Source organism: Rana temporaria, chromosome 3 (assembly GCF_905171775.1).
Source record: "Rana temporaria chromosome 3, aRanTem1.1, whole genome shotgun sequence".
Lineage (NCBI taxonomy): Eukaryota > Metazoa > Chordata > Amphibia > Anura > Ranidae > Rana > Rana temporaria.
This window is the reverse complement of record NC_053491.1, coordinates 438,474,124-438,762,481: the sequence shown is the minus strand read 5'-3', so window position 1 is coordinate 438,762,481 and position 288,358 is coordinate 438,474,124.

Here is a 288,358-nt window from a genome sequence, read left to right as displayed (position 1 = left end):
CCATGCATACAACACCCAGTGTGTATGGGGCTTTAGTAATTAATTGCAGAAAAATTAAAGATTGGGAAGGTTCCAAATTTTCCATCTTCTCTGGAGCAGATGTGTTCATTGGCTTCGGCTCTTGGTGCCACATTTCCCTGATAAGGGTTAATGGCTGAGCTGGGTAGGGAAGACGGAGCTGCTGTTAATTACTGTTCCAATGCTTAATAATCTTTCTCCTTGTAGTTCCAGTCCTCCGCTTAATCTCTTTAACAGCACTAATTGAATCCACAGAGAAAGTATACCCCATCTGCATCTCAGGACCAACTCAGAGGGCTCAGTATGAGAGCCTGTGACCAATCCTAGCAGTGATAACCCATCAGTAGATTTCTGTCTGCTATAGAACTAAAAGTCACAGTATGCCATGCCGTACTGTGCACCTGCAGGTCAGGTCAGCTAGAGTGATGGCAAGACATGCTAGGTTGTGTAGCTGTACAATAATGAAAATATTTACTGGAATTACAAAGCACAGCGGTTTTTAATTTTTGTGCCTCTACCACATCACACCAATAACATGTCAAATATGGAAAGGAATATAGGAAGCTCTTGTTGCATGCACTTGCTCAGCTAGGACATGTTAAAAAACAGCCTAGCACTTAGGTTTTGAATGCTCCTAGGGGGAGGAAGGAGGTTTCGCCTTACTGTAAGAAGGTGCAGCTTCATTCGCTCCTAGGGATGTAGATATGTTAATATTGTGTTTTTCTATTTCTGTTTTTCAGGTCCTGTTGATCTTCTATCAAGACTGTCGGAGAATGGGGCAGACTAGATAGTTAGGAATATCAATGTAAATTGTACCAATCAAACATTTGTATGTTTTATTATCTATTTTCTCCCTTTGCTTCTACTGTAATGTTTAAAGTGGATTCAGGTGAGGCGCTCAGGACTGAGACGCCATAGTTCTGACACTAAGGACAGTGTCAATTTAAGTGGGGGGAGTGTGTAGTGCCCTGCTACTGTTCATAGCTGGTGCTGCTGTAAATTTAGAGGGTGGTCAGAGAGTTAGTTGCCTCTGACCGTGTTTATTTGGCTAAATTCAGGGCCTCTGTTTCAGCTTTGGCTGTACTGTATGTGTCCACTGTCGTTGTCTGGGGAGCTGGTCCCACCCCGGACCAACAGGTGGCAGCAGTAGGGTCAAGGTAGTGTGGATATTCTTCCCCGGCGGCCAATCAGTGGAGGTTGATCGCCTCGCTGTGCATGCTGGGGAGGGATGACTGCCATCCGCCTGGGCAGTCATCCCACCACTCCCGTGTGTGGCCCTCCTGGCCAGGGTATGTGTTTCAATCTTCCTGGCTCCAGAAAAACGTTGGTCCGGAGCAAATAATCTGCTTTTGTGGGCTCAGTGGGTAGACTAAGTCGGCGGTTGCAGAGTTGTACTGTGTTATCTGTCCCGAGGGAGGAAGCCGACTGATGAAGAACCTGTCTGGGGGAATACCGAGCACGAGGCTGGTATCTCAGGAGAGGCCTACTGCTTCATCAAAGGACACATCGTTTCTGAGAGGAAGAATGATGGTCATCTATCAGTCCTGAAATAAAACAAGCTGTTCAAGGGAGATCCGGGTGCTTAATCCAGTGTTGAGAAGGATTTTGGACCGAGAATATCTCCACCTTTGGGAAGGTCTTTGGCAGAGGCTTTGCTAAAGTTTCGAGTGACACTCTGGCTGCTAGGCCGGTGAGAGCGGTCTATCCGGATGCACTATACCCACTCTGGCTAGAGTGGCGACAAAAGTTGTCGTTGGAAACAGGACTGTTTCCGAAATCCAGTTATACGCCTGAATCCATTACCTACCACTTCTTCCATCTTCTCACCTACTACTACTTTTACCATTTTTACCCCGTTGGGTAATAAAGCACATAAAAAGATACCTATAGTGTGGACATTGACTTTCTTACAGTTCTCATCTAGTACCCTAGATGGTGGAGAATTAGAGGTAACATGCCACCCAAATCAAACCAGCAGCTCCTTTGGGGGTAGCGCTACATGTATACACCCCCCTATTGTTGCCTTTGGAGCTTAGGGTGGTGGCAGTGTTAAAAATTTGACTCAACCATCTGTGCCAATCCCGAACCACAAATGAAAACTAGGTGTGGGTAGTGGCATAAGCTGGGGTACCCAGTGCAGAGATAAAGCCACATACAGAGACCAGGAGGATGTAACAGTTCTTGTATTAGTATACCAGAAGGTTTACAAGAGTACCTGCAGCAACACAGTTAGTATCACTAGCAATAACACATGCAGTAACAGGTGCAGTAACAGGTGCAGTAACACTAATGGCTCTGAAGGAAGCATAGGCAAGCAATCTCACCAGTAGTTCCAGCAGCTCACACAGCATCAACATCAATATGAAGGGATATATCTTTAGGCACAGAAAGGCACGCTATAAACAAGGCCTACTATATCACGACATCACCTGAAGGAGAGGTGGTTGACACAGCTAGGCGCTCTAAGAGGATCCTAAGGAGGTTGTAAAAGCAGTTTCAGAGGCTGGCGCTAACAGGGGTGCACAGCATGTCCCTACAGTTTCCTTCCCCTTACCAGAATCCTTCCCTATTGCTAAGTCACTATCCCTAACAAGCAGATTACTGTTCCTACTCTGTCCACTTGCAATTTTACGCCAAATCCCAGCAGGGTCCCCTATTTATAAAGGCTGCCCCACCCAAAAAGGCCACTGGGGATTGCAGTGTCCAATTGGACTGCTACTCTCACTTTAAGCCTATGGAGGTTGCAGAGGAACATCAGTCCTCTGAGTCTCCAACCCATCCATACAGATGCAAGACGCCACCTACTGAATGCAGTGAGAACTACACCTGCCTACAAAGGCCCAAATCAGGGATAGGGGCACAAGGACATTTCCAGGGACACTATGATTCTAAGCTAGGGTTGGGAAATAGGCAGGTGAGCGGTGATATTTTTTATAGTGGAGGAGAATAGAGATTTTCAAACTGAATTCTCTGGGGATGGAGGCACAGGAGCATTTGGTATTCAACAATAAAATGTAGGCTACAATAAATATATGCAGGGAAAGTGCACCTTTCTTCCTCTTGTATGTATTTCTTGTATATTGGAAGGATAAACTGTTGTGCAGGACGGAAAAGCAGAAGAGAAATTCCCCAGATACAAAGCAGTGAATGTTCTTTCAGACAGAATGCGGGAGTCTGATAAACAGCAGAGGAGGATCTGGGTGACACACAATACAGCAGAGAGCTGGAATTCCCTAGCGGCTTTCCTTTCCCCCTCCCCTGATTCATCCTCATCATTTCAAAGTGATTCCTCTTAAAGGAGAACTCCCATTTATATTCAAAAGAAAACATGACATACTGTATTCCTATAATCATTTTAGTGTTGCAACTTTTTTTGTGACTAGAGCTTCATTTTATGGCATTTCCTGCCTTCCCGGTGAAAGAGAAATCTCCATCTTCATTCCAGGGTGTGGTAATGTCTACACTAAATAGATGTGAACAAGGAAAAGCTCAGTTACATGAGGATTTATAAGCTTTCCCTCTTCTGTTCCTGCACAAGCTTTGTCATTGGTTAATCTGCATGATGTAATGGACGCATACACCTAGTTTGTCAGGTATTGGACTGCAGATAAGATTGTCTACCATTAACATTAAAGTGTATGTAAAGCCAATCATTTTTTTTTTTAGGAAAGAAATAGAAACCGAGGGCCAGATTCACATAGGAGAGCGGCGGCGTAACGTATCGTAGATACGTTACACCGCAGCAATTTTTCATCGCAAGTGCCTGATTCACCAAGCACTTGCGATGAAAACCTACGCCCGCGGCCTCCGGCGCAAGGCGGGCCAATTTAAATGGGCGTGTGCCATTTAAATTAGGCGCGCTCCCGCGCCGGACCTACCGTGCATGCTCCGTTTCCGAACTCCCGTCGTGCATTGCGTGCCGTGACGTAATTTTTTCGAACGGCGACGCACGTAGCGTAATTCCGTATTCCCGGACGGCTTACGCAAACGACGTTGATTTTTAAATTTAGACGCGGGAACGACGGCCATACTTTAGACAGCAATACACTTGCTGACTAAAGTTAGGTCACCTAAAACGACGACTAACTTTGCGACGGGAAACTAGACTAGCAGGGACGTAGCGAACGCGAAAATCCGTCGTGAATCGCCGTAACTCCTAATTTGCATACCCGACGCTGGTTTACGACGCGAACTCCCCCCAGCGGCGGCCGCGGTATTGCATCCTAAGATCCGACAGTGTAAAACAATTACACTTGTCGGATCTTCTGGCTATCTATGCGTAACTGATTCTATGAATCAGTCGCATAGATAGAAACAGAGATACGACGGCGTATCAGCAGATACGCCGTCGTATCTCCACTGTGAATCTGGCCCCCTGTTTAGTTCTTATTGCTTTCTGTCTTTCTGCAGGTTAGATGCACCCCTTGGTTTGTCCTGGGGACCATTGTTTACAGAAAATAATAGATTTAGAGATATTAAAGTGATATTAAAGGTTCGATTTTTTTTTGGTTTTAAATAACAAACATGTCATTCCTACCTCCACTGTGCAGCTCGTTTTGCACAGAGTGGCGTTTTCTGGGGTCCCTCAGCGGCTCTCTCGGCTCCTTCCCACCTCAGATAACCCCCTCTGGGAAGCGCTCTCCCAAGAGGGTTACCTTGCGGGCGCAATCCCGAGTCCTGCATTCGGCGTCCATAGCCGCCGAGTGCAGGAGTCGGCCCGCCCCCCGGCGCCCGCGTCAATGGATTTAATTGACAGCAGCCCGAGCCAATGGCTGCGCTGCTATCAATCTATCCAATGAAGAGCCGAGAACCCCAGGCAAAGATCCAGCATGTTGGCGATGTGGGACTTTCCAGGACTCAGGTAAGTAAAACGGGGGGCTATCGGTAATCGCCAGATGTTTTTTCACCTTAATGCATAGGAACCTTTTGCAACCCCTTTAAGGCTCATTCAGACAGGCTATCTGGGGCAGATAGACTACTGTGTCCAAAGGCAGCTAAAATATCATATGGTCTTTGGTTTCACGCAGGGTCCAATCCCCTTGTAAAGTAAGGGCTCAGTTACACTTGCTTCGTCTTTAACACACATTAACGGCTAGTTTACACTTGCTTCAATACAAGGCTTTAGATGGGCTTTGTTAAAGCTCTCTGAATGCTAATTGAAGCTCATGTGACTAAATAAAATGGTTAGCTTACAGTCTTATTTACACCTTGCTTTTGCTATGCTTTGCTTTGGCTTTGCTTCAAAAATGTTACCCTATGCTGCTTTAGTTGTGCTTCAAAGCATCTTCAAAGCCTCCATAGAAGTCTATAAGAAAGCTCGCTTGAAGCCCCACCAAAGCCTCATTGAAGCCCCACAAAGCCACACCAATGTCTCACTGAAGCCCCACCAAAGGTTCATTGAAGCCCCATCGAAGCTCAACCAAAACCTCATCGAACCCCCACTGAAGCCTCATTGAATCATCAAGCAAAAGCAGGGTGAAAACAGGACTGTAAGCTAACAATTTTATTTAGTGACCGGGGCTTTGACTGGTGTTCAGAGAGCTTTAACAAAGTGTCCGAAGCCATGTTTTGAAGCAAGTGTAAACTAGCCTTAGTTTAATCAGCTGTATTAAATCATCAGCTCTCATGAATGACCCTTAGCAGTCCTTCAGAATTTTGATGGTAAATGAACAATGTTTTGCAATCTGAAAACCAACATATTATTGCACAGAATAAAATTACAATATGATAGAGAACAAATGTGGTATAAATCCTATGCATATTTTGCTTAGAAAGTCAAATGCGTCTTATTAGCTGTCTGCTCCACATAATATGCAGTAAGTGTGTTCGGTGTGTATTTTCTTATATATTAGTGAAAGCATGTTTTAACTCTATCATAGCAGAAATGATCAAAATCGTATATTGTTTGCCTCTGTTAATTTGATCATAGGTAAACACTCAGACTCATGTATGTGTATTTCATTACTAGACAGATTTAGATAGAGACCAAATGTGATATACCAGTATATCCTGCATATTTCGATTAGGACAGTGGTCAACAAATTGCGGCCCTTTGCTTGCCTTTAACCAGCCCATGGGGCACCTTTCTTCCCATTGATACAAAACACTATTCCTCCCACTGACACCAATAATGGGGTATAATTCCTGCTACTGACTTCAACAATGGGGCATTATTTCTCCCATTGATGCCAACAATGGGGCATTATTCCTCCCACTGACACCAAAGATGGGGCACTACTCCTCCCACTGACACCAAACATGGGGCTTTATTCCTCCCACTGACACCAAACATGGGGCATTATTCCTCCAACTAAACAAACAAAGACTTTGGGCGGACACCCTAACTATGCATTACATTAGAGAGGAGTGTATTTCTCCCATGGCTGAGAAGTGGGATCTTTCATTCTATGAATAGTGTAGGACCCACTGAAAATGGGGTACTTTGACGCAGTAGTGGGCTTAAGCACTGTATGGCACTATTGCTTATTATGTTCAGGTTCTTTAAATAATCTTGCAGGATTTTAAATTACATTTTCGTATAATTGCTAGAATTGTTTGCATTGTTTACTCCCACTGATGCCAGGACAATTTCTACTCCCACTGGCCACAGTCTGGCCCCCCAAAAGTCTGAAAGACAGTAAACAGGCCCTTTGTTTAGAACGTTTGGCGACCCCTGGCTTAGGAAATCTATTATATCTTATTAGATGTCTGCTCCTCATAATATGAATGTGTTTGCTTTCTGATGCCTCGTACACACGACCGTTTTCCTCTGCAAAATCCATCAAGAAAAATGCTCTTTTTTCTCGTCGGGAGTCTCAATTTCCTAGTCGTGTTCCTCGTCGGGCTGGGTTACGTCGAGAAACACGTTCGTGTGTATGATTAGAAACCGGCGCATGCTCAGAATAAAGTATGAGATGGGAGCGCACCTTCCGTAAAAGTAGCGTTCGTAATGGAGAAAGCACATTCGCCACGCTGTAACAGACTGAAAAGCGCGAATCGTCTCTCACCAAACTTTTACTTAACACGCAGTAACATGAGATTTGTAAAAGCAGCCCCAAGGGTGGCGCCAGTGGAATAAAACTTCCCCTTTATAGTGCCGTCGTACGTGTTGTACGTCACCGCGTTTGAGAACGACAAAATTTTGTCTTGACAGTGTGTATGCAAAGAAAACTTGACAAGATTCTCGACAAGCCTGACAAGGAACTCGTCGAGGAAAACAATGTTTCTTTTACGACGAGTTTCTCGGTCGTGTGTACAAGGCCTGATTGTTGATTTCTTATACATTAGTGAAACCATGTTTTATAAATATAACTCTATCATAGCAGGAATTATGGAAATCATATATTGTTTGGCTCTGGTAATTTGATCTCATGTCAACACCCAGACTCACTCTGATATTCAACTAACTTGGGACTGTCTTCTGTCAATTGTGCTGTAAACTAGATTTTTTTTTCTTTAAATGTATTAGATCCCATGATTCAAAGCATTCTCTGAATGGCACCCGTGTTAACTGTCTGACCTCCTGTGTTCATAATGCATCAGATCAGCCATTCGCTGCAGAATATGGAAGCAAGAGGAGATCGGAGTAGCAAAGTATACTTGTGATTTGCAGTTTCCAGTGGCATTGGTCAAGTATGGTTTATACATAATTATATTGGTCCAACTACCTATAAAATATCCATGGCAAATAAAGAAAGAATATCTTCTGGACAGCCGCACTCCAAATAAAATTGCCTTTATTTAAAATCCAACACAGCCCTACAAGTCACAGCACACTGGAAATCTGACTTAGTGTTTAATCATACCTATAAAATATCCATGCCTGGAAATCACCTTTTAGTTCTACCAGCTGCCAATGGCTGCTTATACTTACAATGCCATTAAAGTAGATGTAAACCCTAACTGGGTGATTTTTTTTGCACTATTTATAAAATTCTGCCATTTCTTCATAAATTACTGATTTCTTCTTATTTCATCCACTTTCAGTCTACATGCAATCCAGGGGGGTCTGCATGGCATTGCTCAGAGTGGATTTCCTGATGGTCACAACAGTAGACCATGCCTGTGCAATGTGTGTTCAAATGGCCATTTGCATACCTCCCAACTGTTTGAGATGGGAACGAGGGACACCTTATGGCGAAAGTATGTAGACATAGTACACCCCCCTGTCACACCCCCTCAGAGGCGAATTATGAAAAAAATATATTAGTTAAACCCATCAAGTGTTTTTTTTACCATTACTATACCTTTAAATTGGCTTTTGAAATGTATAAATGCACCAATTTAGAAATTGGATGAAAGGTTTAGCACTTGGAAACACTTTTTGAAAGATAAATAGCGCATTTTATATACAAGTATATAAATCAGACCAAAATGGGGAACAAATGAGGAAGAAAGAGGGACATTGTTCCAAATCAAGTTGGGAAGATATGCATTTGGAGCCTACACTAGGAGACTGTTTGGCCTCGTACACACGACCGAGAAACTCGACAGAATTCATGAAGAAACTTGGTGGGAGAGCTTTTTTGCCGAGGAAACCGGTCGTGTGTACGTTTTTCATCGAGGAAATCGTCGAGGAACTCGACGAGGAAAAAAGAGAACAAGTTCTCTTTTTCCTCAACGGGAGTCTCAATTTCCTCGCCGTGTTCCTCGTCGGGCTGGTTTTCGACGAAAAAACACGATCGGGTGTATGCTAAGAAACCCGCACATGCTCAGAATAAAGTATGAGACGGGAGCGCACCTTCGGTAAAAGTAGCCTTTGTAATGGAGATAACACATTTTTCAAGCTGTAACAGACTGAAAAGTGCAAATTGTCTCTTACCAAACTTTGACTTAACACGCAGTAACATGAGATTAGCAAAAGCAGCCCCAAGGGTTGTGCCAGTGGAATCGAACTTCCCTTGCCATTGTATTTGTTGTATGTCACCTCGTGTAAGAACGAGGAGATTTTGTCTTGACGGTGTGTACGCAAAGCAAGCTTGTCGAGCTCCTCGACAAGCCTAACAAGGAACTCGTCGAGGAAAACGATATGTCTTTTCCGACGAGTTCCTCGGTAGTGTACGAGGCCTACGACACAGTGACAACAAAGGAGCACCATTGGAAAACAAGGAAAGAATGTTGTTACCATGTAACAGGAAGTGCCTAAACAAGGATGTTCATGGCAGGTGTTATTTAAAGCTGTACTCCAGGCAAAAAGGACACAAATTATTAGTTCCGTTTTAATGAAAGAAGCAGGTACAGGTTTACAAATATTGAAAGTGGTTTATGAAATTACAATGACAGGTTAAAATGTATATGAGATTTTAGTAACTGGGTTATGGCTTTGGCATTGTCTGCTGGTGCATGAATAGAAATCACCAGGGTAGTGACCAATGAGCAGGGCCATCTTAATGCCATCATGGGCCCCTGGGAAAAGTAATGCACTGGAGCCCCTACCAGCCTGACCCAATTTATGCACCTGCTCTCAAGAATTTAAAGCGGAGCTCTACCCTAAAGTGGAACTTCCACTCATCGGAATCCTCCCCCCTCCGGTGGCCAATCCGGGACAGTTGGCAAGTATGATGTAATGAGAGATTATCATGGGGCCCCCAAGCACCTGGGGCCCCTGGTCAGTGCCCAGGGTTGCCCATGCATTAACACAGCCCTGCCAATGAGATGTATCAGGAAACGGGGAAGTAACCATTAGCTGTGTTTGCAGGTACAACAAAGTGGGATGACAAGATTTATTGATTATGCTCTTTAAGAAACTGCTGTCTAAAGTTCTACTTTCAAAAGAAAGTCCTGGCATCATAAATCATTTTTTTTTTTTATAACAGTATGCAGAATTCATAAATATTAATGAGATGACTGTATTTACTGACAATGTAAATCCGCAAACACATATGTATATCTGCACACACACAATCCCTCCACATTAGTCATTAAGATTTCTGCCTCACCAGCTTTGTGAATTATTTATATCCTCTATAGTTCCTGGATCAGGCCCACATCCTTTGTGTGACGTAAAGGCTCTTGGGTTGTACTGTCAAGAATTTAAAGGATCATTCCACAGAAAACAGGGCTTGAAATTTTTTTGGGAGATGCCTGAGAGTTTTTTGTTTTTATTATATTTTCTTTATTTGATTTTCATGAAAGACATTTTATCATTTCCGCTTTTCACTTGCAATTAAAACTTACATATAAATATAAATATGAAAAACATCCATCATAATAATAACAGCCCCCCCCCCACCCCTCCCTGTACCCCCAGGCCCCTTTCGTTTCTCACCTCCAGTCAGTCTTACTTTCTTATTTTCTTATATTCTTATGTTCTTATGTTTTTATGCTCTTATGCTCCCATCATTTATGCAAATTTCAATGTCCGCTTAAATTCTATCCAATGTATCCAATTCTCCTCATATTCTTCTAACCTATCGGTGTCACTAAGCCTTAAATATTCTAAGTTTTGTATAACATTTATTTTATTGCACCATTTTCCCATAGAGGGACTTTCCCTATCTTGCCAATGTCTGGCTATTAAACTCTCAGGCCTCGTACACACGACCGAGTTTCTCGGCAAAAACCAGCAAGAAATTGCTGTTTTGTTTTTTTTTGCCGAGGAAACCGGTTGTGTGTACACTTTTTGACGAGGAAACTGTTGAGGATCTCGTCGAGCCAAAAAGAGAGCATGTCTTCTTTTTCCTCGACAGGAATGGGGAAATTTGGCTCGCCGGGATCCTCGACAGCCTAACAAGGAACTCGACGAGCAAAACGATGTGTTTTGCCCGTCGAGTTTCTCGGTCGTGTGTACGAGGCTTCAGCAGCATTTAACAAATAAGGAAGCAAGGTTTTCTGGTATGGCTTAGATGTTGTTCTAATCCCGTGGTGTAGGCATCCCCACGGATCATCTGGGACCTCTATGCCGGTTATATCAGTTATTAAGTGTCTGATCTTACTCCAATAAATTTTTATTTTTGGACATAACCACCATATATGTGCCATATTTCCAACTTCTTTACATCCACGCCAGCAAAGTTCTGATGTTTCTTTATTACATTTGTGTGCCTTACATCTGGTGTTATATACCAGCACGCCAAGCACTTATAGTTTAACTCTGTTATTTTACTATTTACTGATGTGGAATGTACTCTCTTCATTATTTTAGCTCTAATTCATTCAACTGTGATCCCAGTTCTTCCTCCCATTTTTTAATGTATGGCGGTATTCAAAATTTTATAGATCTTAGAGGTCACTCTTTTTCCTTCTTTTTCTCCACTGAGTTTCTCTATAGGTCGTAGGTTCTCTGCCGATCTAATAGGCTGGGGAAGTGTCTCATAGAAGTGCTTTAGTTGGGCATGCCGCCATTCATTTATCTCTACCACATCCCCTCTGTTTTTTAGTTCCTGGAATGTACTTAGGAAGGAATAAACTGGGGCAAGTTATTGGACTTTTCAGGCACAATACGTTGTAAAGTATGTAGTCGTACAGAGAATTTTCTCTAATAAAATAGATTTATTTAGACACAAAAGTGCAATTTGACATTAAAATTGGACGTTCCATAGGAACTAGCAAACTATTTACACATGGCAAAGTGCCTCCAGAGTGACACAGGAACTTATGCACTAATATTAAATTAAAGAATACAAAAATATATAGATAGTTTCGATAGTTTCGATTATAGAAATCAATTCAAACAGTATAAATTTTATACTGTTTTAATTGATTTCTATAATCGAAACTATCTAAATATTTTTGTATTCTTTAATTTAATATTAGTGCATAAGTTCCTGTGTCACTCTGGAGGCACTTTGCCATGTGTAAATAGTTTTAATTCAAATTGCACTTTTGTGTCTAAATAAAGCAATTTTTTTAGAGAAAATTCTCTGTACGACTACATCCTTTACAACGTATTGTGCCTGAAAAGTCCAATAACTTGCTCCCAGTTTATTCCTTCCTCATACTTAAATAGGACAAGGCACCTGCCTTACCAGTCAGTGTCCACATGCTCCCCTTTCCCTTCTCCCTTTTTTTCTGGAATGTACTTAGTTTATCCCGCGTCATAACATCTTTCAACTGTGCATTTTCTTTTCTGATCCATTTTCCAAATAGCTTTTCTATACCTGGTGTGAAATATTTTGAATCTATTAGTGGTATTAACGGGGAGTTAAAATCCCATTTTTCATTATTGTGTACTTTATCCCAAATTTTAATTGCGTTCTGTGTGATACAATGTGAGTCCCTACTTAGTTCCCTATATTGTTCTGGAATCCATATGATACTCCCCAGTGCTACCTTACTCATTTGATATTCCATATTTATCCATCGCTTTTGTTTAGTGTTTCTAATCCAATCTAAAACTTGTGTGAGAATAATTGCGTTATAATAGTTTCTAACATCTGGTGCACCCCACCCCCCTTGTGCCTTTTTTTTTGTCAGTGTTGCCCAACTGATACGTGCTTTTTTCCCTTGCCAGACAAATTTTAGCAACATTGTTTGTAAGATTTTAAAGTACTTCTGTGGTAGTGGGATCGGGAGCATCTGCATTTTATACATGATTTTAGGTAAAGTTACCATTTTAAAAATGTTCATTCTACCCCTCCAAGATATTTGGCCGAGGTCAGTCTGTTGGATTCAACCTGAATATCCTCTAACAGAGGCAAAAAAATTGCTTTATTTAACATCTCCGTAGTTGTTGCTAATTTGACTCCTAAATATTTTGGGCCAGATTCACAGTAGAAATACGCCCGCGTATCTACTGATACTCCGGCGTATTTTAAAATTTTCCGCATCGTATCTTTAGTTTGAATTCTCAAACCAAGATACGACGGCTTTAGGCTTCGATCCGACAGACGTACGGCTTCGTACGCCTTCGGATCGTAGGTGTAATACTTCGGCGCCCGCTGGGTGGAGTTTGCGTCGTTTTCCGCGTCAGGTATGCTAATTAGCTGTTTACGGCGATCCACGAAGGTACGCGCGTTCGTCGCATTCTCTTATGTCGTCGCTAGTCGGCTTTTCCCGGCGGATAGTTATGGCTGCTATTTCATGGCTTCTATTTAGACTGCCCATGTTAAAGTATGGCCGTCGTTCCCGCGTCGAATTAAATTTTTTTTTTTGCGTAAGTCGTCCGTTCAAAAGATTACGTCGGTGCGACGTCATTTTGCGCAAAGCACGGCGGGAAATTTCAAAACGGAGCATGCACAGTACGTTCGGCGCGGGAACGTGCCTAATTTAAATGATACACGCCCCATTTGAATTAGGCGGGCTTGCGCCGGACGCATTTACGCTATGCCGCCGCAAGTTTACAGGCAAGTGCTTTGTGAATCAAGCACTTGCGCTTAAAACTTGCGGCGGTGTAACGTAAAGGGGATACGTTAGACCGCTGCAAATGTACCTGAATCTGGCCCTTTATTTATTTTTTACCCCAGACAAATGGGAATTCATTTTGATACATTTTTCTGTCCCTCTTAGAAATATTTATGCTCAGGATTTCAGATTTAGTCAGGTTCATTCTGAAATTAGATATCTCTCCGTATTCTTTTAATAATTTCATTAGGTTTGGTAGAGTTATTCTAGGACTGGTTAGGTAAAATAGAATGTCATCAGCAAATGCCACAAGTTTATGTTCTTCCTCTCCATCCCCTATCCCCCTTATGTCCGGGTTCCTCCTTAATTATCGCCCTTAATAAGGGTTCTAGTGCCAACACGAACAACAAGGGGGACAGGGGGCATCCCTGTCTTGTGCCATTATGTAATTCGCATTATCCTGAGAGGGTCCCGTTAACTTTCACTCTTGCCATAGGTCGGTTATAAAGTGCCTTTATCCAAGTGCGCATTCTTGGTCCTATTCCCAGTACTTCTAATGTACTATATATGAAGCCCCAGTCTACCCTATCAAACGCTTTTTCTGCGTCAACTGACAGGAGTAGACCTGGGGCCCGCTATTTTTAATTTTCTGTATAGCTAAAAGGGTTCCAATTCCGTTGTCCCTCCCGTCCGGGGACAAAACTGACCTGGTCGGGATGTATCAGATCGTTCATAATTATTTTCATCCTCCCTGCCAGAATTTTATAGAAAATATCGGTGTCGCAGTATAATAATGAAATTGGTCTATAGCTAGAACAGGGTGTACTGTCTTTACCCTCTTTCAGGATTATGGAAATAGTGGCCTCTACCGCCTCTCTACGCATGTCCATTTTACACATATCCCATTCATATAAGAGCACATTATAATATATCTATAATTTTTTTATAATAGAGTATCGTCAGACCGTCCGGTCCTGGACTCTTCCCCCCCGGTGAATTTTTTATAATTTCCCTACTTCCATTTTCTGTGATGGTTGGCCTCTAAATATCCAAGTTTATCTTCTGATATTGTATCCCATTCTATTTCCCTTAGAAAAGTTTTTATTTTCTCCTCTTTTTGTTTCGTTTCTTCTCTTGTTTCATGCTTCTTAATTGAATAGAGTCTCCCATAATACTCCTGAAAGGTTTTCGCTACTTCTCCTGATTTATGAGCTAGTTCTCCCCTGATCGTTTGTATTTTTTCTACATAGTTAGCATTTTTTTTCTTTTTTAGTAATTTCGCTAAGTGTTTCCCGGGCTTATTGCCCCATTGATACCTCTCTTTCTTAACTTGATTATATGTAATTCGGGTCTCCTGCTCTACAGTATTAGATCTCTTAACGCTTTTAATATTTCATTTTAATAGGGAGTCTTTTTCTCTAGTTTGTTTATGTTGTTGTTCCAATTCATATATTTCTTTTATTAGAATTGTTTTATTCAGCATATTTCTTTTTTTTTCTCCGCTCCCTCCTTGATTAATAGTCCCCGTACATATGCCTTGTGGGTATCCCAAACTACAGCCTCAGACATATCGTCCGTCATATTAATCTTAAAAAATTGTTCTAGTTCCTCTATTATTCTCGTTTCTATTGCTTTCTAGTTCTTCATTAAGCCTCCAATTCATATTTTTGTGTTGTGTCTCCCCTATTTTCAATTGTAATGAAATTGGCGCATGATCAGAGAAGGTCACTATTTCAATATTGGTACTACTTACACTTTCCAATAATCTATGCTCAATCAGAAATAAATCTATCCTAGAGTATGTCTCGTGTACAGGAGAGCGGAATGTGTAATCCCGCTGTTTTTTATGTTGTGTCCTCCAAACATCTACTAACTGATGTTGTTGCATTTTCTTTTTTAATTTATTCCTCCAGGCCATTCTGGTCCCCTGTGCACGAGACGTACTATCTATTTCAGGATCTATATATAAATTAAAATCTCCTGCTTTTATAGCACTTCCCCTTTTAAACTCCATGAAATCTGTTATAACCCCCATTACATATCTAATAGAGTTTTTATTTGGGCCATATATGTTTGCCAATGAGACTTCGGCTCCATTCATTTTCCCTCTCAGGAACAGATATCTCCCGTCTGGATCTGATCTTCTTTCATCTAAAATGAACCTAATCTCCTTGGCAAACTCTATAGCCACCCCTTTTGCTCGACTAATGGGTGAGTCTCCATAGTACCATCTAGATGCCTGAGAGTTGAATTGGACCTTCACCCCCTTCTTTTACTTTCTATAATATTACTCCTCCCCTCCTTTCTGAGGAATTGTGTGTGTGCACTATATATATATATATATATATATATATATATATATATACCGTATTTATCGGGGTATAGCGCGCTCCCGCGTATAGCGCGCACCCCTAAAGTTGCCCGAATTCTTGTGGAAAAAAGTTTTTTTGTACTTACAGTTTTGGTGTCTTGCGCGGCGTCCATCGGCGGCCTCGACGGGTCCGGCGTCCATCTGCGGCTTTGGGTGTCCTCTTCGTCGGGTCCGGCGTCCTTCTGCGGCGTCCTCGCACCCTCCCCGCTCGTTTCCCGCGCCGAGTTTGAATACTGCGCCGACATATACAGAGCGCAGTACACTCGTGTATTGTCGGGCAGGCTCGGCTACTCTCGCGCTGATGTCCTGTATGTCCAGGACGTCAGCGCGGGAGGAGCCGAGACTGCCCGACAATACACGAGTGTACTGCGCTCGGTATATGGCGGCGCAGTATTCAAACTCAGCGCGGGAAAGCGGGTATCGGCGTATACCGCGCACCCACGATTTTGCCCTGAGGCAAAAAAGTGCGCGATATACGCCGATAAATACGGTATATACTATATTACCAAAAGTATTGGGACACCTGCCTTTACACACACATAAACTTTAAAGGCATCCCAGTCTTAGTCTGTAGGGTTCAATATTGAGTTGGCCCACCCACATCATCAGGAATCTGGCTGCAAGAACATAGAAAAGACAGCTCAATGACATAAACTAAGGCCCCTTTCACACAAGGCGGAATCCATCCAAGCGGATATACCTGCTCAGCGGGGGATCTCTCCGCTAATCTCTGTTGAGCAGCAGGAGGACAGGTCCGTGACTGCTCCGCTATGCACCCATTGCTCTCTATGGGGCGGTCGGATGGAAATGGACTGCATGTCCGTTTCCATACGATTGTCATCAGATCTGCCACACAGAAGGCGAACGTATTCCATCTGTCTGTTTTTAGCGGATTTTGTCTCCTGACATCCACAGCCCTAAAGAGAACAATGGGTGGTCGATTCCGCCTGAAAAATGGACAGGCAGACCCGATCGGTGCTCTGGTATGAAAGGGGCCATAGAAGATGGTAGTACAGGAAAGCTTAGCGGTGGATTGGAAAAGACAATGATGAATATGGTAGGCGTATGCGTATGTTTGGAGGACAGCCAAGTAAAATGTAAAAAAAAGTAAGAAAGGGAATTTCAGTTCCTCTTTACCCACTTGATCACCAGAAGGCTTTACTCCCTTCATAACCACACATTTTTTTGCTATTCAGCACTGCGCTACCTTAACTGGCAATTGCTCAGTCATGCAACACAGTACGTAAACACAATTTATATGATTTTTTGAAACAAATAGAGATTTATTTTGATGGCATTTGATCACCACTGGATTGGGTGCAACTAAAAATGATACTTTATCATTGATGATTTGTTTTGGATTGTTTTTCTGTTATATATCCGCACAATTGGTTTCATTCACATTTTCACTTTAATAGTGGTCAGTTACTGTGAATATTTGTAATCATATTATTGGCGCTGATTTTTTTTGTATATTTTGGATTCATAGAAAAAAAAAAGATGTGAAGTTTTTCTTATTTGAACCTTGGAATTCTTGGGGAAGAATGGACTTGAATGAGTCAGCACCTGTGGCAGGTGACTGAGCCCCAAGACTGCTTGCTAAAGTGTTACTAAACCCACAACAGTGAAATCTGTCTGTATATGCAGTACAGCATGCTTGTTATACTCACTGTGGAGCCCAAGGGGTTAATCCTCTGCATTGTGTAAAAAGGCTGTTTAATCCTGTCTTCTCTGATCCTCCCCCTCTTCCACTATCCTCAATCTTGCCTTGGAGGCAAGCTGCACATACTCAGTTTAGTGTGGGAAAACTTGGGAAAGTGCATGTGATCAGCGCAGGGCCAATCAGCACTGTCCAGACAGAGGGTCAGGGGTCTGGCAGCCCTTTAGGACACTCAGGGAGAATGTAAACTCCTCATACAAGCTTTATCCAGGCACTGATAGAAGTCACAAGACTGCTATATACTGCTGATGAGAAATGGTATTTAGCAGTTCATATTTACTAAAATAATTGCATTTCCATGTTATGTGTACTGTGGGAGAATATATATAGTGAATGCAGGGTCCTGGGTTTAGTAACACTTTAAGTTTTTATTTTTGCCCTAATTTAGCAGTGCCAGCATGACGATAAAATTACTAATTTGCTTACCCAAACCATGTTTTTATATTTCTTAAAAGACATATAAGGGCTTTACTGGTTATATTGTTGTAATATAACACCATGTTTGTTTATTACAGGCCAACAAGTTTATTTTTATTTTTTACTTTTTAAATATTTACAAATACTTTTTAATACTGTAATTGTACTTGACAATGTGAACTGAATGTAAGAATGCAAAAAAAAAGCATTGACTTGCCCCCCAACCTTACTTCACCCGCACTGCAAGAGTTAATAGCTTCCTTATTCTAGTGAAAGTTTTTGCACTTTAATTTACCTAATCCTCATCCCCCCAGCAGTCGGTGATCCCCCATGGGCCCAGCATTGGTCTTGATGACGTCAGGACCTTAGACCAGGGGTCTCCAAACTTTATTGACAAAGGGCCAGATAACTGTCTTTCAGACTTTAGGGGGGCCGGAGTGTGGCCAGTGGGAGTTGAAAATGTCCCGACATCAATGGGAGTAAACAATGCCTCAGGCTTGGCTGTCAGAGGGAGTAAGAAAATGACATGGTGCCTGTGGTCAGTATAAGAAAGAATAGGGCCCCATTGTTGGTGTCAGTGGGAGGAATAGCGCCTCATGATTGGTGTTAGTGGGAAGGTGTGGTGCCTCATTATTGATGCCAGTGGAAAGAAATGGTGCCTCATTACTGGTGCCAGTGGGAAGGATTGGTGCCTTGTCATTGGTGTTAGTAGAAGGACTAGTGCTCCATCATTGGTGTCAGTGGGATGAATCGTGCCCCATCATTGGTGTCAGTGTGGGAGGTATAATGCCCCATCATTGGTGTTAGTGGGAGATATAGTGGCCTATCATTGGCGTCTGTGGGAGTAATAGTGCTCTATTGTTGGTGTCAGTGGGAGGAATAACGTCTCATTATTGGTGAAAGTGGAAAGGAATAGTGCCTCATTACTGGTGTCAGTAGGAAAGACTGCTGCCTTATCATTGGTGTCAGTAGAAGGAATAGGGTGCCGAGGGCCACAATTTGGAGACCATTGCCTAATGCAGCGTACACACGATCGGTTCAACCGATGAGAATGGTCTGACCATCAGTTAAAAAAAAGCCAACTTGCTTTAAATGTAACCAATGGATTCCTAACCTATGGTAAAAAAACGATCGTTAGTAGGCACAACCATCGGTTAAAAATCCACGCATGCTCAGAATCAAGTCGACGCATGCTTGGAAGCATTGAACTTCGTTTTTTTTCAGCACGTCGTTGTGTTTTACGTCACCGCGTTTTGACACAATCGTTTTTTTAACCGATGGTGTGTAGGCGCGACGGACCATCAGTCAGCTTCATCGGTTAACCGATGAAAATGGTCCATCGGTCCGTTCTCATCGGATGGACTGATCGTGTGTACGCAGCATTAGACTACTGGAGCATGGGGGAGAAGACACTGTGGGGACCAGTCTAGCAGCGCAGAGGAGCAGAGGATGGGGTAATAGATCTTGTTTTCTATGTCCCCTAGGCCAGTGGTCATCAACCCTGTCCTCAGGGCCCACTAACAGCCCAGGTTTGCAAAATAACTGAAAATACATCACAGGTGATATATTTTTCTGCTTAGTGATTGCAGTATTTATCTCCCCAAGGTAATACATAAAACCTAGCCTGTTAGTGGGCCCCGAGGACAGGGTTAATGACCACTGGCCTAGGCCAAACAAGGGTTTTTATTAACCCTTTTAGTCCAAGTGCAGTCCAGCTGCAATGGAATTTTTTTACATTACCCGGAGTTGGGCTTTAAAGCTTATATGAGAGTTTAGTGATCGGTATTTGCATAGACTCTAAATTGACTGTACAATTAATCACCTGGAGGTATGAAAAGACCCAATACATTTGGCACATATGTACGCCTCAGGGTAAAAATTAACCCAAATCAATAAATAAAAGCAGTGAAATCTGGTCTGCCAGCAGCAGTGAATGACTGGAACATAATGTGCTATCAGCAGTAACTAACGCGTACATTGAATTGCCAGCCACCCTCGCAGGATAGGAGGAGTTAAGCCGAGCTAAAATACTTGTTTATAAAGAAATATTGCACATGTCAGCGTTGTCCTTTGTCATTTCTCCCATTGATCAGAAATTAGTTATTCTGCATCTCAGTCATTAATAATTAAGGGCACCGTATACCCCCGTCGCCAGCTCCCTGTCAGGACTAGGAAACAGAGTAGAAGTGCGATCAATGGAGCCTTTCCAGGTGTCAAGTAACAGAATGAAGATCATTTCATCAGATGCTGGGGAGTAAAGTGTTCAAAGGCCTCTTGCAATCATATGTCATAGTCCCACACTATGAAATCTCCGAGGTGCTTCTATTGGTGGCCGTCAATTTGATAGAGATTAATCATATTAAAGCAGATAGGAGGAATCCTTGGGGTTGCTGATGAGTCAATGGCTTGATCCCAGGAGGGATAGCCTGCAAAATCTTTGCCGTTGTTAATATCCATCACGGTGATAGTGAGAACATGGTGATTTAAAGGAAACCTATCATGTCATAAGGGGGTTGCCATTGCTGACTTCCTTCTATGGATGCTCATTGCTTTCCTGGTCTGACTTCACTGCTTTTTGAGTCACTAGACGACAATAAGCAAGCAGCAAGAAAAAACTTTTTTTTTTTGCGTCATTCAGTCAAAAGTAATGAAAAGATGTGCATGGTAAGTAGCCTTTTCAGAAGGAGATTGGTAGTGAGAGCCCCCTTATTTCATTTATAGACAGGTGATCAACCCATTTTGAACAGGTTGAGAGTTAAAATGTATTCCATGCGTCTAGTTGCAAAAAACATTTTCTGTGTTTTCACTACTGGGTGAGATTTACTAAAACTGGAGAATGCAAAATCTGGTGCAACTCTGCATAGAAACCAATCAGCTTCCAGAATTTGTTATCAAAGCTTGAAGTACTGTATATGTAAAGGTTTGAATATTTAAAAAAAAAATAACAAACATGTCATACTTACCTCCACTGTGCAGCTCGTTTTGCAAAACATTTTGTGGGTACTTCCTGTGTGGCTGATACCTTATCTCAATAGCTGTTTATTGAGAGGTTCAGAATCGACTGTTTTCCAACCAGCAGGAGTCCTATGCCTTGAGAGCTTGTTAGAATCTCCACTGCAACTCATCTCTAAGGCCTCGCACACACGACCAATTTCCTTGTCAAAATCCATCAAGAAAAATGCTGGCAGAGCATTTTTGCCGAGGAAAACGGTTGCGTGTATGTTTTTCGTCAAGAAAACGTGTGGATCTCGACGAGAAAAAAAGGGTCAAGAGTCAATTTCCTTGTTGTGTTTCTCGTCGGGCTGGTTTACGACGAGAAACACGTTCGTGTGTATGCTTTGAAACCCACGCATGCTCAGAATAAAGTATGAGACGGGAGCGCACCTTCGGTAAAAGTAGCGTTCGTAATGGAGATAGTACATTTGTCACGCTGTAACAGACTGAAAAGCGCGAATCGTCTCTCACCAAACTTTTACTTAACACGCAGTAACATGAGATTAGTAAAAGCAGCCCCAAGTTTGGCACCAGTGGAATCAAACTTCCCCTTTATAGTGCCGTTGTACGTGTTGTACGTCACCACGTTTGAGAACGATGAGATTTTGTCTTGACAGTGTGTATGCAAAGAAAGCTTGACAAGATTCTCGACAAGCCTGACAAGGAACTCGTCGAGGAAAACAATGTTTTATTTACGACGAGATTCTCAGTCGTGTGTACGAGGCCTAAGGCCTCGTACACACGACCAGTTTCCTCGGCAGTTTCCTCGGCAGAATCCATCAAGAAACTTGGTGGGAGAGTTTTTTTGCAGAGGAAACTGGTCGTGTGTACATTTTTCATCGAAGAAACTGTTGAGGAACTCGTCGAGCCAAAAAGAGAGCATGTTCTCTTTTTCCTCGATGGGAATGGAGAAAATTGGCTCGTCGAGTTCCTCGACAAGCCTAACAAGAACTCGACGAGGAAAACAATGTGTTTCGCTCGCCGAGTTCCTCGGTCGTGTGTACGAGGCCTAAGATTTTCCCATAGGCTATTATCTTATACAACTCCGGATCCAAACAGGGAGGAACATGGAGCATTAACCTCCCTGACGGTAATCCCGAGTCTGGCTTGGGGTGGAATTTCAGTACTAATAGCGGTAACCCCGAGCCAGACTCGGGATTGCATCGCAGTATCCAGGCAGAGTTACTTACCTTGTCCCTGGATCCTGCAATGCCTCTCTCCGCTGTGTGAGTGAGCTGTCTCCTCATTCGATTCACACAGTGCCTGAGTTGCCGCTGAGCTCCGTTCCCTGCGACGTTGTGACGCACGGGGGCGGAGATCGGCGCCAAATTCAAAAAAGTAAAAACACAGTACACATACAGTATATTGTAATCTTACAGATTACAGTACTGTGTCAAATAATTACACATTCCCTTTTGTCCCTAGCACTTTTATATTATAAATACAGTTTTTTTTCTGCCTGGAAACTGGAGATTGTCCATAGCAACCAAAAAGTGTCCCTTTATGTCAAAAGTGGTTTTAGAGCAGCTAGAAAACAGCGATAATAAATTAGAATCACTTGCAGAATTGAGCGATAGCGATTTGTGGGGAAATTCATCATCAAACACTGAAAGTAATGACAGCGACAATTCTGCAACTGAGCAAATTTCTGTGTTTTTGATTTGATTACATTATTGAATAATTTGTACAATTATTATATTATTTTTTATAATTATTTATAGTTATTTATTATATTATAATTTACGATTTTGTGTTTCAAACTTTATCATACCCGGGATGTCTACTAGACTCTTGTTTGGACAGATTTAAGTGAGTTATTCCTCAGGCCTCGTACACACGACCGAGTTTCTCGGCAAAAAACAGCAAGAAACTTGCTGGGAAATATTTTTTTGCAGAGGAAACCGGTCGTGTGTACATTTTCGTGGAGGAAACTGTCGAGAAACTCGACGAGCCAAAAATAAAGCATGTTCTCTATTTCCTTGACGGGAATGGAGAAAATTGGCTTGTCAAGTTTCTCGACGGCTTCACAAGGAACTCGACGAGCAAAATGATGTGTTTCGCCCGCGAGTTTCTCGGTCGTGTGTACGAGGCTTAAGAATTACAGGCCTACAATATAAAACGCCAAATTTCCATGCAAAATAATTTTACTGCTTTCAGCATCAAAAATCTGACATAATCATACCGCCAGGGAGGTTAATATGCAGACAGGGACAGATGTGCGACCTTGGATGCAGACAGTTTGCGTTCAGGGCTGCTCACCTCTCCCTAACTCCATGTGACAGTGTGCACCTGTCAATGGTTTGTACAGACTTCCTGTCTGCGGTTGTACGCATCATAGAAATATGCTGATCTAGGCATTGTACAGCTCTAATCAACGATTTGCATGAGCCCTAAGGGTTTTTTTCAATCATGCATCTGATTTTCAAATATTCATTGGACTCAGCTGAAAATAAATGTCAATTTAACTGTATCTGAGTACCATAAATTGAAAATGCTATTTATTCAATTTTTTATATTCAAAGCAAATGCACCATCCATCCATGTCTCTATGCTTAATATTGTAGAGAAATACACCCCCTAGCATTTCCAGCTGTTACCATCTAGTAAGGGCAGATGATTCATGAAACATCTATCTGCCCTTAGCTCAGGGATGGAGGCAGGAGTGTGTGCTTAGCTGAGAAAGCCCCTCCTCCCCTCCTGAAAGAAAAACAAAAAAGACCCCTGACATAGTTTTATAACCGGTACACACTATGATTTTGTTTTCGTTCAACCGAGCAAGTTGAACAAAGAAAAACTGTGAGCTCCGGTCGGAGCCTCTGTACTAACTATGCGCCATTGGTGGAGAGCGCTGATCAGGAGTCTTCAGCTGCTGGTTTGCAGCATGCTTGTCCGACAGAAGACGGATTCTGTTAGACAGGGTGGCATACACACGGGTCGAATGTCGGCTGTTTTTCTTTTTTAACCGGCCGATCTCTTCCGACATTCGGCCCATGTGTACGGGGCTTTAGCCTAGGGTAGAAACCAGGAAGCAATTGAATAAGTGTAAAAAATGGTTTAAAACAAGTAATTGTAATATATCTTCATATCTATTTACTAATGCTAACAGCATATGGATTAAAAATTGCTAATGTGGATTCAAGGAGTTTAGTTCCACTCCAAAAAAAAAAAAAAAGTATCCTTATCCTGGACTAGTGAGTGTGTTAATTTAGTGATTTATGCCTAATCTTTAGAGTGGAGTTCAGTACAAATGTACATGTACAGCACAGTGTGGACAGTAAAATACATACAGTATATAATGTACAGCACAGTGTAGAGTTACTGTATAGAACATATAAGTCAGTTTGTGTGTAGCCGAGAACAGATCATGCCTAAAATAAATTAGTATGTTTCCAAGGGACTGGTCTTCAAAAGACTGTGAGTGCCAACTAGATGAGAAAGAAAATTTCATAATGAGCTCTTGTTGGCCGCTAGCTCCCTAAATCTTAATGCCATATTTTTGTTTTAATTCCGCAGTGGTACAAAACCTAAAACGAAAAAACCTGTAAGTGAACAAAAAGTATGCATGTAAAACACACACTAAAAAGTGCACTTAAAGCGGAGGTTCACCCTAAAAACTATTTTCTAACATTACATTGTGCTCACTCTCGACATTGACAGTACGCTGATGTTTTTTTTTTGCCCTACATACCGTTGTATCGCTATTTTCCCTGCCAGCTTCCGGGTAGTGGCTCCCTCGGGAGTGGGCGTTCCTATGCACAGGCTAAGTGATTGACGTGATGACAAAAGCTTCCCCCCGGCGTATAAGGCTCGTCACGAGTTGCCGAAAGAAGCCGAACTGCGCTTTCGGCAACTCGTGACGCACCTTATGCGCCGGGGGGAAGCTTTTGTCATCACGTCAATCACTTAGCCTGCGCATAGGAACGCCCACTCCCGCGGAAGCCACTACCCGGAAGCCGGCGGGGGAAAATAGCGATACAACGGTATGTAGGGCAAAAAAAATAAAAAAACATCAGCATACAGTCAATGTCGAGAGTGAGCACAATGTAATGTTAGAAAATTGTTTTTAGGGTGAACCTCCGCTTTAAGGGTGTGCTTTAGTCCACCCTCCAAAGGGGAAGGACCTTTTCCCTGACCCCCAGGGCACAAGACTCCTGATGAGGACATAGGTTTACATGGTCTTCCTAGCCAGAAGGCCTGGCATACCCCGTTCTTCTAAGACAGCCAAAGCCGATGATTAAATACTAAGTTAGGGGAGCTCTCCCGAAGAGAGAGACCCCCCCAGAGGCAGAGGAGGAACCTGATGGCCATACATCCTCCCCCTAGACATTGGAAGAAGCCCAAGGACTCACACCCCTTATCCAGAAGAAAACACACACAAAAGTGAAAGGTGACAAACAGTGGGAGGAAATAAAAAAAAGTGGCATATTATAGCACTAAGTCTATTGTATGTAGGCAAATTACATGTCCCTATCATGCCCCCAGTAATGCATACAGGAAAATTGAGGCACAAAATGTATTCACCTCGAAATGCCTGTTGCTATGCGGTCCCACGAAATCTGCCTTCCTATTCACCGAGGATCCTGACGTCTGCTCCCTCGGCTCCTCTCGTCGCTGATGCTCCTGGGAAATGAAGTCACAGGATGCCGTGCGCCTCCCCTGTGCAACCCAAGTCGTTGACGGCGCTGCGCTGATGCTACCTTGCGCAGATTGGGGCGGGACTGGTGGCGCTTTCCTATTTGTCTATAGAGAAATCCAGGAAGTAATTGCTTGTGGGCTTCACAATGCCCACAAGCAAAATGACATCCATCAGAACAACGGAATATAAAGTGTTCTTTGCTAAGAAGTCTGCGGAACGGCGGCGCATTTAGACATAGTAAGTGACACTATGTATACTGCTAAAACGATTAATGAACGGACATACTTTAAAACAATGCAAAATGTAGTGGAAACCCCGCTTTAACTTAAAGTTGGAGAACAAAAAGCCCAAATATTCTGTTCTCCTTCAGGTACCATATAGATGGTGTGTCAGTGAACCTTCCCAGAGACCCAACTGTCTGAGCATCAGTAGAAGTTATGAAAACCAGCTTAAAAGTGGTGATCTCCCTTGAAAATGTAATATTGCTTCTTTTAAACCTGACAACATGACTCTACGGCTGTTTGCCTTCATGAACCCTCCCTCATGCACCGCTCGGAATAAACTGCCTGACCTGCATTTCACTGCATGATAAGATTATACTTTGGTTTTCCATTTGAAGGTATAGACAAATAATTTTCCTTTTATTGTTTTGGCATTTCAGTCTGGACCGAGAGAGGTGGTAGTTTAGCAACAAACACCTTTAAAAGCCTTTATTGTGCTCATAAAAGAGTCCTCTGTATTATCTCCCCTGTACCGACACTATTGAATGTGATATTGGTCTTTTTTATGAGTGCAATAAAAGAACAGTGAGACAAAGGTGGAAATAAATAATAACCATATTTGTTCCTGGGAGAGTAACAAGCTAAATAGAGGTATCTATGTTTTAAACGGGGATGAGAGGTCAATGCTTTGGTGTCTTTTTCTGGACACCAGGTCTGTCTAATTGAGAATTACTTTCTGTAGCCTCATACACAAGTCATGTGCAGCCTGGATTGTTCTGCTGTGAAGAAGAGCTGCACGATTAAGGGCCCTTTCACACGGGCGGACCGTTAAGGTCCGCCTGCCAGTTTTTTAGGCGGAATTGAAAGGGTGCTCCTCTATGGAGCCACGGATGTCAGCGGTGACATAACCGCTGACATCCGACCCGCTCCGATCCGCCAAAGTGTGATGAAGGAAAACTCCACTTTTCCTTCCATCTGGCGGATCGGATGACAACGGACTCTACGGTCCGTCGGGAGAGCGGCGCTCTGACAGGTCGGTCCCTGCACAGTGTGCAGAGACAGACCTGTCATCTGTCTGCTCAGAGGGGAACGATGGAGCGATCCCCGCTAGGCAAAGCGGAGCACGCAAAGCGAAGCCCGCACACAGTTCCCCCCTGTGTAAAGGGACCCTAATCGTTAAAAAATCGTGATCTCGATTCAACCCCCCTGATGATCTCCAATGCAGAGTTTGCCGATTCTTTCATATAAAAAAAAACGATGAAAACGGACTGAAGGTCCGTTTCATCAGTCCATACCGACCGTGTGTGGGCCCCATCGGTCAGTTATCCTTCGGTCCAAAAATTTAGAACTTGCTTTAAAATTCAACCGATGGACGCCTAACCGATAGGTCAAAACCGATGGTTAGTACACAAAAGCATCGGTTAAAAACCTGCGCATGCTCAGAATCAAGTCGACGCATGCTTGGAAGCATTGAACTTAATTTTTTTCTGCACGTCGTTGTGTTTTGCGTCACCGCGTTGGACTCGATCGTTTTTTTAACTGATGGTGTATAGACACATCAGACCATCAGTCAGCTTCATCGGTTAACCGATGAGAACGGTCCTTCGGAGCGTTCTCATTGGATGGACTGATCGTGTGTACAGGGCCTAAGGCTTCCTTCTTAGATCAAGTGGATAAACTTCGGTGTGTCAAGAAAAAATCTGGGCAGTCTTCCAAGTTTTTAACAACATGAAACATTGTAATTATCCTTCTTAGATCAAACTTCTGTGTGTAAATGCAGGAAGTTTAACCACTTAAAGGGGTTGTAAAGATAGATTTTTTTTTCCTAAATAGCTTCCTTTACCTTAGTGCAGTCCTCCTTCACTTACCTCATCCTTCCATTTTGCTTTTAAATGTCCTTATTTCTTCTGAGAAATCCTCACTTCCTGTTCTTCTGTCTGTAACTCCACACAGTAATGCCAGGCTTTCTCCCTGGTGTGGAGTGTCGTGCTCGCCCCCTCCCCTGGAATACAGTAGAGTCAGGACGCCCACTGACACACAGCTCCTTTTTTCTATCTGCAACGTAGAGAGCGTCCTGACTCTCCCGTAGTGCCAGGGAGAAAGCCTTGCATTACTGTGTGGAGTTACAGACAGAAGAACAGGAAGTGAGGATTTCTCAGAAGAAATAAGGACATTTAAAAGAAAAATGGAAGGATGAGGTAAGTGAAGGAGGACTGCACTGAGGTAAAGGAAGCTATTTAGGAAAACATTTTTTACCTTTACAACCCCTTTAAAGTCTAAATCTTTTTCTGACACTTGTTTCTTAAGTTAAAATCAATATTTTTTGCTAGAAAATTACTTGGAACCCCCAAACATTATATATATTTTAGCAGAGACCCTAGGAAATAAAATGGCAATTGCTGCAATATTTTATGTCACACTGTTTTTGCCCAGCGGTCTTTCAAATGCAATTTTTGGGGAAAAAATACACTTCAATGAATAATAAAAAAATAAAAACAGTAATGTTAGCCCATTTTTTTTTGTTTTAATGTGAAAGATGATGTTATGCCGCGAGAATCATGAGAGAATCGTGATCCATCTTCTAAGCAAAAAAATTGTGATTCTCAATTTTAGCCTGAATCATGCAGCTCTACTGTGAACGCACTACCAATTCTATATACATTAGTGGCTATTTTATTCGATACATTACCACTTAGTAACCAGTAGAAGCCCTATTACCTTCACAACCTCCTGAATTCTTTGTGTAGATTTATCAAGATGCTGAAAACATTTCTTGGGATTCAGAAAGCCAGTATTTGCATAGGATTCTTGGGGAGCTCTAGCAGCTAATTTTATGGTGCCTTACTTTGAATAATAAGAAAAAATAGAAATTCAGCTAAAAGTCTGAAAAAAATATACTGTATTTACCATAATAGGATACCAGCACATAGTCCATTGACACCCTTGATACCACCACATATTCCCTGAAATGTTGTTGTCCACAAATTTATACTGTAAGCAAGTGAGCATTCCATATCGCCCTATCTCAAGGGTTTGATGTAGAAAATCGTAAGCCTGGTACACACAGTAAAAACAAATTCCGTTCAGCCCAAAAAACAAATAAGCAGCTCACTAGGAGGTCTCTGTACTAATTATTCAATATTAGCGCTCAAAGGCCTCGTACACACGACCGAGAAACTCGACGGGTGAAACACATCTTTTTCCTCGTCGAGTTCCTTGTGAAGCCGTCGAGAAACTCGACAAGCCAATTTTCTTCATTCCTATCAAGGAAATAGAGAACATGTTCTCTTTTTGGCTCGTCGAGTTTCTCAACAGTTTCCTCAACGAAAATGTACACACGACCGGTTTCCTCGGCAAAAAAATATCTCCCAGCAAGTTTCTTGCTGGTTTTTGCCGAGAAACTCGGTCGTGTGTACGAGGCCATAGTCTGCTGTTTTTTCAGGAGGCTCATTTGGCAGAAGCTGGTCATGACTTCTGTCAAACAAGGACCTGTACCCATGGGCGGAATGGCGACTGGTGTATAATGTCCCGGCTGATTTTGGCCAATATTTGGCCCCTGTGTATATGGCTTACATTCAGAAAGCCAGTATTTGCATAGGATTTTTTGGGACTTCCAGCAGCTAATGTTCTGGTGTCTTATTTTGAATATAAGAATAAATGACAATTTGGCTAAAAGTCTGAAAAAAATATACTGTACTTACCATAATGGAAAGTAATGTATTTATATTACTAGAAAGTAGAGGATTTAATATTATAGGAGGTTACGTATTCAACAACATAGGAAGTACTGGATTCACCATCACCAGAAGTAATGTAATAACCATAAGAGATAAAATATTCACCATCATGGGAAGTACTGAATTAACTATCATAGGATTTAATGTACTTACTGTCATAGCAGGTAATCCATAGCTCCCAACTGTCCCTGATTTCGAGGGACTGTCCCTGATTTGGAATAAATTCCCTCTGTCACTCTTTCCTCCTCATTTGCCCCCTCATTTTGTTCTGATCTGTATAATTGTAGATACAATGTATTATTTATCTTTCAAAAGTGTATACCCAGTGCTAAACCTTCCAACCAATTTCTAAATGGCTGAATTTGTAAATTTAAAAAGCCAATATAAAGGAATAGTAGTAAAATTGGTTTAATTCTCCTTTAAGGGGGTGTGGCAGGGGTGTGTGTCCTATGCCTGCATACTTTTGCTAGTAGGTGTCCCTCATTCCCATCTCAAAAAGTTGGGAGGAATGGGTAATCTACTCACCATTATATGAAGTAATGGATTTACCATCATAGGAATGAATGGAATCACTATAATTGAAGGTAATGTGCTCACCGCACACCGCACTCACCGCACCGCTAAGAGCCGGTTCACAAAGGCGCGACTCGTCAGGCGACTTAGCCATCTGATAAGTCGCGCTCCGTTCTGTACAATGGAACCATTCTAATAGGAGCGACTCAAGTCGCTCCAACTCAGAAAAAGGTTACTGTACTACTTTGGGACGACTTCAGGGCAACTTGCATTGACTTCAATACAGAAGTCATTTTGCAAGTCTGAAGTCGCTCGCCAAGTCGTGATGCCCCAGTGTGAACCGGCTATAAGAAGACATGTTCATATCACAGGATCTAATTTACCATAATATTAGGTGGTAATGAGGTTTATTTACTAAAGACAAATAAACTGTTCACTTTGCAAGGCAAGTTGCATTTTGCAAGCAAATTTTCCCCAGAGCTTATTGAATGGACTAAAGATCTTCTAAATTTCAATCATGTGCAAGTAAAAATGCCGTTTTTTTTCTTGCAGTTGATTGGGTATTCTTTGCAAAGTGAAATTTTACCACATTTACTAAGCTCTGGTGAACTTTACCCTTGCAAAATGAATGGCCTAGTTGCCTTCAGTAAATCAACCAGAGTATGTTCACTTTACCAGGAGGTAATGGACTCACCATAATAGAAAGTAATGTATTTACCATCTCACTTGGCTCAAAACTGTACCCCATTTGTATGGCCTGCCCCTATTTTGCATCCACATCCCTCTGTCTCTCTTTTCTCCTCAGTTGTCCCTCTTTATGGTCAGATGTATAGACTAGGGTGACCACGTGTCCCGGATTGCCCAGGACAGTCCCGCATTTTGCATGTCTGTCCCGGGCACATTCATTCCAGGACAATACAGTGTCCCAGATGAAGCTGACACAGCCACCCCTCCTGATGCCCCCAAAAAAGGCCACCACATCACCGCTTTACTCACTGACAGTACTTGTCCTGGCCGGGAATGCCTGGAGAAGCACAATCCTGCCCCCTGCTTGTGATTGGAGAAATCATAAATCCCGCCCTCTTGTGTCCAATCACTGTGCTGTGATTCGTTACAGCACAAGCTGATTTTTGGGAAGGGAGGGTGTCCCTGAATGGTAGTTTGGAAATGTGGTCACCCTAGTATAGACCTCTATAATTGAATACACTATATACAGTAACTAACAGAAGTGTTTTCCATTCTTATATCCAACCAGTGGCATATCAATAGACGTGGCAGCCCACATGGCTTCTATGGGGTCTGGGGACTTGGGGTGGGGGAATTATGGAGACTGCTGAGACAAATCATACATAACATCTTCCAGTATGGAAAGACATTTATCAGGATCATTGCTAGTCACAGATCCCTTTTGCTAGATCTGTGGAGTGAGGCCTCGTACACACGACCGAGAAACTCGTCGTAAATGAAACATCGTTTTCCTTGGCGAGTTCCTTGTTAGGCTTGTCGAGAAACTTGACAAGCTTTCTTTGCGTACACACTGTCAAGACCAAATCTCGTTGTTCTCAAACGCGGTGACGTTCAACACGTACGACGGCATGGGAAGTTTGATTCCACTGGCACAACTCTTGGGGCTGCTTTTGCTAATCTCATGTTACTGCGTGTTAAGTAAAGGTTTGGTAAGAGACGATTTGCACTTTTCAGTCTGTTGCAGCGTGACAAATGTGCTATCTCCATTACGAACGCTACTTTTACCGAAGGTGCGCTCCCGTCTCATACTTTATTCTGAGCATGCGCGGGTTTCTAAGCATACACACGAACGTGTTTATCGTCGAAAACCAGCCCGACGAGAAACACGACGAGGAAATTGAGACTCCCGTCGAGGAAAAAGAGAACTTGTTCTCTTTTTTTCTCGTCGAGTTCCTCGACAGTTTTCTCAATGAAAAACATACACACGACCGGCAAAAAATCTCTGCCACCAAGTTTCTTGATGGATTCTGTCGAGGAAAACGATTGTGTGTACAAGGCCTAAGAAACGCTTGTTTGTTGACTTGGCATTGTAAATTTATTGCTCTCAGTAACTCTGCTACAGCCCCTAGCCAGCAGTGAAATTAACCCTGCATGTCTAAAGTTCTCCTTCAGGCTTTAAAAAATACTTAGCTAATATTCGATATGACAGCTGAATTTTCAGCTTTGCAAAAAAGACAGAGTTTAAGACGTTTGTATTGGCATTATACGGCAATTCTGTTCAGCAGTACTAACAATTATGTAATCATATAAAAAATCACTATGGTTATTATTATTATTGCTCTATAATTTTTCTTTTACAGACTACTAGACCACGTCTTTCAGCACTTCTTTGGTGTGGTGGTGGAAGGGGTGGGAGGACTTAGAATTTTCACTAAGTCCCTGAAGCCTCGTACACACGTCCGAGGAACTCGACGTGCCAAACACATCGAGTTCCTCGTCGAGTTCAGTGTGGAAGCCGCCGAGGAACTCGGCGGGCCGACTTTTCCCATTGACTAACGAGAAAATAGAGAACATGTTCTCTTTTCGGCCCGACGAGTTCCTCGACGGGTTCCTCGCTGAAAAGTGTACACACGACCGAGTTTCTCAGCAGAATCCAGCTCCGACCGAGTTTCTGGCTGAATTCTGCCGAGAAACTTGGTCGTGTGTACGAGGCCTGAGATCTGAAATGCTGAAAAAGACTGGTGAGCAACCAAAGACAGTATAGTTAGCTGGAAAATAAATGTAAAAGTATAACCTCCCTTCTATCCATGGCACTGATCCCTAGTAGTGCTGAAAGCTCTTTAATTTAGGCACATTTATGTTAAAGGGGTTGTAAAGGTTTGTTTTTTTCACCTTAATGCATCCTATGAAAAAACACCTGTTAATTACTGGCCCCCCAGCCCCCCTCCCATTTTACTTACCTCAGCCCGTTCATCTGCTTGGCGAGTTCCCACTGTCCTCCTCTACACGGAGTCCCGGCTTTCATTGAATAGATTGATAGCAGCGCAGCCATTGGCTCCTGCTGCTGTCAATCAAATCCAAAGATGCGGGCGCCGGGGGGCAGGGCCGAGTCATACACTCGGCGTCTATGGACCCCAAGTGTATGACTCGGGAAGGCGATGGCAAGGTAACCCCCTCGGGAGAGCTCTTCTCTTTGCCCCAAGTGACGGTGTATTAACTGGACGGGGCAAAGGTAGTGTATTCACCACAATAGGAGGTAATGTATTCACCATACTACAAGGTGCTGTATTCACTACAATAGGAGGTAATGGATTCACCATACTACAAGGTTCTGTATTCACTACAATAGGAGGTAATGGATTCGCCATACTACAAGGTGCTGTATTCCCCACAATAGGAGGTACTGGATTTGCCATACTACAAGGTGCTGTATTCACTACAATAGGAGGTAATGTATTCACCATACTGCAAGGTGCTGTATTCACTACAATAGGATGTAATGGATTCACCATACTAAAAGGTGCTGTATTCACTACAATAGGAGGTAATGGATTCACCATACTACAAGGTGCTGTATTCCCCACAATAGGAGGTAATGTATTCACCATACTACAAGGTGCTGTATTCCCCACAATAGGAGGTAATGTATTCACCATACTACAAGGTGCTGTATTCACTACAATAGGAGGTAATGGATTCACCATACTACAAGGTGCTGTATTCCCCACAATAGAAGGTAATGGATTCACCATACTACAAGGTGCTGTATTCCCCACAATAGGAGGTAATGTATTCACCATACTACAAGGTTCTGTATTCACTACAATAGGAGGTAATGGATTCACCATACTACAAGGTGCTGTATTCACTACAATAGGAGGTAATGGATTCTAGACATGTGCACAGAAAATGTTTTTGTTTTTTTTTGTTCTGTTTCGTATCGTTCCGTAGGTTCGTTTCCGTTCGTTTTTCGTAAGACGCCCGTTTTCCTGTTCGTTCCCGTTCGTTTTTCGTACGATGAGATTTTTTCGTATTCCGATTGTTTCGTATTTTCGTTACCGTTTTATTTTCGTACATGCGGGATGGTTCGTTATTCTGTTTAATTCAAGTTCGTTACTTGTTAGACAATAATTTTCGTGAATTTTCGTCAATCATTTGCATTCTGTGTTTTGGATTCCTTTTTCTGTTCGTGTTTTCGGTCGTGTGTTCGTGTGACATCTAAGACAATTTGTTGTGGATGTCATGTGGGCATGCGACTGAAGATACGAACAGAAAAAGGATTTTTCGTCATTTTGTACTTTAGTAAATATATCGTGGGATTCGCGGCACTTTCAACATGCGGCTCATCCATATTAACGATTGTTAAGCCCCATACACTTGGTCAGACTTTTTTAACAACAAGCATAAAAACGATCGTTTTCCGTTCGCTCTCAGAAAATTTGTTCGTTTTTAAACTCCATCAGAAAACCATTTTTGGGTTCAAAAGTCTGGCCAACTGATCTCCCTTCAGATGAAAATCCACAGAAAAGTTTATTTGGCTTTACTGTACTACTCAGCACAAAAGAGAAGCTGCTTCACTAACTACACTCACTGCCCATTCAAAAAAACGAAATTTACATATGTGGCAAGGGATTTGCATTCTGTGTTCTGGGTCCTTTTTCTTTTGGTGTTTTCGGTCGTGTGTTCGTGTGACATCTGTGGCAAAAGATTTGCATTCTGTTGAATCCAAAATACGAACAGAAAAAAGGCATTCAAAATACAGGGTGCGGGTCTTTTGTTGTGGATGTCGTGTGAGCATACGACTGAGGGTGCGAACAGAGAAGGCATTCAAACAAGATAAAGAGTGCAAATCTTTTGTTGTGGATGTCGTATGAGCATACGACTGAGGGTGCAAACAGAGAAGGGATTCGAACAAGATACAGAGTGCAAATCTTTTGTTGTGGATGTCGTGTGAACATACGGCTGAGGATACGAGCAGAGAGGGGATTCAAACAGGATACAGAATGCAAATCTTTTGTTGTAGGTGTCATGTGGACATGCGGCTGAGGATACGAGCAGAGAGGGGATTCAAACAGGATACAGAATGCAAATCTTTTGTTATAGATGTAAGTTTCGTTCTTTTGCCGTTTTCGTTTTGTCGTATTTTCGTCAGATCGTTCTTTCGTATTTGCGATTGTTCGTTATGCGGCTCATTCGTAATCCTGTCGTTTTCGTATTTTGGTGCTTTAATTTTTTCGTATGTACACATTATTCTGCGGGTACGAAAATGAACATTTTCGTACGAAAATAACATTCGTACGAACGGGAATGCACATATCTAATGGATTCACCATACTACACCATACTACAAGGTGCTGTATTCCCCACAATAGAAGGTAATGTATTCACCATACTACAAGGTTCTGTATTCACTACAATAGGAGGTAATGGATTCACCATACTACAAGGTTCTGTATTCACTACAATAGGAGGTAATGGATTCACCATACTACAAGGTTCTGTATTCACTACAATAGGAGGTAATGGATTTGCCATACTACACGGTGCTGTATTCACTACAATAGGAGGTAATGGATTCACCATACTACAAGGTGCTGTATTCACTACAATAGGAGGTAATGTATTTACCATACTACACAGTGCCATAATAGGAGGTAACGCAGAGAAGTACATATTTCTGTTCCTGTGAATGATGGTGTGGTATTTGTCTTCCTGTACAGGCTCGCTGCAGGCACCCGCTGCTTTTATGACATGCCTTTATAATATATTTATACATGAATATTTTGGCTCGGTGCTATGAAGAATTAGAGAGGCTCCAACGCTGAGCGGTGTACGGCTGCCAAACTGTGATATTATTTTCCCAGTGTCATCCAAATTTTCAGTACATAAAAAAATAAAAAATAAAATGCTAATCTCAGGACATCAGAGCCCAGGGCTTATAAAAAAGCAAAGAGCAGGCAGCAGTGTAAACAGAACCGAAAATCCCGACCAAATCCCTGCTGAGTTATCTTTAGTAGATGCAAGTCGAGGAGACATTTCCACTCTTACAATCATTTTTCATACAATTCTTTATCAAAGCAACTGAAAGACAAACTGTCTGTGTTTCTGTTTCTCATGTCTACCAACCAGATCCTTAATTTCCAATTGCAAACGTCTGTGTGTGCTTCTGACGTCGACCAACCAGATTCTCAATTTCCAATTCTAATAGCTAGATTCAGAAAGAGTTAAGCCGGCGTATCAGTAGATACGCCGTCGTAACTCTGAATCCAAGCCGTCGTATCTTTAAGTGTATTCTCAAAATGAGATACACTTTAATCTAGCTAAGATACGATGGCCTGCGCCGTCGTATCTTAGCTGTCTAGTTCCGCCGGCCGCTAGGGGCGTGAACGCTGATTTACGCCTAGAATGCGTAAATCAGCGAGATACGCCTATTCACAAACGTACGCTTGCCCATCGCAGTAAAGATATGCCGTTTACGTAAGGCGTTTTCAGGCGTAAAGTTAGTCCAACAAAAAGCTGGCCTAGCCAATGTTAAGTATGGACATCGTTCCCGCGTTGAATTTTGAAAATTTTACGTAGTTTGCGTAAGTCATCCGTGAATGGGGCTGGACGTAATTTACGTTCACGTCAAAACCAATAAGTCCTTGCGGTGTACTTTGGAGCAATGCACACTGGGATATGTCCACGTCGGGTCATGGTTTATTTACATAAAACTCGCCCACCTCTTCACAATTTGAATTAGGGGCGCTTACGCCGGCCCATTTACGCTACGCCACCGCAACTTAGGAGGCAAGTGCTTTGTGAATACAGCACTTGCCTCTCTGACTTACGGCGGCGTAGCGTAAATACGGTACGCTACGCCGGCTCAAACATACGCCACCCTACGTGAATCCAGCTATAAGTGTCTAGAGAAAAAGGATTACCAGTGCCCTGCTTGTATGCCTCTGTAATTAAAAACTGACAAAACTTAAAGTGTAACTCTGGACAAAAAAAATACGTTTTAGTATATGATGCGGTCTGTCAGTAGCACAAACACCGTTTTTGTTTTTCTCAGACATCCAATATTATTGTGCTAGTTGTCATTTCCTCGAACAGGGCAAGCTGTCTGGCAAAAGTGATCATTACAGGGGGTGGGACAAACCACACAACATTGGCAGAGGCGCTTATAGCGGTCAGCATGTTAACTTTCTAACAGCTTGGAGGGACTGCATGCTGGGAGAATTGTACCGTTCAGTACCTCCTCTTGGTCAGAGGCCTAATTACTTCACCGGGCCCCACATACAGAAGGAGGTACTTTACAATTGCAGGTGCCACCTGTGCCGGAACCAACTACAGAGACATTTTGAGAGATGCAGCACTGAGCGCTGAGTTTCTCCACCAGCTCTTTTCACATTGTACACTTACCCACGTTCAACCCGAAGGCAAAGAGAGGACCCACTGCACTTACTACTTCCCAATGCCTAGCACATCATGGTTTCAGGCCCATTTCCTTGGTGGGTTCCATTCCACAGAGGGCCCTAAAATAGGGACCCAGCCAGTGGAGGTGCATCCATTAAAGGGCGCACGGGCACTGCCTCCTCTCTTCAGCCACCCCCTCTATGTAAAGTTGATGGATTTATGAATCTTTACATGGCTGCTGTAGCCAGCCCCTATTCAGGTATCCGGCCTAGACTTGGACGCTGGGCGCCTGAATTCCAGCGGCCTTTTATTTTCTTAACCCCCTTAGCAGTAAACACGAGCGTGACTCGGGGTGGGTTTTCGATGTTAGGATCGGTATTCCCGAGTCACGCTCAGGGTGGATGTGCAGAGTGTGCAGCGGCGCGGCTTACCTGCTCGCTGAATCCACAGGCAAGTTACTTACCTTGTCCCTGGATCCAGCGATGCCACCCCGCTGTGTGAGCGAGCGGGACCTAGCTCGATTCACAGTGTCCCCGTGTGCCGCCGATCTCCGTTCCCTGCAACGTTACGACGCACGGGGTGGAGAACGGCGCCAAATTAAAAAAACTAAACAAACACCTTACATACAGTATACTGTAATCTTATAGATTACAGTACTGTATGTAAAAAATACACACACCCCTTGTCCCTAGTGGTCTGCCCAGTGTCCTACATGTACTTTTATATAATAAAAACTGTTCTTTCTCCCTGCAAACTGTAGATTGTCCAAAAGTGTCCCTTTATGTCAAAAATAGTTTTAGAGCAGCTAGAAAACAGCGATAATAAATTATAATCACTTGCAGAATTGAGCGATAGCGATTTGTGGGGAAATTCATCATAAAAAAATAAAATTAATGACAGCGACAATTCTGCAACTGAGAAAATTTCAGTGATTTTGAGTTGATTACATTATTGAATAATTTTTATTATAATTAATTATTATTTGTTATAATTATTTATAATTATTTAATATATTATAATTTATAATTTTGTTGTCATATGTCATACCCGGGATGCCTATTAGACTCTGGTTTGGTCAGATTTAAGTGAGTTATTCCTAAGAATTACAGGCCTACAGTATAAAACGCCAAATTTCCTTGCAAATAATTGTACCGCTTTCAGCATGTTTTTTCTGAAAGAATCATACCGCCAGGGAGGTTAAAAAATGTTTTATTCTATCCAAAACAAACTAAAAACAAAAACAAGCTGGTTCGTTGCCAAGTCAGTACAGCCCCACAGACATCCTCTTGCCTTGCTGTAGTTGTGTAGAACTTGCCCATAGTTTCTTTGCTCCTCCAGCTGTAAATAACAGAATGTTGGCCACGAGAGACCTGCAAGGGACACGATTCTAGAAATTGTGATTATTTCTTATGACCAGCATTAGTATTACATGATATATTTACTTTGTTTTAGTTTTATATTTCATGGGATCTATAAAACTAGTAGGAGAGCAGCACAGTTTTACAAACAATAGATCTTGGGTAGCCTTAGAGAAAGCAGTTCACGTTGATGGATGGAGAGTCCTTGGGCACTACAAACTGTGAAAGCCAAACTTTCATCTTCTGAACTCATTAGAACACTCGCCATTATATCGCTGACTGCTAAAGAGATTAATGTTGTTTTTTAAACATATCATTTTACCCTTTATTCTTTTATTTAACCACTTCAATACCAGGCCCTCCCCCCCCCCCCCCCTTCCTGGACAGGACAATTTTCAGCACAGTCGCACTTTGAATGCAACACTGTACCCAAACAAAATTTTTATAATTTTCTTCCCACAAATAGAGCTTTCTTTTGGTGGTATTTGATGACTTCAGTTTGTATTTTTTGCACTTTAAAAAAAAAAAAACTGATGGGCACTAATAGGCGACACTGACAGCAATGATGGGCACAGATAGGTGGCACTGAATAGGCAGCACTGATAAGGAGCTACTGACAGGCCTTAATGAGTGGCATCTGAATGGCACTGACAGGCATTACTGATGGGGCACTGATTGCCACTTTATGGGCACTGATTGGCACTGTTGTGGGCACTGATTGACACTTTTATGGGCACTGGCAGGCGTTCTTTCTGGGGCACAGGCTGGCAGGTGATGGGCACTTATTGGCAGCTATGGAAAATATTTTCCAAACAAGGAAAAAACACTGCGCTAAAAGTTAAGTGTATAAACGTGAGAGAATCCCAAAATGATGTTGGGATAAAAAGCTGCCGGTACCAAAAACCTAGGATACCAAAAGTTTAGGAACAATTAGCCAGATTCAAAGAGAGCGCCGCATCTTTAAGGCGGCGTAGCGTATCGTATTTATGCTACGCCGCCTTTAGTTAGAGAGGCAAGTACTGTATTCACAAAGCACTTGCCCCCTAACTTACGGTGGCGTAGCGTAAATGGGGCCGGCGTAAGTGCGCCTAATTCAAATGAGGATGGGGGGGCGTGTTTTATGTTAATGTTTGGTGACCTGACTTGATTGACGTTTTTTACAAACGGCGCATGCGCCGTCCGTGTACATATCCCAGTGTGCATTGCTCCAAAGTACGCCGCAAAGACGTATTGGTTTCAACGTGAACGTAAATTACGTCCAGCCCCATTCACGACTTACGCAAACGACGTAAACATTTCAAATTTCGACGTGGGAACGACAGCCATACTTAACATTGACTAGGCCAGCTATTTGTTGGAATAACTTTACGCCGGAAAATGCCTTACGTAAACGGCGTATCTTTACTGTGACGGGCGCACGTACGTTCGTGAATCGGCGTATCTAGGCATTTACATATTCTACGCCGAACTCAACGGAAGCGCCACCTAGAGGCCAGCCTAAATATTGCAGCCTAAGATACGACGGCGTAGGAGACTTAGGCCGCTCGTATCTTAGCCTAATTTAAGCGTATCTGGTTTCCATAATACGCTTAAATTTACGACGGCGCAGATTCAGAGTTACGTTGGCGTATCTACTGATACACCGGCGTAACTGTATCTGAATCTGGCCAAATATATATAATGAGGTACAGCGCTAAGTGAAAAAACGAGATGAACCAATTGTAAAAAACAAATGTTGATAAATGGCTAAACAAGGATTAAACCAATATGACAAATTGATACAAAATAAATATGTACATAATAAAAAATGAATGAAAACTGTGAAAAAAAGTTCCAAAATTGGTGAATAGAAATAAGTCAAAACAAGGCAAAAAGTCCATATACTGTGATTCACATCGGTGCATATAGGTTGAATGTGTAAAGAGAGAAATCTTCTTCCACCAAGAGGACACCCAAATAGTGATAATGTAGTCTCCTTACCAGAGGTGGGTGACCGCTATTACTTCGTGCCTTGACGTTGGCCTGCAGCTTAAACAGATTACTTGGGGCACTGTTTGGACCCATTTTCTGACCCACATATCCGGGACCTTTTCTTTCCCAATATTTCCATCCGTTGGGAATCCTCTAGGGGTGTGGCCTAGCTGAGTCGACGTCATCACATTCTGTACAGTCTCCCAAATAGACTCACTCCAAACGGTCGTTTTTAGGCAAAGTCTCCAAAATAGACTCACTCCAGATGGTCGTTTTAAGCATAGGGTAATGATTCAATGTCTCATGAAATGAGAAACGAAAAAAGGCCCCATAGCATAATAACGTTTAAAAAGTGGCTTATTCAACTAAATGATTGCACTTACACTTAAGCTGAAAAGATCTCTCTTCAAATTTTCTCCTGTCTGTGGGGCTCCGTAGCTGTGTAATTCCGTTTACAGAACGTGATGACGTCGACTCAGCTATGCCACACCCCTAGAGGATTGGAAATATTGGGAAAGAAAGGGTCCCGGATATGTGCGTCAAAAAATGGGTCCAAACAGTGCCCCAAGTAATCTGTTTAAGCTGCAGGCCAACGTCAAGGCACGAAGTAATAACGGTCACCCACCTCTGGTAAGGAGACTACATTATCACTATTTGGGTGTCCTCTTGGTGGAAGAAGATTTCTCTCTTTACACATTCAACCTATATGCACCGATGTGAATCACAGTATATGGACTTTTTGCCTTGTTTTGGCTTATTTTTATTCACCAAATTTGGAACTTTTTTTCACAGTTTTCATTAATTTTTCACTATGTACATATTTATTTTGTATCAATTTGTCATATTGGTTTAATCCTTATTTAGCCATTTATCAACATTTGTTTTTTACAATTGGTTCATCAAGTGTTTTCACTTATTGGCAGCTGATGGGCACATCTGATGGGGCTGCATTGATAATCAATGTGCTGAGCGTAGACTCCCCCTCTGTTCCTTGGTCACTGTGCTGTTTTTTGGTCAGTAACTTTGGACAAATTGTTTTGTATGGTTTTGAATGAATTGGGAAGTAAGGAATTTGGAAATTCCTTACTTTGGAAATTGTAAGGCCTTGTACACACGGTCGGACCAAACCGATGTGACTGGTCCGTCGGACCGTTTTCATCGGTTCACCTCTGATATGCGTACACACCGTCAGTCCAAAATCCGATCGGGTCAGAACGCGGTGACGTCAAACACACGACGTGCTGAATAAAACGAAGTTCAATGCTTCCAAGCATGCGTCGACTTGATTCTGAGCATGCGCGGGTTTTGAACCGATGCTTTTTTGTACTAACCATCGGTTTGGTCCGATCGGGCAGCGGTCCATCGGTTCGGGTTTGAAGCATGTTTTAAAATTTTGGACCGAAAGAAAACAGACCGATGGCCTATACACACGGTCGGTTTTGTCCGATGAAACTGAAGTTCGGTTCATTCTCATCGGTTCGGTCCGACCGGGGTGTGTATGGGGCCTATGGGGATTTTTTGGGGGAATTGATCGGGGATGAGTTTGAAAATAAGATTTCCCTATCCCCAGGGAGCAATAGAAAGTACCGTATTTATCGCTGTATAACGCGCTCCCGTGTATACCGCGCACCCCTAAAGTTGCCCCCAATCCTGTGGAAAAAAAGTTTTTTTTGTACTTACAGTTTTGGTGTCTTGCGCGGCATCCATCGGCGGCCTCGTCGGGTCCGGCGTTTGTCTGCGGCTTCGGGTGTATTCTTCGTTGGGTCCGGTGTCCTTCTGCGGCTTCGGGTGTCCTCTTCGTCGGGTCCGGCGTCCTTCTGCGGCTTCGGGTGTCCTCTTCGTCGGGTCCGGCATCCTTCTGTGGCGTCCTTGCGTCCTCCCCGCTCCTTTCCCGCGCCGAGTTTGAATACTGCGCCGACATATACAGAGGGCAGTACACTCGTGTATTGTCGGCAATGCTCGGCAACTTTCGCGCTGACGTCCTGTACGTCCAGGACGTGAGCGCGGAAGGAGCCGAGACTGCCCGACTATACCCGAGTGTACTGCGCTCGGTATATGTCGGCGCAGTATTCAAAACTCGGCGCGGGATAGCGGGTATCGGCGTATACCGCGCACCCACGATTTTGCCCTGATTTTCAGAGCAAAAAAGTGCGCGGTATACGCCGATAAATACGGTACATGATAATCGTCTCAAAATAAAGGGGAAGTCTAACCTTTGACATTTGTCAACAAGACACTTGGGAGTCTTTTTATAGTCCCTCAAGTCTTTTTTAAAAATTCTTGCAAGCTGAGCAAAATTTCCCCATATTTTTTCTAAGAAATGAATTCCTGTATCATCAACTCCATCTAGTGGCCAAAATGCAGTATAGTTTTATCACTGAGGTTTTTCAGAAAACTGCAGTGCATTTTGCCACTAGATGGAGCTGATGATAGAGGCAGCAATTAAAAAAATAAAATAAATATGGTGACATTTTATTCAGCCTGCAGGAATGTTTCTGACATTAATGCAACACATGTTTTATAAATAGCCCCCATAGTGAGGGTAGATTGCCCCAATGGAAGCACAGACAGCAGTAATACATTTCAATCCAGAACCACACTCCAAAGTGCTGGCTTTCTCTCATTATAAAACTTAAAGTGATACTAAACCCAGCACCCTGCATTCACTAAATCTGGTCTCCCACAGTACACAGAACATGGAAATGCAAATATTTTAGTAAATATAAACTGCTAAATACCTTTTCTCATCAGCAGTATATAGCAATCTTGTGACTTCTATGAGTGTCCAGCCAAAACTGATTAACCACTTCCATACAGAGCACTTATACACCTTCCCGCCCAGACCAATTTTTAGCTTTCAGCGCTGTTGCACTTTGAATGACAATTGCGCGGTCATGCTACACTGTACCCAAACTAAATTCTTATCATTTTGTTCCCACAAATAGAGCTTTCTTTTGGTGGTATTTGATCACTTCTGGGATTTTTATTTTCTGCAAAAAAAAAAAGGTTACGAAACATTTTGAAAAAAAATGTAGTTTTTGTTTCTGTTATAAAACATTGTAAATAAGTAAGTTTTCTCCTTTACTGATGGGCACCGATGGTACTGCACTGACGGGCACTAATAAGGCGGCACTGATGGGCACCGATGAGGTGGGACTGATGTGGTGGCATTGGTGGGCACTGATGATGGGCACTAATATGCGGTACTGATAGGCGTAATGGATGGGCACGGATAGGTGGCATGGATGGGCACGGATAGGCGACACGGATAGGCGGCATAGATGGGCACGGATAGGCAGCATTGATGGGCACTGATAGGCGGCATGGATGGGCACGGATGGGCATAGATGGACACTGATAGGTGGCACTAACATACTAATGTATGTGTTGTACTAATGGATGCCAATCAGTGCCAAACAATAATGCCTGCCAATTAGTGATGCCCATTGTGGGCACTGATTAGCATCCATTGTGGGCACTGATTGGCATCCTTTCCTTGTGATTGTCAACCCTGGTGATCTAGGGTGGCATACCTGTACTGGGCATCCCTGGTGGTCAAGTGGCATCCCTGGTGGTCCAGTGTGGGCATCCTCGGGGGGGCTGCGCTGATAATCGATCAGCGCAAACCCCCCCTGTCAGAGGAGCAGCCAATTGGCTCTCCTCTACTCGCGTCTGACAGACGCGAGTGAGGAAAAGCCGATTACCGGATTTTCCTGTTTACATCGTGATCAGCCGTGATTAGACACGGCTGATCACGTGGTAAAGAGTCTCCGTCAGAGACTCTTTACCTAGATCGGTGTTGCGGGGTGTCAGACTGACACCCTGCAACAACGGTCGCCGCGCAGGGGGCACGCAGCAGCTCAATATCCTGAGGACGTCATATGACGTCCAGTCAGGATATTCAAACCACTTTGCTGACGTCAATCTGCAATGGGCGGGCGGCAAGTGGTTAAAGGCTCTTTTTAAAAATAAAACAATGCAGTTGGTTTTGCACAGAGCAGCCCAGATCCTTCCCGTCTCGGGTCCCTCTTTGCTGCTCCTGGCCCCTCCTTCCTATCAAGTGCACCCACAGTCAGCAGCTTCCTATGGGGACACTGGAGCCAAGTTATAGCTCCATGTGTCCATTCAGACATGGAGACCCCACCCGGACCCACACCCTCTCTCCTTTAATTGGCTTACTGACTTTGATTGACAGCCACGGGAGTCAATGGTGCCACTGCTGTGTCTCAGCCAATCAGGAGGAGTGTCCGGGTTGGCTTAGACATTCGTGGACATTGCTGGAGAGAGATGGGGCTCAAGTAAGTAATTAGGGGGGTGCTGGGGTGGCTGCTACACGCAAAATGTCTTTTATCTTAGATAAAAAACCTTCGGCCTTTACAACTTCTTTAAAGCTTGTAGGAGGAGTTTTTATTCTCCTCTGATTGTCCTATAAGGCTGCATCCCCCATGACCCTCTGTCTGGACAGTGACGATTGGCCCAGTGACGATCACATGCACCCTCCCAAAAAAAAACTCTTTAGCAATAAATACCAAACTGAGCATGTGCAGAGTGCCTCCTAGGGCTCTATTTTTACACAATGCAGAAGATTGACCCCTTAGGTTCCACAGTGAGTACAGCAAGCATGCTTTACAGCTTATACACACTGGGGTGGATTCAAGAAGCAATTGCGCCTGTGTAACCATAGGTTACACATCGCAATTGCTTACTTGCCCCGGCGTAACGAGTGCTCCTGATTCAGGAACCTCGTTACGCCGACTGCAGCCTAAGATCTGCGCGGCATAAGGCTCTTATGCCCGCATATCTTAGGCTGCATTCTTGCGATGGCCGCTAGGTGGCGTTCCCGTTGTGCTCAGCGTATAGTATGCAAATTGCATACTAACACCGATTCACAACGTTGCGCGAGCCCTGCGTACGCAATTTACGTCGTTTCCGTACGGCGGTTTTTGCGTAAGGCTGCCCCTGCTATTAGCAGGGGCAGCCAATGTTACATATACCCGTCGTTCCCGCGTCGCGAAATTTGAATTTTACGTACTTTGCGTAAGTGATTCGTGAATGGCGCTGGACGCCATTCACGTTCACTTTGAAGCAAATGACGTCCTTGCGACGTCATTTGCCGCAATGCACGTCGGGAAAGTTTCCCGACGGAGCATGCGCTCTACGATCGACGCGGGAACGCGCCTAATTTAAATGATTCCCGCCCCCTACGGGATCATTTAAATTGCGCGCGCTTGCGCCGGGCATTTTGCCGGCGCGCCCGCGCAATTTACGGAGCTTCTGCTCCGTGAATCAAGGGCAGCGGAGCAAATTTGCGGGGGCGCAGGGCAAAAACGCTGCCCTGCGCCTCCGTAAATAATGCGCAATTCTACCTGAATCCGGGCCACTGTTTTTTACTGTTATGGGTTTAGTAACACTTTAATAGAGGTTTTAGGCCTTCTTTACACCGACAGCTAAAACATGCAGTGGATTCCAGCATCAAGGTTCGATGGGTTCCTTGATCGATGGGTTGATAGGTGTATGTGAATTGTGGTGGACCCACAGCAGCCACCATTGTTCACATGTATTCACACATCAAGAGGTTAAGGATGGATGAGCAACCCTGGACTTCCCCAGTCTATTTCACCCATCTTGTTAATGTGGTTGAAGGAATTCTTCCATGCCCAGCCTTCGGTAACCATAACCAAAGAACTGCACATATTAAAGAGAACCTGTCATTCGGAAATGTGCACTAATCAGTTGTTTTTAAATGCTGGCTAAATAATATGGATAATCCCTTTTGTGAGGTCCAACACACATCACTCTTTTAATTCTATTTTATAAAAAAGTTTATACTGAATTTCTTTCTCTCTCATTATATTTGAAAACATCCTGATTGTGCCGTTATGTTTGCAAGTTTCACTTTTTTCGTCCAACATGAAAATAGAGTTATCAGCAACAGAGTGGGAGAATGATCTCTTTATTACCGGTCTTAATTTACCGCAAGAGAAGAAAACCATTGCCACAAATAAGAAATGTTCCACATTCGGCTCCGGAGATGGATTGCAACTTTGTTAAAGAGCTTGTAAAATAGCGCACACAAAGAAGTTGGTAGGGGGGAGCAAAGTGTGGGCTGTCACCCATTAAAATGTCAATTTTTCTAACGTGGGATATAATAGTGTCTGGTTAGAGGAAATTAACGAGGGCTCTGGAGGTGGAGAAGCGACCCCAGGAGGGGCCTAAAATGCAATAAAAGTGCTTATTATTACCCACATATAACAATAACCTGCATACAGCAAAGAGGTGTTGATCTTTGCTGTCGAGGGAGTTTTAATGACAAAATAGGGTTTCTCACGCCACAGTATGCTTTGTAAGAGAAGTGGGCTACTCATATAAAAAACGGCATTATAAAAATTATTTTAAACAGTAGGTGCAATTAAAGGTAATTACAGGTAGTCTTAAATATAATACTGTACAGTATATACGTGTGATCATCTTAAAAGGGAAATGTCATGGTTTGGTTCGAAACTATCCAAGATCTTTCAGCAATTTTTTTCTGTGTTTTTTCTTTTTTCTGCATAGTGGAAAACTGAAAATGAAGAATTAAAAAATTTGATAAATTTTGCAAATCCGTTTTGGTCCAGAGTAGGGATTGCAGTGATTGTTTTGAAATTGATTTACCATTTTTTTCTGAAATGGATCTGCATGGATAAAAATGTCTTACTTTGTCTTTATTGATTTTGTTTATTCAATTGTTTTCTTATTTTCCTTCTTTTTTTTAGCATTTGTGTGTTATTTGTGTATTGTCATTCTATATTTTATATTTGACTTTTTAGTAACTTTAATCTCTTTATGTTTCTAACTTAAGAATACAGTACAGACCAAAAGTTTGGACACACCTTCTCATACAAAGAGTTTTCTTTATTTTCATGACTATGAAAATTGTAGATTCACACTGAAGGCATCAAAACTATGAAATAACACATGTGGAATTATACATAACAAAAAAGTGTGAAATAACTGAAAATATATTTCATATTCTAGGTTCTTCAAAGTAGCCACCTTTTGCTTTGATTACCGCATTTCACACCAAACTTTAGTGCTTATTCATAGCTTTATTTTGCATGAAAAAACAGTGCATCAAACAAATGGTGAAAAAATTATGATGACAATATATCAACCAAAAAAGTGATGTATATGTATAGACACTGGATGGTGTATATATAAAATCTAAATAAATATATGTAAAAAAAAGTCCAATGTGATGAAAATTGGTGATAATAGTCCCAATGCCTCAGAATGAAGTGCAGTAAAGAAATCCACCACGATAATTGAAAGGAAGGCTTACCAGAGATACTGTACCCTAATGGACATATGCCCAGAGGGTCAGTAAAGCAGGGTATAAACCACTCTTAGGCCTGGATCATCGGCTGCAATTCTCACGGAGACGTCTCGCACGTCAATCAGAGAAGAACCCAGGGATCGAATCAGGAAAAAGGTCGCTTCCAGTGGTACCCAATATGGGCCAACATTTAAACTAATATGTAGAGATGTAGGAGAAGAAGAGAAAGGCACATAGCGTAATACTGAAAGGTACCAATGTTTAATGTAGGTAAAAACACTTACATTATAAAAGCTGATCAGCGCTTTCAAATGTACAAAGTGGCAGAGGTGGAGTCTCTCGATAAAATAGTGCATCGTCTGGGCAAAAAAAATAAAAAAGACTGGGGTTTTAACCCTTTCCTATGTTATCCAACAAAAACAAAAACAAAATATTTTGGCAGTACATACACTTTAAAGGTTTTGTTATGGGGTCCATTGAAACATAGGCAGTGATGCTGTACTGCTTTAATTTTCTGGGACTGGTATGTGACCCAGAAATGGCATCTTCTATTTTGCCCCAAGATAGACACAATAGAAAAAACGTCATTAATATGCAACCTATATTATGCTCTCTATACAAAAATATTAAAGAAAACCAATGCCTTATCAAGAATATGGTAGGTTTTAACAATTTCAAACGACAGTGAGTTTGGGTCTACGTTGCATAAGAGAGCCGCAGGAAAATCTGCTGTAGGCCATGTTCCCGGGTGACTGTCACATCTACCATCTACGATGATTCATGTTAAAAGTGCCGCAGGGAACGTACAACAATTTCTACTGGGGGCAACACTCTGCAGAGGCTGCCTCACCACTACGAGCGCTGGCTGAGCTTCGCAACTTAAAAGGAATATCCATATGAATGTCACCCAGCAAAACTAGGTATCAGCTCAGGTTAATGTTATCACATCGTGTCTTTAATAAAACACAATTAACATCTGTCTGGGTGCAGCACATTTGTATAGATTATACACCATGCATATATTGATGGTGCTTTAATTTTGGTTTTATGATTATGTAATTAAGAGAACAGACAGTAAAATCTATTATAGAGTAACGAGTATAATTAAGATCTTTTATTGATTAGCACAGAGTAATTATGAGCAATGAGATTGGTATGAAGAATAATGATGCAAGGTGATTTCTAAAGGGACTAAGCTATATCTTCATAATATTGTGGAGGATGGAGAGATGACGGAAGGAAGGGGGATCTTATCCAGAGCTTCAAGACCAACTTGCATTTTAAAAGCCTCCCATCTATGTATACATGCCTTAAAGCGGACCCTCAACCTTTTTCCTAGTTTCGCTACCCTTCTTCCTACCCCCTCCCTATAACAGAATTGCAAAACAAAAATCTTTTTAGTTAAATAATATCTTCCCTTAAAGTTCTGGTCCATCGCCAATCCCACTATGGTCCTAGAAGCTACAGTGGTGCGCTCTGTAGAGTCCTGCCAACATATTCTCTTTCATGGCCATAGAGCTCCTTATGAGTTGACCCCCTCTGTGCTCACTACCCTACAGGCCTGGGGGACAGGCTTTACGTGTGAAGGTTATCCGTGCTCTGCTGTTTCACCTAATGCCCCATTGTAGAATAAACCTTCCCAAAAACATTTTCATATGCTCCCTGAGCCTGGTGCTTGGACCAAGTATAAGATCAAAGTAGTATCCGACGTAGTGTCCAAACATTCCCTACATTCTTTTGATTATTTTACATCTCACTGCAATGTTCCTCTTTTTACCTTTTTAGGTAATTGAAGTTGACCCATGCTTTCAGGAGCCAATTTCCCCCTGGTGCGATCCAACTAATACAATCACATTTAGAAGTGGGACTTTGTTAGGACTGCTCCAGAAAGCCCACCACAACTCTTTATGCGCGTCTCTTCAAGATGTCCTCCCCTGAGTTATCCTCACTCCGCCAACATTGGGTCCAGCATGTTCCTAAGTTAGACATCAGGATTTGGAGGATCTGTGGGACTTCCTGTTTAAAATCTTGCTCTTTTTTCGAGATCGTCTTCTACAGTTTAAAATAGTCCACAGGGCCTATTTTACTCCATACAGGCTACATAGAATGCAGTCCTCTCTCTCCTCAAAATGCAGTGGCCATTATCCTGGTGATTTCATTCATGTCTTTTGACATGCGCTCGGGCACCGTCGGTCACGGCAAATTTGCCTGAAGAAACAGCACGGGCGGCCATCCCTTCAGAGCGAATGCGTCGATGACCTCATCGGTGCAGTAAACAGTAAATATCTCCTCAACTCCTAAACTGCACATGTTTAGGATATACTTACAGTACCTATAGGTAAGCCTTATTATAAGCTTACCTATAGGTACAACTGTTACAACCTCTTTAACTCTGTGTGCTTCAATTGTAAATAAACATTGGATTTGCTCTGTGTGTTAACAAATAGACTGAACTGGTAGCTTTTAATGAGTATTGAGCAGAGCATAATGGAAAACACCAGAAATATCCTTATTGAGATTTGTGCGCCATGTACATGTACCTGTGAGGCTCAAATGACCTGACTGCCGACCTGCTCTCATTCGTGACAATAGATACTTTTTTTTGTTCTTGTTTGTACTGAACAACTTTCTCCCAAAGCATGGCAGTCACATCTGTGCTGCACATCCTTCCTCATCATTAAGTGGACTTAACCCCCATATACAAATTCCATGTTAAATGCAGCTCTGCATGTACCGGTACATCCAAAAACATAATTATTTGATTTGTGCAGAGAAACATTTATTTTTTAACTTAGAAACATAGAAAAATGATAGCAGAAAAAAAAAAGTGGTCCATCCAGTCTGCCCTATAATTTTAAATTTATACATGTTTATGTATGCTTTTTTGGTAACTTTTTTAGATCTAAGTTTGTCCCAAGCATGTTTGTATCTACTTACTGTTGCCATTTTTGTTGTCTATAGCGCAAAAAATAAAAACCGCAGAGGTGATCAAATACCACTCAAAGAAAGCTTTATTTGTGGGAAACGACCACGCAACTGTCATTTAAAACGGCGCAGTGCCGAATTGCAAAAAATGGCTTGGTCATTAACCCCCCTGGCGTTATTCCTGAGTCTGGCTCGAGGTGGATTTTCAGAACCAAAAGCGGTAACCCCGAGCCAGACTCGGGATCGCCTCGCAGCATCCACAGGCAGGGAATTACTTACCGTATTTATCGGCGTATACCGCACACTTTTTTTCCCTTAAAATCAGGGCAAAATCGTGGGTGCGCGATATACGCCGATACTCACTTCCCGCGCTGTGTTTGAACCACTACGCCGACATATACCGAGCGCAGTACACTCGGGTATACTCGGGCAGGCTTGGCTTCGCTCGCGGTCACGTCCTGTGCGTCCTTTACGCGAGAGGAGCCAAGCCTGCCCGAGTATACCCGAGTGTACTGCGCTCGGTATATGTCGGCGGAGTGGTTCAAACACAGCGCGGGAAGCGGGGATCGGCTGAAAAACACAGCGGGGAGGACACCACGATGGCCGCAGAAGGACACTGGACCGGACAAGGCCACCGATGGACGCCGGGCAAGACACTGACGAGGGGCATCCAAACTGTAAGTATTTCTTTTTTTTCCAGGAATTTTCCTTCTAGGTTGGGGGTGCGCGCTATACGCCGGGGCGCGTTATATGAAGATAAATACGGTACCTTGTCCCTGCATCCTGCGATGCCTCTCCGCTGTGTGATCGAGCAGTGTCCTCGCTAGATTCACACAGTGCCTGTGTGCCGCCGAGCTCCGTTCCCTGCAACGCTACGATGTACAGGGGAGGAAATCGGCGCCAAATTCAAAAAAGTAAATCGACACATTACATTCAGTATACTCTAATATTATAGATTACAGTACTGTATGCAAAAAATACACACACCCTTTGTCCCTAGTGGTCTGCCCAGTGTCCTGCATGCACTTTTTATATAATAAAAACTGTTCTTTCTGCCTGGAAACTGTAGATTGTCCATAGCAACCAAAAAGTGTCCCTTTATGTCAAAAGTGGTTTTAGACCAGCTAGAAAACAGCCATAATAAATTATAATCACTTGCAGAATTGAGTGATAGCGATTTGTGGGGAAATTCGTCATCAAAAAATAAAAGTAACGACAGCGACAATTCTGCAACTGAGAAAATTTCAGTGTTTTTGATTTGATTACATTTAATAATTTTTATTATAATTATATTATTATTTGTAATAATTATTTATAGTTATTTATTATATTATAATTTATGATTTTGTTTTTCAAACTTTATCATACCAGGGATGTCTACTAGACTCTTGTTTGGACAGATTTAAGTGAGTTATTCCTAAGATTTACAGGCCTACAATGTTATATGCAAAATTTCCATGCAAAATAATGGTACCACTTTCAGCACCTAAAATCTCAAATAATCATACCGCCAGGGAGGTTAAGGGGAAAATCTTCCGGTCCTTAAGTGGTTAAAGCCGCCAGCTGTCTTTACATTATAGATGGGCCCTTTAGAGTGAGACCAATATATTGTTTCAACTGTTCTCCTTTGATGGCCGGAATAACCCAAGGTTAATATAGTATGTTTGTGCTAAGCTTGGAACCTTTAACGCTGGCTACACATGTTATTATATCATGTCTTCATCTGAGGCTTGCCTGGACAGGAAAGTACATAAATATATCACTGAGCGCTGTAGCGTTAACTCTGCAAGCAAAGTGACTATTTAAAAGAACCAGTGATCGGGAAAATGAATTAAGAGGACATAATGGAGGTGAGAATATTTCACATACTGTACACAATGTACACTATTCTGATGGATTAGCTCCATTACAGTCTGCCAGCCTTGAATCAAGCTTTGTAAATGAAATGCATATTTTTCTACTCTTGAACTCTCCCCTTATTTATCGGATTGTACTTATTAAATCACTTTTATCTGATAGGACTGAAAGTGAGGAACAATCTTAAGGAAGGCTCTTCTGCTTGCAGCAAACCAACCTTTGTTGCTTTGTAATACAAGTAAAAGGAGTTTAAGACAAATCAATATTTTATATGGCTCAATGAAGAAAAGACCAACTGCACGACAAATGCCTGATGCTATTACATCAAATTGGGCAAACCTAAATCCCCTGGACCGAGTTCATAGATGTATGACAGAACCAACTCTTATTTGATTCTTTCCGGGATGTTAAAGGGTTTGTGTTCTTTTAAATAAAGTACACTTATCCTTGATCTCTGGGTTCTTTGGCTAAAAAGAAATGATCTCCCCCCTCTCCACAGAACCATAAATATCATACCAGTCCTTCATCAGCTGGCAACAGAAATTTTATTAGCACCGGTCACTTCTGCGTTATCTATTCCCATAGGCTCGCATAGGACTGTCAACCAAAACAGTTAATGGGCCTATAACAATCTGTTGGGAGCAAGTGTGCAGATGCGGAAGTCGGGCCCATCACCGACCGGAGGTTATGGCACTATGAGAATTTAAGATCTTCTGAAGACCCAGGTGATGGAGATAATGGGATCAATCAATGTCATCAGGCCGTGATATGGGAGCCTGAAGAAGAACCCTCCTATTTTGCAGTGAAGAGACAAGAAGAATAGGACCAGACATGTTCAGTGAGTGCAGATTTAGGTGAGTATTTGGGGCATTTACTGTTTAAATTAGGGAGGCTCTTCTGACCTGACTTAAAAGATAGGATATTTACTAGCCAGTCAGTTTCTAACTTCTGCTTGTTCAATTAAGCTTTGAAAGAAACATCTATAGTATGTAAACTATTGGAGGGGGTGATAAGGGACTATATCCAATATTTAGCTGATGACTACAGTATCATTAGTGAGTTAGTCAGTTTGGCATTTAGTTAATCAGCATGGCATTATGAAGGGTCGTTCTGGCCAAACCAACCTGTTAACATTCTATGAAGAAGTGAGCTGCCATCTTGATAAGGGAAGGCCTGTGGATGTGGTGTACCTGGATTTTGCAAAAGCATTCAACACAGTCCATCACAAATTACTAATTTACAAACTGAGGTCCGTAGGCATAGACTATAGGGTTTGTACATGGATAGAAAAATGGTTACAGGGGTGCGTCCAAAGGGTGGTCATAAATACTGAGTACTCTAGACTAGACTGGCCTGGAGTGGTAAGTGGGGTACCGCAAGGTTCTGTCCTGGAACCAATTCTGTTTAATTTATTTATAGATGATATAGAGAATGGGCAAAAAAGCTCAATCACTGGGTTTTTTGATGATACAAAGCTAAGCAAAAACTTTGCAGCCGAATATTGATACTTTACAAAAAGACCTCAATAAAATAAAGGGGTGGACAACATGGTAAATTAGGTTTAATGCTGAAAAAGTAAAGTAATACACTTGGAGGCTAAGAATATGAATGCAAGTTACTTACTAGGGGGAGAACCTCTGGGGGAATCGGTGATGGAAAATGATTTGGGGGTTCTGGTTGACAACAGACTCAGCATTGGTATGCAATACCAAGCGGCAACAAACAAATTGCCGCTTGGCATTGCATATTAGTATGCATAAAAAAGGGCATTTACTCCAGGGATAAAACTATAATCCTGCAACTCTATAAGGTGCTAAAAATAATATTAACTGTGTTCATAATGTTTTCATTCTCTATATGGGGAACATAGTGGGAAGGATTATCTGGCCATATTGGGGTTCATTTACTAAAACTGCAGAGTGCAAAATCTGGTGCAGCTATGCATAGTAGCCAATCAGCTTCTAACTTGAGCTTGTTTAGTTAAGCTTTGACTAAAAGAAAACATGCAAGCTAATTGGTTTCTATGCAGAGCTGCAGTTTTAGTAAAGCAACCCCAATGTGTGGTTGAAAGCTAATGAAAACAAAAGTAAAGAGTATGGCCAGATATTCCTTCCCACTTTATTCCCCATAAAGAGAATAAAAACATTACGAGCATGGGTAATAATATTTTCAGGACTCCCTCTACTTAGAACATGGTAGTGTCACCTGCTGGGCTATATCCTGTGGAGTATGGTGCATGCATCACGAAACTCACTGGACAGAATTTCAAATACTTTGGCAGATAAAATTTTTTTTTTTTCAAGAGAGGAAAAAGAGAAATTTTCTCAGTGTAGAGCTGTTTTCCTGCAGTTCAGCTTTAACACCACGCACACCACGCATGTACTGTCGTGCCTTTGATCTGAACACTTTGATATGAATGAGTCTTTATCAGTCACAAAACGGCTTCACACAAGCTAAAGCTGAATTTCGGGCAGGAATAAAAAGTCACCAATCTAAAGTGAAAGTTCCATGTAGTGATGAAGGATGTGACTTACCTAATAAACTACTGTATTTGTCTTCTTCTTAAAGTGGTACTAAAGCTTTGTGGTTTTAAAAAAAAAATAACAAACATGTCATACTTACCTCCACTGTGCACTTCGTTTTGCAGAGTGGCCCCGAACGTCCTCTACTGGGGTCGCATTGCGTCTCTCGCGGCTCTTCCCCGCAAGAGCTAACCCCTTCTGGGACGCTCTCTCCCAAGGGGGTTACCTTGCGGGCGCTCTCTCGTGTGATACAGTCGGCAGCCATAGTTACCGAGTGTATGACTCGGGCCCCGCCCCCCCGACACGCCACATCATTGGATTTGTTTGACAGCAGCGCGAGCCAATGACTTAAACATGTTTTCCACTGTCAATAAATTTTCAGACAAAAAGGTTCTAACAACATGGTGATATGTCGACTGATGTATAAACTAATGTATACTTTAATGTATAGAGATGACATTTCAACCAGTTTTATTAGCATATGACACTGTAACCAAATTTTTGTACTTTTAACATGTTACTGACTTTTTCTTAAAAGTCAAAAAAATATTGAACATAAAGGGGTCAATTCAATCACATGTACCCCATGCAATAACACGGTCAGGTGACTCCTTTGCATAAATGATCACACATTAATTAATAAAATGTGTGGTAAATAAAGTCTAATTCACACACAAAAAAAAAATACTGATTATGCAGTATTTATCGCAAAATGAAAAATGTTCTGGTAAATATCATCAAAAGACCATGCGGCAAGCTCTTAAAGTGGTTGTATATCTCTCATTGTCACTTTTATCTATAGGTAAAATAAGGCTTATAGGTACTGTAAATATCTCCTAAACGTGCACCGTTGATGTTATTGGCACATGAGTTGTGAAGCTGGCCCTCCGTGCTGTTTCTTCACTTGCAAGTGCCATGACTGACAGCTCCCACATGCATGCGCTTCCGGACAGTCACAGAGCCGGAGTCCGCGACCCGGAAGGAAGAGGGATGAAGATAGATGCGGCCACCAGTGCGGACAGCGCAGGCTTGGTTTGCAGGTAAGTGCCACATAATGTGCTGGTATGCATTTCATACTAGCCCATTATGCGTAAATGCAGGGGAAAAATATTTACTTCTTCTTTAAGTTCAATTCACGAACAGATCAGAGAGTAAAAAAACATGCAATATTTATCACCAGTATTGACTGGCTGTATCACATGCAGTATTTGTCAGAAACAGCTTGCCCCACCTCCTAATAGTTGGTTCCTAGGGAGCGGGCTGAAAGGCTGGCTTATCGGATGACTCATCAGCTGTCAGCAGGTTCCCCACTAATAGCTGAATGTAAAGAAAACATGATGGCAATTACAAATTATAAAAAAAAAAAATAGCATGGGGTTCCTCTCCCCCAATGCATACAAGACCCTTTGGGTCTGGTATTGGTTTTAAGGGGAACCCCACAACAAAATAAAAAATGACTTGGGGTCCCACCCAAAATCCATACCAGACTCTTATCCCAGCATGCAGCCCGGCAGGTCAGGAAAGGGGGGGAGCGAGTGCCCCCCCTCCTGAACCATATCAGGCCACATGCCCTCAACATTGAGGGTGCTTTGGGGTGGGGGGGGCTCTGCTCTCCCACCCCAAAGCACCTTGTCCCCATGTTGATGGGGACAAAGGCCTCTTCATCACAACTCTGGGCTGTGATTGTGGGGGTCTGCGGGGGGCTTATTGGAATCTGGAAGGATGCGGCAGCCAGTTTCCCGGCCCGCTCCTTAGCAACCATCTAAATGTGCTAATATACCACTTGAAATAATGCAGTAATTACCACTCAATCAAACAAACACTGCATTTGTTATTTAATGCAAAATTCTTAGTGAATTGCACTTTCAAAACTGATTTAACGCTAGAGCTATTTTACCGCATTTTATTTGCTGTTATTTAATTCTTAGGCCTCGTACACACGAATGAGGAACTCGTCGTAAATGAAACATCGTTTTTCTCGATGAGTTCCTTGTCAGGCTTGTGGAGAAACTTAACAAGCTTTCTTTGCTTACACACTGTCAAGACCAAATCTCCTCGTTCTCAAACGCGGTGACGTACAACACATACAACGGCATGGGAAGTTTGATTCCACTGGCACAACCCTTGGGGCTGCTTTTGCTAATCTCATGTTACTGCGTGTTAAGTAAACGTTTGGTAAGAGACGATTTTCACTTTTCAGACTGTTACAGCATGTTCCTCGACAGTTTTCTCGATGAAAAACATACACACGACCGTTTTCCTCGGCAAAAAAGCTCTGCGACCAAGTTTCTTGATGGATTCTGTCGAGGAAAATGGTCGTGTGTACGAGGCCTAAGTGAAATGACCCCAAAGAGTCTTACATGAGCACTATATGACCAGTCTGTGAGGACAGTCATAGGAGTAAGAGCGTATGGCTATTGGTAGTAGTTATTAAAGGAGGGTCTTAGCTTTATGTGGATTTGATCCTTGAAGGATTGCTTTTAAGGGGGCTCATTCTTTAAAAACCATCTCTCTTATCTTAGGCAACCCAGTATGTTGTTGAAAATGGTCACAGTTTATAAAAATGTGTTACGTTGAAGGAAGATGTCCCCTTTTTAATGACTACAGTGATGAATACATTTTTAAAGCATGTAAATTACAAACTATTATGCATTAGCAAGATTAACACATTTGTGCACAAGTTTAGGACATGTTAACGATCTCGTAAACACCAAGAGAATTTACTGTTTTGTTAAATGTTGCACTAAATACTTCAGTTTAATGAAAATTTAATATACATTTAACTGAGTACTTAAAGGGATTTCCAGTTTAAAGAAAATTGCTTACCAGTTTATGACTCCCGTGTGTAGTCGCCTTTTTCTCCCACCTTCCTCTTAAAAGAAAATTAGAGTGATTCTGTAAACTTTTTTAGTTAGTATTTGAATTCTGATGTGGTTTTTACATTTTTACATGCTTGCTATTCTATATTTTCATGGCTGTACTCCAGATACTGATTAGTTTTTCCATTCCATTATCTTTACTCGTAACAGACAAGACGATCATCAATATAGCAGCACAACTGCTAAGATGACACAATAAGCCCATAGTGTATTGATTTTAGCCAGTGACACTGATGTATTAAATAGTAGAGAACGTGCCATTAGCAAACTTTGCAAAGAATACCCTTGTGCACTAAAAAATAAACTGAACAATTGTATCAAAAACTTATGGTTAGGGTTGTCCCGATACCGATACTAGTATCGGTTTCAGGACCGATACCGAGCATTTGCGTGGGTACTTGTACTCGCGCAAATGCTCCCGATACTTTTGATGGGAGAGCGGGGCGGTGACCCAAAGGACAGCCGGGCAGGGAGAGTGGGGCGGAGAGAGGGGTGGGGGGCGGAGAGCGGGCGGAGAGAGGGGCGGGGGGGCGGAGAGCAGAGCAAGTCCTCAGGCTGGTAAGTAGAATTGAATTGTGACATGCACACAGACTTGTAAGGAGCATTCTTCCCACTGACCACCAATGTAAGGAGCATTTTTCCCACTGATCCCCAATGTAAAGGACATTCTTCCCACTGATCACCAATGTAAGGGACATTCTTCCCACTGATCGCCAGTGTAAGGAGCATTCTTCCCACTGACCACCAATGTAAGGGACATTCTTCCCACTGATCGCCAGTGTAAGGAGCATTCTTCCCACTGATCACCAATGTAAGGGACATTCTTCCCACTAATCAGCAATGTAAGGAGCATTCTTCTCACTGACCACCAATGTAAGGGACATCCTTCCCACTGACCACCAATGTAAGGAGCATTCTTCCCACTGACCACCAATGTAAGGGACATTTTTCCCACTGACCACCAATGTAAGGAACATTCTTCCCACTGACCACCAATGTAAGGAGCATTCTTCATATCATTAGTCTGTATTGTGGTTTGAAAACTGTCACATGACATAAAAAAAAGTATCAGTAATCGTTATCGGCACAAGTATCAGTACTTGTACTCGGTCCTAAAAAAGTGGTATTGGCACAACCCTACTAATCGTAATATTGATTTCCTGGACCCTATCCTTGGCAGTAAACTACCAGATGTATCACATGTAGAGGTGCACCAAATGGACATTTTGGTGCCGAAACAGAAACCGAAAATGGAGGATGCACTTGGCCGAAAACCGAAACCAAAAATGACAGTTTCAAAAATATATATTTTTATATATAATTGTATTATATGCAACATTTTAATTATTATCATGAATTTAAATGAATATTAATTTATTTTCGGTCATTATTGGCACCTCAAGAAAAATGCATGCCTTTAAATTGAATGTATGTCTGCACACTGATCCCTTGCGCTTCCGTTGTGGTATTAAAATTCCTGCTTGCTGCATTTTTGGCCAGTTAAAAAAAATGTGCCAAAAACAAGCCTCTCCGTTGAAATACATTGAAAAGAATGCATTAACTACGCACCCGTGTTATGTTTTTGATGTGGTTTTTGAGTCACGTGACCTGTAAAAAAACACCCTATAAGCACAGCAAAATCGCTATAAAATCATAACGACTGCTGCAAAATCGCGTGGGTTTTTGGCACCATTATCAACACATTTTTCACTTATCGGCACGATGCCGAAAACACAATTTTTGCCCATTACGTTTTGGCCGACGAAATTTCGGTGCATCTCTAATCACACGTATGCTAGAGCTGCACGACTCTGACCAAACTGAGGATCACAATTTTTTTGCTTAGAAAAAAGAACACGATTCTCACGGCGTAACATCATCTTTCACATTATACAAAAAAATTGGGATAACTTTACCGTTTAGTTTTTTAGTAATTCATTAAAGTGTGTTTTTTCCCCCAAAATTGCGCAAATACAGTGTGTGACATAAAATATTGCAACCGACCATTTTTTTATTATTTAAAAAAATATATATATAATGTTTGGGGGTTCTAAGTAATTTTCTAGCAAAAAAAATGATTTTAACTTGTAAACAACAAGTGTCAGAAAAAGGTTTAGGGCCAGATTCAGGTAGATCCACGCATCTTTCTGCCGGCGTAGCGCACCTTATATGCGCTACGCCGACGTAACACTGAGAGGCATTCACAAAGCATTCACAAAAGCACTTGCTCCCTACGTTGCGCCAGCGTAACGTAAATTATTTGGCGTAAGCCCGCCTAATTCAAAGTAGGTGGACGGTGGGCGTGAGATCCATTTAAAGGAACCGTGACCCCATGCAAATGATGGGACGAACGAACGGCGCATGCGCCGTACTGTGAACGCATCCCAATGCGCATGCTCAGAATCACGTCTAAAATACTCCATAAGATACGTCGAATCACTGCCTACGACGTGACGTAACCTACGCCCAGCCCTATTCACGTAGTCCTACGTAAACAACGTAAAATTTAACGGCTGTTCCGTCGTCCATACCTTTGCATGGGATGCGCCTCCTTTAGGTGGAATAACTTTACGCCTGATGTACGCCTTACGTAAACGGCGTATATTACTGCGACGGGCGCAAGTACGTACGTATTCTACGTGTAAATCAATGGGAGCGCCCCTTGCGGACAGTGTAAATATGCGCCCAGGATACGACGGCGTAGGACACTTACGTCGGTCGGAGGAAGCCAAATTTCAGGCGTATCTTGCATTAAGAGTCCGGCGCATAGATACTTGGCAGGCTGCCTGTTTTGTTTTTTTTGTTTGTTTTTTTTTCTTTTTTTTAGACAGCTGTCAGCTGTAAGCAGAGAATCTGGAAAATGCTTTAATAAGATCACGAGGGGGGATATTTAACAATCTGATTCTTTAACAATTAATCATGCAGCTCTAAGGTGTGCTGCAGTGTTGGAGCCAGGAAAACACGAAAGTGTACTGTATCAAATACTTACCATAATTTTATTTTCCTGTTGCCAATCCATGGCGCCATACATGGGAGGGTATGCTGCCATGCTGGAGCCAGAAAACAGGATTTTTGCTTGCAAAGATTTGATAATTGAAGTCAGCACATCACCTTATTTACTAAGCTAAATGAACATTCACTTTGCAAAGAGAACATTCCATTAGCTTAGTGAATTAACTAAAGTTGCCAATGTCGATCATTCAGCCATGTGTGAGCAAAAATTGTTTTTTATTTGCACATAATTGAGTACTTTTTGCAAAATGAATTTTTACTTTGTTTTACCTAGTTGGGTAAGAAAAAATAAAATTACTCTAAAATCAAACATATCTACCCCTTTAGTAAACCAACCCCAGAAGCGATTCAGTTCGCATGCGCCGCGCTTTATAAGTTTTTCATTCATTCATTCATTCATGTGTAGACTTAAGCCTCGTACACACGACCGAGAAACTCGACGGGCCAAACACAACGAGTTCCTCGTCAAGTTCCTTGTTAGGCTTGTCGACGAACTCAACAAGCTTGCTTTGCGTACACACAGTCAAGCCAAAATCTCCTCGTTCTCAAACGCGGTGACATACAACACATACAACGGCAGGGGAAGTTCGATTCCACTGGCTAAACTCTTGGGGCTGCTTTTGCTAATCTCATGTGTTTGCGTGTTAAATAAAAGTTTGGTAAGAGACAATTTGCACTTTTTAGTCTGTTACAGATTTAAAAATGTGTTATCTCCATTACAAATGCTACTTTTACTCCCGTCTCATACTTTAATCTGAGCAAGCACGGGTTTCTTAGCATACAGACGTCCGAGTTTCTCGTTGAAAACCAGCCCGTCGAGGATCTCGACGAGCCAAATCAGACTCCCGTCGAGAAAATAGAGAACTTGCTCTCTTTTTGGCTCGTCGAGGTTCTCGACAGTTTCCTCTACGAAAATGTACACACGACCGGTTTCCTCTGCAAAAAAATATCTCCCAGCAAGGTTCTTGCTGGTTTTTGCCGAGAAACTCAGTCATGTGTACGAGGCCTTACTCACACAGATACTGCTGGCTAGTTACTCTCCTAGTCCAGCAAATAACTTCCTTACATAGATTCACGTAAGAAAGCCTTATTCTGAGTCTCTTCAAGTTTCTTGTTTATTGAGTCTTAAAGGAGTTGTGAATAAAAAAAATGTTTTTGCTGAAATGACTGTTTACAGGGTATAGAGACTTGGTATCCACAAAACAAGATACGCCTGAAGATGGGCTAGATCCGACTGACGTACGTCTTAGTACGCCGTCGGATCTAAGGTGCATATTTACGCTGGCCGCTAGGTGGCACTTCCGTTGATTTCCGCGTTGAGTATGAAAATTAGCTAGGTACGCCAATCCACAAACGTACGTCCGGCCGGCGCATTTTTTTTTACGTCGTTTACGTAAGGCTTTTTTTGGCGTAATGTTACCCCTGGGTCTATGAGGCATACGCAATGTTAAGTATGGACGTCGTGCCAGCGTAAAATTTTCTGTTGTGTACGTCGTTTGCAAAAAACGTTCGCGAATAGGGCTTTGCGTAAATTACGTTCACGTCGAAAGCATTGACAATTTGCGACGTGATTTTGAGCATGCGCACTGGGATACCCCCATGGACGGCGCATGCGCCGTTCAAAAAATACATCATTTACGTGGGGTCAAGTAGAATTGACATAAAACACGCCCACATCTTTATCATTTGAATTCCGCGCCCTTACGCCGGCAGATTTACAGTAGGTGAAGCCGATTTTGTGTCAATCTCGCTCTCTTTCTCAGCGAGATTGAGCACCTACGAGCCCCATCGCGGGAGCCAGCGCCGAGCTGGCTTGCCGCGATGGAGACAGAGCCGTCATAGAAGCGACGGGAGATCCGACTTGGATTCCCGCCAATTCTACACGTGTGCGGCGTTTGTTATGAATCCTGAGGGGGAAGTCCCCGCCGGATTTTAAATAAAAATCCGGCATGGGTCCCCCCCCTCAGGAGCATACCGGGCCCTTAGGTCTGTTATGGGTTGTAAGGAGAGCCCCCCTACGCCGAAAAAAACGGCGTAGGGGGTCCCCCTACAATCCATACCAGACCCGTATCCAAAGCACGCTACCCGGCCAGCCAGGAAGGGAGTGGGGACGAGCGAGCGCCCCCCCCCCTCCTGAGCCGTACCAGGCTGCATGCCCTCAACATGGGGGGGTTGGGTGCTCTGGGGCAGGGGGGCGCACTGCGGCCCCCCCACCTCAGAGCACCCTGTCCCCATGTTGATGAGGACAGGGCCCCTTCCCGACAACCCTGGCCGTTGGTTGTCGGGGTATGCGGGCGGGAGGCTTATCGGAATCTGGGAGCCCCCTTTAATAAGGGGGCCCCCAGATACCGGCCCCCCACCCTAAGTGAATGAGTATGGGGTACATCGTACCCCTACCCATTCACCTGCAAGAAAAGTGGTAAAAACACAAATAAACCACACAGTGTATTAAAATATTTTATTTTTCTGCTCCGGAGGCCGCCCCCTGTCTTCTTTATTAGCTCTTTTACCAGGGGGGGCTTCTTCTTTGACGTCTTCGGGTGGGTGGGGGGCGCCGTCTGGTTCTCTTCCACCGCCGGGGGGGGGTGGCTTTTAAAAAAGCCCCCACCCCCCCGGCGGGTTTCCTCCGGCGTCTTCGGCGGGGCTCTTCTTCTTCCGCTATCCCGACGGGTCTTCTCCTTCTGTCTCCGGGGTTCTCCTTCTGTCTTCGCCGCTCTCCGTTGTTGACTCGTCGCACCCCGGTTCTTCGTCTCGCAGTCCGGTCCCTTCTTCCGTGCTGTACGTCTTCTTCTGTGCTGTGAGTTCTTCTTCCGCGCTGTGACGTCATGTTCTTCACTTCTCTTCTTCTCCCCATGTTGACTCGCCGGTCCTCCTCGCTGAAATGACGGATGCGCGCCTTGCATCGGACCTATATAGGCCTCGCAGTCCCATCATGCTCTGTACCTACCCATGTGATACCTACCCACGTGGGTAGGTATCACATGGGTAGGTACAGAGCATGATGGGACTGCGAGGCCTATATAGGTCCGATGCAAGGCGCGCATCCGTCATTTCAGCGAGGAGGACCGGCGAGTCAACATGGGGAGAAGAAGAGAAGTGAAGAACATGACGTCACAGCGCGGAAGAAGAACTCACAGCACAGAAGAAGACGTACAGCACGGAAGAAGGGACCGAACTGCGAGACGAAGAACCGGGGTGCGACGAGTCAACAACGGAGAGCGGCGAAGACAGAAGGAGAACCCCGGAGAGTTGAGAAGACCCGTCGGGATAGCGGAAGAAGAAGAGCCCCGCCGAAGACGCCGGAGTTAACCCGCCGGGGGGGTGGGGGCTTTTTTAAAAGCCACCCCCCCCGGCGGTGGAAGAGAACCAGACGGCGGCCCCCACCCACCCGAAGACGTCAAAGAAGAAGCCCCCCCTGGTAAAAGAGCTAATAAAGAAGACAGGGGGCGGCCTCCGGAGCAGAAAAATAAAATATTTTAATACACTGTGTGGTTTATTTGTGTTTTTACCACTTTTCTTGCAGGTGAATGGGTAGGGGTACGATGTACCCCATACTCATTCACTTAGGGTGGGGAGGCCGGTATCTGGGGGCCCCCTTATTAAAGGGGGCTCCCAGATTCCGATAAGCCTCCCGCCCGCATACCCCGACAACCAACGGCCAGGGTTGTCGGGAAGGGGCCCTGTCCTCATCAACATGGGGACAGGGTGCTCTGAGGTGGGGGGGCCGCAGTGCGCCCCCCTGCCCCAGAGCACCCAACCCCCCCATGTTGAGGGCATGCAGCCTGGTACGGCTCAGGAGGGGGGGGGGCGCTCGCTCGTCCCCACTCCCTTCCTGGCTGGCCGGGTAGCGTGCTTTGGATACGGGTCTGGTATGGATTGTAGGGGGACCCCCTACGCCGTTTTTTTCGGCGTAGGGGGGCTCTCCTTACAACCCATAACAGACCTAAGGGTCCGGTATGCTCCTGAGGGGGGGGACCCATGCCGGATTTTTATTTAAAATCCGGCGGGGACTTCCCCCTCAGGATTCATAACACGCCGCACACGTGTAGAATTGGCGGGAATCCAAGTCGGATCTCCCGTCGCTTCTATGACGCGCTTGCTGGGATGTGCTGTCACTATTCCAGTGAGTGTGAGATGCCGGCGAGATCTCGGCACCCTGTCGCCGAGAATCAGCGCGACGCTGTCGTGCTAAAAGCACAATATCACAAACACCTACTGTACGCTACGCCGCCGTAACTTTAGAGGCAAGTGCTTTGTGAATACAGCACTTGCCTCTTAAATTTGCCGAGGTGTAGCGTTACTACGATACTCTACGCCCATTTAAAGTTACGCCGATCTACGTGGATCTGGCCCATAATAGTTAACTGATTCCTTTTAAAAACGATTAAAAATAGATAAAAATCAATCATATAATGTACCTTTAGTTTCTAGTTTCGTTTTTGCATGTTTCCTGCTTCTCTGCTGTACAGAGCCACAGAGCCAATACAGGGCAGTGATGGTTTGGAAAACGAAACTGATTGGTGCTGTGGGGTTTTAGACACACAGTAATCACACCTCCTTGATTAGTGACCACAGAGAGAAAGCTCCCAGTACTGTGGTTATCAGGAAACAGACAACCAGGAAGTGTGGAGATCAGAGAAGAATTACAGCAACTTGAGAGCAAAAACGAACAATGAGGACATGAAAACAGCACTGCATTAAGGTAAAGGAAGCTATTAAGATAAAAAAAAATTGTTTACAAACCCTTTAAGGAAGGTACACAACATTGGGAATATCAAAGTACAGCATATCAGTCTGCAAAGAGGTACAAAGCTAGCCAACAATGTGCAATAATCTTGGTGACTATGCCACTCGGGCCTAGGAAAGAGAACATGAGCGGTTGGAGACAATGGTGGCTCAGGAACATAGGTTAGGGGTGGAGGGACTAAAGCATAACCGGCTGAGGCCAATGTCATAGAGCCAGTAGTTCATAGGTAGGTCAGTCCACCTGAATGTGCAAAAGGTAATTGAACTAGGTACTCATTTGAACAAGAAAGGAGCAGAGTAGAGTGTGAAAAGTACAGCAGAGGGAGCAGAGTAGATTAAGAGAGAGTAAGGGAGCATGGGGGGGGGTAGTAGAGGAGAAGAGAGCAAGTTATTCAGGCGGGGGAGGGAAGCATAAGTAAGGAACCACTGAGGAAGTCCATTCAAGTTTTTTTATTTTAACTGGACCATTGATGAAGGAGTGTTTTCTGTTGCCGTAAAACGCCTTGGGTATTTTTCTTGTGTAAACCAATAAATGTATTTTATCATTTGGTCTGACGCTACCTCCATTGGTGTATGTGTTATCTATTAAGCGAATATGGATGCCTGTGTACAGTTTTATATTTGCCATGCTAAGAAACAAGATTTTTCAGATGTTTAGGTGTCATCATTGTGACAGACCAAACTGGGAGAGAAGCTTTTGGAGGGAACTAGGGGCAGGCCTCCCACCTGCTGACTATGGGCCCTGGCTTTTAAGGGAACACTACTCTTTGGGGGGAGTGTGCTTGGGGGACACTTGGAATGGTCTTGCTTTGGATTCAAGTTCCCCAAAACACACAGACTGAACCAGCACTGACTGCTTCAGACTGTGAGACTCAGAGCAGACCTGGTGCTGGGGGTCTCCTGCGATAACCTGTTTTTTTTTATACAAATTATAAATACTTTATTCACAATTCACAATCTTCCATTTTTCCCTCTTCTTTATTTGTGCTTTTTTTTATCTTTTACCATTCTCCAAATAGTGTTTAGTGGTAAAATATAATGTTTCCATGAGAGGTATTAGCGGCAAATTATATTCCCATTTTGCTTGTCTGTGAATTGCATCCCAAATGTTAATTACATTCAACGTTAATAAACTTGTGTCTTTAAAAAAATTACGATACTTTTGTGGTACCTAAATCACCTTATTCAAAGGTGTCTTACTCAATGTGTTTTCAATTTTTGCCCAACGTTTTGTGTTACTTAAGTGTGTGCCTCCTAGGAGTGCATTCCCATTGTTAATTGAGTCACCTATTGTTTCTGTCTGTTGGCTAATTTGGCTAAGCTCTTGGAGGTTATTATGATGGGATTAATCTTGTGTCAACTTTAGCTCATTATCCAAACATTGTGTGATGTTTTGGGTACTGTAAATATTTGGTTTTATTGTTCATGTTGTGACTGACCTTCTTTTGAAGTGTATAAACCTATATGTCTTTTCAATAAACAGTCATTCCTTTGGAGTTTATCTCAACATCATGTCTGTTTTTGATACTTGGGGTAAAAGGGCTGCTATTAGTTCTTAGTCTGCTGGAACGGTTTGGAGGGCAGGAGGCACTGTTTGGCGGAACCAACTAATCAGGGAGCCAAGCGGCTCTGTCACAATCATCCTCTTGTGTTTCCTTATAAAAAGATACTCGTTATAGCAGAGGGTTGTGCATGGTCCAGAGGAGATCTCCTATAGTGTGTACTAAACACACTATAGGTTCACTTTAAATGTACATAGGAATATTGTTGCCGTTGTCTTGTCTGGTACTTTGAATTCTAGCTTATATAGTCAATAGTTAGGTTGTTCGTCCAATAACTTCATCCAAAAGACAAAAATACAATAAAAGCTTTGCATCCTTAGAACCCTAAATTATTAGGGAGAAACAGACAAGCTTAGGGTTGAAATAAGAATGTATGTCCTATGATCCTTAGCTACATCTAGTTGTCATATGTAAAAAAAAAAATCTAAAACCACTATATTTTTTTATGAAAGAATAACATTTGACCTGTAGAGGAAGTAGAAAGAGGACATTTGCTTTTGCTTTATGTGCACAAAATAAATGTACCAGTAGTTTCGCTGGCCAGCTAAGCAGTATTTTTCATACAAACACCCCTTAGTATTATGATTTAAACTGGAAATCCTTTTTAACAGTTTCTGATGAACATGCACAAACCCAGTCTACCATGATTGTTTTATGACTAAAGCCTAATGGATTCATTCAGAAAGCAACGGATAGACGTTCAATCTCAAAATATGTCTCAGTTGCAGTCTCCTACCTGTCGGAATCGGCATGCGTTATGGAGATCCGAGGAGGGATGCGCAGGGGAAGAGTGGTGGGTCTTGTCATGCTCGAATAGTCGGGGGAGCGGGCTCTCTCACCTGGTCTCCAGGGTGGCACCTGGAGGGTGGTAGAGGGCCGCCTCCGCCCCTTGCGGAGATCTGCACCCAGCGTGCTGGACGATGTGTAGGATCTGCTGAACCGACACGATTCATCTTTTGGTTTCTGTTGCTGGAGAAAAAAAGCAGAATAGTAAAATCAGAGAGACATAAAAACTTTTCACCTGTGATGTGCTCTCTCTCTTTAGGTAAGTCAAAGCAGGTTTTCCTTAGTCACATATGAAATGCTGTAATGTTAATGATCTTATAAAATATATACATATACTATTAATACTGTGCAAAGGTGTTAGGCAAGTGTGAAAAAAATGTAACTGTAAATTAAAAAAGCTTTCAGAAATAAAAGTGTTAATGGTTATAATAGTCTATCAATTAACAAAATGGAAAGTCAATGAATAGAAAAGAAATCCAAATCAAATCAATATTTGGGGTTACCACCCTTTGCCTTCAAAACAGTATCAATCCTAAAGGTGATCTAACGATCATGACGCCTATGAAAAATATGTGTAGGCAATATGATAAAATCAGGGGTCATATATCCGCTGTATATACCATATTGACTGATGTTTCAAAAAAGCTAAACTATACGATCCAATGGGAGCAGGATCTTCAAGAAACCCTTGATCTTGATGAGTGGCAAGCGTTGTCAGAGACCGCATCTCGATCACTCATAAATACCTCTATCATAGAGGCGAACTACAAGGTCTTATTACGATGGTATATGGTTCCGGCACGATTGGCCATCTTTGTGCCTGGGGCCACCCCTGAGTGCTTTAGGGGATGTGGCCAGGTGGGATCCACTTATCACATATGGTGGACGTGCCCTAAGGTCAGGAGATTTTGGATCAGAGTTTACAATTCCATCTACACCCTTACCCGGACTAACCTGATTAAGTCCGCAAAACACGCACTCCTGGGTGGTAGGGTAGCTGAGGCATCCAGATCCTGCAGATGGCTCCTTACTTTTATATTCATATCAGCTAAAATAACTAAAGCTAGAAATTGGAGGTTTGCAGCTCTGCCATTTGATCAACTTAAACATAAACTGTCATGGTTTATGTTGAATGAACGGTTAACTGCTTTGGTACAAGACAGGATGAAGTTGTTTTACAAAGTTTGGGACCCATGGACCAGATTTGACAACTGATCCTAGGATGTTCATTACTTAGAGGCAGTCCTGAGGATTGCTGTTCTGAGCACGGAGCCAACCCCGCTCTCCCTCCCTCCCAATTTTTCCTTCTTTGTCTTTCCCCTAGTGTCGTTCCTTTCTTTTCTTAGTTTCAACCCTCTTTGTTATCTTTATGGTTAGGCTTTAATTTTCATCTTTAGTCTGCATACCTTCGGTGGCGCTTGATAGGGGGTACACTACGGGACATGGTCCAAGTAGCAAGGTGTATTGTGCGACAGGATTGTGAAAATGGATTATGCATGCTATGCAAAGAGGTTTCCTTAAGTGTGCCGGTATACTGATATGTCACCCTGATAAGGTAGTATATTTCATGACGATAAGGCAAAAGTATTGTTTGTAAAACTGTAACAATTTAAGAAAAACTATTGAAACATAAAACAGTATCAATCCTACATATACAATTGATGATCATTAGCACCTGTTTGGTATAATTGGTTAATCATACACCTGACTCTACAAAAGAGTACTACAAAATCCCTGACTTTGTGCAAGTGTACAGAGTGTGCTAGTGTAAGAACTGATGCTGGTTTGAAGCCAAAGGGTAGTCACACCAGATATTAATTTGATTTAGATTTTTCTTCTTTCCTCTCACTTTGCATTTTGTATATTGATAAAAATAAACAATTAAAATATATATTTTTTGGAAGCATTCTTACTCTATAGCATTTCTTCACACCTGCCTAAAACATTTTCACATTAGTGTATATATATATATATATATATATATATATATATATATATATATATATATATATATATATATATAATTGGTGTCAGTGGTTACTTATCTAAGAAGCAGATATTGAACATTGCTCATGAAACCACTAGCAACCTCTGGAATATCCCTAAGGTTCCATGGAGCTCTGGTTGAGAAAGGCTGGCATAATTTACTAAAAATAACATACATAAAAACAGCAGTTTAAAAACGTATAAAGATAAATTTAAAATTGAATAAAACCATAATCGTTTCTCTTTATTCCTCACTCTATCACATCCAGCACCAGAATCCACATTTATGGCTCATGTTGGATGCTAAGGGAAGTGATGATGTCATGTGACAATGCTTGGGCGTAGAAACTGGTTGCTAGATGCAAGCCCTGGTATATGGTAGGAGGTCAGATGCACTTCCACTTGGAATTGGAAGGGGTGAAAAGGGAGTGCTGGCAAGGTGAGTATCAGAGGGTCAAGTTGCATTGAATGGTTAAAGTTACAGAATTCATACCATATCTATGCAGATACAAACACACAGTTTTGGGACAGTTTTGTGTAGAAGCCATTATACTTACCTGGTTAGTCTATTCCTATGGTAACCACTCTTAACACAATGGAATGACTCCACTACAGATTCTCATTAGCCTATTGTAACCACTTCCCTCAGGGAATGATCTGAATCACAATAACTGGCTCCAACACGTCAGTATGGCTCAGTCTCCAGGGTAGATAGGATTAATAGTAACCATATGTTGCACGGATAATCAGATAAAAATCAAAGCGAAGGAAACCACATAGTTTAAATCTAAGGCAGATGACGTCTTTCGTGACGTAACATGTTGGGCAGAGCCTTCGCATGCAATGTTGCCACGCCTCTTTGGATTTGAATCTTTTGCTGTACAGCCCGGGATTGTGATTATTTATGTGCAAATCTGTTTTTATCATGTGAGTCGATTTTTTCACTGTGTAGTTTTAATAAAGCTTAAAGCCGGATTTACATTATGCGGTTTCCTTCTCTTTGATTCCATGTGAATATACGGTTACTATTGACTCTATCTACTGTGGGGACTGGGCCCCATACTGATGTGTTTGAGCCAGTTATTGTGATTAAGATTGTTCCCTGAGGCTAATGAGACTCTGTAGTGGAGTGATTTAACATGAGTGAGTTAAATTTTTTTGCAATTTTTTGCATTTGTATTTATTACTATTTTAACACGGCAATACATGTGTTACCTATTTTTTATATAGTTTATCTTACTATTTGTTGCCAACAGTTGTTTATATCCACCAGCACGCTTTCAACTTCTAGTTTTTCGTTATACTTACCTGTACATGTTTGGGTTTTGGAAGAAAACAAGGGTAACTGACACAATTTGAGGGGAAGTTACAAACAGCTAATACCCTAATGAATGGAACCTAGGACCCTAGTAATAATTGCACACACAACTTTTTATTTCTTGATCTAGACATTCTAGCATTTCTTTTTTTCTCCAGTTTTTTGTTTTTTAAAGATTCTGTGTATATGGGACTACCAACATAAGAAGTAAGATGTAGGTAAGTATTGCATTTACAATTTGTTATCACTGACAGCGAATACAAGAAACAGCACACAGAACATGTCTGAATAGGACAAGCTTCCCCAAAGAATGTTTCGCACGGCCAACACTATGGAGCACCACCAGGGCACACTCTTCGGTCTACAATTCAACCAAATGCATTCACCGTTTAAAAAACACTTTACTCCCAAAAAAGAAATGTATTTGAACTTTTTCTTGTCAGTCGGCAGGCAGCTAATCCCACTATTTTGGAAAACAACTACCACCCCCCCCCATGTCTTTATGGGTCTCTATGGTCAACGACATCATGCGCATGGAAGAGATGCTAACCTTAGACAATGCTAACCTTAGACAACCTTAGACACATATGAAAAATGTAAGGTCTTATGGCTTATTTGGATTGACTTTTATACTCTGAAAAAAATGCTAACACCCCCTGGTTAACATTGAAACACTCCCTGATTCCATTACACAGGTTTGTTCCCCCAAGGTTTGCTAAATCCATCTCTGATTCTCCCTCCTCTTGCTTTACATCTGAACTTTCCCCCCCCTTTTTTTTTCTCTCTCACTTTTTCCCCTTCTTCTTTACACTTTCACGCTTCCTCTCCCCAAATCCAAATGTTCTATTCCCCAACTCCGACACACTCTACTTTGAGACCTAAGGTTTTAGCCTCTTAATACAAGCTACCTACATAACGGTACTTCACCTAAACTATGTTCTTCTATTCTGTTATATAATAAAAATATATTTGACTCTAAAAAACACTTTCCAAAGGCATTTAAAATGCAGATGGAATGCACATGTACACATGCCTTGAGCCAGATCTATTCCTCTAGACCTATGCACAATTGACGGTCTGAATAAAGTTGATCTGTATTTACAACAGTTATACACATCAAAAAAAGATTAAAGTGGTTATAACTCTCTGAAATAAAACCTGAACAGAACGTATCTCTCTTTAGCAGGGTCTTCAACCATTCTAAACAAAGGGCCAGTTTACTGTCCTTCAGACTTTATTGGGGCCAGACTGTTGCTAATGAGAGTAGAAATTGTCCTGGCATTCGTGGGAGTATACAGTGCCCCATCTTTGGTATTAGGAGAAGGAATAGTGTCTTGTCATTGGTGTCAGTGGGAGAAATGGAGCCCCATTATTGGTGTCAGTGGGAGAAATAGTGCTCCATTGGTGATGTCAGTAGAAGGAATTATGCCCCATTGTTGGTGTCAATTGCGCCCCAAGGACCAGATAAAAGCAAGCAAAGTGATGCATTCGGCCACTGGGCTGCAGTTTGATGACCACTGCTCTATAGTGTGTGCGAGCCTCAATCCAAAGCACCAAATGTGATTTCAGTCTACTCTCTCTTCCCTCAGCTATCTGCATTAGTCCCTCCTGACAGGCTATCCTGACACCACAGATGCTTTTTAGACAGCCCCACCCCATATCCAGCACACAGTAGGTGAATGCCTCAGCTATGCATGTATCCCTATGAGACTGTGTAGAGGGGTGGGTCCTTTCCCTCCTTTCAGGTCTCTGATTACACTCAGCTCCTGCTCTATAATGTGCAGTTAATGAGTGAGTGAGTTATTTAAAAGGCATAAGAGAACTAAGTGAGGGCTGCATTTAAACTGATATAACTTATGTAGGAGGATCTGTTTATACTCTGTGTATCACCTAAGGGTTTACAACCACTTTAAATGTATTTTTAAAAACAGCTAGTATAGAAACTTACAGTAAAGTGCACACTAAGCACGTACCTAATCCACTTACTATAGAGAAGGGAATGCATAAACCTTCTAAACTTAATTTATGTCTCATATGCTCCCCCTCCCAGACACTGCAGCTCAGAGTGAGAGGGTTTTAGCAGCAGATTCTGTGCTTTCAAGCAAGGAAGATAGAATCTGTTATATTCATACTGTTAATTCCTATTGATTTATCATTTATAAATGATAGCTTTGACCGTAAGCACCAGCAAATGACAGCTTTGACCAATCAGATTCATTCTGATCCATCCCAGAATATGAAAAAGACCCCCGTTATTAATAACAAATTGTGTTGTTTTTTAAATGCCTGATGTTTGTTTTTATGTTGTGTTTTTAGACCGTCTCCTGACGAAGCGAAAGCGAAACTAGTCGAGACTCGAGACTAATGGTCTCATGATTTAAATTTTTTCACCGATATTTACCCCGTCTGTTAAATGGGGATTGCACAACCGGTGACCTGATTGTGGTCAAGTTTGTATTCTTTGTAATGTTTTCATGTATTGTATTTTTATTCTTGTCTTTAATGTTTATTTGTTAATAAATACTTTCATAAATATGAATTATTCAGGCTTTTGAACCTAATTATCAAGTACCGGTATAGTCCTCCCTGCCCACATTACTTCATTGGAGTCTCGGGGTTAAATGGGGAATCCTTGAGACCCCTCTATTTTTTCCATCCCAGAAAGCAGGGGAAGAAAAAAGATTTCAAATGCCCAGACTGATATATCGGCTGCATGGGCACTGACAGCTCATCATTCACAGAGGTAAGTGCAGTGTGGACTGGAGGGTGATAGGACGTTAGTTTGCCTTTTCATGCTTTCTGAAAAGGTGAACTAACCCTTCAAGTACTGCTGCTGCACGGTCCATAAAGACATGAATGAGCGAGTTTGGGGTAGAGGAACTTGACTGGCCTTCGCAGAGTCCTGACCTCAACCAGATAGAACACCTTTGGGATGAATTGGAGCGTAGACTGCGAGCCAGGCTTTCTCATTCAACATCAGTGCTTGACCTCACAAATGTGCTTCTAGATGAATGGTCAAACATTCCCATAGAAACACTTCTAAACCTTGTGGACAGCCTTTCCAGGAGAGTTGAAAGAGTTATAGCTGCAAAGGGCGAGCCAACTCAATATTGAACCCTATGGACTAAGACTGGGATGCCATTAAAGTTCATGGGCATGTAAAGGCAGGCATCACAATACTTTTGACAATATAGTGTATATGCCTTTGAAGCACGCAGCACTTTAATTTGAGATAAACAGTGCCTTGAAAAATAATACCCCTTGAAATTTTCCAAATTTTGTCATGTTACAACCAATAACGTAAATATATTTTATTGGGATTTTATGTTATAGACCAGTATAAGTGGCACATAAATGTAAAGTGGAAGGAAAATGATAAATGGTCTTTACATTTTTTTTCAAATAAATATGTGAAAAGTGTGGCGTGCATTTGTATTCAGCCCCCTTTACTCTGATACCCCTAACTAAAATCTAGTGGAACCAATTGCCATCAGCAGTCACCTAATTATTAAATAGAGTCCACCTGAGTATAATTTAATCTAAGTATAAATACAGCTGTTCTGTGAATCCCCCATAAGTTTGTTAGAGAACCTTAGTAAACAAACAGCATCTTGAAGGCCAAGGAACACACCAAACAGGTCAGGGATAAAGTTGTGGAAAAGTTTAAATCAGGGTTAGGTTATAAAAAAATATCCCAAGCTATGGAAATCTCACAGAACACTGTTCAATTCTTTAATACAAAAATAAAGAGTATGGCACAACTGAAAACCTACCAAGACATGGCCGTCTACCTAAACTGACAGGCCAGACAAGTAGAGCATTTATCAGAGAAGCAAGAGGCCCATTGTAACTCTGGAGGAGCTACAGAGATCCACAGCTCAGGTGGGAGAATCTGCCCACAGGACAACTATTAGTCGTGCACTTCACAAATCTGGGTATGTGTGCCGGAAAACAAACATTGTCAGTCACCCTAAACACACCATGCCCAGTGAAAGATGGTGGTGGCAATATCATGTTGTGGGGATGCTTTTCTTCAGCAGGGACAGGGAAGGCGTTTAGAGTTGATGGGAAGATGGATGGAGCCAAATACAGAGAAATCTTAGATGAAAACCTGTTAGAGTCGGCAAAAGATATGAGACTGGGGCAGAGGTTCACTTTCCAGCAGGACAACAACCCTAAACATACAGCCAGAGCTACAATGGAATAGTTTAAGCATATTCATTTGTTAGAATGGCCCAGTCAAAGTCCAGACCTAAATCCAATTGAGAATCTTTGGCAAGACTTGAAAATTGCTGTACACAGACGCTCTCCATCCAATCTGACAGAGCTTGAGCTATTTTGCAAAGAAGAATGGGCAAAAAATGTCACTCTCTAGATGTGCAAACCTGGTAGAGACATCCCCAAAAAGACTTGCAGCTGTAATTGCAGCGAAAGGTCGTTCTGCAAAGTATTGACTCAGCGGGGTGGGGCTGAATACAAATGCACGCCACACTTTTCACATATTTATTTGTAATAAAATTTGAAAATCATTTATCATTTTCCTTTTACTTCACAATTATGTGCCACTTTGTGTTGGTCTATCACATCAAATCTCAATATTTACATTTACATTTTTGGTTGTAACATGACAAAATGTGGAAAATGTCAAGGGGTATGAATACGTTTTCAAGGCACTGTATACTCATGAATTTGTTTTGTTATATATTGATTTATAGAAGCACATTGAGCACCTTTGAAATGAGCGTCACACATAATTGGTGATTGAAATAATGTATATGAATTACGCTGCTAATCTGAAATGTATTATGCCTGGCTTAACTGTATATTACCTCTTGTAATTTATCCCTATGTATCTGTATAGGTATGCAAGAATGTTTGTATAACAACACACCCCCATTATGTTGTTGTTGGTCAAGCCTAGAATCCGTTTTTTTAACCTCAGGCAACGTTTATGACCAGGTATCCATCTTCTGTTAAGTGATGAACAAAACCTGTTTTGTTTCGTAGTCATGTAATCTTAAATCAGCTCCTCCCCTCTCTATTGTTCTGTAAACCAATATATACTGTATGACTTTTGCAGTAAAATCAGATACCACACGAATGCATAACCTGTCTTGTGTATCATGGTGTCTCCAGATATCTGAACGGGTGATGTTGGGAGACCATAAAGAAGGATGGTTCGTCCAGAATAACTAAGACTTCCTTTCAATAATAGTCATATTTCTACTTTAAATTTGCCATTATAATGGCTTCCTTTAATGGAATGGACGGACTGATTGAATAGCAGTATTACTCTAACTTTGGGATGGATTGAGTGTCGTGGTTATACTTCATTGGAAAAATAGCCATTTGGGGGTATGTCAATGACCCAACTGTATTGTTTAAATGCAGTGTAGAAAGGTTAGGTCTGGGGGCTAGCTGTGCTGTGTGTCATAGGTAACCAGATCACACGACTGCCTGAACAGAATTATAAATCAGGTACCGTATTTTCCGGCGTATAAGATGACTTTTTACACCGGAATTTCACAGCCAAAATCCGGGGGTCGTCTTATACGCCGGGTATAGCAGCTGCTCGATCGATATCAGCTGCCAGGTGCTCTGTACGGCTGCATGTATTCTGTATATGCGCCGCTTAGCCAGTCCCGATGCACTGTGTGATGACAGAGCATGCTAAGCCTGCTCGGATTGGAGTAACGACCTCTGCCAATCCGAGCATTTATGTAGCCTGCTCGGATTGTTATCCAATCCGAGCAGGCTTAGCATGCTCTGTCATCAACACAGTGCATCGGGATTGGCTGAGCGCGCATATACAGAATACATGCAGTCGTACAGAGTACCCGGCAGCTGATATCGATCGAGCATAGGGATTGGCTGAGCACGGCGCGCATTTTACAAACTACATACAGCTGTACAGAGCACCCGGCAGGCTTCTTCATTACTTCCACACAAGGGGGTCGTCTAATACGGTGAGTAGACTACAAAACCACCGTTTTTTGCAGCATGTTAGGGGGTCGTCTTATATGCCGAGTCGTCTTATACGCAGGCAAATACGGTAGGTCAGTTGACATATATTTATTTTAAATGTCTACTTAGTGGTTTGTGACTTCTACAGTTCTAATCCTCATCTTTGTGATATTTTATCTAGCTACTGTGTTAATGATGATGGGGACTTAGTAAATAGAAATGGCTTTGCCCATTTTACAAGTCTTTCTCTGCAAACTGATCATTTTTCTTCCAGCCCCTCGCTGTGCCAGCAGCAATTCTGCAGACACCATGTACAGGAGATCGGCGATAAAGCCATGCCGCGCTGTAATTGTGTGTGCTCTCTCAAGGACGCTATCTCCGCCACACTATGGAGAATGTCTTGTGTGTTGATTGAAGTTTAATTAGAAGTAAGTTACGAAAAAAGAGAAGCGCTATTGAGGTGGAAAATGAAATACTTGTTTTAGCAAAAGGCCAATCTGCAGTACTCTCTGTTATTTAATTATGAGAGCAGAGAAAGGAGCCCACATACAAGTCAGCATAACAATCATTGTATGTAAGTACTTATTGAAAGAACACCCCCAGGTAAACATATAAAAAACACACTTTAGATCGCTCATGTATTCTTTCAAAAGTCAGAACATAATTTTTCTTTTCAGCTACTGTAATTATCATATTTTAGTCATAGTATGGAGTCGCCATATACATATCAAACTGAAATTAGGCTTGTGGAGGGCCAGGCAGTTTAGTTGGCTTAAAGGTGAACTAAATGCAAATTTATAACATTTGTAAGCAAGCCGGATATTTTTCGCAGAAGAGATATGCAGCATTCAATCACAATCTTCTTCAAGATCACATCGGTCATCACCGGCATGGCCCCCGTGGGCCAGAATAACTGACTCCATGTCCAAAAGCGACATTATTCCATTTTAAGTAGGGGCAGAAATTTCTAACATAGAGCTTGTTTATGTCGGAGAGGAGTTGAATCCCTAGGTATGTAATTACGGTACTTCACATTTCCAGGTGAACAGAAAAGCGAGTTGGTAGTGGTAGACCTCCTTCTGTGGTAATGTGACATTAAGAGCACACGATTTTGTGCAATTCATTTTCAAATGTGATATGGATCGAAAAAGTTTTAAAGCCTTATCTACGTTACAAAGGGGCGTCAAAAGATCAGAGAGGAAAAGTAACATGTTGGCGTAAGCAGCTATTTGATAAACTTTCTCCTGAATCCTGATGCCCTTAATACCCCAATTAGAATGGATACTGCGTAAGAACAACTTGCGCGATAAGACAAAAATTATAGGAGAAAGAGCCCTGTCTGGTGCTGTTGCGTATTGAAAAGGGGTTTGATAGGTGACCATTGACCTTAATCTGACACAAGGGTTGGAATCCAAAGCTTGAATCCTATCATGTATTTTCTCACTTAGGCCCATGGAGGTGAGTACTGCTATCATATAGTCCCAGGCCACTCTATCAAACACCTTCTCGGCATCCATAGACAAGAGGAATCTTTTGTTGTCTGACTTAGTAAGCCAATGATGGATGTTTAATGATTTTTTGGTGTTGTCGCAGGCCTCTCTTCCTGGAACAAAGGTTCCAGGGAAATATGTATGGGGAGCAGAAGAAGGAGACGATTCGCCAATATTTTCACATAACGTAATATTCACTTAATTTCACATAGTATTTTCACGTAACGAGTAGAGATATTAACCTGCACTTTGTTACGTTAGTGGGGCCTTTTTATGTATTATGATATTTTGGGCTTCTGAAAATTGTGATGAAGTGTTAGGATAGTCGGCTTTAGAACTGTAGGCCCTACAAAACTGTTGGGAGAGAAGATCTATGATGCTTTTATAATATTGTACCGTGAGTCCATCCAGACCAGGACTTTTACCGTGCTTGCTTTGTTTAAGGGCAGATATGAGCTCATCCAAAGTGATAGGCTAGTCGGTACTTGTCGAAAAATAGAAGGAACACTGTGTTCCGGTAGCGATTCCTTAGTTATAGTTTGACGGGCAGAGGCGATCGAATTATGGAAACCCAAATCTGGTATGTACGTTTTTCATAGTATTGGGTCAACTGGTGAGCAATGTCTTCAGTTTTATGAAACGCCATGGGAAAAAAACAAGGTGCGCTAAATTAAAAAGGTATATAAATAATCCTGAGGATCAGGATTATTTATATACCTTTTTAATTTAGCGCACCTTGTTTTTTTCCCATTTATGCCATCCATGTACAACAATCACAGTAAGGTGCAGCTCTATTTTGTATTCACTGCATCCGATCACATATGTATTTTTATGAACTTTGTTTTGTTTATATTTGTTAGTTGTTTAGCGCAGTTGCTCCACCCACTTTTTTCCACTTATGAAACGCCATGCCTTGTCTGGTTCGAATTGTGTGAATCATAATCTCTGCTTTTGTGGTTTAAAGCATAGTTACCGTATTTATATATGTTTTTCATAATTTTTTAACAACCGGCTAATTCCTTTCCTGGGCTGGCCTGACAAAGCTGATGTCCTACATCTCCCAAGAGCCAGTACACTGCTTTCATCAGGGCTGAGGGCTTTTGAGAGGAGTACTGAAACAGGATGTTGTGATGTTTTCAGGAAGCTTCTCCTCCCACCAGCCATGATCTGTCTGCATTGCATAGAGAGTCACAAAAACCCAATGATGACATCACTGGGTCTAAAGTAAGGTATATAACGCAAATGGAAAGGTTTTATATAAAACTTTTATTAGCATTAGCAAGTAGGAAGAAAAGGAGGGACCAGAAAAGACAAAATATAAGCAGATTAAACGTCAGCTTTAAGATCTTGGGTCAGTTCACCCAAATGTGATATTTTTGTAATAGGTAGAACCTGTTGGGCCACTGGCAGATCACAAAATTTACACCTCCCTGCTATTGCCCCTATTTCATCTAGGCGATACGATTGTCCCCACATTTGTGTGTTCTAGCTCATGTTGTTGGTGTCTCCGTAGTATAAAAAAGTGACTTGGCAATGAGCTAACATGGCTGCTTTTGCCTGGACTGACCCTCTTTTATTCTTACCAAAGGAGAGATATCAAGGCTCCCGGCATCTCTCACATCTTCTACTAAAGAGAAAAATGTTCATACTAGGCGCTAGATAAATATTTTACATCTTCTTTCCTGTTAAGGCTGCCGGATGGCTTGCTAGGTCAGATTACTGCAGAAAGAAATTCAGCAGACAGCCTCAGTATATGAAGCAGAACAAGACATAGACTGTATATAGATATAATATATTGAGATGCAGATGTTTTCTCTGGTCAGTGAGTGTTAAAGACATCACAATATCCAAATGTCCAGTCAATTGACAATACTCTGTGAACAGAGAAAGACATATTATTGTAATTTCTAATGGTATCTGAACAGTGAAAATTTCCAAGGTCCTGGGGTAATCTAAACCAATATTACTTAGCAGATTCTAAAGACCCAAAGGGAACAATGTATAATAAAAAAAGGGATTTTTAATACAGCTTACCTGTAAAATCCTTTTCTTGGAGTACATCACGGGACACAGAGCGGCATATTCATTACTATGTGGGTTATATGGAGTACCTTCAGGTGATGGACACTGGCAATCTCAAACAGGAAGTGCCCCTCCCTATATAACCCCCTCCCATAGGAGGAGTACCTCAGTTTTGTAGCAAGCAGTATGCCTCCCAAAATGTTCCCCAAAAGAGGGGTGGGAGCTCTGTGTCCCGTGATGTACTCCAAGAAAAGGATTTTACAGGTAAGCTGTATTAAAAATCCCTTTTTCTTTATCGTACATCACGGGACACAGAGCGGCATATTCATTACTATGTGGGATGTCCCAAAGCAATGCTTTTAATGAGGGGAGGGAGACATCTTCCCAAGACAAAGGATTTAATTTAGAGGTATACTCAAATAATAATAATAAATCCAACTTAGTCGAGAAAAATTAAACTTAAATTTAAATTTTAACTCAAGGGTGCCCCCGATTCTGAGGGTCTTAAATTGCAGCCTGCAGCACTGCCTGCCCAAAGGCTGTATCAGTATTCCTTCTTACGTCCACCTGGTAAAATTTAGTAAACGTGTGGACTGAAGACCAGGTTGCCGCTTTGCATACTTGAGCCATAGAGATCTGATGGTGTGCTGCCCAGGAGGCGCCCATGGCCCTGGTAGAATGAGCCTTTACTGACAAAGGAGGAGGCAACCTCTTCAAGCCGTAGGCCTGAGTAATTAACTGTTTAATCCATCACGAGATGGTGGATTTTGCAGCTGCCTGCCCTTTCTTGGGCCCATCCGGTAGAATGAACAACACATCTGTTTTCCGAATCTTCTCTGTAGCTTTAAGATAGGCCTTCATGGCCCTGACAATATCCAAGGTATGCAGCAACCCCTCCTTTCTGGAAGTAGGCTTCGGAAAGAAGGATGGTAGTACCAAATCATGGTTCAGGTGAAAACTGGATATAACCTTTGGTAGAAAGGAAGGATGAGGACGGAGAACCACCCTGTCCTTATGCAGAATAAGATATGGCTCCTTACAAGATAAGGCTGCCAATTCTGACACTCTTCTGGCGGAAACTATGGCGACCAGAAATACCAACTTCCTTGTTAGTAAAACCAAAGGAACTTCAGCCAACGGCTCAAAGGGTTGTTTCTGTAGAGTTGACAGAACAAGATTTAAGTCCCACGGACAAAGTGGTGACTTAACCGGAGGATTAATACGTAAGACCCCCTGAATGAAGGTCTTAACCAGCGAGTGGGTGGCCAGCGGCCTCTGAAACCACACTGACAAAGCTGAAATCTGTCCTTTGATTGTGCTTAATGCCAGGCCTTTATCCACTCCTAGCTGGAGAAAACTTAACACTCGATCAATGGTATACTTGCGGGAAAGCCATTTCTTGGATTCACACCAGCCTACGTAGGCCTTCCAGACCCTGTAATAAATCACCCTGGAGACCGGCTTTCTAGCCCTGATCAGGGTAGAGATTACCTGCCTAGACAGCCCTCTACCCCTGAGAATCAGGGATTCAGCCGCCAGGCCGTCAAATTTAGACGCCGTAATGCAGGGTGGAGGATCGGGCCTTGCGAGAGTAGGTCTGGCCGTAGAGGAAGCGTCCAAGGGTCTCCCACTGCCATCTTTAGGATTAGTGAGTACCATGCCCTCCTGGGCCATGCTGGAGCTACCAGGATGACTGGTTTGTGCTCCACCCTGATCCTGCGTAACAGGCGGGGTAGCAACTGTAGCGGGGGAAAGGCATAAAGAAGTTTGAACTGATGCCAAGGGCAAACCAACGCATCGGCTCCGCAGGCCATAGGGTCCCGTGTCCGGGACATAAACCTGTCTAGCTTCTTGTTGAATCTCGATGCCATGACATCCACGTCCGGCATTCCCCACCTCTGGCAGATTATCTGAAAAATTTGCGGATGCAGAGACCATTCCCCTGGCGACAGAGTCTGACGACTCAAGAAGTCCGCCTGCAGGTTGTCCACCCCGGGAATGAATATTGCCGATATGCAGGGCACATGAGCTTCTGCCCACAGGAAAATCAAGCTCACCTCTCTCTGAGCTGCCTGACTCTTGGTTCCCCCTTGGTGGTTTATATATGCCACAGCTGTGGCATTGTCCGATTGTATCCTCACCGGGAACCCCTGCAATTTGGCTGTCCAAGCCTCGAGGGCTAGCCGAGCAGCTCTGAGCTCCAAGATATTGATGGGCAACTGCCTCTCCGCCTGTGCCCAAGTACCTTGGCGAGTGCAACCATCCAAGATCGCTCCCCAGCCCCTCAGGCTGGCATCTGTGGTCACTATCTTCCAGGCCACGGGGCTGAAAGATTTTCCCTTCAGCAGATTCTGAGGATTTAACCACCAGCACAGACTTTGCCGGACTCTTGATGAGAGTGGCAAAGGAAAATCCAAGGCCTGTGGCCTCTTGCTCCATGCTGACAGAATGGCTGCCTGTAGGATGCGAGTGTGGCTTTGAGCGTAAGGTACCGCCTCGAACGTGGCCACTAGCTTGCCTAGTAGTCGCATACATAGGCGAATAGTTGGTTCTCTTTTGCTTAGAACCAGATGTATCAAGTCTTTGATGGCCTCGACCTTTACTAGAGACACTCTTTGTTGTTCTGTGTCTAACGTCATGCCGAGGTATTCCAACCGTCTTGTGGGTTGGAATGCTGATTTTTCTCGGTTTAGGATCCAACCGAACCTCTCGAGGTACTGAACCGTGAGGGCCACTGCTCGTTCCAGGCAAGGAGACGAGTGATCTATGACTAGGAGGTCGTCCAGGTAGGCTAGGACCGTGACCCCTTGGCTCCTTAGATTGGCTAGGATCGGAGCTAGGACCTTCGTGAATACCCGGGGGGCCGTAGCCAGCCCGAAAGGGAGCGCCACAAACTGGAAATGACGCTGGGCCACCGTGAAGCGGAGAAATCTTTGATGTGGCTGAAAAATTGGCACATGAAGGTAAGCATCCTTTATGTCTATGGACGCCAGAAAGTCGTCCTTCTGGAGTGCGGCGGCTGCTGACCGAACAGATTCCATCCGGAAAGAACGAACCCTTAGGTAAACGTTTAAACCCTTTAGGTCCAAAATCGGCCTGACATCGCCGTTGGGCTTTGGAATGGTAAACAGATTGGAGTAGAACCCTAGCCCTTGCTCTTGGGCTGGTACCTCTACTATCACGCCCTGGCAAAGCAGATGATCCAACGCCGCCAGTAAAGAGGCCTTTTTTGTTGGATCGTTCGGTACCCTTGACTCCTGATAATGAGGTGGAGGAAACTCTAGAAACTCTAATCTGTAGCCTGTAGCCACGGAAGACCGGACCCATCTGTCGGGGATATCGGCTTCCCAAACCTCCGCAAAAAGACGAAGTCTTCCCCCACCTTTGTGGGTGGGGGCGCCCCTTCATAAGGCAGATTTAGGGGCTGTCTTTGCTGGCTTACGAAACCACTGCTTCTTGCCCCCAGAGGCCTGTCCCTGCGACTTATTGTTAAAGTTTGATCTCGCAGGAGGCCGTCGATACTGCCTGGAATTGGAGGGCCCCGGAATAGGGGAGAGCTGCCTTTTGAACGCAGGTCCCCGAAACTTCTTTTTGACTGGTAAAAGGGTACTTTTGCCACTCGATATAGTCTGAATATATTTATCTAGATCCTCTCCGAAGAGTCGACCTCCATGGAAGGGAAAACCTGCCAGAAGTTTTTTGCATGGGGGCTCAGCCGCCCAGTTCTTTAACCATAAGAGCCTTCTCATGTGTACTAAAAATAGTGACAAACGAGACGCCTGCTGAATGGAGTCCTTTATAGCATCCACCGCAAAGCACAGGGCTCTAGGAATATCCGATAATTCTTCTGCCTGCTGGGCAGGAATGTCTTTAAGCATGTGTTTTGTCTGGTCTGTTAACGCCTGACAAACCCCAATAGCAGCCACTGCTGGCTGTATCACTGCACCTGCCGTAGCAAAGGATGCCTTTAAAAGTGTCTCAAAACGCTTATCCACCGGTTCTTTAAACATCTGTATGTTTTCCACCGGGCAAGTTAAAGATTTATTTACACAAGAGATGGCGGCATCCACAGCTGGGAGAGCCCACTTCTTGGAAAATTTTTCTTCCATAGGGTAGATGATGGAAAATCTTTTAGGTGGTAAAAAGATTCTATCTGGTCGTATCCAATCCTGAAAGATCAGTTCCTCTAAAAGAGGATGGACCGGAAAAACAGCGTTGCTCAAAGGCGCTTTCAATGAACCTAAGGATGATACCGCCGAAGCCTGAGGCTCTGGTAAGGGCAACTTAAATGCCAGGCGGACCATGTCTGTCAATGACTGAATCCACAAACTTTCTGCCTGGGAGGCCGAGACTGGCTCCTCATAAGTAGACTCCTCATTCCCTGAACCCTCATGGTCCTGGTCTGAATGATTTTCCTGAGCTTCTAATTCTCCAAGGGAGAGAACCTCAGCATCTGGGGGTACACCCCCAGCTGACGGAGACCTAGTCCGCTTCTTGCCCAACATGGAATTGACTATCATAGTTGCCAATCTCTTCTCTAGTCCCCCTAAGGAAAGGGCTAGCATTTCCTCTGTGACAAACACAGGGTTGGGTGGATCTGATCTAGCCTCAGCATCAGACGCCCCTAATGGCTCAACCAAGGCACCCACTACTGGAATAATTTGTGGGGAGAGTACAGGCATATCCCGACTCGAACCTTCAGAATCTGAGGGGGAACCCTTTTGTCCTCTGGCACCTCTTGCCATTTCCCCTGATCCTGATGCTTTGGAAGCCATGGTACAATACCGAGGTACCCCTACTTACAACAACCAACTGATGTAGGTAGGAGAAAAAACTATGCGGTTTTAAGGGGACAGTAGTGAACAACTAATGCCCAAAAACCCAATGGGGAGACCAGTATGTGTTCCCCCTTTTTCTTGTCTTTTTTTTTTTTTTCAATGATGCCTATATTTTTTTTTTTTTTTTAATTTTTTGGGATTTTTGGATCCTGAGTCCCTTTTCCCCCTTTTCTATGGAATCACATTGTCTCCCCACAAGAGAAATTGCAAGAATCCACCTGCTGTAAGGAATTGTTTAGGCTAGATTGAAAAGCTAGTTCTGTTTGTCAGAACTGCAATACTCCCTTGCGCCACCGGGTGCCACTGTGCATCAGGCTTGCACTGCTGCCGCTCTGTGTCCTCCTCTCCTGAGCTCAGAAACAAACTGAGCTAATACAGCATAGAGGAAGGGCCGCCCCTTCCTCTTATGAGATCCAACGTCCTGCCCCCCCCTCTGAAAAACGGCGCACATTTCGTTTTTTTTTTTATATATCGCTGTGCACGCGCCCGCGCGCATGCCCGTGTCACGGGGGGGGCCATGTGGAGGCAGCATGCTGCAGGGACGCTGGAGAAATGGACAGGACACAGAGGAAACATCCGCACGGCACCCGGCCAGGTAAGAACTTCCAGGTAGGCCCAGACACCTCCCTAGTTCAGGGTAAAGAGTAGGCACACACTAATACCCCACCTAGCGCCCAGCCAGATAGAACCTGCAACACGTAGACCAGGGAGATCACCCATATGGGGAGTAACAACACAGACCATCCTGTCTTACACAGACATAGTGGCCCCAGACTGCCAATGCAGGAGCATACTCAGGCAAACTCCCCCAAAAGATCCCCCTGGAGAGCCTGCTGACGAACCAAGTCCCGCAGGCCCCCCCTTCTTACCTGCTCCATGCCGCAGGACCTTGCACAGCAAGTGGTCCAATCTTCCCCCATCTCCGTGGGTGGCGTCTAGACCTTCAGGCCCTGGGGTCCTTTGAAGGAACCCACTGTCCTGGACCCATATAGCATTCTGGCAAACAGGGACTTTAGGCACCCCAAAAGGTTCTAAGTCCTGGGCCCAGGATCCAGCTCTCTGAAAGAGAAGCATTATGGGCAAAACCCCCTAGTTAGGGGCCCGGGTACTGTCCACTTTGGCTCTGAGGCACCTTGGACAGATCCGGTTAGCCTGCCTTGATCCCAAGGATGTGGAGGCAAAGCTATTCCATGACCAACACCTAAGACACTGGCGAAAAAACTGAGGTACTCCTCCTATGGGAGGGGGTTATATAGGGAGGGGCACTTCCTGTTTGAGATTGCCAGTGTCCATCACCTGAAGGTACTCCATATAACCCACATAGTAATGAATATGCCGCTCTGTGTCCCGTGATGTACGATAAAGAAATGACAATTGAAGAGTTGTCTGAGCACTGTCTGCATAAGGTCATAATTATTAAAGTCTTCAGACCTAAAATAGAAAAAAAAAACATGGTCCTATGAAAATCTTTGCATTCCACTCGACATAATGGCAGAATGCATGTATACAGTATACAGTGGTACCATTTACTGTAGGGTTTAATGAACCTATAGGAAGCAGGAGAGGAGTTTGGGGGAGTGGAGGGGGAAGGGGGAGTTGATAAGGAGAAGCTCAGACAGCCCCTTAACTCCTTTCTGCCCAAAGTCTATGGATTAATATTCCCTCATGATACTCCCCTGAAAGCATATGTTAAGCTATGTCAACCTTATGAGAGCTACCGTCCACCACTGTCCGTGGCTGCTAGCAGTCAAACTTAACCTCCCCTGACAGGAGAGGTTAAGTAACCAAGCACAGTGGTTCCTGATCATCTGATCAACACTGATATTATAATGACATGCTAGCTGAAGCCTTCCCAAAGGGTGTTTTTAGCTTGCAGAGGCCACTTGAGCCTATAGAGAACACTGTAAATGGCAGTGTACCTCTGCTTATTACTGTAATTCTCTGATACAACTAATATAAAAACATAAAAATAACAAGTGTATATGTACAGTATACATAGCCTATGAACCTCCAATCCCAGGTGATGCTAAGGGGAAATGCATTGGCGGTGTGACGTCAACAAGCACGGACCGACCTCTACCAATGGCGGCTGTGCTTATTTTATTTTTTGCCTGTTTCGCACAATATCTCTGTTAGTGCAATACTTTTTATTAAATACTTGATTTATGCAGTATAGCACTATGAGTCCTCTTTCTTACTTTTAATACACGCAACTACGGGAGTCAGAAGTTAAGATCCATCCTGACACCTAGGGGCCGTCCAGGAAAAAGCTGTGGCTTCCCAGCTGGGAATATCTTTATGCGGTTATGATCTCCTTCGTGGGATCTAATGGTCTAGTAAGCGGCCCATTTGTATCCAAGAGCACTGTGTTGATATAAAAGCACCTTATGTATGTTTTTTTCTGCACAAGAGAACATTTCTTTGCACATGGATAAACTTAATTGGGATATTAATATGAAAAAAAAAATTATAATTTTTGTTTGAACTATGGATTATCATTTTTCTCTGCACTCAGATGGACTTTATTTGAATTGTGTTGTTTATACATGAATTATTAATTATTTATCACCGTAGCACTTAGCATTTTTGAGAAAAAGTGCATGATATGAATTTCTTTGTGTATTGTTTGCACTTTAACGACTGGCTGCCAAATCATGTACCTGTACGTCATTTGACTTCAAGTGGTTGTACCGGAATGATATTCAGCTGCAGGCATCAGCCCTGTACCATTGTTTGGAGACGACAGTAGGCTCTCTTGTAATAACCGGAGTCGCTAAAAAGCCGCTCAGTTGTTATTATAAGCAGCGGAAGGGGACACCCCAGCCGCCTTCTGCCGCTCCCCTGGGCTCTCCGGTCTCCTGCCTGGAGACACAAAGAAAGGTCTCAGCTATGGTATCCCGGAATTTTTAATAAATTATAAAAATGAATAATTAAAGAAAAAAAAAATTGAAAGTGCCCGTGTCCTCCAATGCTAGCGCGCAAAGGCAAACACATGCGTCGGTCCTGAACGCACGCAAACCGTGATTGTCCTATACATGTGAGGTATCAAAACGAACGTCAGACCATGGGCAGTAATTTCAGCACTTCTCTGTACATCTAAAGTGGTAACCTGTAAAGGCATTTAAAGCGTCGCTTATGGATAGTAAAATTTACATTGTTTGTCGTCCGTCGTGCGGGAATGCACAATTTTAAGTTGTGAATTGTTTGGTAGCTAATTCATCTTTTATATTTTACAAAAACATTGGGTTATGTATTGTGTTTTTTTTTGCGTTAAAATTTTTAAACGTGTATTTTTTTCCCCATTGAAAACGACTGCGCAAATACTGTGTAAACCCAGCAATTTATTCTCTAGGGCCTCTGCTTTAAAAACATATATAATGTTTGGGGGTTCCAACTAGTTTTCTAGCAAACATTTTTTACAGATTTTCACATGTAAACAAAACATGCCAGAAAATGCCTGGCCTTTAAGTGGTTAATATTTGAATTTTAGCACATTATCTGCACTTTAAATAGTAGCGGTATATCATTAGTTTATTGATGCTGTAAGTATTCATGATTTTTACATTCACTAGTCTCTAGCCTGCCACCTGCAAGTAAATGCTGAGATTTTTACAGGTGCACCTCATAAAATTAGAATATCATCAAAAAGTTAATTTATTTCAGCAATTCAATTCAAAAATTGAAACTCATATATTTTTATATAGATTCATTATACACAGAGTGATAAATTTCAAGCATTTCTTTATTTTCATTATGGCTTACATCTAGTGAAAACCCAAGATTTAGTATCTAAAAAAATAAGAATATTACATAAGACCAATAAAAAAAAAAAGAATTTTTAATACAGAAATGTTTGATTACTGAAAAGTATGCCCATGTACATTATAGCATGCACTCAATACTTGGTCGGGGCTCCTTTTACATGACTTACTGCATCAATGTGGCGTGGCATGGAGATGATCAGCCTATGGCACTGCAAAGGTGTTATAGAAACCCAGGTTGCTTTGATAGCGGCCTTAAGCTCGTCTGCATTGTTGGGTCTTGTGTCTCTCATCTTATTCTTGACAACTCCCCACAGATTCTCTATGGAGTTTCGGTGAAGACTTCACCTTAGACCTCGTGCAACTTGGATTCTGTGCCTCTCCACTCCTCCTACAGACTTGAGGACTTTGATTTTCAAATGAAATGCAACATTTCCCACAGTCCATGATGATTTGGGGAGCCATGTCACCTGGTCCACTGGGTTTTATCAAGTCCAAAGTCAGCGCAGGCCTCTACCAGGAATTTCTAGAGCACTTCCAGCTTCCCTCTGCTGACCAGCTTTATGGAGATGCTGATTTCATTTTCCAGCAGCCTGCCCACACTGCCAAAAGTACCAATACCTGGTTTAATGATCATGGTATCACTGTGCTTGATTGGCCAGCAAAATCACCTGACCTAAACCTCATAGAGAATCTGTGGTGAGGAGTTGTCAAGAGGAAGATGAGAGACAACAGACCCAACAATGCAGACAAGCTGAAGGCCACTATCAAAGCAACCTGGGCTTCCATAACACCTCAGCAGTGCCACAGGCTGATTGCCTCCATGCCACGCCACATTGATGCATTAATTCATGCAAAGAGAGCCCTGACCAAGTGTTGAGTGCATACTATACTGTACATGGACATACTTTTCAGTAAGCCACCATTTCTGTATTAAAAATCCTTTTTTTTATTTGTCTTCTAGTTTTCTGAAATACTGAATTTTGGGCTTTCACTATCTGGAAGCCATAATCATCAAAATTAAAAGAAATAAATTCTTGAAATATATCACACTCTGTGTGTAACACATCTATATAAAATATACGAGTTTCACTTTTTGAATTTAATTACTGAAATAAATAAACTTTTTGATGATATTAAAATGTTATGAGATGCATCTGTATATCTGTGAACCAGCATCACATATAACCACAACACATCCTTTTAGTGATGTCATAGTGGGAAATCCAGCCCTATAAGGCACTAATCAAACTATTGCCTCCTTTGAAGCTACAGGTTTCGGTACAAAGAGGAGGAGCACAACGTCTGCAGAAATCTGATGAACCCGCACTGACTTAAACAAAGCAGGTTTAAATTGGAACTGCCCCATCCTCAATTTAGGGGAAACACAACTATAATATTTTTTTTAATAAAAAAAATAACAAAAACATTCTGCTTTTAACTAAACAAAAAAAAACATCATCAAAGTGAAGGGAAATTTCATTAAAGTCAGACATTGTGAAGTTGGTTTCACTTGACTTTTTGTAAATAAGGCTTGTGTCAGTATTACTTTGTGAAGCCTGCGGGTACATCCATAGCATTCCATACCTTGCACAGAGAAGACAGAGTTCAGGAACACAGACGCAGAATCATTTGTTAGTCTGCCCCTCAGTCTAAATTGCCTTTATCGAAAAAGCATTTTATAAAGGGTCAAAGTCTACATTTGATTTTTCATTTTGACAGTTTACAAGAGCAGCTCTGAGCAATTTTGACATTCATTTTACTGTATTGTGATGAAAATGGATGAATATATACCAGTGAAATCTATTGTGTAGATGCATTTCTCTTTTCATGAAATCTTTCCAGCCATAAAGTGCCAGCAGTCCTTGGCATTCCCTTGTAATGTGCAGACAGCCTTCAGCAGTCTCTTGTAACATCTGAGCAGTGTACAGGATGGCAGAAACGTGTCAGGGAAGGTAGGGGTTCTGCTTCTTCAATTTAAGCACTGAACATGTGATCTCTATCAGGGCTGGGACAAGGGGTGGGCAGGAGGGATGGCTGCCATGGGCACTGAGTATCATGAGAGGTAGGAGGAAATGCAGCATGGAGATTGGGGGGGATTTGTGTTGGGAGGGGGGATTTGGGGGCGGCAGGGGTGTGTGATTTGACCTAGGAGGGGAAATTTGGGGGATGCTAGGAGTCGTCATTTGGGGGAATATGTGTTTGGAGAAGGAATGTATTTGTGCTAGAAGGGGGAATTAGGGGGGTTTGTGCTAGAGGAGGTGATATGGTGGAGGGGGGGGAGGAAATTTGTGCTAGAAGGAAAATATTTTTTTGCGCATCCAAATGACATCTTGCAGATCATAGAAAGCTTTAAACCAAAACCTGTGCAGATCATAACAGATGAAAATAGTATAGGTCAAAAAGTCATAGTGTGTCTAGCTCCAGCAGAATACTGTACATGTGGTGGATGAAGGCTAAAGCATATAGAAGAAGGGTGGGCGTAACTACATCTGCATCTATGCATTCCATAGCTACGGAGTGAGGTAGGGACAAAATAATTAAAGGCAGATAAGCAAACAATGCGTGTGTATCATGAGATCAGGTATTTTTCCCGGTTTTTGAGTTGTGGTCCATTTAAGTGGGATGACTTGCAGTATGCAGGGGTTAAGCCGACTCAGGCCCGCCTGCAAAGGAATCTTGAAAAGCTGCAGAAAGGAATCGGCACTTGTCTGTGAGGTTGTGTTTTGTAGCTTACAGCTGAGAAGAAGTGTGGACTCTCTGATACTGAGCCTCTGGTTTTGTTGAGCTCCTGTTGCTTGTCTTCTACCCCAAAACAAGTGAGAACCCTAAACCCCAGTGTGGGTCCGAGAGACTGGTGGTGAGCCATGGTGGTGTTGTATGGTTTTCTTTAGGCCCCTTTCAGACAGACGGCTGTTTTGCCGCAGTTAAAAGCACTACAAATGTTTTGTGAAATTCAAGGCTCCAGGCACTGCGATTAGCTGCATTTGCACATTGCGATTACATGCGTTTACTGCGGCCGCGTTTAGCTGCGGTATTCATTTCCATAGCAACCATTTTTTTTTTGTTTGGGTCCCTTGAATTCTAAAATGCTGCTATCCGCAGTTGACAAAAAAGACTGCGATTACCTGCGGTTATGTGCATATAGCTGCGCTACATCGCACCTGGACGCATTTAATTCTATTTTTTCTATTCGCACCAAACCGCATGTAACGTAATCGCGCGCAAACGCTGTGTGTGAATGGGGCCATAGGAAAACATTGTGTGCTTTTAGCTGCGGAAGAAAAATAGAAAATCCGCAGCTAAAAGCACCATTCTATCCGTCCGTCTGAAAGGGGCCTTATACTATTTGTTCGCCTGTTTTGACTGACCAATAAAGACTATTTACTTCTACAAGCAGCTTGCAAGTGCTATTGGGCCTTCCATATCACAGCATCCTCTTGTAACGTGTTAACAGTTTTCACTGATCACATACATTGTAATGGCAGCCTCTTGTAATCTATCTCCAGTAAAGTGGTAGTAAAGCCCGATTTGTGATTTTTACCTACAGGTAAGCCTATAATAAGGCTTAATTGTAAGTAAAATTAAAATCTCCTAAACGAGCACAGTTTAGGAGATATTCACTCGGAGCAGTCAGTGACATCACCGGCGCATGCGCTCTGAAAGTCCAGCATACCTTGCCAGAACTTCAGAGCTTCGTGCTGGGACCAAGGGCTCCCTCGCGCATACGTGAGAGTGATGTCACTGTGACTCCCGCCAATCACACAGCCGAAGCACGAACCAGGAAGAAAGATTGGGGGAGATGTCAGCCGTCTCAGCGGTGACAGCGTGTCGCTGGAGGGCTTAGTTCTAAGGTACGTTTTTCATAATGTGCTAGTATAGAATGCATACTAGCACGTGATGCCATTTGTGGTGTTTTACAGTTTTTTTTTTTTTTTTAAACAGCCACGGTTTACAACCGCTTTAACAGCAATCTGGTTAAAGTGACACTCCAAAAATAATGCATACACATTAATGGCCCTTTAATCTGTTTTTCATGAAGGTTTTTCTCACTGTGTCTATCTGCCTCCTAGTGAAGTCCTTCGTGAGTCACAAACCTCTCCTTTTTTCCTTGCTTCCAATTACTGCCCACTGTCGTACCCTCCACACTTCTCTTCTGTACATACTGCCCACTGTCATACCCTATTTGTTCTGCCCCATTATTAGTACTCATTTAATTTTGTGATTACTACTATGATGTATAGAGGAACATAGGGCATCTCAGCTACTCTAAATATAGCACTTGTATAAAAAAGTGTCCCTGAAAATATTTTTTAAATGTTGGCAACTATGCACTTAGGCACTGCCCAAGGGCCACGGCCCACCGGGTCAGTAGGGGACCCCATGAGAGGCTCCTGGGATCCTGTGATATTAAAGCGGTAGTAAACTTTCCTTAAATTACTACTTTTTAGAGGCCCTGGGGTAGGTTATGCCACAACGTACAAGTATACACAGCATATTAGCACATTAGGGTACACTTAAATTTTCAGACTGAGCCCTCCAGTGCTGTGCTGTGACGAATTCCGCGGGGCCCGGGCGCTTCCATCTTCACCCGGTCTTCCTTCTGGGTTCTGTGCCTTTGGTCACTTGCCTTGGCCGGGCTGCATTAATGCCATTCCCACGCATTTATTTATTATTTATAAAAGGCCCCACCGAAATCCTCAGCACCAGGCCCATGATGTTCTTAATCTGGCCCTGTCTGTGAACAGCAATTTTCGAGCTATGACTAAGCACTGAACCCTAGTGTGAAAAGCGTCAGCTATACACCCCACTGCTTGCTGTGCTTTGTAGTGCTTTTTTTCCTTTTTTACCATTAAAAGGCTACCTTTTTACGTTTTTTTTTTTGGTGTGCGGCTGTCCATATTCTTCAAGTTTAGCAATTTTCAAGTCTTGCCACAGATTCTCAATTGGATTTAGGTCTGGACTTTGACTGGGCCATTCTAACACATGGATATGCTTTGATCTAAACCAGGGATCCTCAAACTACGGCCCTCCAGCTGTTGTAGAACTACACATCCCATGAGGCATTGTAACACACTGACATTCACAGACATGACTAGGCATGATGGGAATTTTGGATTCTGAACAACTGGAGGGCCATAGTTTGAAGACCCATGACCTAAACCATTCCATTGTAGTTCTGGCTGTTTAGGGTCGTTGTCCTGCTGGAAGGTGAACCTCTGCCCCAGTTTTGAGTATTTTGCCGACTCTGAGGCTGCTTACACACGGTCGATCCATCCGATGAGAATGGTCCGACGGACCGTTTTCATCGGTTCACCGCTTAAGTGGCCTGATGGTCTGATGTGCGTACACACCATCAGTTCAAAAACCGATCAGGTCAGAACGCGGTGACGTAAAACACACGACATGCTGAAAAAACAAAGTTCAATGCTTCCAAGCATGCGTCGACTTGATTCTGAGCATGCGCGGGTTTTGAACCGATGCTTTTGTGTACTAACCATCGGTTTTGACCGATGGTCAGCTGTCCATCGGTTCGATTTTAAAGCAAGTTCTATAATTTTTGTACGAAGGACAACAGACTGATGGGCCGTACACACTGTCGGTTTGGACCGATGAAACTGGACTTCAGGCCATTTTCATCGGTTTGGATGGACCGTGTGTACGCAGCCTAACAGGTTTTCTTCTAAGATTGTATTTGGCCCCATCCATCTTCCCATCAACTCTGACCAGCTTCCCTGTCCCTGCTGAAGAAAAGCATCCCCACAACATGATACTGCCACCACCATGTTTCACAGGTGATGTGCAGTGTTAGTTTTCCGGCACACATAGCGTTTTATTTTTAGGCCACAAAGTTCAATTTTGGTTTCATCTGTCCAGAGCACCTTCCACATGTTTGCTGTGTCCCCCACATGGCTTATTGCAAACTTCAAACAGAACTTCTTATGGTTTTCATTCAACAATGGTTTTCTTCTTGCCACTCTTCCATAAAGGCCAGATTTGTGGAGTGCACGACTTATAGTTGTCCTGTGGACAGATTCTCCCACCTGAGCTGTGGATCTCTGCAGCTCCTCCAGAGTTACCATGGGCCTCTTGGCTGCTTCTCTGATTAATGCCCCCCTTGCCCAGCCTGTCAGTTTAGGTGGACGGCCATGTCTTAGTAGGTTTGCAGTTGAGCCATACTCTTTCCATTTTCGGATGATGGATTGAACAGTGCTCCGTGAGATTTTCAAAGCTTGGGATCTTTTTTTTTTATAACCTAACTCTAGCTTTAAACTTCTCCACGTTATCCCTGACCTGTCTGTGTGTTCCTTGGCTTTCGTGATGATGTTTGTTCGCTAAGGTTCTCTAAACCTCTGAGGGCTTCACAGAACAGCTGGACTCTATTTACTAATTAGGTGACTTCTTAACCTCCCTGGCGGTATGATTCTGTCTGGAATTACGTACCAAAAGCGGTACAATTATTTTGCATGGAAATTCTGCGTTTTATACTGTAGGCCTGCAATTCTTAGGAATAACTCACTTAAATATGTCCAAACAAGAGTCTAATGGGCATCCCGGGTATGATAAAGTTTGAAACACAAAATCATAAAATTATAATATAATAAATAACTATAAATAATTATAACAAATGATAATGTAATTATAATAAAAATTATTCAATAATGTAATCAAATCAAAATCACTGAAATTTGCTCAGTTGCAGAATTGTCGCTGTCATTACTTTTATTTTTTTATGACGGATTTCCCCACAAATCGCTATCGCACAATTCTGCAAGTGATTATAATTTATTATCGCTGTTTTCTAGCTGCTCTAAAATCACTTTTGACATCTTTAACACTTTTCATTGCTATGGACAATATACAGTTTGCAGGCACAAAAAAAAATGTTTTTATTATAAAAAAGTACATGCAGGACACTGGGCAGACCACTAGGGACAATGGATGTGTGTATTTTTTACATACAGTACTGTAATCTATAAGATTACAGTATACTGTATGTAATGTGTTTGTTTACTTTTTTGAATTTGCCGCCGGTCTCTGCCCCCGTGCGTCGTAACGTCACAGGGAACGGAGATCGGCGGCACGCGGGCACTGTGTGAATCGAATGGAGGACGCCGCTCACACAGCGGGGATGCATTGCTGGATCCAGGGACAAGGTAAGTACAGTAACCTGCCTGGAAAAGGTAAGCCAGCACGCGCTGCAGGCTCTGCACATCTACCCCGAGCGTGACTCGGGGTTACCGATAATTGCATTGAAAATCCACCCCGAGTCACGCTCGGGAATACCGCTAAGGGGGTTAAGGGAATCGGTTCCACTAGGATTTAGTTGGGGGTATCAGAGTAAAGGGGGCTGAATACATATGTACGCCACACTTTTCACGTATTAATTTGTAAAAACAATTGAAAACTAGTTATAATTTTCCTTCCACTTCACAATTATGTGCCACTTTGTCTTGATCTATCACATAAAATTCCAATCAAATATTATGTTTTTGGTTGTAACATGACAAAATGTATATATATATATATATATATATATATATATATATATATATATATATATATATATATATATATATATATATATATATATATATATATATATATATACACACACACACACACACACATACATACACACATACAGTATACACGTATACCGCATATAAAGTATAAAATTAATTTTCTAGTACTATTCTTTTTTATAGACTTTTTGACCAGTCATTTCTCTGCTAGGTCGTCTCATAAACAGATGAGCACATTTTCATTTAAGTGTATGTTCTCACATGAACCTTAATCTCTGGTTACTTTCCTTTTTTTTTATATTGCAGATAGACATAATTTAATACAACATTGTACTTCGGTTTCAACCCATAAAGACTATTACCCAATCCATCAGAAGGCTGGAACCAATGAATATTTATTACAATACAGATTTATGTCTCAAGCTCTCTAAATTGTTTGCTGTCCCTAAGCATTAGTAAAAGACCATTAACGTAAACCATCTTAAAGTGTACCTGTCACTAAAAAGAAATGATGGCTGTTATTTTGTTAACTAAGCCAATATTCAGTCTATCATTATGTTGAAGAAGGGTGACTGCAAAGGGCAAAGTTCAAAATTTGATTACTACTAAGGACTAGTTCATTACTTTCACGAAAACGTGATTTTTTTTCTAGATTATAGAAAGACAACAGTAACTCAAATAACCACGCGTTACAACCAAGGTATGCAGAATTCTCTTTCTGAATGCACAACACATCAAACCTTGAAGCTACAGCAGCAGAAGACCACAACGAGTGCCACTCCTGTCAGCTAAGAACAGGAAACTGAGGATACAATTCACACAGGCTCACCAAAATTGGACGATAGAAGATTGGAAAACGTTGCCTGGTCTGATGAGTCTTGATTTCAGCTGCAACATTCAGCTGGTATTGTCAGAATTTGGCTTAACATGAAAGCATGGATCCATCCTGCCTTGTATCAACAGTTCAGGCTGGTGGTGGTGGTGTAATGGTGTAGGGAGATATTTTCTTGGCACACTTTGGGCCTCTTGGTACCAATTAGCCATCATCTAAACACCACAGCCTACCTGGGTATTGTAGCTGACCATGTCCATCCCTTTATGACTACAGTGTACCCATCTTCTGATGGCTCCTTCCAGCAGGATAATGCCCCATGTCACAAAGATCAAATCATCTTACCACTGGTTTCTTGAACATGACAACGAGGTCCCTGTACTCCAATGGCCTCCACAGTCACCAGATATCAATCCAATAGAGCACCTTTGGGATGTGATGAAGATTACATTCGTATCATGGATGTGCAGGAGACAAATCTTCAGAAACTGTGTGATGCCATCATGTCAATATGAACCAAAATCTCGGAGGAATGTTTCCAACACTTGTTGAGTCTATGCCACAAAGAATTAAGTCAGTTCTGAAGGCAAAAGGAGGCCCAACCAGGTACTAGCAAGGTGTACCTAACAAAGTGTATGTGCCACATATAGAGTGTCCTTCTGTTAACTTGTTGTGAATTCAATTGAACCTTCAAACAATCTTCCCTCCTAGCTATCTTCTGTAAACTACAAATTTCCTAGCTGAAAAAAATTGACATCTTGCATCTCAACATGCTGCCATACATAAAGTTAAATAGATTGTAAAGTTAATAAAGTTTTCAAAAAAAGAAAACTGACAAGCATTTAACAAGGCTTTACAGCACTTTTGCACAACTAAAAAAAAAACATGAATGGGTGGGAGGGGGACGTTGGGTTGTAGAGGGGCTGCACATTTTGCCGAGAGATGGGCCTTACGTTATTGAAAAAGTCCAATGACTGTGCAAAGAAAAGAAGCCTATATCAATCAGATTAAATTTTTTCCCTCATATGATAAATTTAACGTGAAATGTGTTGTCATGCATGATTTAGTAACTGCACTCTGGACTGCCTTATCAAAGAAACCGCTAAATGGTTTGAACAGAAAGGATTGTTGTTTTTTTCTTTCTTTTTTTCACAAGGTCGTGTTATGTAAAGGCAAATCATTCTTAGAAGATTTTTTGTATGAGCCCTATCCATTTATACTTTTATATGCAAGCTCTAATGGCACGTCTTAAATGTTCTGGGATAGTTTAGTATATTGGAGCACACAAGAGTGATGGATGAGCCTATACCAACCAATCAGAGTTAGACCCCATACACACTATTATATTTTCTGCAGATTTTTGTCTTCAGATTCACCTAAACCCACACAGTGCAAGGGCCTGCCTGATTGCATACAAATTTCAACTCTGAGGCCAGGTTCACACCTATTCAAATTGGTTGTGGCTTAAACCACCCATGTTGAGGGCATGTGGCCTGGTACGGTTCAGGAGGGGGGCGCTCGCTCGTCCCCACCCCCTTTCCTGACCGGCTAGGCTGCATGCTCAGATAAGGGTCTGGTATGGATTTGGGGGGACCCCCATGCTGTTTTTTCGGCAAACGGGTTCCTGTTAAAATCCATACCAGACCTAAGGTCCTGGTATGCTCATGGAGGGGAACCCATGCCAGTTTTTTATTTTAAATTTGGTGTGGAGTTCCCCCTCATGATAACAGTGGCAAGACTTCCCTCCCCTCTCCAAGGTCATCAAATCCGCAGTGGATCCGCTGAACAGCTGATGGAGAACTTGGCAAAAGGAACGGAGCTCAAAAACGCAACGCACAAGTGTGAATCCGGTCTGACCTCATATTACCGTATATGGTTTTGGTAAACCCGAAGACAAAAATCTGCAGAAAATCTAAGAAGATCCAGACAAAAAACTTTTTTTACTATCGGACAAATTGGGAAAGATGCACAGAGCTTGAATAAAGTGATAAGCAAAGGGCATACATGACAGTTTAGAAGGAAAAACAGGCAGTAGTGGGTTAAATTAGGGGCTGTTTATGAAAGGTCAGGACTCTTACCTGATTGGACAAGCAGAAGGGGTGATTGGGAGGTGTAGCAGATATGGTAAATGAAGGGAGGAGTGAAGAGGTGTCACTTGCAGTCTGGAAATCGTACGAGGAAGTCCCTCAATCCCACCCTTGGTGACGGTGTCTGGTTATAGTTGCTAAAGAGGGTGGACATTGGCGATTGGGGTACTTGACGAGGGTCTAAAACATGGGGTCTATTGATGAAACGGTGGGACCCATGTCAGGTATGGAGTCCTCCGGTTGGTCTTGTTCATTTTAGACTGACCGGGTAGTTAAAGTGGTAGGGGTCTGTGGTCAGTTAGGATAGTCCTCAAGGCAGCATTTGGCGGCTGTGGACAGAACCTAGCTTAATGGTACTACAGACTCCAAAGTTGTGGGAGAAAGTGTTGTCAAGGATCTGCAACATTGGGCAAGATTTACATAGATTTCGGCGGGCGTAGCGTATCTCAGAGCTAGAGCAGCAGGTCCTGTATTCACAAAGAAGTTGCGCTCTAACTTACGGCGGCGTAGTGTAACTGGGCCGGTGTAAGCCCGCCTAATTCAAAATAGGCTGGTTGGGGGCGTGTTCTATGCAAAATACTATTGACCCCACATATTTGACGTTTCTAACGAACGGCACATGTGCCGTCCGTGGACGTATCCCAGTGCACATGCTCCAAATTACGCCGCAAAGACTCATTGGTTTCTACGTGAACGTAACTTACGCCTAGCCCCATTCACGGACCACTTACGCAAACGACGTAAAACGTAAAAAATATGATGCGGTTCCGACGTCCATACTTAACATTGGCTGCGCCATCTTTTTGGTTGTTTATCTTTACGCCTGAAAACGCCTTACATAAACGGTGTATCTTTTCCCGCGATGGCCGGGCGTACGTTCGTGAATATCTAGCTGATTTACATATTCTAGGCGTAAATCAGCGTACACGCCCCTAGCGGCCAGCGTAAATATGCAGTTAAGATACGACGGCGTAGGAGACTTACGCCGGTCGTATCTTAGCAATATTTAAGTGTATATCAGTTTGAGAATACGCTTAAATATACAACGGCGGGGATTCGGACTTACGACCGCGTATCTACTGATACGCCCGTCGTAAGTCTACATGAATCTGGCCCTATGTCTTCTTCTTTGATCTGGATTGTTTATGAATGTTTTATGTTATTCATGTTTTTTTTGCTTTAATAAAAGGCTGAGCCGGTAGTTTAACCCCAATGCAGTTTGGTGTCATTAATGAAGATAAGAGGGGTGGTGTTGGGTGCAGAGTTAGGTAATATGGGTAAGTAGGTGTGTGACGAACCCTCGTCCTGAACAGGACTATGTCCACAGTCAATGCTTCCTCTGTACAGTACCAGCACTATCCAAGACTATTTAGCCAACCCAGTCACCAGCCACAACACAGTGTAGAGTGGCAAACAACAAACTGATTTATTATCACACATGGACACAGCAGATATCCCACTCAGGACCATCACCCCAAACGATCCAACAGCATGAGACAACACATAATATATACAAGCTTCCAGTGTGGCTGTTAGAGTCCGTCTAGTACAGATCAGAGTGGGGTTCTCATTCACCCTGTGCCTCTTCCTTCAATAGGCAAATTAGGCGGTTGCGGGGCCCCTGGGAGCACAAGGCCTTAGGCGACCACCTAATTTACCTAATTAAAGAGGTGGGGTAAATATATATATATATATATATATATATATATATATATATATATATATATATATATATATATATATATATATATATATTGTATATACACTAAATGCATTACACACCACTACTTTTTTTTTTTATGGAAAGAAAAGAGAAAAGCTATTTTTTCCACTCTCTTACTGAACCTGATATGATGGGGTGAAGGGAGGGGAGTGAGGTGTAGGACTCACTTCTCTGACTCATTCTTTTGATTTGTAAATTGTAGTTTGAGCTATTAAACTCTTTTGACAGGCTCATTTTCCTAGGGGGAGTAAAGGAAAACAAACATTCAAAAAGGAGACTATAGCTCCATCTGCTGGATGGAATAATAATATGTAGCATTATTATGTAATCCAAATAAAAAAATATTGTTCTGGCTATTTTTTTTCTTGCTTCTGGGGGACATTGGTGCACCCTAAAAAAGAAAATAACCTATTTGCTTTATCTCACACTTCTCATCAGTTTTTTTTCTCGCACAGCTCACATACTTATTTTGCCCATAAATCAAAACTACGTTTGACAGAAGGACTGTGGAGGGAAGAGACATCCTCTTCTACCCTTGCCATGCCAAGTACTGAATGAAACAGTCACGGATGTCATGTGGATGTGTGTATGTATGTGTGTGCCAGGAAAATTATAGTAGCTGTACTAATTTCTTTACTCAAAATAGATTTTCCATATGGCTTCACTGTCAAAAAAGCTATCTCCATTATTGATGATTAGTGAGCTATAAATGCCAGGGTGTCGCCAAGGAACCAAACTGGAATCAGCTGGAGTCCAGGAATCTTAAAGCGGTGGTTCACCCTAATTGTCAAGTTTTTCTTGTTAAAACCAGCAGCCATTGTACTGTATCTATCCGTTTTTTTTATTTTTTTAATAGGCCTCCTTACCTTGGAATGAGGGCCTTTTGTGAGCTGTCACTCACATTTCCCCGCGGGAGTGGGCGTGGTTTCGAAAAATCCCCGATCAGCGCTATGTCTCCTGGGAGCGAGTCCTGAGAATCCCAGGAGACGCGCTGTGTTTGAAATCCCGCGGGTCACGTGACTAGTCTGGCTAGTCACAGCGGGGAGTGTCCTTTTCAGGACGCTGCCGGCCGTTGTCCTAGCAACTATGCAGTGTTGACGGCGCGGCTCGCCGTCACACTGCATAGTTGCTAGGACAACAGCCGGCAGCGTCCTGAAAAGGACACTCCCCGCTGTGACTAGTCACGTGACCCGCGAGATATCGCAAGATTTCAAACACGGCGCGTCTCCTGGTATTCTCAGGAGACACCGCATCCCGGAAGATAATACAGGAGGGATTCACGGTGCCAGCAGTTAAGATGGCAATGTCCATCATCAGATTTTATAAAATCTTCTTTTGGGGGAAATCGTCCTGGCGGCGGCTGCGACTAGGAGACTGGTGAGTACAATTTTCGTTGTACCATCAGCTTTACAAAAATGTCTTTAAAAAAAAACGTTTTCCCGCGGAACTACCGCTTTAATGCTATAACTCCGGGGAAAAATAACTTTTTGACATTTTGCTATATAAAATAAATTATCTCTAATGATGGGCACCCCATATGAGGATGCTACTAAATTGGGTAAGACCACTATTTTCATTTAACCCATTCACCACTATGAAGCCTCGTACACACAACCATTTTCCTCGGCAAAATCCATCAAGAAAAATGCTGACAGAGCATTTTTGCCGAGAAAAACGGTTGTGTGTATGTTTTTCGTCGAGAAAACGGTCATGGATCTCGACAAGAAAAAAAGAGAACATGTTCTCTTTTTTCTCATCGGGAGTCTCAATTTCCTCGTCGTGTTTCTCGCCGGGCTGGTTTACGACGAGAAACATGTTCGTGTGTATGCTTAGAAACCCGCGCATGCTCAGAATAAAGTATGAGACGGGAGCGCACCTTCGGTTAAAAGTAGCGTTCGTAATGGAGATAGCACATTCGTCACGCTGTAACAGATTAAAAAGCACGAATCGTCTCTTACCAAACTTTTACTTAACATGCAGTAACATGAGATTAGCAAAAGCAGCCGCAAGGGTGGCGCCAGTAGAATCGAACTTCCCCTTTATAGTGCCGTTGTATACAAAATAACGAATGCCGTATATAAACGAATGAAATGTAACAAATTAATAATGATAAATAACAATAATAATAATAATAAAAATTGTTAATTATTATTATTATTATTTATTAATTTGTTCTGTTCCATCAGTTTAGATGTGGCATTCGTTTGGATAAATTCATATTCATTATGTTCATTAACAGCCAAATTTGAAAGAAAATTTCAATACCTATATAATAATATAATAATATAATATTTATTATTAGTTAGTTAGTTATTCTTTCAAATTTCCAAATTGACGAATTTTCTAATTTACGAATTTATGAATTTAAGAATTGAGATCATAACGAATGACCCAAAAAACGAAAAAATAACAAAAACGAATTAAACTAAAACGAAAACAAAATATTGTTTCGGCAGTTCACTTGTTAATACAGACTTATCTTACTTTTGTGCGTTTAGTAACACTTAAATAAGATTGTATATACATCAATAGTCTATATTCCACAAGACCTTATGATGATGATGATCACATGCCTGACGAAGGGGTACTGCGTGGCTCCGAAACTTTACACTTTGTGTCTTTGTGTTGTGATCTCTCAACCTTTGGACGAAAAATGAAGATTCCTGGTGTGCTGGCAAATATGTACATAGGGCCAAATCCACAAAGATCCGGCGTAACTTATTTTTTTCCATTTAAGTTACACTGCCTTAAAATTTCTACCTAAGTGCCCGATCCACAAAGCACTTACCTAGAAATTTTGGGCTGTGTAACTTAAATTCCGCCGGCACAAGGCGTTCCTATTGTAATGGGGGTGATTCACATTTAAATTAGGCGCGCTCCCGCGCCGGCCGTACTGCGCATGCTCGTGACGTCATTTTCCCGACGTGCATAGCGCGAAATTACGTTACGTCGAGCTTTGTGGATTGCGACGGGTCAATAAAGTTGCGTCGGGATACGGCGGGAAAAAGATACGGCGGGAAAAAAAAATTCAAAATTAAAAAAAAATCGCGTCGCTGGACAGAAAGGTCTGCTTTTACATGGTGTACTAACTTTACACCTTGTAAAAGCAGCCCTAATTTTGCGTATGCAAACTAAAACTTACGGAGAAAAAACGAAGCTGAAAAGCTTTGTGGATCTCCGTAAGTGCTAATTTACATACCCGAGGCGGCATTTCGACACAAAATGCCCCCAGCGGCGGATGCGGTACTGCATCCTAAGATCCGGCAGTGTAATTCAATTACACATGCCGGATCTTCTGCCTAACTATGGAAAACTGATTCTGTGGATCAGTTCCATAGTTAGGAACAGGGATACGACGGCGTAACAGCAGTTACGCCGTCGTATCCCTTTTGTGGATTTGGCCCATAGACTATAGGTGATGATGACGTTAGTGCAATGGTTTCATGGGGACTGGCTGGTGCACACCCACACCTAGAACCAGCACCAACGAGGGAGCCAGCCGGTGGACTTAGGTGAGTATTAATTGCTCCCGAAAGTATTTTAAAAAGAAAGGCATACTGAAGGCGGGGGGGGGGGGGGGTAGGGGGTTAGGGTCTGCTAATTCATGAGCAGTGCAGCCGTATTGTTACCCCATCACAGGAAGGAAGTTCATTCATACAGGTATTTTTTGAGATTCTGTAGGCTGTCTAAAGGAACACTTTAAATGCAGTCACTAATAACATGCTACAGCAATTTTTTTTTCATTTGATTGAAAGGCCAAAGTTTCTCTTTAAGCTGATCATTTTTCACATTAACATCTAAAAAAATGAAAAAAAATTACCCTTTATGGAACCTTGCCGACGTCTGAACTCTACAATATTTTATCCACTGATGACCTAGACTGTGTATTATTGTTCTGGCACATACCGTACAGGAACACTATGACCAGGTATCATTATATGGCTATGGCTGATCTCAGACAGGGCTTCAGAATATTTTCGGCCAGGAACACTCTGTATGACCCTCGCCATTAAACTGGCAGGATTTCCCAGCAGGCGCATTACACAATTCTGGACACGGTTACACTGCTCCAGAAAACAAATTTGATTCCAGTAATTTACTCTGCCATGGCAATGTGCTTTAGATTAGTCCTGTAAGAGTGAATTCACTGGTTGCAGAGTGGATTATCTCCTGAAGAAAATCCTATAATATCCCAGACATACACAGAATATCAAGCCAGACAGTGAGCTGACAACTTTTTAGTGGGTCTGTATGTGGGCCAAAAGCGCCTTATTCTATGTCGTGAGCATGAAATGTATCTACATTTGTAAAAGATCTCCTAAGCATAATAGGAACACAGCAGAAGTCTCTGCACAAAGGAAAGTCTTCTACAAAGACCAATCTGTCTGGTGTCATGGAACTCCTAGTAGGATACATGTGGCATACTAAAGAGTATACATATATAAAGCCGAAACGTCAGCATCAGTCGAAGAAGGCACTTATGTGACTCCTGAGGCTTATTTAGATGAAGACACTTGTTCTGTTTCAACATCTCGCTTATTTATGAATTGACATGCCTCCTGTAGACCTTGGTTCAACTAGCCAGTATGGTTACCTGGTGAATAAGTGAATTCCATAGATTAATTCTCCAATAAGACATGGCAGTTTAACAAGTTTTACATTTTAAAATGCACGACTAGGGTATTAATTATGGCTTATTTATTCTGCTTAGACCATCACCCCATCATATTTCCAATACAATTAAGGACCCCACAACAAATTGGAGTTAAATGGCCATAGCAGCCTTTTATTAACCAAAATATAAATTCAAATTTTAATAACTTGTAAAACAATTAATACCACAACAAAAAACATGGAGCCTCAAGGTCCTATTAGGCATTACGAGAAAGGAAAGTAACTGCACAATCAGGCCCCCAGCCATAAGACCATTGACTCAGAGACAAAACGCAGATACACCCACCAACATCCGATCCTATACGCAAAAAAAACAGGATGGGGATCCGTTCTCTATCCATTTGCCAGATCAGATGGCAGTCGAGTGTAAATGGACAGGTGGTCGGCTGTGTTTGTGTATGCAGAGCGGACACAGACAAGCCATTCTCCTGCTCAGCGGGGATCAGAGGACAGATTCCCAGCTGAGCAGGCAGACTCCAACGGAGCCTGCCCCCTGTGGAAGGGGCCTTAGTCTGATCATTGCATGAGTTTCTCCCTTTGAGGCAAAAGACGAGTTTAAAACAACAATGCAAAGATTAATAAAAACCATAATATAATGATACAGTGCACTCTGCTCTGTCATATATACTATTAGCCAAAAAGCAGCCTCCAAGAATGCCTGTTGGCTAGTGATAAGATGGAAATACATTAGTCGATTTTCGAATTAATTTTAAATGAAATTCTTAGCACATTTGATGACTTGATGAATGCCTTTTAAAATTTTGTTTGCTTTTCACATTTGATTTGGGAAGGAATGGACTTTCTTGAAAGAAAAACCACATTCACTTTTAGAAATAAAATCTCGCTCCTTCAATTTTTTTGTCACTGCAGTCAAAAACAACCATCGATCTGACCCCACTACTGATTAGAAAATTTGACAATGAAACATTTTGAACAAAATTCTGCTAGTGTATGGCCAGCTTAACCTCCCTGGCGGTATGATTATTTCAGAAAAAAAGGTGCTGAAAGCGGTACCATTATTTGCAAGGAAATTTGGCGTTTTATACTGTAGGCCTGTAATTCTTAGGAATAACTCACTTAAATCTGTCCAAACAAGAGTCTAGTAGGCATACCGGGTATGAATTTTTTTTTAAAACAAAATTATAAATTATAATATAATAAATAATTATAAATAATTATAACAAATAATAATATAATTATTATAAATGTAATCAACTCAAAATCACTGTTCTGCAAGTGATTATAATTTATTTTCGCTGTTTTCTAGTTGTGGATTCAGCGAGGCGAGCCAGAGTCTGACTCGGGGTTACCGATCGCAGCACAGAAATGTAACCCCGAGTCAGACTCGGGAATACCGCCAGGGGGGTTAATAGCTGGATTCCTAGGATATATCTTTTTTCTGGCCTCTTCTTGATAGAGATGTCAAGTGAAAATATAGAGGTGGTCTGTTAGCCTGATTTACAAGCTCTGCACTGCAAGATGTGAGAGTAGCATGAGATAAGATGACCAGTGTCCATGTGAGGGGATAGGTGGCAGGTAGAGAAGTGATTGATGAACTGTGCAGTCAGTATAGAACAGGGCTGGGGCAGTCCAACTCTATGCCATGCTGCTAGCACTGGGTATTTTAGATCTTCCTGCAGAAAAAAGGACTGTTAAGAATAAAAGAAGACTTCAATTATTACTCTTTATGAATATTGACTGTAATAATTGCTGGAGCTTTAATTTGACTTTAAAGTACTGTTGGAAGGCATCATGGTTTAAAGTGGTTGTAAAGGTTCGTTTTTTATTTTCTAAATAGGTCTCCCCACAGGGATGTAGTCCCAAGGGAGGGGGCGAGCACTCAGACTAACCCCCAGCCACAACGGCTCGGATGATGGGGGCAAGCTTACTGAGGAGAAACAGGAAGTGAGAAATTCAGACAAAGAAAAAAAACATTTAGAAGGGAAATTGAAGGAAAATGTAAGTGAACCAACAATGCACTAGCTTCAAGGAACCTATTTAGAAAATAAATAGCACACCTTTACAACCCCTTTAATATCATATTTCTGGAGTTTTACTTTCTGGTTGATGCAGCTAGGTGGCCTAAGTTGGAAGTTGATCCAGCAGGGTGTTGAATCATGCCCCAGGGGGGTAGAGCTTTGCACCTGGTGTGATAAGATTTAAATGCTTCATTAACACATCTGCAAACAAGCTTCAAAGAAAACTACTGCTGCCAACATGATTGATGAGTTGAGCTACAGAAGATCAAAGGGCCAGCTGTCACTGAAGATGACCCAGGTCACATAGCGATACATGGACAAACGCTGCCCCTAGTGACACTACAGCATGCCTTCTGGTGAATGGACAGATATTAGAAGGACTGCCTCTTGGCAATATTCCATTGGACAGGAGGCAAGATGGGTGTGGGTGTATGAGGGGGTCTGAATTCAGTTTAAATGTGCACACAGAATGGAAAAATCTCTCTCTTGTCTCACGACTCTCTTGCCTCATGGCTCTCTCTTGCCATTTTGAGCCCAGTTGATGAGATAAAATCTTGAGGGCGGCCTTACGTAAAGTATCATTGATGTTCTTTTGTTTTATATGCTCTGTAATATTTTCCTTTAGTGTTTTTATGTTAGCATTCCTATTTTCTTGGGAAATAAATAAGACGTTGTTTTATATAAGTAGTGTGTTTATTTAATAGCTAAGCTTCTTGTATTGTATCATCACGAGTGACATTATCAGAGCTTTGATAGTCTAGCCAATTATAGGAATAGACAAGTTAAGACAGTACATGGAATAAATAGAAGGAATCCATAACCACTGAATATTAATTTCAGGTACCCATAGATAGAAACAGCAGCCACCCAATCTGGACTGTCCACTCAAATGAGCGTTACATATGAACAGCGACGATGCTGTCATTGATTTGTACAGAGGAGTACAAATCTGACAGCTGCTGCTGTTTGCACACAGGGTTTGCAGGCAGCAGTTAGTAACGACGGTGAGAATCTAGTTATTCTCATTGATAGCCGCCCCTGGCTGACCCATGCGCCGATGTGAATGCAGCCTAGAGGATTACATGTGATCAGCACTGGTCATTGAAATGCAGCAAATAAACATTTTGCTCCTCATCGCTCAGACCTTTAGACTGCATACATATCCGTTATTTGACTAGGTTTTATAAATACCTTTTATTATTTGTAATTGTTTGTGGGGACTAGAGAGGAAAAGTCTCGCCCATGCATCCACTGGCATTGGTCTGTATGCATAGGTGTGCACAGCCTATTGCAATAGAGTGTGCACCCCAAAGCTCAAACACATACAGTACAGATCAAAAGTTTGGACACACCTTCTAATTCAAAGAGTTTTCTTTATTTTCATGACTATGAAAATTGTAGATTCACACTGAAGGCATCAAAACTATGAATTAACACATGTGGAATTATACATAACAAAAAAGTGTGAAACAACTATCAGAAGAGACTTGTTTGGGCTAAAGAACACAAGGAATGGACATTAGACCAGTGGAAATCTGTGCTTTGGTCTGATGAGTCCAAACTTGAGATCTTTGGTTCCAACCCCCATGTCTTTGTGCGACGCAGAAAAGGTGAACGGATGGACTCTACATGCCTGGTTCCCACCGTGAAGCATGGAGGAGGAGGTGTGATGGTGCTTTGCTGGTGACACTGTTGGGGATTTAATCAAAATTGAAGGCATTCTGAACCAGCATGGCTACCACAGCATCTTGCGGCGGCATGCTATTCCATCCGGTTTGCGTTTAGTTGGACCATCATTTATTTTTCAACAGGACAATGACCCCAAACACACCTCCAGGCTGTGTAAGGGCTATTTGACCAAGAAGGAGAGTGATGGGGTGCTGCGCCAGGTGACTACCTCTTTAAGCTCATCAAGAGAATGCCAAGAGTGTGCCAAGCAGTAATCAAAGCAAAAGGTGGCTACTTTGAAGAACCTAGAATATGAAATATATTTTCAGTTGTGTTTCACACTTTTTTGTTATGTATAATTCCACATGTGTTAATTCATAGTTTTGATGCCTTTAGTGTGAATCTACAATTTTCATAGTCATGAAAATAAAGAAAACTCTTTGAATGAGAAGGTGTGTCCAAACTTCTGGTCTGTACTGTATGTGTGTGTACATGTGTGGATATACTGACGGTGATGGCTGACACCATAGCCCCTTATCCACTGAAGAAGTCCTGTACCTTGGGACGATACGCGTGCGGGGGGCTTCCATTTTTGATGTCAGGACAGCCACCTACTTGGTATTTTATCGATATATGCTCATATTCTATGCACTAGGATATAGTGCCTCTTTTGTGAGTACTTTTATTTTAAATACATTTATTGCATTTTGGTTACTATACGGAGAGCATTATGTGTCTACTTTACACTTTTTCATGCCATTCAACTACATGAGAGTATACCAGATGACCATCCGCCACTGAAAGTCGGTTTGGAGAAAAGGATCGACCGAGGAGGCACCGTTATCATCTTATAATACCCCCTTATTAGAGGGACAGCGCATTTGACCTGCTGCTCACCCACAGGTCCATCTGCTAAGGTGAGCGGTTTGTACTTCTATCTAAGGATACTTGACTGTTTTATAAGGAGTCTTCATCCGATCACCTTATTGAGGTTCCAGAAGTCACCCTTATCCTCTCTTCATTTTGATTAATTATTTGTTTTTTGGACTTTCATCATTTTGTTAGTAGCGCTGCACTGCTTTTTTTACATACTCTGACCAAGGACTTATTGACCCTCAGTGTTCAGCAGCTTTGTTATTGTTTTGTCCTTTGCGCAGTCTGCTCTCTCTATTCAAAAGATATACTGACGGTGTCAGTAGAGCAGTGGACGGTGTCATTAGGGCAGAGATTACTGTCAATAGGGCAGTAGTTTTTATGTTTATTATTTAGTTATTGTATTTTTTTTATATTTTTTTACAATTTTCTAGGGGGTTTGGTCTAAACAGGAAGATTCTGCACCACACAGGGTCCGGGCACACCAGGCACATCCGGAGTGCACACCTATGTCTCTATGTGAAGGCAAGCCAAGCATACATACCTATGCCTGATCGACGTATTGTTGGCACTGCACCCGCCATTGTCAGAAGTCGGGTGCAGTGCCAACATAAGCAAATCTCCTGCACATGACAGGTGCTGCTGCAGCTCAAAGGATGGCATTGCGACGAGCAGCATTTCCTGAATAAAATCCACAATGTGTGCAGTTATGGCACAGTGGGCACCCTCCCTCCTAGGACCCATGTGCATTGTATACTCTGCACACTTTGCAGTGGCTAAACCAGATGCTGCAAGTTCGCTAGTAAAGAGAACCACTCACCTGATTTGTGGCTGCACACAAATCCATGTGGTTAAAATTAATCTGAGTTACATACAGTACTGTGCAAAAGTTTTAGGCGGGTGGGAAGAAATGCTGTAAAGTAAGAATGCTTTTAAAAATATATATTTTAATCGTTTATTTTTATCAATTTACAAAATGCAAAGAGAGTGCACAGAAGAAAAACTTTAATCAAATGAATATTTGGTGCGACAACCCTTTGGTTTCAAACCAGCATTAATTCTTACACTTGCACTCTTTGTACGCTTGCACAAAGTCACAGAATTTGTAGGATTAAAGCAGAGCTCCAGGCTTCCTCAGAAAAAAGAGCTTCAAATACTGTTAACATATATTGCAAGAGCTCAGGGTTAAAAACCATACAAAGCCTAATGAAAGGCCAGTTCAATAAGTTCTTTTAAAAGGTTCCTAAAAAGTCCTTAATCATAGTAATAACTAGCCTGTGGGTGGGACAGGAAACGAGTGAAAGTCTAAAACGCTTGAACACTTAGGGCAGAAGCTCTCCTCAGAAATAAAGTCAACTCTGTGAAGCTAGTGCATAAGAATACTGAAAAGCGCCTCTAAGTGTAGCATTTAATGAAACATGGAATTACAGGAACGACAAATGAACACTCACATGATGAATGTAATAATAAGGCTCATCTGTTGAAAAAAAATGTAGATGGTATACAGCACGCCTGTCCAGGTATACAGAGACCATGGTATGAGAGGAAGAGGAGCCGACAAGATCAAATCACAAATATTGTAGCTGCTGATTTTTAAGATTAGGACACATACCTGTCCATGAATCCAGCAGTGTCTTCACCCAAGCCAATTTTTCAATCAGCTCTTGAGTGCTGCCGCCGCCATCTCGGCTAAGGGAAACCAGCAGTGAAGCCTTGCTGTGAATGGCCCAGCGGTGGGGGAAGGAGGAAGGGGCCGAACTTCCAGTTGTGGTCACAGCGGCAAAGTCAATCGGAGGTGGAAGCGGCTATCTGTCAAAACCAGGTACCCGCTCCCTCCGAAAGGTGCCAAAAATTGCAGCAGAGGGGGAGGAGGAAAACAAGCGGAGCTTCCCCTTTTCCCTCTTTGGGTGGAGCTCTGCTTTAAAGTCAGGTGTATGATTATACCAAGCAGGTGATAATTATCATCAATTTATTATGCAGATTGAAACACTGTCCTTAACTGAAACTGAAACAGCTGTTTAGGAGGCTTAAAACTGGATGAGGAACAGCCAAACCCTGTTACTAAGGTGAGGCTGTGGAAGACAGTTTAATGTCAGAGGTCATACACCATGGCAAGACTGAGCACAGAAAAAAGACACAAGGTAGTTATACTACATCAGCAAGATCTCTTCCAGGCAAAGATTTCAACGCAGACTGGGGTTTCAAGAGGAAAAGTCACATCATGCTTACTTCCCTTTAACATCGGAAGATGTCAAGCAGTGCCATAAACACAGAACTGGCAGAAACCAGTGAAACCCAGGTATCCCATCATGGAAGACTTACGGACAGAAAATCTATACCTCCGACATGGAAACAAGGCTAAGCGACAGAAAGGCAGTAGGTGCTCTGGACTGCGGAGTCAAAATTTGAAATAATTAGCTGTAGCAGGAGGCAGCTTGTTCAAAGGGCTGGAGAGCAGTACAATGAGTGTCTGCAGGCAACAGTGAAGCATGGTAGAGGTTCCTTGCATGTTTGGGGCTGCATTTTTGCAAATGGAGTTGGAGATTTGGTCAGGATCACTGGTGAGAAATACAGGCAGATATTTATCCATCATGCCATACCATCAAGTTTATTCTGCAGCAGGACAACAATCCCAAACATACAGCCAATGTTAATAAAGCAGAAGATTTAGGAGTTTCAAAAAACAGTTAAATTCCGGCACCTGCCTGTATGTAACGCTCACATTGGTTGTGCTCTCAATCTAACTGTCAAACCATCCAATGGTTGGTGTCATAACTGATCACATGTGCAGCATCATGGCAGTTGAAGATTAAACAAAGTCCAAGATGGCAGCTTCTTTGGCTGGAAACCATAGGAGGGTTTACTTGCACTTTAAGAACTATCTTCAGTGGAAAGAAGAACAAGGGGTTCTGGAAGTGATGGTTTGGCCCCCACAGAGACCTGATCTCAACATCATGGAGTCTGAGATTAAATGAAGAAACAGAAGGATTTGAGGCAGCTTACATCCACAGAAGATCTGTGCTTAGTTCTCCAAGATGTTTGGAACAACCTACCTGCTGAGTTCCTTCACAAACTGTGTGCAAGTGTACCTACAAAAATTGATGCAGTTTTGATGGCAAAGGGTGGTCACACCAAATATTCATTTGATTTGGACTTTTCTTGCGTTCATTTACTTTTCATTTTGTGAATTGATAAATAAACTATTAACACTTCTATTTCTGAAAGCATTCTTAACCACTTCAGCCCCGGAAGAATTTACCCCCTTCCTGACCAGAGGACTTTTTGCGATTCGGCACTGTGTCGCTTTAACTGACAATTGCGCGATCGTGTGACGTAGCACCCAAACAAAATTGATGTCCTTTTTTCCCCACAAATGCAGCTTTCTTTTGGTGGTATTTGATCACCTCTGTGGTTTTTATTTGTTGTGCTATAAACAAAAAAAGAGTGATAATTTTTTTAAAAAAAAGAAATATTTTTTACTTTTTGCTATAATAAATATCCCCAAAAATATATATATTAAAAAAAAAAATCTTTCTGAGTTTAGGCCGATATGTATTCTTCTACATATTTTTTGGTAAAAAAAATTGCAATAAGTGTATATTGATTGTTTGCGCAAAAGTTATAGCATCTACAAAATAGGGGATCGTTTTATGGCATTTTTTTAATTAATGTTTTTTTTTTATTAGTAATGGCGGCGATCAGTGATTTTTATCGTGACGACGACTTTATGGTGGACACATCGGACACTTTTGACACTATCTTGGGACTATTGTCATTTATACAGCGATCGGTGCTATAAAAATGCACTGATTACTGTGTAAGGGACACTGGCAGAGAAGGGGTTAACCACTAGGGGGCGGTGAAGGGGTTAAGTGTGTCCTAGGGAGTGATTCTAACTGTGGGGGTGCTGGGCTACAAGTGACACGACAGTGATCACTGCTCCCGGGGAACAGGGAGCAGTAGATCAGTGTCCTGTCAGTAGGCAGAACAGGGAAATGCCTTGTTTACATCTCCCCATTCTGCAGCTTCGAAACCGAGTCTGCGGGTCCCGCAGGCACGGTCACGAAGCTTGCGTCAGGCGCGCTGGCACGGCGGCAAATTCAAAGCAACGTACAGGCAGAATGCGTGCCATTCTGCCGACGTATATCGGTATTAGCCGGTCGGCAAGTGGGTAATTTACAGCATTTTTTCACACCTTCCTAAAACTTTTGCATAGTACTGTAGATCAACGTGTTTAAAATGTGCTCTGCAATCATTTGAAACGCATTAAAATCCAAGGCCTTTCATTTCATCGGCTAATTATTCATTGCAATGCCTACACAGTTTTTACCAAACAAGATCTGACCTATTTCATGTAATTTTATTAGGGCACATTGATGCAGCATCCATTGTATGTACTATTTGCCAGCAATTTAAAGAAAACGTGTAGCAATTATGAATGTCGGTGGCAGTGGTCGCTATTGTTTACATACTCATGATAGAGAGATGATTCTAAGTATTTATGCGCACGATGCTCTGATTCATTTTCCGCATTTATGATTCATGTTCCCTGTGGGAACGTGTTTTTAAACTTGGCGTGATTGCAGTAAGTGATCATGCATTTCGGTTACTATAATCAGTTCTCCCCCGATAAAATGTGTACTTTCATCTCTGTCTATTTATACTTTCCTCTGGGTAATGGTTACCTATAACCTTTTCAGAGTAAACATGAATCTAAACACGGCATTTATGAATTTTAAGGGGATCTCCCACAGGCGTTCCTGCATTGTAATATTAACACGTTTGTTTATTTTATATTAAAAAAAAATGAAAGCATGATTGTATTTTAGATTTAAAGCCGGATGCTGGGATTCTTTGGGTCTACCCTTTTAATGGGGCCCCTCTGCATTGCAAGGGTTAAAGGCCAATTTAAGCAGTGCGCAAACTGTTGGCGCTATATAAATCCTGTATAATAATAATAATTTAAGGCTAGGGGTGGAGAAATGAGCTGGAATTACCGTATTTATCGACGTATACCGCGCACTATTTTGCCCTGAAAATCAGGGCAAAATTGTGGGTGCGCGATATACGCCGATACCCGCTTTCCCGCGCCGAGTTTGAATACTGCGCTGACATATACCGAGCGCAGTACACTCGTGTATAGTCGGGCAGTCTCGGCTACACTCGCGCTGACGTCCTGTACGTCCAGGACGTCAGCGCGAGCATTGCCGACTATAGGCGAGTGTACTGCGCTCGGTATATGCCGGCGCAGTATTCAAACTCGGCACGGGAAAGCGCGAAACGAGCGAGGAGGACGCCGCAGAAGGACGCCGGACCCGACGAAGAGGACACCCGAAGCCGCAGACGGACGCCGGACCCGACGAGGCCACCGATGGACTCCGTGCAAGACACCAAACTGTAAGTACAAAAATCTTTTTTTCACAGGAATTTCTGGGCAACTTTAGGGGTGCGCGCTATACGCGGGAGCGCGATATACCCCAAAAAATACGGTAATTTAATTAAATTTAGTTAATCATTTTCATGTCTGCAGTGGGGCTTTAACGTCCGCGATCATTATAATCATCTTCTACAGGGGTCTATTTATAAAACATTTAGGGCTCTTTCACACGTCCGTTCAGTTTTTCAGATCAGTTTTTTTTTCATCAGTTGATCCGTTTTTCCATCACTTTTTCGTCAGTTTTTCGTCAGTTTTTCGTCAGTTTTTGCATCAGTTATCCTATCCGTTTTTTTATCCGTTTTTTTTTTTTGGGGGGGCTTTTTACATAGAAAAACGGATGTTAGCGGAACGGATGATAAACGGATCATCCGTTAACGTCCGTTTTTCGTCCGTTCCGTTTTTTAGACGGAAGAAAAATAGGGTTTTCTTCCGTCCAGAAAAACGGAACTGAACGCAGACGGATGCTAACGGGCGTTAGCGGATGCTCATCCGCTACGGACGCTAGCCCATAGGGAAGCATTGCGGTCCGTTAACGGACGTCCAACGGACGAACGGAACGGACGTGTGAAAGAGCCCTTAGGAAAATTTGTGCAAGCTGAACTAAATTTTCCCATATTTCTTCTAATAGATCCATTCGTCAGCCCCACCTAGTGGACAAAATGCTGTATAATTTTCTGAAATACCTCAATGAGAAAAAATACCTAGTTTTGGCCACTGGATGGAGCGGATGATACAGGAATTACTCTATTATAAAAAAATACAGGGACATTTTGTTCGGTTTGCATGAATGCTTCTTACATTCATCAAACAAATGTTTTATGAATGAACCCCTTTGTGTGTGTTTAGCTGCTGATGTATGTGCTACTTGTCATTTGAACAGCTTTAGCTAGTAATAGTATGTAGCACTACCCTCATAAGGGCCGCTGGTGAATGTGGTCGTCCCCCACCCTGCACAGCCAGGCACACAGATTTCCAGTCGCTCCAAGACAAGAAACAGTCCATGTAGCTTTGTTTTTTGTTTTTTATCAGGGGAATTTAACTTGGATGGGGAAGGGTGCATATGGGATGCCCATTTGATCAATGAATGAATGGACTTTAACTATATACACTCAGGTATATACATTCTCTCCTCTTCTACCTCCAGCACACACTTGCTTGCAGACTATCACTCCCAGGACCAGCTAGCACAGGTTTCAGACCCAGTACAGTCTCAGCTGGGTCTGTTTAAATGCCCTTTGCAGGCAGGGACTGCGGGCCCCTATGGTGTAGCAAAAATGGAAGTCTTTGGTGCTAGCTGTCCTACATGTGGCTACTGCCCCCAGTACCACCTCTTCAGGCACTGCCAACCCTCCTGGCTGCAGCTGCCCCTTTCTTCCACTGCTGGTGCCACCACAGTCCTCCTGACTGGCTCTTCACCCATCCCAGTCCTCCTGACTGGCTCTGCACCCATCCCAGTCCTCTCAGGCATGCCTCCCAGTCCTCTTGATTGTGTATCACTCACCCACCCTCTTGGCTGTTCCAGTTCCTCCTGGAGGCTTTAATAGGGGAAGGCATTGATCCAGGAACACTGGAGCAATATCTTCCATACTGACAGAACGGCGATCTGCCTTATTTACATTGTTTACTTTGGTCTGCCTCTCTGCCAGTGGGTGCAGGCAGAAATAGAGTCCACTGTACCCTCAGATCAGCTCCCACTGTGTATAATCACAGTGGGAGCAGGTTGCCTGAAGATGCGTATGCGTGTCCCAGACCCGGAAGTGTCGGATCTCGTACTAGGTATTTTGTATATGTAAGTTATACAGTCGGCAAGCGATTATGCATAGGTATAGTTTTAAAGCCCAATCCCTGGGCAAATTGTCGACAATGCCTTTTTCAGAACTGGATATCATTGACACAACACTGTAGACTGGGCTTGCAGAGCCCGGTTCTTTTGTCAACCGGCCTGCTCATGATGACACCATTTGAAGCCAGGGAGGAACCTGCCACTGGACAGCCAATAGCAACACACATGCCTGATGAAGGGATCCTGTGTGACTCAGAAACATTGCACTCTCTTGTTTTTAATGTAACCATTCTTCAATAAAATCCATTTGGACTCAACCTGAAGATCCATGGTGTGCTGGCAAATATCTTCAATACTGTGTCATGTACGATCCAGTTTCTAGCTGGTGGTTGCTGCAGCACCCAATATCTTCCAGCCTTCTCTCAAATAATGCGTGGAATGGGAATATTAGCCAATTTGGAAGAGCCCATGTCATCTATGTAGAAACATTGACCCCCAATGATAGCTCCTCCAATTCTACTGTAAGAAGAGTACATATAACTATATATACCTCCGATTAGTGAATGAACCATTGCAAGAGGCCACGGTCTAGACCAGGACAGGTGACACACATCTTTTGAGATATACATTTGTGGCTTGATGGACAAGCGTTCTCCCTGCAGGCTTGCATAAATAAGGCTTTCCCTGTAGGGTCTGTAAACTTTCCTTTACTGTAAGCAGGGATTAGGATCTATTTTAATGTGACCCACCCTGTTTCCCGTTTGATTTGGGCTGGGCTTTTTTCCTTAGGAAAGGTCAAAAAGAGGAAGAAGAAGTTTGAGAAGGGTCTAATGGGAAGAAGCCTTGGAGTTCCTCAACATGATGTAGCACCTGTAAACTGTCCTGAGAGTCTTCCACTTGGTGGGTCTGTCTGGCCTTCAAGTACCTCCAGGGTATGAAGGTGTGAGAATGAAGGGTGGCTGGCAACCCCTCTGTCTAGGATATGTTTATCTGTTATCTGGAAGATGTTCCCTGAGACTGGGATGTTTTATGACATTCTTAAACTGGTAAGTCATTGGAAAACCAGGATCTGTTTGGACAGTCTTTAACCTTTTCACTCTGGCCGCATGCATACATGCAGTCGCTCAGCCTGTGGGCCTTAACACGGAGCAGCCGCATATATAAAGCCCTTGGTAGCTGGTGGGGATCGGTAAGCTCCTGATGCATACTTGCGATTGGGAGCTTTTTTCCGATCACATGACCCAATCACAGTGCTCACATGACCCAAATACCTACCTCCTGGCTTTTAGAACTCTTAAAGGACCGGGAGGCTGCCGGCATGAAGGGGTTAATGTTGAGGAGTATCTGGATTCCCGTTTTGGGTCTGGGATGCATGTATGGAGACCAGATAGAGGCAGGCCCGGATTTCCCACAAGGCGATAAGTTGCTTTCAAGCAGGACTAAATGTAGTGTGGGGGAATACGCTTGCTCATTAACAAGTAATTGCCATTCTCCATTGATTTGGGGGGGGGGTTCGGTTGGCAGGGAGGGGTGCATTGTGGAACCTGGCCTTGGGGCGGCAGGGAGAGAAAATCCGGCACTGGATAGAGGAGCCACCTCTGAAGGTAGGAGAGTCAACTAACCCATCTTCTCATGTTCCATGAGGCAGCAGGAGGATGTCCCTAGGTCAACAGGAGGCATTGCCGGTGGCCACTTGCGGACCTGCTTACACACTGATCACTAACTGGTCTAACATTGGAATGTTCTGGCAGCATACAAGGTGACACTCAACAGCAGAGGACTGTGTGAGATATGTACAGGCCAGGGCCGGCCCTACCATGGGACCCGATGGTACCATTGTACCAGGCAGCACTTTCAGGGGGGCAGCAAATTGCCACCCACCCGCCATCCCATCCCGCCAGCTCCACTCTCCACTGCACTGTGGGGCTAATTGCCGCCTGACCGCTCCTCCCGTTCTGCTCTCCGCTCCACTGTGGGGCTAATTGCACGAATAGAGCCATAACAGGTCCTTTTTATACTCCTTTACATGTAAACAACCATAACAGGTCCTCTTTATACTCCTATAAACATGTATAGAGCCATGATAGGTCCACTTTAGTTATCATGATATCAAATAATGGATGTGGGGGCATTTTGGTGGGTGTAATGTTTTTGGGGGGGGGGGCAGCATTTCATTCTTGGTACCAGGCAGCACAATGTCTTGGGCCGGCACTGGTACAGGCACTAGTATTTACATTACTGCCTCATGCCTGGACCAACATCTCAGTCCTGGAAGAAGAAACTAGCCATGGGTAACACCTGAACAAAGATGGTGCAGAAAGACAAAGGCATTGAGTCTGATTTACTAAAGGAGTTGAGAATCTTTCCTCAAAAAATTTCACTGACTCTCAATGGTGCCGGTCCACACTGCTCCAAGACGGCTGCGGACAGGAGTCCTGTGCATCTTAGGCTTTGTGAGGCCTTAAGCAAAACTTAGACACGGGGGCCCCACCATGCCCATAATGAGTAAAAAAAATTAAGCAAATAAAAATGGCTGCAGAAAGTTGCACAGTGATTGAGCAGAGGCAAATTAGGCGGCCGTGAGGCTCCTGTGAGTGTGAGGCCTTAGGCGACCGCCCAATATGCCTAATTAAAGAGCCAACTCTGATCTTCTGGTCTGTTTCAGGTCCGAATTGACCCAAATACCTACCTCCTGGCTTTTAGAACTCTTAAAGGACCGGGAGGCTGTGGGCACGAAGGGGTTAATGTTGAGGAGTATCTGGATTCCCGTTTTGGGTCTGGGATGTATGTATGGAGACAAGATAGAGGCAGGCCCAGAAACTAGCCATGGGTAACACCTGAACAAAGATGGTGCAGAAAGACAAAGGCATTGAGTCTGATTCACTAAAGGAGTTGAGAATCTTTCCTCCAAAAATTTGACAAAATATTCACTTCAATTATCCAGTCATGTGAAAAGCAGGTTCCTGTTCACTTTGAATACCCAGCCATGTGCAGAGGCTTTTCACATGATTAGGTTATTGAAGTGAATATTCACACAATTTTCCACTCCTGTCGTAAATCAAAGCCCAATTATCAGAAGGAATGCTGTGATTTCTAAAGGGTTATAAACACATGTACGTGTTACATTTAGACAATTAGTGAGGGAAAATCTCTCTAGATAGCAGTAGAAACCCAACAGGGGTTCTAATCCTTCCCAGCTTTATCCAAATTTAACGTTTTGGCTGAACATAACTTCAAATCCAAAGGAGGTTTAAAGCCCATTTGAACTTTCAGTTTAAATCAGCTAAATGCAATTATTGTAAGTAAGCTTAAAGAGGAGTTCCACCCAAATTTGGAACTTCCTCTTAACTCACTCCTCTCCCCCTTACATGCCACATTTGGCATGTAATTTTTTTGGGGGGGGAGTGGGGGCTTCAGCATGAGTGGGACTTCCTGTCCCACTTCCTCCTTCCTGTAGGCGACTAAGCTTAATCGCCTTCAGGAAGTGGCTGCTGTAGGCGATCGCCTAGGACACGTCACAGGTCCTAGGTGATCTCCTGGCCAATTACACGGCGTGGCGCCGGGCCGCGCCGCTCGCGCATGCGCAGTGCCGCTCGCGCATGCGCAGTGGGTGCCCGGCCGTGAAGCCGAAAGCTGTCACGGCCGGGTGCCCACACTGAAAATGAAGACGCCGGCCGGGGAGGGGAGGAGAGGAGCGGAGCCCCGGCCGGCGCATCGCTGGAGCGCTGGAGCAGGTAAGTGCCTGTTTATTAAAAGCCAGCAGCTACACTTTTTGTTGCTGCTGACTTTTAATAAACATACAAATGGCTGGAACTCCCCTTTAAAGTAGTAATAAACCCTCAGCGTTTTATAGTTTAACCACTTCATTACTAGGCAGTTAAAACCCCCTTCGTGCCCAGACCAATTTTCAGCTTTCAGCGCTGACGCATTTGGAAGGACAATTGCGCGGTCATACAACACTGTATCCAAATTATATTTTTATCATTTTTTTCCCCACAAATAGAGCTTTCTTTTGGTGGTATTTGATCACCTCTGCGATTTTTATTTTTTGCGCTATAAACATAAAAAAACATTTTTTTTAAAAAAAAAACACAGTATTTTTTACTTTTTGTTATAATAATATCCCAATTAAAAAAAAAAAAAAAAAAAAAAATTTCCCTCGGTTTAGGCCGATACGTATTCTTCTACATATTTTTGTTAAAAAAATATCGCAATAAGCGTATATTGATTGGTTGGCAAAAGTTATAGCGCCTACAAAATAGGGGATAGATTTATGATTTTTTTGTTTTTTTACTAATGGCGGCGGTTTGCAATTTTTTTGTCAGGCCTGCGATATTGCGGCGGACCTATCGGACCCTTTTGACACAATTTTGGGACCATTCACATTTATACAGCGATCAGTGCTATAAAAATGCACTAATTACTGTATAAATGTGACTGGCAGTGAAGGGGTTAACACTAGTGGGTGAGGAAGGGGTTAAATGTATTCCCTGGGTGTGTTCTTACTGTGTGGGGGGAGGGGACTGATTGGGGGAGGTGACCGATGCTGTGTCCCTATGTACAAGGGACACAGATCGGTCTCCTCTCTCCCTGACAGGACGTGGAGCTCTGTGTTTACACACAGAGCTCCACGTCCTGCTGTGTCACCGACGATCGCGGGTGTCTGGCGGACATCACGGCCGCCAGGCACACGCATCGGCTCCCGAGCGATGCGCCGGGCACGTTGTTTCCCCGCTGCGCGCCCCCAGCGGCGCGCACGGGGAATAACAACAACAGGACGTCCAGGGACGTCCACTCGGCACTTGAGAGCCGCGTTGTGGACGTCTTTCTTTTGGTGGTATTTTATCACCTCTGCGGTTTTTATTTTTTGCGCTATAAACAAAAATAGAGCGACAATTGAAAAAAAAATTCAATATTTTTAACTTTTTGCTATAATAAATATCCCCCAAAAATATACAAAAAAAATAGTTTTTCCTCAGTTTAGGCCTATACGTATTCTTCTACCTATTTTTAGTAAAAAAAATTGCAATAAGCGTTTATCGATTGGTTTGCTCAAAATTTATAGCATTTACAAAATAGGGGATAGTTTTATTGCATTTTTTTTTTATTTTTTATTACTAATGGCGGCGATCAGCGATTTTTTTCATGACTGTGACATTATGGCGGACACTTCGGATAATTTTGACACATTTTTGGGACCATTGTCATTTTCACAGCAAAAAATGCATTAAAAATGCATTGTTTACTGTGAAAATGACAATTGCAGTTTGGGAGTTAACCACAAGGGGGCGCTGAAGGGGTCAAGTGTGAACTCAATTGTGTTTCTAACTGTAGGGGGGTGTGGCTGTAGGTGTGACGTCATTGATTGTGTTATCCTATAAAAAGGGAACACACGATCAATGATGGCGCCACAGTCAAGAACGGGGAAGCTGTGTTTACACACAGCTCTCCCCGTTCTTCAGCTCCGTTGACCGATCGCTGGGACTCCAGCGGCGATCGGGTCCGCGGGTCCCACTGTCACGAAGCTTCGGACCGGGTCACGAGACACTTAAAGAGGACGTACCTGTACGTGCTTGTGCCCAGCCGTGCCATTCTGCCGATGTATATGTGCAGGAGGTGGTCCTTAAGTGGTTAAATGAATTTAAACAAAATATTACTGATGTTGGATCAAACTGCACCTTCCTTCCAACTTAGATCTCTCAAAAAACATGCTACAAACTCATGCTTTTAGACAAACTGGTAGAAAACCTCAATATTAGAGATGTGCACAATGGAAACATTTGTTTTGTTTCATATTTATTCGTCAAGTAAATTATTTTGTTTTAATCAATATGTTAGACTGATTTGTTTTCGGAATTCATTGTGTATATTCAGATTCATTTCTTATATTCGTTGTTCCGAATCAATTCGTATTTTCAGAAGTTCTGTTATTCTTTTGTTAATTCAGAAGATTGGCTATATCCCTGCTAGTCCAACCCACAAAGAGAAATGGAATGAGCTGATTGGATGAGATCGACTGGTGTCACGTGCATCTGAAAGTAACGAATAGAAGGAAATTAATTTCAGATTTATTGTTATGTTATGATTCAGAGATTCTGATGGATCCACCTCCATCCAACCCAAACACAACAAGTAGGAATCATCTTATTTCCCTTGTATACCTTACAGTATGTATTGCAATATGTATCCATTTCATATGTAGTATATTTTTTATGATAATGAAAAATGTTAATGCAAAAAGAATCGTCTGATTATCCAAGAGTTCAGGACTACCGCACCACTCTCAAGCTAGGTTCACACTATTGCGAATCGGATGCGGTTTCTCAGCATCCAATTTGCATGTCAGGAACCTGTGACTCTCAATGGTGCCATTAGATTTAGGCTAATTACGGGAAGCAGAAATGGGTATTTTTTTTTTAAATCAATGTGCCGTACTTACCGTTGTAGAGATAGATGTTCTCCCGCCGCTTCCGGGTATGATCTTCGGGAATGGGCGTTCCTATTTGATTGACAGCCTTCCGACGGTCGCATACAGCGTGTCACCAGTTGCCGAAAGAAGCCGAACGTCGGTGCGGCTCTATACGGCGCCTGCGCACCGACATTCGGCTACTTTCGGAAAATCGCGACGCGCTGTATGCGACGGTCGGAAAGGTTATCAATCAAATAGGAACGCCCAGTCCCGCAGCACATACCCGGAAGCGGCGGGAGAACATCTATCTCTACAACGGTAAGTACAGCATTGATTTTAAATAAAATACCCGTTTCTGCTCCCCTTAATTAGCCTAAATCTAATGTTAAAAATGTATATTTTGGGTGAACCTCCACTTTAAGCAAAACTTAGACACGGGGGCCCCACCATGCCCATGATGAGTAAAAAAATTCAAGCAAATAAAAATGGCTGCAGAAAGTTGCATGGATCTATCGCACAGTGATTGAGCAGAGGCAAATTAGGCGGCCGTGAGGCTCCTGTGAGTGTGAGGCCTTAGGCGGCCGCCTAATTTCCCTAATTAAAGAGCCACCTCTGATCTTCCGGTCTGTTTCAGGTCCGAATTCAGCCAAACATTCGGACCGAAACTGAGAACAGAGACGCACCGGACCCCAGCTGTGAGACGCTATGCACGGAGGTGGGAACCCAGCCTCATCTGAATAAAACAAATGAATCCGAATTAGTATGTATTAATTTGTTATGTTATCAAAGTTAAATTAATTTCCCCTTTTCCCAAATGACTTTGTCTGTTGGGTGGGCACAGGGCCGGATTAACAATGGGGCTGATGGAGCTGCAGCTCCAGGCCCCTTTCTCAAGATAGGCCCATTTGCCCAAAAAAAAAAAAAAAAAAAAAAAAAATTTTTTTTTTTTTTTTTTAAGATTTTTTTTTTTCTAAGATCGAATTTGGGGGGTTGTAGCTCGATGACCAGAGGTCACAGAAACCCCACATTTAGGGGTAGGCATGGGAAGAGCTACCCCACAACTGGTTAAAATATGGGACGGCTATAATTTATGGTTCCGGAGATACAGGCCTGCTTGCACAGCCTGTCAGAAGCTACATTCAGAGCGGCCAATATAAATACAAGCTGACACACTGTAGCAGACTGATAGGATCACAGTGCTTATAATAATTATTTGTATATTACTCATGGTAATTAACCCCTTGCCACCCAGGCCAATTCTGACACTTCTCTACTACATGTAAAAATCATCATTTGTTTTTTGCTAGAAAATTACTCTATGGTGGTCTTTGCACTTTTTATGTTGCAGGGTACAGAGCTGCACGATTCTGGCTAAAATGAGAATTGCAATTTTTTTGCTTAGAAGATAGATCACGATTCTCTCACGATTGTTGCGGCGTAACATCATCTTTCACATTAAAACAAACAAAAAAATGGGCTAACTTCACTGTTTTGTTTTTATGGTTTTTATTATTCATTGAAGTGGGAAAATGCAGTGTGACATAAAATATTGCAGCAATAGCCATTTTATTCCCTAGAGTCTCTGCTAAAATATATATAATGTTTGGCAGTTCCAAGTAATTTTCTAGCAAATAATATTGCTTTCTAACTTAAGAAACAAGTGTTGGACTTTAAGTGGTTAAATTTAGTTACAATGTTAGTTAGTTACAATGTTTAATTTTGTTTACAAACTTCGCAGACTGCCCAGATTTATTCTTTACACACAGAAGTGTATCCCTTTGATCTAAGAAGGAAGTGTCAGTTACAATGTTTCCTGTTAAAAACTTGGCAGACTGCCCAGATATTTTCTTTTGACAGCTGAAAGTCTCTCCACTTGTTATACGAAAGAATCAGCAAACTCTGCATTGAAGATCGTCAGGGGGGTTGAATCGAGATCACGATTTTTTTAACGATTAATTGTGCAGCTCTAGCACGGTATTTGCGCAGCAATTTTTCAAACATGTTTTTTTGGAAAAAAATGTTTCATTCATTAAAAAAACAGTTAGTTAGTTAAGTTAGCACAATTTTTTTTGGTATCCTAAGCGATGCTTTACATTTTTTTAGGTTACATGTTTAGAGTTACAGAGGAGGTCTAGTACTAGAATTATTGTTCTCGCTCTAACGATCGTGGCGTATGTAACCTGTGTGTATCTGGCTCTGATACTACCAGTGCCTACCCAGCCACTGACTAGTATCTCTCCCCAGCCTGTCCCCCACACACCCTCTCACCTGCTGACCTGTGGATGGGGGAATCACTCCTGCAGTGTTATTGTGTTCTGCCAGTGCGTACAATGATCAGTGTTGCCAACTTTAGCTGGCAGCACTGATTGTTTTAAGAAAAAAAAAAACAGGCTGGTTGTACTCAAGTTGATTAATAGATTGACTTGTGTAAAACCAGCTAGCCCATACATAGATTGACTATGGCTGGTCTCTGCATAATTGGCGTAATTTCAATCCATGTATGACCCGCTTAACCACTACTCAGTCCCTAAATATCCTTCCACTCCTGTACATAGTGCTCACTGTCATACTCTCCACACTCCTCTCCTGTACATAGTGCCCACTGTCATACTCTCCACACTTCTCTCCTATACATAGTACCCACTGTCATACCCTACACACTCCTCTCCTGTACATAGTGCCCACTGTCATACCCTCCACACTCCTCTCCTATACATAGCGCCCACTGTCATACCCTTCACACTCCTCTCCTGTACATAGTGCCTGCTGTCATACACTTCTCTCCTGTACTTAGTGCCCACTGTCGCACCCTCCACACTCCTCTCCTGTACATACTGCTCACTGTCATACCCTCCACACTCCTCTCCTATACATAGTGCCCACTGTCATACCCTCCACACTCCTCTCCTATACATAGTGTTCACTGTCATACCCTCCACACTCCTCTCCTATACATAGAGCCCACTATCATACCGTCTACATTCCTCTCCTGTACATACTGCCCACTGTCATACCCTCCACACTCCTCTCCTGTACATACTGCCCCATCATACTCTCCACACTTCTCTCTGGTACGTACTACCCTCTGTCATACCCCCTCACTCTTCCTGTACATACTGCCCATTGTCATACCCTTCACACTCCTCTCCTGTACATAGTGCTTTTTTCCGTACCCTTTGTACTCCTCTCCTGTACATAGTGCCCACTGTTAGACCCTCCACATTCCTCTCCCTCACCTGCACATACTTCCCACTTATATACCGTCCATACTCCTCCCCTATGTCGCTTACCCACAAAAACAGTTCTTTAAAATTATACTGAATATCCTCAATGTTACCAGCTCTAGAATGGACACACTTTTGTTAGTTCAACTAAAGGAAATATCAGTTCTCATATTTGTTCTGCCCCATTATTAGTACTCATTTAATTCTGTGATTACTACTGTGATGTATAGAGGAACATCGGGGATCTCAGCTACTCTAAATATAGCACTTATATAAAAAAGTGGCCCTGAAAATATTTTTTAAATGTTGGCAACTGTGCACTTAGGCACTGCCCAAGGGCCACCGTCCACCGGGTCAGTAGGGGGCCCCATGAGAGGCTCCTGGGATCCTGTGATAATAAAGCGGTAGTAAACTTTCCTGACATTACTACTTTTTAGAGGCCCTGGGGTAGGTTATGCCACAACGTACAAGTATGCACAGCATATTAGCACATTAGTGTACACTTAAATTTTCAGACTGAGCCCTCCAGTGCTGCGATGAATCAGGCGGGGCCTGGACACTTCCATCTTCACCCGGTCTTCCTTCTGGGTTCTGTGCCTTTGGTTACTTGCCTTGGCTGGGCTGCGTTCATGTCATTCCCACGCATGTATTTATTATTTATTACACCCCATTCACACCTCCGCGACAAAACGCCCGACGCCGGCCGCTTGTGCCGCTGGAGGGGAGAATTCCCATTGCTGTCTATGAGATGGTTCACATCTCATAGACGCCGTACACCTGCGGCATGAAAAAAAGTCCCGGACCCTTTTTTTCAGGCGGCATTGGCGTTCGGCCATACAAAGCAATAGGAAGGATTTGTAAAAAAAAAGTTACACTATTCGCGGCAAAATACGCCGCGTACGCGGCGTTACTTGTCGCGGAGGTGTGAATGCAGCCTAAAAGGCCCCACCAAAATCCTCAGCACCAGGCCCATGATGTTCTTAATCTGGCCCTGGGTGGGCACATACAAATGCATTGATTGGTCTCTCAAGTTCAACCCCAATACAAAAAAGAATATTCACTCTGCACTCACTAGAATAAAAACAAATAGATCAGAATCAATTTGGATCATTTGTTATCCCCCAGAGGTTGTACGGGGTTCCTTGAGCAATTTCTGCCTCTGAGTTCCCACTGACACCCCTGATTTGGTAAGTTATCTGTAAAGGGGCAATTCTTCCAGGTGTAAGGAGCATTCTTCCTACTGACCATCACACTAATCTATCTTGAGTTATAGATCTACCATCGATTTTTAGCATGGGTTCTGGAGACCAGAAAGTTATTTCAAGGGTTCCTCTACATGTTCTAACTTTTGGGGTTGTAAAGGTTTGATTTTTAATAGATTTTTGTGCATGCTGGGGAGGGGTACTTAAGGATCAGACGCCGTTGGTGCGGGGTCGGTCGTCCGTCCGTCCGTCCACGCCTCTTGGCCCGCCTGGCCCATGGTGCGCGCTGTGAATCCTGGTTCCGGGACCACGTTGACCCGGGGCTGCGGCTTCGCCTGTGAGCCCAGTTGTCTGGCTGGGGCCTGTATTGCAAAGGTGATCCTGTGCTGTCTGTCCTGCGGAAGGAAGCCACTTGATGAAGGAAGCCAGGGGAGGACCTATCCTGGAGAGGACCATGCAAGAGGCTGGTATCTTGGGAGAAGGCCTGGAAACTTCATCGAAGGATGCACCATACACTGAGAGGCTTGACAGTGTCGCCTGTTGGATCTAGAAGTTCTAAAGAAACAAAAGCTAAAGAGATCCGGGTGCTGAATCCTGTGGCAGAGGATTCCGAACCAGAACATCTCACCTGCGGGGGAGGGTCTGTGGCAGAGACTGTACTTTACTTTGTGTGCCAATATCGGCTGCTAGGCCAGTGAGAGGGACCTATCCGGGTGAGCAATACCCAATCTGGCTAGAGTGGCGATGAGAACTGTTTGCTGGAAACAGGAGTGTTTCCTTACACTTGATTATGCACCTGAACCTACCTACCCTTCCACCCTTCATCCTTTTGTTCTACTAAAGTTCTGCAAAATAAATCCAAGAAAAAAAAGTGCATTGTGTGGACTTTGAAATTCTTCAGACTCTCCTTTCACCCTGGACAGCGAGGTAACATGCCACCCAAAAATAACCAGCAGCTCCTGCGGGGGTAGTGCTATATATATATATATATATATATATATATATATATATATATATATATATATATATATATATATATATATATATATATATATATATATATATATATATATATATATATATATATATATATATATATACCGCATTTATCGGCGTATACCGCGCACTATTTTGCCCTGAAAATCAGGGCAAAATCGTGGGTGCGCGATATACGCCGATACCCGCTTTCCCGCCATGAGTTTGAATACTGCGCCCGCATATAGCGAGCGCAGTACACTCGTGAATCTTCGGGCAGTATCGGCGCCTCTCGTACTGACGTCCTGAGCGTACAGGACGTCAGTGCGAGAGGCGCCCGAGCCTGCCCGAAGATTCACGAGTGTACTGCGCTCGCTATATGCGGGCGCAGTATTCAAAGTCGTGGCGGGAAACGAGCGGGAGGACGCCGCCGAAGGACGCCGGACCCGCCGAAGATGGACACCGGACCCGCTGAAGATGGACACCGGACCCGCCGAAGATGGACACCGGACCCGCCGAAGATGGACACCGGACCCGCCGAAGATGGACGCCCGACCCGCCAAAGATGGACGCCCGACCCGCCGAAGACGGACGCCGGACCCGCCGAAGAGGACACCCGAAGCCGCAGAAGGACGCCGGACCCGACGAGGCCGCAGATGGACGCCGCGCAAGACATCAAAACTGTAAGTACAAAAAAAACAAAAAAACTTTTTTTCCCACAGGCTTGGGGGCCACTTTGGGGGTGCGCGGTATACGCCAGAGCGCGTTATACCGCGATAAATACGGTTATATATATATATATATATATATATATATATATATATATATATGTATATATGTATATATATATATATATATATATATATATATATATATATATATATATATATATATATATAATGTATTGTATTCATATATAGTTTTCCTATATATTTTAAGAGCAAACTTTCTCCAGTCATGTTGCTGGGTGATATATCCAAAACAAACCCCATGCACAGATGCCCCCAGGTTATCTGTATGACAGCACTCATCTGGATCACTGCCTGCTGGAAGGTCACTATCATGCATATTGCATTCATCAAGAAGTGAATACAAATGATAATAAATAATAAATACGTAAATTATTGTATCTGTGTTTTACGCTCAAGGTCCCCTTGAATCTTACATGGTCATGGCTAGCATCTTATATAAGGCTAATGAATGTATCTTTGGTGTTATTACTCTACAATACATGAACCCTGGCAGATAATACCTGGCACTAAGAATTTTAATTAAAGTCTCTTTCTGTCTGTAATCCTCCTTTTCTATTTCTCATTATATTTTATTGGTAAAAACCGTGAAGGACAACTTCACCTTGTGGTAAAAATCAAAATAGTAATTGCCCAGCGTTTCTTTAAAAAACAAAAAAAACTCTATTCTGGTGCTGTTGCCCCGCTTGACTTCTGGGTTGAATGGTGGCCTGCATCATCCAATCAATGTCTTACGAGCCCAGGCTGTCAACTATACAATCGATGGGGCCCACAATTGCACAGACTGGGCTGACGGTACTTCTGGACAAAATGATTCTAAAACATCATTAAGTGAGCATCACTCAGTCCAGAAGGAAGGATTGCCGTTGAGGAGTAAATAGCGATTATGTCACCAGCCCGACCTGAAGACTGCATAAGGCCTTATGCACACTGGGCATTTAACCCTGCTGCATGAGATCCGGGCATTTAGGTGAGGGCGAAAGGCACAGTATAGCCCAATGCGAACAGCCTGAGAGGCTGAAAGGTACTGCAATTGAATGGTCCACCAAGAGGTACTAATGTTTAGGGCAGTATGCACCCAGGGGGACAAATGCCAGGACTGCAAACAGTCTAAGGCTTGTGTAACAGAATGACCCGGGACAAACAGAGACTGTGTGAGGATGAGGGGTACTCCTGTACCGGCGTCACCGAGGAGTCTTATGTCTGGGGTCACTTTATGTCCGATAGGGCCATAGGGTGACTGAGAAATTATATCCTAAATTACAGGACAGAGGACATCACTGATAGTTCATATTGCAGGACCTTGAGATATTGCAAGTTGTTGGTTAATTGTGACCCAACCAGTCAATAGTGACTCATTTCTATGATTAGCCCTGGCTAGTGACATGCTAATTGAGTCGGGCTTCTGGAAGACCTTTCATTGTGTGATAACACTGCTTAAAGCCTATTGATGCTCAGAGGTGTGAATACCTTTCTGTCAAGCTGTATGCGGAGACAGAACGTCTGTCTAGGGATGTGGATTAAGAAGAGATCATTGTGTAATGGTGTTTTGTTTGAGTTCTGTTAATGAAGGAATGTGCAGTGATTAGATCATGATAATTATAGGCCGGCGCCGACATGTCTAGAATGTTTAGCAATTAGCCATCTGAAAGTGTATTGAAGCCCTCCCAGGGTGTGGGTGGAGAGTTTGATTGTTCCTGTGCCTTGAAAACTGTATAAAATCTGAGAGTGAACCATTAAAGATATCTTCATTTTGGAACAAGTACAGAGCTGCGTGTCTCGTCTTGATTCTGGGGAAATGGGATGGATCGGGTCCTGTTGGTTGGAGTGTCGATAAGCTGTCGTGGATGTGATGGAAGGTCGTAAACGGTGGTGACCGTTACAGCTTGGTTCACATATATACAAATTGGATGCATTTTCAACCACATCCGATTCGCATGACATGTGAATTGAGCTTTTTTTGGAGGCCGTTCACACATGTGCAGTGCAGTGACAGTGCCAATTCACTGCAAATTTAAGAAGTCCTATGCAGTTTTTGAGCACTGCGGTGTGGTTCAGATGCAAATTTCAGGCTATTGTCTTCATGGGAATGCATCTGAATCTCACATTGGATCAGTTTTAAACACGATTTTGATCTGCCATAATTAAAAAAAAAAAATGGCGTTGAGGTCCCCCCCAAATCCATACCAGACCCTTAGGTCTGATATGGATTTTGAGGGGAACCCCACACAAAGTTTAAAAAAAATACCAGACCCTTATCCGAGCATGCAGGATGGCAAGCGCCCCCCCCCTTATACTATGAACTATACCAGGCCACATGACCTCAACTTGGGGGGGGGGCTTTGGGGCAGGGGGGGCTCTGGGGGTCCCAATGTTGATGGAGACAGGGGCCTCTTCCCTACAACCCTGGCTGGTGGTTGTCAGAAAAAGGAGGCCTGCAGATCCTGCCCCCCCCATTATGTGAATGAGCCTGGGGTACATTGTACCGCTACTCATTCCTGAAAAAAAGGGAAAATATAAATAAGAACACACACAGTTTTTGACAATTCCTTTATTAAAAATAAAAGAACATGGGAGGATGAGGACGTGACGTGGCGTGAGTGAGGTGGGAGGTACCGGACGGCTCCATGGCGGCAGGAGACACACGCCGCTCTGAGGCCCCGTCAGCACCGCTCGTGGCCCCGCAGACTACAGCGTGAGAGGCCGGACGCTGCGGGGAACGAGCGGGTATCCCATCCCCGCCGGGACCAGACATACTCGGGGGTCTTTACCTGAAGAGCGCCGGCGGACGAGTTCCTGCTGGACACGCTGCGCCGGAGAAACCGAAGCTTCTGCGCACTCAGCGCTGGATGAAAGGAAGCCGACTGACAATCTGAGCATGCCGTGCGGGGTTCTCAGAAGCCCATAAGTCCACCGGAGACACGCAGCCGGGCAGCGGTCCAGGAGGATAACCAAAGGGTCTGGTGAGGCGCTCAGTAGAGCCGAGTTTGATCGGGTCCCCCCCCCGTGACCCCCCCCGTTTTGTTATGACATTGCCCTCCAGAAGTATGTACACTTACCCCATAAGGTGCCCTCTTATGTAAAAATTGGACAATGACTAGATGCTAGTCCTCTACTGGGTTTGTTATCCGTGACAGCTGCAATTGAAGGGAATATGAAGACAAAATGTAACTGAACTTATAACTCATACCGGTATAGGATGAAGTAATAGAGGGAATATCTGAGGGGTATGATATCTGGACTAACTTAGTTCTCCACCTGTTGCAATATCTTTACACTGCTTGCTGCTTGCTGTATATGATTTTTTTTTTTTTTTTTAAGAGTCTGGTTCCCTGTCCTTACTGAATAGAACTGTATGGAACCGCTTCGATTGGCTCAGGCTGGTCTGTGGAGTTAAATAAGAGGACAATTTAAAGGGTGATATAGTTTCTGATCTCTCCTCTTGTGAGTTGCCTAAATGCTCTTCATATAGTGGAATTACCGTCATCTCTGATGGCCTGGGCTTTGAAGAATTAGCGCTCTGAGGGAAAATTCATATTGGTGAAGGGTGGTCATAAATATATTATTTTTCCTAGACATTACTGGTATAAAACGCACATGTGATTATGAGAAGCTGGAAAATCCCATTTTTGATGAATGGGGGACAGTGAAAAGATTATCAAGACCCTTCCTGACACAAAGCATCTCCCTCATTGTCTGGAACAATTAGGACGTATTGGGATGCTGTAACACAGGAGATAACTTTATAAAGACACTGTAGGTATTCTCCTTATAAGAAGAGAATCCGGTAGCCCCAGTAATCCTGCTTGAAGCAGTAAACGGCCTCTTTTCTGTCGCTCTGCCCCTGGCCCTCTCCCTTCAGTTCGGGGCCCCTGCTTTCCTTTAGCCCTCTCCTGATTAAAATATCTATTTGCTCAGGGTTTGAGTAGTAGTTAAGGGAAGGTAGGAGCATATACCGGTGAAGGAGATTGTGGGCCGATAAGGGGCCTAAATATATAAAAAAAAAAAAAAAAAAAAAAAAAAACTTTTCCAAACTGGGGAAGAGAATTAGACCCTCCAACAAAATGGATAGATCGACGAGGGGTGGCACTACAAAACCAACGAAGAATAAAACGGGGAATAGCTCCATACAGCAATATATGACTCAAGAAGGGAGCCTTAAAAGCCCAGGACTCGCAAAAAAAACAGAAAAGAAGAAGATCGATACAAAAAAAGGTGTAGGAGCAGGTAGTGCGGAGAGCTCTATAGGTGAAACGACACTAGAAAGCGAGCAAGGGCAAAATAATGCAGAGGAGCTACCCCAAGATACACAGCCCCCTACAAAGGCAGAGATGAACGCAATGCTGTTGAGGATGGAAAATGTCATGGAAAATATCATAAGGACAGAAATTAACAAGGTAAGAATAGACCTTGGAGGACTCCGTGAAAGAGTGGTAGAGACGGAAAAGAGAATAGAGGAGCAGGATCAGGAAATAAACTCCTTGAAAGAGCAAGTAAAGGCTTTGACTGAAAATCAGAGACTGGCGGCATATAGGATCGAGGACCAGGAGAATCGCAACAGGCGACAGAACCTTAGAATCAGGGGGTTGATAGAACAAAAGGATGAAGACCTTAGAAGCATTATGAATACAATTTTTAACCCTCTGTTAGAGAGATCAGTAGAATCTAAGCCCCTTAAGATTGAGAGAGTGCATCGAGTAGGGAACCCCCAACAGATGGAAAAATACGGCCCAAGGGATGTGGTCGTGAGATTCAGGAATTACGTCGATAAGGCAGAAATATGGAGTAGGCTTAGGGGAAAACCACCCCTGAGATATAGAGACACAGACTTACAAATATTCTCCGATCTGGCGAAAGAAACACTGGCAAGGAGGAGATGCTTGAAACCCCTCTTAGAACTGATGCGGGCACAAAATATTAAGTACCAATGGGGATTCCCGGCGTGCCTCATAGGTATAAAGGGGGGTAAAACAGCACGACTTAGGTACCCGGAGGAACTGAACATATTTTGCCTTAAAATGGAAATAACAATTCCTGAACTCCCTGATTGGGTCGATTAGATTGGCTCTGTCTAGCAAGGAACTTTAAGAAGCGGGACGGTGAGGTGGGGGGAGGGGGTGGGGAGGGGGGGGCCAAGGGGGAGCCCCGAATACCACCACGAAAGAGGAGCCAAGGATGAAGGCGAGGAGTCTTCTACCAGCGGCTCCCAGGCCAAGAGTGGGCCAGGGTGGGGGAGGAAGGGAGGGGGGGTTGGGGCGAGGGGGAGGGAAACGGGGGGTGGGGGAAGGGAGGGTAATGGGAGGGGGACCATCTGAACGACTCCACAGGAATTCTTCTCAAACTCAAAAAAAAAAAAAAAAAAAAAAAAGAGATAAATGACAGATATTAAGTTCTTATCATATAATGTAAAAGGATTAAACTCTCACATTAAGAGACATAAAATTCTTGCCGAACTTACGCAGTATAAAGCAGACATCGTCTACCTACAAGAGACCCACATTACCTTAGAGTCTAATATAAAGATATATTCATCTGATTATCCCGTCTGGTATTATGGAGACACAGTATCATCGAGATCTCGGGGGGTTGCTATAGGATTTGCAAGAGGAGTTAGATACACACTGGTGGACAGATTGAATGATCCGGAGGGGAGGTTCTTGTTTTTAAAAATAAAACTAGGGGAGCAGGACTACACTCTGGCAAACGTATATGCACCCAATGTGAATTCGGCTAAATATATTAGTAAAATACTCAGAAAATTAAAAGATTTTGAAGAGGGACATGTGGTGTTGATGGGGGATTTTAACCTTTGCATGTGCCCGAGCCTCGATAGTACGTCCCATGTTCAGGGGAATAACAGTGAGCATCTTAAGCTACTGAAAAAACAAATGATACAAAACCAAATGGTGGATGTTTGGCGAATTCTCAACCCCAAGACGAGAGACTACACGTTTTTTTCCCCTGTGCATGGGACGTACTCGAGGATCGACTACATCCTCGTAGACCACAGACTTTTGGAGAGGGTGGTCGAAGCAAGATGTGAGATCATAACGCTATCAGACCACGCCCCTATAACCATCAAAATAAGCACATCCATACAAAAATGTATCCCACCTGAGTGGAGATTGGATGAAAGTCTGCTGAGGGACGAGGATGTGGTCGAGAGAGTACAGAAAGAATTGGAATGGTATTTCCAGGAGAATGACAAGGAGGGAATCACAGGAGCAACCCTGTGGGACGCTCACAAAGCGTATATAAGAGGGATTTTTATTGCGGAAGGGGCAAAGAAAAATAAAGCAAGAATGAGTAAACTAAAAACATTAAAAGAGGAGATATATAGGCTGGAACAGGAACATAAATTACAGGGCCAAAAGAGGGAAACACTCCGTAAGTTAACTTTAACAAGGGATGAATATAAAGCCCTTGCCGGGCAAGAAACCAAGAATTTTATAGACAGGGTAGAGAGTGAAAGTTATGTCTGGGGAAATAAACCTAGTAAAAACCTGGCCAGAATGGTAAGAAAAAAGAAAACCAGGAACTTTATCGAAAAAATCAGGAATGGGGATGGAGACTTAGTCTACGCAACGAATAAAATAGCAGAATCTTTTAGAAGCTATTACGAAAAACTATACAATGTCCAACAGAAGATCAGGGACCCTGACGAAAAAAAGGATAAGATCAGGGAAGTTTTACGGCAAACTAATCTACCGAAGATAGAAGAGTATGAGATAGAAAGAATGGAGGAAAGTATTACTGAACAGGAGATAAGTGAGGTCTTAAAAAATACTCCCAACGGGAAAAGCCCGGGACCAGACGGCTTCACGTCGGCCTATATACAAAGGTTTAGTACTACCTTAGTCCCTAGACTATGTCAATATTTTAATGGGTTGGGGCGAGACTATGAGATGAGCAGAGAGGCATTAACAGCTACGATAACTGTCATTAAAAAAGAGGGAAAGGACAATACGAATTGCTCAGGGTTCCGACCTATCTCACTCCTGAATGCAGATACCAAACTGTATGCAAAAATTCTGGCCGAACGAATGAAGGGGGTGATGACTGACATTGTTCACCCAGACCAGGTCGGTTTCATACCTGGGAGAGAGGGAAAGGACAATGGGGTTAGGGCACTTCTTCTTATGGAGTTGATCAAAGAGAGAGGGACCCCCGGTCTATTCCTGTCAGTAGACGCTGAGAAAGCGTTTGACAGGGTAGACTGGGGGTTCCTGATACAAACTCTAGAATGTATAGGAATTGGCCCAAGGATGATCAAATGGATCAAAACGCTTTATTTCCACCCATGTGCTAGGATCAAGATCAATGGATCTTTATCCGCACCCTTTGAGATGAGAAATGGAACCAGGCAGGGCTGTCCCCTGTCCCCTCTTCTTTTTGTCTTATCATTGGAACCCCTGCTGGCAATGGTCCGACAAAATCCAGAAATATACGGAATGGAGGTTGGAGAAGATGAGCACAAATTATCTGCCTTTGCAGACGACATTCTTTTCTATATAAGTAGCCCAAGAGTCACCCTCCCGAAGTTAATAGCCACCTTAAAACAATATGGTGAGGTGTCAAATTTCAAAATGAATATAGAAAAGACGGAGATCCTAAATATCAACATTCTTAAAGAAGAAGAACAATATCTGCGGAAGAAATATAATTTTAAATGGCAAAAAGAAATAAAATACCTGGGAATAAAACTGGCAAATACCATCAAGAAAATATATAGAATAAATTTTGTCCCCCTGCTCAACGAAATAAAAAGTGAAATTAAAAACATATATAATAGACCAATTTCGTGGTTCGGGAGGATAAATGTAGTAAAAATGGTGCTTATCCCAAAAATCCTATACAAGTTTCAAATGGTCCCAATATACTTACCACCGTCATATATTAAAATAATTAACTCCCTCATAATGAACTATATTTGGAATAATAAAAAACACAGGGTGTCTGCTCAAATCCTAAAACGGGCCAAGAAAAAGGGAGGCTTAGCTGTACCCGACATCAGATTGTATTATAATGCTTCGGTTCTCTCACGGGTTATAGAATGGGCTAAAGAATCCCAGGATAAAAGATGGATAAATATTGAATGCACATTAGCGAGGGCACAGTTAGGGAGATTAATTTGGAACCCACCACAACACAGATCCTTACACATCTCAACACACACAATTACTCATAATGCATGGAGGATCTGGGATAGACTTCACAAACAATTAAAAACAGAATTCAACTCACCCTTTATTGATTTAAAAGAAAATGAATATTTCACCCCAGGGACAAAAGAAGTAGGGGGGAATTGGATCACAAATAGAACACAGTTAAAAGATATAACACTAGATGGCAAAATTAGGACACTTCACGATATTAAATATAGGACTGGAATTAGGGCGCTCGACGAGTGGAGATACTTGCAGTTAGTGTCATTCGTCAAGCGCCTACCACACCCTTTGCGGTCACAAGAGGATTACACCTTATTGGAACAATTGTGTAGCATCGAAAGCTCAAAAGGAAATATATCTAAAATCTATAATTACTTGCTGAGAACGGAAGAGTTGGACACGCTTAAATACATCCAAAAATGGGAAACAGACTTAGGAGTCCCAAGGGGGAAAACGACCATAGGAAGAATCCTGAAAATGACTCACACCTCGGCAGTAGATGTAAGAACTGCCGAGATGAATTTCAAATGTTTGACGAGGTGGTACGCCACCCCAGACAAAATGGCAAAATTCAGAGGGGGAGAGTCAGAGAAATGCTGGAGAGGTTGTGAGTCTAGAGGAACAATGGCACACCTTTGGTGGGACTGCTTGAAAATTAAAGCTTACTGGAAAAAAATCTTGGCCCTTATAAAGGTAATAACAAAAAAAGAAGTGGAAGATAACCCATGGGTAGTTCTCTTTCATGGGGGGGAGATTCCAGAGAAGGAGTATAAGAGTTCACTGATCCCTCATTTGTTGAACGCGGCGAAACGATTGATTCCCCTTAAATGGAGAAACGCGAAAAGTCCGCAAATGTGGGAGTGGATCGACTCCGTGGAGGACACTTATAGGAGAGAGAAATTAAAATACGGGAGCTATAAACACAAGGTAGGGGAAAAGGATATATGGGTACCCTGGTTGGAATTTAAAAAGTCCTGGAGGTTCGCAGAAAACCTGAGAGAGGAATAGTAACGCATTTTTCAATTAAGGGAATGAATTCTTACAGTGGAGTCGTGGGATGGTCAAGGGCGGGGGAGGGTAGGGGGGGGAGGGGGAATTTAGTCTTGGGAGGGGGGAGATGGGGGGTTGGGTATTTCTTTGTCACGCAGATAAAACCTTTTAAAAAATTCCGTACTCACTATAAAAGAGTGAGTTTTAAACGGCGAGGAAAAAAAAAAAAAAAAAAAAAAAAAAAAAAAAAGATAAAAATAAATAAACAAATAAAACAAAAATTATATAAACTTGCAAAAGAAATACACCACAAATGATGCTAAACCAGATGTAGAGACGGAATTATGAATAAAATCATGAGCAAGTCTCTCGCTGTGGTGAAGTCTGAAGTGGCAAAAAAAACAAAAAAAAAAAAAAAAAATAAAAGAACATTGTCCCCCGATGTAGATTTATGGTCAATAACGACACCTGCCGCCATCGGCGGACCCATCGTGTGACAGTTCTTAAGTAAGGAAGGGGCGGGCCACCCAGTGACGTTACCTGGTGGTACCACCCCCCTGTGACTTTACCGACCGGTGTATGCTGGGTCGGTGACGTCACATGCTCAGATAAGGGTCTGGTGTGGATTTTGGGAGTGGGGGTTCCCCTCAAAATCCATACCAGACCCCACGTTTTTTTCAAGATTTTTTATTGCCAGGCATTTTTTTTTCTTACATTCAACTGTCAGTGGAGAACCCCGCTGGCAGCTGATGAGTCATTCGTTGTTAAGGACACAGCAGCTGGCCCACTTCGTGACAACTAACTAATGTTAAAGACACCGGTACTCCAAAAATGAGCATCTGAGTCACATCTAAATCCGTAGCTGAACCTCTAGGTTCACAACGGACAAGTGTGAACCTAGTCTTATGCCGCGTACACATGACCGTTATTCATGTCATGGAAAAAAAAGACGATTATCTCGACGTGATTCCTCTCAAGCCTGCCTTGTATACACACGTTCGTGAAAAAAATGCTCAAGCAAAGCACAGTGACATACAACGGCACTATAAAGGGGAAGTTCCATTTGAATGGCGCCACCCTTGGCTGGCTTTTGCTAATTTCCTAGTGTCTTAACTTGCTTCTGAGCATGCGCGATTTTCCCCCCTCGTTAAAGCGTACACACGACCGTTTTCAATGTCGTGAAAAAGAACGACGTGAAAAACGACAAGAAAATATAGAGCAGGTTCTAAATTATTAACAGGCATTTTTCTCGTCGAGAAAAATGCTCTGGAGCATACACACAACCGTTTTTCACAACCAATTAAAAAAATAGAATTTTTCTCGCCATGAAAAACGGTCGTGTGTACGCAGCATTAGAGTTTAACTGTCTGGATGGTGCATCTGTGCCTTCCTCCTACATTGAAATGCTGGGATTTCATGGGCTAGGGCTGGACGCCCAGGGTGCATAAGGCCTATATGGTAAGTAAACCCATACATTTCGATCGGCGCAGCGTATCAGAGATACACTACGCAGCCGTACCTTACCTGGCGTATATTCGAATCCTCAGCGAGCTTGCGCCGTAAGTTACGGCGGCGTAGTGTATTTCTGGCGGCGGATTTCAAATTGGGCGGGTTGGGGGCGGGTTTCATTTAAATGAAGCGCGTCCCCGCGCCGAATGAACTGCGCATGCGTCATCCTGAAATTTGCCGCCGTGCATTGCGCTAAATGACGTCGCTAGGACGTCATTTTTTTAACTTAGGCGTGAGTTACGTCCATCCCTATTCACAGACCACTTACGCAAAAAATTAAAAAAATTCTAATTTCGACGCGGGAACGACGGCCATACTTAACATGGCAAGTCTATCTATACGCCGCAAAATACCAGCTTTAACTATACGCCGGACAAAGCCGACTACAGACGACGTTAGAAAATGCGACGGCCGTGCGTACGTTCGTGGATCGTCGTAAATCGCTAATTTGCATACCCAACGCGGAAAACGACGTAAACTCCACCCAGCGGGCGCCGAAGTATTGCATCTAAGATCCGAAGGCGTACGAAGCCGTACAAAGCCTGTCGGATCTTACCCAAATGCCGTCGTATCTTGGTTTGAGGATTCAAACGAAAGATACGACGCAGGAAATTTGAAAGTACGCCGGTGTATCAGTAGATACGCCAGCGTACTTCGTCTGTGGATCTGGCCCAGTATTTTGTTTTCTAATAGACAAGGATGCAAGCTCCTCTTTAAAAGAAATCCAAGCTAAAAAAGCTTCTCCTCCGAAAAACAAAGTAGTTATTATCGCTCAGCTCCCATGCATAACACATGCTGTGTAGGTTTCAGTTCAATATATCGAGTGTGTCGGTGATTAAGTGTGGGATGATCTTCAGCGCTGTAAATGATGGAGACATGTAGACACAAGGCTAAGGAAATTTGATCAGTGTCTATATTATTTATCACCTCCTCCGCCGCTAAAGCTCTCACAAGCATATTGACATGTTAATAAACAGGCTTCCGACGATCTGCAGCACTGTTTAATCGCAAATTAGCATTTTCTGTTCCAAGCTAACAAATCTTCAAGAACAAGTGGGATTGCAGCTTTGAGGAGACCATTTCTGATCCCATAATGTCTCTGAACTAAATGTGCCACCACCAGCTACAGCTCTGGGCAATGTCCCACTAGCAATTTCAATGTTGACAGACGTCACCAGCATCAGAGTGACTACAAGTCCCCTCTAAGGTGACCACGTGTCCCGAATTGCCCGGGACAGTCCCATATTTTGCAGGTCTGTCCCGGGCACATTCATTCCGGGACAATACAGTGTCCCTGAATGAAACTGACACAGCCATCCCCCCGGGCCAATCTGATGCCCCCAAAAAAGGCCGCCACATCACCGCTTTACTCACTGACAGTACTTGTCCTGACCGGGAATGCCTGGAAGAGCACAATCCCGCCCCCTGCTTGTGATTGGAGAAATCATGAATCCAGCCTCTTGTGTCCAATCACTGTGCTGTGATTCGTTACAGCACAAGCTGATTTTTGGGAAGGGAGGGTGTCCCTGAATGGTAGTTTGGAAATGTGGTCACCCTAATCCCCTCATCTTTTCCTACGGTGTTGTTCCTTCTCTGGCAAGGAAGAGCAAGTGGGCAGGTGCCCTCAAAGGGGTTAATGTGTTATTTTTGCTGTGTACATGTTTCTCTTGTCTGTGCTTGTGCCCTCAAATTAACTGAGCCAGCCAGGTGCAAAATGTTGCAATGTAGATGTGTGGTTAATCTGAGCAATTGATTGCCTAGATTTTCCCACCAATTTTCTAGAAATCCACATAAATAGGATTTACTGAAATGCACTGAGAGCTCTGCCTGGGAAATACTGCCAAGATGTAGACTGGCCCCAGTGCGGTGGTGGTCTGTGTTCCCTGAGGGGCTGGGAATATGAGTAATCTATGGACTTTTTGCCTTTATGGACTTACTGCCAATCATGGACTTTAAGGATACTTATTGCCTCTTGTGGATTATTTGGCTTTATGAACTTTTCCCAGTCTAAAGGACTATGGACTTGCTGCTAACTCTGATATGATTACCCTAAGGGCACTAGAGCACCTCTGTACAAGATTTCATGTAAGACGTTGCTTTGCCAAGACTGTACTTCTATATTTGCATTTCTTCAGTAAAGACTGTTTGTGTTCCTGGGTGACTTGGTGTAGGGTGACGGTTACGCTGGTATTGGAGGGAATTAAGTGCTTGGCACCTTCACTTGAGGCTGGTTCCCCACATACCAGTGGTGGCTGGTGCTCAAATTTTTTTTTTTGGGGGGGGGGGCGCAAACAAACCAAAAAAAAACATCAATTGCAGCCTCACTGTCCCCATCAATTGCCGCCACTGTGCCCATCAATTGCTGCCACTGTGCCCATCAAACGCAGCCACTTTGCCATTAAATTGTCACCACTGTGCCATAAAATTGTCGCCACTGTGTCATAAAATTGTCGCCACTGTGCCATGCCATCAAACGCAGCCACTGTGCCCATCAATTGTCGCCACTGTGCCATGCAATCAAACGTAGCCACTGTGCCATCAATTGTCGCCACTGTGCCATGCCATCAATTGTCGCCACTGTGCCAATCAATTGTCACAGCTGTGCCATGCCAAACGCAGCCACTGTGCCATCAATTGTCGCCACTGTGCCATGCCAAACGCAACCACTGTGCCATGCCATTGTCGCCACTGTGCCCATCAATTGTCGCCACTGTGCCCATCAATTGTTGCCACTGTGCCATGCCATTGTCGCCACTGTGCCATGCCAAACGCAGCCACTGTGCCATCAGTTGTCGCCACTGTGCCATGCAATTGTTGCCACTGTGCCCATCAATTGTCACCACTGAGCCATGCCAAACGCAGCCACTGTGCCATCAATTGTCGCCATTGTGCCATGTCAAATGCAGCCACTGTGCCATGCCATTGTCGCCACTGTGCCCATCAATTGTCACCACTGTGCCCATCAATTGTCGCCACTGTGCCATGCCATTGTCGCCACTATGCCCATCAATTGCCGCCAGTTTGCCCCTTAAATGCCACCAGATTGTCCCCCCCCCGCCTGGCACTTACCTTTCTCGGTCAGCCATCCTCGGATCCTCCTTCGCGATCCCTCGAAGTAGTCCCGCCCTCGATGTCGCTTCAGCCAATCAGGTTACCGGTAACCAGAACCGGTGAACCTGATTGGCTGAGACGCTTGTTAACCAGAAGCCCTCAGGCTGTAATTGGAAAGCCTATTAGAGCCCCTGGCTTTGACAGACACTTCCAAAGCCAACCAGCTGCCGTTATTCAGATGGCGGTGCTCACCAGGGGGGCGGCCATCTGAATAGTGGGCAGCGGCGACAATACATAGATTCATGCAATACATGAATCTGTGTATTGTTTTTCAGTGGCGGTGCATGAGCGAGAGGGGGTGGTGAGGGGGTGGTGCTCCTGCGCCCTCTATGGACGCACCGCCACTGCCACATACCCTCCAATCAGTTCTCATAGCTCTCTTTACTGAGCTCTGCAGAATGTGACTTCAGTTCTCTGCCCTCTTTTTTTATAACTCTCAGACAAGCTTTAAAAAAAAAGCTAAGCCACACATGGCTCGGACTTCATCTAATTCCTTATAAAATTTGAGCTGTGGGTGGTCCTGTCGCCACCATCCAGCTTAAAGAAAATTTGACCAAAGAAATCAAAGGAGCTGGGTGGAAAATTGTTGACCAAACAGTGACTGCATCCAACGTAGGTAGCAGTTGCGCGACAAACGTGCACTTGCAAAAAAAAGGACATACGCTACTTTGACTCATTTGTCACCTGTAGGGAAGCCCATTCAAGTGAATGGGCTGCCCTATTCTTTCACACGGTAAAAAAACACAGGTGTGAGTTCAGACTAAGACCCCATACACGCTATACAACTTTTGTTGTCTGATTCACTTTAGATATACAAAACCATGTAGTGCAAGGGCCTGCCTGATTGGATACAAATTGAAACTCTTATGCCGCGTACACACGACCGTTTTTCATGACGAGAATTTTTTTTTTTTAATTGGTCGTGAAAAACGCTTGTGTGTATGCTCCAGAGCATTTTTCTCGACCGGCTAAAAAAATTTAGAACCTGCTCTATTTTTTCTCGTCGTTTTTCACGTCGTTCTTTTTTACGTCGTGAAAAACGATTGTGTGTACGCTTTTACGAGGGAGAAAAAAACGCACATGCTCAGAAGCAAGTTATGAGACAAGGAAATGAGCAAAAGCAGCCCAAAGGGTGGCTCCATTCAAATAGAACTTCCCCTTTATAGTGCCGTCGTACGTGTTGTAAGTCACACCACGATTTGCTTGAGCATTTTTTTTCACAAATGTCTGTATGCAGGGCAGGCTTGCGAGGAATCACGACAAATCACGTCGAGAAAAACGTTGTTTTTTTACATGACATGAATAACGGTCGTGTGTACGCGGCATCAAGTATTATATGGTTTTGGTAAATCTGAAGGAAAAAATCTACAGAGATGTATAGTGTGTATCCAGCTTTAGGGGCGCCCACCATTGTCGCGGGACAAAGTGCGAGAATGACGTCAATGGAGCAGCCAGAAGGCAGATGGAATTGAGGTATGTATTTAAGGAATTTATAAAAGTGTAAGGGCTGATCTAAATACAGGAGGAGGGAGAAGGGCAACAAAGGGGTAGATTCAGGTAGGGGCGCGCAATGATACGGCGGTGAAGCGTATCGTATTTAAGCTACGCCGCCGTAACTTACAAGAGCAAGTGCTGTATTCACAAAGCACTTGCTTCGTAAGTTGCGGCGGCATAGCGTAAATGGGGCCGGCGTAAGCGTGCATAATTCAAATGTGGAAGGGGGGCGTGTTTTATGTAAATGTGTGATGACCTGACGTGATTGACGTTTTGTACGGACGGCGCATGCATTGCTTCCAAGTACGGCGCAACAATGTATTGGTTTCGTCCAGCCCTATTCGCGAACGACTTACGTAAAAAATTCAAATTTCGAAGCGGGAACGACGTCCATACTTAACATTGGCTGCGCCTCCTAATAGCAGGAACAACCTTACGCCGAAAAAGCCTAACGTAAACAACGTAAATAAATTGCGCCGGGCGTACGTACGTTTGTAAAACGGCGTATCTAGGTAATTAGCATATTCTACGCCGACAACAACAGAAGCGCCCCTAGCTGCCAGCGTCAGAATGCACCCTAAGATACGACGGCGTAAGAGACTTATGCCAGTCGTATCTTAGGCCCCGTACACACGACCAAACATGTATGCTGAAACTGGTCCGCGGGCCAGTTTCAGCATACATGTTCGGTCTTGTGTAGGCGCGAGCGGGCCGAATTTCAGCAAACATTTGCCCGCCGGGCCTTTTCCCAGCAGACAAATATTCCTGGACGTGTTTTAAAACCGTCCGCTGGAATCCTGCCCGCTCGGACATGTACGGTCCTCAGTACAGACCTACCGTACATGTCCAGGCGCCCGCCGTCCCTCGCATGCGTCGAATGACTTTGACGCATGCGTGGAAGCCTTTAAATGGCAGGCCCGCCCACGTCGCCGCGTCATTGCCGCGTCATCGTCGCCGCGACGACGCGGACACGCCCCGCGTAGTGTTTACGCGCGGACTTCTGTACGATGGTTAGTACAACCATCGTACAGAAGCCCTCTGGCAGGCATGTACGGTGAAAACGGTCCGACAGAGCACTTTCATCGTACATGTTTGCTCGTGTGTACTGGGCCTTTGGCTAATGTCGGCGTATCTAGCTTTCTGAATACAGAAAGTAGATACGCTGGCGCAGATTTGAATTTACGCGGCGTATCTATGGATACGCCGGCGTAAATTCTCTCTGAATCTACCCCAAAGACTTTAAGAAAGTTTTGAATAAATCGCCTTCAGTGAACCTGAGAAATCGAGTGCTTTGTATTTTAGTGAATTCCTAAACAAGTCAGCCTACGCCTTTTATTCGGTATGTCCAGAGTTTTGTCAGCTTTCCGATACTGGAGACCTTCACTTCTGACTGTCTGCTGTGATCTTCCTCTACCCATCCCTTTACTATAAATACAATAACACCGTCATCCGTCTTATTCCTTAAGCCATTGTTTAGGCGTCATCAGTAGCTCCAGTTTTCCATTTCCAGTGGATCTATCTCAGTGTTACTTCTTATTTAATAAATGTTTCCCTGGAACAAACTGACCTTTTCTGCGTCTCCTCCACACAGTCTGTCATAGCGTTTCGTCTTTATTACTTCCTATTCGCAGCTCCTACAGCCTCCAAGCTCTGTACCCTTGAAACTTTAAGATTCATCTACAGGGAAAACTTAATTGTATCCTCAGTTCTGACTGCCTACTCCAGCAATGATATTTCTCTGATGACTTGTGTGATAAACTTTACCATGTAATTCCTCTTCCACCGGTTTAATTTGAGGAGCTTTTTCACAGGTTACAAAAAGATCACATAACAGGTATCTCCAGTGATTTTCCATCGTATAGAATATTTGCACAGCAGTGTCAGCACTTTTTATTTAATATTCGCTTTATCGATCAAGCAGCAGAGCTATAGTATTCTGTTTTCGAAAAAGGTCAGGAATTGCTATTTGTAAAAATCTGACTCACTTTTTAAATAGATACAATAGTGCAACCTTACTTCTGAGGGATGGCTATGTAGACTGTTGTTTACTTGTATTCACTTCATAACTAGGGTACCCCAGATCACCAATCCTGTACATAGTTCCCACATATACCTCCCCCACTAATAATTGGGAACAAATGATGACCGACACCAAGCTGGAGAATATTTGGTCATTTATTAACAAAATAAACAAATATTCCTTAAAACAGAAAGAAATATACATAATCCATTACCTGTAACATAAAAGGTTGCCAGTCTTGGGTGGCACCAAAGAACTAAAATCAGGTTATGTATCTGCATTACTAGATAATGATCCCCAGCCACGCACAGGGCCAGATTTTCTCTCCCTGCCGCCCCAAGGCCAGGTTCCACAATGCACCCCCTCCCCGCCAACCGAACCCCCCCCCCCCAAATCAACGGAGAATGTGCGGCACGGTTAGATCAAATATGTTTTGTTTGTTTTTTTACTTTTTTATCACTTTTTATTTTTATTTATTTGTAGCTTGTCGCTTACTTTCTTAAATTTTTGTATCATTTTCTTATTATTTTTCTTATTATTTTTCGTATTCTTTACTTTTTTATTTAATTCATTTAATTATTATTTCTTATTAATTATTTATTTTTTATCAATTTTTTTTTCACTTAACTTTTTTGCTATCACACAGGAGAAAACAATTTCCTGTGTGATAGCAATTGGAGGTGACATGTTCTCTTTATTGACCCTGTCACCTCCAAAACAGGAGTCCTAGCACTGTGCTAGAACTCCTGTCACAGCTGAGATGGGAAGAGCACAGCTCTCCCCTCTCACTGTGTACATCGGCAGCAGGGACAGGAGACAGACTCAGTGGCCGGGGGGAGGATGGAGTCCCGAAGACAGAGCCAGCAGAGAGAGGTATGTGGGGTGGGGGGGAGAGGGGAGGACGGACGGGAGCACATATTTTACAAGTGATTTCGGCAACATCGCCGCAATCACTTGTTAACGAGCGAGTGGATTCCCCCATAACTTACTGCCCTTAACTGTATCTTCCGGGTGCCGGGGGACTCCATGCCACTGCCGCCCTTTGGAGCCCTGCCGCCCCAAGGCCTGGCCTTAGTGGCCTTGTGGGAAATCCGGGCCTGGCCACGCAACACCAGTTCAGAAACAAACACACTTCTCCACAGATACAGTACCTCACTGTTATGACTTCCCTTTAACTGGGATCCAACAGAGGACACCATACCTTAGATGGGTCACACTATGAATTGTTCAACAAATTTTAAAGCCTCCAAAGACCCCAACCGCCAAGACTTGAAGAACAGCTGTTCAACCAATGCAATTCAGGGTGGGAGATTTCTGCTCAGCCATTGCTCCAAAATATTTGCCGCAATTTCGGATCTCCCTCTGCCTACCCCCCAGCAGCCCCACCTACATAGCAATTACCAGCCAATAAGGTAAGGGACCATCCATCCAGCCTTATTGAAAAATTAACCGTCTCCTTTCATGTTTACCCTGTCCCCCCTTTCATGGGGCACTTCGCCAATTCATTTATTTTTTGCTTCAGGCCTATCTGGCTGTAAGGCCTCAGTGGAAGTAAAAGTTGAAATTTAGTTTAAAAAGCTTATTTTTTTCCTATTTTTAGCAACATTAATTGAAATAACCTGACTTAATAAAGTGTGTGTGTTCCATGATGTGCAGCCTGCTTTTAGGGCGTACGCAGCTTATTCAGGTCAACAGTTGTGGACGGGGCCACTCGCCCTGAACATAGGGGTACCTTTCACTGTGAGCAAGCACCTCAATGCAGAGACCGCGGTCATGTGAAAGTCTAAAATTAAGGCAGTTCACTGACTTAGAGATGAACCGTGTCACTGTGTGGAATAATAGAATTCTTCTGAAAGTACTGTCCTGCATCGATACACACTGTAACTTCATGTATGTTGCATGGACCTCATGCATGCACTTGTTAACTCCTTCCCTTCTACACCCATGACCATATCATGGATCTCCATAACATGTTTTCGGGTCTGGATGCTACTGGAAACCGACCACTATGAAGGGAGCCAGAACACTGAGCCATCACTACCGGAGGACCCATCACCCTTACTATGTCCTACGCCTAACAACTCTGAACTAGTGCTTGGTTACCCATAGCAACTCCACTGCTTCTCTTGCTTGACTTGCTGAGTAGACCTCCATGAAAGAGAGGGTGTGTCCCCATCGGATCACCCTTAGGCAGGGCATACACAATTCGAATCTCGACTGGTCCAGCAGGAATTGTTTGAGTTTCAAACCGTAAATGGGCAGGTTTAATGTACCAAGTTGATTGAGCGATCAACTTGGGTACAACCAGCGTGCCTGGTTTTACCTGCGATTATCGCTAGCAGTTGCTATAGTCGCTAGCAATAATCACTGTCTTCTCAGCCGTCCCCACCGGGAAAAGACAATGGCCCGGCAGGAGGAATTCCTGCATCAACACTGTCTGTTGAGCTCTGTCCCACAGCCCAGCCCTATCTGGCAGGGCGGGAGACCTGCTTTTTCTTCAGGTAACACTTCCAGGTCTTGTCCCTCGCCTAGCCCTTAAAGGTCTCATATCCCCCACCACCAATAATGATGCAATATCCATGTAGAGAAGTGAGTCACGATAGCTGCGGCTGCTGTTGGAGCAGAATACATACCGACTGTTAATGTTGATATATAAAGAACAGGATTGTACCACTCATGGGGCCAATTGAGGCAGCTGCCTTAGGCATAACTCATGGAGGCACAGTGGGTGATTAGTGTTCATACCAAACACTTTGTCCTCAATACAGCTCTTTAGCACTAAGGCTGGTTAAACCACAGGCACATCATTACCGAGTTCCCCAAAAGTGGGGCAGCGTCCTCCTCTGGCGGTTCATCGCACTATTTGATGAGGCATTAGTTCTATTTATAATAAAAATGTTCAATTTATTGTGGGCCCTGAATTCAAATGGATGACCTTGGGTTCTGCAATGGAGGGGTCTTTTGGTTTTAACTTTTAATTAAAATAAATACTGTAAATATAATAAATAAATGACAGTCATGGATCCTGGCTAACGCCTTTCTTTTAGTCTATGATCTTTTTGTTCCCTTTTTCTTGTATTGGTTTTTACGAAAGGCTGAGTCATTGGGGTTATTATTGTTTTCTTGTTATTCTCGGTCTGATCCTTTGACCATAATTGTTTTCCTCTATCACAATACTTCTTACTCTTAATTGCCTTTTCTTTTAATGCTTGCTATCATAACCTCCTACTTTGGGGAATTTTGTACAAGCATTCACAGTGCTTTCCTAATAAATCATTTGAATAAAACAGAAAACCAAAACAATTATTTTACCAGGTATAGCAGTGATGTGACAGAGAATTCTTCCCTGCTTTAAAAAAACATTTGTAATCAGCACTTTGCACAAAAAAATAAAAACTACATTAACCCCAGCCTTTGGCGTTCCCAGGAGGTGCAAGTGATGTCACTGTGCCTCCTGGCAGAGTTGAGAGCTCAGAATCCCACAAGAATGCACTCCAGCCCATTGTAAGATGGTATTCTCACAGATTTTCAAGCCCCAACCTGGAAACATTGGAGGCTGGGGCGAAGTTGAGTTTTTTGGTGTGGGGGGGGGGGGGCAAGCAGTTTGTTTCCAAATGGCTTTTTAAATGGCAAAAAAATCTTAACAGAGTTTTAACCATTCACTTCTCGATTCAAAACCAAAAAAGTATTTTACCTTTGATATACTTAAAAGGGAACCTTCCACAGCAAACCATAATGAACCTTTAATGGCAAACCAAGGCATACCTTCAATTGGAAAGTAAAAGGAACCTTCCCTGGAACCTTCCTTGGCAAACCAAAGCAGATATTCCATGGAAAACCAAGGTGACCTTCCATGGCAACCCAAAGCAGACTTATATGGAAAACCATAGCAGGCCTTCCATGGCAAGCCAAAGCAGACTTTCTATGGGAAACCCAAGCAGACCTTCCATGGCAAACCAAAGCGGATCTTCCATGGCAATCCAAAACGACCTTGCATGGTAAACCAAAGCAGACCTTTCATGGCAAACCAAAGTGGACCTTACATGGCAAACCAAGGCAGACCTTCAATTGAAAACAAAAGGGAACCATCCTTGGAAAACCAAAGCAGATCTTAAATGGAAAACCAAGGCTACCTTCCATGGCAAACTAAAGCAGACCTTCTATGGCAAACCATAGCAGACCTATTGCAAACAAAAGAGAATTTCCAAGGCAAACCAAGCAGAACTTGCATGGTAAACCAAAGCAAACTTTCTATGAAAAACCATAGCAAACCTTCCATGGCTTTAAAGTATATCTAAGTCTAACATGTTTTTCAGTACTAAATTGGGTACTAGGGAATGGTTAAAGCTATTTTTTTTAAAAAAGCATAAATACTCGCACTATGTTAATTTTTTGTTTGTTATATATCTTTTGCACCTATTTATATATGTATACAATTCAATCTGTGAGAGCTGTATTATTTGGACTGTAGTTTTTTTTTTTTTTGCTTTCCCTTAATTTCTTGTCTTGTACATACAACGGGAAGGGAGAGGAAATCTCTCCAAAGTCAGCGAAATCTCCTCTTAAAGTGTAAATAAACCCCCCTATCGTTTTCAGCCAAGGAAGCTGCCATCTTTGCCTCTGTTTAATCTACAATTGCCATGATGCATGCACATGTGATCAGTAGGGTTGAGCGAACCCGAACTGTAAAGTTCGGGTTCGGTACGGACTTTTGGTTTTTCACGAACCCGGACCCGAACCCGAATAGTTGGAAAAAGTCCGGGTTCGGGTTCGGAATTCGCGTATGTTTTGGCGCGCTGCACGGCAGCCAATCGCCATTCGTGTTACTACTGTGACTGGGAACTGATCACAGCCATGCCTACTTATGGCATGGCTGTGATTGACCAGTGCAGCATGTGACCCATCATGTGACGTGCCTCTATATTAGATAGAGGCACACAGCACAGATCGTCACTCTGCTTCACTCTAGATAGGGAAAGGCTGGTGGAATCTGCTGCATAGGGAAAGTGTTAGGTGTATCTGGCTCGATTTCACTTATGTGAGGGGAAGGTTCCTGATTCTGCTGAGGGAAAGTGTTAGGTCTATGCTGGTATACTGCTCCAGAAATATCAAGAGGCACACTTTATTCCTTAGATATCTGCATCATCTTATGGCATCTGGCTCGTTGTCACTGCTTCACTTATGTGAGGGGAAGGTTCCTGATTCTGCTGAGGGAAAGTGTTAGGTCTATGCTGTTATACTGCTCCAGAAATATCAAGAAGCACACGTTATTTCTTTGATATCTGCATCATCTTATGGCATCTGGCTCGTTGTCACTGCTTCACTTATGTGAGGGGAAGGTTCCTGATTCTGCTGAGGGAAAGTGTTAGGTCTATGTTGCTCCAAAAATATCAACAAGCACTCTATTCCTGTGACATCTGCTGTGCTTCATATAGTTTAGGAATGTTGTTCAACTATAGTGGCTGTTTGCAATCTATAGGTGACTCTGAATATTTCAACAGCACTACAACTGCCACACCACCTGTGCACCTGTGATATACTGTGTTTCTGTCAAGTACATAGTCAGGCAGGCACAGGTTCCTGAAATATTTGTTCTATAGGGGCGGTCAGCACTGTATAGGTGACTGAGTATTTCAACAGCACTACACCTGCCACACCACCTGTGCACCTGTGATATACTGTGTTTCTGTCAAGTGCATAGTCAGGCAGGCACAGGTTCCTGAAATATTTGTACTTGCCATGCTCTTCCCGACATTTTACTGCCATTTGCAGCCCTCCAGCCCTTTCCCTTAGTTTTTTAGAGACATTTTTGTAGTCAAAAGTCCGGGTCCCCATTGACTTCAATGGGGTTCGGGTTCGGGTCAAAGTCCGGGTTCGGGTTCGGTCCCGAACCCAAACTTTTTTTTCAAAGTCCGGGTTCGGGTCCGAACCCGAACATCCAGGTGTCCGCTCAACTCTAGTGATCAGTTATGACACCAGCCATTGGATGGTTTGACACTTTGGTTGAGAGGACACAAATGGGAGTGTTACATTTTCGTCACGTGCCGTAAATGAAACTTTTATGGATGGGTTTACTTTCGCTTTAAACAGTCACGTCATCAGTTGTCCTCATAAGTTACAAGTTAACTTAAGCAACTATTATGTCAGCAATGGGAGCCCGCAAACATCTCTCAATACAGTTTTTAGGTGTATGTAGAGCACAATTTGTTTAGTTTTGGATAGGATTAAAACCTTGGTCAGTTTTTGCAATCTGCATTATATTAAGGAGATGTGAAGGGGAATTCTGTTTAAAGACATAAGTCACCAAACCTGGTGTCCCCATTGGAAGACTTATCTACTGCTCTGGTGACAACTCAAAAATTTAGAATTTTCCATTACTTTCTGTCTCAGTGACAGCCACAAGGAAACATGATCAACATTGGAACCCTTCCTTACCTCATCTAAAACTGAAAAAAAAGTTTTGGCTATACATACATTTTAAAGTGGTTGTACAGGGACAAGGTTCTTTACCTTCATGCATGAAGGTAAAAAAAAAATCTGTGTGCAGTGGCCCCCCAGCCCCCCCTAATACTTACCTGAGTCTGCTCTTGATCCAGTAATGTCCACGAGAGCCTTGCCTCTCCGGGGACTTGCACGCCTGATTGGCTTTTGGCAGCAGCGGGAGCCAATCAGAAGATGGATGGGCAGGGCCAAGCCGCGGCTCTGTGTGTGAATGGACACACTAAGACGCGGGTCGGGAGCGCGCCTGCTTGGGTTCCCCCAGAGCAAGCTACTTGTTGTGGGGGCACCGATCAGGATGGAGGAGCCAGGAGCACCGGCGTGGGACCCGTTAATTAAAAAAAAAAAAAACAAGACTTTACTATCACTTTAAGCCCTTTTTTCTCTGTAGTTTCTGATCTGAACATGGACACTAGTGACTTACAATGGTAAGACAAGTCAAATGATACTCAGGTACACCCAAAAAAAGCAGAATAATACTATAATAATATTGAACTACTTGCTGGAGTACCGTTTAACCAAACTATATTCAACCTCTGCCCACTCAGGTAGTCAGGACACTGACAGTTAAAAAAGGGGAAAACACTGCGCTAAACCAAACATAACATGGAAAACAAAGCAGCTAGCACTCAAACAAACAAAGTGAAGAAAATGGTAGAACAATATTAGCACTGCATTATTGTTCTACCAGGACACTGACAGTTTCCTTGATCATATGTCACTTCCCACACTGACGGAGGCTCACGTGACCCTCATGGACTGGGACATTCAAGTCTCAGAGGTCCTACAAAGTATCAAAGACTTGAAAGTGGGCCCAGGACCAGATGGCTACTCGGCACTCTATTTAGGAAACTGTCTGACGTCATAGCCCCCATATCTGACAGCTATGTTTAACTGTGTTAAAAAAGGGCCAGAACTTTACCTTTACCCTAAACCTGACCGTGATAATTCCTCCAAACCCATTTCTCTAATCAATATAGATGAAGGTCCTGACCAAGATCCTGGCTAATCGTCTGAACTCTTTCGTTCCCCGCTTAATTAAGAAGGATCAAGTCAGCTTCGTACCGCAGAGACAAGCAGGGGATGCCATCCGGCGGATCCTGCAGCTGCAACATATAGCCCACAAAGGTTCGATAGAATCAATGCTTCTATCTTTAGATGTAAATAAGGCCTTCGATCATGGCCTTATCTGTACTTCGCCATTATGGATTTGGCTCCTCATTTTTGCGATAGATGGCAGCCCTCTATGATTCCCCCTGTGCTAAACTTAAATATTATGGATTTGAGTCATCTCTGTTCAACATTGGGAGGGGTACGCGTCAAGGGTGCACTCTCTCACCCCTGCTGTTCATTTTGGCTTTGGAATCATTGGCGGAGGTGGTTCGCTCCCATCCAGATATAAATGGTATAAAAGTTGCAGGTTCTTCTCATAAAATATCTTTATTTGTTGATGATATCTTACTAACCTTAACCTTAACCTCCCCCAGAATCACCCTACCAAACTTATTCTCTCTTCTAGACTCTTTTGCTTCTCTTTCGGGTCTTCGTGTCAATACTTCCAAATCTAAAGCCCTGTTGGTCAACCTCCCTCATTCAGTACTGATGAGTTTGAAATCATCCTTTTCTTTTGAGTGGCTTGTATGCCCCCAATGGATCAATGGCGGCCTTTCGGTTCCTAATCTGCAGGCTTACTATAGAGCAGCAGGCATTGCTCCACTTTCCCGTCTCCATGAAACATGTCAGATGCCATTATGGGCTACAATCTATCTTGTCGACTCCAATCCTACGCCTGTCTCCTCTCTACCGTGGCTCCCTCCTATTCAATGTCCGAAAAGGATAAGACCATGTTTAGCCTATTCCCTACAATTATGGGACGCAGTAAAATATTCCGCAGGCTTGATTTCCCCTCATCTCCCACAGTTGAAACTCCTTCACTGTGCATTATTCCCTCTGGGTTGTTAAAACCCAGCTCAATTCTTATGATGGACTACACATGGGTTTACAGGCGTCCATTCATTGTTTACCCCCCTCTAGGATATTGACATTTGACGCCTTACTCTCTTCTCATGATGTCCCTTTGAGAGAACATTATAGCTACCTTCAATTAAAGTGGAGTTCCACCCATAAATATAACATTACATCAGTAGTTTTAAAAAAATGTCATTAGTCCTTTAAGAAAAAAAATATTTTTTTTAGATGCCTTCAAAGTGTTGTTGCTAGGCAGAATAGTTAATCTTCCCACTTCCTGCACCTAGGTGATTAAGCTTCCAAACCTACACCGCACAGACTCCTGGGAATGTAGTGGGCGTAACTTTCCAGGAGTCTGTGCACTCCCCAGTCTCAAATAATCATGTGACTTGGACAGTACAGGTGCTGAAACCTGATCTGAAACCTAAGACACTGCTTGTGCAGCACTGAGCATGTGTGAGATCTGCAAGGCTGAAATTCAGGAAGTCATACAGTCTGGCTTCATGATGCCCACACTTAAGATGGCCCCAGTCAATTTCTATTTTATAAAGTGTCTAAATGCTGTAACAACCTAACAAAACGGACCTTAGTTTACAAACTAACTTTACTAGAATACATTAAGCTTGTGTATTACAGGGGTATTTATATTTAAAAAGTGAAATTGTGGCCGGAACTCTGCTTTAAGACACTTTCTCCAACAACTAATCAAGTCCTGCCTTACCCCATACACCCTGACTGCTTTTTAGAGTCTATGTAGAGCCAGACCCCACTCCCCAGGTATGATATCGTTGAAATACTCATCCATAATTTCTGCAAAAAAGCCTCCGTTGAGACCATACAATCTTCAAAGGGAAAAATAATTGGGGAGAAAGCTAGACCCAGAGGACTGGCAATCTATGACCATAGACCTTTCAAAATGCTCGAGAAATGTCCTTATATTGGAGAATGCCTATAAAGTGTTATATAGGTGGTACTACACACCAGCTAGATTAGCCCATTTCATTCCAACTTACTCTCCTCTCTGTTTTCAAGGATGCTCACAAGAAGGCTCTATGGCACATATATGGTAGTCATGCCCGAGGGTATGGTGAACAAAAAGTTGACTGCCATTCTTTTAGACACGCATGACACATTTCTAAGAATTTGGCAGCCATGGATCACATACTTCCAACCCTCTCGATTGGACGGCACGCTTCTCCTGATCTGATCCTCCCCTGACGCCCATCCCGTGGACTCTTCTCTTATTCCCTTTCCCCTCTACTCACTCTTCTCTTTTCTACTGGACTTTCCCTCTCTCTTCTGTTTACTATGTTTACTATGTTTTATGCATTAAATCCATACCTTTATTAGGCCACCAGTTATCGTCCAGGCCAGAATGGTTATCATTGCAACATTATGTTTTCCACGTGGACATATAGGCCCTGAAATTTCGTTGGCATATGTTCAGGCCATATATGTGGAAATCTTGTTTACAGATACCCTGTTTTCCCAAGGGACACCTCAGAGGGAGAATCTTGGTCTTCCATCTTTTTGCTATATTTTATGAGACATTAAGTCTGTTACCTGTATATATTGCTCATGCCTTCCTTATGCCATTTTGTATTTTCTGCCTGGATGTTGGATTACATGCTAATAAACCTTTGTAAAAAAAACTACTTGCTGCGGATAAAATGTGTTTACGGTTTAGGTGGAGAGGTGCTGTTTCAAATGACTAATTGAAAAACATTTGTAAATCATTTATTATTTAGGGCGTGCAGATTGTAGTTGAATTATGACATATCCATTTAGCACATACTGTACATAGTTATTCAGGCTGAAAAAGACACAAGTCCACTTCAACCAATAGAATTTTGTTTTTAAAAACCTCCATATACAGAACCTTGAAGAGGGAGGCCCGGAACGACAAGGACAAAAGGAAAAGATAATGTAGGGTCGGGCATGACTGGTGCTGGAGGAGGGCAACAAGGGGTTAATGGAAGGAGGCGCTCTCAGGGGAGGGGGCTGCAGATTGTTTCTGGAAAGGGGGTGGAGCGGTATAAAAGGGGAGGCGGGAAGACTGCACGAGGAGACAGGTTTTCCCACCCACCCTCCCTTGTTTTGTTGTGTGTTTGGTGTTGTGTGTCTGTTTTCTTTTCTTTCAGGTCGATGGCAGGGTTGTCGCAACAGTAGTGGCGGTGTCCTTGGTCTTTGATGGTGGCAGTTAACTGATGGAATGGAAATGGTTGGGGGGCTCATCGGTGGGATGGGACCCCGAATGGGGTTATTGCAGTGGAACGCTGTCCGCTGTAATACGCTTACGGTGCACTGCGGGTTAAAAAGGGGTGTCTCCGAGCTGGAGTCGGCTGGAGGCCTGGTATGGTAATGGAACGCAGTGTTGGTGGTGGAGAAAAGGTTAATTGGGGGTTTACTGTCAAAGACCAATTGGGACTGGTGTTAATAATAAAGAGTTTTGGTAAAAGTATTGTTAATAATAAAGTTGGAATTGTTGGATATTCCTATTATCTCAAATTTGGTTAAATATTTAATTTTGGTTACAAAATAAAAATGGCTGTTGTGGCCAATTTTTACTCCAATTTACTGTGTCAGTGTCGTTACTGGGTAAGATGGTCAGGAGAGGTGGTAAAATCGGGGGTGGGTAAAAGGGGAAGGTTACAATGGGGGATGGTGAAAGTAAGGTTGCAACATTATACTACACTAGTCATGGTATAAATCCAAAATATAATATGTTGCAGCTTACCAAAATTGGCTGTGGTGGCTGAATCGGTTTTCTTTTCTTAGGTTGTTTCCCCTCTGTTTTCCCCTGGTGATATGGCCAGTAACACACCTCCTGTATTACAGTGCCTCCACTCTGGATGAAGAAGCACAGGGGACACCTTTGGACAGCAGCACTGTCAATCTGGGGGGCAGGGAGTGTTAGATGTACTACTAGATTTAAAGTGATATTAAAAAAACAGCAGTGGTTTTGCAAAGAGTAGCTCCCTACATTCTGCCGAGTGCCCCCAGAGCAAGCATCTTGCAATGGGGTCACCCGAGCAGGCTCGTTCCTGAGACGCGACTCTGCGTTTCCATTTACACACAGGGCCGTGGCTCGGCCACACCCCCTCTTTCTCCTCATGGGCTTACTGACTGGGATTGACAGCAGCGGGGAGCCAATGGCTCCTGCTGCTGTCTCAGCCAATGAGGAGGGAGAGTCCCAGGAGAGTCAAGGCTCTCATGCACATCACTGGAAAAAGTGCATTTTATATACATCTATATACATCAGATCAAAATGAGGGACAAATGAGAAGGAATGAGGGACAGAGGGACATTGCTCCAAATTAGGGAGAGTCCCTCAAAATTAGGGACAGTTGGGAGCAGGGGCAGACTGACAACTCATGGGGCCCCCGGGCAATAGGAGATTATGGGGCCCCAGGGCAATAGGAGATTATGGGGCCCCCAGGCAATAGGGGATTATGGGGCCCCCAGGCAATAGGAGATTATGGGGCCCCCAGGCAATAGGAGATTATGGGGCCCCCAGGCAATTGGAGATTATGGGGCCCCAGGCAATAGATTATAGGGCCACACAGTATACAAACACACACATACAGTATACATACACAGTATACACACAGACACCCAGTATACACATACAGTATACATACACAGTATACATACACAGAATACACATGCACACACTGAAAAGGTACCGGAGAGGCGGAGCAGCTATAATCTTGGGATTTTTTTTAAAACACAGATTTTTACATACTGTCCCTACTGAGGCTGGCAACCCTGATGGGGGCCCCCTAGTGGCATGGGGCCCTCAGGCAGTGCCCAAGTGCCCCAATGGTTAGTCCGCCCCTGGTTGTCAACTATGTCATACTGTCAGCTCTTGGATTACAGGACATGCTGCAACATATAGTCCCTCAGCTGTCAGTAAGCCAGAATTCCAAGACCCCATCACAATGATTTGACGTGAAGGCAGATTTCCTTGCACTGGCCTCTCGATGTTTTGACAAGCTGAATGTCAATCCCCATAGGCCTCTGCAGTTACCATACTGACAACATGGCTGAGTGGACCTGACCATCTGCTCTAGTTGTCAGTGGTGGGAATAATGTCCCCCTCCTTCTCCCGCAGAGAGGACTGGAGCAATCCTTTCATTTGTGTTCAGTTCCTGTCTCACAATTCAGCTCTGTGCACAAACCAAAATTTCATTTCTATGGTTCAGTCGTTTCTTTGGCTCGTGCTATCTGCAGAAGAATGACTCGTACTGAGACTGACGGAGCGCTGTACAGAGCGGTCACCGCTTGGCAGACTTTATCCACTAAATCCAGATTGTGTTTGAGAAGCCAGATCAATACTTCATAGCCATGCACTTGGCTCAGTTCTGAAGTTGCGTTGTCCCCTGACCTCTACTTGAGTTTATAACTTAAAGGGATGCTTCAGTTAAAAAAATACTAATAAAAAAATATATACAGTGTATATATATATATATATATATATATATACACATATACAGTATATATATATATATATACAGTGAGGAAAATAAGTATTTGAACACCCTGCTATTTTGCAAGTTCTCCCACTTGGAAATCATGGAGGGGTCTGAAATTGTCATCGTAGGTGCATGTCCACTGTGAGAGACATAATCAAAAAAAAAAATTCCAGAAATCACAATTTATGATTTTTTAACTATTTATTTGTATGATACAGCTGCAAATAAGTATTTGAACACCTGTCTATCAGCTAGAATTCTGACCCTCAAAGACCTGTTAGTCTGCCTTTAAAATGTCCACCTCCACTCCATTTATTATCCTAAATTAGATGCACCTGTTTGAGGTCATTAGCTGCATAAAGACACCTGTCCACCCCATACAATCAGTAAGAATCCAACTACTAACATGGCCAAGACCAAAGAGCTGTCCAAAGACACTAGAGACAAAATTGTACACCTCCACAAGGCTGGAAAGGGCTACGGGGAAATTGCCAAGCAGCTTGGTGAAAAAAGGTCCACTGTTGGAGCAATCATTAGAAAATGGAAGAAGCTAAACATGACTGTCAATCTCCCTCGGACTGGGGCTCCATGCAAAATCTCACCTCGTGGGGTCTCAATGATCCTAAGAAAGGTGAGAAATCAGCCCAGGACTACACGGGAGGAGCTGGTCAATGACCTGAAAAGAGCTGGGACCACCGTTTCCAAGGTTACCGTTGGTAATACACTAAGACGTCATGGTTTGAAATCATGCATGGCACGGAAGGTTCCCCTGCTTAAACCAGCACATGTCAAGGCCCATCTTAAGTTTGCCAATGACCATTTGGATGATCCAGAGGAGTCATGGGAGAAAGTCATGTGGTCAGATGAGACCAAAATAGAACTTTTTGGTCATAATTCCACTAACCGTGTTTGGAGGAAGAAGAATGATGAGTACCATCCCAAGAACACCATCCCTACTGTGAAGCATGGGGGTGGTAGCATCATGCTTTGGGGGTGTTTTTCTGCACATGGGACAGGGCGACTGCACTGTATTAAGGAGAGGATGACCGGGGCCATGTATTGCGAGATTTTGGGCAACAACCTCCTTCCCTCAGTTAGAGCTTTGAAGATGGGTCGAGGCTGGGTCTTCCAACATGACAATGACCCAAAGCACACAGCCAGGATAACCAAGGAGTGGCTCTGTAAGAAGCATATCAAGGTTCTGGCGTGGCCTAGCCAGTCTCCAGACCTAAACCCAATAGAGAATCTTTGGAGGGAGCTCAAACTCCGTGTTTCTCAGCGACAGCCCAGAAACCTGACTGATCTAGAGAAGATCTGTGTGGAGGAGTGGGCCAAAATCCCTCCTCCAGTGTGTGCAAAGCTGGTGAAAAACTACAAGAAACGTTTGACCTCTGTAATTGCAAACAAAGGCTACTGTACCAAATATTAACATTGATTTTCTCAGGTGTTCAAATACTTATTTGCAGCTGTATCATACAAATAAATAGTTAAAAAAAATCATACATTGTGATTTCTGGATTTTTTTTTTGATTATGTCTCTCACAGTGGACATGCACCTACGATGACAATTTCAGACCCCTCCATGATTTCCAAGTGGGAGAACTTGCAAAATAGCAGGGTGTTCAAATACTTATTTTCACCACTGTATATATATATATATATGTTTTTTTAAGCAGTTGGGAAGCAGCCACTTTGTGAGTGTAAAATCAGTTTTGTTCTTTTTTCGGCCGTTAGTCCTTGGTTGGCTCCTTGATACACAAACTGCTCAAGGCCAATAAAATTCCAAAGGGCGCACAAGCCAAAGAGCAAAACATGTAAGGATAGCAAAAACACTAAGCATCAAAGCTGAACTCCAGGCACATATTAAAGTTACAGACAATGTACAGCGAGGATGGAGACATCTATGTGTATATGGCTAGTGGCGGCTGCATTACTTTTTCCCTTTTAGGCTAAGTACAGTTTTTATCAAGTACAGAAAGTACCTGTTAGACCTGCCGGAAGAGAGGACTCCTCACCCCTTTGATTTCTTTCCTGTGCACATTACTAGTCCCCTCAATCCACCATGTAATGAACAAAGGAAGATATATTTCTAGTCCAGTCTGTGACAGCCATAGCACTCTACATAGATACAGTGGAGAAATGAGTGTGACCACAAAGGTGAGGCAAGTGTGTTATACTGTATTTAGGGCTACAAGGTGATAAAAAAGGGAGCAAAGCCTGAAAAATAAAAACTAATGCAGCCACCTCATCTAAGTACTGGTAAATGCTAATACAGTGGAACATCGGATTACGAGCATAATCCATTCCAGGAGAATACTCGTAATCCAAAGTACTTGCATATTAAAGCGAGTTTCCCCATTGAAGTCAATAGAAACGAAAATAATTTGTTACGCATTGACTTCTATGGCATGCAATGCCGCATGCAGCCATAGGTGGGGGGCGCCGCAGATCCTTGGAAACGGCCCGGAAAGACCCAAGGACACCTCAGCTGACCTCGGCAAACCTCGGAAAGACTCCCTTCCCGAGGATTGCCGAGCTGTTCTCGGGCCTTTCCGTGCATTTCTGAATGGCGCCGTTCATTTCCACTCGGCTCCGGCGCCCACCCTCACCTCAGGCCAAACGCGGTACTGTACACTGCTTTGGCCTGAATCCTGCTTGTTTTACAAGACAACACTCGCAGACCGAGTTAGGATTTTTTAAAATACAGTGCTCGTATTGCGAGACGCTCGTTAACCGCGTTACTCGCAATCCGAGGTTCCACTGTAAATTCAATATGTTGTTCTCAGGATTAGATATAGGCTTTAACCACTTGACACCCGCACGCCGTCATATGACGTCCAAAACGGGGACCTGTTATCCCGGGTGGACGTCATATGACGTCCTGGGCTTTGCGGGGGGATATCTCAATGATGCCTGCACCCGGAGGCATCATTGAGATATAATTTTTTAGCGGCGGCGATCCTGCGCACCGTAAGAATGATCATAGCGGCGGTTCCGCCGCTAGATCGTTCTTACAGGCGGCGGGAGGGGACATCCCCCCCTCCCGCCGCCATCCGGTGCTTCTCCGGGCTCTCCCGTCCCACCGGGGGCCCGGAGAGATGATCGCCGTCCGCCGGATGTTTGCCACAGAGAAGACTGGTGACCAGATGGTCACCAGTCATCTCTATGACCGTCGGAGGCCCGGGCGCAATGTGATGACGTCACGCCCTGGTCCCCGTAAGTAAACAAACCGCAATTGCGGCTAGTTTGAATGAGATCTGTGAATTTTTTTTTCACAATCTCATTCTTTCCAGCCTGGAGGAGAGATGAGGGGTCTTATTGACCCCGCATCTCTCCTTAAGGAGGACCTGTCACACACATTCCTATTACAAGGGATGTTTACATTCCTTGTAATAGGAATAAAAGCGATTGAAAAAAAAAAAAAAGTGTAAAAAATAAAGAAATAAGTAAAATAAAAAATAATAATAAAAAAATTAAAATGCCCCTGTCCCCGGTAGCTCGCGCTCAGAAGCGTACGCACACGTAAGTCCCGCCCACGTAAACGTCGTTCAAACCACACATGTGAGGTGTCGCCGCGTGCGTTAGAGCATGTGCAACAATTCTAGCACTAGACCTCCTCTGTAACTCTAAACTGGCAACTTGTAAAAATTTTAAAGTGTCGCCTATGGAGATTTTTAAGTAACGAAGTTTGGCGCCATTCCATGAGTGTACGCAATTTTAAAGCGTGACATGTTAGGTATCTAGTTACTCGGCGTAACATCATCTTTCATATTCTACCAAAAAATTGGGCTAACGTTACTGTTTTGTTATTTTTTAATTCATGAAACCATTTTTTTTTACAAAAAAAAGCCGTTTGAAAAATGATTGCGCAATTTGCCCAGAGTGCAGGCAAGATAAAAAGTTGCAATGACCGCCATTTTATTCCCTAGGGTGTCTGCTAAAAAAAACATATATAATGTTTGGGGGTTCTGAATAATTTTCTAGCAAAAGAATGATGATTTGTACATGTAGGAGAGAAGTGCCAGAATAGGCCCGGGAAGGAGGTGGGTTTTAAAGCCCGGTATTGAAGTGGTTAATATACCAGTGTTTCTGCACTACACATCACACCGGAATTGTGGTGTGAGCACAGCACATGAAAAACAACTTTTTTCTCTGTGACCTTGTGGTGACTTGCGCTGATCAGGTTCATAAAAATGCCAGTCACTACATACAGTGTGAATGGGCCTTTAAAGAGTTATTAAAGTGGAACTAACTTTAACTAGTGAAAAACTGACAGCAGGTAACTTTTTATTGCGGAAGAGACATGCTATGTCCCTTCTGCAATAACAAAAACGTACCTGCCTTCTGACAGTCTTCTACTGCATGTACACTGCGTAGATTAGTGTGTGTGTTCCTGGCCCAATCTGGCTGTGCCAGAATGACTGACTTAAGTGTGCATCTACGGGATGACGTCATTCCCCTCTGATCAATTAAGAGGCTGAAAACCTGGAACCTGTATGGGGGCTGGGCTTACTGTGACATGACACTGATCGCTGCTCCCGATGACAGGGAGCAGACGATCAGTGTCATGTCACAAGGCAGAACAGGGAGATGCTGTAATGGTCACCACTGTTTACGATATTCCATTCCATTGCCCCACGACAGCTTATCCGACAATCCAGCCGACAGGACCCATTCCATTTCCCAGAATAACGAGACACACGCTCTGTTTCTGGTTCCAAAATGAATGAATACTTTTAATGGTAAAACTCAGTCTTTTATACACCAAAAAGCATGCTACAGTAGTTACAGGGACAATGAGACTCTCCACCCCCAACATCACACAATGGGGCTTCAATACACATTCAGATGTGCTAATTACTAATCATAATCCAGACAGCCTGGCTCCGCATTTAGAGGAGGTAATTACTACAGTTGACAAGTCACATTCCACATCTTATCATCAATAGACTTTTCACACAAAACAGTGTCATTAGCATCACACAATGGAAGACCTTAGGCCTTGTACACACGGACAAACATGTCCGCTGAAAACGGTCCGCCGTACCGTTTTCAGCGGACATGCCCGCCCGGAGATTTCTGTATGATGGCTGTACACACCATCATACAGAAATGAGAGACAATCCGTGCGGACAGACAGCGCGGTGACGTGTTTGCGCCGTCGCCACGTCATCGTGACGCTGAAAGGTCAATGCTTCCACGCATGCGTCAAAGTCATTCGACGCATGCGAGGGATGGCGGCCGCTCGGACATGTACAGACGACAGAACATGTCCGACGGACAGGATTCCAGCGGGCATGTTTCTAAGCAAGTTTAGAAACATTTGTCCGCTCGAAAACGGTCTGGCGGGCAAATGTACGCTGGAATCCTGTCCGATCGGCCGTACACACGACCGAACATGTCTGCTGAAACTGGTCCTCGGGCCAGTTTCAGCAGACATGTTAGGTCGTGTGTACGGGGCCTTAGAAGCAGATGTAATTAGCACAATGGACACAGAATGCAATCACAGCAAGCCCCAACTACAGCCAGGGGGACTTAATTAGCATCTCAACAGTCTATGTTAAGCATTGAAGGAGACATTCTCTTATTGACCTGTTGTGGACAGAATTAACCAAACTGTAATATGTCAAGATCCTGCAGTACATGAATCATCATTAATGTCCCATCTCATGTAATCCGAGATATCAGTTCTCAGTCATCCTATGCCCAAAAGGCCATACCAATGACCCTAGACGAAAGAGTCATTGGTAGAGCTGGCACAGGAGTACCCCACATCCTTCAAAAGTCTCTGGGTGTCACGTGCCATTCCGTTACAGATGCCTTGTTTACACAGGCATTCCCTCGTTCTGCAGCTCCGTGACACAATCGCGGAACATCGGGGGACATCGAGTCCGCGGGTCCCACTGGCACTGTCATGGAGCTTGCGACAAGGGCACGCCCACACAGTGGCAAATTTAAAGGGACGTATATACATGCCCATTTGCCTGTCAGTGCCATTCTGCTGACGTAAATGTGCGTGCACTAGTCGGCGAGTGGTTAAAAACAACATGTAAAAGATACATAAAAATGCTCTACAATAGCAAAAAAAAAAAAAAGCATGCTAAAACAAATGAGAAACTGCCTACTCTTTTAAATGGTGAGCCTTAAATGTCTGTGAGAGTTACAAAGCTCTTTCATACCAAAGAGACCTGAAACTCCACTTTAATTCTCCTCAAAGCAGCCCGTCGATAAGTGAATATTCAGCTTCCAGAGGCTGTGGGTGGATCAGACACACAATTTGCATGCCATTTCCATAGTTGCCTTATTGGGGATCCCCTTGGGCGGCAGGAGCCTGTGTGCTGACATTTACACTGTATTTCTGCGGCGTGTAATGGAGCTGTGGGAGGCTAATATCAAACTGCACTGACATGTGACCTCCAATACGGAGCCCTGTACTGCAGACCTGGGGGACTCCGCCATCCGTACATGTATATTAGAGGACGCCAGATGGCCATCTTATTACTTTTATATGAACATGGAAAAGGATGAGGAAAGCTGAGATATGATACAGACACGCATGGACAGTCCCATCCACAGAAAATGGCTGTCTAATTCTCTGCTACTGACTATATTGGACAATTTATATGTTATAAATTCATAGAGAACCAAAATGTATTCAGTGGCATAGAGAATACATAGACACATTTATAAAGTCAGTCCCTGGGGCACAGCTTACAGTATGATGTCCCTATTAATAAAAAGATAGCCATGTCAACTCCGGGGAGTCACCTTGTTTTTTTTTCTTCTGCGTGCTGGGTGTAATTTTCAGTATCTGATCTTATTGCGTATATATGATTCTGCACAGTAGCAATTAATTTGTTTTCTATGCTAGGTGTAATTCTCAAATCTCGGAAAAACTAAACTTGGTGTAGCAACAAGTGTATACTACACATCAGTGGCGGCTGGTGCTCAAATATTTTTTGGCGACGGAAACAAACTTTAAAAATTCTGAAAAAAAACCCCATCAATTGCAGCATCACTGTGCCCATCAAACGCAGCCACTGTACCATCAATTGCAGCCTCACTGTGCCCATCAAATGCAGCCACTGTGCCCATCAAACGCAGCCCCTGTGCCCATCAAACGCAGCCCCTGTGCCCATCAAACGCAGCCACTGTACCATCAAATGCAGCCCCTGTGCCCATCAAACACAGCCCCTGTGCCCATCAAATACAGCCACTGTATCATCAAATGCAGCCCGTGCCCATCAAATGCAGCCACTGTGCCATTAAACGCAGCCACTGTGCCAATCAAACGCAGCCACTGTGCCCATCAAACGCAGCCACTGTGCCCATCAAACACAACCACTGTGCCCATCAAACCCTGCCACTGTGCCATCAAACGCAGCTACTGTGCCATCAAACACAGCCACTTTGCTCATCAAACCCTGCCACTGTGTCATTAGACGCAGCCACTTTGCCCATCAAATGCAGCCACTTTGCCTATCTAATGCTGCCACTGTGCCCCTAATGTTGCCACTGTGCCCCAATAGCTGCCAATGTGCCTCAAATGCTGCCACTATGCCCATTAAACACTGCCACCGTGCCCCAAATGCCGCCACTGTGACCATTAAACGCTGCCACTGTGCCCCAAATGCTGCCACTGTTCCAATAGAAATCTGCCACTGTGTCCCCTGCCCACCCTCTGCCCGTCACTTACCCTGTCTCGGGTGGGCAGCGGTTGACGGCGAATTTGGCTCTGATCAGGTCTCTATGTCTTCCTCAATGTCTTCTCCCACCCGCTCCTCCCGTCCTCTCCTATGATAGGATGCCTGATAGGCATCCAATCACAGCGCCTGTCCTTTAAGCCAATCAGGTGACAGGTAACAGACCTGAGCACCTGATTGGCGGAGAGAGGTTTCAGTGTTAGGAAAGCAGATATTAATTTGCTTTCTTAACACGCAGCTGAGTGAACAGCGAGCGCCCAGCATGGCGTAATAATTTTTTTTTTAAAAAGGGGGATTCAAAAAAATACCTTGGCGTTGTAATTCAGGTGCCTGCCGCCTCATTTCAGATCTACCCCTCAGATTTACAGCGACTGCACTTCCAAGTACACTTTCAGTGCAATTTCAAGTGCACTTTGTAGTTTTCACTTGTAGTGCAAAGTGGATTTGCCTTTCGTAAATAACCCCCGTGATCTCACAAAAGTGAGTACACCCCTCACATCTTTGTAAATATATTATTACTGTATATCTTTTCATGTGACAACTTTGCTACAATGTAAAGTAGTGAGTGTGCAGCTTGTATAACAGTGTAAATTTTCTGTCCCCTCAAAATAACTCAACACACAGTCATTAATGTCTAAACCGCTGGCAACAAAAGTGAGTACACCCCTAAGTGAAAATGTCCAAAGACTGGCAGAAAAAAGACTGAGTCGTCTATTGAGCCTGCCCTTATTTATTTATATACTTTTTTTATTTTTTATTTTATATATTTTAAATGTATTTTTTTCTGAGCATGAATCTATGTTGGTTATAAGCATGTTTAAATCCACTTGTTGCCTGACTCACCAGCTCTGGCTGTAAGCCTGTTTCAAGTAATAACTTTTCTTTCAATAAAATAATATGGTTTAAGGTTAATTTCGTACTTTCCTTCTGCTAGTTTGAGGTCACGTCCCCCGTGTTCTTGATTTTAGCTTCAGATTGAAAATATAGCCCTCCTTATCCAAAGCTACTGTATAATGTATTTGATGGTTTCAATCATGTCTCCCTATTTGAGTAGTCAATGGGGTCACCAAAGCGAGTGTCCCCATTGGAAGATTTTACCTCTATACCTGTTCTGGTCACCACTCAAAGTTATGCCGCGTACACACGGTCGTTTTTTGTGATGAAAAAAAACGACATTTTTAAAAACGTCATTTAAAATGACCGTGTGTGGGGAAAACGTTGTTTTATGTCTTCTGAAAAACGACAAAAAAAAAATTAGAGCATGCTTCAATTTTTTATGTCGTTTTTCAAAACGTCGTTTTTTGTGTCACCGTGTGTAGCTAAAACGACGTTTAAAACAACGTTTTTAAACCCGCGCATGCTCAGAAGCAAGTTAGGACACGAGCTTGAATGGAACAGAGTGACGCTGTACGTGCTGAACGTAACCGCGCTTTGCTAGAGCCTGTTGAAAAAATGATGGTGTGTATGCTACGTCGTTTTTTAAAATGATGTTAGAAAACTTAGTTTTTTTTCATGCTAAAAAATTACGTTTTTTTCATCACAAAACACGACTGTGTACTTTCATGTTGGATGATTCTGGTCACTAGAAAAAACAGAGAGGGTGAATCTATCAAACTAATGCTGAGTACACACGACCGTTTTTCACAACGATAAAAATGCAATTTTTTTAATTGGTCGTGAAACACGGTCATGTGTGGGCTCCAGAGCATTTTTCTCGACGTGAAAAATGGGCGTTAAAAATTTAGAACCTGCTCTATTTTTTCTCGTCGTTTTTCACGTCGTTCTATTTCACGTCGTGAAAAACGATCGTGTGTAGGCTTTAACGAGGGGGGGGAACGTGCATGCTCGGAAGTAGGGGTCGACCGATATGGGTTTTTCTCTGGCCGATGCCGATATTTAGAAATCGGGGCGGCCAATGGCCGATATATGATGCCGATTTTTGCGGTCGATTTTTTTTTTTATGGCACTGGCTCGTGGCACTGGATGGCACTAATTGGCACTGGAAGATGGCACTAGCAGAAGGCACTGATTGGCAGGTGGCACTTATTGGCACTGGCAGGTTGCACTGGATGGCACTGAAAGATGGTACTAGCAGATGGCACTGATTGGCAGGTGGCACTAATTGACACTGGCAGGTGGCACTGATTGGCAGATGGCACTGGTTGGCACTGGCAGATGGCACTAATGACTTTAGTTGGCACTGGCAGGTGGCACTGCATGGAAGGTGGCACTGGTATTGGCACTGGATGGTGGCACTGGTATTGGCACTGGATGGTGGCACTGGTATTGGCACTGGCAGGTAGCACTGGATGGAAGGTGGCACTGGTTGGTGGCACTGGTATTGGCACTGGATGGTGGCACTGGCAGGTGGCATTGGCAGATGGCACTGGACGGCAAGTGGCACTAATTGGCACTGGTGCAAAAAAAATAGTGTCACCCCCCTCAGTAAAGACCCCCTCTCCCTCCAGTATAGACACCCCCCTCTGCCCCCCTGTAGGCCCCTCCTCCTCTGTGGGTGTAAACAGAGAGGAGGGTCGCCGCGGTGGGTGTACCAAGATGGCCGCGGCTCCGGAGCTAGGCCGAAGCCACGGCCTTTCCTGATGCTGTGACCGCGGCGGGAATCCGCGGATTGCCGCCGCGGTCACAGCATCAGGAAAGGCCACAGCTTCGGCCTAGCTCCGGATCCGTGGCACCGCTAGTGGCCATGTTAAATATCGGCCTAATTTGGAAAAAAATCGGCCGATTTCCCCAAAACGGGCCGACCGATATATCGGTCGACCTCTACTCAGAAGCAGGTTATGAGACGGCGCGCTCGTTCTGGTAAAACTAGAGTTCCTAATGGAGATAGCACATTCGTCATGCTGTAACAGACTGAAAAGCGCGAATCGTCTCTCACCAAACTTTAACTAACACGCTGTAACACGAAATCAGCAAAAGCAGCCCAAAGGGTGGCACCATTCGAATGGAACTTCCCCTTTATAGTGCTGTCGTACATGTTGTACGTCATTGCGCTTTGCTAGAGCATTTTTTTTCATGATAGCGTGTAGGCAAGGCAGGCTTAAGAGGAATCACGTCGAGAAAAATGTCATTTTTTTCAATGAGATGAATATCCGGTCGTGTGTACGCAGCATCATAGGTTAAAAACGTTAAACTTCTATGTTAGGAAAACTACAGTGATACATGATGCTAAACATAAGTAAAAATAGATTTTTGGTCTCCATACAGTTCTACCTTTTAATAGTTCTCACAATGTTCTCAGATTTCTTATGCAAAAGATAAGGACTGCCATCCTGTGGTAAGTTTTTGAAGTTGCAGTTATAGAATGTTTGACAGGCATGTACTGTATAGTGTTTTGGTATATCATTTATGTATTCATTACAGTGTTTATGAGGACTAAAAAATATGTTACATTTTTTTTTTCTTTTTTGCTGTGTAGTCTTTTATTCTGCCAGCATGTGAACCTTTTCAATTCTTCCATGTTTTTGTCCATATGTTATGAACTGTATGGTCTATCTCTCTGGTGGCCAACTTGCGGCCCTTTGGTAAATGATTTGCGTCCTTCGAACCTCAGCAGTCTGTAGTGGGAATAGCACTGATCCCTACAAGCCCCATGTGACATGTTCCCAGTTTTGTATTGTCTTCTGCAGCATATCACCAGCCAAGAATGTACCATGTCTACACTCTCTGAACCACATTTCCTCTATTATGCCGCATACACACGACCGTTTTTCATGACGAGAAAAATGCAATTTTTTTAATTGGTCATTAAAAACGATCGCGTGGGGGCTCCAGAGCATTTTTCTCGACGAGAAAAATGGGCATTAAAAATTTAGAACCTGCTCTATTTTTCTCGTAGTTTTTCTCGTCGTGAAAAACGGTCGTGTGTACGCGGAATTAGGTCTGCACTTTCTGACAGTCCTCTCAAGCATAACATATATGGAACATTATGTGCAGCCCTTTGGGGATGTCAGGGACCCCATTAGCTCATAAGTGGACAACCTCTGGTCTATCTTCACCTCCTCCCTGGGTCAACCGATAGACTCCCACATCTTCCAATACCAAAGCTCCCAACTGTCCCTGATTTCGAGAGACTGTCCATGATTTGGAGCAATGTCCCTCATTCCTCCTCATTTGTCCCTTATTTTGGTCTGATCTATATAGATGTATATAAAATGCACTTTTTATCATTCAAAAAGTGTTTTCCAGTGCTAAACCTTTCATCTGATTTCTAAATTGCTGCATTTGTAAATTCCAAAAGACAGTATAAAGGAATAGTGGTGATAAAAAAAGCCCTTGTGGATTTAACCACAATTTTGTTTTATTACTGGCTGGGTAATAAAAGCACAGAAAAGACATTCCCTTTACTACAACTCTCATCAAGTACCCTAGATGGCGGAGATACAGAGGTAACATGCCACCCAAAACAAACTAGCAGCTACTTCGGGGGTAGTGCTACAAACAAAATTCTAAATACTAACAAAAACCTACAAAGCCATCCACTACTCAAATTAGCTACATCACTAACCTCATCCCAAAATACCAACCAAACCGTTTTTCTCACTCCTCCCAAGACCGCCTACTCTCTACCTCACTCGTCGACTCTTCTCATGCTTACCTCCAGGACTTCTTCATTCCTCTGGAACTCCTTACCTGATCTGTCAAACTATTTCCTACTCTATCCACCTTTAGGTAATCCCTGAAAACCCTTCTCTTCAGATTGGCCTATCCTGCCTCTAACTAATAAATCTAAAAGGGATGGTCAAGGTATACAAAAGGTAATAACTGTGGGGAAAGAGCTGCTGCAGAAAATAACTTTTATTTTCCCCGGCAGCTCTTTTCCCACAGTTATTACCTTTTGTATCACTTGACCCACCCTTTTAGTTTTTAAGCTCTAAGGAGCAGGGCCCTCTGATTCCTCTTCTATTGAATAATATTCAGGGTTGGGACAAGAAAGGGCAGGAGGGGTTGCTGCCCTGGGTGCAATGGTTTACTGTAGGGATGGGGGAACCTTCCTCCTCTTACAAGTCTGACAGGAGTAGTAACAGCGGCAGTGATTTTGAAAAGTGAGTGACTACTGGGTGTAGGATCTCCTAAGCTTGCACATCACAAATGGGGGGAAGCCAGAGCCGGCCCTATGATGGGACCGGGTGGTACCATGGGTACCAGGCAGCACTATAAAATTGATGTCCTTTTTTTCCCACAAATAGAGCTTTCTTTTGGTGATATTTGATCACCTCTGCGGTTTTAATTTTTTGTGCTATAAATATATATATTTTTTTACTTTTTGCTATAATAAATATCCCCAAAATTTTGAAAAATAAACAATTTTCTTCAGTTAAGGCCAATATGTATTCTTCTACATATCTTTGGTACCAAAAAAAAACACAATTAGCGTACATTGATTCATTCGCGCAAAAGACATTGTGGCTGCCGGCAATTCACAGGTCCCTTTATACTCCTGGATACATGTATAGAGCCACGGCAGGTCCTTTTATACGCCTATATGAATGTATAGAGCCATGACAGGCCCTCTTTATACATCTATAGAGCCATGACAGGGCCTTGTTATACTCCTTTATACATGTATAGAGCCATGACAGGTCCTCTTTATACTCCTATATACATCTATAGAGCCATGACAGGGCCTTGTTATACTCCTTTATACATGTATAGAGCCATGACAGGTCCTCTTTATACTCCTATATACATCTATAGAGCCATGGCAGGTCCTCTTTATATTCCTTTACATGTAAAGAGTCTCAACAGGTCCTCTATATACATGTATAGAGCCATGACAGGCCCTCGTTATACTCCTTTATACATGTATAGAGCCATGTCAAGTACTCTTTATAGTCCTATATACATTTATAGAGCCATGACAGGTCCTCTTGATATTCCTTTACATGTAAAGAGTAATGACAGGGCCTCTATATACATGTATAGAGCCATGACAGGTCCTCTTTATACATGTATAGAGCCATGACAGGTCCTCTTTATACTCCTATACATGTGTAGAGCAATGACAGGTCCTCTTTATACATGTATAGAGCCATGACGGGTCCCCTTTAGCTATCATGATATAAAATAATGAATGTGGGGGCCTTTTGGTTGGCGTGATTTTTTTTTGGGGGGGGGCAGCATTTCATTCTTGGTCCCAGGCAGCGCAATGTCTTGGGCCGGCACTGGGGGAAGCAGTATGGCATCTTTGCCCTGGGCGCTGGATGACCTTGTCCCAGCACTGATTATATTGTAACTGTACTGGCTCCCTGTTGGCACTATACAAATCCTTTTTATAATAATAAGTTGTAAAAATATCAAGTGCCATTTAGACACAAAAGTCTGAGAAATGTACTCCTGAAGAAATCTGAGGTGTGACACTTTCTGACTTTTTTTTCTTGAGCTATACTGGGAGATTCTGAGAAAATAATACAACATGTTACCCTGAGGAAGGGACCCTGCAAGACCCTGAAACAGCTGTATTTGACATCTGTGATGTAACAATAAGAAAATTATATTAGTTTAGATAAAATGTAATTATTCATATAAGAGGTGCATGTTTTTTTTTTTTTTTTTTTTTTTACTTTATTCATTATGCTGCTATATGGTGGTTCATATGTCAAATGAACAAAATACAATATATGGAAAGACATAAGAGAAGAAGGACACATAAAAAGTCAAATGCCACAAATATGGCAGAAATGGGATGAATTTCAGCTCTCAAAAAGAATGAAAGAATATTTATAAATGAAAAGTAAGGAAAAATATGAAGGGGAAATGTAAATGTAAGTATAAAATGAGTAAAGGGGAAAGGGAGAGAATAGGGGGGGTTATGTTTTTTTGTTTTCTTTTTTTTTTTATGGGTGTGAGGATGAATGGGAATGGAAGATAGTAGAATATATGTAGGTATAAGTTGTAGGAAGTTTTGTTTTAAAGGTAATGTGAATTATGGAAATTGATCAAGATTCTGTATATTGAATAATGAGTAGAAACAGATACATAATGTGACAGAATCTTGTTTAAGTGAAAACTTTTTGGGGCAGATCCACAAAAGGATTACGTGTAATTTTAAATTTCCTGCTTCGTATCTTTGTTTTGTATCCACAAAACAAGATACGACGGCATCTGGGATCGATCCGACAGGTGTACGTCTTAGTACGCCGTCGGATCTAAGCTGCAATTTTTCGGCGGCCGATAGGTGGCGTTCCCGTCGAAATCCGCGTCGAGTATGCAAATTAGCTAGTTACGGAGATCCACGAACGTACGTTTGCCCGGCGCATTTTTTTACGTAGTTTTCGTTCGGCTTTTTCCGGCGTATAGTTAAAGGTGCTATATGGTGGCGTACTCAATGTTAAGTATGGCCGTCGTTCCCGCGTACAATTTTTAATTTTTTTACGTTGTTTGCGTAAGTCGTTCGCGAATAGGATTTTGCGTAGAATGACGTCACCGTCGTAAGCATTGGCTTCTTCCGGTCAAATTTCGAGCATGCGCACTGGGATACCCCCAGGGACGGCGCATGCGCAGTTTAAAAAAAAAACGTTGTTTACGTCGTGTCAAGACGTATTAACATAAAACACGCCCCCATTACATCCATTTGAATTCCGCGCCCTTACGCCGCAAGAGATACACTACGCCGCCGTAACTTACGGTGCGAATTCGTTGAGGATTCGTAACAAAAAAAAGTAAGTCACAGCGGCGTAGTGTATCTTAGATACGCTACGCCCGGCGCAATAATGCGCCGTTGTACGTGGATCTACCCCACTGTATTTAAGAAAAAGACCAATAAAATAAATTGAAAACAAATGTGACAGAGCCTGTGTGGTCATAGAACCTAAACATTACTGCTGGCACAAAATATTAGATTGCTTATGATGAAAGCTCTGCAAAAGGTATCTATGCCAACATACTAAATGGCATGCTGTTTTATGTCTTTTTTTTTTCATTACAATTATCAGTTGAAATAGTTATGTATGCTAAGCGTACTTTGTTTTATTACTGTCTTCATTATAATTGTGGTAAAATAGCATCCTCCTCTTTAAATAACAATCTTTTCCAATTGTTTAGTGCACCGTAGGACCAGAATTGCTTAGCTGGGTTGTAGACCATTTCACCTAACGGGGCCATACACCTGCTGGTTCAAGGCTTTTCTAGTAAAATTGGAGAGACACCAAGCAGTTTCACAAGGCCGGGGGCTCTGCAGATGCTGTATTTAGAAGAATATAGGGCCAGATTCAGGTACAAATACGTTACGCTGCGGCGGCGTAACGTATCCCATTTACGTTACACCACCGCAGGTTTACAGCGTAAGTGCCTGATTCACAAAGCTCTTACCTGTAAACTTGCGGCGGTGTAACGTAAATCCGCTCGGCGCAAGCCCGCTTAATTCAAATGGGGCGGGCACCATTTAAATTAGGCGCGTTCCCGTGCCGAACGTACTGCGCATGCTCCGTCCGTAAAATTACCCGACGTGCATTGCGCTAAATGACGTCGCAAGGACGTCATTGGTTTCGACGTTAACGTAAATGGCGTCCAGCGTCATTCACGGACGACTTACGCAAATGACGTGAATTTTAAAATTTCGACGCGGGAACGACGGCCATACTTAACATTGGCTAGGCCACCTAGAGGGCAGCCTTAGTTTTATGCGGCGTATCTCGACGGAAACTACGTAAATTTAGAGCGACGGGTAAAGCATACGTTCGTGAATCGCCGTAACTAGTCATTTGCATATTCTTCTTCTTTGAGAGCTATTGTCACTGCCATTTTGCGCCTTATCATTTAGCTTGGTGTTGCTGCAGATATGAACCAAATGTTGTTGTTTGTTTTTTTTTTTATCAACGTTTACTTATACCAAAACCAGGGCTGTTCACATAACCAAGAGTGTAGGTCAGCTTTTCCCAACCTTTTTAACATGGAGGAACCCTTGAAGTAACTGAAGTTCCTGTCTCAGGGAACCCCTGCTAATAATTTTTCAATAAAATAATAAACATGTTCTACCTACCTGCTTTTGTGCAGTGGCCCCAATCCTCCTCTTCTCAAGTCCTACTCCTGACTCCTCCTTCCTGTTGGGTGCCCCCCAGCAGGCATCTTGCTATCAGGGCACCCAAGCCGATCTGCTGCTCTGTGTGTCCATTAATACACAGAGCCACGGTTTGGCCCTGTCCCCTCCATCTCCTGATTGGCTCACTGGCTGTCATTGACAGCAGTGAGAGTCAATGGCTCCCGTTACTGCCAATAGCCAATCAGGAGTGCGAGTCCCCGGAGAGGCAAGGCTCTCGTGGACATCACTTGATCAAGAGGGGGCTCAGTTTTGGGGGGGGGGGGGGGCTGGGCTGCTGCACACAGAAGTTATTTTTGTCTTAGAATGCACAAAGGTAAAAAAAAAAAATTGTGTCTTTACAACCACTTTAATCTGACTTTATTATGCACATCTAATAAGATTTGTATCCGTGATATAACAAGAATTAGATCTTCGAAAAGTACTGGCCAATCCTACTACAGGATAAGGGTTTAAAAGGATATCTGGAGTAAAAGACCAGTAATTACATATTGGAGGGGACCTACCAGATGCCCCCTGGGATAGGCCCAATCTCTGTCCTAGCAGCCCGGGGCATACAACACACATCCAGCCAGACAGCCGTCCAAGTGGCCCCGAACATAGATCACCTGACCTCACCCGAATATATAGGTTCTCCCAGCAGGCCATGGGATTCAAGAAAACCCCTGCCCATTGGCTGAGATACCCCATATACCCATAACCTGACCTTGGGTTACCTTTCTCGTATCTAGTACCACCAAGTACCTGGCCACCTAGCAGTAGAAGAGAAAAGTGCAACCAGGCCAAACTTAGGGAGAATTTAATAGATCTCCAGCAATTGACCAGGGTAACATCTCCCGGAAAGTACATTTGTGAGAAGCTCCCTGAATAAATCCCAGGGCGCTACACCAGCAGTTTTGGGGCTTGGATAATGTGAGATTGGGACCCAGAAAAAAATGATTTAAGAGAGACTGTTAAAATAGGAAGCAGAGTGGATTTTCAATCTAGGGATGTTGAGTCCTAATGGATTGAATGAAGGCTTTACATTTACTCTTTTAATATAAAAAGGCAGAAGATAGGGAGGTATGGATTTGTTTTTTAAGCTTCCCCATAGAGTAGAGTCATTAATAAGTGTAAAAATATGTCTAAACATTGTATAGTGGAGTATTGGAAGAGGTAAAGTGGGTTTAGTTGTGATAATGAGTAATAACAGTATATGGGTTTCCTATGAGACGTATGGAAGTCATTCATGCAAACACGCCATAATAAATTTAAGCCATGGCGCAATTGTGTAATTACGTAATGACGCAAATATACGTCCTGGCAAATAAATGTAAAGGGGAACCTACAAATGATTTTTTGCTACATAGTGGAGGTGCCATTTTGATTTTTCTTTACTTTAGATCACATGCACTGAGCACTTCTGATGATGCTGAAAAATTGGACGCTAAAACATGTTGGGTTTTGGAAATAATTTTTGCACAAAACACTTTCTCATTTACTATTTTTTTTTTGGGGAGGGGGGGATTTGCCAGGACCGATGACTGGAAACTGATACCGGGTTATGTGGATGGTGGAGGAGAAAAGGTTTGCAGCCAGTTATGGTATGTGGACTGGCTGAAATTAGGAGCAGTGACATGTCTGGCTTTAGGGAGGTCAGCGAAGCCCCTCAGTAGTCACTGACTTTTCTTGGAAATAATCTAAGCCCGCAGACAGATAAGGGCAAGTTCACCTTTATTCATCTTTTTGTTATCTAAATTCCAGTTCCCCTTATGTACCAATATAGCATTAATGTACTTCTTTAGCAGAAATAAAATTACTTTCCATTTATTCTACACACGTTTACCTCAGTCTGCACATTGCTGTTTAAAAAAACTTTTCCATTACTTCTGCCTTACTTCCTGGACAGACTGTAGGTCATGATACAGGAGGGAGTTTACCAGATGACCTCATTAGCACACACCCTGCATCATCTACCCTCCTACTTACCCATACCTCCCAACATTTTGAGATGGGAATGAGGGACACCTACTAACAAATGTATGTAGACATAGGACACGCCCCCTGTCACACCCCCACAACTATATAGATAATACCAATATGAGGGACAAATGAAGAGGAATGAGGGACAGAGGGACATTGCTCCAAATCAGGGACAGTCCCTCAAAATCAGGGACAGTTGGGAGCTATGCTTATTAAGCCACCCACTTCCAGTTGCACATTTTTTAAATGAAATGCAATCAATCAGAAATCATTGTTCCCACTAAATACACAGGCATTGATTTTCTTTTTTACCTCAACTTTCATCTTGCATAGATCATTCATTTGGCAGAGTGTACTGAGAGATCAGATAACAGCCTTTTGACACAAGCGGATATCAGATCCCTTTCCTCCTCACCAACTTATGACAAAGGACTGACCAATCTCACACCACACTGTCACTTGCGTAACAATGCCACTCTCAGCTGCACCCTGCACAAAGTTTTTCCAGCTTGCGGGACCACAATCTAGGTGCCAGCAGCCTGAGAGTGATTTTCACTGGGTTAAATACATTAAGCAATTAACCCTTTAAGCTACCACCACCCCCTTTTGACTGAGAAGAAGGAAACCCATAATCTTAGCAATACCAATTATGATTTTATAATAAATGTCTGTAACACACACTGTCACCACAGACAGGTATGTTAACAGGGATGGACTGGCCATAGGGACTACAGGGAGTTTCCCGGTGGGCCGCTGGCTCAGTGGGCCGTTTTTTTAAAACAGAGATGCTGCTTGGAGGAGTTTTTGTAACGCTCTGGCAGCGCCCCAGTGTGAAAGCACTCAGGCTTTCACACTGGGACTGCAGCGGAAGCGTTTTTCAGTCGCTTTACAGGCGCTATTTTTAGCCCAAAAGCGCCTAAAAAATGCCTCAGTGTAAAAAGGGGTCCTACACTCACCCCCTCTCTTTTACACTCACACTATTTTTCTTACACTCACCCCCCCCCCCCTCTCTCTCTCTCTCACCCTCTCATGATATACAATAATGGATGTAGGGGCCTTTTGGTGGCCGTGATTTTTCGTGGGGGTGGGGGCAGCATTTTATTGAATTAAAGTGGGCCGGTCTGGATGAAGTCCAGGGCCAAATTTTTGTCCCAGTCCAGCCCTGTATGTTAAGCAGATTTATACAGTAGCACGCTTCAAGGGACAGAGATTATTTTTTAGTTTGCATTAAAAGCTTAAAGAGAAGGTTAAAGGGGCTGTAAAGGTTAGTTTTTTCATTTTCTAAATAGGTTCCTTTAAGCTAGTGTATTGTTGGTTCACTTACCTTTTCCTTTGATTTCCCTTCTAAATGTTTTTTTCTTTGTCTGAATTTCTCACTTCCTGTTTCTCCTCAGTAAGCTTTCCACCATCATCCGAGCCGTTCTGGCGGGGGGTTAGTTAGTGTGCTCGCCCCTCCCTTGGGACTACATCACTGTGGGGAGACGTTAGGAACGTTGGTGATGGGGGAGAGCTTACTGAGGAGAAACAGGAAGTGAGAAATTCAGACAAAGAAAAAAAACATTGATAGCTGGATTCAGAAAGATTTACGCCGGCGTATCAGTAGATATGCCGTTGTAACTCTGAATCTACGCCGGCGTTAATTTAAGCGTATTCTGGAAACCAGATACGCTTAAATTAGGCTAAGATACGAGCGGCGTAGGCGCATGCTAAGATATTTATATCCGCTGGAAATCCATCGGCCGAAAAAATATCCGTGGAAAAATATCCGCTGGGCCGTACACACCACCGGATCTATCCGCTGGAACTGATCTGCGGATAAATCCCAGCGGATAGATCCGGTGGTGTGTACGAGGCCTCAGTCCTGCTATAAGTAGCTGATCGCCGCCATTACTAGAAAAGGCGGATGCCTCACTTGTCTCTCTGTGAGAGAGAGTGAGGAAGATTTAGTGAGGGAGTTTATGGGAGGGTCCAGAGCGAATATGTATGTATTTTTTTTTGTCAAGAGGATTGTATTCATGTTTGTTTTTGGCAGCGTATTTGCCCTGTGCCTTTCCATATGCTGTTTTATGTAAAGAAAAGAAAAAAACAAATAAACATATAAAGTACAAAAAATAAAAAAAATAAAAATAAAAATTCCATAAAAATATCCCAGAGTTTGTAGACGCTATAGCTTTTGTGCAAACCAATCAATATACAGTTATTGGAATTTTTTTACCAAAAATATGTAGCAGAACACATATTGACCTAAAATAGTGAAGAAATTCGATAACATTTTTTTTTTCTATTGGATATGTTTTATAGCAGAAAGTAAAAAATATTGGGCCAGATCCATATAGAAATGGATAGGCGCAGCGTATCAGAGATACGCTACGCCACCGTATCTTACTTGGCTTTAAGTCGAATCCTGGAAGAATTCACGCCGCATTCAAATCGGCGATTAGGGGGCGTGATTAATTTAAATGAAGCGCGTCCCCGCGCCGAATGAACTGCGCATGCTCCGTTTCAAAATTTCCCGCCGTGCATTGCGCGAAATGACGTTGCAACAACGTCATTTTTTAAACTTAGACGTGACTTACGTCCATCCCGATTCACGGACGACTTACGCAAAAAGAAAAAATAATTTTGACGCGGGAACGACGGCCATACTTAACATGGCAAGTCTATCTATACGCAGCAAAATACCAGCTTTAACTATACGCCGGAAAAAGCCGACTAGAGACGACGTAAGAGAATGCGATGGCCGCGCGTACGTTCGTGGATCGTCGGAAAAAGCTAATTTGCTTACCCGACGCAGAAAACGACGCAAACTCCACCCAGCGGACGCCGAAGTATTGCATCTACGATCCGAAGGCGTACGAAGCCATACACCTGTCCGATCGAACCCAGATGCCGTCGTATCTTGGTTTGAGGATTCAAACTAAAGATACGACGCGGGAATTTTGAAAGTACGCCGGCGTATCAGTAGATACGCCGGCATACTCTCTCTGTGGATCTGGCCCAATGTTTATAGTGTGAAAAAAAAACCCTGCAGAGATGATCAAATACCACCAAAAGAAAATTCTATTTGTGGGGAAAAATTACATTTTATTTGGGTACAGTGTCGCACGAGTGCTCAATTGTCAGTTAAAGTAATACAGTGCTGTATCGGAAAAAAATGGCCTGGCCATGAAGCGGGGTAAATCTTCCGCAGCTGAAGTGGTTAATTGGTACATAAAGGAGCTAGAATTTAGAAGAAAAGGTGAACAAAGGTGAACTTGGCCTTTTAAGGATGTCACAAATGTCACTGTGTGAGGTGAGGATTGCTCACCATCTATAGGGCTATTTTCCTGTTCCTACATCAAACTAATGACCTGTCTATGATAACTATATGGAGTAATCCGAAGATGAGATCTTTCTATTTGTACCTAATGACATAACTGTTTCCATGGAATCCTAGCAGATCCTTATAGGAAAAATAATGTGAGACATTACATCATCACTACTCTGCAGAATTGTGATTGAAGATATGTGCATCCTCTGAAAGCTGCAGACATGCATAAAAGCATACATGTCAGAGCTGATATGCATTAGTATCTTTACTAGGGACAGGGCCGATCCTAGGCAGGGTGCACAGGGTGCATTGCACCCAGGCGCCTGCAGAGGTGGGGGCACCGAACAGCTAACAGAAGCCCTCTCTGTGTCCATCACAGAGGCCCCCCTCCAGGTTCCAATAAAGTACTCTGCTTCACTTCCTGTATTTTGTTTATTGTTAAGAGATCATGTAAGGGCACTGACTGGCAAAATTGGTAAATCAGTGCCGCCCCACAGTGTCCATCAGTGCCACCCCACAGTGTCCATCAGTGCCACCCCACAGTGCCCATCCATGCCCAGTGCCCATCTGTGCCACCCATAACTATCCATCAGTGCAACCCATAAGTGCCGCCCATGAGTGCCCATCAGTGCCGCCCATGTGTGCCCATCAGTGCCGCCCATGTGTGCCCATCAGTGCCGCCTATGAGTGCCCATCAGTGCCGCATACCAGCGCCGCCAATCAGTGCCACCTCATCTGTGCCCATCAGTACTACCTCATCGATGTCCATCAGTGCCACCTCACCGGTGCCCATCAGTGCCGCCATATCAGTGCCCGTAATTGAAAGAGAAAACTTATTTTTTTACAAAAAAATTAACAGAAAAAAATTAAAACGTAATTTTTTTTCAAAATGTTCAGTCTTTTTTTAGTTGTTGCGCAAAAAAAAAAAATCGCAGAGGTGATCAAATACCACCAAAAGAAAGCTCTATTTGTGGGGAAAAAAGGATGCCAATTTTGTTTGGGTACAGTGTAGCATGACCGCGCAATTGCCATTCAAAGTGCGACAGTGCTGAAAGCTGAAAATTGGCTTGGGCGGGAAGGTGCGTAAGTGCCTGGTATGGAAGTGGTTAAAGTGGAGGTTCACCCAAAAACTCAATTTTTAACATTAGATTGAGGCTCATTTTGTCAAGGGGAATCGGGTGTTTTTTTTTAAAATCTAAGCAGTACTTACTGTTTTAGAGATAGATCTTCTCCGCCGCTTCCGGGTATGGGCTGCGGGACTGGGCGTTCCTATTTGATTGACAGGCTTCCGACGGTCGCATACAGCGCGTCACGATTTTCCGAAAGTACCTGAAAGTAGCCGAACGTCGGGGCACAGGCGCCATATAGAGCCGCACCGACGTTCGGCTACTTTCGGCTACTCGTGATGCGATGTATGCGACCGTCGGAAGCCTGTCAATCAAATAGGAACGCCCAGTCCCGAAGACCATACCCGGAAGCGGCGGAGAAGATCGCTCTCTAAAACGGTAAGTACTGCTTTGTTTTAAAAAAAAAACACCCGATTCCCCTTCACAAAACGAGCCTCAATCTAATGTTAAAAAAATGTTTTGCGGGTGAACTCCCGCTTTAACTGCTTGCCGACCAGCCGCCGTATAACTTATACGGCGGCAGGTCGGCTCCCCTGCACAAGAGCCCGTAGCTATACGTCGGCTCTCGCGCAGGCCACTAGGGGCCTGTATGAACAGAAGATCAGTCATTTCCATATGTCAGTCCACCCCCCCTACAGTTAGAACACACCCAGGGAACATACTTAACCCCTTCCCCTCCTCCTAGTGTTAACCCCTTCACTGCCAGTGGCATTTTTATAGTAATCCAATGCATTTTTATAGCACTGATCGCTATACAAATGCCAATGGTCTCAAAAATGTTTCAAAAGAGTCCGAAGTGTCCGCCATAATGTCGCAGTGCCGAAAAAAAAATTGATGATCGCCGCCATTACTAGTAAAAAAAAAATATTAATAAAAATGCCATAAAAATACCCCCTATTTTGTAAACGCTATAACTTTTGCGCAAACCAATCAATAAACGCTTATTGCAATTTTTTTTTACGAAAAATATGTAGAAGAATATATATCGGCCTAAACTGAGGAAAAAAAATGTTTTTTATATACATTTTTGGGGGATATTTATTACAGCAAAAAGTAAAAAATATTCATTTTTTTCAAAATTGTCGCTCTACTTTTGTTTATAGCGCAAAAACTAAAAACCGCAGAGGTGATCAAATACCACCAAAAGAAAGCTCTATTTGTGGGGAAAAAAGGACGCCAATTTTGTTTGGGAGCCACGTCGCACGACCGCGCAATTGTCAGTTAAAGCGACGCAGTGCCGAATCGCAAAAAGTGCTCTGGTCTTTGACCAGCAATATGATCCGGGGGTTAAGTGGTTAATGAAGACTTCGTGGGGGAGCATATCTGCGGTTGAGTCATTGCCATAGAAACATTTGTAAATGGGAGGAGTTAGTAAAATGACGACGCCCATGTGGGGGCGCCAGAAATATTTCTGCACCCAGGCGCCTGTTACCCTAGGATTGGCCCTGACTAGGGACCAATCAGGTATCCTACTTATGCTTAAAAAGGAGCATGCAGAAAGAAGGAAAGAGAAGTGGAATCACATAATCAGACCCCTTTAAGAAGCCACGTGATCTCCTGGACTGCGGGCCCCGCAAACTTAATGTTCGTGTCACAAAGAGCCAGAACGGGGAGATGTAAACAAGGCATTTCCCTGGTCTGACTAGTGACAGGACAGTGATCTACTGCTCCCTTTCATCAGGATCAGTGATCACAGTCATGTAACTAGTAGCCCATCCCCCACACAGTTAGAATCACTCCCTAGGACACACTTAACCCCTTCCTCACCCCCTAGTGAATGATTGAGTAACTTGTATAGCGCTACAAATGCAAACTGAATCGCCTCAAGGTGCTTTTTGCAGCCAGTGTCTGCCTGGCTGGTGCGGTCATTACCCCGCAGGATCTTGACACGCTTGGGACACATATTCGTACACATATATATACTGGGCCAATTTTGGACAAGATCCAATTAACCTACCAGCATGTCTTTGGAGTGTGGGAGGAAACCCATGCAGATACAGGGAGAACATGCAAACGCCAGGCAGATGGTGTCGTGGTCAGGATTTGAACCAGCGACCCTTTTGCTGCCAGGTGAAAGTGCTAACCACTACACTATTGTGCTTCCCTAGTGTTTAACACCTTCCCTGCCAGTGTCATTTACACAGTAAACAGTGCATTTTTATAGCACTGATCGCTGTATAAATGACAATAATCCCAAAGTAGCGTCAAAAGTGTCCGCCATAAAGTCGCAGTCACGATAAAAATCACGGATCACTGCCATTACTAGTTTAAAAAAAATGCCATAAATCTACCCCCTATTTTGTAGAAGCTACAACTTTTGCGCAAATAAATCAATATAAGCTTATTTAGATTTTTATTACCAAAAATATATAGAAGAATACGTATCGGCCTAAACTGAGAAAACATTTGGGGATATTTATTATAGCAAAAAGTACAAAATATTGTGGGTTTTTTTCAAAATTGTCGCTCTTTTTTTGCTTATAGCCCCAAAAAAAAAAAAAATCGCAGAGATGATCAAATACCACCAAAAGAAAGCTCTATTTGTGGGGAAAAAAAAGAATCTCAATTTTGTTGGGTATAATGTCGCACGACCACGCAATTGTCAGTTAAAGCGACACAGTGCCGAATCGCAAAAAATGGCCCGGTCATTCAGCAGCCAATTCTTCCGGGGCTGAAGTGGTTAAATGGTGAGTTACTTAGGTGGGCATTTTTTACTCGCCCAACTGCCGAGTCTGAAAAAGCTAAATGCATGTAGTCAGACATGGTTTTGAGTCAGACTTTGTTGTACCTTAACCTCCCTGGCGGTATGATTCTTTCAGAAAAAACATGCTGAAAGCGGTACAATTATTTTGCAAGGAAATTTGGCGTTTTATATTGTAGGTCTGTAATTTTTAGAAATAACTCACTTAAATCTGACCAAACAAGATTCTAATAGGCATCCCGGGTATGACATTTTTTTAAAAACAAAATTATAAATTATAATATAATAAATAATTATAAATAATTATAACAAATAATAATATAATTATAATAAAAATTATTCAATAATGTAATCAAATCAAAAACACTGAAATTTGCTCAGTTGCAGAATTGTCGCTGTCATTTTTTTTTTTTTTTAATGACGAATTTCCCCACAAATCGCTATCGCTCAATTCTGCAAGTGATTATAATTTATTATCGCTGTTTTCTAGCTGATCTAAAACTATTTTTGACATAAAGGGACACTTTTGGTTGCTATGGACAATCTACAGTTTGCAGGCAGAAAGAACAGTTTTTATTATATAAAAGTACATGCAGGGCACTGGGCAGACCACTAGGGACAAGGGGGGTGTGTATTTTTTACATACAGTACTGTAATCTATAAGATTACAGTATACTGTATGTAAGGTGTTTGTTTACTTTTTTGAATTTGGCGCCGTTCTCCGTCCCCGTATGTCGTAACGTCGCAGGGAACGGAGATCGGCGGCACAGGAGGACGCTGTGTGAATCTAGCGAGGTCCCGCTCGCTCACACAGCACGGCGGCATCGCTGGATCCAGGGACAAGGTAAGTAAACACTCCCTGTGCATCCAGCGAGGCAAGCCCGAGTCTGACTCGGGGTTACCGCTCGCAGCAGGAAAATCTAACCCCGAGTCAGACTCGGGAATACCGCCAGGCAGGTTAAGGCTCCATGCACACTGAAGCTGATAAACTGCAGATTATTGGCGTTTTGGCTTTTTTTTTTTTAACCACTTATCTACAAGCCGCCGTCAATTGACAGCGGCATAGTAGCTCAGTTGTTCTGACAGGACGTCATATGACGTTCTCGTCTTTTAAAGTCGCTAGGGGGCGTGCTGCTTTACTGGGAACACGATGTGCGTGCCTGGCGGCCGCGATGGCCGCCAGGCACCAGCGATTGCCCAGTAACTGAGCAGGGATGTGGAGTTCTGTGTTTAAACACAGAGCTCCACGTCCTGTCAGGGAGAGGAGACCGATGCTGTGTCCCTTGTACATAGGGACACAGATCGGACACCTCCCATAGTCAGTCCCCTCCCCCCACAGTTAGAACACTCACCAGGCTACACTTTTAACCCCTTCCTTGCCCCCTAGTGTTAACCCCTTCCCTGACAGTCACATTTATACAGTGATCAGTGCAGATTTATAGCACTGTTCATTGTATATATGTGAATGGTCCCAAAAATGTGTCAAAAGTGTCCGATGAGTCGGCCATAATGTCGCAGTCCCAATAAAAAAAACGCAGATCGCCGCCATTACTAGTAAAAAAAAAAAAAAAAAAAAAAAATCATAATTATGTCCCCTATTTTGTAGACGCTATAACTTTTGCGCAAAGCAGTCACTATACGCTTATCGCGATTATTTTTGTTACCAAAAATATGTAGAAGAATACGTATGGGCCTAAACTGAGAATTATTATTTTTTTTAACTGGGATATTTATTATAGCAAAAAGTAAAAATATTGGGGCCGATCCACAAAAGAATTACGCCGGCGTATCTATGGATACGCCGCGTAATTTTAAAGTTCCCGCGTCGTATCTTTGTTTTGTATCTACAAAACAAGATACAACGTCATCTGGGATCGATCCGACAGGCGTACGTCTTAGTACGCCATCGGATCTTAGGTGCATTGTTTCCGTAGAATTCCGCGTTGAGTATGCAAATTAGCTAGTTACGACAATCCACGAACGTACGTCCGGCCAGCGCATTTTTTTACGTCGTTTGCGTTCGACTTTTTCCGGCATATAGTTACCCCTGCTATTATGAGGCGTACTCAATGTTAAGTATGGCCGTCGTTCCCGCGTCGAATTTTGAATTTTTTACATCGTTTGCGTAAATCGTTCGCGAATAGGGATTTGCGTAGAATGACGTCACCGTCGTAAGCATTGGCTGGTTCCGGTTTAATTTCGAGCATGCGCACTGGGATACCCCCATGGATGGCGCATGCTCCATTAAAAAAAAACTTTGTTTACGTCGGGTCACAACGTATTTACAAAAAACACGCCCCCATCACATCCATTTGAATTCCGCGGCCTTACGCCGCCAAAGATACACTACGCCACCGTAACTTACGGCGCAAATTCTTTAAGGATTCGAAAAACATAAATAAGTTACGGCGGCGTAGTATATCTTAGATACGCTACGCCCGGCGGAGAGAAGCGCCAATCTACGTGGATCTGCCCCATTGTGTTTTTTTTTCAAAATGTATGCTCCTTTTTTGTTTATAGCACAAAAAATTAAAACCGCACAGGCGATCAAATACCACCAAAAGAAAGCTCTATTTGTGGGCTTTTTTCTGAACGCCCGAAATTTGCGTTCAAATTGCTGTTTTCCGGCTGGGAAAAAACGCAAAATACGCAAAACGCCGGAAAGCGCAAAAAAACGCTCAAAAACACCGGCGCCAGTGTTTTTTTGCGTTTTTTTTATCCATTGAAAAAAAAAAAGCTACACTGAAAAACGCTGTTTAAAGCTATTGCAAAAACGCTAAAAACCGTTGAAAGGCTCCCTGCAAAGCTGCTAGCGTTTCTTTATAGTTCTTTTTAGCTTCAGTGTGCATGGAGCCTAATCCTTCCCAGAACCTAATTTGAGTCACAGATGAATGGACCCTTCATGAGATCAGTCATCACTGCCTTTAGACACAAGCCCCTGTCTTATTCCTTCTATAAAACCCCTCTCTATCAGGTCTGATTTGTGGTCTGCCCTGATCCAGGTTGCCCGTCGTCATTTCACCTCTGTGCCATAGTTACAATTACTCACACATTACTACTGAGGCAATTAAGCCACGGATGCTGGCATCTGATTGGATTGCTGCAGCAGAATTTGTCTTCATTTCAAAATATTTTGGACGTTTTCAAATTAACTTAATTAGAATAAAGAAGCCAAGAAGTCCTTCCATCGCTCATGGCTATAGAAGCTGACAGCATACAATGTCATAGTACTAATATTACAGAAATGGATTATCACACTGGTAACCCCAGTGTCAGTCTAGATTGCTGACTGTGTACTGATCTCCACGGTCCATAATACAGCAAGACAGTCAAGGTGATGGAGAATTTGGCCGGGTGGCTGGGGCTAAAATCTCATTTTCTGCTTCAAATATAGCAGTAAAATGGGTTTTATCTGTCTTCCTAGGACAGAATTCCTCTTCCTAAGGCATGAGCTGTGGCCATGAGAGGAGAACCGGAAGGATGTGGCTTACAGTAGCGTCAAAGAGAAGTCCTCTTACCTGAATGCAGATTGTCAGACCTGGTGGAGGAACATGGAACAAGGGCCTTGTTACCTTTTAACCACTTAAGCCCCGGACCAATATGCTGCTAAATGCCCAAAGGCGTTTTTACAATTCGGCACTGCGTCGCTTTAACAGACAATTGCGCGCTCGTGCGACGTGGCTCCCAAACAAAACTGGCGTCCTTTTTTCCCCACAAATAGAGCTTTCTTTTGGTGGTATTTGATCACCTCTGCGGTTTTTATTTTTTGCGCTATAAACAAAAATAGAGCGACAATTTTGAAAAAAATGCAATATTTTTTACTTTTTGCTGTAATAAATATCCCCCAAAAACATATATACATTTTTTTTCCTCAGCCGATACGTATTCTTCTACCTATTTTTGGTAAAAAAAATCGCAATAAGCGTTTATCGATCGGTTTGCGCAAAATTTATAGCGTTTACAAAATAGGGGATATTTTTATTGCATTTTTATTAATTTTTTTTTTTTTACTACTAATGGCGGCGATCAGCGATTTTTTTCGTGACTGCAACATTATGGCGGACACTTCGGACAATTTTGACACATTTTTGGGACCATTGTCATTTTCACAGCAAAAAATGCATTTAAATTGCATTCTTTATTGTGAAAATGACAATTGCAATTTGGGAGTTAACCACAGGGGGCGCTGAACGTTTTAGGCTTCACCTAGTGTGTGTTTACAACAGTAGGGGGGTGTGGCTGTAGGACTGACGTCATCGATCGAGTCTCCCTATAAAAGGGATGACACGATCGATGCGCCACCACAGTGAAGCACGGGGAAGCCGTGTTTACATACGGCTCTCCCCGTTCTTCAGCTCCGGGGAGCGATCGCAACAGAGCGGCTATAAACGAATAGCCGCGCCGTCGTCGCGGATCGCTCCCCGAGGGAATCTGCCCGCCACACGCAGCGGGGGGGGGGTTCCGATCAGACCCCCCACCCGCTAGAAGGCAAGGACGTATATATACGCCCTTCTGCCTGTCCGTGCCATTTTGCGGACGTATATAGTCGTGCGGCGGGCGTTAAGTGGTTAAAGCAGGGGTCTCAAACTGGCAGCGTGCCAGCTGTTTCGAAACTACAAGTCCCATCATGCCTCTGCCTGTGGGAGTCATGCTTGTCACGGTCAGCCTTGCAATGCCTTATGGGACTTGTAGTTTTGCAACAGCTGGAGGGACGCCAGTTTGAGACCCCTGTTTTAAAGGGTTTAGAATTCGAGACATTGGGGTTGATTTCATAAAATTGGAAATTGCTAAATCTGGTGCAGCTGTGCATGGTAGCCAATCAGCCTCTCACTTCAGCTTGTTCAAATAAGATTGGTTTCTATGCAGAGCTGCACAGGGATGGACTGGTCATTGGGACTACAGGGAGTTTCCCGTTGGGCCGATGGCTCAGTGGGCCGGCTTCAGTGACAGCGGACCGCCATCCCCCTCCGCTCCTCTGTCTCTCCCTTCCCGCAGCGCTCACCTGGGGGGGAACAGAGAAGCAGGGGGGACGACAGAGAAGCATGGGGGGAGGGGACAGACAGCTAAATCAACAGCTATGGCCTGGGAGTTTCTCACTTCTGCCTAATCTTGTCCCATAAGGGGGGGCACCAAACTGATTCTTTGCCCCGGGTGAAATGATGTCTAGCTTCCCCACTGGTACTGCCTATAAGAGTACCAGTACCAGCCGTTCTACTCTAATAAAGTATGGGAGATGGACCTGTCAAAGTGGGCCAGTCTGGATGAAGTCCAGGGCCAAATTTTTGTCCCAGTCCAGCCCTGGAGCTGCACCAGATTTTGCACTCTTCCGTTTTAGTAAATCAACCCCATCTGTGGCATAACTACTATATTTTTCTCATTGGAAGGCACTGTCCCTCTTTCTCTGCCCCTCTTTCCTTCTCAGTTGTCTCTCTTTTTGGCCTGATCTATGGATCTCTATCACAACCATAGGCGTGCACACAGGGTGTGCCGGGTGTGCCTGGGCACACCCTAATTACCCTTTGTGACGAACGTTCCCTCTGTTTTGACCCCTGATATTTCACCAAAGCCCCCTAACTGGGCTTATAAAAAAATTGTAATTTTTTTTTTTATAAAAAATAAAATAATAAAAACTGCTCACACCATCAATATATATACACATACACACACATGCATATGTGTTTGAGCTTTGGGGTGCACCCCCTAATATAATAGGCTGCGCACACCTGTGATTTACTATCAAAAGCGGTTATACTACATTAAACCTTTCATCCAACTTCTAAATGACGGAATTTGCTATTCTGAAAAGCCAGTATGAAGGAAAGATTTTGGAAAAAAAGATTCTGGTGGGTTCTTCATAGGCTGAATTGACTGGGGCATGGCAGGGCCAAGAGGTGTTCCTTTCTCATTTCAGAAAGTCAAGTGCACTGAGCTTAGTGTTCACCCACAGACAGACACCTCGGTGTAGTTCTGCAAGAGCTACCGGGCTAGATTCAGGTAGATCAGCGGATCTTTAGATCCGCGTAATCTATCTGATTTAAGATCCGCCGCCGCAAGTTTTAGGGTGGGTAAATCACAAAACACTTACCTCCAAACTTGCGGCGGCGGATCTTAAATCCCCCGGCGGAATTCAAATTCCGCGGCTAGGGGGAGTGTAGCATTTAAATCAGGCGCGTCCCCGCCCCGATTTAACTGCGCATGCGCCGTCCGCAAATTTTCCCGGCGTGCATTGCTCCCAATGACGTCGCTAGGACGTCATTGGTTTCGGCGTGAGCGTAACTTGCGTCCAGCGCTTTGGAGAATCGGCGTACGCAAACAACGTAAAAAAAAAATTGACGTGGGAACGACGGCCATACTTAACATTGGCTGCGCCTCATAGAAGCAGGGGTAACTATGCGCCGGGAAAACCCTTACGTAAACGGCGTAAAGTGACTGCGTCGGGCCGGCGTACGTTCGTAAATTGGCGTATCTCGCTGATTTACATATTCTCGGCGTAAATCAGCGAGAACGCCCCCAGCGGCCATTTTTAATTTGCAGTTAAGATCCGACGGTGTAACACAGTTACACCTGTCGGATCTTAGGCATATCTATGCGTAACTGATTCTATTCTATGAATCAGTCGCATAGATACGACCGGCCTAACTCAGAGATATGACGGTGTATCAGGAGATACATTGTCGTATCTCTCTGTGAATCTGGCCCACCGTGTTGAGCCTCATACACACAATCCAAATGTTGACCAACCGAGAGTTTGATTTTTTTGTCCAAAGCCGTGTGCCTGGATCTTGTCTTGCATACTAACGGTTCGGCCAACAAACATGAGCGTAGTGACATACTACAAGGAATTTCAGCTCTTGAGCGCCACCCTTTGGGCCCCTTCTGCTAATTTCGTGTTTGGTAAGCATTGATTCCGAACATGCGTGTTTGTACTTTCAACTTATGTGTGACGGACTTGTGTACTGACTATACGAAAATCAGACAACAGATCGTTGTCCGCCAAAAATTTACTAGCCTGCCATCCAACATTTGTTGGCCGAAAGTTGGACAACAATTGTCAGAAGGAGTGTACTAACGGTCAGATTTTAGGACAACAGTCTGTCAACAGACAATCCCCTGCCAACAATCGGATCGTGTGTACGAATGAGGCTTTAGGCTGACCATACACTGGTAAATTGAATTTACTTTTAACATTACATTTTGGAATGAATGGCCTTTCCCGAATAGAAACCACATACACTGTTGTTGTCACCAGTGGCGGTGCGTCCATAAAGGGCGCACGGACGTCGCCCCCCTCTCTCCTGCCACCTCTCTCTCACCATAGATTGCATGAATCTAGCTATGGTTGCCGCTGCCACCCCCTATTGGTGAACAGCGGGCACCATGCTGGGCGCTCGCTGTTCACTCAGTGTTCTGTTAGGCCCCATACACACGATAGAATCCATCCGCTGAAAAATCCCAGCGAATGGGTTTCAGCGGATAGATCCTATGGTGTGTACACGCCAGCGGATCTGTTTCCGCGGATATTTATCCCCTGGGATGGATTCCAGCAGATCGAATATTCGCTGACATGCTAAACAAATCCATCTGCTGGAATCCATCCCAACGGATGGATCCGCTGGTCTGTACAGACTCACCGGATCCATCTGTCCGAAGGGATCCCCCGCATGCGTCGTAATGATTCGACGCATGCGTGGAATTCCTTATATGACAGCGTCGCGCACATCGCCGCGTCATAATCGCGGCGACGGCGCGACACGTCATCGCCAGAGGATTTCGGCGCGGATTTCAATGCGATGGTGAGTACACTCCATCGCAGAGAAATCTGCTGAAATCCTCGAGAGGATTTATCCGCGGAAACGTTCCGCTGGAACGTATTCGCGGATAAATCCTCTCGTGTGTATGGGGCCTAAGAGAAATGAAAGAATCGCTTTCCTAACACTGAACCACCTCTCAGCCAATCAGGTGCTCGGGTCTGTTACCTGTCACCCGATTGGCTGAAACGACAGGCGCTGTAATTGGATGCCGCCTACCAGGCGTCGAATCATAGCAGAGGACAGGAAGAGAGGACGGGAGAAGACATTGAGGAGCATGGAGGACATCGCCGTGACCCGCTGCCCCACCGAAACAAGGTAAGTCTAGGGCGGGCGGAGGATGCACAGTGGCAGCATTTGATGGGCACACTGGCAGAAATTAATAGGCACACTGGCAGCAATTAATGGGTACAGTGGCTGCTTTTGATGGCACAGTGGCTGCGTTTGATGGGCACAGTGGCTGCGTTTGATGGGCATATAGTGGCTGCGTTTAATGGGCACAGTGGCTGCGTTTAATGGGCACAGTGGCTGAGTTTAATGGGCACAGTGGCTGCGTTTGATGGGCACAGTGGCTGCGTTTGATGGGCACAGTGGCTGCGTTTGATGGGCACAGTGGATGCGTTTGATGGGCACAGTGGCTGCGTTTGATGGGCACAGTGGCTGCGTTTGATGGGCACAGTGGCTGCGTTTGATGGGCACAGTGGCTGCAATTGATGGGCACAGTGGTTGCGTTTGATGGGCACAGTGGTTGCGTTTGATGGGCACAGTGGCTACGTTTGATGGGCACAGTGGCTACGTTTGATGGGCACAGTGGCTGCGTTTGATGGGCACAGTGGCTGCAATTGATGGGGGGGGGGGGGGTTTCAGTTTGTTTGCGCCCCCCCCAAAAAAAAAATTAAGCACCAGCTGCCACTGGTTGTCACTGTGGTCAAAAATGAGCATCGATTTAATCCCACTAATATTCAATCGAACAAACATTCTTAAAATTCTACTAGTGTATGGCCCTCTTTCACAACTGTCTTACTTGTAGAGCAAAGATGCTCCTCTCTGGTTGGTGTATACTGTACCAGGCCACTGTGACGCTGGTATGACATGACAGTTAATTTCCAAGCAGATATTAACTTTGACGTCAAATTTTGATTTAGCTTTAGTGATAATCGGAAGTGTTTTCGTTTTAGTCGCATTACAGTAGACTAAAGTCTCCAGTACATTTTAGTTGACTAAATTCTAATGAGTTTAGTAAAATTGTAATGCATTTTTTAAGCATTTCTCTAGAATTGCCAAACTCTTTATATACCCCTGGAGTAAAATTTGAATAATATGTTATTATTTCTGGTATTAAGGTTTGAACATGCACTCCAGACACAGATTTGGCACACAAAAAAAAACGCAACTTTAAACTATAAAAACAAAACCAAAGACTGTAAAATCTATTGGCTGTAATGCCATTGCACATATTAATTTAATATATTACCAACATTAAATATTAAGAAAAATAAATAAAAAAGGCCTTTTTTAGAAAAAAAAAAAAAATCAGCAGCATAGTAGATTCCCCCTACGTATTCTTGTGGTGGTGCAGTGTTTATTTTGACATCAAATTTTGATTTAGCTTGAATCTATCTCACTCCATGCTGATCTGGGGAACAACATGATGGGAACCTCTTTACCTACCTAAGATAATACCTTGTATATCACTAGGTGCATACTATACGATTTGACGATTAATACCTAGTTCCAATTACATTGGAACTAAGGAATATCTTGGAAAAAGAGGAGGACCGTCCTGTGGCATTATATGGGTGATAATAACCATGTGTAGGAGGACAATTCAATGTGTTTCTCTTGTGACGTTTTTGACTATTAACCGTGAGTGTTCTTGCTGAAACCTTTCCTGAAGAAGCGGGTTATTTCCTGCGAAACACGAACTGCGTCAAAATTACAGCAACTCACTGTGCTCCACCAAGAACCTGTATTCAAGGAGTACTAGATGGTTTTGGTTATTGGTTATCGGGTCTTGGGTGCTGCCAACCACCATCTTCGGTAAGGGAATCAGGAAGTGAAGCCTTCCGACCTCACTTCCGGGTTCCCTACTACACATGCGCGAGTCACGCTGCACTATCTAAATGGTCCCTGCTGTCTTCTGGGACCTGTGTGTCTCCCAGAAGACAGCAGGGGGGACGGAGGAGGCGCCGGACGTGGCGTAGATATCTGCGGCTATCTATACCCAGAAGTAAGAGCAAATACCTGTATTAGACAGGTATCTGCTCCCGCTCCCCCTGAAAGGTGCCAAATGTGACACCGGAGGGGGGGAGAATTCTGAAAAGTTCACTTTTTTGGGTGGAACTCCGCTTTAAGTTTTAGTTGCATCTTAATAGAAGAATGGGTGGGACTTTAAATGAAGCTCAAGATGACAAAGACAAGTAAATGGTGGATTGGTACATATTTATTGATATAGCGTAGTTCTTTATCATTCTTTACACTAGGAGAATCTATGGGACCTGCACCGCCCCTAACCTGCCTGCAGCGGTGCCATCGTTGCTCTCCGTGCTATGCCCCCTCGGCTTCCGACCCCGATGTCTCTGGGTGGCCCTTGGTCCTCCACGCTATGCCCTCCGGTACATGCTTGGCTGAAAGTTACTGCCCCCTTGGTTTTTTTTGGGGGGGACATCACCTCTCCCCCCCATTCCACCTGGATATACCTTACTGACCTTATTTATTTCCATTCGCAGACACGCACACAACATGCTCCTGATGAGCGGCTTAATGCCGCGAAACGCGTCAAGCTATCATGACACTGTGTATGTGATACACATCCATCTGAGATATGTGCTCTAGCTATCTCTACCCCATAGGAATTTTAGACTGTTGTATGTGCAGATGTTACTATTTGAATTATATTATACTCTATCAATATGGTGGATCTCCCCCTGTTTTTGGGAGGTGCGTTTTTGTACATGTCATTAATGCCTGCATCCATGTTCTGTACACTATATCAATAAATATGTACCAATTCACAATTTACTTGTCTTTGTCATCTTGAGCTTCATTTAAAGTCCCACCCATTCTTCTATTTGCATCATTCGTGACGTACCGCCACATTGGTAGCAATTGCATGCAAAAACGATAGGGATGGAGGTGCTTGACTCTACCCAGCCATGACCTCATTTAAAGTCCCAATTTCCCCTCCCCCCTTATATTAGTTGCATCTTAGTCATCTTTTAGTAGACCAATGCCACGTACAGACGACCGTTTTTCATGATGAGAAAAATGCCATTTTTTAATTGGTCGTTAAAAAAGGTCACGTGTAGGCTCCAGAGCATTTTTCTTGACTAGAAAAATGGTCATTAAAAATTTAGAACCTGCTCTATTTTTTATCGCCGTTTTTCACGTTGTCGTTTTTCTCGTCATGAAAAACGGTTGTGTGTACGCTTTAACGACGGTGGAAAAAACGTGCATGCTCAGAAGCAAGTTATGAGAAGGAACATTTGCAAAATCAGGCCAAAGGGTGGCGCCATTCGAATGGAACTTCCCCTTTATAGTGCCGTTGTACATCAACGCGCTTTGCTTGAGCATTTTTTTTCACGATCGTGTGTATGCAAGGCAGGCTTGACAAGAATCACATCAAGAAAAACTTTGTTTTTTTTCCCATGACATGAAAAACAGTCGTGTGTATGCGGCATAAAACCTTTAGTTTTAGTCGTATTTTAGTAGACTAAAATAGTGTTCATTTAGTTGATGAAAATATTTTCATAGAGGAAATGACCACTGGGTGTGAAAGACACAAATGGATGCAGCTCTCTATTCATTATAATATCGTAAATGTATTTTATGGTACACGCGTTGTAAACACCTGAATTTGAACTGGTATCAGAAAGAAACCTGAATTAGAAAATAAACAGACAAGCTACAGAAATTCTGTAGTTTAAAGCGGGATTCCACTTGCGATTTCTTTTTTTAAAAGTCAGCAGCTACTAACAGTGTAGCTGCTGACTTTTAATAAGGACTCTTACCTGTCCTAGTCGCCCACGATGTCGGTCCCCGACGGCGATCGCTGGCGATCGCTCGGTCCTGGCTCCTCCATCCTTACTAAGGGAAACAGGTAGTGAAGCCTTACGGCTTCACTGCCCATTTCCTACTGCGTATGCGTGACTCGAACGGCGCTTTGTGAATGGGCAGCTGCCTCCTGGGATACACACAGTTCCCAGAAGGCAGCACGGCTCATTCACAAGAAGACACGGCGACATAGGACGAGCCAGAAGATCCACCGTGGTGAAAGAAGAGGCAGAAGAGCTACTTCCGCATAGCAACCGCCCTTTCAGGTGAGTATAAAAATAAAAAAAATCAATATTTTCTATTTATTTTTTTAAGATTTTTAGAAAAAAAAAAAAAAGGGTGGAACTCCACTTTAAGGCTCATTTACGCTGGGCCAAAGATATTTTTTTTCTATAATGCATAGCATTGAGGCCGATCTGTGCCGGTTACTACAGGACAAAGCACATGGTGTGAATGAGCCAGAAATTTTTTTAATAATGGTGAATCTAATGTTGTCACAAAACTCAGTGGGCCGGATTCAGATACAATGGCGTATCTGTCCGGCCCACGTAATGTATCTCCGATCTCCGATATGTTACGCCGCTCTAACTTTGGGCGCAAGTTCTTTATTCACAAAGAACTTGCGCCCTTAGTTAGAGCGGCGTAGCGTATGTGTTGCGGCGTAAGGCTGCGTAATTCAAATGGGGATGTAGGGGGCGTGTTTTATTTAAATTTTGGTTGACCCCGCGTTTTTTACGTTTTACTTGAACGGCCCATGCGCCGTCCGTAAAATATCCCAGTGTGCATTGCTCTAAATGACGTCGCAAGGACGTCATTGGTTTCGCCGTGAACGTAAATTATGTCCAGCCGTATTCGCGAACAACTTACGCAAACAACGTAAAATGTTCAAAATTCGACGCGGGAACGACGGCCATACTTAACATAGGATACGCCGCACATACCCCTCATATAGCAGGGGTAACTTTACGCCGGAAAAAGCCTAATGTAAGCGACATAAAAAAATGCGCTGGGCGGACGTACGTTTCTTGAATCGGCGTATGTACCTAATTTGCATATTCCTCGCGTAAATTTACGGAAGCGTCACCTAGCGCCCAGCGTAAATATGCAGCCTAAGATACGACGGTGTAAGACACTTACGCCGGTCGGATCTTAGGGAAATCTATGCGTAACTGATTCTATGAATCAGGCGCATAGATACGACGGCCCGCACTCAGAGTTATGACGGCGTATCTGGAGATATACTGTCGTAACTCGTATGTGAATCCGGGACAGTGACTTTCATGCAATATTTAATATTGCCCTCTAGATGGCAGTGGTGGTCTTAAGTATTTAGTCAGTGCACATCTACAACCTCAACAAGCTGCTGCATCAGCACCTTTGGGGTTTTATTAACATTTACATTGCCCTCTGAAGAATGATCCGTGGTGGATCAATTTTCAGAGGGTGTTTGACACTGGGAGGCTGGGAGGTGATCTGTCACCACCTGTTTTAACCCTACAAACCTTACAGCACAGAAAGTGCATGCATTATAATAATAGGTACCTGCACAATATAATCATCCTTTGAGAGGAGCTGCATGCCTTACAGCTGAACAAGCTGAAATATGTTAACAATGGAAAAGGGAAAAAAAATCACAATAAATGTGCGAAACCTATGAAGTGCTAAATCAACCGTGTGCATTGACGTTGGGCAGCAGCACTGCTTCCTGAATGCGATGGGGAGTATAACTCTTGCAGTGATTAAGGGTGGCAGCGATAAAACCACAGCACAAGAGTTTGTTTTTATCACCCGCCAGCTGCAAGTGTGAACAAGGCCTTAGACCTTTTGCCAGGCATAGCGCCCGCTGAGCACGACCCATTCAAGTCAAAGGGGCCGCTCTGCAAGTGCTGTGCAACCGCATTCAATGCACATGGTTGCGGTATGCTAGTGGGGAGGTTCAAGGGGTTACAGCAGGCTGTGAAGAGGTGATACAACGCCTGGTCACTGCCTGTCAAATGCTCTCTAAAGAGCGATCTGTACCTAAATCACTCTTCAAAGACCAAAGCACGTGTGAATGAGATGGTTTCCATCACAGCACAGCTTACAGTTATCCCCCCTCCAATCACAAATGGCTGGCAGTTCCACCCGTTGAAAATGCCCTTTTAACTTAATGGGGCTACAGCACAACTGCCCCGGCTTGGTGGTGCGGGTCTCTAGATGGCTATCCGCCGATACCATTATTTTTTACTGACGATACTTTTTTTAGTGGTCGCTGATATCAATTACTGATACCTACCGCCACTGTTTTGCTTTCACTTCAGATGTCAGCAATGATACAAAGCTTTGAAAAATTATATACAAATTAAATACATTTCTTTTTTTTTTACATTTTGCGCTTTTTTTTTATGTATAACATGTAAATATATGTTAATGCTGAAAAATATAAAAACGAACAAAGAAAACAAAAATGATTAAATAAAATTAGTTAATAATAGTTTATAAAATAGACGTGAACAAAAAAAAAATCAGCAGGAAAATAATAATTAAGTGGAGGAGAATAAGGAGTAAATTAGGGCTGATTAGAGTAAATTAAAAGTTAATAAGGGGTTAAACAGAGGAATATTTAATAAAAAAAAAACAGGTTATTTTAAACTGACTTCATCTGCAGATTGAAGTTCATCCCTTTGATCTGTAGATTCAGATGTCAGCAGTGGTACAAAGCTTTGAAAAATTATATACAAATGAAATACATTTTCTATTTTTACATTTTGCATTTTTTTTTATGTGAAACATGTAAATATATGTTAAAGGTGAAAAAGTATAAACACACAAAGAAAACAAAAATAAATAAATACAATTATTTAAAAAATATTTAATTAAAGCGGAGTTCCGGCCACAATTTCACTTTTTAAATATAAATACCCCTGTAATACACAAGCTTAATGTATTCTAGTAAAGTTAGTCTGTAAACTAAGGTCCGTTTTGTTAGGTTGTTACAGCATTTAGACACTTTATAAAATAGAAATTGACTGGGGCCATCTTAAGTGTGGGCATCATGAAGCCAGACTGTATGACTTCCTGGATTTCAGCCTTGCAGATCTCGCCCATGCTCAGTGCTGCACAAGCAGTGTAATAGGTTTCAGATCAGGTTTCAGCACCTGTGCTGTCCAAGTCACATGATTCTTTGAGACTGGGGAATGCACAGACTCCTGGAAAGTTACACCCACTACATTCCCAGGAGTCTGTGCGGTGTAGGTTAGGAAGCATTAAGCACCTAGGTGCAGGAAGAGGGAAGATTAACTATTCTGCCTAGCAACAACACTTTGAAGGCATCTAAAAAAAAAAAAAAATTCGTAAAGGACTAATGACATTTTTTTAAAACTACTGATGTAATGTTATATTTATGGGTGGAACTCCACTTTAATAATAGTTTATAAAATAGAAGTGAACAAAAAAAAAAAACATCAGGAAAATAATAATTAAATGGAGGAGAATAAGGAGTAATTTAGGGCTGATTCGAGTAAATTAAGAGTTATTAAGGGGTTAAACAGAGGAATAATTGATTTAAAAAACACAAGTAAAAATTTTTTTTTTTATGTAACAGGTCATTTTAAACTGACTTCATCTAAAGATTGAAGTTCATCCCTTTGATCTGTAGATGAAGAAAAAGAGACACAAAAAAAACAATGTTTCTTTTTTTTTTTTTTTTTTTTGACAGCTCCAATTGCCAGACTTATTTAACACTTCAGCTGTCAACGGGGGAACCCCACTGGCAGCTGAATAAGTCATCGGTTGTTGAGGATGTTGCGGCCCTGCTCCTTAACCGATAATTGCAGCGTCTTTTTTTTTTTTTTTACATTTCAGCTGTCAGTGGGGAAAATAACTATTAACCAGTTATTTGCCATGAACTTCATTATATTTCTGTAACTTTTTTACATTGATATTTCACTTCTTTCCAACCTCACGTGGTTGCAAACAAAGACTCATTCATGTGAAGTTTTGCAGTAATCGTTTAGGATTGCATACTTTGTGTGTGCTGTTATCACATTATGTATATATATAGGATTTTTGTTTACATATGCCATGTATTTTGCACCTTATACTTTGCACTTTATCCTCAGATTTAACATCTGGGGTTCATTTCATTTCACAGCGCTGCATCCCGCTTGTCCTAAATATTTGCTATCGCCAAACTGATCCTCCTCCCAGCCAATCAGGAAGCAGGCTTTGAGGTCTGTAGGAGCCCGCATCCCAGTCTTAGTCCATTGCGTTCAATATTGAGTTGGCCCACCCTTTGCAGATATAACAGCTTCAACTCTTCTGGGAAGGTCAGGCACTAATGTTGGACGAGAAGTCTCGGCTCTAATTCATCCCAAAGATGTTCTATCGGGTTGAGGTCAGGACTCTGTGCAGGCTGGTAAGGTTCCTCCACCCCAAACTTGTTCATCCATGTCTTTATGGACCTTGCTTTGTGCATTGGTGTGCAGTCATGTTGGAACAGGAAGGGACCATCCCCAAACAATAAAAAAACAACCCTGCATTATAATCCTCCCTCCACCAAATGATTTGGAGGGGTTGTCCAATACTTTTGGCAATATAATGCGGATGAAGGCGTTTGGGGTGGAGAGTCCTGACCTCAACCCGATAGAACACCTTTGGGATGAATTAGAGCGGAGACTGTGAGCCAGGCCTTCTTGTCTAACATCAGGGCCTGAAATCACAAATGCGCTTCTGGAAGAATGGTCAAACATTCCCATAGACACTCTCCTAAACCTTGTGGACGGCCTTCCCAGAAGAGTTGAAGCTGTTATAGCTGCAAACTCAATATTGAACCCTACGGACTGAGGCAAGAAACTTGCCGAGGAAATCGGTCGTGTGTACATTATCGTCGAGGAAACTGTTGAGAAACTCGACGAGACAAAAAGAGAGCCTGTTCTCTATTTCCTTGACAGGAATGGAGAAAATTGGCTTGTTGAGATCCTCGACAGCCTAACAAGGAACTTAACGAGCAAAACGATGTGTTTCGCCCGTCGAGTTTCTCGGTCGTGTGTACGAGGCCTAAGACTGGGATGCCATTAAAGTTCAAGGGGCAGATCCACAAACAGAGTACGCCGGCGTATCTACTGATACGCCGGCGTACTTTCAAATTTCCCGCGTCGTATCTTTAGTTTGAATCCTCAAACCAAGATACGACGGCATCTGGGTTCGATCCGACAGGCGTATGGCTTCGTACACCTTCGGATCTTAGATGCAATACTTTGGCGTCCGCTGGGTGGAGGTCTCGTCGTTTTCCGCGTCGAGTATGCAAATTAGCGATTTCCGACGATCCACGAACGTACACGCGGCCGTCGCATTCTCTTACGTCGTCTCTAGTCGGCTTTTTCCGGCGTATAGTTAAAGCTGCTGTTTTGCGGCGTATAGTTAAACCTGCCATGTTAAGTATGGCCGTCGTTCCCCGCGTTTAATTAGAATTTTTTTTTTGTTTGCATAAGTCGTCCGTGAATCGCGGGATGGACGTAATTTACGTCCAAGTCAAAACAATGACGTCCTTGCGACGTTATTTTGCGCAATGCACAGCAGGAAATTTAGGGACGGCGCATGCGCAGTTCGTTCGGCGCGGGGACACGCTTCATTTAAATGAAACACGCCCCCTACTCGCCAATTTGAATTAGGCGCCGTTACGCCGTGAGAGATAAACTACGCCGCCGTAACTTACGGCGCAAATTCTTTGTGGATTCAAAGCTGCCAAAAGTAAGTTACAGCGGCGTAGCGTATCTCACATACGCTGTGCCCATCTAATTGTATGTGGATCTGCCCCCAAGTGTGTGTAAAGGCAGGCGTCCCAATACTTATGGCAAGACAGTGGGGAAGATTCAGAAAGAGATACGACGGTCGGATCTATGCGACTGATTCATAGAATCAGGTTACGCATAGATATCCCTAAGATCCGACAGGTGTAAGGCTGCAATCTCCCGCCGGCCGCTAGGTGGCGCTTCGGTTTTTTACGCGACGAATATGCAAGTTCCGATATCCGCTGATTCAGAAACGAACGCCCGCCCGTCGCTTTTTTTTTACGTTGTTTGCGTTCGGCTTTTTCCGGCGTATACTTACCCCTGCTATATGCGGCGTATCCAATGTTAAGTATGGCCGTCGTTCCCGCGCCGAGTTTTGAATTTTTACGTCGTTTGCGTAAGTCGTCACAAAATATTCCAACTGCACACCTTCCAGGAAAATGGCCAATAAGTAAAAGGGTGCTGAAACGATCACCAGCTGGGAACCGGAAAGCAAATCATGTACACATATTCGCCAGCACACCAAGGATCATTTAAAAAACGTCCAAAAATTTTATGCATAATAGCGATCCAAAAAGCAACGTTTTGAGGTCACGCAGGACCTCTTCGTCAGGCAAGAGTTCCTGCGTGACCTCGAAACGTTGCTTTTTGGATCGCTATTATGCATTACATTTTTGGAAGTTTTTTAAATGATCCTCGGTGTGCTGGCGAATATGTGTACATGGTTTGCATAAGTCGGTCGCGAATACGGATGGACGTAATTTACGTTCACGCCGAAACCAATGACGTCCTAGCGACGTCATTGGGAGCAATGCACGCAGGGAAAATTCACGGACGGCGCATGCGCATTTAAATCGGCGCGGGGACGCGCCTGATTTAAATACTACACTCCCCCTAGCCGCGGAATTTGAATTCTGCCGGGGGGGGGGGGGGGGTTACGATCCGCCGGCGCAATTTTCGAGGTAAGTGTTTTCTGAATACTGCACTAGCCTCTCAAATTTGCGCTGGCGGATCGAAAATCAGATAGATTACGCGGATCTAAAGATCTGCTAATCTATCTGAATCTAGCCCAGTGTGTGTAAATGTTGTAAATATAGATGAATTAGGTACTTGGGTGATTGCTCCTCAGTAATGTGTGTGATTAATGCTCTTTGTTAAAACGTAATGTAATAAATGTGACATTAGTACTCCTTTCATTTTTTGGTACTGCTCTATTTTAAAATGTTGGTCATGCACATTATACAGCTGGAAGCTTTACAATCTTGGCAGGGAATAACAAGCCATCACATCGGAACAGTATGACTTCCTATTCCGGGACAGATTTCAAAGCAACAGCATAAATTCTGTGAAATTATATTCCATATTAGCTTAGCATTAGAAAGATGCATTTAAATACCTTATTTTTTATGTCTGATGCATTTGCCATAGCCAATACCAAAGGGGACCTTTCTTACTTTAAAAATGTGTATATATGCATATCCTTAGTCCTCGCCTGTAGCTGCAGCTGCTGTCATTTGGCTCTTCATGCGAAGTAGGGGGACTGATACATCAACTTACTGCTTATTGTAAAAGTAAAAGAACGCATCCATGGACACCCTTTAGCCATGTATGTTCCAGGGAAGTTGCTGGTCACTGGATGGTGTAGATTTTAACTCTCCAGTCTTCCCATCCGTCGCTTGATTACATTCTTCTGTAGCAGTAATTAAGCAACTGATCAGCAAAACACAGTTAATTTCTGCACAATCCAGGAGGACGATGTTCCTCCAAAGCAGTGGTTCTCAACTCCTGTGGACCAGTGGCGGCACCCAGTGGCGTATCTAGGGTATGGCAGCCATGGCAGGTGCCATGGGTGCAATGGGGAGGGGGGGGGGCGGCAAAAAGCTACCCCCGCACAAAAAAAGAAAACACCCATCCTCCTGCGGCCGCCTCCCGCACTAATGTAGCTCCCAGTGTTGCAGCCGGTCTGCTGAAGCGCGGCGCCGGCACAGCAATTGCTAATATTGCAACTTGGCCTGGGGAGGGGAGTGATGGCCGATGACTGGCCATTGACGGCACAGTGGCTGCGTTTGATTGACACAGTGGCTGCTTTTGATGGGAACAGTGGCTGTAATTGATTTTTTTTTCAGTTTGTTTGCGCACCCCCCACATTTTTTTAGCACCAGATGCCAGTGGTCCCCAGTGTCCCTCTCTGTCCTTGTCGCACTGCTTCCCTCCCTGTCCCTGGTTATCTGAAAGGTTTCAAATGTTTTGACAGGGGCGCAGTTATAGGTGATTGCCATAGGTGCCATTTTCACTAGATACGCCTCTGGCGGCACCTCAAACAACCACCCCCCGCGGCACCTCAAATTCCCCCCCCCCCCACTGTCTGTCGGTCCACAGAGGGGAACGGCAGGCACATCAGGGATCAGCTGGCAGATCGGACAGGGGAACAGGCTTCTACGGTCATCTGGCGTCCTGTGTCCTTTTCCCTTCTGAGATCACGGTGGCTTTTGCAGTGCGTCTCCTCCCCTCCTCCGAGGCGTCCAATAAGGTTACCTGAACTTTCAGCCAATCAGAAAACGGGTAGCAGACCCACATTTCCTGATTGGTGAAGAGGCAATTCAGTGTTAGAAAAGTGAACATTCATTTGCTTTTCTAACACATCTGGGTGGGCTCTGAGCACAATGCTCTGCGCTCCGAGTCCACCCTATTTTAAAGCCTATTAGAGCCTATGGCCCCCGTCGCTGTAATTCAGACACCCAGCATTCTAAAAGGGGCTGAATAGGGGGTGGCCGCGGTGGGCATGGATAGATTCATGCTATACATGAATCTATCCATGATACATATAGGGGGTGGTGTGATAGAGGGGGCAGCGTAGGGTGACCACAATTCCAAACTACCATTCAGGGACACCCCCCTTCCCAAAAATCAGCTTATGCTGTGACGAATCACAGCACAGTGGTTGGACAAAAGAGGCAGGATTTATGATTTCTCCAATCACATGCAGGGGGCAGGATTGTGCTCCTCCAGACATTCCCGGCCAGGACAAGTACTGCCAGTGAGTAAAGCTGTGATATGGCGGCCTTTTTTTGGGGGGGCATCAGATTGGCCCGGGGGGGTGGCTGTGTCAGTTTCATTCCGGGACACTGTATTGCCTGGGACACACCTGCAAAATGCGGGACTGTCCCGGGCAATCTGGGACATGTGGTCACCCTAGGGCGGCGCCGATGCACACTTAATAGATGGGCCACCCCTGCTTGAAGCATGAAGCTTAGTTGTACACACATGCCATCTCAGTTCAGGAAGATGTCAGGGGATTGAAGAAGATTTGTCGTGATTAGATTTGTAAGGGATGTCAAAATCAGGTACCCTATAAAAAGGGATTATAGTTCTGCTAATGGAGAAAGTAAAACTCATGGCATTTCTATTAAATCACCAGTAGATGGCAGCATAGAGTGAAAAGCCTGAATGACATGGAGCACATTCTAATGAAACCATTGCTAATAGCAGGGGGAACCAAAAGACTGACCTTTGTTTGTCTGGTGGGAATGGAATAACAGTTGCTATCCAGTCTATCAGTCTGATGGTCATGTGTTTGTGTCATTGCAGGTTAGAGGGAGCATATTTAAGGCTATAAACAGGGTGAAAGTGATTTAATTTACATCCCTGTGATCAGTAAAGGCTGCTGTGTGATTAAATAACATATCAACACATGTACAATTGTTTATAATTTTCTAGTAGGACGTTATTGCTGTATATGTGAATGTTATTATTATCGATATAGATGTGTATGAACACAATAGAAGTTGCTACTCAGTCTATCAGTCTGAAGGTCATGTGTTTGTGTCATTGCAGAAACTTTTCAATAAAAACACTTCTGGTTTCACCCGGCCCACTCCCTTCGCACATTGGAATTATTGACCATACTTTCAGCATATGTGCAAGACATTAGATAAACAAAAATAGGTTTTGGTAGCACAGCTGAATAACTTTAAAAACTGTACATTCTTGAAATGTTGACTACATACTGTAGCTTGAACTTATTTGTTGCAATATACAAACTGAACACTAGATGGTGCACACAGACAACATACTACAAAACAGCCTCTTATTCTATTAACCTCTAATCAGTATGAATAAATCTGAGCTCCAAGGGGAAGATTACACCATAGAGCTGCTATAAATTGCACACTGGGCATAAAAATGCTGATAATGCTTAACAAGTCAAAACTGCAGCAGTGAACACGGCACACGTGTGGCTCAGCTCGCTGAATTTGTCTTTCAACAGCTTCCAGCTGTCTCTGCCACCTTCCCGATCCAGAAGGATTGTAATTAGTGGCAGACCGCCCGGGCCCCGAGGACATCTTAATGTGTTCCGACCTCTTGTTCCATCCACGCAATGTATGCATCTGAATTATAGGATATGTGTATATGTGTATATATCAGTGCTTGGAGAAGCTTCCATTAGCATCCTGGGCAAAAAAGCCAAAGTATGCCCTCTTTATGCCCTTCTTGCAAGCCCCCCCTGCTAAATTACCCAAGGCGACTACCCATTCTGCCCACCCCTTGCCCTTGGCACAGATTTTTTTCTGTATCTGTATGTCATATAATGCTAATAAAGCAGACCAGCTAAACCAGGGGTGTCAAATGGTGGCCCTCCAGCTGTTGCAAAACTACAAGTCTCATGAGGCATTGCAAGGCTAACAGTTACAAGCATGACTCTCACAGGCAGAGGCATGATGGGACTTGTAGTTTCGGAACAGCTGGAGGGCCGCCAGTTTGACACCCCTGAGCTAAACAGATTGATAACATAAAGGTGGTCTGTAATTCTGCCCAGCCAGTATTATAATATACATATCGCTGCTATACTGATAAACCAGAATATGATCACGATTTCTCTAATAGCTAAACTTCAGGCGAAAAAACAAAACAACAAAAAAACAACCGAGAAAATCTTAAAGTAAACAATGCAGCTTTTACGGCAACTTAAAGCGGGGGTTCACCCTTAGAGGGCACTTTTCCCCCTTAGATTCCTGCTCGTTTTCTCTAGGGGAATCGGCTAGTTGTTTTAAAATATGAGCATTACTTACCCGTTTACGAGATGCATCCTCTCCGTCGCTTCCGGGTATGGGCTTCGGGAATGGGCGTTCCTTCTTGATTGACAGTCTTCCGAGAGGCTTCCGACGGTCGCATCCATCGCGTCACGATTTTCCGAAAGAAGCCGAACGTCGGTGCGCAGGCGCAGTATAGAGCCGCACCGACGTTCGGCTTCTTTCGGCTACGAGTGACGCGATGGATGCGACCGTCGGAAGCCTCTCGGAAGGCTGTCAATCAAGAAGGAACGCCCGCTCCCGAAGACCCATACCCGGAAGCGACGGAAGAAGATGCAGCTCGAAAACGGGTAAGTACAGCTCATATTTTACTACAAATAGCCGATTCCCCTAGACCGAACGAGCAGGAACCTTATGGGAGAAAAAAAAAAATTTCATAAATGGGTGAACTCCCGCTTTAACTTTTAAGCCCCCTGCAGTACTCCTTTTATTCCACAAGATGTCGCCTTCTGGGCTACGTGACAGCCATGTCATTTATTACAGCAAGAAGGAGCCAAAGCTGCCAGTGACCTAGATGGGGTAAGTGCAGGGGCAGGTGGGCGAATGAGTGACGGGGGGGGGGGGGGGGATCGACCGACCAGTGGCAGCTGGTGCTCCAAAAATGGAGCACCAGCTGCCACTGATATATAGTCTATACACCATACCTTCGAACTTTCTGAGATGAGAATGAGGGACAAATATCAGCAAAAGTATGCAGGCATAGGACACACCCCTATTGCCACGCCCCCTCAAAGGAGAATTGTACAAAAAAACAAGGGGCTAGATTCAGATAGCCCTGCGTAATTTAAAGCGGGCGTATCGTATCTCCGATACGTTACGCCGCCATAAATTAGGGCGCAAGTTCCGTATTCATAAAAAACTTGCGCCCTAAGTTATGGCGGCGTAACGTATGTGGGCTGGCGTAAGCCCGCCTAATTCAAATGGGGATGATGTGGGCGTGTTTTATTTAAATTATTGTTGATCCCACGTATTTTACGTTTTTTACGAACGGCGCATGCACCGTTCGTGAAAGAATCCCAGTGCGCATGCTCGAAATGCCGCCGCAAATCGCCATTGCTTTTGATGTGAACGTAAATTACGTCCAGCCCTATTCGCGAATGACTTACGCAAACGATGTAAACAATTCAAAATTCGACGCGGGAACGACGTCCATACTTAACATTGTGTACGCCTCATAGAAGCAGGAGCAACGTTACGCCGGAAAAAGCCTTACGCAAACGACGTAAAAAATTCCGCCGGGCGCACGTACGTTTGTGAATCGGCGTATCTAGGTCATTTGCACATTCTACGCTGAAAACAACGGAAGCGCCACCTAGCGGCCAGCGTAAATATGCACCCTAAGATACGACGGTGTAAGAGATTTACGCCAGTCGGATCTTAGCCTAATTTCGGCGTATATTGCTTTCTGAATACAGAAAGAAGATACGCCGGCGCAGCTTTGAATTTACGTATCTATAGATAAATTCTTGCTGAATCTAGCCCAAGATTGGTTAAACCCACAAGTGTTTTTTTTTTACCACTACTATTCCTTTATATTGGCTTTTAGAATTTACAAATACGGCCATTTAGAAATCAGATGAAAGGATTAGCACTGGGAAACTCTTTTTGATGGATAAAAAGGGCATTTTATATACAACTATATAGATCAGACCAGAATGAGGGACACATGAGGAGGAATGAGGGACATTTCTCCAATTCAAGGACAATCCCTCAAAATCATGGACAGTTGGGAGGTATGTATACACACACACTTTTTTATATACAGTATCACACAAAAGTGAGTACACCCCTCACATTTTTGTAAATAATTTATTCTATCTTTTCATGTGACAACACTGAAGAAATGACACTTTGCTACAATGTAAAGTAGTGAGTGTACAGCTTGTATAACAGTGTAAATTTTCTGTCCCCTCAAAATAAATCAACACACAGCCATTGATGTGTAAATCAGTGGCAACAAAAGTGAGTGCACCCCTAAGTGAAAATGTCCAAATTGGACGGTAGGGTTTAGGTCTGGAGACATGCTTGGCCAGTCACCTTTACCCTCAGTTTCTTTAGCAAGGCAGTGGTTGTCTTGAAGGTGTGTTTGGGGTCGTTATCATGTTGGAATACTGCCCTGTGGCCCAGTCTCTGAAGGGAGGGGATCATGCTCTGCTTCAGTATGTCACAGTACATGTTGGCATTCATGGTTCCCTCAATGAACTGTAGCCCCCCAGTGCCAGCAGCACTCATGCAGCCCCAGACCATGACACTCCCACCACCATGCTTGACTGTAGGCAAGACACACTTGTCTTTGTACTCCTCACCTGGTTGCTGCCACACACGCTTGTCACCATCTGAACCTAAAAAGTTTATCTTGGTCTCATCAGACTACAGGACATGGTTCCAGTAATCCATGTCCTTAGTCTGCTTGTCTTCAGCAAACTGTTTGCAGGCTTTCTTGTGCATCATCTTTAGAAGAGTCTTCCTTCTGAGACAACAGCAATGCAGACCAATTTGATGCAGTGTGCGGCGTATAGTCTGAGCACTGACAGGCTGACCCCCCACCACTTCAACCTCTGCAGCAATGCTGGCAGCACTCATACGTCTATTTCCCAAAGACAATCTCTGCATATGATGCTGAGCACGTGCACTCAACTTCTTTGGTCAACCATGGCGAGGCCTGTTCTGAGTGGAATTTGTCTTGTATGGTCTTGGCCACCGTGCTACAGCTCAGTTTCAGGGTCTTGGCAATCTTCTTATAGCCTAGGCTATCTTTATGTAGAGCAGGGGTCTCCAAACCGCGGCCCGAGGGCCAGATGTGGCCCTTTGCCAGCCTTAATCCGGCCCTTGGGGCACAATTCCTTCCACTGATATGAGGCACTATTCCTCTCACTGACACCAACAATGGGGCACTATATCTTCCACGGATACCAATGATGGGGTACTATTCCTCCTACTATTAGGGGGAATACTCCTCCTCCATTTGACCATCAATCCTGAGGCCATATTTATTCTCACTTTATGCTCGTGACATTTTCTGCCCCTTTTGGCCACAATCTGGCCCTCCTAATGTCTGAAAGACGATAAAGTGGCCCTTTGTGTGAAAAGTTTGGAGACCCCTGATGTAGAGCAACAATTCTTTTTTTAAGATCCTCGGAGAGTTCTTTGCCATGAGGTGCCATGTTGAACTTCCAGTGACCAGTATGAGAGAGTGAGAGAGATAACACCAAATTTAACACACCTGCTCCCCATTCACACCTGAGACCTTGCAACACTAACGAGTCACATGACACCGGGGAGGGAAAATTACTAATTGGGTCCAATTTGGACATTTTCACTTAGGGGTGTACTCACTTTTGTTGTCAGCGGTTTAGACATTAATGGCTGTGTGTTGTTATTTTGAGGGGACAGCAAATTTACTCTGTTATACAAGCTGTACACTCACTACTTTACATTGTAGCAAAGTGTCATTTCTTCAGTGTTGTCACATGAAAAGATAGAATAAATTATTTACAAAAATGTGAGGGGTGTACTCACTTTTGTGAGATACTGTATATGCCCACCACGCTTTAAAAAAAATCTGCTCAGTTACTTTGGCTGTACATGTATTTTTTTATGTAGATAAAGGGAAACATATTTAGGTTATTAATGTAATGTTTACATTTTTGTTAGTTTTGGATATTTTCCCCTTTATTTTCATATTGCTGTCTGTGTCCTATTGGAGAAATTCCTCGCTTCCTGTCTCAGTTACCATCTGTCATGGAATTGAAGATTTTTTTTTTTCCTAACCAATTTTAAGTCACATTTTGACATGCCCGCTTTACCATATGTCCATCATTACTTACAGAGATTTGTAGATTCTTCCCTGTATTTTTACTCCTGCCGCTCCAGCCAGTGAGCAATCAGCTAGGATACATTATGTTAACCACTGCCCTTCTGGAGCAATTTATACATTTTTGCACACATGTAAAAAACAGTATTTTGGGCTGTGATATTCCTTAAAATCCCTAGAACATTATTTTATCTGAACATAGAGGCCCTTAAAAAATGTTTGCGGCAATTTTCTAAAATAGCGCGATATGTACGCAACGGTTTATTAAATCTTCAGTATATTTGTCAGAAAAATACAGTACATTTATTTTAGTGCATGCAATCACAATATAGGGCCAGATTCACATACAATTGCGTTACGCTGCGGCGGCGTAACGTATCCCATTTACGTTACACCGCCGCAAGTTTACAGCGTAAGTGCTTGATTCACAAAGCACTTACCTGTAAACTTGCGGCGGCGTAGCGTAAATCCGCCCGGCGCAAGCCCGCCTAATTCAAATGGGGCGGGGACCATTTAAATTAGGCGCGTTCCCGCGCCGAACTTACTGCGCATGCTCTGTCCCTAAAATTTCCCGATGTGCATTGCGCTAAATGACGTCGCAAGGACATCATTGGTTTCGACGTTAACATAAATGGCGTCCAGCGCCATTCACGGACGACTTACGCAAACGATGTGAAATTTAAAAATTCGACGCGGGAACGACGGCCATACTTAACATTGGTTAGACCACCTAGAGGGCATGCTTAGTTTTACGAGACGCATCTCTACGGAAACAACGTAAATTTAGATCGACGGGCAAAGCGGACGTTCGTGAATCGGCGTAACTAGTCATTTGCATATTCTACGCCGACCGCAATGGAATCGCCACCTAGCGGCCAGCCTAGAATTGCAGCCTAAGATCCGACGGTGTAACACAGTTACACCTGTCGGATCTTAGGGCTATCTATGCGTAACCTGATTCTATGAATCAGGCACATAGATACGACAATCGTATCTCAGAGATACGACGGCGTATCAGGAGATACGACGGCGTATCAGGAGATACGCCGTCGTATCTCTTTTGTGAATCTGGCCCATAATGCCTATTTTTGTACAATATAAAGATTAGCTGAAGTCAAGTAAAGAGATATCATAATTGTCAAGCCTCAAAAGTACGGTACTCTCACTCTGGTGTGCAGGCCGATATATAACATGTATGGTGCAATCGTTCACATATAGGTGTGTGCTTTACAGATGGGGTGCTTTACATTTTTTTATTATATTATCATTTTTGTTCCCTTTTTTTGCACTTTACTTTATTGCTGTCACAAGGGAGCTAATAAGCCCCTACTTGATAGCAATTAGCAGGTGACAGGTAGGCCTCATTCACATGGATGCTTACACCTGTAGGCACCAGGGATGGACAGGCCATTGGGACTACAGGGAGTTTCCCGGTGGGCCGGCTTCAGTGACAGCGGACCGCCGCCCCCCCTGCTCCTCTGTCTCTCCCTTCCCGCAGGGGGAACAAAGGACCAGAGGAGCAGGGGGGACGACAGAGGAGCATGAAGGAGGGGACAGACAGCTGACTCAACAGCTATGGCCTGGGAGGTTCTCACTTCTGCCTAATCTTGTCCCATAGGGGGGGGGGGGCACCAAACTGATTCTTTGCCCCGGGTGAAATAATGTCTAGCTTCCCCACTGGTACTGCCTATAAGAGTACCAGTACCAACCGTTCTACTCTAATAAAGTAGAACGGCTAGTGGCTAGTGAAGGGGGAGAGGGGGCTTGGGTGGCCGGGGGGGGGGGGTTGCGGGAGTAGTCCAGCCGCCATGGGAGAGACCTGTCAAGGTGGGCCAGTCTGGATAAAATCCAGGGCCAAATTTCTGTCCCAGTCCAGCCCTGGTAGGCACTGATGGGCTCTAATGAGACGGCACTGATAGGCACTGATAACATGCACTGATGAGGAGGCACTTATGAGGCGGCACTGATGAGGCTGCACTGATGGGCACTGATAACCTGCACTGATGAGGGGGAACTTATAGGGGGCACTGATGAGGCTGCACTGATGGGCACTGATAACCTGCACTGATAAACGACACTGATGGGCACTGATGGGGTTGCACTGATAATCAGGGCACTGATTATCAGTGTAAACAATGTACTCACTGTGCTCTTTCTGATTTGCCAGTTATCGGCTCTCCTTTCCTCACACAGAGACAGTGTGTGAGGAAAGGAATGCTTATAAATGGCAAGTCTGTTTATATGTGACCAGCTGTGATAGGCCCTTTTCCAAAGGGCACAGCAGTCACAAAGTGTTTTCCAATGCACACCCCAGGGGGCACACGAGTGGCACGCACGTGGGAATACGTTCATGGAAGTCCTCTCAGAACTGGAATGCCACGCTGTAGCCATCTTGTGGCTATAGAACAGTCGAGAATCAGTTACAAATTTTAACAAGATGCATCAGGAGATATTTACTAAAATTGGCGCACAGAAAATCGAATGCAGCTGTGCATGGTAACCAATCAGCTTCTAGCTTCAGCTACTTTGCCACTGGGAGGAATTGCATTCAATGCTAAAGCGCTGCTCACTTTTGCGCCCCTTTTTCGGTCATCAGCGGGGCAATTTTTCCCCCCAAAAAAGGGTAAAACTTCCAGTTTTTCGGCACTTTCAAATAATTTTTAAGGCGCTTTAAAAGCGCTGACCATTCATTGTAATGGGCAGGGCATTTTGTGAGCTCTAAATACAGCGGGCCAGATTCACATAAGAGATACGCCGTCGTATTTCTGTTTCTATCTATGCGACGGATTCATAGAATCAGTTACGCATAGATAGCCAGAAGATCCGACAGGTGTAATTGTTTTACACTGTCGGATCTTAGGATGCAATACCGCGGCCGCCGCTTGGGGGAGTTTGCGTCGTAAACCAGCGTCGGGTATGCAAATTAGGAGTTACGGCGATTCCCGACGGATTTTCGCGTTCGCTACGTCGCCGCTAGTCTAGTTTCCCGTCGTAAAGTTAGTCGTCGTTTTAGGTGCCCTAACTTTAGTCAGCAAGCGTATTGCTGTCTAAAGTATGGCCGTCGTTCCCGTGTCGACATTTAAAAAATAACGTCGTTTGCGTAACACGTCCGGGAATACGGAATTACGCTACGTGCGTCGCCGTTCGAAAAAATGACGTCACGGCGCGCAAAGCACGACAGGAATTACGAAACGGAGCGTGTGCAGTAGGTCCGGCGCGGGAGCGCGCCTAATTTAAATGGCACACGCCCATTTAAATTGGCCCGCCTTGCGCCGGAGGCCGCCGGCGGAGGATTTCATCGCAAGTGCTTGGTGAATCAGGCACTTGCGATAAAAACTTGCGGCGGTGTAACGTATCTACGATACGTTACGCCGCCGCAGTTATATGTGAATCTGGCCCATTAATCCCAACCTGGCCCAAAGATGCTGCTTGCAGGACTTTTTCAGAACGTCCCGCAAGCGAAATGCCCCAGTGTGAAAAGACACACCGCAATGAATGGGAGGCGGTTTTCAGGCGCTTAGCAGAGGCTATTTGCAGCGCTAAAGTGCCTGAAAACTGCTGCAGTGTGAAAGGGGTCTACAACCTGGGTGCATTTGGGGTATAGTCTTAAAAAGGAGGGATAGAAGAGAAAGGGGGGAAAAAATAAGAAAACAAAGGGAACCCCCCAACGAAAGGGGGATGAGTGCACATGAGTTTGGTGGAAGGCCAGAGGGGGCGGCTAAAGGGGGCACCCACCTTCCACCGTGCAAGGTGGGGGCCAAAGTTTACCATTTACTGAGAAGTCCAGCCTTGCATATCGTTTCCTGCAGATTTTATTTTTGGATCTTATGATGCTCTTAAAAATGGCATTTATAGTATTAGATTAGATTAGTATAAGATTACCTTATGAATTTCGCCATCATGTGCTCAGTTTGAGTTGGCTAGGTCTATGACGGGTCTACTTTCATTTCTAGGAAGAGTTTTGAAAGGTCTGCTTTACTAATAGAAGTTAACACATCAATATACTGAAAGCTGAGCTGCAGGCGTTGATTTTATTGGGTCCATTAAATACATATTTTTATTGCAACTAATGTTAATACCTGCAAAAATGTCAGCACTGGCGGGGCAGAATCTGATTTTACATATTATACGTCTTTACAGGACTCAGCATTTTCCCTGCACTGAGAACCCACTTTTACAGTTCATAAGAAGGTTTGACTCCTCTATACCTTTTTTTTTTTTTTTTTTTACAATATGGATATCCCATCACGTGACACCATCATTGATCTGAAATTCTAGCAGATTTCTCCCTGATATAATGAAAAAAAAAAAAAAAACGTCATTTAAAATGATCGTGTGTGTGGGCTTTATGTCGTTTTTTGTCTTCTAAAAAACGATCAAAAAAAATTCGAACATGCTTCAATTTTTCATGTCGTTTTTTAAAATGAAGTTTGAAAAACTTCGTTTTTTTTCATGAGAAAAAACAACGTTTTTTTACAAGACAAAAAACGACCGTGTGTACGCGGCATAAGGTGACAACACGTTATTCAGCCATGTGACACCGACACTGAATTCATTTTGGTGGCTAAACCCCCTCACCTTGTTATAAGACAGATAAGTCAAGTCGCATTAATATTAGCGTCTGCCCTCCTAGCCCAGAACCCTTTCACATAAATGAATTTATTTAATCAGTGGTAATAAATCAATGTTATTAATTCACTAAGGTCCATTAAACACATTTATTATATTCAGAGCACCAACCCTTTCTAAAAGACATTTTCCTTACCTTCTTATAGCTCTGTCCAGGGCTGTTTGAAGGAATTTGGGGGCCCCAAGCAAAATGGGGGCCCCAAGCACCCCCCCTCGCACTCAAAGCCTACGTTAGCGCTACACTAATTTTTTACACCCATGTTCTTACCCCCCCCCCAGTCCCTATGTTTTTCTATTCTCACCTCCCCTTCTTCCTTGTAGGCTGCCGCTGTAGCATGGTCAAGCTCCTCTTCCTCCTCTTAGTCTGGTGTTCTATCATTATGGGTCCCCAGTCCCCTATCAGATAGTTCCCGGGCCAGGTACCGCACGGTACAGGAGATTCAGTTTCCTGTGTTCCCGGCTGGACTAAAAGGAAGTGAGCACTCAGTTTGCACTTCCTGTCAGTCCAGGCGGGGGACAGGAAACAAAATCTCCTGTACCACGTGGTACCCAGCCGGACTTACAGGACTCCAGGAGGAAGGAAAAGGAGCTCCGCCACGCTACAGCCTGGGAAGGGGAATTTGGGGGCCCCAGGCCAGATCAGGGCCCCAAGCAATTGTTTGTTTTGCCTGTCCTGTAGCGACGGGCCTGGCTCTGTCATGACCTTTGTACAATGATATTACTTGTGACGTCACTACGCTCTCCATGGAAATATTCTCGTACTCTTTGGAGCAGTCTCTAAAAGCACCATCAAACCCAGAAGCTGATTATTTAAAGTGATAGTAAAGGTTCGAAAAAAAATAAAATAACAAACATGTTATACTTACCTCCACTGTGCAGCTCGTTTTGCACAGAGTGGCCCCGAACGGCATCTTCTGGGGTCCCACTGCGGCTCTCTAGGCTCCTCCCCGCTTCTGATAACCCCCTCTGGGAAGCTCTCTCCTGAAGGGGTGAAGAAATAATTCCGGACGGCTGCATTTCCAAAAATCCTTTTATTGAGGCTTCATATGACAAATGGTTGACAGATGGAGCAGGGGACAAAGAGGTAGAGGCTTTTCGACCCAAATATCAGCGCTTAGTCATTACCTGAGAGGTAATGACTAAGCGTGATATTTGCACATTACCTGAGAGGTAATGACTAAGCGTGATATTTGCACATTACCTGAGAGGTAATGACTAAGCGTGAAACGCATCTACCTCTTTGTCCCCTGCTCCATCTGTCAACCGCTTGTCATATGAAGCTTCAATAAAAGGATTTTTGGAAGTGCAGCCGTCCGGAATTATTTCTTCACGTTACACAGCATGCGAGCTGGGCTAGCACCTGACTAGTGTGTGTGGGGATTAACCAGAGACTCACTCACCTGGAGCAGCTTTTCTTGTTTCATGAGAGATTCTCTCCCAAGGGGGTTACCTTGCGGGCGCGCTCCCGAGTCCTGTAGTCAGCGTCCATAAGCCACCGACTACAGGACTCGGCCCCAGGTCTTGCGTCATTGGAGTTGATTGACAATCAATCTATCCAAAGAAGAGCCGAGAAGACAGAGCAAAGAAAGAGCGCATTCGCGACGCAGGACTTTCCAAGGCTTAGGTAATAAAATGGGGGATCTGGGGGGGGGGGGGGGGTGGTGATTGTAAGATGTTTTTTCACCTTAATGCATAGGATGCACAGGATCCCTGATATGCAGTACAAATGTTCTATACAATGGAACCTTGGATTACGAGAATACTGCATTCCTTACTGAATGCTTGTAATCCAAAGCACTCGCATATCAAAGCGAGTTTGCCCTTTGAATGGAAACTAAGATAATTTGTTCCGCATTGACTACTTTGGCATGCAATACCACATGTGGCGATATGTGGGGGGCGCCGGAGAGCCTTGGAAATACTCGGGGACAGCTCGGCTGATCTCGGAAACCCTCGGAAAGTTTCGGGAACAGAGTATTTCCAAGTATTTCTGAACATTTCCAAGTGATTCCGACTATTTTCAAACGGCTCCGAACCATTCCGAGTGTCACCAGCACCTCTGGCCAAATGCGGTACTGCACACCCCATTAGCTTGAATTATGCTTGTTTTGTGAGACAACACCAGGATTTTTAAAAACAAGTTGCTCATTAACCGCGTTACTCGTAAACCAAGGTTCCACTGTACTGTACATACTATATGTTAATGCTTTACATATTATTATTCTGTATTTGCAGATTTATTTTATACATAGATGAAGACATGTCATAACAGTTCTCTCCTTTATTTCCCAGGAACACCATCTTGCTTTAACATTGCGCTGACCATGGATGGCTTGGAATCAGCCAAAAATTGAGCTGTGTGTGGCCTTGTGAGCTCCACTTGACTCAACAAGTTTTCTGAGCTAGAAAAGTATCGGCTGAACAATATCCTATCAGATGCCGTCACTGTTTGGCAGCACCGGAGTTGTGGCTCAGATACCATAACCAGCAGTGAGGACTCCTTTATCCACACTATTTAGCTTAGATGGCCGTATATGGCTAGCTTTACACTATGTATGGCCATCACACACGCTGCTTAACTGGATTAGATCTGTGGCTCATATTCTATAGAAAACAAGGCATGATGTGAAGGACATATAGATACAGCTGATCTGTATTATGGCGCGTACACACGATCGGTCAAACCGATGAGAACGGTCTGATGGACCGTTTTCATCGAACCAAACCGATCGTGTGTGGGCCCCATCGGTTATTTATCCATAGGTTAAAAAAAAGCAATGTTGTTTTAAGTTTAAACAATGGATACCTAACCGATAGAAAAAAAAACGATCGTTTGTAGGCACGTCCATCTGTTAAAAATCCACGCATGCTCAGAATCAAGTCGACGCATGCTTGGAAGCATTTAACTTCGTTTTTTTCAGCACGTTGTTGCGTTTTACGTCACCGCGTTCTGACACGATCGTTTTTTTAACTGATGGTGTGTAGGCACGACGGTCCATCAGACTGTTTTCATCGGATGGACCGATCGTGTGTACAGGGCATTAGATGCACATCATTGATGTGGACTGGTTCAATGATAGTGACAATGGTGGGCCAAGCCTACCTAATGTGTGCTGGCATTACCGCTTTTATTTGCTTTAAAAATTCACTTTTTAATTGCTTTTCTTTCTTATTGATCTGTGATTCCCTAACTTTCACCTCCTACTATAAATGAAATAAATTCTTTCAGAACAAAGGCAGTTGTCTTCTTTTGGTTTTTTTTCAGTGAAATACAGGCAAGATTTCTGCTAAGTTTTATTTTTCCCATGGTATGTAAAATATGTGAACCTCTATTGTCTTTCCTTTTCTTTTATTTGAGATCTATCACTAAGTATTAGCACACTTGAAATTACTAAAAAGATGTATTAAAAAAAAAACACTTCACACCAGCTTTGGCATTATCTACCGTATTTATCGGGGTATACCGCGCACCGGCGTATAACACGCACCCCAAGTTTAGAAGGGAAGTTTAAGGTTTAAGGAAAAAACTTACTTTTTGGATGTCTTGCCCGGCGTCCATCAGCGGCCTTGTCCGGCATCCGTCTGCGGCCTTGCGTGGGGTCCGCCCAGCCTTGTCGGTGTCCGTCTTCTGTCTTGCCCGGCGTCCATCGACGGCCTTGTCCGGCGTCCGTCTGCGGCCTTGCGCGGGGTCCGTCCAGCCTTGTCGGTGTCCGTCTTCTGTCTTGCCCGGCGTCCATTGGCGGCCTTGTCTGGCGTCCGTCTGTTTGAGTTTGGCGCCTCGGTCGAGCTGTGCAGAGCCGGATATCCGGTGTGTTCGGCTTCTCTCGGCTCCTCTCGCGTGGCTGCAGGCGGAACCAAGCGTGGCCGAGTGCCCAGTACACTCGGCTCGGTCTTTGCCGGTCTTTGTCGGCGGCGCTCTGAGACAGCCGACAAAGACAGGATCGGCGTATAACGCACACCCACGATTTTCCCCTGATTTTAAGGGGAAAAAAGTGCGCGTTATATGCCGATAAATACGGTAAATCAGCTATTCTCCACCAGGGTTCCATGGAACCCTACAGTTCCTTCAGAGGTTGCTAGAGGTTCCTTGTGCCTGATTGACCTCTCATATGATGGTGCCTGGATATATGTAGTTCCAGTGTAAGGACAATTCTTCCCAGTGACCAGCATTCTTATGTACTGTGAGCTGTAGTAATCATTTAATAAGTAATTATTAGCAGGGGTGCAGGGGTTCCCTAAGACAAAAAAAAGTTTCTGAGAGGCTGCTCTATGGCAAAAAGGTTGAGGAAGGCTGCTCTAGACAAAGATACCACAGTGAGAGACACAGAAGGAGAGTTGAGATTGTTTACTTATTAAAACTGTACCAGCCAAACGTTAAAGCGTATTTCTATTCCCCCCATGGTCCCACCCCATATTTTTTTTTAACAACTCCTGCTTTACCTGGTGATGTGTTTAGCACATTTCAGATACCCAACCACCCAGCAGATCCAGCACTGTCCAACTGAGAACCTCTTCTCCTATGACATTGCTTGGTCCCACACCACCATGTTTGTTGGTAAAGTCCCAGCGGATCCAGCACTGTCCAACTGAGAACCTCTTCTCCTATGACATTGCTTGGTCCCACACCACCATGTTTGTTGGTAAAGTGAGGCCCGGAATGGAGAGACACCAAAATAAAGTAATGAAGGGCCGGGCATGACAAGGTGGAGAGGAGAGTCAACGAAATGGTTAAAATATGGGGGAAGTTTTGATCTCCTGCCTGGGTTTATGGGATGTCACCTGAAATGCTTTGCCAAGCATATAAATCTGCGGTGGGTGTGATATTAGGCTGAGAGCTTTGACTTAGAAGGTGTATAAATTGACTATGCTTTATTAGCTATTTCTTGTTTTTTAGTTGGTATTGCTATTTCTTTGCCCTGTGGATACACAACTGTATGTGCTGTACTGTGTGAAATGTTTTTTTTTTTTTTTTGTATACCTGTTGTTCTCTAAATAAACGTCTATTTGATTTAAAAAAAAAATATGGGGGAAGGCTAAAAGGGAGGAGGCAGGAAGGTAAAATGAACTGGAGGGGAGGAGCGGTATAAAGGGGGTAGGCAGGGACTTCCGGGAGCAGTTGGGGACGTTTTAGACAGAGAGGAGAAGTTTTCCCACCCACCCTCCCAGTTGTGTTTTCTTGTAGTTTGTTTTCTTTTCTTGCAGGATACATGGATTCGGGTCGTCACAGCAACCCAGTGTTGCCAACCGTCCGTATTTTTATGGACAGTTCGTAAAAACAGGCACTTTTTCCCACCGTTCGTAAATATCCATGGTTGCGGAAATGTGCCAGTAAAAATAGCCGAGATCGGTTCGGCTTGGAACTATGCATGGAGATTGAAGGCAGGGGGTGATTGGAGGCAGGGGATGATGGTGGCTGCGGTGGCACAGCAGAGGGGGATGGAGGCAGGGGGAGATTGGAGGCAGGGGGTGTTGGTGACACCGCAGAGGGGGATGGTGGCACCGCAGAGGGTGGGGGATGGAGACAGGGGTTGTTGGTGGCACCGCAGAGGGGGATGGAGGCAGGGGACCTGGGGGAAATTGGAGGCAGGGGATGTTGGTGGCACCGCAGAGGGGGATGGTGGCATTGCAGAGGGTGGGGATGAAGACAGGGGTTGTTGGTGGCACCGCAGAGGGGGATGGAGGCAGGGGACGATGGAGGCAGGGGGTGATTGGAGGCAGGGGGACCTGGGGGAGATTGGAGGCAGGGGGAGATTGGAGGCAGAGGGAGATTGTGGCCCCGCAGAGGGGGGAAAAGGCAAGGGGTGTTGGTGGCAGAGGGGGATAAGGCAGGAGTTGATGTGACTAAAAAATGTGCCCTTATATCGAAAATAACAAAAATATGTTAATATCTACCTTAAATCACGTTGCTATTTGCCTAGCGTACTTGTTTGTAGTCTAAATACTGAAATTTGCACCTAAAAATTTAATTTAGTAACTTTTGTTAAATGCCAGTAAAAACTTGGCTGCGCCAGTAAATTTCGGGTGTCATGCCAGTAAATTTCAATCCGGTAGGTTGGCAACACTGCAGCAGCCGTGTAACAGCGGCGTCTTTGGTCTTTGATGGTGGCAGAAAACAGATGTGATGGAAGTGGTGGGGGGCTCCTCGGTGGTATGTGCCCCGCTGGTGTATTCCAGCGGAACGGTGTGCTGGAATACTGACATGGACTCATTAATCAATTTCCTGACAAACTCAGGGTTACGCATACTGCCGTCTGATTCAAATCTCTATGGGTGAAACAAATGCAATCAAAAAACAGACCACATGCTCACCTTGCAATGTTTCAACGGTCAAGAGGATGGCTGCCGTCTGAGCAGTTCACTTTATTTTCAGCACACGAGCACAAAATGCATTTTCATTGGTTCACATTAAACAGAAACACCCATCAATCCTCCCACTCCCCTGTGACGTCTGTGTCACATGTATTACAATATCCATACCAAGGGGTAAGAGATGGAAGTCCATGTTTGGGCATGCTGCCCTAGTCCAATCAGAGGTTTACACGAAGCAGAGAGTAGATTCAGCATAACAGTCCTGAGACATAAATTCCTTTTGGGGTCTGTAAAGACAGGATGATGGAAGAAAGGGTGACTTCCTATTGAGAAAAGTCCATCTGTATTTCCACAAATGTCCAGGAATTCATCAAAAAGGAGGGGCCGTAATTAGGAGTGAGGGGGGGGGGGGAAAATGGCTGCTTCTTGATAATAAACCTTAATCATGTTGGATTCATAACTTTAAGAACCATTATATATCATTCCTGATATCTGACAAAATCTTTATCAAGGAAAATAAGCAGTATTGATCATTCTCATACATACATATGCATATATAACTTATAAGAAAAGCAAGAAAAGCAACATTTGGCAACATTTAAGTGATTCTAATAATAAAAAGAATAAGCTCATCTTATCAAATAGGATTTTTTTCCCTAATCCACCACAATACGGGTATGGTTGCACTGCGGGAAAGGGGTTGTCTCCGAGCTGGTGATACGGCTGGAGGCCTGGTATGGTAAAATATGGTCCCGCAGTGTAGTGGTGGAAAGTGTTAAAGTTTGGGGTGCCGTCAAAGACCAACAGACTGGGAGTTAAAACTGTTGTTACAAATGTTGTAGATATGTTAATTGAAAGTTATTTAATATTGGATTTAATAATTTGTTAATAAAAAGGCTGCTATGGGCAGTTATACTCCAACTCCTGTGTGGTCTATTATTCTTAAAGCAGGGGTTCACCCGAAAAACTATTTTTTAACATTAAATTGAGGCTAATTGTGGGAAGCACAATCGGGTGTTTTTTTTTAAACCAATGCAGTACATACCGTTTTAGAGATCGATGTTCTCCGCGGCTTCTCGGTATGGTCTGCGGAACTGGGCGTTCCTATTTGATTGACAGCCTTCCGACCGTCGATGCGCAGGTGCCGTATAGAGCCGCACCGACATTCGGTTTCTTTCGGCAACTCGTGACGCGCTGTACGCGACAGTCGGAAGGCTGTCAATCAAATAGGAACGCCCAGTCCCGAAGATCATACCCGGAAGCCGCGGAGAACATCTATCTCTAAAACGGTAAGTACTGCATTGATTTAAAAAAAAACACCTGATTGTGCTTCCCACAATTCGCCTCAATCTAATGTTAAATTTTTTTTTTACGGGTGAACCCCCGCTTTAAATGGGGGTAAGATAAGCAGATGTGTAAAAGTGGGTTTTGAAAGGGGTAAAGGGGTGGTATTGGAGAGCTGGGGATATCTTGAATACACTGGTCATGTCATCAATAGGCTGCCGGCTGTTCCAGGTTCAGCCAGCACGTCTCCTGATGACATGCCAATAGGCTTGCGCCCCTCCTCCTTTCCTAAATGAATGGCTATGCCTTCTGAAATATGTGACGTGCATATCCCAGGAGGCAAAGGAAGCACGGTGCACATCATTTGCCTAGGCGAATGACGTGCACAGGAGGGGAAAGGGGGCCAAACATTTTCTTAAAAAAAAAAAAAAAGGAAATAAAGGAAAATAAAAAATCTTGATATACATTTAGAGGACCGGAGGAGGGGTGGAGCGGAGGGATGAAGTTTGGTAAGGCGAAGAGCCGCTTTAACTACTTCCTACCGGATGGACGTCCCTGGATGTCCTTGACTTTGAGCCGGGATATCTGAATGATGGCATCATTCAGATATCGTCTTTTAGAGCCGGCGATTCTGTGCACCGTAAGAACGATCATAGCAGCTGTTCTGCCACTTGATCGTTCTTACAGGCGGCGAGAGGGGACGTCACCCCCCCCCGCCCTCCCCCCGCCCTCTGCTGCTTCTACCGCCTCACCGAAGCGATTAGTGAGTCAGAGAACAGATCGACCAGCCCCGGATGCCTACCATAGAGATTTCCGGCGGACCAGCTGGTCGCCGGAGTCTCTGTGATCATTCAGAGGCTGGGTGCGATGTTACGTCACACCTGGCCTCTGCATTAAAAAAAAACGGCGCTGCTTCGGCTGTGAAGCGGTGATTGTTTTTTTATTTATTTCAGGCTTCCCAGCCTAGAGGTGAGATGTGGGGTCTTATTAACCCCATATCTCACTGTAAAGAGGACCTGTCATGCTTATTCCTATTACAAGGGATGTTTACATTCCTTGTAATAGGAATAAAAGTGATCCAATTTTTTTTTTAAAGTGTCAAAGTAAAAAGTTTAAAGTAAATTTAACATTTTTTATTTTTTTTAAAGAGCCCCTGTCCCCGGTAGCTCGCACGCAGAAGCGAACGCATATGTAAGTCCCGCCCATATTTGAAAATGATGTTCAGACCACACATGTGAGGTATCGCTGCGGACGTTAGAGCGAGAGCAATAATTCTAGCCCTAGACCTCCTCTGTAACTCAAAACATGTAACCAGTAAAAAATTTATAACGTCGCCCATGAGGATTTTTAAGTACCGAAGTTTGGCGCCATTCCACGAGCGTGTGCAATTTTGAAGGGTGGCATGTTAGGTATCTATTTACTCGGCGTAACATCATCTTTCACATTATGTAAAAAAATTGTGCTAACTTTAATGTTTTGTTATTTTTTAATTTGTGAAACAATTTTTTCTCCAAAAAAAGGCATTTGAAAAATGATTGCGCAAATACCGTGCAAGATAAAAAGTTGTAATGACCGCCATTTTATTCCCTAGTGTGTCTGCTAAAACAACATATGAAGTTTTAGAGGGTTTTTAGTAATTTTCTAGCAAAAAAAAAATATGATTTGTGGTTAAGAATATTCTATCATTGTCTCACTACATGGACATCCTTACTGCATTCTAGAAGAACGGTTTTCCTGAGAAGACGTCTCCTGAGAATTACAGCCATAACCTTGACATCCAGTGCTACATAGATGGCAGATCTGTCCAGATATTGTATCCTGCCACAATTACCTCCAGTTCTGGAAGCTGCCCTTAAAAGAGTCACACATCATAAACACACAGTCACCTTTGCCCTCCCAGTGACAGCTCAAGAAGATAAATCTGGAGAAAAACCTTGACGGGTAAGTGATAGCTTTTTATGAATTTCAATGATACAGCAAGTGTAATTTTTAGCATGATGAAGATGAAAGACGGTGGAAAGTGAAAGAATAGTTGTATTTTACAAACAGCCAATGCAAGTTCATCGAAGACTCAATATGGCTGTGGATCCCTACACCTTCTAGATACGTAATGATATACCCTGGCATCTTTCCACTGCATCTGACAGATTTTTATATGTTTACAATAAGAGCAACTGGTATGTCAGGCTGGCAATTATTGTACAGGTTTTACGGTGGCCATAGACCAGGGGTCTCAAGCTGGCGGCCCTTCAGCTGTTGCAAAACTACAAGTCCCATCATGCCTCTGCCTGCGGGGAGTCATGCTTGTAACTGTCAGCCTTGCAATGCCTCATGGGACTTGTAGGTTTGGCAACAGGTAGAGGGCTGCCAGTTTGAGACCCCTGCCATAGACACTTTGATAAATGATCGATTTATTTTCCAATCAATCTCTTTCAATAAGAAATAATCTATCTATAGTTGACAACCCATCCAATCGATATGTCACACACGGAGAATATCGACTGATAGTTACCATATGATATTCAATTATCTACTGTGTCTCTGTTTCCACCATGTGATCCTATAATCTGATATCATATTAATGAAAAAAAAAGTACCAAAATATTGCTGATTGAGGCAAAATACATTTTCTGCCCTGGCCAACCGAAACTGACCCTAAACTTGACCAGAATGGGTAATTTGGGCTGTTTTTTTGTGGATTTAATCGAGCCGTACATTAATCAGATAAAATAATCACTTTCTTATTTTCCTATCAGAAACCAAACTCTGTGGGGTGTGTAGCGCTACCCCCTCAGGAGCCGCTGATTGTTTTGGGATCTACTCTCTTTATTTGGCCCACCTTTATTTAATTGGCTCGAACCCTCCCTTGACACATCAGAAGTCTGGTGAATGTATTGTGACCTCTGCTTGGCTGGGGTCACAATAGCAGGGAATGTAGCATGAAATGACAATGTAACAACAATATTACCTGCTTTTAGGGATGGTCCCTCCAGACGAGAATAATACACTTCATACAGTCAATATATTTAAACCAAAGAGAATGAGTTTACTTTATGTAGACTAGGAAAAGCAAACATAGGTTTAAGCCACAAGCAAACAACAGTTATGCAATGACACGATATGATTCTGCAAGGGCCCTTGCGGGAATCAGTAAGTAATAATAATAACAAGATTTAAGCTAAAGAATGGTACCATTCAGCTAACTAATGTAGGCAATCTATGCTCGCGAGCTCCATCTAGCGCAGTGTTTCTCAATTCCAGTCCTCAGGCCCCCCCAACAGGTCAGGTTTTCAGGATTTCCATTATTTTGCACAGGTGATTTGATCAGTTTCACTGCCTTAGTAATCACCACAGCCTTTTCATCTGAGGGAAATCCTGAAAACCTGACCTGTTGGGGGGGCCTGAGGACTGGAATTGAGAAACACTGCTCTAGCGGGTGATTCTGCAGAACAGCTGAAGAATGTATACAGACTAAAGTCCATGTTGCGGCCGGTTGGTGCACATTAGATTTATAATTCGCAAGTGGCAAACGATAAGAGAACGATAACTAGGCAAAGTATCTTGAACAACGACGTGGGTGAACTGATCGCTCGTCAGCGTCAGTCACTTCTGCATAAACAACTATAAAATCGTGAGAGGGCCTCTAAGTTTCAGCTAGAGGCCAAACACGTGTCTCCGGCTTGTAGGGTGGCACTTAAGTTAATTGTCAGAAAGGGAGGATTTGAGGATGAGCATGTGCTCTCTCACCCGACAGGCCCGATCCGCCTGAGTTCTTGCGTTGGTAGATCACTACTCCACAGCAAAAGGTCTCCGGCATCAGGTTCCCCACAGTTTCAGACGTCAGCTGGGCGGCCTCTCCGATCTCCTGGAACACGAGCTGGGTATGGTGGTCTTGCTTCCTTCTGGATGGCTGGTCTCTCGGGGAAAGTTAAGCCCAGCAGTACGGCGGTGCTGTCCTCCACAGCTCCGCAGAGGAGAAGAAGCAGGTCCCGAGAGAGAGAGTCTAGCCCCTCCCTCTCCTTAAGTAACCTCCCCCAGAAGTCTGTGCGGAGGTGTCACATGTTCCGATAACGCAGGGCATTGTGGGATTTGTAGTCTGTTTCTCCTAAGAGTCAATGGAGTCCATATCTCCCACTACTTGCAGTCCCACAATGCATAACTTCTTAAAGGTATCTTACATATTTACAAGCGTGAGCAAAGTTCCAGCGGGATTCAGGCCTGTCTTTAGACTCTGACTGGATGACCCCGCTACAGGTGGATTTACTAAAGGCAAATAGACTGTGCACTTTGCAAGTACAGTTGCACTCATTTTCTCCAAAGCTTAGTAAATGTGGTAGAGCTCTGCTGATTTACATCATCCAATCATATGCAAGCAAAAAATACTGTTTTTTTTTTCTAACTTTTCTTGCACCTGATTAGGTATTCTTTACAAAGGAAGCTTTACCACTTGTACATTTACTATGGAAAATTAGCATATTTGCCTTGGTTTGAGACCGTTTTGCAAGACAAGCAAAAAATTTTAATAAAATTTGACTTGATATACAAGCGATGTCTTGATATAAGAGTAGCGTCATGTCACAACTGAGTATAAAAGAGAAGAGAGCAATATGGTTACATTTAATGAAGGTACAACTTTGCTTTGATATACAAGTGCTTTGGATTACAAGCATGTTTCTGGAACGAATTATGCTCGCAAACCAAGGTTTTACTGTATATGCTTTCTGTTTGTTTTTTCTTTTGTCGTCTATACAGGAAAGAAAATATATAGGAAATCTCCATACATCCCCTTTAAATGCAACTAAGCCTCGCTGTCCAGTATCCTGAGAGTAATTGTACCATCTGCTGAGCAGTTCAGTGACTGGTTCATTGGACATCAGCAGCTGCTTTCTTGTTGGCCGCTGCATTCTGCCTTAAACTGTCCAACTCCACTCATTAGTATTCTACCTACTCATCGTTTGCCAATAAATTGATATTCATGATGTTTGTAACTTTTGGTATTATTAATCATGATTTTCTGTCCCTGGTCAGCTGATTATAAAGAAGGAATCCTATATCTGGAAGTGTAATAAAGCTCAGCTCCTTGGACGCTGTGAAAAGCCGTAGTGCTGTCCTTGGTGCTGAAATCAAACCCGGAGATGAACCATATACATGCTAGCTGTATATTCTCCATTCTTCCCTATATTTCACTGACTCCCAATTTACATGAATAGGACCGCTTGCCCAGGGATGCACGGAACACCTGGGCATCCTGTCCAGGCAAATGAGGTGTACGCCTAAAGGATAAGTTCACCTTTTGTAACATGTTACATCCATATTTAGGGTGTAACATGTGACATGTTACAGATGCATCGGCCCCTGTTCCCCCGATCCCCCGTTCTGACAGCTAGCAGGTAGGGCTGTCCCGATACCGATACTGGTATCGGTATCGGGACCGATACAGAGCATTTGCGCGAGTACTTGTACTCGCGCAAATTAAGTACTCGCGCAAATGCTCCCGATGCCTGATCCGATACCTGGGAGAGAGAGGCAGCGTGTAATGCTTGTGTCCCTGTATAATGCTCAGACGGCGGCCATACAGTGTATAGCCACGCCTCCTCCTCGTCTGTGATAGGGGAACACTCCCAGCAAGTGAGTCAGTGTTCTGCCTATCACGGACACCCTCTGATCCTCATCCCATGGACGAGGATGAGAGGATGTCCGTGATAGGCGGAACACTAACTCACTGCTGGGAAACTGAGTTCCCCTATCACGGACAAGGAGGAGGCGCGGCTTTTATACACTGGATGGCCGCCGTCTGAGCATTATACAGGGACACAGGCATTACACACTGCCTCTCTCTCCCAGGTATCGGATCAGGCAATCGCCTTATTCATGTAGTTTAGTTTAACCTCCCTGGCGGTATGATTCTGTCTGGAATTACGTACCAAAAGCGGTACAATTATTTTGCAAGGAAATTTGGAGTTTTATACTGTAGGCCTGTAATTTTTAGAAATAACTCACTTAAATCTGACCAAGCAAGAGTCTTGTAGGCATCCCGGGTATGATTTTTTTTTAAAACAAAATTATAAATTATAATATAATAAAAAATTATAAATAATTATAACAAATAATAATATAATTATAATAAAAATGATTCAATAATGTAATCAACTCAAAATCACTGAAATGTGCTCAGTTGCAGAATTGTCGCTGTCATTATTTTTTGTTTTTATGACGAATTTCCCCACAAATCGCTATCGCACAATTCTGCAAGTGATTATAATTTATTATCGCTGTTTTCTAGCTGATCTAAAACCATTTTTGACATAAAGGGACACTTTTGGACAATCTACAGTTTGCAGACAGAAAGAACAGTTTTTATTATATAAAAGTACATGTAGGGCACTGGGCAGACCACTAGGGACAAGGGGTGTGTGTATTTTTTACATACAGTACTGTAATCTATAAGATTACAGTATACTGTATGTAAAGTGTTTGTTTACGTTTTTGAATTTGGCGCCGTTCTCCGCTCCCGTGCGTCGTAACGTCGCAGGGAACGGAGATCAGCGGCACACGGGGACACTGTGAATCGAGTGAGGAGGTCCCGCTCGCTCACACAGCGGGGTGGCATCGCTGGATCCAGGGACAAGGTAAGTAACTTGCCTGTGGATCCAGCGAGAAGGTAAGCCGCGCCGCTGCACACTCTGCACGTCCACCCCGAGCGTGACTCGGGGATACCGATCTTAACATGAAAAACCAACCCCGAGTCACGCTCGGGTTTACCGCCAAGGGGGTTAACAATCTGTACTGTAACCAACAAGGAATCAGTCCATGTTCTCTCACACGCTAAGTTTTTTTGATTATTACATCACAGTAGAGCACAACTGCTTGTATGAAGTATGCTAACAAGTGCACTTCATTCATCACAGATGTCACATTTCCTTTGAGGCCAGGTTCACACCTATGCGAATTGAGTGCGGTTTAAACCGCATCTAATTCGCAGGACATTTCAAAATACATTGTTTTCAATGAGGCTGGTTCACATATGTGCGATGCATCCGCACTGCGTATTGCCTCCAAACCGCATGCGGTTTTTATGTCTTGCGGTGCGGCTCAGGTGCGAATTCAGTCCCATTATCTTCTATGGGTATGCATCTAATTCGCACATGTGTTCAGTTCTCTGCAGGAATTTCTCTCATTCAGCTCAATACAATTCTCCCCCACTCTCCTCTCACCCGGAACTTCTCCCAGGTCTCCAAATTCGCACCTGATCTGCAGCTAAACCGCAGTTGATCTGCAGAACACCCTCTAGAGAAATTTGCAACGACAACGCAGCTCAAAAAAGCAACGCACTAGTGTGAACCAGGCCTCATAGTGTGCAGATAGGGCATTAGATGAGTGCTGCTAAGTACAATGGGCCAGATCCACAAAAACCTGACGTAACTTAAAAAATCCAATTTAAGTTACACTGGCTTAAAGTTTCTACCTAAGTGCCTGATCCACAAAGCACTTATCTAGAAAATTCAGGCTGTGTAACTAAAATTCCGCCGGCGCAAGGCGTTCCTATTCAAATGGGGCGAGTCCCATTTAAATGAGGCGCGCTCCCGCGCCGGCCGTACTGCGCATGCGCGTCGGCCGTACTGCGCATGCGCGAAGTTACGTTACGCCGAGTTTTGAGGATCGCGACGGCTTAAAGTTGCGTCGGGGAAAAAAAAAATGACAGCGGCATGCATTCCTGAGGGAGAACTCCATGCCAATTTTCAAATAAAAAATCGGCATGGGTTCCCCCCCCAGGAGCATACCAGGTCCTTAGGTCTGGTATGGGTTGTAAGGAGACCCCCCCACGCCGAAAAATTGACGTAGGGGGTCCCCCTACAATCCATACCAGACCCGTATCCAAAGCACGGTACCCGGCCGGCCAGGAATGGGAGTGGGGACGAGCGAGCGCCCCCCCCCCTCCTGAGCCGTGCCAGGCCGCGTGCCCTCAACATGGGGGGGTTGGGTGCTCTGGGGCAGGGGGGCGCACTGCGGGCCCCCCCACCCCAGAGCACCCTGTCCCCATGTTGATGAGGACAGGACCTCTTCCCGACAACCCTTGCCATTGGTTGTCGGGGTCTGCGGGCGGAGGCTTATCGGAATCTGGGAGTCCCCTTTAATAAGGGGGCCCCCAGATACCGGCCCCCCACCCTAAGTGAATGGATATGGGGTACATCGTACCCCTATCCATTCACCTGGAGGCAAAAAGTAAAAGTTAATAAACACACAACACAAGGCTTTTTAAAATAGTTTATTATTCTGCTCCGGACGCCCCCCCTGTCTTCGTTATTAGCTCAATTACCAGGGGGGGCTTCTTCTTCCGCTCTCCGGGGGTCTTCTTCCACTCTCCGGGGGTCTTCCGCTCTCCGGGGGGGGGCTTCTCCGGACTCCGGGGGGGCTTCTTCCATCTTCTCCCCTCTTCCGCTCTTGACTCGGCGAACCCCGGTTCTTCTGCAGCTCTCCGGTGCCTTCTTCTTCAGCGCTGGCTGCCTGCTATGTTTGTGTGTTAGCTCGATTTCAAACAGGCAGCCGGCGCGGTCTTCTGTGACGTCAGGGTCTTCTGGTCTTCTGTTCTTCCGATGTTGCCTCGTCGCCTGTTGTCGCTGTAATGATGGAAGCGCGCCTTGCATCCCATTTATATAGGCATCGCCGTCCCATCATGCTCCGGTAGGTACCCACGTGGTGGGTGCCTACCCACGTGCACCCACCACGTAGGTACCTACCGGAGCATGATGGGACGGTGATGCCTATATAAATGTGATGCAAGGCGCGCTTCCATCATTACAGCGACAACAGGCGACGAGGCAACATCGGAAGAAAGGAAGAGAAGACCCTGACGTCACAGAAGACCGCGCCGGCTGCCTGTTTGAAATCGAGCTAACACACAAACATAGCAGGCAGCCAGCGCTGAAGAAGAAGGCACCGGAGAGCTGCAGAAGAACCGGGGTTCGCCGAGTCAAGAGCGGAAGAGGGGAGAAGATGGAAGAAGCCCCCCGGAGTCCGGAGAAGCCCCCCCGGAGTCCGGAGAAGCCCCCCCGGAGAGCGGAAGACCCCCGGAGAGTGGAAGAAGAAGCCCCCCCTGGTAATTGAGCTAATAACGAAGACAGGGGGGGCGTCCGGAGCAGAATAATAAACTATTTTAAAAAGCCTTGTGTTGTGTGTTTATTAACTTTTACTTTTTGCCTCCAGGTGAATGGATAGGGGTACGATGTACCCCATATCCATTCACTTAGGGTGGGGGGCCGGTATCTGGGGGCCCCCTTATTAAAGGGGACTCCCAGATTCCGATAAGCCTCCGCCCGCAGACCCCGACAACCAATGGCAAGGGTTGTCGGGAAGAGGTCCTGTCCTCATCAACATGGGGACAGGGTGCTCTGGGGTGGGGGGGCCCGCAGTGCGCCCCCCTGCCCCAGAGCACCCAACCCCCCCATGTTGAGGGCACGCGGCCTGGCACGGCTCAGGAGGGGGGGGGACGCTCGCTCGTCCCCACTCCCTTCCTGGCCGGCCGGGTACCGTGCTTTGGATACGGGTCTGGTATGGATTGTAGGGGGACCCCCTACGTCAATTTTTCGGCGTAGGGGGGGTCCCCTTACAACCCATACCAGACCTAAGGGCCTGGTATGCTCCTGGGGGGGAACCCATGCCGGTTTTGTTTTTTACAAATTGACGTGGAGTTCTCCCTCGGGAAAGCATACCAAATGCCGTCGCTGCAATGGGCCTTTACAAGGTGTGACTAACTTTACACTTTGTAAAACGAGCCCTAATTTTACACTTGCAAAATAACACTTACGGCGCAAAAAAGAAGCTAGAAAGCTTTGTGGATCGCCTTAAGTGCTAATTTGCATACTAGCAACGGCATTTCGACTCGAAATGCCCCCAGCGGCGGATGCGGTACTGCATCCTAAAATTAGGCAGTGTAAATCAATTACACATGCCGGATCTTCTGTGTAACTTTGGAAAAAGCCTTTTGAGGATCGTTTCCAAAGTTACACACAGACTGAACAGCACTTAAGTCGGAGTATCTCTTTTGAGGATCTGGCCCAATGTTTTCAAACCTCTTTGTATTCTAAGAACTCCAACCAGCCAAACATTTGTCATGCTAGGTGTTGGACCAAAATATTACTTCCCTTTTCTCTGTCCTGCTATTAGGGCTGCAGACTGGATGGTATATTTTATCAAAGGACTTCTAAACTGAGACAACAGGTTTAAGGGCTTAATTGATCAACCAGCATCCACATAATCCTTTTAATTTGCAAAGGAAGCCCAACAGATTCATTTTACAAGTTTGTCTCTGAATTGAATCCAGGTAAAACAGCTTAAAACAGCAGGGGTGTCTTTCCTAGTGCAGGTTTATTACTATAAAGCCAGAACAGTACCACCTATAACTGTAGGCTGCAAAGTGCCATTTTCACATCCTTTATTGTAATTTAAACCACATTCTACAGTTATGGAAGAGGATGAGAGGATGTCTGTCAGTGCCATTTGTCAGTGCCAGCCATCAATGCGTCACTGTCACATGACATTAAAAAAAGTATCTGTAATCGGTATCGGCGAGTACTTGAAAAAAAGTACCGGTACTTGTACTCGGTCTTAAAAAAGTGGTATCAGGACAACCCTACTAGCAGGGTATCTTCTACCCACCCCCAATGTCTTTATGGACCTTGCTTTGTGCACTGGTATGCTGTCATGTTGGAACAGGAAGGTGCAATCCCCAAACTGTTCCCACAAAGTAGGAAGCATGACATTGTCCAAAATGTCTTGGTATGCTGACACTTTAAGAGTTTCCTTCACTGGAACTAAGGGGCCAAGCCCAACCAGTGCTCATCCATGCCTCATCAGTGCTCATCTGTGTCACATCCATGCCACATCAGTGCTCATTCGTGTCTCTTCCGTGCCACATCAGTGATCATCCTGACGGTGCTCTCTACATGTTGGGCCTCTGTATGTGGCCAGGCTGTGTAAAAGCCCCACACATGTGATATAGCCATACTCAGGAGGAGTAGCAGAATGTGTTTTGGGGTGCCATGTTTGCTGTGTACATGTTATGTGTTAAAAATATCTTACAAATTGGTTTAAATTTTCTTTCCACGTTTTCTAAAAATTTGTGAAAAAAAGTGACATGTTCAAAAGACTCATTATGCCTCCTCGATTATGTGTTAGGGTGTTTGCTTTTTTTTAAAAATGGGGTCATTTTGTGGGGCGTTTCCATTGTCCTGGTGCTCCAGGGCTTTCAAAAGTGTAATAATTAGTCAAAAAATGATGTGTGTAATTTATGCTCCTAGAATGCCTGACGATGCTCCCTACATGTTGGGCCTCTGTATGTGGCCTGGCTGTGTCAAGTCTCACACATGTGACATCGCCATGCTCAGGAGTAGCAGAATGTATTTTGGGGTGTAGTTGCAGAAATGCATATGCCAAGAGAAATAACCTGTTAATATGACAATTTTGTGAGAAAAAAAAATCTTAATTTTGCAAAGAATTGTGGGAAGAAAATACAACTTCAAAAAACTCACAATGCCTTACTACTCCCAGTGCCTCCCTCTGAGTTCACAGGAACTGGAATTACAGAGGAGGCATCGGATATCAATTGAGAACAACACTGGAAACAACATTAAACAAATACTAAAGGTTTGGTTTAGAAAAAAAAAACATGTCATACTTACCTCCAGTGTGCAGTTAGTTTTGCACAGAGTGGCCTGGATCGTCCTCTTCTGGGCTCCCACGGCGGTCCTCCCTGCAAGAGCTACCCTCTGGGAAGCTCTCTCCCGAGGGGGTTACCTTGCGGGCACGCTCCCGTGTGATACACTCAGCGGCCATAGTCGCCAAATATATGACTTGGCCCCGGCCCCCGTCATTGATTTGATTGACAGAGCAGCGGGAGCCAATGGCTGTGCTGCTATCAATCATCCAATGAAGAGCCGACAAGAGCTGTGGAAAGCAACGGGGGATCGCGCCTACGGAGATTCAGGCTCAGGTAAGTAAAATGGGGGCTGGGGGGGGAGGGGCCGTGACTGCAAGGTGTTTTTCACCTTAATGCATAGGATGCATTAAGGTGAAAAAACACAAAGGTTTACAACCCCTTTAAGCAGTATACATCAAACACAATGTTGATTTGTGGCAGAACCCCTGGGGACCTCCAAGATTTTCTCATGGACAATCAGTGGTCTACGGACCACCGATTGGCGACCGCTGGTCTATAGTGCATTGATCATCAATACCTTCTACTGGAGGTATTTCAGCTATTTATCCAAATCAGCCCTATATAGTCCATATACTATGGGCAATCTGACATCAAAATAAGATACCGTATTTATCGGGGTATTGCGCGCTCCAGCGTATAGCGCGCACCCCTAATGTGGACCCGCATTTCTGTAAAAAAAAAACATTTTAGTACTTACAGTTTTGGTGATTTGCGCGGCGTCCATCGGCGGCCTCGTCGGGTCCGGTGCCTGTCTGCGGCTTCGGTGGTGTCCTCCTCGTCGGGTCCGGCGTCCTTCTGTGGCCATCGTGGTGTCCTCCCCGCTCAATCCCCGCTTCCCGCGCTGAGTTTGAACCACTGCGCCGGCATATACCGAGCGCAGTACACTCGGGTATAGTCGGGCAGGCTTGGCTCCTCTCGGGTAAAGGACGTACAGGGCGCACAGGACGTGACCGCGAGAGGAGCCGAGCCTTCCGACTATACCCGAGTGTACTGCGCTCGGTATATGCCGGCGCAGTGGTTCAAACTCGGCGCGGGAAGCGGGTATCGGCGTATATAGCGCACCCACGATTTTGCCCTGATTTTCAGGGCAAAAAAGTGCGCGGTATACGCCGATAAATACGGTAAGTCTGATAATGACAAACCTATAGCAGCAATGTAATCCATGGAACACAGGGATACATGCTGTATCTCTACGCTCTGGGGGTGTAGTTCAATTCTCTGCACAATTTCAATAGCTCTGCGTCCTTGTATGCTGCAGCTAGTCGATGTGATATAACTATCAAACAGGCGCTATGTTGAACTAAGGATACATTGTCAGGATATTAACAAAGCTACCTGCGCCATTATAATGGCACAAATAGAATTCACCGTATTAACAAAGCAGATATACCCGTTTCTGGTCTGTTTGCACCACCTGCGCCAGTTTCTTTTTCAGAATGAAATGGAAACTGGCACAGGTTCCACGTCTAATTAACAAAGAGATCATGGCGGTTTCCAATTTGGAAAACTGTCGCAGATCCCCGCCAGATTTGATCTCTGCCCGTGCAGTGGGCACACTGGCATCATTCCCTGGGATGTATGATTTATTAGATGCAAGGCCAGAGTAAACAGACCTATCTAAAGTAAGATTTTAAGATTTTCAGCACGGCCATTTAAAGGGCATGCTTTGTACCAGATGGTACAGAAAAGAAAGCTCTTGCGTTGTTTTTTCCTTCATGCCTCCAGCCTCGTCTTACAATGTCTGTGAATTCAGGCAGAACACTAGGATTCTGTGGGAGATACAGATTGATTTACTGCTGCTGTATGTTTATTGTAAACCAACATGACCCTCTGTGAATGCACAACGTCAGCAATCAAAATAAAGGACACGAGCATACCAACACTGAAAAAATCAATCATAGATAAATAAATGTGTGCCACATGGACGAGAGACAGTTTTACCCTGCTTCAATATTCAATCTTCTAAACAAGTGGTCTCCAAACTGTGTTCTTTTTATTTATTTTATCTGACACCAATGATGAGGCACCATTTCCACCACTGACACCAACAATGGGCCATTTTCTTCCAATGACACCAACAGTGTGGTGGTATTTCTCCCTCTGACACTAATAATGGGGCACTGTTCCTCCCACTGACACCAACGATGGGGCATTATTCCTCCCACTGACACCAACGATGGGGCATTATTCCTCCCACTGACACCAACGATGGGGCACTATTCCTCCCATTGACTCAAAAAATGGGGCACGGACTCAAATATGGGGCACTATTCCTCCCACTCCCACCAATGACTGGGCTCTATTCCTCCCACTCACAACAATGATGGGGCATTACTGATTGGAGAAATCATAAATCCTGCCTCGTGTGTCCAATCACTGTGCTGTGATTCGTTACAGCACAAGCTGATTTTTGGGAAGGGAGGGTGTCCCTGAATGGTAGTTTGGAAATGTGGTCACCCTATTCCTTTGGCATTAGAACAACAGTAGTAGCAGGTATGGGGGGGGGGGTATATCTTGTTAATTAATACATACATTTTACAATGTCAACATTACGTTACTTCCCCTTTTCCTTCTTAACCACCACTTCTTTGGCATTATGCCTGGAACACATATTTCCAAATTTCTTGCTACATCTACTTCTGCAATCAAAGCCCCCTTTTCTTTTCTTTTTATATAGCAAGAATAATTTATTCACTTCATGATTGTAATATTTCTAAATTGGTGTATTTCAAATGCTAAACTAGGCTCTTAACCCAAAAGTAAAAATCAAACATTTTAAAATCCCGAAGCATTGTTACAATTATCCCAAACATAATTGAACATTTAGTCTCCCCTCCAGTAAGTCTAGAACACGCTAAATATGGAGTGCAAATGTACCAATTAGTATTCTAGAGTAATATATATAACAATAAATTGCGCACATAAAATAATTCACAAGAATCTGCCTAACGCTATCGACTATTTTAATTATTTAACCTCTAATATTGACTATACAGTACAAAGATGGTAATTTATATGTAAAAACATAAGAAGCTGCGCTAATAATAAATGATCAAATAAACAAATACACTTGAATGCAATCAATACGTGATTCCAGTTGAGTTAAATTGAACAACAAACTCAGCAAATAAGTAAAAATCGTGAGATATAATTGGCAAAAAAATTGACAAAAAAATTATAGTCTCTTTAAGAAAACGTTCAGGAGAAATGTAAGTTGGAACACCCTGTGCTAGGATCTTCAATAATTTAAAAGACGCCGTGAATCCACCACCACATGCAGGCTTACCAGCGGTACAAGCTGTCTGAGCTTGTAGCTAATACCCAGCCAGGGCTTTTGGTCTTCCGGACACCTCCGGTGGCTAACGAGCCGAGTGTTCCTGGAGACTTGGGTCCGGATTTAGAAAGACTTACGCCAACGTATCTACTGATACGCCACGTAAGTGCACTGATGCACTGTATCTATGCGCCTGATGCTTGAAATAAGATACGCCTGAATTTTGGCTCCATCCGACCGTCTCCTACACCGTCGTATCTTGTTGCGCATATTTACGCTGGCCGCAATGGGCGCTTCCATTGATTTGCGCGTCAAATATGTAAATGAGCGAGATACGCCGATTCACGAACGTACTTACGTGAGTTGCAGTAATCTACGCCGTTTACGTAAGGCGTACGTCCGGCGTAAAGTTAAACCACCCATCAGTGCCGCCTCATCGGTGCCGCCTTATCAGTGCCCATCAGTGTCGCCTTATCAGTGCCCATCAGTGTCGCCTTATCAGTGCCCATCAGTGAAGGAGAAAACGTACTTATTTACAAAAAAAATTAACAGAAAAAAAAAAAACTTATTTTTTTCAAAGTTTTCTGAAATTTTTTAATTTGTATAGGAAAAATAAAAACCCCAGAGGTGATCAAATACCACCAAAAGAAATCTCTATTTGTGGGAACAAAATGATACAAATTCTGTTTAGGTACAGTGTAGTATGACTGCGCAATTGTCATTTAAACAGCGACAGCGCAGAAAGTTGAAAATTGGCTTGGGCAGTAAGTGCCTGGTATTGAAGTGGTTAAAGAATGAACATAAATAATTACTGCTTTATAGTCTCATAAAAAAAAAGAAAAAAAAAAACATAACAGATATGTAACTGTAATGCCCTGGACCGATGGACCGTTTTCATCGGACGAACCGATCGTGTGTGGGCCCCATCAGTTTTTTTCCCATCGGTGAAAAAAAATAGAACCTGTTTTAAAATTTCCGTCTGTGGGGAAATCCATCGGTCAAAAATCCACGCATGCTTAGAATCAAGTCGACGCATACTCGAAAGCATTGAACTTCATTTTTCTCTGCACATCGTTGTGTTTTACGTCACAGCGTTGGACACGATCGGATTTTCAACCGACGGTGTGTAGGCAAGACTGATGAAAGTCAACTTCATCGGATATGCGATGAAAAAATCCATCGGATTAGATTCCATCAGATATCCGATCGTGTGTACAGGGCATTAATGTTCAATACATATAACTTTACAGAATTGCAGACATTACTCTGTAATACTCATTCATTCATAACTGCATCCGTTCGCAAAAGAAGAAAATAAACTAGGAATACTGGGCCAAATCCACAGCCCCGCAGCGCAACGTAACTTAAGTGATTTAAGTTACACTGCCGCAAATTTCCTAAGTTAGGTATCGATCCACAACACACTTACCTGGAAATTTGCGGCGGTGTAACTCAAATCCGTCCGGCGCAAGGGGTGCCGAATCTAATGGGGCGAGTCCCATTTAAATTAGTCGCGCTCCCGCGCCGGACGTACTGCGCATGCTCCGTTGGGTAACTTACCCGACGTGCATTGCGCTAACTGACGTCGCTCCGACGTCATTTGCTTAGACGTTAACGTAAATGGCGTCCAGCGCCATTCACGAACGTCTTACGCAAACGACGTAGAGTTTAAAATTTCGACGCGGGAACGACGGCCATACTTAATAGGGCTTAGTCAAATAGGACTCAGCCCTATTTTTACGCGGCGTAACTCGACGTAAACGACATAGATTTAGAGTGACGGGCCCGTCGGAGCGTTCGTGGATCGCCGTTAGTGTTCATTTGCATATTCTACGCCGGCCGCAATGGCCTCGCCACCTAGCGGCCGGCCTAGAATTGCATCCTTAAGATCCGACAGTGTAATTCAATTACACATGTCGGATCTTCTGCCTATCTATGGTAAACTGATTCTGTGGATCAGTTCCATAGATAGAAACAGGGATACGCAGGCATATCCCTTTTGTGGATTACCCCCACTAAGTGGAATATACATAAACAGTTGCACACGAGGTAGAGCACATCTCACATAAGAATGTTTTTTTCACATACATGGATCATGGCTGCAGTGCAGTTCCATATAGTACACTCGTTAGCAATTGCCACTTGCAAGTTCACGGATGTGCCGATTTGACATTTACAAAGGCACGTTCGCAGGTAATAGCGCGCTTTTTCATTCGCATTTTCGTCTAGCTGGAGTCTTAACCACTTACAGACCGCCCGCTGCAGGAATACATCGCTACCGCTACTTTAAAGAGGAATACCGTTGTTATGGTGGCTGGGTATGGAGACGAGTGAGGGGAAGATGGCCCCCAATTCCACCCAATGCTCTTAAAGGGACATTTATTTTTAATTTTTTAAATGACAACATTTTTATTTATTTTTTATTGCATTTTAGTCTAAATATGAGATCTGGAGTCTTTTTGACGCCAGGTCTAATATTTAAGAGGACCTGTCATGCCTTTTTCTATTACAAGAGTTTACATTCCCTGTATTAGGAATAAAAGTGACCCAAAAATAGTGTCAAAATAATGAGCCCTACGAGCTCGTGCACAGTAGCAAACATATACGCGAGCAGTGCCCGCATATGAAAACAGTGTTCAAACCACACGGGGGGTATTGCCCCGATCATTAGAGTGAGAGCAATCATTTTAGCCCTAGACCTCCTCTGTAACTCAAAATATACAACCCGTGGAATTTTTTAAATGTCGCCTATGGAGATTTTTAAGGGTAAACGTTTTTCTCCATTCCACAAGCGGGCGCAACTTTGAAGCGTGACATGTTGGGTATCAATTTACTCGGTGTAAAATTATCTTTCACAATATAAAAAGTATTTAAAAAATTTTTTACTGCAGTTTTTTTTTTATTCAAAAAAGTGATTTTTTTTTTCACAAAAAACTGCGCTTGTAAGAACGGTGGCCAAAAACGGTGTGACAAAAAGTATTGCAACAACCACCATTTTATTCTCTAGGGTGTTAGAAAAAATATATATATAATGTTTGGGGGTAATTTTCTAGCAAAAAAAACATGTTTTTAACGTGTGAACACCCAATCTCAGAAAGGGGCTCGGTCCTCAAAGCAGGGGTTCACCCGAAAAACAAATTTTTAACATTAGATTGAGGCTAATTGTGGGAAGCACAATCGGGTGTTTTTTTTTTAAATCAATGCAGTACATACCATTTTAGAGATAGATGTTCTCCACCGCTTCCGGGTATGGTCTGCGGGACTGGGCGTTCCTATTTGATTGACAGCCTTCCCTTCCAACCGTCGCATACAGCGCATCACGAGTTGCCGAAAGTAGCCAAACGTCGGTGCGCAGGCACCGTATAGAGCAGCACCGACGTTCGGCTTCTTTCGGCAACTCGTGACGCGCTGTATGCGACGGTCGGAAGGCTGTCAATCAAATAGGAACGCCCAGTCCCGAAGACCATACCCGGAAGCGGCGGAGAAGATCTATCTCTAAAACGGTAAGTACTGCATTGATTTAAAAAAAAAACACCCGATTGTGCTTCCCACAATTAGCCTCAATCTAATGTTAACATTTATTTTTTCAGGTGAACCCCCGCTTTAAGTGGTTCATTGGCTTAAATAGGAGTAACTAGATGTAGAGCGACCATTTCTTTCTGTCTTTCTTAGTAAATGAACCCCTCGGTGTGAGATGTGAAGTGAATTAATCATAATACAAAAAAGTCTATCCAAAGATCCACAGCTACTAAAATCTTCTATTAAATCATAAAATCTTCACACCACACCTCGTGGTGTACTCACCAAATTGATTTGCCTCACATTCTTACGTTCGGCAAATGGGCTTTTAACTCTGAGGTTAATCACGCCATCATCACTCCATCATCGCCAGAGCATGTATTTTAAAAACCCAGAATGCAGTGGCGGCGAGTGCTAAACATTTTTGGAGGGGCTCCAAACAAATTCCCCCCCCCCCCCCCAGGTCCGCACTCACCCCTCAAGCAGTCACTGCGCCACGGCTTCTCCTCCCGACTAACCCAGTCTTCTTTAGATCTGCCCCCTGCCCTAATTGGCCAGGAGGAGAAGCCAGAAACCGATAACGAATAATAATTCACTAGGATCCCTCTCATCTAGGGTTCCCACTTATGAGCCCAACCATTATCAAACCAATTACAGCCTCAGGCTCTAATCATGTGCTTGAAAAAAAAAGACCTATTAGACCAGCATTTGTTTGGTGCCCTGCTCATGCAAACTAGGGGAGCGGCGCTCCTCATGGACCGGCTGCCACTGCCAGAATTCTTATACTGGGGAAGAGAAAACAGCTCTCCAATAATGTAATATGTAAAAAAACACTTTATTTAAAAGAAAACATTAAACTTACATGCCAAAGAATATTAGAACGCTTTCCATCGTTTTTAAGATTAACCACTTCATTACTGGGCACTTAAACCCCCTTCGTGCCCAGACCAATTTTCAGCTTTCAGCCCTGACACATTTTGAATGACAATTGCGCGGTCATACAACACTGTACCCAAATTATATTTTTATTGTTTTTTTCCCCACAAATAGAGCTTTCTTTTGGTGGTATTTGATCACCTCTGCGGTTTTTATTTTTTGCGCTATATACAAAAAAAGACAGAAAATTTTGAAAAAAAAATAAATGTTTTACTTTTTGTTATAATAATATCTCAATTTTTTATTTTTTTTAAAAAGGCACGCGCATCGGCTTCCCAGCGATGCGCTGGGCACAGTTTTTCCCCGCTGCGTGCCCCCAGTGGCGGGCACGGGGAAGTAAACAACAGGACGTCCACCCGGCACTTGAGAGCCACGCTGTGGACATTTTTCGTCTACAGCGCGGGTCTCAAGTGGTTAAGTCTCAGTGTTAAGGAAGTGGACAAGCCATGTCTCACCTAACCACTCGTTCCTCTCTTCCGGATTGCCACTTCCAGTTAATCATGATGTTTCACCCCTGGTTTCCATATGTACCGGCACGTTTCGTCATCATGACTTTGTCCAGGGATTGGCTGTGCGTGCTTTTTAAGGACAGTCATATGCAAATACCTAAACCCATCAGCATATACAAGTACTCTATTTAAATTCTGGAGCCTGTGCAACAGCATTGAGCATATCTTGCGTGTGTTAAATACTTAATGTGGGTATCTTGTTCATTCTACAGTATATTCATAACTTACTATGGTATCATCCACAATACTTACGATAGATGAATAAATTCCTCTATCAGAAGTATAATCCACTGTACTTACGATAGAGGAATTTATTACCTGTAATACTTCTCATGTTGTATATGTACTATGTTGTCCCTGTGGCTTTCATTATGTGGGAGGTACGAAAAGACCCCTAAAAAAACACATTGCAGAACATATAGCAAATAATAGAAAAGATTATAGACAACACAGTATGTTGCTACATTATAGAATGGCCCATAACAGAGACCATACAGGTCTACAATTCTGGGGAATATATTGTGTCTACGCACATGAATCAGATCTAATCAGATTAGGGATTTCTCACAAAGAGAAACCAAGTGGATTTTTTGTATTAAATACTTTGGCTCCAAGGGGACTTAACATAGAATTGGAATTAAATAGTTTTTTTAATGATTATTAATGTTGTTCTTAACTTTTTTTAATTATTTTATTTTATTTTAGACTTACAGGGGGTTATATTTTTGCATTTATGATGCAGGGACTTTAGGGGAAAGTTTTTAGGATTCCTGACATCTCTTTTCAGTATTCATATTATAGCCAGAATCTATATAACATAATTGTATTTTTTATAAGTGAATATTTCATTTTTATAGGTTCACCATAGTGGATTATACTATAATAAATTATCACAGATATACTGTAGAATGAATAAGATACCCACGTTAAGTATTTAACACACGCAAGATACGCCCAATGCTGTTGCACAGGCTATGGCATTGAATTAGAGTCCTTGCATATGCTGATGGGGTTAGGTGTTTGCATACGATTGTCCTTAAAATGGAGGTTATCGTGCCATACAGCCAATCCCTGGATGAAGCCGTAATGACAAAACATGTCGGGACGTGGCTGTACAGCAACCAAATGTGACGCATCATAGTCAAGTGTAAGTGGCAACCAGGGAGAGAGGAATGAGTGGTCAGGTGAGAAGTACCCTTCAGCTTCCTTACCACTGAGACTTCCTTTTAAAAGTGATGCAATATTTCAAAAAGCATTTTTATATTCTTTGGCATGTGAGTTTAACGTGAAATTTTTGCTTTTAATAAAGTAGTTTTAAACATATTACACTATTGGAGCTCTCCTTTCTCTTCCCTTGTATGAGAACTGATTCTGGGTTTTAAAATACTGTACGTGTTCTGGAGCCTGCCGATGATGGAGTGATTAACCTTGGGGTTAAAAGCGCATTTGCCGAACATCAGCGTGTGAGGCAAATCAATTTCCACCTGATGGGGAAGCAGTGGCACGCTTTCATATGGTGTGGTGTGAAGATTGTGTGATTTAATAGAAGATTTTTGCAGAAGCAAATTTTTTAGAGATCGCTAAAATTTGAATTTTATGTGGACCTTTGGATGGATATTTTTTTATTATGATTAATGCACTTCACATCTAACACTGGGTGTTTCTATTATTCACTTACTGATATAGTTTTACTTTTACTTTGAATTTATAAATGTTTTGTGTCTTTAGATTTTTTCTATTTGGTTTAGATTGAGTCACTATTTACCTATTTCTTATGGTGAATTCATTGAGAAACTGAAGTAACTGTTTACCACCACTGGATGTCGCCACTAGTCTGGGTAGAATGAAATCCATCTTCATTTAACTCACTTCCTTCGAGTCCAGGCTGTCATGGGCACACCCTCAGGCCTAGTACACACGGCCAAGTTTCTCTGCAAAAAACAGCAAGAAGCTTGCTGTTTTTTTTTTTTTTGCCGAGGAAACCGGTCTTGTGTACACTTTTCGATGAGGAAACCGACGAGGATCTCGTCGGGCCAAAAAGAAAGCATGTCTTCTTTTTCCCCGACGGGAATGGGAAAATTTGGCTCGCCGAGGTTCTCGGCGGCTTCACAAGGAACTCGACGAGCAAAACGATGTGTTTTGCCCGACGAGTTTCTCGGCCGTGTGTACGAGGCCTCAGGGTAAGTCATGAATCTGGCCAAGGCTTAGAGGAGTATTACTTCAGTAAATGGCGCTCACAGATCTTTACACATATGCCATTCAGTGCAGTTATAAGGACCATCCACTACCGCATGAGAAAGAAAACGACCCATTACACCACTAGACTTGCCAAAAACCTATGGAAAAAATAAATAAAATGTATATAGATACACATAGTTCCCAGAAGGCAGAAGACACCACGAGTAGGACGGAGGAAGAAGACCTGCCGCAGACGATGAAGAGGCAGATTACGGACTTCCGCATAGCAACCGCTATTTCTGGTAAGTAAACATTTTTTTTTTCTATTTTTGGGGGATGTTTGGTCAAAAAAAAATTTGAGGGTGGAACTGCACTTTAAGGATTATAGGAAGAGTTGGAATAACATGTGGCTACATTTATAAGAGATTTGTTGAACGCAGGCTGGATGAATTTTCCTAATTATTTTTGTAAAACATGTCATTCCTATGATCATCAGCTCCATCTAGTGGCCAAAATGCAGTATAGTTTTGGCCATTTAGTCCACTAGATGGAGCTGTTGATCATAGGAATGAATATATTACAGAATATACAGGAAAATTTGCCCAGGCTACAAAAAATGTTTGTGACATTCCTCCAACGAATGTTTTATAAATAGACCCTATAGTTTTGATATGGGTACTATATTCTACAAAGTATTCCAGCGAAATAAAACACACATTTGTGTTACTGTGGAACTGAATTCAAGTTTCACTCTGATAAGGTTTCTTACCTCCTCCACAGACACGGTCAGCACACTCCTGCTCTTCTTCATCATGGTTTCCGGTGCCGGGCTCACACCACTGCCCCAATCAGCTCCCAGGCATACAGGTCCACCAGTCCTTCCCTCCAATACAGCCAGAGCTGTCCGTACCAGAAACAAATCCCACTCCTTCGTCCTACGTCAGGCTCTCTGTTGCTGAACAAGAGTGTAATCCAAATCAATTCACATCAAACCTCCCGACATTCTAATCCGTATGTAAATCTGGAATCATATTTCTCCGATGTGACATGTTTCATTATTTTTCATCTGTGGGGATATTGATAGAGACATCACAAACTCGCGTGGACTCTGTACTGCAGCTTACAAGTGTAATCCTCAGCTTCTAGGATAAATAATCTATCTCTCTTCTTTTGTGCTGAGATAAGCGAACATCACCGTCTGCAAAGAAATGAGAGAAAAGACAGGTCAGTGAATTGCTTCCACATGTCTCATCCTTACATCTGAAATCCAGACAAGGAATACATAGATGAAATACCATAGATAACCGTTTTTATCTGTTCAGGGATTTTTTATTTAATTCAGCCAATTTCAGTCATTCAGGTACACCTGCCAGACAGCATAGTAAGATCCTATGACCTCCGTTAAAGCAAAACACACCCCTTAGCCTGCTGACTGGACGATAAAGGAAGAAAAAGAGACCGCCGCTCCAGGCAAATGCAATAAGCAATCAATGTCCTCCTCAAAGACAGTGGGTGCTGGCAATGCACAAGGCAAAAAATCAATGAAAATAATTCATGGACAGCCGCACACCAAAATGAACCTAAAAAGGTAGCCTTTATTGGTGTAAAAAGGATAAAAAGCACTACAAAACACAGCACATCAAGCAGTGGGGTAAAAAAGCTGACGTGTTTCGCACAAACAATCAGTGCTCAGTCATAGCTATGACTAAGCACTGATTATTAGTGTGAAACGCGTCAGATTTTTACCCCACTGCTTGCTGTGCTGTGTTTTGTATCCTCTTAACACCAATAAAGGCTACCTTTTTAAGTTCATTTTGGTGTGCGGCTGTCCATGAATTATTTTCATGGACGATAAAGGAGCAGCGGCATACTGATGAATCATCACGCAGATTATCATATACCATTTTTTGGTAGATAAATACCGAAAAACATCAGAACAAAATACTCAGAAAGCTGCTGGGAGCTTTTAGACTTGCACATGCAGTCAGATGAAAGAACTTCAAATAAGCTCAATAGTTCTGGCGGGGCAGCGCTTACACAGCAAGGCTTTCCTTGATAGGCACTTAAGAGGAGCTCAATCCACAGAAGTACAGAAAGAAGAGCAGACCAAAACCAGATAAAGATAGTTTTAGATTTTGGTAAAAATATATAATATACCGTATATACTCGAGTATAAGTCGACCGGAATAAAAGCAGAGGCACCTAATTTTACCACCAAAAAATGGGAAAACTTATTGACTCGAGTATAAGCCTAGACTATCCATCTGCATGCCTCACTGTGCCTCACTTTGCCTCACTGAGTCCATGTGCATGCCTCACTGTGCCCATGCCTCACTGTGCCCATGCCTCACTGTGTCCATGACTAGACTGATGTTTAACATGGGAGTCTATGGAAGGGGTGCCTGGCTTTGAAAAATCGGTGCTCCCCAGCCGTAGGTCCCCCAGACAACAAACGTTGCACACTTGTAGAGGAGAAATGGGGCTACGAACGGCCAGTACCAGGTCCTCAAAGTCACCGGAGAAATTACTGTTTAACATGGGAGTCTGAGGCCTTGTACACACGAGCAGATATGTCCGATGAAAACGGTCCGTGGACCGTTTTCATCGGACATGTCTGCTGGGAGCTTTAAGTCTGATGTGTGTACACACCATCAGACCAAAACCCCCACGGACAGAGAACGTGGTGACAAAGAAGACACCGACGTTCTCTGACACGGAAGTTCAATGCTTCCACGCATGCGTCGAATCAATTAGACGCATGCGCGGGATTTCGGGCCGCTGGTTATACGTCATAACCAGTGGACATGTCCGATGAGTCATACTAACCATCGGACATGTCCGACGGACATGGTTCCAGCGGACAAGTTTTTTAGCATGCTAAGAAACTTTTGTCCGCTGGAAACCTGTCCGCTAGGCCAGGAATCCGGTCCGCTAGGCCGTACACACGGTCGGACATGTCCGCGGAAACTGGTCCGCGGACCAGTTTCAGCGGACATGTTCAGTCGTGTGTACGAGGCCTGAGGAAGGGGTGCCCAGCTTTGAAAAATCGATGCTCCCCAGCCGTAGGTCCCCCGGACAACAAACTTTGCACACTTATAGAGGAAGAGTGGGGCTACATGTGTGCCAAGTAGCCGGTACCTGGTCCCCAAACTCCGGGAGGTCAGGCGCAAAAAGGTGACTCGAGTAAAAGCCGACGGGGGCAATTTCCAGCACAAAAAAATGTGCTGAAAAACTCGGCTTATACTCAAGTATATACGGTACATAAAAACATCCAACGCATTTTGGGGACCATACCACTCCCCCCTCATATTGGCTCCATTGCTGCTCAGCAAGTGCTGTCTCGTTGTTATCCCCTGTGAAGAGTTCAATACTGGTTCTAATATAGATCTCTAAAGTTAACGTTTTCTTTGAGCCCATTCAAGTTTTATCCTGTGTTGAGCCTTGATGAAAAGGGAGTGGTGTTGTCGAAACGTGTTGAATGTTTTTGAATGTCTTTTGTTTTAAACAGTTACATTTATATAGGATTTTTCTATCTAGTATTGGTCTGGCATTCCTTTCTGTAGTTCTGTAGTGACCTAATAATGGTTACCCAAGTATTTATGCCTGTCTTGTTTTGTTATGATTGTACACTTTGATTTACAGTGCAGACATAAAATGTTTACCTTTTTCCTCACAGCCATTTTGTTATTTACGGCCAAGCTGACAATGGAATATTTACTTATACATAACTACTTTGTCTTTGGGAACATTCCAATGTTGGCTCTGGATAACTGCAATCCAGACAGATAACATGGCTCATATCTAAACTGGATGAACAGTAGAGAAGGATGTTGGTGTGCTAAACAACCAAGTAACTTCTACCGTGTTTCCCTGAAAATAAGCCCGGGTCTTATATATATTTTGGCAACAAAAGACACAGTAGGGCTTATTTTCGGGGTAGGTCTTACCATGTAATGTAATATCTTCTCTCCCCCTCTCTCTCCCTGTCTGACAGGAATCCTCAGTGTGAACTGAGTTAAAATGCTTGTAAAATCCTATAATCCACTCTATTACAGTAGTAAATAATGTACAATGTGTGTGTTTCTGCAATATAACTGGGCCAAATACCTTCGTTATAGCACCGCTCTGCGCTTCTGTGACCCACTGGAGCTCTCTACCCTTCAATTATATTACAGAAACACACACACACATTGTACATTATATAATACTGTAATAGAGTGCATTATAGGATTTTACAAGCATTTCAAACTAGGGCTTATTTTGCAGCCCTTCTGGAAAATAGCGCTAGGTCTTATTTTCGGGTTAGGTCTTATTTTCGGGGAAACACTGTACTACCTCTTGGGAAATGGGCAGAATCTCTTCCAATGAGTTCCCAGCTGTACCAACTTACCACAACCATAAGACTCCCCACCATAAGGCTTGCCATCTGACTGGCATAAACTCTATCTGCTGACCCACAAACACTCAATATCTGCGAGACATCAAGAACGGAATTACAAAGTTTTATCTTGAGGGTATAAGTGTCCTAGTGATCTACACAATTTAAATCCAAAAATCTCTGACATGCTGGCGTTGTTTGTTGGCTAAGGGTACCATGTCCCATATTTGAGAAGAATGTTCCCTTATTGTTCCCTCCTGAAAGAACATCAACATCAAATCAATAATAAACTACAGATACACTTCTCAAGCTCAATCCACGTATTACTCCACATTCCCAAGACCCGCTACAAATCTAAAGGAGAACGAAGATTTTCAGTCCAAGAACCACGGCTATGGAACGCTCTACCTACGAACATCCGCATGGAAGAAAACCATCGGGTCTTCAGGAAAAAACTTAAGACCACCTCTTCTGAAGGATCAGGATGTCACTGGAAGCAAAGCGCCTTGAGGCGATTTAGTTTGCATTTGTAGCGCTATATAAGTTACACACTCACTCATAAGCAGGCCATACACGGTCGAATTTCGAACAAATTTTCTTTTCAAAATCAGAAAGTTCGTTTTTTTTGTGTTTCGATGATGCCACCATTGATTTTCGAAATTTGGCCGACAAAATATTCATGTTGCCGGGAATGTTCGTTTCTCTCCGGGAATATTCGTTTATCTCCGGGAATATTCTTTTCTTACACATGCGTGTTTTTTTTCTATTACATTTCTCGCACGATTCTCCCATCATTGATCAGAAAATCGTTCGTTTTTCTAAACATTTCCAACATGTCGGATTTCTCAAATTTGCTTGCCGCACGAAAATCGGCTGTTGCTGCAGCCCACTAACGGTGTGAAATACGAACGAAAGTTCTTTCATACGATTTTCGAAAGAAAATTCTTTCGAAAATCGAACCGTGTATGGCCGCCTTTACTGTCTTCTCGATTTTACCTAGGTCAGTTAAATCCATTAAGAGAGTCCTTTTTCACCATGATTTCTACTGCACACACCATCATAGCAAGATATTGGCGTGAAACTTTACGCCTTTCATGATGGAATGCGTGAGATGAACAAGATTAAAGTCTATGGAGAAAATGACCCACAGAGAGGAACATGAATCTGAGCCATATCCAGCTTCCTGGTTCCAATGGGACTACTTTCGAACCGCTTTGAAATTCTCCAGTTTTCTATAAATTTCTATCTTAATGGTACATTTCCTTAGTGATCTAAATAATTTGATCCAAAATTCTCTGACAGATGCTGCCATTGTTTGTCGGCTGAGGGTACTGTACTATGTTTCATATTTGAATATTCCCTTATTGTTCTTCTTCTGGAACAAAATATTTAGAATCAACGATTAAAGCGGGATTCCAACCGCAATTTTTTTTTTTTAAAGTCAGCAGCTACTAACAGTGTAGCTGCTGACTTTTAATAAGGACACTTACCTTGTCCTACTTGCCCGCGCTGATGGCCCCCCCGATGCCGATCCCACGACTGATGCAGGTTCCGCGCCGCCATTCACACTAGGGGAAACAGGCAGTGAAGCCTTACGGCTTCACTGCCAATTTCCTACTGCGCCTGTGTGAGTCTCGTGCCGGCTTGTGAATGGGCGGCTGCTCTCTGAGAACACACACAGTTCCCAGAAAGCAGCGCGCCCCATTCACTAGGAGAAGGAGAAGAAGAAAACACACCGCGGTGCCGAAGAGGCAGATTACGGACTTCCGCATAGCAACAGGTATTTCTGGTGAGTATAAAAAAAAAATTACACTTTTGGCCAAATTTTGTTTTCCTGGGTGGAACTCCGCTTTAAATTACGAATACATCTCTCAAGCCCAATCCACGTATTACTATTTTATAGATTTTACCCAGAAATATTAAATCTACCAAGAAGACATTTTTTGAATCAATCAATTTTTACATCAATTTTTACACCATATCACATGAGAGCAAGATATTGGCATAAAACTGATGCACACTCTATGATATGGAATATGTGTGTGAGATAAGGGAGAACAACATCTATGGAGGAAATGATCCACAGAGAGGAACATGAATCTGAGCCACATCCAGCTTCCTGGTTCCAATGGGACTACTTTTGGACCTCTGTGAATTTCTCCCGATATCTATAAAATTCTGTTTCGATTGTAAATGTCCTAGTGATCTACACAATTGTGATCCAAAAATGTCAGATGAAGGTACCATGCTATGTTTGGGATGAAAATTTCCTTCTGGAACAAAATATTTTGAATCAATGATAAAATTATGAATAAATCTCTTAAACCCAATCCACGTATTAGGCCTCATACACACGATCAGTCCATTCGATGAGAACGGTCCGCAGGACTTGATTCTGAGCATGCGTGGGTTTTTAACCGATGCTTTTGCATACTAATGATCGGTTTTGACCTATCGGTTGGGCCTCCATCGGTTCAATTTTAAAGCAAGTTCCTATTTTTTGGACCGAAGGATAACTAACCGATGGGGCCTACACACGATCGGTTTGGACCGGTGAAAACGGTCCATTAGACCATTCTCATCGGATGGACCGATCGTGTGTATGCGGCCTTACTCTCTTATCAATTTTACCCAGATCAATTAACTACTTCAGCCCCGGACCATTTGGCTGCCAAATGACGGGCCACTTTTTGCGATTCAGCACTGTGTCGCTTTAACGTTGTGCGACGCGGCTCCCAAACAAAATTTACGTCCTTTTTCCCACAAATAGAGCTTTCTTTTGGTGGTATTTGATGACCTCTTTGCTGTAATAAATATCCATTTAAAAAAAAAAAAAGCAAATTTTTTCTCAGTTTAGGCCGATACGTATTCTTCTACATATTTTTGGTAAAACAAATCACAATAAGCTTATATTGATTGGTTTGCGCAAAAGTTATAGCGTCTACAAAATAGGGGGTAGTTTTATGGCATTTTTATAATTTTTAATTTTTTTTTACTTGTTATGGCGGCGATGTGAGATTTTTATCGTGACTGACATTATGGCGGACACATCGGACACTTTTGACACTATTTTGGGACCATTCACATGTATACAGCGATCAGTGCTATAAAAATGCACTGATTACTGTATAAATGTGACTGGCAGTGAAGGTGTTAACCAGTAGGGGGCTAGGAAGGGGTTAAGTGTGTCCTAGGGAGTGATTCTAACTGTGTGGGGGCTGGGCTTACTGTGACACATCACTGATCGCTGCTCCCGATGACAGGGAGCAGATGATCAGTGCTGTGTCTCTAGGCAGAACAGGGAGATGCCTTGTATACAAACGAATCCCCCCGTTCTGCCGTTCTGTGACCCAATCACGGAACACCGGCGGACATCGAGTCCGCGGGTCCCACGGGCACGGTCTGGGAGACCGCGCGCCAGGGGGCAGGTTCAAAACAACGTATATATATATGTTGCTTTGCCTGCTCGTGCTATTCTGCCGATGTAAATGTGCGTGAGGCAGTCGGCAAGCGGTTAAATATACTAAGAGGGAAATTTTGTAATCAATCAATTTTTACACCATATCACATCAGAGCAAGATACTGACATAAAACTGTTGCAATCTCTATGATGGAATGAGTGTGTGAGATGAAGGAGAATAAAATCTATGGAGAAGAACATGAATCTAATGCCCTGTACACACGATCGGTTCATCCGATGAAAACAGACTGATGGATTTTTTCATCAGATATCCGATGAAGCTGACTTTCATCAGTCGTGCCTACACACCATCAGTTAAAAAAACGATCGTGTCAGAACGCGGCGATGTAAAACACAATGACGTGCTGAGAAAAATGAAGTTCAATGCTTCCGAGCATGCGTCGACTTGATGCTGAGCATGCGTGGATTTTTAACCGATGGACGTGCCCACAGACGATCGTTTTTTTCTATCGTTTTTTTAACCATCAGATAATTTTAAAACAAGTTCCTCGTTTTTTCACCGATGGATAAAAAACTGATGGGGCCCACACACGATCGGTTTGTCTGATGAAAACAGTCCATCAGACCGTTTTCATCAGACAAACCGATAGTGTGTACGCGGCATACCGTATTTATCGGCGTATACCGCGCACTATTTTGCCCTGAAAATCAGGGCAAAATCGTGGGTGCGCGGTATACGCCGATACCCATTTTCCTGCGCTGAATTTGAATACTGCGCCGGCATATACCGAGCGCAGTACACTCGTGTATCTTCGGGCAGTTTCGGCGCCTCTCGCGATGACGTCCTGGACGTACAGGACGTCAGCGCGAGAGTAACCGAGCCTGCCCGACGATACACGAGTGTACTGCGCTCGGTATATGTCGACGCAGTATTCAAACTCGGCGCGGGAAACAAGCGGGGAGGACGCGAGGACGCCGCAGAAGGACGCCGGACCTGACAAAGAGGACACCCGAAGCCGCAGACGAACGCCGGACCCGACGAGGCCGCCGATGGACGCCGCGCAAGATACCAAAACTGTAAGTACAAAAAATCATTTTTTCACAGGAATTCGGGGCAAGTTTAGGGGTGCGCGCTATACGCGGGAACGCACTATATCCCGATAAATACGGTAAGTCAAATCCAGCTTCCTGACTCCAATGGGACTACTTTCACACCTCTGCAAAATTATCCTGATTTCTATAAATTTCTGTCTCAATGATAAATGTCCTAGTGATCTAAACAAATTTGATCCAAAAATCTGACAGATCTTGGCATTGTTTGTTGGCTGAAGTTACTATATTCCATATATGGGATAAAGCCCCATGCACACGATCGGATCTTTGTCCGACCAAACTCACATCAGATCTAAACCATTCCTCTGTAGCTCTGGCTGTATGTTTAGGGTCGCCCTGCTGGAAGGTGAACCTCCGCTCCAGTCTCAAGTCTTTTGCAGACTCTAATGCCGCGGCTTGTAAAAAACAACATTTTTCAGCCTCTCGAAAAAAATTCATTTTTTCCAACTTCATCATTAAAACGACGTTGCCCACACACGATCGTGGAAAAAAAATGCTCTAGCAAAGCGTGGTGACGTACAACACGTACGACGGCACTGTAAAGGGGAAGTTCCATGCGGATGACGCCACCCTTGGGGCTGATTTTGCTGATTCCGTGTTAGTAAAAGACGATTTCACGCTTTTCTGTCTGTTACAGCGTGATGAATGTGCTTTACTCCATTATGAATGGTAGTGTTACCAGAACCAGCACTCCCGTCTCATAACTTGCTTCTGAGCATGCGCAGGTTTTTCACGTCGTTAAAGCCCACACACGATCATTTTTTACAACCCGAAAAACAAGATTAAAAAATAGAGCATGTTCGAATTTTTTTTTTTGGTCGTTTTTCAGAACCCGAAAAATGCTCTGAAGCCCACACACGATCATTTTAAATGACATTTTTAAAAAAACAACGTTTTTTACAACCCGAAAAATGATCGTGTGTACGCATAAAAGGTTTTCTTCTAAGATTGCCCTGTATTTGGCTCCATTCATCATCCCATCAACTCTGACCAGCTTCCCTGTCCCTGCTGAAGAAAAACATCCCCACAACATGTTGCTGCCACCACCATGTTTCACAGTGGAGATGGTGGGTTCATGGTGATGTGCAGTGTTTTGCATTTTGCTTTTAGGCCAAAAAGTTCAACTTTGGTCTCATCTGACATAGGCACCTTCTTCCACATGTTTGCTATGTCCCCCACATGGCTTCTCGCAAACTGCAAACGAGATTTCTTATGGCCTTTTTCAACTATAGCTTTCTTCTTTTTTTTTATAATTCTTTTTTTATTTTAAAACAAATCAGTACAACACATATATATATAAAAAAAAATACATAACAGAACATTATTACAAAACAACAGTCACAGTCCATCTTATTATTATACATCCCCTTTAACCTACTTCCCTCTCCTCCGACCCTTCTCCAAATTCCTGTGGTTTCTCATTAAATCCCACATATACCCAACCCAAGTTTCCGGGCTCCTTCTATACCATTCAGCCTTATCCCCCTTAACCTTCCCCCCTGTGGTCCATATAGGACTTCCAGGGAGTCCAAGTTCTTAAATATTTTTATAGCTTTCTTCTTGCCACTCTTCCATTAAGGCCAGATTTGTGGATTTCACGACTAATAGTTGTCCTGTGGACAGATTCTCCCACCTAAGCTGTGGATCTCTGCAGCTCCTCCAGAGTTACCATGGGCCTCTTGGCTGCTTCTCCGATTAATGCTCTCCTTGCCCAGTCTGTCAGTTTAGGTAGACGGCCATGTCTTGGTAGGTTTGCGGTTCTGCCATACTCTTTTCATTTTTGGATAGTGGATTGAACAGTGCTCCGTGAGATGTTCAAACCTTGGAATATTTTTTTGATAACCTAACCCTGCTTTAAACTTCTCCACAACGTTACCCCTGATCTGTCTGGTGTGTTCATTGGCCTTCATGATGCTGTTTGTTCACTAAGGGTCTCTAACAAACCCCTGAGGGCTTCACAGAACAGCTGTATTGATACTGAGATTAAATTATACACAGGTGGACTTTATTTACAAATTAGGTGACTTCTGAAGGCAATTGGCTCCACTAGATTTTAGTTAGGGGTATCAGAGTAAAGGGGGCTGAATACAAATGCACGCCACACTTTTCACATATTTATTTGTGAAAAATTTTGTAAACCATTTATAATTTTCCTTCCACTTAACAATTATGTGCCACTTTGTGTTGGTCTATCACATAAAATTCCAATAAAATACATTTTTATTTTTTGGTGGAAACATGAAAATTTCAAGGTGTATGAATACTTTTTCAAGACACTGTATTATTGTATTTCATTATGACAAACAGAATATGTATATATTACTATACCTTGCACTATGCAATAAACCATATATAACCCTTTCTTCTCTACCGGAACCCCTCAAAAATTGTATGGCTTTTGATTGTTCAATACAGATTATACATTAGACTTGGGGCTGACTCTTGTTAGCAGATGTCTCAATAATTTTGAGTGGACATTGCAGAAGGTGGAATGAGGCCTTCTTGCATGGCTTCTCTTGGGCCTCGTTCACACAGCCACATTGATTTATGCAAGATGCTTCGTAAAAAGGTGTCTGAACATTTGTCTGCTGTCTGCTGTCTGCTGCATGTACCGGCATCCAGCATCTATTAGCTGCCAGCGATGCTCAGTGTTGACTTGTACATATGAACAATGTGTAATCAGCTCCATCGCAGATTACACCAATATTAATGCTGCCCTGATTGAGACAGCGGCAGCGCATGCGCATAGTTGCCAACATTTGAAAAAAAATTCCAGGGACACTTTGCAGCACAGCTATTAATTAATTACCACACTCACTTCCCCGAAGCTCCACCCACTCCACAGTATGTACAGGAGAGGAGGTATGCAGAGGGTATGATGGGGGCAGTATGTACAGGAGAGGAGGAGTGCAGAGGGTATGATGGGGGCAGTATGTACAGGAGAGGAGGAGTGCAGAGGGTATGATGGGGGCAGTATGTACAGGAGAGGAGGAGGAGTGCAGAGGGTATGATGGGGGCAGTATGTACAGGAGAGGAGGAGGAGTGCAGAGGGTATGATGGGGGCAGTATGTACAGGAGAGGAGGAGGAGTGCAGAGGGTATGATGGGGGCAGTATGTACAGGAGAGGAGGAGTGCAGAGGGTATGATGGGGGCAGTATGTACAGGAGAGGAGGAGGAGTGCAGAGGGTATGATGGGGGCAGTATGTACAGGAGAGGAGGAGGAGTGCAGAGGGTATGATGGGGGCAGTATGTACAGGAGAGGAGGAGGAGTGCAGAGGGTATGATGGGGACAGTATGTACAGGAGAGGAGGAGGAGTGCAGAGGGTATGATGGGGGCAGTATGTACAGGAGAGGAGGAGGAGTGCAGAGGGTATGATGGGGGCAGTATGTACAGGAGAGGAGGAGGAGTGCATAGGGTATGATGGGGGCAGTATGTACAGGAGAGGAGGAGGAGTGCAGAGGGTATGATGGGGGCAGTATGTACAGGAGAGGAGGAGGAGTGCAGAGGGTATGATGGGGGCAGTATGTACAGGAGAGGAGGAGGAGTGCAGAGGGTATGATGGGGGCAGTATGTACAGGAGAGGAGGAGGAGTGCAGAGGGTATGATGGGGACAGTATGTACAGGAGAGGAGGAGGAGTGCAGAGGGTATGATGGGGGCAGTATGTACAGGAGAGGAGGAGGAGTGCAGAGGGTATGATGGGGGCAGTATGTACAGGAGAGGAGGAGGAGTGCAGAGGGTATGATGGGGGCAGTATGTACAGGAGAGGAGGTGGAGTGCAGAGGGTATGCTGGGGGCACTATGTACAGGAGAGGAGGAGGAGTGCAGAGGGTATGATGGGGGCAGTATGTACAGGAGAGGAGGAGGAGTGCAGAGGGTATGATGGGGGCAGTATGTACAGAAGAGGAGGAGGAGTGCAGAGGGTATGCTGGGGCAGTATGTACAGAAGAGGAGGAGGAGTGCAGAGGGTATGCTGGGGCAGTATGTACAGGAGAGGAGGAGGAGTGCAGAGGGTATGCTGGGGCAGTATGTACAGGAGAGGAGGAGTGCAGAGGGTATGATGGGGCAGTATGTACAGGAGAGGAGGAGGAGTGCAGAGGGTATGATGGGGGCAGTATGTACAGGAGAGGAGGAGGAGTGCAGAGGGTATGCTGGGGCAGTATGTACAGGAGAGGAGGAGGAGGAGTGCAGAGGGTATGCTGGGGCAGTATGTACAGGAGAGGAGTGCAGAGGGTATGCTGGGGGCAGTATGTACAGGAGAGGAGGAGGAGTGCAGAGGGTATGATGGGGGCAGTATGTACAGGAGAGGAGGAGGAGTGCAGAGGGTATGATGGGGGCAGTATGTACAGGAGAGGAGGAGGAGTGCAGAGGGTATGATGGGGCAGTATGTACAGGAGAGGAGGAGGAGTGCAGAGGGTATGCTGGGGCAGTATGTACAGGGGAGGAGGAGTGCAGAGGGTATGCTGGGGCAGTATGTACAGGAGAGGAGGAGTGCAGAGGGTATGATGGGCACAGTTAGTACAGGAGAGGAGGTTGGAGGGTATGATGGGGGGCAGTATGTACAGGAGAGGAGGAGGAGTGCAGAGGGTATGATGGGGGCAGTATGTACAGAAGAGGAGGAGGAGTGCAGAGGGTATGCTGGGGCAGTATGTACAGGAGAGGAGGAGGAGTGCAGAGGGTATGCTGGGGCAGTATGTACAGGAGAGGAGGAGTGCAGAGGGTATGATGGGCACAGTTAGTACAGGAGAGGAGGTTGGAGGGTATGGCGGTGGCAGTATGGGGAGGGATTTCTTGTGGTGTCTATGGGGTAATCAGGAAGTGATTTTGGGAAGATAAGGGAAGGAAAGTGACCATGGAATGATGTCCCTCAGCTGGGGGGGGTAGGAAGCAGCTTGGAGTGATGTCTGTATGATGTGATCTGGGGGTGATGCAACCTGGGGGCAGTATGTACAGGAGAGGGGGACTGAGAAGTGGTCAGATAGCGATAATGGTCAGATATAATAAAAAAAAAAAACTCATCCACTAAAAACATTTAAAACAATGAATCCTACAACAGTACTAGATATAAGTACAAACAGACAGATAGTAAGTACAGATCTATGTAATCCAGTTTATAGCACTCTGTATCCAATCCAATTGCTCAGACTAGATAATGTGGAGTCATTTATAGCCATTCATGTAACCTGTGTGTGTATGTGGTGAGTTCACACCTCTGATTGTACATGTATACAGGTTCTGAGTCTGTACAATGAGAAGTGTGAACACACCACATACACACACAGGTTACATGAATGGCTATAAATGACTCCACATTATCTAGTCTGAGCAATTGGATTGGATGATGTTTGCACAGACTGTTCATGCTTAGAAGTGATTTGTCAAAATGTGTTTGGGCTGCAGACCTCACCCTGCCCCCCTCCCCCACACTCAAACTCACTATCTCCCCCGATTCTTCTCCTAAGAAAAAATCTCCTTGAAAGTGTGTACTACTATCCACCCTAGGAAACTTCTCCCAGAAAAGTTCAGCTCACTCACCTCCTCCCTTCCTCTGGCCAGCCGACAGGAGCTACAGTGAGCTCCGCCTCCGAGGTCTCACAGCACACCGCCTGCTGATTGGAGGGGGAGGCTGAGTCAGAGATAACAAGAACCCCGCACAGCACGAGACTGGAGGGAGGGGAGGGGACAGAAAGGAGCTTTGCATCCCAAACACACACCGCAGGCTCAGGTCCCTGCTGAGACCCAGAAGCCGCACCTGCCTTCCCCAATAGCTGGGACAAGTCCCGGCAGGCTAAATTAGCTGGGACTAGGTGCTATTTGACGGGACTGTCCCTTTAAAAACGGGACAGTTGGCAAGTATGCATGCATAGAATGACCTTGGCCGATTCTGAATGACTAAAGGCCGAGGTCATTGTGTTGCACGTGCTGTCACTCCATGAATGACTCATTCAGGGCCAACATGTGAACATCATTAATGTTTTATTAGCTTGTCGACCCCGAGTGGAGACCGCAGCCAATAAGGTTCATGTACATTGTTAGCTCAAATGTTTATATGCATGCACAGGGTCGGACTGACAACTCATGGGGCCCCCGGGCAATAGGAGATTATGGGGCTCCCAGGTAATAGGAGATTATGGGGCCCCCGGGCAATAGGAGATTATGGGGCTCCCAGGCAATAGGAGATTATGGGGCCCCCGGGCAATAGGAGATTATGGGGCCCCCGGGCAATAAGACATTATGGGGCCCCAGGCAATATATTATGGGGCCACACAGTATACACACACACACACACACAGTATACATACACAGTATACACACACACAGACACATAATATAAACACACAGGCCCAGATTCTTAGAGGAGATACGACGGCGTATCTCTGCGTCCAGCCGGTCGTATCAATGCGCCTGATTCTTAGAGTCAGTTACGCATAGATATCTGTTAGATCCGACAGGCGCAAGTCTCTTACGCCGTCGGATCGTAACTGAATTTTTACGCTGGCTGCTAGGTGGCGCTTCCGTCGAATTCCGCGTTGAGTATGCAAATTAGGTAGATACGCGAATTCCTGAACGTACGCCCGGCCGACGCAGTAAAGTTACGCCGTTTACGTTAGGCTTTTCCCGGGGGGTAGTTACCCCTGCTATATGGTGGCATAATTGCGGTGTAACAATGTTAAGTATGGCCGTCGTTCCCGCGTCGAAATTTGAAAAAGTTACGTCGTTTGCGTAAGTCGTCCGTGAATGGGGCTGGACCTCATTTACGTTCACGTCGAAACCAATGCACACTGGGAAATTCCATGGACGGCGCATGCGCCGTTCGGGAAAAACGTCAATCACGTCGGGTCACAGTACATTTACATAAAACACGACCCCCTGATCCAAATTTGAATTAGGCGGGCTTACGCCGGCCGATTTACGCTACGGGGCATGGGGCCCTGGCATCAGTAAAGAATGTTCCATCGTTGGTATTAGGGGAAATATTTGTGGCCCATTGTTGGTGTCAGTTTGAGGAATAGTGCCCCATTGTTGGTGTCATTGGGGCACCTGCCTTTCCACAGCTTCAACTCTTCTGGGAAGACTGTCCACAAAGTTTAGGAGTGTGTCTATGGGAATGTTTGACCATTCTTCCAGAAGTGCATTTGTGAGGTCAGGCACTGATGTTGGGTGAGAAGGCCTGACTCCCAGTCTCCACTCTAATTCATGCCAAAGGTGTTCTATCGAGTTGGGGTCAGTAAAGATCCTCCGACCAAAATTTGCTCACCCATGTCTTTATGGTGCTTGAATTGTGCACTGGTGCGCAGTCATGTTGGAACAGGAAGGGGCCATCCCCAAACAGTTTCCACAAAGTTGGAAGCATGAAATTGTCCAAAATGACTTGGTATGCTGACACCTTAAGAGTTCCCTTCACGGGAACTAAGGGGCCATGCCCAACCCCTGAAAAACAACCCCACACCATAATCCCCCCTCCACCAAATGATTTGGACCAGTGCACAAAGCAAGGTCCATAAAGACTTGGATGAGCGAGTTTGTGGTGGAGGAACTTGACTGTTCTGCACCTCAACCCGATAGAACACCTTTGGGATAAAATAGAGAGGAGACTGTGAGCCAGGCCTTCTCGTCCAACATCAGTGCCTGACCTCACAAATGCGCTTCTGGAAGAATGGTCAAACATTCCCATAGACACACTCCTAAACCTTGTGGACAGTCTTCCCAGAAGAGTTGAAGCTGTTATGGGCCAACTCAAAATTGAACCCTACGGACTAAGACCGGGATGCCATTAAAGTTCATGTAAAGGCAGGCGTCCCAATACTTTGATAATATAGTGTACTTTTGATAATAGGTGTCCCCCGTTCCCATCTAAAAAAAAGTTGGGAGGTATGTCTATATGTTGTACACATCTGTACACGGCATTTTTGATGTTATTAAAGGAATGTATAGTAGTTTGCACATATTTTGTGTACTAGAACAATGGTCTCCAAACTGCAGCTCGGGGGCTGAATGCGGCCTTTTTCATACCTTTATCCAGTCCTTGGGACCAGGGCCACGGGATAAGTGTCTTGGGCAAGAGGTACATCTGCCCTGGGCGCAATGGTTTACTGGGGGCTCCTTCCTTCTGTTGAAAGGCTGACAGGAGTAGTGACAGCGGCAGTGATTTTGACAAGCAAGTGACTGCTGGGTGTAGGATCCTCTAACCTTGCACATCTTGAGTGGGGAGGGTGGCGCAGTTTGGATTATTTGCTCTGGGCTCTGGATGACCTTTTCTAAGCAGTGCTTGGGACACTGTTCATCCCACTGATATGAGGCACTATTCCTCCTACTGACACCAACGATGGGGCAATCATTTCGGCACTGACACCAACAGTGGGGCACTATTCCTCCCAGTGACACCAACGATGGGGCACTATTCAGCCCAATGACACTAACGATGGGGCACTACTCCTCCCAATGACGCCAACAATGGGGCACTATTCCTCAAACTGACACCAACAATGGGCCACAAATATTTCCCCTAATCCCAACGATGGAACATTGTTTACTGATGCCAGGGCATTTTTGTCTCCCACTGGCAAAAGTCTGGCCCCCTAAAGCACAATAAAGTGGCCCTTTGTTTGGAAGGTTTGGAGGCCCCTGTACGAGAATATACAGTTCAGTAAGTGGTGTAAGTGGTAACTGAGCTGCCTGAGCACCTGACATGTGTACTGCTATGCTGTGAATAGTGTCGTGACCTGAGTATGCAGCTTCTTCATATTTTTTAATCCTTGCCTATGTTCCAGTTTAAACTGATGCCCCAGGTTTCCTGTTTGCTCCTTTCTTTTGCAGCATCATATAGAGCCACCCTTGCATGCAGGGACTGGAGGGACTGTGTGCATCAATAGAAACGCACAGTCCTGCAGCATAGGATGGAAGGGACCAGGGCTTTTTTTCTCAGACAATAGGTGCAGGAACTCCCCCTTTCCGAGTCACACCCCTTTTCTCCGCCACTACCCACCTTGAAGTACCGCCCCTTTTAGACAATATGGAACCAGGTATCATTTTGTGGTGCTAAGTAATTTATATGGAATTTGGTAATGATATAAAAAAAAAGCAGTAAAATAGATCCCCTGCAGCCAGCAACAATAGATCCCCCTAACAACAATGGACCACCCACAACAAAATTTTCCCGCCAGCAACAATAGACTCGCGGCAGAATCAACAGCCAGCATTAATAGACTCTCTGGCTGCCATCAACAATATACCTCTCCCCCAACAGTAGATCTCTTTCAGCAACAACTGACCCCCCAGCAACGTAAGACCCCCTAGAAACAATAGGTCCCCCACCAGCATCAATAGACCACCCTGCAAAAATAGATCCACAACAGTGAGCATCAATACCCTGCATCACACCCCAGCATCCCTTGCTATTACATACAGTCAGTTCAGAAGGTGCCGGAACTGCGTTCCCCCGCGTTCCCGCTGAAAAAAAGCCCTGGAAGGGACTATCCTGCTTCTCACTCCTTTCTCCTGCTTCTCACTCCTCCCTTCTCCAAACTAACAAAGTAACTGGAGAATGAACTTTCCACTGTTAAATTGTTACTAAACCCAGAACCTGCATTCACTATATCCAGTCTTCCACAGTACACAGAACATGCAACTATTTTTAGTAAATACCTTTTCTCATCACCAGTATATAGCAGTCTTGTGACTTCTATCAGTATTAAAGCTTGTAGAAGGAGTTTTCATTCTACTCTGACTGTCCTATGAGGCTGCAGGGCCCCTGGCCCTCTGTCTGGAGAGTGCTGATTGGCACTGTGCTGATTACATAAACCCTCCCAAAAAAAATCTCCAACAATACACACCAAACTGAGCATGTGCAGAGTGCACCCAAGGCTCTGTACTATCAGGAGATGGATTGGGGACTGTGGAAGAAGGGGAGGATCAGAGAAGACAGGATCAAACAGCCTTTTTACACAATACAGATGATTAACCCCTTAGGTTCCACAGTGAGTATAACAAGCATGCTTTACTGCAAATTCTGTACATATACAGACTGATTTTACTGTTGTGGTTTCAGTAACACTTTAATCCCTTCCTATGAAGACTGAAGCTCAGAAAAACAGAACTGAGCAAGCAAGAGCCAGCAGCATTGAACGTTGTAAACTGCAATGCTGGCATAAGAATTTTAACAGATAGTTTATTGGCTAATATTTATTTTATTGTGCTCAATACTATTTTAACTTGTGTATTTTCTATCTGCTTGGAGTTCAGCTTTACCCAGTACTTTATAGTTGCTGATTCTTGAATCCTTTCATCACAGATGGTCCCCAAGTGGCGTGTACCCTCAGGACATTGGAATTCACAACCCCAAACATGTTCTTTTAAAGGTTAGCTGAACGGATTATTGCTGCCTGGTCTGCTCGGGATTGTGGAGAGAAGTGCGCTCAGGGCGGAAAAGCGCGGTCTAATCTATGATCTCATCTCCCGCAGAGATGTACATGGCAGACTGACTCCCCAGCTGCAGGAGTCTGCTGGGTAAAGGGAACTACATTAGCCGTCTATCAGGAGATAGGCTGTCAGCCTCCCTTTCATAAGAGTAAAAAGCCTTTCAGAGATAATGCACCATCACAGAGCAGTCCTGTGGAGGAGAGAGGAGCCCTGTACAACCTCTGGGTTCATCAATGTCACATTACGGCCGGGACATTGTCCCATTACTCTGACTCATGCTTCAATACGGCTTGATCGCCTACATTTCTTAACTTGTTAGTAATGTTATTGTTGTTAGCCGAGCGCCGTGCCCCACTCTACAGCCAGCTATGTTGTCCTCATTATTAGACGCTCAAGAGGTCCTTCCCAGGTGAAGTCAACCTCTTGAGATCCAAGCTGTGAGGTCATTTTCACTTGTTTTCTACCAACATTCTAGGTATATATAGCTGGATTCAGGTAGGAGAGCCTAACGTTAGGCATCCGTAGCGTATCGCATATACGCTACGCCGCCGTAAGTTAGAGGCAAGTGCTGTATTCACAAAGCACTTGCGTCCTAAGTTACGGCGGCTTACGTAAACGGCGTACCTTTTTTTTTTTAATAATCCACTTCAGACTCAACCAAAGATAAAAAGGATCTATTAGGCGAGGAGAGGACCACACTCTTGGCCCGCATTTCACTTGCCAATATCATCTCCTCTATGGTATCGCATCATAAGTGGATCATATTCTTTTAGATATGTGATTACATTTTTTTTTTTTTTTCCCCTTTAAAATTTCAAATATTTTCCCACCGTTTCAACTTTCATTTTAATTTACAGAGGAGCAACAAAAATACTCCACATCTCAGTGAAAAAAGACTACCCTTTCTTCCCCTCCCCTTCCCCCCCCCCCCCCAGTCCTCCCCTGCCAGTATATTTTTCATAGTTTCGGTACCATTAACATACCATAACTCCCCTTTCTTAAATATGTCTGTCCCTTGCGCCCTGGTTCTCGCTGTTCTGCGTGCGAGAGACCGCCCGGGATCAATTGGGCCCGGACGATCTCTCCACCGCCAATCCTCCCAGTGCAGGCCTGTCCCGATCATATCCACCAAAAGCACATGCCTCCCTTCAATATACTTTATACCCATAGCGTCAGCGAAACCTATTGTGTGTTTGAACCTTTTCCATTTTTCCCACTTCTCTACGAATTCTTCCCATTTCTCCTCATCTCTAAATCTTAAGTGTTCTAAGTTATGAATTTCTTCTACTCTATTACACCACCCTTTCAGTGGGGGCTCTGTTTTTTCTTCCAATTACGCGCTATCTGATGTTTTGCTGCGTTCAGAAGTGGTGGGACCAAAGTCTTCAAATATTGTTTTGTTGGAATTCGAGATCCATGCAATACGCATACCCAAGGGTCATCTGGGAGTTCATTATTTGTGATTTCCTGGATTTTTTCCCTGATTTCCCTCCAATATGTTTTTATTTTGGGGCATGTCCACCAGACATGGGCCATAGAACCAACTTCACCGCAACCCCTCCAACATTGTTGTGAGGCAGATTCTGAGAATTTATGTAATTTATCCGGCGTAAGATACCATCGAACTAAACATTTATAGTTTAGTTCTCTAGTATCATTATTTATTGAAGTTTCATGGACCATAGTTATTATTTGGTTGATCTCAAATTTGTTTACCCGGGAGCCCAGCTCCTCCTCCCACCTCTCTATAAATGGTAGGGCATTCTGTGATTTTGTTTCATTCAATATCTGATATATTTTAGAACTTATGCCCTTCTCAATTTTTTCTTCACATAATTTTTCGAGGAGGAGTAGATTTGTCTCTGCTCTAACTGGTTGGGGAAGACTGTCGAAAAAATGTTTCAGGCCCCGTACACACGGCCGAGGAACTCGACGTGCTTGGCACGTCGAGTTCCTCGTCGAGTTCTGGGATGAAGCCGCCGAGGAGCTCGGCGGGCCGCCTTCTCCCATAGAACAACGAGAAAATAGAGAACATGTTCTCTATTTTCTCGTCGAGCTCCTCGGCGGCTCCATCGAGCCAAAACTGTACAGACGACAGAGTTTCTCGGCAGAATCTGGGTTTTGACCGAGTTTCTCGGTGAATTCTGCCGAGAAACTCTGTCGTGTGTACGGGGCCTCAGTTGTATGTAACGCCATTCGTTAATAAGTATCATTTCCTTTTTAGTTTTTAGTTCCTGAATTGTTAAAAGCCTATTAAACTTCATAACATCTTTTAATTTTATATTTTCTTGTAGTATCCAGAAATATTTCGTGTCCGTTAAAGGAAGTAAGGGTGAATTATAATCCCATTTATTTTTTTTGTGAATTTGATCACAGACAGTTAAAGCATATCTCGTGATATAATGAATTTCTAGTTTAATTCCTCTGTACTGTGCCGGAACCCAGATTAATTTTCCCAATGCTAATTTACTCATCGTAATTTCTAAGTGTACCCACCTTTTTTCTGTGTTATATTTGACCCATTCCATGAGGCGTGTTATTACTATTGCGTAGTGATATTTTCTTATATCCGGTGCCCCTAACCCTCCCTGTGATTTATCTTTAATCAGTGTGTTGAATTTAACACATGGTTTTTTCCCTCTCCAAATAAATCTTACGAGCATTGATTGTAATTTCTTAAAATAGGCTTGGGGGATTGGTATCGGAAGCATCTGCATTTTATAGAGTATCTTTGGTAAGATTGTCATTTTATATATGTTTATTCTTCCAGTCCAGGACAATTGCCCTGGTGCGATTCTATTTAATTCCGTTTTAACCTCACTTAATAGTGCCCTAAAGTTAATCTTATATAGACTTTCTATAGAGATTGCAAGCTTAATTCCCAAGTATGTTAATTCCTTTTTCCAGGCAAACTTAAAGTCTTCTTGTAGGGCGCTTCTATCTTTTTTTAAAATGTTAATGCTCAAAATTTCGGATTTCGTGGGGTTAATCTTGAAATTAGATAATTTACCATACTCTTTAATTGTTTCCATCAATTTAGGTAACGTAGCCCTGGGGTTCATAACGTAAAACAATATATCGTCTGCATAAGCAGCAATTTTATGTTCCTCGCCCCCTGATGTTAACCCCTTGATATCCGAATTTTGTCTTATTGTTCTTAGCAAGGGTTCTAATGCCAACGTAAATAACATTGGTGACAAGGGGCACCCCTGTTGGGTACCGTTTTTCATTTCGAATAGCTCTGATAAAGTCCCATTGACTTTGACTCTCGCTGTGGGTCTATTATATAAAGATCTTACCCATCCTCTGGAAACGGCGTATCTTAACTGCGACGGGCAAGCGTACGTTCGTGAATAGGCGTATCTCGCTGATTTACGCATTCTAGGCGTAAATCAGCGTACACGCCCCTAGCGCCCGGCGGAAATAGGCAGCTAAGATACGCCGGCGTAGGAGACTTACGCCGGTCGTATCTTAGCAACATTTAAGCGTATCTCAGTTTGAGCATACGCTTAATGTTACGACGGCGCAGATTCAGAGTTACAACGGCGTATCTCTCTCTAAATCTAGCTAATACTGTACAAGCTATTAACCGCTTGCCGACCAGCGCACGGCGATTTACGCCGGCACAATGACACGGCTGGGCAAATGGGCGTACAGGTACGACCCCTTTAAGAATGCGGCATTGTGGGCGCACGCGCCCGCCGCAAGCTCCATGAGTCCGACCGTGGGTCCCGCAGACTCGATGTCCGCAGAGATACATGCGATCATCTCACGGAGAGGAAGAATGGGTAAATGCTAATGTAAACAAGAATTTCCCCATTAATTCGGGAGCGGTGATCAGTGTCATGTCACACGCAGCCACGCCCCCCACAGTTAGAACACAACCCTAGGACACACTTAACCCCTTCAGCGCCCCCTCCTGGTTAACCCCTTCACTGTCAGTGTCATTTTTAGAGTAATCAGTGCATTTTTATAGCACTGATCGTTCGAGTAATCAGTGCATTTTTATAGCACTGATCGCTGTATCAATGACAATGGTCCTAAAAATGTGGCAAAAGATTTAACCTGTCAATTCATATGACAAGTCGCTCTAATGTGAATGAGGGCTGAACCTCATTATTGAATGTGTCCTAGATGGGTGATCCCTCTTTTCTTCTTTGTCCATCTCACTTGGTCCTGTCGTTCCCCCTACTCTCCCTCCTCTTTCTCCACTTATGTTCACAGTTCTTGCTTGAAGGGGTTGTAAAGGTTTGTTTTTTATTTTCTAAATGGGTTCCTTTAACCACTTAAGGACCGCCTCCTGCACATATACGTTGTCAGAATGGCACGGATGGGCACAAGCACGTACAGGTACGTCCTCTTAAAGTGCCCAGCCGTGACCGAGGGACCCGCGGACCCGATCACCGCTGGAGTCCCGCGATTGGTCCCCGGAGCTGAAGAACGAGGAGAGCTGTGTGTAAACACAGCTTCCCCATTCTTCACTGTGGCGCCGTCATCGATCGTGTGTTCCCTTATATAGGGAACCACAATCAATGACGTCACACCTACAGCCACACCCCCCTACAGTTAGAAACACAGATGAGGTCATATATAACCCCATCAGCGCCCCCTTGTGGTTAACTCCCAAACTGCAATTGTCATTTTCACAGTAAACAATGCATTTTAAATGCATTTTTTGCTGTGGAAATGACAGTGGTCCCAAAATGTGTCAAAATTGTCCGAAGTGTCCGCCATAATGTCGCAAACACAAAAAAAATTGCTGATCGCCGCCATTAGTAGTGAAAAAAAATTCATAAAAATGCAATAAAACTATCCCCTATTTTGTAAATGCTATAAATTTTGCACAAACCAACCGATAAACGCTTATTGCGATTTTTTTTTACCAAAAATAGGTAGAAGAATACGTATCGGACTAAACTGAGGAAAAATGTTTTTATATATTTTTGGGGGATATTTATTATAGCAAAAAGTAAAAAATATAGAATTTTTTTCAAAATTGTCGCTCTATTTTTGTTTATAGCGCAAAAAATTTAAAAAACGCAGAGGTGATCAAATACCACCAAAAGAAAGCTCTATTTGTGGTAAAAAAAGGACGCCAATTTTGTTGGGGAGCCGCGTCGCACGACCGCGCAATTGTCAGTTAAAGCGACTCAGTGCCGAATCGCAAAAACTGTCCGGGTCCTTTAGCTGCCTAAAGGTCCGGGTCTTAAGTGGTTAAGCTAGTGCATTGTTGGTTCACTTACCTTTTCCTTTGATTTTCTTTTTAAGGGCTAGATTCAGCATTGATTTACGCCGGCGTATCTATAGATACGCCGCGTAAATTCAAAGCTGCGCCGGCGTATCTTCTTTCTGTATTCAGAAAGCAAGATACGCCGACATTAGCCTAAGATCCGACTGGCGTAAGTCTCTTACACCGTCGTATCTTAGGGTGCATATTTTTGCTGGCCGCTAGGTGGCGCTTTCGTAGTTTTTGGCGTAGAATATGCAAATGATACGCCGATTCACAAATTTACGTACGCCCGGCGCTATTTTTTTTACGTCGTTTACATTAGGCTTTTTTGGCGCAAGGTTGCTCCTGCTATTATGAGGTGTACGTAATGTTAAGTATGGACGTCGTTCCCGCGTCGAATTTAGAATTTTTTTACATCGTTTGCGTAAGTCGTTCGCGAATAGGGCTGGACGTAATTTACGTTCACGTCGAAACCAATGACGTCCTTGCGGCGTACTTTGGAGCAATGCACACTGGGAAATTCCACGGACGGCGCATGCGCCGTTCGGGAAAAACGTCAATCACGTCGGGTCACCACCCATTTACATAAAACACGCCCCCCTCATACTCATTTGAATTAGGCGCGCTTACGCCGGCCCCATTTACGCTGCGCCGCCGCAAGTGCTACGCCCGCACAAACTTACGGCGGGCTACTTGAATCTAGCCCTAAGTGTTTTTTTTCTTTGTCCTTAATTTCTCACTTCCTGTTTCTCCTCAGTAAACTTGCCCCCATCATCTGAGCGGTGGTTAGTCAGCCAGAACAGCTTACTGAACAGCTTACTGAGGAGGAACAGGAAGTGAGAAATTCAGACAAAGAAAACAAAGAAAAAATAAATTAAGAAAGTGAAATCAAAGGAAAAGGTAAGTGAACCAACAATGCACTAGCTTAAAGGAATCTATTTAGAAAATAAAAAAACAAACCTTTACAACCCCTTTAATATGCATTATTCTTGATTTCAAGAACTGCAAAATAAACATTCATATCTAAAACAATGGTGTGTGGTTTCCCTTTTGCAGACGTCCAAGTCTCACAAGATGTATGCAGCCCTGTGGACACTAAACATCTGTATTTTACGAGCCAATTCACAAAGCATCAGGTGTTTAACACACTCTGCACCTCTATGAATCAAATCACAATACAATGTCCCATCTGCTCAGCAGAAAGAATAGAAATGCTCAGCAACCAGCAGAGATTACAGATGAACATGCATTGTGATCAGTTACCAAAAAAACTCATGCAGAAAGGACAAATACCTTGAGATAAAGATAAAAAGTGAAGTTTTGCTGTAAAATAGCTTTCAGTTTTTATCTCACAACAGTGTTTCCCCATCATATCAGATCTCCATCACAATAGAGTCTTCCCATCATAAAAGAGTTCACCAATTACAGATCCCCCAATCATATAGTGCCACCAGAGCCCTACCTTTTGGCTCCAGCAGGGTGGCAGGGAGCGGGATGTGGAGAAGGTCCAGAGCAGAAGGACTTTCATCCTCTCACCATAGATCCCTCTCATTACAGCAGAGTCACAATCACAAAGTCCTCTCATCACACAACCCCCAGTCACACAGGGCCCCCAATCACAGAGCCCCCAATCACAGAGCCCCCAATCACACAGTCCCTTCTTTAAATCAAAAGCCTACCTTTTGGCTCCAGCAGGGCGGCAGATAGTAGGAAGAGAAGCAGGTCTGGAGGAGGCAGACTTATGCCGCATACACACGGTCTCAATTTCCGACAACAAATGTTCGATGTGAGCTTGTTGGAAAATCTGACCGTGTGTATGCTCCATCGGACATTTGCTGTTGACATTTCCGGCAATATTTGAGAGCTGGTTGCTAAATTTTCCGACAACAAAAGTGGTTGTCGGAAATTCCGACCGCGTGTACACGATTCAACGCACAAAAATGTATTTTTCTCTTCTCGTCGTAGTGTTGTACGTCACCACGTTCTTGATGTTCGCAATTTTCGACAACATTTGTGTGACCGTGTATATGCAAGACAAGGTTTGAGCAAACAACTGTCGGAAAAAAATCCACGGTTTTGTTGTCGGAATTTCCGATCATGTTTACCCGGCATTACACCCTATCTGGAATTCTGGGAGAGGCCCTGCATGCCACCTGCCCGAAAACAGTGTCATGAATTGTCAATGGTGCGGTCTGGCTGGTTGCAGACACCACAGCAACGAATGATGCAGGGCATCCTAGCCCTAGAGCATCATTGGTATTTATGGGGCTGTGGACTGGCCCGCTTACATCATGGCAACTCAGGACACTAATCCAGGACAAGCTGGGTCCTGCACTTGTAACCCCTAGGGGAAACCACCGATAAGAAACACTGGCCTACGCCATAAGATAAATGTTAGGTATTTAAATCCTGCTGGTAATCTCACTAGTGATGCACCTGACAAATCTATTGGCTTTCTACACTACCTGGCCCACCCACACCATGGGAACTGGATGCTAATTCAGGGCAAACTAGGTCCCATTCTCGTGAAACCCAAGAGGAACCCACATGGTATCTTGGTTGATAAACATTGGCCTACACAATGAGATAAATGTACAGAATTGACTCCTGTTGGTTACATCGGATTTTCCCTAGATCAACTTTACCTATTAATGTTAGTACCCAGTTATATTATGTACTAGGGATGAGCTTCGTGTTCGAGTCAAACTCACGTTTGATCGTTCGTCGAATTACGAACGTTATGGGCCGTTCGCGCCAAATTTGAGTGGAGCGTCACAGCCCATAATTCACTGCGGCATCTCAGTGCATTCCTGGCTGATGATTGGCCAAGCATGCACTATGACCCGCATGCTTTGGCCAATCACAGCGTGCAAAAACGGAGAGCCATAATTGCCCAAAGCCAGGGTGGTTTTGGCCAATTATGGCTCAGGGGGTTTAGTACACGACCCACACTATATAACGCCTGGATGTCGGCCTTGTGTAATGTGTTGCGGTGGTTAAGACAGAGAGAGAGAGAGAGTGTATTTTTTTTGAGTTAGAGCAGACAGGCAGGCAGGCTAGTCAGTTAGAGTTTCAGTGTGTAGAGGATATATATGCATCCCAGGTGTTGTATATATATTTATACACTGTATTGAGTTTAGCTAGATCCGCTCTTCCTAATATACTGACAGGCAGGCAGGTGATTGTGCTAGCTGCAGTATTTTCACTTGATGTACTGTGTCCTCTGCACAGTGTGCACCTAAAGCTACGTGAATACAATTGCTGTTGTTCTCATATTAATACCACAGCCAGTGGCTGATCAGCAAGTATTCTCACTTGGTGTACTGTGTCCTCTGGACAGTGTGCACCTAAAGCCACGTGAATACAATTGCTGTTGTTCTCATATTAATACCACAGGCAGTGGCTGATCAGCAAGTATTTTCACTTGGTGTACTGTGTCCTCTGCACAGTGTGGACCTAAAGCTACGTGAAAACATTTGCTGGTGTTCTCATATTAATACCACAAAGTATTAGCTCCAACTAGAGTATCTGTGAGGGGTTGCAGTGTTGTGGCACCAGCACCAGTGCCTAAGGCCCAATTTTTCTGCCCCTGTTTAACAGGGGCGTGTAATTACAATTTTTGATGCAATACTCATTAGTGCGCTCCAACTAGAGCATCTGTGAGGGGTTGCTGTTTTGTGGAACCAGTGCCTAAGGCCCAATTTTTCTGCCCCTGTTCAACAGGGGCATGTAATTACAATTCTTGTTCTAATATTTCACAGCAGGGCCCATTCCTGCGCTCACCAAGAGTAACTGTGTGGGCTTACAGTGTTGTGGCACCAGCACCAACACCACCAACAAAGGCCCAATTTTTCTGCCCCTGTTTAACAGGAGCATGTAATTACAATTCTTGATCTAATATTTAACAGCAGGGCCCATTCCTGCACCCACAAAGAGTAACTGTGAGGGCTTACAGTGTTGTGGCACCAGCGCCAGCACCAAAGGCCCAATTTTTTTACCACTGTTCAACAATGGCATGCGATTACAATTCTTGATATAATAGTTCACAGCAGGGCGTTCCAGCGCCCACCAAGACTAACTGTGAGGGCTTACAGTGTTGTGGCAACACCAACACCTGGGGCCCAAATTTCTGCAGAGTATATACGGCAGGCCCCTACTTTCAAACATCCAACTTACAAACGACTCTAATGCCGCGTACACACGATCATTTTTCGACATGAAAAAAACATAGTTTTTAAAAAGTGTAATTTAAAATGATCGTGTGTGGGCTTCACATAATTTTTCGGGTGCCTTTCAGTGCCCATCAGTGCACACCAGTGCCAGCCATGAGTGCCCATCAGTGCCACCTATCAATGAAGGAGAAAACTTATTAATTTACTACATTTTATAACAGAAACAAAAGAAAAAAATATTTTTTTCAAAATTTTCGGTCTTTTTTTATTTGTTTAGCAAAAAATAAAAACTGCAGAGTTGATCAAATACCACTGTAGCGCCTGTGTACTTATCCGTACAGGTGCTATGTTAAAGTTAGTGGGATGAGAGACTTACTTGCTCTCATCTGTGTTTGATTTATTTAGATTTGGCTGTCGTCAGCCCTGAACTGTCTTGTGGGTCATTCTGTTCTCCGGAGATGCCGTTTCATCTCCGGACAGTAGGTGGCGCCAGAGGGGTTCAGGCGGAGTCGCTTCTTCCCAGCAGCCAATTGGAGGAGTTTTCCCTCGCAGAGCATGCTAGGGAGGGGTATTTCTGTGGCGGAGGCCTGGGCTCGGGGTTCTTCGCGGGTTCCTGGTTCCAGGTCCGGCACCCACCTTTAGGGTGTGCGCACATCACGGTCCCCGGCGATATGGCCTACCAGGCCGGAGCGCACGTGCTACGCGGAGTTCTTGACTCTGGGCCCTCATGGCCCGGAGCATCTGATGCTGCAAAGGGGCTCCAGTGACTTACTGGGTCCCCCATCTCTATTTAGAAGATCCCAAGCGAGTTTTGCTGTTCGGTGGGGGATCGGCCTGAGGAAAACCCGGAGGCAGGTGATCCAATAGGGCTTGAACAAACCATCGGGGATCTGGGTACCGGACACTGACAGGTTGTATGCGGCAAACTGTAAGTCTGTGGCCCCAAATTACACACTGGGAGGATTCGCTCTACTATTCAACTTTCGAAGCACTGGGCCTGTGGCAGAGGTCTCATCCTAAGATCTAAATTCCATTAGAGCCAAGTCTGTGGCAGAGACTTGTTCCTTCCCAGGAGAGCTAAGTGACACTCTGGCTGCCAGGCCTGTGAGAGGGACCTGTCCAGGGGCACTTTACCCACTTCGGCTGAAGTGGCAACGAGGAAAGAGTTACTACAGGAGGCAGGACTGCTTCTGTTCATCCATTGCCTGTATCGGCAAGGTTTATTCTTTCTTTCACCAATCTGTCGTATCTACCTCAAGTTGACTGTTGGTCGTGTTGGGCCAGAAATAAAGCATTGAAAACGTCAACCAACAGTCTGGACATTCCGTTACTGCTCTCGTCACTATCATCACCCCTAGACATATCACGAAAGTAACTTAAAGCGGGAGGTTCACCCGAATTTTTTTTTTTAACCTTAGATTGATTCCTTATTTTGTCAAGGGGAATCGGGTAGTTTTTTTAAAAATCAAAGCCGTACTTACCGTTTTAGAGAGCGATCTTCTCCGCCGCTTCCGGGTATGGTCTTCGGGACTGGGCGTTCCTATTTGATTGACAGGTTTCCGACAGGCTTCCAACGGTCGCATACATCGCGTCACGAGTAGCCGAAAGAAGCCGAACGTTGGTGCGGCTCTATACGGCGCCTGCGCACTGACGTTCGGCTACTTTCGGAAAATCGTGACGCGATAGATGCAACGGTCGGAAGCCTGTTGGAAGCCTGTCAAGGTTAAAAATGTACTTTTCGGGTGAACCTCCACTTTAAATACGCCGATCCCAAATCTAACCAGCGGCTCCTTCGGGGGTGAGCGCTACACTACCAAAAGAAAGCTCTATTTGTGGGAACAAAATGATAAAAATTCTGTTTGGGTACAGTGTAGCATGACCGCACAATTGTCATTTAAACAGCGACAGCATTGAAAGCTGAAAATTGGCTTGGGCAGGAAGGGGATGTAAGTGCCTGGTATTGAAGTGGTTAAACCTCTTTGATAAAGGGAGCTTTAGCAATTGTTGGCAGTCGCCTCATTTGCAGCTTCCCGCAATCAATGCGATGCTCAGAAATAGGGATTGAATCATCTATGTAGCGCTAGCCTAACACTAATTTACTCCTGCCGGCCTGCACTTACCAAGTGCCCTAAGTATTGGCGATGAAAGGTTTCCGTTCTGCACCATTATCGTGGCCCCAAACATTTCGGATTTGCCTTTCTCTGTTCTTTACCAAAACCCAGTATCTCCCGAATTCTGTATTTCTTTTATCTCCACTGACTTCATCCAATTACCGCGCATTTTCCACTCAGTCTCTCCACCTGGATCGCCTGTGCTGGGTCATCTGCAGTTCTCTGTTTAAAGTGACTGTCCTATTATAGACATCACGGTAATCTAGAATCCTTGTATCTGTTATAAAGCTTTATACTTTAGATAGGTATTCACAGTCTGTTTTCAAACACATCTCCATATATTCCAATAACCCCAGAGTTCCACATACATCAAGCCTATCCTTATCTATGTGTGTCAGGGCCCAGCGTTCGTTCCATTACCCGTGCGACAAATTGTCTTAAAGCTTCATACAAAAACACCTTTGCTGTCCTTGACAGAAGATGGGTTTTGAAGCAAACGTGTCATAAACAGGGTCAATTCAAACACAAGCATATGATGAAAGAATGACTAAGGAGTGTTACCGTCAGTGAAATCGCATGTTAAAAACATCAGTAGATCAATAAAAGCAAAGCGAGATATCTATCCATCCATATACACATGTACTTAACCACTTAGCTAACGCCCCACGTACATTTGTTGTAGCAGGTACGTGATTAACGCCTCTGGCTGTGCTGTGATTTGTTACAGCACAAGTCGATCAGCGGCAATGGTAGCTGTTTTTTTTGGGGGGGGGAAGCCACAAACAACCACCCCCCGGTCGTCACGACCAAGGAGTCGGACCCCTCGTGCGCAGGGTGGGCTGTTGGACGGAGTAAGCCGGGGTACCCCATATAGGTAGCGGGCGGGGGGCAGGCAGCGTGTCCTACAGGCATCGGCGGCGTGCCCTAGCATGATCCTCCTCCTAAGCGTCCAATAGAATGGTCTATCCTTTCAGTCAATCGGGTAATGAGTCTCAGACACACTTCCTGATTGGCCCGGAGGAGGATCAGTGTGGCTATAGCGAATATTCATTCACTATGTCAAACAACTGGGTAGCCTCGGAGCGCAATGCTCTGCACCCCGAGCCCACCCTAATTTTAAGCCTATTATAGTCTCTGGCTCTAATCACGTGCTTCAAAAAAATACAACCCCGCCATTGGAATCCATGGTCCGACAACCCCTGCATGTAAATCAGGGTGCCAGCCGCACTAGATAAGGGGGCGGCACCCTGTGCCCCTAATGGACGGCCGCCACTGATCAGCAGGTCCTGACCAATAATTGATTGCCTGGACCCGCTGATTGGGTCCATGATTCATGGAAGAGAGCTCTATGTTGGTAAACAACACAGAACTCTGTACACTGACAGGTCATCGTTTTTTATTCCCTGCAAAGTAGGGGAAAAGGCAACAAGATCCCTTAGTAGAAAAAGCAGCACATTTTACACAAATTGCACAATGTTAGGCACACAGTTAACCCCTTGATTGCCCCTAGATGATAACCCCTTCTTAGCCAGTGTCATTAGTACAGTGACAGTGTATAGTATTAGCACGGATTACTGTATTAATGTCATAGATGTGCGCAGCCTCTTGCATTAAGGTGTGCACCCCAAAGCATAAACACACAGCCTCAGCTGCACTGGACAGTAAATGAATGGGAAGTGCACTGAAGCATAGTAAAACACTGTTTATTATGCTTCAGTTATGATTTACCACAGTGAATGAGTGTGTTTACTATGTTCATTTAGAAAAGGAAGGGGCCAGTAAATGACATATAGACCAGCTTTTTCCTCCGCTCTCCATCCTAAAACATCCCCCACAGCAGCCGAGGGAAGAGGAGGGAAGCCAGATGCACTGTGTGTGGGGGGGGCAACATGGGGGGAAGCCTGAGCAATAGAAGGTGTCGTCACTGCATAGCGTGATTAGGGTGTGCCCCAGAAAATTATATATTAACAAGCCCCTTCCCCCACTCTGCATCCTGAAACATTCCTCACAGCAGCCGAGGGGGGGGGGGGACAGGAGGGAAGCCAGCAGCACTGCGGTGGGGGGGCACAACACCGGAAGAAGACCGGGTAGTAGGGGGAATGTATACCGCACAGTGAGTGATTAGGGTGTGGCACGCCCCCTGTACACGCCTGTGATTAGTGTCACTATTGATGTCAGTTAGTGTACCCCCCTCAGCCAGCATCAGCTAGTGGCAGATTGCCCAACACACTATCACAGCCCCACTATAAATGCTGATCACTGCCATTACTAGTATAAAAAATGAATAAAAAAAAATCTCAGTATATATACACCGTCGTTTGTAGACGCTATGACTTTCACGCAAACCAAATATACACTTATTTGGATGGTTTTTTTTTTACAAATACATATGTAGCGCCCCCTTACTTTCAGTAAAGGCGCTACGCTTTTTAAAGTTAGTGGGGGAATGAGAGAGAGAATTTGCTCTCATTCTGAATTATGTTAAATTATGTTAAATTTGGCTGTTGCCAAATCTGGATTGTTCTGTGTGCTAGACTGCAATCTAGGGATGAGACGCCATCCCTGGACGGCAGGTCGTGCCAGAGAGGTCCAGACGGAGCCGCTTTTCCCTAGCAGCCAATTATAGGAGTTTTCCCTCGCGGGGCATGCTGGGGAGGAGTATTTCTGTGGCGGAGGCCGTTGTTCTGGGTTCTTCGCGGGTTCCTGGTTCCAGGTGTGGCACCCACCCTTAGGGTGTGCGCACATCGCGGGCCCCACCACTATGGCCTACCTGGCCTGGGGTCGCGCGCAACGCAGAGTTCCTGACTCTGGGCCCTCATGGCCTGGAGCAACTGATGCTATTCAAATCGTTCTGAAAATTTGGAATTCATTTGAAAAAATAAAAATAAAGAATGAATCCATTTTTCCTGTTCTGCACATGTCTAACGACTTTGAAGAGCACAAATACAGCCTCACAAACTCTTATTTTCAAGCACCAAGTCCTTGTTTATACTAATGGTGTTCTCTGAAGATCCTTCCTTAGAGAGCATTTCAGCATTTCATAAGCGGTGAGGAGATGTTGTATCGCCTGCTCAGCACCTGCCTTAGCCCCTTGAACCCTGTGTGCTGCATATGTACACCCCTGGCTGCCCCCTGGAACTGTTGGGGGATGGCTAAACTGTGTGGTTTTACTGCCCCTCAAAAAAAGGCCTAAAGCCTCGTACACACGACCAGTTTTCCCGTCTGCCATGACAGCTTTTGGCCGGAAAAACTGTCCGTGTGTACGCTCCATGGCAGTTTTCCCAACAGGAAAACTGCCGGGAATCGCGGCGGGAAAAATAAGAACATGATTCCTTTTTTCCCACCGGGATTCCCGGCGATTTTTAACCCGGCAGTTTTCCTATGGGGAAAGCCTGCGGGGGAGCATACACACGGCCGTGTTTCCCGGCCAAAGCTCTCATGGCAGTTTTCCTGCCAGGAATACCGGCCGTGTGTAGGGGGAAAAAGCTGCCGAGCCAGTTCTCGGCTTTCCCAGGGGCAAGAAGTCTGCCGGGAAACCTGATCGTGTGTACGAGGCATCAAAGAAACACATTGGCCCTTGCAGACTCTTATGTGAAATCTGTCATCTCACGTTTAGGAAGGCATTGATGTTGTTGGCTGTACAATGGATATGGTTTTCCTATAGAGCTGTAGAGACATATTTCTAAAAGGCTTTAAATAATTCAGGTTATTACTTCATCATAAAGCTAAACCGATAGATCGAAATGTGTTCTTTAGCAGATTAATGTGTTTGTCCTTTAAAATTACATTGAACAGAGCCTGTTTTTTTTCTTTGTATAGCTAGACTGACTATACTCAATATTTCACAACTAGGGAATTTATGGTGTGCTACCTTCATGGAAGTAAAATGTTATTGTACCTGCTTATTACAGGAAAATATACAAGCTTTCCTGGGGAGAAGACAGACGTCAACGCTGACCTTTCTGTTTGACATCTTTCCTCATCTCACAACCACACAATTCTTTCTGATGGAGGGAGAAGAAAGAACGCCATGGGGTTATTACAAAACTTAGCAATAAGAGCTTCTTCTGGTGGGCCGTGGCCAAAAACAACATTAGTGAGTCTTCACTTGCAATCATTATACATGGGTCAACCTGCAAGATTTCCCAGAGAAAATGAACTCTTTGAACTTTAAGTTCATCTTTGATTATATATTCAGTGATGAATGCAGCGTAGACAATACATATTTTACCGACACAACTATGTGATTTATTGTGAACTTTATCTTCTTTTTGTCAGATTTCCCAATTTGTTCCGATTTCCGGAGAAAATTCTAGCTTATGTTATTTTGAGTATTGCTGCAATTTGAAAATGTCTCCACCTTCAGCTTAACACTCCAACCCATTCAACTATTGACGCCTTGCATGACTATCTCCTCCAACTACCCATATTACCATTCCATCATCCCCCCCTATACCTCTCCCCAACATTTGCCACCCTACAGGCATTATTACCCCATACCACTCTCCAACATTCACCACCCTACAGCCATTATTACCCCATACCACTCTCCAAAATTCACCACCCTACAGTCATTATTAACTCATACCACTCTCCAACATTCACCACCCTACAGCCATTATTACCCCACACCACTATCCAACATTCACCACCCTACAGCCATAACTACCCCACACCACTCTCCAACATTCACCACCCTACAGCCATTATTACCCCACACCACTCTCCAACATTAACCACCCTACAACCATTATTACCCCACACCACTCTCCAACATTAACCACCCTACAGCCATTATTACCCCATACCACGCTCCAACATTCACCACCCTACAGCCATTATTACCCCATACCACTCTCCAAAATTCACCACCCTACAGTCATTATTAACTCATACCACTCTCCAACAATCACCACCCTACAGCCATTATTACCCCACACCACTCTCCAACATTCACCACCCTACAGCCATTATTACCCTACACCACTCTCCAACATTAACCACCCTACAGCCATTATTACCCCATACCACTCTCCAACATTCACCACCCTACAGCCATTATTTACCCATACCACTCTCCAACATTCACCACCCTACAGCCATTATTAACCCATACCACTCTCCAACATTCACCACCCTACAGCCATTATTACCCCATACCACTCTCCAATGTTCACCACCCTTCAGCCATTATTACCCCATACCACTCTCCAACATTAACCACCCTACAGCCATTATTACCCCATACTACTCTCCAACGTTCACCACCCTACAGTCATTATTACCCCATACCCCTCTCCAACATTCACCACCCTACAGCCATTATTACCCCATACCCCTCTCCAACATTCACCACCCTACAGCCATTATTACCCCATACCACTCTCCAAAATTCACCACCCTACAGTCATTATTAACTCATACCACTCTCCAACAATCATCACCCTACAGCCATTATTACCCCACACCACTCTCCAACATTCACCACCCTACAGCCATTATTACCCCACACCACTCTCCAACATTAACCACCCTACAGCCATTATTACCCCATACCACTCTCCAACATTCACCACCCTACAGCCATTATTTACCCATACCACTCTCCAACATTCACCACCCTACAGCCATTATTAACCCATACCACTCTCCAACATTCACCACCCTACAGCCATTATTATCCCATACCACTCTCCAATGTTCACCACCCTTCAGCCATTATTACCCCATACCACTCTCCAACATTCACCACCCTACAGCCATTATTTACCCATGCCACTCTCCAACATTCACCACCCTACAGCCATTATTACCCCACACCACTCTCCAACATTAACCACCCTACAGCCATTATTAACCCATACCACTCTCCAACATTCACCACCACCTAAGTGCAGCTTTCGACACAGTAGATCACAAAACTCTACTCATTCGTCTCAAAGAAGTAGCCGGAGTTACAGACTCAGATCTACCCTGGTTCGCTTCCTTCCTAGGAAATCGTTACCAAACAGTGAAACTAGGAGTTTTCACCTCGGAAACGTGCACCATTTCTTGCGGAGTCCCTCAAGGATCACCCCTGTCACACCATGCTCTTCAACTTCTACCTCCGCCCTCTCCTCAAAATCATCAGTGAGCAGGATTTGTGCTACCACTCCTATGTGGATGACACTTAACTTTATTTTCGGATCCCTGGAAAAAATGACCGATATCACGGATTAGAAAAATGCCTGGCATTGATCGATGAGTGAATGACTGAGAGCTCCCTCAGACTCAACGGATCCAAAACAGAACTTCTTCTCCTCCACGCAAACAGAAAGACCAAAGATAGGACCTCATGGACACCACCCACCATCCTTGGACAGATCATCACCCCAAGTACCAAGGTCAAAAGCCTTGGAGTAACCTTTGACTCACAGATGTCTGTGGATGCGCAAATAGGATCAGTAGTCAGCAGATCCCATTACCTTCTCCGCCTACTGCGTAGACTCATCCCTTTCATCCCGGAAGAGGATACAGCAGTAGTAGTCGGAACAATGATCGATTCTTGACTACGCAAACTCCCTCTACTTAGGACTACCAAAATACCAGATCTCGCACCTACAAGTCGCCCAGAACACAGCAGCCAGGCTGGTAACAGGAAAGAAACCCTGGTAATCCATGACCCAATCCCTGAGGACCCTTCACTGGCTAACAGTAAAGGACCGGGTCACATTTAAGACCCTCTGCCTCACCCACAATTGCACACAAGGAAAGGCTCCTCAATACTTATGCAAGAAAATAAAACACTACACCCCCAATTGCACTCTCCGATCGTCTAACCAAAACCTCCTCTACATCTCCAAGTCCCACTACAAATCGAAGGGAGAACAAAGATTTGCTGTGCGTATCTATGGACCCGCATCATTGTACCCCCAATATCCTCCACATACTAGGGCCAATGAGAAACAGGAGGGTGTGGGTGCAAAGGAGTAGTTGCTGAAGCAAAGCAACTACTCCCTTGCCCCCATCCCCTCCTGTTTCTCTTTAGTAATCCGGATGATGGTACGTTGTTATGAACTATTATGTTTCTTTATATGAGGCCATACTCCAAAATGTCTTCATACTAGGGCCAATGTAGACAGAAGCCAATTACCTAATAGCATGTCTTTGGAGTATGGGAGGAAATCGGAGTACTCAGAGGAAACCCATGCAAGCACAAGTAGGAACATACAGAAGGAAAACAGGAAAAACTGTGCTAATACACTAAGAACTATTATGCATAAAACACAATAACAAAAGGCAGCAGCTTGCGTGCGATCCACAAGGCAAGATATACATAAAAAATAAAGCTGCGACAAAAAAAACTCTTAAACAATAAATGAATTCAGAAAATCAAATTCTCAATTTCTGATATTGACAAGTCCACAGGATGCAAAAATGTAAATATATAATTCCAAATTGCAGTACTGTTCATATAGGTGCAGAATCCCAAAATCACACACCACCAAAAGTGACAGATATTTCCACACTGAAGTGACACCCTTCACCGAAATGTAAGGCCGCTTAGCAGAGGGCAAGCTTTGATGTGCAGTCGGCTATAGCCCAGCCACGGCCATTATGGACTCACAGAGATGCAGGGGGAGACAGGTCCCCAAGGACACACTTCCAGGCACAGTCTCAGACTCGTCCAAACATATATATGGAAAAAGGATGCACCATAGCATAATCCCGTAAAAAGTTGTTTATTTATTACAAAAGTAGATAAAAACAAGCAGCATGTAAAACAAAGTGCCGGCCGGCAACTAGTGGAGCCCTTCCTCCTTGGCGTGGTGACGTCACCACGCCAAGGAGGAAGGGCTCCACTATATTATATTATATTACATTGGATATGGTGGCTGCATCAGTTTTCTTTTCTTTGGTGAGACACAACTCTGGAAGAAAGAGCACAGCAGACAGCAGCATTGTCAGTCTTGGAGGGGGTAGTGTTAAATGCATTACCTGATTTAGATACACTAACAAATTAAAGCAAAACTCCAGCTGACACTTTAGAATCGGTTACAGCAAACAGTTTTTTTCCCCTTTTGGGATAAAGATTTTGCATTAAAAAATAAAAGCTGATCATTTTAATCCCCACTGTCAGTGTTAAGTGGTTTGTCTCATCTATGTAAACTGAAAAATTCTGTTAGAGAGCTTGAGATTGTGAAAAACAACAGACCTGCTGGCTGGCTGGATCCCCAGATGAAAACAGAAGAAAGAAAGCCTAAAAAAGGAAACAAATGCAGTCATTGCATCTAAGAATTGGTAAGCTGCAATATAATGAATGATTGCTTTTGTGTTTAATACCATTTTAAATATATACACATACACACCTACTGTGTGTATATACAAATAAAAATGTAAGCAAATTCACAGTTCTTAGTATATTGTTTTTTGTGCGTGTTCAGCTTGCTGGCAACTGCAAAACTGGAAAATGCAAAACTGAGAAATCAGTTTTAGATGGAGCTTTACATAAGTGGACAGCCTCCCGTGACAGTCATCTCCAGCTAATACAGACTCTGGGGAATAGCAAAAGGGAAACAGTATCTACATCTATCAAAATCCAGCAATGACCTGGGGTGTAGGGTATGGTGGAGGAAGCACTTCATGCTGACATGGGAAGGAGGGGGCAAATTAGGAGATGCCTGAACATTGGAAAGCTCCATCTTACATAATGTGACAGATGCATCTACTGTTTGTGCAATCCTGGCACCTGTCACGATTACTCATCTCCTTCGCACTATTTAGTCAGCATGTTCAGTATACATAGATCCACTTTGTCTCCCACAGTCACCACCACTGTCCTGGGTGATAAGTAAGTATGTATATATAAGAAACACCCACGCCCAAACAATCCACTTGTAATAATGTAGTGATGCAGCTGCTATCTCTTACCCTCTAAGTTGAATGCAGGACAATATACATATTAGACAGCGCTTGCCAGTAATCAGTCTAGGTTCACATCTATGCGGGCTGCGCTTGATGCCTTTTTCAAGCATGTTTTGGGGAGCGTTTTTAAACCCTAATTTTTTATGCATTTTGCATTGCCTCTTTAAACACACTGAATATAGCTGGTTGCTAAGGAGCAGGCCGGGAAGCCGGCTGCCATGTCCTTAACACGGCAGCCGGTGACTGCTGCTGACAGCTGAATGTAAAAGAATAAGAATTACAGGCAAAAAAAATTGGGAAAAAAACGAAGTGGGCCCTTTGGGTCTGGTATGGATTTGGAGGGGACCCCCCCACGCAAAAATTAGAAAAAAAATATAGCGGGAGTTCCCCCCCAAATCCATACCAGACCCTTATCTGAGCATGCAGCCCAGCAGGTCAGGAAAGAAAGGGGACAAGCGAGCACCTCCCCAAAGCTCCTTGCTCTTATGTTGATGGGGACAAGGGCCTCTTCCGCACAACCCTGGCCAGTGGTTGTGGGGGTCTGCGGGCTTATCGGAATCTGGAAGCCTCCTTAAGAAAGGGGACACCAGGATCCTGACCAACCCCATGTAAATGAGTATTGGGTATATTTTACCCCCTACCCATTCACCAAATAAGCAGTATGTATGCATGTGGTGTTACAAAAAACAATAGATGATTTTTGTAATTTATTAAAAATGAAGAATGTCCCCCATCGTAGCTCCAAGTGTCTTCTTCCTTCGGTCTTCTCCCTTTGGTGATGTCTTCACCCTTCACTGTCTTCTCCCTCCGCTGTCTTCTCCCTCCGCTGTCTTCTCCCTCCGCTGTCTTCTCCCTCCGCTGTCTTCTCCCTCCGCTGTCTTCTCCCTCCGCTGTCTTCTCCCTC